This window comes from Pseudoliparis swirei, chromosome 2 (genome assembly GCF_029220125.1).
Source record: "Pseudoliparis swirei isolate HS2019 ecotype Mariana Trench chromosome 2, NWPU_hadal_v1, whole genome shotgun sequence".
Classification (NCBI taxonomy): Eukaryota; Metazoa; Chordata; class Actinopteri; order Perciformes; family Liparidae; genus Pseudoliparis; species Pseudoliparis swirei.
This window is the reverse complement of record NC_079389.1, coordinates 5,757,669-6,046,026: the sequence shown is the minus strand read 5'-3', so window position 1 is coordinate 6,046,026 and position 288,358 is coordinate 5,757,669. Positions and strand designations below refer to the sequence as shown.

The window sequence follows — 288,358 nt, the reverse complement described above, 5'->3', positions numbered from 1 at the left end:
GAAGTCGTCACTCAAATAGCCGGCTTCCTCTTCTCCGTTCTAACTATATCCCTCTTGTTAACTTAGTCGTACACAAGTTATTGCACAGAAGCCAACTTTTTTTTAAAGGCGGGACTTGACGAGGCTCTGCAAATGCACAAGGCCCTCAAGCCTGTGTGTGTGTGTGTGTGTGTGTGTGTGTGTATGTGTGGCCTCACAGTTCTGCTGTTGTTTATTGATACGTGGCTGTGAGTAATATCCCGTGCCGAGAATAGATGCTGGTCGGAGCAAAACAAGAGAATTTCACAGCTTCATCTTCGCTGCTTCTTTTTTATTGAATCATCCCTGACCAGCTCTTTCCTCCACACCCTCACATCACGACGAGCCCTCCCTCATTCCCTTCATATTTCTCATCCTCGCTCCTCTCTGTGCCACACACTGCACGCCTCTCTATTTATACAGTTGAGTCAGTTCGCCACCGACAGCGGCCGAGCGATGGAGGAAGATTGAATTGTTGTGTGTTAGACCGTGCAGGCACGTGCACAGACATTTTGGGGGAGGCAGGTGCTCAAACCCCCCAAAAAGGGCACCTATTGCAAGAAAAATATTTGTGACAGAGTTAACAAAGGGCACTTTTCTTATCCAAGGCAAAAGGGCAGGTGCTTGACCACCACTAGGGGTCTATCTGTGCACATGCATGCACCAAGCTTTCGTATCCATCGACATGCTCCGCTGAGAGGAAAACGCTGAGTGTCGCTCGCAGTCATCAAAGCGTGTAAAAAATTTTTTTTTTTGAAAAAGAGAAGAAGATGTGTGCCAGGTAGCCATGTGCTCAGCACCAGCAGAGGCTCCAGAGAAGGAGAGGTGTATGATCCTTCCAGCAGCATGCTGGTCCAGGGGTGTCTGGTTTCAGATGGCGTGCTGCTGGGAGCACAGTGTGGAGCACAGCACAGCCAAGTGGACACCGGTGGAAACACGCAGAGGCACAGGTGTTCCTCCTGAGAACAGCGCCTGTCTTTATTCCCCCCTGTGGGAATACTGCATATGTCCATACACTGCAACACATGTGCTCCCACGTGTGTGTGTGTGTGTGTGTGACACTTGGCAGAGATATTATGGAGCTGCGTGAGTTTAATGTGTTTATGAGTGTGTTTGTATTAGCTCACCGCTGGTATTGATTCTCTTGCACTCTAGTTGCACTTTAGCTGCACTCATGCATACTTCCCTCAGGAGGGGCAGCACCTGCAAATGGAAACAAGTATTCCCTAAAAGAGAGACGCCTGGAGCTCTGTGAGGAGCCAGAGCCGAGTCCTGTGGAAAACAAAGAGTGGAGATTGCATGTTCGCCTCTGTTGCTCTCATGAAGGTTTCTTCCCTTTTTTTCAGTGAAAAGGATTTTTTTTCTATTTCTTGGGAGTTTTTCCTGATCCGATGTGAGGTCAAAGGTCAGGTATGTGTACAGACTGTAAAGCTCTCTGAGGAAAATTTGTATAGTTTGTGATATTGTGCGATATAAAATTAACTGAATTTAATTGAATTCTATTGAAGATTCAGATCACAGTCATTGTCTCTCTCTCTCTCTCTCTCTCTCTTTCTCTCTCTCTCCCTTTAACTCACCGGAGGATGCTAACCCATCAGGTCCCTTGGCTCCCCTCCATGGGATGATGTCATTTTAGATGACATCACCATGCAGTGTGAGCGTGTTGGTGCTATGTGTGTGCTCCCTCCTCCTCCTCCTCCTCCTCCTGCAGCTCTCCCTCTGTTTCTCTCCTCTGAAGGGAAGGTACACTCGCAGGAGAGCAGAGCAAGGAGATGCGAGGGAGATGGACACGGACCGCCGGGAAAAAGGCAGAACACACTCGCACAAAGAGAAGAGGTGGAGCCGGTGGTTGGAGCAGCCGGCGGTGTGATGCGAGGGCAACGAGAGACGAGTGGAGGTGTGGCGAAGACTCTTGAGTTTAAATACACAACATTGCTGCTGCCATAACACCACAAAAGCCCAGACATACACTGTCATTAGGTTTGAAACGAGTCCCCAGAGGAGTGCCACAGACAGTCTGAACTCGTCGGGCTCTACGTTGTTAACACCGATATATTTAAGACTTCCCTGTTTGGTTGCAACGCATTCGGAGCCACAGACGGCTTTAATTAAAAGGAATAATTCAACATTTTGGAAATCTTGCTGAGAGTTAGTGTGACGACGACGCCTTCCACGTGGGGTATACGTTTGAGGCTATGCAGCGAGCAGTCGGTTAGCTTAGCGAGCAGTCGGTTAGCTTAGCGAGCAGTCGGTTAGCTTAGCACAACGAGTGGAAACGACTTGAAGTCATTGATGCCATGCTCAAGAAATGTAGTCAAGCACGTCACCCCCCCTGAACACACACCTTCCTGTTTTGGGCTTTTTGTTTGAATGAAACACGTGACATAAAGAGTTCCTCAGTCAGCGACAGAGGCTAATGCTAGGCTAACTGTCCTAGAGACATTGGAAGTGGTGTCGATCTTCTCCTCTTGGTCTCGGCCCACGACCCAGAGATGGAGATATTTAAACATTTTATGATCAACGTTATTTGTCTCTGCCTTCAAAAATCGCCACAAATCACAGTTAAAATATAAATCTGTTTCATTGTGTGACAGATTCGAGGATTGGGCCGAAGAAAAGTGTGATTTGGGTTAAGATTACTCTTTCATTAAGGTTTGGGGACCTTAACCTTTGTCTTAAAAGGTTACCAAAAAAACATGGCCGAGGCTAAAGAACGCTCACAAGCATGATTTTAAAAAATCGACTGTGTTTAAGTTCAATATCTTGAAACCACACATCGAGCCAGACCGACGCTCACATTATAATACCGTCTCCTAACTTTCTCTTTCGCTCCCCACATAGTTCCCACGGCCGCCGGAGGGCTTTGCCACTTGAACGTGAACACGTTGGTCGAAGGAGCGCCGCTGTCGTCGTCCTTCGGAGGACAGTCTCGAATTAGCCAGCATCTCTAAAATTCACCAATGACCGCTTTATATTTCTCGTGTTAGAGCCCACACTGCAAACCGCTTCATACGCGGGGCAGCTTACCTTCCTGAGCTCTCCAACACAGCAACTCCCACGAGAGACCGGAGAGAACGCTCCGGATTCTTCACAATCAGTGAATCCCGGTGACGAGCCGTACTAATGACTAATTTAGAACAAAGATCATCTCTCTCACATCTTTCATTCGGAGGCTCAGTGCAGCAGAGGCACTCCCACACTGAAACACACGCCTCGGCTTCAGTGAGCGCAGTTGGCACGGTCTGAGCAGATGATGTCATCCTGGTGGATGGGCCAGCAATACGGGGGGATCAGCAACTTTCTGAAAAGAGAAAACGGAGGGGGGGAAGCCGTCATGTGAAGAACGAGACGTTGAAGTCATTGCGGGGGGGAAGTAGAGGCGCAGCAGTTTTCCTTTTCCCTTCTCTTTCTATCGAGGGACAATAGTGACCTTCGGAGACCGTGTGACCACACAAGCTGGTCTCAAATGACATGTTGCAAGTCTCAAAATATTGCGAGGAGTTTTTTAGAGTCTGTTGTTTTTCAGCCTAGGGGTTGTAACAGACTACAGCCATCATTTTATGGCAATATCAGACTCATCTTGGAGAGGTGTGTGTGTTGGGATATCACGATCGGTTCTATAACTAGATTGTTCGGTCCTTTTGGTCATGGTGTTCACCCATCTGTCTCAAGAGTGCAGGCCAGGGCCCCCGTCACCTCCACCTGCTGCAGCCTCCAGAGGGGAGCAGGGCTAAATTTAGACAAACAAGCTTGTCTGTGAACACGAAGTGGGTGAGGTCCTCCAGATTGTTGGAAAAAAAAACGAAGGCCTCGGCGTAGAGATGAGGGTTATTTATTGCAAAGAACATATTCCCCTTCAAAAACTCTCAAGTGTAGCATTTTTACATCTCTTTGAGAAAATCTATCTCGCAATTTTAAATTTGTTTTGCCATGCTTGCTTCAGCTCGGGGGAGCAGTAGCGAAGCGTTCCCTAAGCACAAGCACATGTGCACTCCTGCCTTGCCTGCACCTGTTGCTCTCCTTTGAACAGAAGGTACCAAGCACGAAGAATTTCCACCTGTGCGCGGGATGTGTGTGTGTGTGTGTGTGTGTGTGGCAGATAAAAAGGGAGACAATAAAAGAGGGGGGGAGATGACTTTCCTCTATTTAAACACCCCTCTAGAACTCAATGTTTTGCCCTTCATCCGCACTTTGTCCACCCCTTCGAACCACCCTTCCCCCCTTCCCTCCTTGCCTCCTTCCACCCCGTGTGCCTACATGTGGCCCTAACGTCGACATGCTTTGGGTCATTTCATCTGATGGGATCTCCTGGGAGGAATTAGCGCGCGCAAAAAAAAGAAAAGTACATTGCTTTAAAAGCCCAGTGTTTTCCCCAATTTGCCGCCACATGCTTCAAATTAGCCACATATTTACGGAGGTCAGGGGCTGGGCACGGAGCCCTTGGGGGAGCCTGTGTAGTATGGGTTTGAGAGAGAGAGAGAGAGAGTTAGTTTAATTGCAATCCAGATCCAAAAGATTTGAGTTCAGCCGAATGAATGCACAGAAGCAAAAACCCTTTTCTCAAACTGTCGAGCAATGTGGAGGTTCTACTCAAATCCAGATATTGGAGTCATTCAAAATATTCCGATAAGACACTCGGCTTAAACACATGGCTCTTTTCACAGGGACGGTCCTGTTTCACTGCCAGTCGTTTTATTTTCACTCAAGAGCAATATATACTGTATTCTGGGGTTATTTTAAGTGATCGGCTCAATAGAATTTTATTTCCAGTCTGATTTAAGGAAGCTCTTTTTTTTCTTCCCCCCACTATCCCAGACTATGAGAGTCTGCGGCCTGGCTTCTGTCAGAAAGCTGAAGGTTTACAAGCTTATTATTTGGCATTTTTTAGTTCTGGAGACTCATTTTATTTGTTGTGAGGCCAAATGACATCCTATCGCATCTGTTGTGCGCTTGTCTTGTTTATATCACGACTCAGCCTTGGGTGAGGCTGCTGGAGTGGGTTTCATGTGTGAAATGTGTGTGTGTCTGTGAGTAAAAGTGTGTAAACAGGAACACACTTTAGTGTGTGAGTGTGACTGTGTGTGTGTGTGTGTGTCTGACTGTGTGTGTGTGTGTGTGTGTGTGCAGCCAAGCCTAAAAGCATTTAAGGGGGAATGGGAAAGGGTCTGGAATCCTGGGATGACATCATTATCCATGATGTCATTTCTGCAGGGTGACTTTGGCACATGTGATCATGTGGATGAGGTCACACTTTCACGTGTAACTCGCTGTAATCGACATAGAAGGCTACGGATTGAGCCGCGTCGAAATTTAGCAGCCAATTAATCACAACGTACAATTTTTAATGCAATTAATCATTTACCTTTGTCTTTAAAAAACAAGATGAATTTTGGGTAAAATTCTTTGTCTCGGACCTTGAAATAATTGAACAGAAAATGGAAATACATTTTCTGGACAGCATTATTGATTTCATCATACATTTTGTGTTGATGTGAGAATGTATGATGTGCTCTGTGCTCAAGAGTTAAGCAAATTATTATATTAGCTAATGGAAATAATTTTTATACCCCGAAAAAAAATTGTCATATCAATTATGTGAAGTAGAAAGAAGAAAAAAAAGAGCTCTTGTGCTGCAACCAGAAGGGTTCAAACAGCCACATTAATTAAGGTGCTTTTTAAAAAAACTTTTATTTAGTTTTCAATGTCAAAATTCAGCAGCGCGGGGAATGAAGGATGTTTAGTCGACGCTCTCCTCGGTGTGCACGAGTCCTTCAATTTCATGGTCGAGTCCTTTCAATCCCTCAACACAATGAAAGTCGCCTGTACGAGTGGAGGTGATCAGCTGACAGTGAATCTTCTTATCACGCTGACGTGTTTTTAGAAAAGCTCAAATGAGCGAACCGTCACCAGAGGATTCTTATCGATGCTTTACTGGAATGAAACGATATCAGTCAACGTGAATCTTGGCGTGGCCGCGCACCTTCATCCCTCGATGAAGGGACAAGAATGAAGAAGAAAAAACCAACTGACTGAGCTTCATCACGTCTGTTCTGCTGGTTGAATGGAGGTAAACAGGTAAATAGGTAAACAGGTAAACAGGTAAACGGTCCACGTGGAGAGAAAAAAGGGCGGAACGTGTTTTGGTAATATCGGCTGACAGTGACTCGTCTTTTTATTAGTTTAAACAATTCAATTCAGTTTATTTTGTATTGCCCATTATCACACATTACAAATTTGCCTCAGAGGGATTTACAGTCTGTACACATACAACATCCTTGACCTTTGACCTCACATCGGATCAGGAAAAACTCCCAAGAAATATAAAAAACCCTTTCACTGGGAAAAAAAGTGAAGAACGCTTCAGGAGAGCAACAGAGGAGGATCCCTCTCCAGGATTGACAGATGAATAGATGTCATGTGACCAGAAGGAGTCATTACAGAGTTACAACACATTCAATGAGTATAACAGAGTGTATGAATACACAACGTCTTCATCTATTGCTTATTTGGGAAAATTATCGTCTGTACAGAATCTGACAGCCTCCATCCTTAATCTCCTTGATTTGGATAAGGAGAAACTCCCCAAAACCCCCCAAAACTCCCCTTTGACCAAAAGATGCAGAGCTGTGGGGTGAGCTGGTCCACTTCGGTCCACTTCGGTCCACCTCAAACCCGCCTCGGCCTCAGTCAGGTGGAGCTCCTTCATGCGCCCCCGAATTACACCACGCAAATCCACTGGCTGTAAAATAATAATAATAATAATAATAATAATAAATTTATTTATATAGCACCTTTCAAAACAAAGTTTACAAAGTGCTCTACAAGAGAGTCAAGGCAAAACAAATAGAATAGTAAGATGCAAATATAAAATAAAAAAATCTAATTAAAACTAAAATTAAAAACATAAATAAATAAAGATACCGTCGCCTCAGCCTCATTGGTGAGATTTCATTTGAGCAAATTTTTTTTGACGACACTATATTTAGAAAACTTTGAAACATGAAAGTAAAAGAAGCTGTTTATATCCTGGGAAACGTGGTCTCGGTCACAGGAGGGAAGCTCGAAGAAGAGAGTGAGGACAGCAGCGCGGACACACGTAAACATTTAGGCTACATGCGGTCCTGTGTGCATGAAGAACACTACGTTCATGCTTATCACGAAACAATTTGAAATGGAGTTAAAAAAAAGAAAAGTTCAGTGGATTAAATTCTGCCTTCATGTTTTTGGGGGCTGGAGTTTTTCCTTTGCTCAATGCTTTTTATCAAACAACTGCTTTGTAAAGTTGTTAGTCAAAGTGCAGTGACTCGTTTCCCTTCAACAACAGAGGGTGCATGAGAATCAATATCTATAATGTTTAAATTAAAGGTTCTTTTCTCTCTTGTTAACTACCCAGACATCAGCAGCCTCTCTTCAGTCCAAATCCAAAAATCGCCCGGAAATAAGACTTTCATTTTTCATGATAACTTAAATAAGTGTTTCCAACTTGGTCCCCTCTCTGTCGAGCACCATCGATTACTTTTTTTCTGTGGGTCCGTTTGAAGAACTGCTGCTGTTTAAATGTATGTTTATGTTTGTATTAATTCACCTGTATGAATATGTATATTTATATTACTCGTCTTAACTGTCGTGCTGCTAAGTTGTGCGCTGGCCTTCCTCTCTCGACCCGACAACAGGGCTTCTTCTTCTCTTTTTTTTTATTCTATGGGCCTCAGAGCGATGGATCGTGTGTCAGGATTGCGGCCGCTGCTCGGACCGCGAGGAGTAAATCTGGAAACACGCTCAAGGCGTTGGTCATCCGGACTGACTGAGCTCCCCGTCACACTCGTCTGATGACTGCTTCTGTGAGACATTCTCAAAAAAACCAGCAGACGACGTGTCAGCGGGGGAATCAGGCCCAAGTGGAACCTGCACGCTCGTCCTCACGCGTCCTCCTCTGGCGTCTATCTGGAGGTCATTTGCATTTATCCATTCTTGACGACATCAATCTGCCAATAACCACCAATTTATCAAAGCATGAACATGTGCACACACACACACACACACACACACACACACACACAGCGACACACATGGAGAGCCAGAGGCAGGCCATCCATTCTCATTAGCACCCTGTTGCAGTCTGCTGACGGTAAACCGAGAGCGTGCCAAAGTCGTAAACCTACACACCCCTCCCGCCATTACCTCATCATTATGATATCACACACAAGTGTCTCATTGTGATGACATCACGCCACCATGCCTTTTTCTGATTACATTACAGTTGGCCGGTGCATGCCGAGGCTCTTATCCCCGAGAAGCCAAGGACAAAGTGCAGAGCGTATGAGACGGGGTCCGGTCGGGAGAGTAATCACCAATTTGACTGTTGGGATGAAAACGTCTGGTTCGCCGCCTGGTGGGAGGAGCTTAATTCTTTTCACACTCTGAGATGATGGTAAAGTTTTCATTACCTATAAACATGGACATTTGCCAGAATCCTGACCGTATTTCTTTTGCGAATAACATTTTTAGTCTTTCTGGTCACGAACAATGAAGTCAGTGGTCTCTCGCAGACTGTCTATCCCACACGTGTCAAACACAAGGCCCGCGGGCCAAATGCGGCCCGCCACGTCATTTTATGTGGCCCCCTGGCGCCTTGAAAGACACATGATAACCATTTTTTTAAGGAATCTGTGAAAAATATCCTGTGCTTTTATTTTGAATGTTTCAAATTTAATGGATTTATGTTATAATATTAGAGACATTTTCTTATGTAGAATATTTCTACACTCAAATATGCAATAATAAAATGCAAACAGAGTTATTTAACAACATGTTCGGCAGTAGTTTATACAACCGGCCCTTTAAGAGGGCAGCCATGATGCTGATGTGGTCCACGGGGAAAATCAGTTTGACACCCCTGGTCTATCCATTCACGTCCCCGTATAAAATATTCGCTGACATCCGCCGTTTCACCCATCACTTAACCCTTCTGTTGCCTTAGTGTCAATTTGACCCCATTCAATGTTTAACCCTCCTGTTACCTTAGGGTCAATTTGACCCCATTCAATGTTTAACCCTCCTGTTACCTTTATATTTACTGACATATTTTACCCGTGGGGTCAATTTGACCTCAGCAATTAAAACCTCCAGAAAATTATTAGAATTCATATTGTTTTCCAAGTTTAAGTGTGAGGTACTTTATGTTTGTTTGTTGACTACCTAAATAGCCCTTTAAATATATAAAAAAGTTGATATTTCTTATATGTTTGACACAGTGAAAAACAGCCTGGGGTCAAATTGACCCGAAAGAACACCGACATTAAACATTGAATGGGGTCAAATTGACCCTAAGGTAACAGGAGGGTTAAGAATGATTGTGTTTCAAAACGCTAACGTGTTTATTGAACATGCAGAAACTCCGAGGCGAGCACGTGAAATCGCGACGAGAGTCGATTCAGTTTAGTGAGAAAAAAGAAGAAAAAAAGCGAAAATCCATCAAGGGAAACAATTTCGCTAAAAGACCGGCGAGTTATTTTATGAATCGAACCGAGTCAATCCATCTTGTGAGGTAAGTCAAAGGCTACTCCACGCCGAGCTCTCAGCCATCCGGTACCTGTCACTGCTGTTAGCCACTCCACCTTTTGCAAGCATCTGCTTGAGAGGGCTGAAAGAAGAACGATTGAAATGAAAAGCTGCTTCCAAACCTCAAGCCTAAATCATCCGACCTCCTCGATAAGAGAGGATGCCACACGATGAGAGACGTTTGGTATCTAAATCAAAAAAGTGGCTTTAAAAAGCTGAGAACGTCGCTAAATACCGGAGGTTTTTATTTGTGTCTATAAAAACACTCCAGATGTGTCGCAGCTGTACTTCCACACACACACACACACACACACACACATGTGTGCACTCAACGGCACCGTGGCACACAAAGACTGCGTGTCACCCTCCACCTTGTAGATTTATATGGTATGAACATAATGACTTTGCTCCCAATTCATCCCAGTGTGCCTGTGAAAGATCCAGATGATCTTTTAATGGCCCGAGTTGTCGACCGTCTCATCGCGCAGCTCGTAAATCTGCCCCGGAGAACGCGGGCCCCTCTTCAGCTCCGGGTCCCCTCGATTAGTTTGTGTTTGAAACCGGATCAAAGTGGAATCTAAGACACCCGTCGAGTGAAGAAAAGGAAATCTCTGCTGCGTCCGAGATATTCGGGGATTTTTGTGTGTGTGTGGAAGGCCCAAGGACTAAACAGAGAAAACAGAGCGGAAGAAAATTTGAGATATCGAGATCTGCAAGTCCATGTCCCGCCTCTTCTTCTGTTCTTGTAAGTGTGAGTGGGAAAGAAATTCCACATTGATTTTACTTTATAAAAAAGAGAAAAGAGCGAGACCATAGGGAACACGGACTGGTCTGACGATGGACAGACAGGAGTTGTATACGCAGACAGACGTAGCTTTAGCAGAATTATCTTATGCAGAAACATTAAGTAAATAAATGACGTGACATGAAATGTAAAAGTGAGTTTATATATGGCAGACCAGCATAATTTATGAGTTCTTGCTGGTGGACCAGCTAAACCAGCATAAACCAGCATAGACCAGCATAGACCAGCATAGACCAGAATAGACCAGCATAAACCAGACCAGCATAAACCAGCATAGACCAGAATAGACCAGCATAGACCAGCATAAACCAGACCAGCATAGACCAGCATAAACCAGCATAGACCAGAATAGACCAGCATAGACCAGCATAAAATAGCATAAACCAGCATACACCAGCATAAACCAGCAGAGACCAGCATAAACCAGCATAGACCAGAATAGACCAGCATAGACCAGCATAAACCAGCATATACCATCATAAACCAGCATAGACCAGAATAGACCAGCATAGACCAGCATAAACCAGACCAGCATAGACCAGCATAAACCAGCATAGACCAGAATAGACCAGCATAGACCAGCATAAAATAGCATAAACCAGCATACACCAGCATAAACCAGCAGAGACCAGCATAAACCAGCATAGACCAGAATAGACCAGCATAGACCAGCATAAACCAGCATATACCATCATAAACCAGCATAGACCAGAATAGACCAGCATAGACCAGCATAAACCAGCATAAACCAGCATACACCAGCATAGACCATCATAAACCAGCATAGACCAGCATAGACCAGAATAGACCAGCATAAATCAGCATAAACCAGCATAGACCAGAATAGACCAGCATAGACCAACATAAACCAGCATAAACCAGCATACACCAGCATACACCAGCATAAACCATCATATACCAGCATAAACCAGCATAGACCAGAATAGACCAGCATAGACCAGCATAAACCAGCATAAACCAGCATACACCAGCATACACCAGCATAAACCATCATAAATCAGCATAAACCAGCATAGACCAGAATAGACCAGCATAGACCAGCATAAACCAGCATACAACAGCATACACCAGCATAAACCATCATATACCATCATAAACCAGCATAGACCAGCATAGACCAGAATAGACCAGCATAAATCAGCATAAACCAGCATAGACCAGCCAGACCATCATAAACCATCATAGACCATCATAGACCATCATAGACCAGTATAGACCAGTATAATCCAGCATAGAAAGTATGCTGGATTATGCTGGTTCTTCTAGCAGGGTAAGCCACTATGTATCTTTTTGTAAACACTGTATCGATGTTTCTTTCCAGCATTCTTTGACCACAAGGCACAACAGGGAGTAAAGGCTGAAGGAAATAGTTTGACATGTTTGGAAATGGAGTTAGCTGAGAAGATGGATCCCGTGTCATGTAGCGGGAGCTAGCAGCTGGTTTAGCATAACAACCTGGAAACAGTTGGTCTGGCTCTGTAACAAAATCCACCTCCAGGCACCTGTAACATTCTCATGGTGGTTTAATTTGTACAAAGTCCACAGCGTGCAGCCAACCAGGTGAACTTTAGGGCCGATTGGGTTAGCTTCGACAGAGGTAGCTGTTCGCGGTAGCTTATATTTAGCGTACGGTTCCGAGAGTGGCGTCAATTAATTTAACTCCAACCCTTCACCAAAATGTGAAACGGTTCCTTTAAGGTGTGAGCGTCAGTAGCACAAATAGAGCGTGTCTTTAAGCTAGCCAACTGACTCCGATGTGCAGTTAGCACAACGAGCCTGAGTTTATTGGATTAAACAAAACAAGAGTGTTTTATAATGTTTTCTCTTTTAAGTCAAACTTGTCATGTGGACAGCATCACATACAGTGACCATTCTTGACTGGCCCAGCCAGAGCCCTGACCGAAACCCATTGGAGCATCTCTGGAGAGACCTGAGTGGCCGTCCACCAACATTCACCATCCAACCTGCCGGGACTGGAGAGGTTCTGCAAGGAAGAATGGCCGAGGATCCCCAAATCCAGGTGTGAGAAACTTGTTGCATCATTCCCAAGAAGACTCCTGGCTGTACGAGCTCCACAGGCTTCTACTCAATACTGAGCAAAGGGTCTGAATACTTATGACCATGTGATATTCCAGTTTTTCTATTTTAATAAATTTGCAAAAAATGTGCTAAAATCAAAAAAGTTTATTTTATTTCTCATTAATGTTATCTTTGCAAATGTTGTAAAACATAAAAACTGAATACTTATGACCATGTGATATTTCAGTTTTTCTTTTTTAACCCTTGTGTTGCCTTCGGGTCAATTTGACCCGATTCAATGTTTAACCCTCTTGTTACCTTTATATTTACTAACATATTTTACCCTTGAGGTCAATATGACCCCAGCTATTAAAATCTCCAGAAAATTATTAGAATTAATATTGTTTTCCAAGTTTAAGTGTGAGGTACTTTATGTTTGTTTGTTGACTCCCGAAAGAACACCGACATTAAACATTGAATCGGGTCAAATTGAACCGAAGGCGACAGGAGGGTTAAATATTGAATCGGGTCAAAATGACCCGAAGGCAACACAAGGGTTAAGATAATTAATAAAATTAACTTTTTGATTTTAGCAAATGGCTGCAATGAAACAAAGAGTGAACAATTTAAAGGGGTCTGAATATTTTCCGTGCCCATTGTATGTGAGAGAAGAGCCTCTACAGTCTCATAATCCTCCGGTTCCTCCGACAATGACCCGACCTCGGACAGGAGAGGGGCGAACAGAGTGGCTGTGGAATTACGGGGGTCTCACAAATAAACAAATGAACACATTTCATTCACAGAGTACTTATTTTAATTACAGCCCTGGACATGTGCTGAGCAGTCTCTAATTTCTCCCTGAGCAGAGAGGCTCGCCGAGCCGTCTGCGGCAGGACCGGCAGTCGGCAGATGTAATTACCACATCATCTCTCTGGTCCCGGGTACAGAGGGAGGAAGAGATTGATCCGAGTAAACAATAATTAGGGTTGGGGATGGTGCATTGTGGGACATCTACTCGGCCGGCAGAGTAGAGAGAGGGAAAGAGGAGACAGGCAGGGATCGTGGACAGATGAAAGCCTCGAGGATCGACAGGAGGGGTGTGTGTGTGTGTGTGTGTGTGTGGGGGGGGGGGGGTATTAATAAAGTCATTATTTAGCAGGGACGTGCGGTCAGGGGAGGAGCCTCACCTGCCATCATGAAAAAAAATCCTGAAAACAAAGTAAAAAAAAAAAATGTATAATGATAACATCAAATTTATATTAATATTTGTCCACCGATCTTTATGTATGACTAATTTCGAATATTTTATAGTCATAATCGCTGAATTTGCATATTTCCTGTTCAAATACAGGATGAAACAAGAGTTGAGGCGACGAGTCGAGCCTCACCTCTGATTGCGCAATCCATCACAAGCTGGGTTGAGACATGCAATTGGCCCGTGCGGGTTGCCGTATCTCTGCATGTCGCCAATATAATGTTTGCAGATATGTTTATTTGCCCTGATTTTCTACAGTTTGGCTAAGGTCTTTAACCATTACAGTTTAATGTGTGTAAGTGACATATTTAGTTTTGCTGATGGGAAATAAAACCGCAGTGAAAGGCGCAGGGTGAGGCAGATAATACTCTGCCTCACTGAAGGGGGCGCTCCTGAGCCACCGGGTACTTGTTGCTGCTTCTTCTTCTACGCAGAGGCGCCAGGCGAGTCAAGTCCGTTTGTTTGGAAGAGGATTATATATCTTTGCTTAAAAATGTCTCAAAACTGGACTTTCAGTCAAAAGTGGACGTGATTAACACAGGTAGACCAACGCCGGAGCTAAAAGGTTTGCTTCAAACTTGTTCTTACCTTTACGTATCTGTAATATGTACCGCGTGCGTGTGTGCACGTGTGTGTTGTGTGAAGAATGCTGATGAGACATGAAATAACCAGTAGCCAATTGAATAAGCCCCTTTTGGGTTTATATATTTGTAAAGGAGTCAGTGCCTCACCAACCATGAACCTCACCGCACGTCACTGATATTTAGTATATATAACTTAAAGTTGCTTACATGGTAAACTCTCAATTGTATTCAGCATAACTGGTGACATTACTTTTCTTCAAATTTCCAACACACACACATTGAATGCATTTTATGTATTGTACAAACAGTTTGTCGAATTCTTCCCTCTTGCACTTTACTGGCCCGGTGCTAAGTTTTGGGCACATGACCCGCAGCCAGTGGAGCAGCTTGAAGCCGTCGGGCAGGAATGCACATCGTGGGATTCGGGTCCCAAATGGACGATCCTCTACCAACGGGGAACCCGCTCATCAAAACATTGCTTTATAGCGCTACTCCCACTCTTTTGTTTCATCTGGCTCCAACGTCAGTCACGCAACAGGACAAAACAACAACAACCGCTCATTGCTGCTGTTGTTGGTGTTGTTGTTGTTGTCTCTCGTACGGAAGCAGCTTCTAGAAAAAAAGGGGACTTTCCTGGTTTAGTTTCTGAGATTAATAACTTTGGTTTCATAATTCCTGGAACTAGTGGTCAAAAACAGGGCACCCTTACTCGCCAGGGTGGATGGTAACTGCTCTCGACCTCATGGGAGCCAGAGGCCCCAACGGTGTGTCGTAGTGTGATCAGTTCATCTGGTAAAAAGTACTAAAGCACAGTAGAAACTGGAATCATTAATGTGTCTCTTGCCCCCATTTGTAGGCCCTCGCTCATAGACAGGCCATGTGTTTACATGTATTATTACAATTTGTATTATTTAAGGTCAAACATGTACATTACACATATACAATTGCGTTTAGTAAGATGACCACACCTGAACTGACAGGCAGCTGAACTGAGGAGCAGTGGCTGGTAAATGCTCTGCAAAGTAACGACAGCCTTCACATACATGTTGTAAAAAAGTTTTTTTAAAGTTTAAAAAAACAATGTTTTGAAGAAAAATCTATATTTTTTCACATTTTTCCACCAAAGCTCACAGTTTTTTTTTATCTTCGAGAAGTTTTTTTTTTTAGGAAGAAGGGAAATACCAGATTCATTCAGAAGCCTCACACAGAGCAACTGATGCTGGGAATCAGGAGTCACCGTCTCGTGGGATGAAGAGGAATACGACTTTACGGGAAAGAATATCTCCCCAATGAGAGAACTGGCGAAGTACATCTACTGTGTGTGTGTGTGTGTGTGTGTGTGTGGACATGAGGCTTGTGTGCTAAAACTCAGACTTTACAAACACACATGCGGGAATACCGTTTCAGTGATTCTCGCATTCCCGACATTCCTTCCTGTGAATTTCCAGTCAGAGTGAGACTCCCTGTTCCAGAGCTCTGACATCACGAGGGGGTTCCACTCTGCTCTCACAATCACACCCATATTTGGAAGTGAGAGGAAGGGAATCCCAGATGACGACTCAAAGGCATCGGCTGCCAGGGGGACTTTCTCTCCACATCTGTTTTTTTTGCACAACGCATGTCTCATATTAATGTGAGCGTCACCTCTTCGAGATGAAGATCTGCGGGGGAACATCTGTCTGAAAAAACAGCTTATATGTCTGTAGCTATACGGAGAAAGAGGCACCCTAAGTGATCTTGACAGTTACAAAATGTGAATATGTTTGCTCTTGAAGTCAGCTCTTTGTGATCTATAAATACTGAAGATAAAAGATAAAGCTGATGCCATGGTGGTGCCGTGACGTCAGCTCGACGCTCGAGGATGTCAGCATGCAGTTGCCCGGCTTTGGACCACCACAAATGAGGCCTCAGAGATAGAAAGGGCCCATGGGGGCTCTTCAGTGTGCTCAGCAGAGTGCAACCAACCGCCAACCGCCTGCTGGCTGCAATAAACTCCTACAGCTCCACAGCGAAGTTAATTGGAATCGTCTTATTTCTAACGAGAAATAGCAAGAAGAAGGGGAAGAAGGAGGGGGGAGAAGACAGTACAGACACGGTGACCTTTTTTTGTTGGATGCTTGGGGTTTTGGGAGAGGATGGAGAGGGAATCGGACTCTGGGTTTCTGGAGCCGTGTCGAGGCCTAAATTTAGACCCACTTTGTTCTCGTCTGCGTGCCGGTGACAGAGGACTCGGCTCTCCGGGGCCGACTGTGGTCCAGCCGATTAGAAAGGCCCCTGTTGTTCTCCCCCGCAGTCAGAAACACAGACGTTCTCTCAAGCAGCCCCGAGAAGAAAGAAAGCTTTCATGGAATATTCTGTTTAGCCGCACAGACAGTTGTGTATGATACCCCCCCCCCCCCCCCCACGGCCCCCGGGACCCATAAAACAAGTAATTCACTGACAATATCTCACTCACGCTCTCTCTTTGCCACAGACGTAAATCAAACTGATTTTTTACATTACATTACATGTCATTTAGCTGACGCTTTTATCCAAAGCGACTTACAATCCTGTTACATTCATACACTGTAGACGCAGCTACAGGGAGCAATTTAGGGTAAAGTGTCTTGCTCAAGGACACATCGGCTAGGGCGGGGATTGAACCTCCAACCCCCTGATTGAAAGACAGACCTGCTAACCACTGACCCATAGTCATGATTTGAAGAGGAGACAGGCGTTCAAAGGGTTTAGACGAGAGCATGTGTCGATCAGATTTGGGGATTATCGTCCTGACAGGCAACATTTTCAAATGAGCCGAAGAAAAAGTAAATAAAGTGATATGAGACACAATAAAATGAAAAGGCAGAGGGAAATAAAGAGGTGAAAATCAAGACGAGCGAGTCAGAGGAGACATAAGTCACCCTGCGTAGGCTCTAGATGTTCTCCACGTCATGCTGATCCCCACAGGGACTACTGGAAACTAGTGGTTTTTTTTAATAGGCTCATCCACCGTGCATTCAAATCTCTCACTTCTTCATGACAAAAAAAATCAAGCTGATTCAAAATGTGTAGACGGGCTGTGCTGTGGAGGTCTTTAAGGTGGGAGGGAAATCAACAGCTAAAAAAAAGAAAGCTAAACAAACGTATCAGAGGCACCCCCAAACTAATCTCATCTGACCTAATAGAGATGAACACACACACACACACACACACACACACACACACACACACACACACACACACACACACACACACACACACACACACACACACACACACACACACCCACACACACACTCACACGTAGCATCCTACACATCCTCATTAGAGCGTGCACATAAACAGTGCAAGGGGGAGACCCCCCCCCCCCCCCCCCCCTCCAAAAAAAACTAAGCAAATAAACAAGTGACTCACTTTAAACCAGCTGGGACACACAGTGTCATATCCTGAGAGAGAGAGAGAGTGAGAGATGCCCTCCTCTCCACGGACAGATGGAGACCCCGATCTGCTGCGTGCCAGTGTGCCAAAAGACAACCGGTCACCAAACAACGTGCACCTGGGAGCGGACACCTTCCGGCTCTCTGTGAAACCATCATTTATAACATATCAGCTAATGACACGGAGATAAACCGCGTAGGGCAAAGCTCAGACCCACAATGTGAATAGTATCGCGATGCTTGAGCGGCCTCTAGCGGCTTTACTTAGAAACTGCAGGTTGACGTGACGTCATCGCGGACTGTTCCATTTAATTTAAAAACAGGTTGAACGGGGTGAATTTAAAATACCATAACATTTTGTTTTTAGTCTTCTTTTCAGCGTATTTCACCGCAGAACTATTTATGTGTGTTTGAAAACGTGTCAGGTATAGCTTATTTAAAACATTATGAAGAAAATTAGCGGACGGCGTAATAATGAGATTATTGTGAGAAAAGGCGCCTTTTCTGAGCCCGTGTGGTCGCGTCCAGCAGAGCCGACTCTCGCTAACCAAAACACTGTTTCACTGCAGGCAGTTATATTCAAGCACTTCAACATAAGTTCATCAACTTGAGCTGAATTACACAACATGGCGACTAAAAGGAAGCGAACGCCAACGGTGCCAAATAGCAGTTGGGTCGCCATAGCTGCAGGTAGGTGGCGGCTGGAGCTCACGTTAACGGAGCTAGCTAACGTTACGTAGCAACGCTATTAGCCCTTGTTGATAGCTGTCGTCGTTATTTACTTCAAGCTAGACGTGTTATTATGCTATCATGCTTCTAATTGTAGCCTCGTACCACAGGAAGTAAGTTGGATAACTTTTAGCGTTAGTTAGTTACTTTTCCAACAGAAGTGTTAACTTTTTAGGATAGTTCTCAGATTGATAAAAAGTGATCATTCCCTACAGAGTGACCAGTGAAGCTCTCACAGAGTGACCAGTGATGCTCTCTGAGTGACCAGTGATGCTCTCTGAGTGACCAGTGATGCTCTCTCAGAGTGACCAGTGATGCTCTCTGAGTGACCAGTGATGCTCTCTCAGAGTGACCAGTGATGCTCTCTGAGTGACCAGTGATGCTCTCTCAGAGTGACCAGTGATGCTCTCTCAGATTGACCAGTGATGCTCTCTCCGAGTGACCAGTGATGCTCTCTGAGAGATGCTCCATCATGGATCCTAACTTCTGCTCTGGTGTCCACAGACTCGAGCATCGACACGCAGAAGCACGGCAGTGACCCAGCCTTTGTGAGACTGAGGAACCCCGCCACAGGTCAACCCTCTTCTTTTGTCTTTCCAGAAGATAATACAACGTGTGAATTTTAAATTCCCATAATCAGAGGTGCATAGAAACCTAAATCTATAGAGTTTACTGTAATAATAAAGGGACTGAACGAATGGAATTTACAAAAGTACTTAAAATATTGAATGTTCCATGTGGATTATTTCTTTTTTATTTGTTTTACCTCCTAGTAGTGCTTTGAACTGTTTTCTACAAGTTGGTCCATATGTTATTAATCTTGCAAATGTTTAACGAGGAAGGAAATGCATCACGGATACACACACATGTGTTTGTTGAGTAGCACTGAATGTAAACATAACTGGTTTTCAGGTGCAGATGAATAATAAAAGATGATAGTTAGGGGCAGTCTGAACCAAACTGTATGGACATGTCATAATGTGATAAAAGCAAAACATGAGGATGTGTATATATATATTTTTTAAACCCACACATACAAAATACAAGCCGTTGAATTTTCCCAGCAGTCTGTTTCTGTATCTTGTGGCCGGCATAAAAAAAAAAAAATTAACAGTTATTTTTTTGCATATTTTCATCCGGCAGATGCGGCTTCTCTGTACATGCTGAGTAGCGGTGACGTACGGCTGTTTGAGGTCAAAGCATTTGAAGAAGATTTCCACTCCTGGTTCGTCGGCCAGACCGTACAGAGAGGTTGGTATCATGAACATCATCATCATCATCATCATCACAAACGCGGCTCACGCTACTTTTAGTCTCCATCAGCAGCATTTTCTCAGCTCTAAAATAGCTGATTAACTAATAATGCTCCAAATAAGCCAGATCATCCACGCAGAAACCCCAGGTGCATTGGTCATAAACATGTAAACACACATGTAATATGTCTGGAGGAATAGTGTCCGTGTATTATGTATAATGACATAAGCTAACCAGGTTCACACAATGCCAACTGGTGTGTAATCTTAATACGACCTGCCTTTGTGACCGTATGAAATGTTGGATTACAGTTTGAAGTTGTTTGTCAATCTAAATATATCTTCTGTAATATTATCGGTGGTCTGTTAATTGGGCGTATCTTCACAGTTGTCTCTTCTTTTTTTTGGTTTTGCTCAACAGATGGGAGACTTCTCTTTGTAACACCGATGGATCCTCTCTTTCTCATTATGCCCTATTTGATCAAATCTGGCAAAGAGGTGAGAAACTGAAATCTGCCTTCATCTCACGGTGGTTGTTCCGGTGGTGTATTAGGCTGTAATAATGCACGATGGAGTCTTTATGGACTAACATGTCAAAATGCATCGTAAACTAAGTTATATGTTGGGCCTCCAGCAGTGGCGGCTGGTGAAATTTTTTTTTTGGGGGGGGGGGCGGCGCACTTGGGCGACGCGGTTTAAATAGCACTCAACAATGAGAAGAAAAGAGGTTTTGAGTAGAATATTGTAAAAAACAAAGCTTTATTTAAAGAACACAGCGTGCTCAACACTGTCCAACAACAACTATCAACACACTGTAACTTTGGGCATGAGAGGTTCAGAGCAGCTTTAAGGAACATTGGGTTGGGTTTCAGAGGTTTACAGAATAAAAGAGGTTCACCCTCACATGAAAGAGGTTCAGAGCAGAATAGAGTCAGAGAGATCACATGTTACATTGGGTGACAGAGTAGACCCACTACGTGTAAAGGAAAGTAGCCTCCTCTCTTTAAAGTGGTCAAACTTCTCCATAACTCTCTGGTTAAAGTCAATCATGTCTGTAACGAGCCTGTTTCCATTATTCTGGAGGGAATGTGTCTGTTTTTCAGAACTTCTTCGTTGTGTTTTCGATGCCAGTTCGGTCTCCTTCTGCTGCTCTGCTCTGCAAACAGGGTTAGCTTCATGCTGTTAGCGAGTTAGCTTCATGCTGTAAGCTAGATAACTGTGGCAAGATTCGTCCTTTACACTTGTCTGCAGCTCTTTAGATCCCTCCCCCAGTTGTAGTCCAGAGAGTTTCAGTCCCAGGACTTTGGAACAACAGACAGGGGAAACTAAACAGTGCATTACTCACTGAGCCTCCAGCTAACAGCTCCGTTAGCAACCTGCTCCCGTAGCTCCGTGGAGCTCTCTGGCTGAGGGAACGATACCGGTCTCTGATTGGCCGAATAGTCCAGTCACGTGAAATAAGAAACAATGTCATTGGCCAGGGCGCACATGTTTGTGCCCCAAGATTCACGTTTCATCCGCCAATGAGAAGCCGTCCTTGCCGAAACGACCGTGAAATGTTTGCTCGCTGCCGCACACACACGTTGGGCCGGCGCCCGTAAAGGGGGCGGGGCTTCTCTCCGTGAGGATGAGTGGCGATATATTATTTATGTCACATTTAACTTAAGTGGTTGTTGACAGGCTGACGGTCTCCCACACACATTTAGCGCGTCAACACGGTATATTTACTATTTAAATGATTTGGTATATAATATTTTTTGACAGTATATATTTTATTTTTTTCTTCTTTTTTTTCATCTCAAAATTTTAAGAGGGGTGGCGCCCTAGCGCCCTCTATGGACGCACCGCCACTGCGTGTGTCCCATGGAGGCAAAATCCAGGGTGTTCATTACAGAAGCTTAACTTGAGGTCAAAATGATGAGTTAATCGAATCAATACTTTGTTTTTTTTAGTACAAAACTCCCTCTGTGATTCCCCACAGTGTTCACTTGATTTATCGAAGTCATCCGAAAGCGTCATATTAGCTTTTTATTTAACACGTGAAATGTGGATGTTGACCCCCGTCTCTTATACTGAGAAGTGCATGAGGAGGGCATCTCGTGTTTCAATGTTCATTTGAGCAGTTTGATTCACAGACTTATTGTGACATGTGCTTTGGGAACAAAAGCTTTACAAGAGAAGAGGGAGGAGCTACCGTCTTTGTGTTCCTGTCTTCTCGGGATCCTCTCATTGCAACATACATGGGTACGGAAAGTATTCAGACCCCTTTAACATGTTCACTCTTTGTTTCATTGCAGCCATTTGCTAAAATCAAAAAAGTTCATTTTATTTCTCATTGTCACTCAGCATCCCATCTTGACAGAAAAAAACAGACATGTAGACATTGTTGCTAATTTATTAAAAAAGAAAAACTGAAATATCACATGGTCATAAGTATTCAGACCCTTTGCTGTGACTCATATTGAACTCACATGATGTCCACTCCTTCTGATCCTCTTTGAGATGGCTCTACTCCTTCATTAGAGTCCAGCTGTGTTTAAACAAACTGATTGGACTTGATGAGGAAAGGCACACACCTGTCTCTATAAGACCTGACAGCTCACAGTGCACGTCAGAAGGAACCGCCCAAGGAGCTCAGAGACAGAAACTTTTTTTCATCTCAAAATCTTAAGAGGGGCGGCGCCCTAGCGCCCTCTATGGACGCACCGCCACTGGCCTCCAGCGTGATAATGAATCCACCATAATTAGCTGGGGTAATTTAAGTTTGATTATCGTGCCTTTTTATAGAACCCTAACGGTATATGAATTACTTTTTCCCATTTTTTTTATTTACACCTCTTATGTACACTTGCTCAGGAGAAGTTCCAGCCTGTGGATCAAGTTGTTGAGGATGAGGAGTTCCCTCATTGCTCGAGGCTGCTGAGCTGCACGCGTTCCCTGGCCTCCCTGCACCACATTGCCGAGGAAAAAGGTAAACAAATCAAATAAAATTACGCTGATGTCGCTCCGTTACGACGCCGGTGGCACCGTGTGAACGCCGTGTTTCGTACCTCCAGAGGTGGGAAAACAGATGTTCCACCGATACAGCCCGGAGAAGACGATGAACTGGTTGAAGAAAAAGGTATTCAGAAGAGCTCATCGAACACTATTTAATATGAAAGTCCACGGCTGGTTTGACTTTGACTTGTTTGTGGAGGTGGAGAGGACGGTCGGCGTGCTCAAGGCCAGGAACGTCTCCGTGGGAGGAGGAGTCCAATCCACCACGTACATCAGAGTCAAGTCGGAGTCGGACTCCCACGACGGTACGCGGCCTCCGCTGCCCTTCTCACGCGGTGACGTGCCAGTCTCGCCCTCCTGTGAGGAGGAAGATGTTGATGTTGACCAATAGATGGCAGTGATGTTACACCGAGGGGGTTATCATCCCAAATACCGTTCCTCAACTCCACCAAATCTAAAGGAGCATCCTATGCTAACTCCTCTTGCTAACTCCTGGCCCCACCGGGTCGTTCTTCTTCACAGAGGACTACCGGCGCTACGCCCACGGCCTGATCTCCGAGTACCTCAGTGAAGACCTGAGCACAGCGCTGCTCCAGCATCTCAAGTGAGATGAGACCTCTGACACCGGAAGGCCTTCATGAGCCTGAGAGCTCAGGGAGAAGCAGTAATCAAGTCTCCTTCTCCTCCTCCTCCTCCTCCAGGTTACCAGAGCTCACAAGCCCAAAGGAGACAGAACCTCCTTCCAAGGTAAGTTCCTGTCTCTTAGAAGTCAGAGGAGCATCCCCTCTTCTCTTCCTTCATGTTTCCTGTTGTCCTCCCGCCTCACGGACATTGGTGCGTTTATATTGCGGATGTTTAAAAAAAGAAAGAGAACCCCAGCGTGTGTGTCTGTCTGTCTGTGCGTGTGTTCCTGTGGTGGAAACCTCTTTTGTCTTGAACATCTGATTTCACTTCCTCATTTGGCAGAAGCGGAAACTTTCCGGGCAACCGGTGGAGGCCGAGGAGGACTACACCAAATTCAACAGCGCAGACTTTACGCGGAAAGTGAGTCCACCCGATGTCACGGCGACGAGCAGCCGTGTGTTTGCTTTCATGTCTGAATCTCTGCTTCTTTTTATTGGGAAGACCTTGAGCGATTGTCCCGCTTGTCAACGCCTCTTCTGTAGCTCACACACACACACACACACACACACACACACACACACAGACACACAGACACGCATGGGTCAAAGCACTACCTTGTGGATCAATGTGTTTTCTAAGCTATAAATTAAGTTCTTGGTATGTAATGAAAAGGTTTGGAGTTGTATTGATACTTTTTTCCCCCTCTTCCTTATTCCAGCCGCCCAAGAAGATGACTGCGGCTCAGAAATCTCTGGCGAAGGTGGACAAGACCGGCATGAAGACGATGGCGTCCTTCTTCAGTCCCAAGGTCAAAGCAGAAAAGAAATGAACGTTGTAGATCTTCTGGTTTTGTATTATGAAACATTTGAAATAAAAGAAATGTATTTGACGTGTGATCTCCGTTATGTATGGTGGTTAGAATGAGATTACAGAAAGGAATAATGGTATTTTATTATTATTTTAACCACATATGTTTGTAGGTTGCAAATAGCCCTCTAAAATATGTCTTAAGGGCCACCGTGGTAGAATAAACTCAGTAAATCTTAATGCTTAAGTATTTCTCTTTTGACTTTATACCTCTACTGCACTACAATATTGTACCTGTTTCTATTTATTTGACAATTATGTTACTAGTTACTTTTATGAATGCAATTTTACTTAAAAGAAAGAAACATAATGCAGTAAAATACTATTCTATCTACAGATTAGGATCTAAAATCTCTACACATGGTTCCACACATATACTACAAGATTCAATTGCTTTGGCATATAATTGTTAATGATTTAAAACAGAATAATATATTAATATAACATTTTAAAAGGAGCCATTATGCATAAGAAGTGCTTATACTTTGTATACTTTTGTTTCTGTCACTGTTTTGTTCAGGATTTACGTTTTTAGTTATGTACGGTATTTCTACCGTCTGAATACGTCTCATTTAACTCGACCCTCAGCGTACAAGTACAACTCTTGTGTTCTCCTTTCAGTCCCAACGCTGTGAAGGAGAGTTAACCGCTGGCTTCAATACGACTGCACGACACTTCCCACGATTTAGTGTCGGCACACATAACGGCGGTGATCTCAAGACGTCGGAAGGACTTTTTAAAATAAGAACATCATGTAATATATATATTATATATATAATTATATATATTATATAAATATATATTTATTTATATATATATAAATACATATATATATGTATATATAAATATATATATCAATTGGATGTGACTAAAGAGAATATTACATGATGTTCTCATAAGAAAAATAAGATATATATATATATATAAAATAACCGCATAGTGATGTTTATATTAAAAAGCCCTGAAACGAATATGATTAAAAAGTCATTTTTCACTGAATACATTTTGACATTTGTCTTAGCTTCCTAAACAGAGACTTTTAAAAGAGACTATTAATAACACCTGCGGTTAAAACGAGGAATTACTTCATCAACCGGACAGATTATTCGTCTCACTTTTGACATTTGCTTTATTAAAATGTCGATGCGTTAATAATAACGGTCGGGATGAAGTTTTCAGCAGACGGTCCAAAGAAGGCGGAGCTCTACTTCGACGGAGTGGCGGTGGTTTCAAATGTCTTTTCAAGCTTCGCCGCTTTTTTTTAATTTGGGCTTGAAGCGCAGCGTCTGGAAGGCGCTCTCCACCACTTTGGGCAGGTGGATCGGGTTCCTCTGCAGCCGCAGTCGGCTGCTGGTGGAGCCGCTCAGGCTCTTCTTCTTCTTCTTCGTCTTCGCGGTGCGTTCGTTGGCACGCTCACAAACTGCCTTCTGCTCGGAGCCGCCCGCGGCCCGGGGAACCCGCAGGACCCAGTTGGAGTGGAGGTCGTGTTCGGCCGAGCTGGAAGCCACTGAGGAGGAACAGAGACGTGAAAAATAATAATAATAATAATAACTCTATTCATAAAGTACCTTTAAAAACAGAGTTTACAAAGTGCTCTACAAGAGAATCAAGGAAAAACAAACACAATCGTAAAATAAAAATACAGAAACAGACAAACTAAATGAGGGGAACCAAAGAGCTGCATTAAAGGACAACATCACTTAAAAGCACTTCTATAAAAATGTGTTTTAAGGAGTATCTTACAAAAAGATTTCCCGATTCGTAATCATTGGTCTTTACCAGTCGAGCAAGAGGAATAAAGGGACATATATTTAGACATTTAGCAGTAATAATGACTGCATTCACTTCCAGCTCGACACTGACCGCTGGCGGAGTTTTTAGTTACACCTGTGCTGCCTGCTTTTGAGAAATAATTACATTTAATAGGATATAACAATGTAATAATATTGCATTATAAAGTCTGGATGTACTTATGTATCACAAATATGACTTAATCTGTAAGGAGCATTGTAATGTAGTCCAGTGGAGTTACATCTTACACTATACTTTTAAATGTAAGTATACAATAGAAATACCAAAGTAAAGTTAAAATACAGTTTTTGAGTAAAACTACTGACATTAACAATCATCTCTAATCTGCGTTGGTGGAGGAAATATTCAGTTTGGTAAGTATAAGCAGGGAAATACCATCAGTAACAATTCATTATGCCTCATGTCACTGTTATAGTTGTACATATTATTAATGTAAATACACTATCCTCCTGTCACCATGGAAATCATTAAACTACATGACATATTATTGGTTTGTTGTATTTAGAGCAATATTCATAAAAAACAAAAAACAATCCTCTTATATTTGTCCATACAGTACTTGAGTAAATCAACTTAATTGAGTTCATTGCCAAACCCTAAAGTCGACCCCGTTTGACACCGTCACACCTGACGTAGCTGAAGGCCGTGTGATTGTGAACCCACCTATAAAGTCCACGTCTGCGTGCCCGTCGTCCAGATACGGTTTGCGCGGAGGCTCGCTGTCGCAGCCGGCGATGACCTCATCAAAGAACCGCAACGTGTCCTCCTCGCTGCAGGGGCCCGGGGGTGCGGGCGCTTTGGTTCTGGATGCCGGCGGCTCCTCCTTTGCACGCGGCGGCGGCGGCGGCGCAGGCTTCTTCTTGGAGGATGCCGAGGCCTTGGCGTGGCTATTCTTCAAGTCGATCACGCTCTTGGTGTACTGTCGCCTCAGAGCCACGAGCGCTTCCAGGTACTCCAGGCAGTTCTGGTTCTGAGAGTACAGCCATATGCGGTCCTCTTGTCTCTGGTAGTAGTACACGGTGGACTCGCTGATGCTCACCGTGCTTTTGCTGCGTTTTAAAGTGGAGGCCCCGGCGGCTGCACCAGTGTTCTCTCCCACCACCAGCATGGAGGTGCTGCGGACCAGCCTGATGGTGCAGGCGCTGTGGTAGTCCTGCTCGGACCGAAACCCACCACCACCACCTCCATCCTGCCCTCTGTGTCCGTGGTGGTTGGGACGGCACGCATTATTACTCTTCTTGAACATTCCTCTAAATGGAGACTTCCAGGCCTTCAGACTGAACTTCCTGAGCGCGTGTGAGGCATCATGTCCAGACAGGAGCTGTCCCCTGAGGGCCGGTCGCTGTCCCAGGTGCTGAAATTGCGGAATAAAGCGTCTGCTCTCGTCACACGAAAGCAAAAAAAAAGTCTCACGTCTGATCTCGGCGTGTCTGTTGTGGCAACGGGTCGGTAACGCGACACTTTGAAGCAGCCGGCCTGTGTCGGATATCCTGACTCACACAAGTTAGTGGACACAATAATAGCAACCCAACAGATTCTGGTCTATACAGTACTTGTGAATCCACCTGTTCATAAAACCACGTGTTCGACAAACCGCGGGAGATCTTGCAGTAAAGAACACACGATATTAAACTGTAGGTGGGTTAACGTGTTCAAATGTCTTTATGTGAAAGGGCTCTAAAGATCAAACATATATAACTCCGTTGCACGAATGGCCTGCAGGATATTGTAACAAAAAATGTAAAGTTACACCATTTTGACTTATGTCTATGTCTCCTTGCCTGATTAATAATAAAACATGTTCTCTCGTGTTTCATGCCGGGCTTACCGGCTGCAAGAAGAGGAAGTCTGACTACGAAAGTCTTACTGAAGCGTATATATATATATATTAATTAGGGCTGGGCACGTTAACGCGTTAATCTTACGTTAACGCATCAATTAATTAACGCCGACAATTATTTTATCGCGCGTTAACGCAGGTTTTATTATTTATTTTATTATTGTAAAAGTGTGTTGCTCACAGGCTTTTATTTTGTAAAAGACTGCTTGCTGCGGAGCCGGAAAAGGAAGTCATTCGAGGTTTAACAAACATGGAGAATCTCAACAAATGACGGCAGGTATAAGACGCCCTCAGGACACACGGAGAATACACGAGCTGTATGAAAAGGAGAGGACTGCAAAGCGACAGCTTCACAACGTGCTGTTGCTCTCATGGGGACGACTGGACATCGGGGGACCAGACGTCCTCTTTTCCCCGGACATGTCCTGCTTTTGAGACCTAAAAAATGCGTCCGGCAGGGATTCCAAAAACGTCGGGATTTTACTTCGTCGGATATTTGTGTTTCTCTGGGTTTTCATAAACTAGGATTTACTAGTGCTGACTGTGATGAAAACAGAGGAGAGACATGATGCTGAAACACCCATGTGACACCCATGTGACACCTGTGACACCCATGTGACACCCATGTGACACCCATGTGACACCCGTGTGACACCCATGTGACACCTGTGACACCCATGTGACACCCATGTGACACCCGTGTGACACCCATGTGACACCAGTGTGACACCCATGTGACACCCGTGTGACACCCATGTGACGCCCATGTGACACCCGTGTGACACCCATGTGACACCCGTGTGACACCCATGTGACACCTGTGTGACACCCATGTGACGCCCATGTGACACCCGTGTGACACCCATGTGACACCCGTGTGACACCCATGTGACACCCGTGTGACACCTGTGACGCCCATGTGACACCCGTGTGACACCCATGTGACACCCGTGTGACGCCCATGTGACACCCGTGTGACACCCATGTGACACCCGTGTGACACCCGTGTGACACCCATGTGACACCCATGTGACGCCCATGTGACACCCGTGTGACACCCGTGTGACACCCATGTGGCACCCATGTGACACCCATGTGACACCTGTGTGACACCCATGTGACACCCATGTGTCGCCCGTGTGACGCCCATGTGACACCCATGTGACACCCGTGTGACACCTGTGTGACACCCGTGTGACACCCATGTGACACCCGTGTGACGCCCGTGTGACACCCATGTGACACCCGTGTGACACCTGTGTGACACCCATGTGACACCCATGTGACACCCATGTGACACCCATGTGACACCCATGTGACACCCATGTGACACCCATGTGACACCTGTGACACCCATGTGACACCCATGTGACACCCATGTGACACCCATGTGACACCCATGTGACGCCCATGTGACACCCATGTGACACCCATGTGACACCCATGTGACACCCATGTGACACCTGTGACGCCCATGTGACACCCATGTGACACCCATGTGACACCCATGTGACACCCATGTGACACCCGTGTGGCACCTGTGACGCCCATGTGACACCTATGTGACACCCATGTGACACCCATGTGACACCCGTGTGACACATGTGACGCCCATTTGACACCCATGTGACACCTGTGACACCCATGTGACACCTATGTGACACCCATGTGACACCCGTGTGGCACCTGTGACGCCCATGTGACACCTATGTGACACCCATGTGACACCCGTGTGACACATGTGACGCCCATTTGACACCCATGTGACACCCATGTGACACCCGTGTGGCACCTGTGACGCCCATGTGACACCCGTGTGACACCCATGTGACGCCCATGTGACGCCCGTGTGACACCCATGTGACACCCATGTGACACCCATGTGACACCCGTGTGACACCTGTGACGCCCATGTGACACCCATGTGACACCCATGTGACGCCCATGTGACACCCATGTGACACCCATGTGACACCCGTGTGACACCCATGTGACACCCATGTGACACCCATGTGACACCCGTGTGACACCTGTGACGCCCATGTGACACCCGTGTGACACCTGTGACGCCCATGTGACACCTGTGATGCCCATGTGACACCCATGTGACACCCATGTGACACCCGTGTGAAACCTGTGACGCCCATGTGACACCCATGTGACAGACACCCGTGTGACACCTGTGACGCCCATGTGACACCCGTGTGATGACACCCGTGTGACACCTGTGACACCCATGTGACACCCATGTGACACCTGTGACGCCCATGTGACACCCATGTGACACCTGTGACGCCCATGTGACACCCATGTGACACCCGTGTGACACCCATGTGACACCCATGTGACACCCGTGTGACACCCATGTGACACCAGTGTGACACCCATGTGACGCCCATGTGACACCAGTGTGACACCTGTGACACCCATGTGACACCCATGTGACACCCATGTGACGCCCGTGTGACACCCATGTGACACCAGTGTGACACCTGTGACACCCATGTGACACCCATGTGACACCCGTGTGACACATGTGACGCCCATTTGACACCCATGTGACACCTGTGACACCCATGTGACACCCATGTGACACCCATGTGACACCCATGTGACACCCATGTGACACCAGTGTGACACCCGTGTGACACCCATGTGACACCCATGTGACACCCATGTGACGCCCGTGTGACACCCATGTGACACCCATGTGACATCTATGTGACACCCATGTGACACCCGTGTGACGCCCATGTGACACCTGTGACGCCCATGTGACACCCATGTGACACCTATGTGACACCCATGTGACACCCATGTGACACCCATGTGACACCCGTGTGGCACCTGTGACGCCCATGTGACACATATGTGACACCCATGTGACACCCATGTGACACCCGTGTGACACATGTGACGCCCATTTGACACCCATGTGACACCTGTGACACCCATGTGACACCCGTGTGGCACCTGTGACACCCATGTGACACCTATGTGACACCCGTGTGGCACCTGTGATGCCCATGTGACACCTGTGACACCCATGTGACACCCATGTGACACCTGTGACACCCATGTGACACCCATGTGACACCCGTGTGACACCTGTGACGCCCATGTGACACCCATGTGACACCCATGTGACACCCATGTGACACCTGTGACACCCATGTGACACCCATGTGACACCTGTGACACCTGTGACACCCATGTGACACCCGTGTGACACCTGTGACGCCCATGTGACACCCATGTGACACCTGTGACGCCCATGTGACACCCATGTGACACCCGTGTGACACCCATGTGACACCCATGTGACACCCATGTGACACCCATGTGACACCCGTGTGACACCTGTGACGCCCATGTGACACCCATGTGACACCCATGTGACACCCATGTGACACCCATGTGACACCTGTGACGCCCATGTGACACCCATGTGACACCCATGTGACACCCATGTGACACCGTGTGACACCCATGTGACACCCATGTGACACTCGTGTGACACCTGTGACGCCCGTGTGACACCCATGTGACACCCATGTGACACCCATGTGACACCCATGTGACACCCATGTGACACCCATGTGACACCAGTGTGACACCTATGTGACGCCTGTGTGATGCCCGTGTGACACATGTGACACCCATGTGACACTCGTGTGACACCCATGTGACACCCGTGTGACACCTGTGACACCCATGTGACACCCATGTGACACCCATGTGACACCAGTGACACCCATGTGACACCCATGTGACACCGTGACACCTGTGACACCCATGTGACACCTGTGACACCCATGTGACGCCCATGTGACGCCCGTGTGACACCCATGTGACACCCATGTGACACCCATGTGACACCCATGTGACACCCATGTGACACCTGTGACACCCATGTGACACCCATGTGACACCCGTGACACCCATGTGACACCCATGTGACACCTGTGACGCCCATGTGACACCCATGTGACACCCGTGTGACACCTGTGATGCCCATGTGACACCTGTGACGCCCATGTGACACCCATGTGACACTCATGTGACGCCCATGTGACACCCATGTGACACCCGTGTGACACCTGTGATGCCCATGTGACACCCATGTGACACCCGTGTGACACCTGTGATGCCCATGTGACACCCATGTGACACCCATGTGACACCTGTGACGCCCATGTGACACCCATGTGACACCCATGTGACACCCATGTGACGCCCATGTGACACCCATGTGACACCTGTGACGCCCATGTGACACCCATGTGACACCCATGTGACACCCATGTGACACCCATGTGACACCTGTGATGCCCATGTGACACCCATGTGACACCTGTGACACCCATGTGACACTCATGTGACGCCCATGTGACCCATGTGACGCCCATGTGACACCCATGTGACACCACACCCGTGTGACACCTGTGATGCCCATGTGACACCCATGTGACACCCATGTGACACCCGTGTGACACCTGTGACGCCCATGTGACACCCATGTGACACCTGTGACGCCCATGTGACACCCATGTGACACCCATGTGACACCCATGTGACACCCATGTGACACCCATGTGACGCCCATGTGACACCTGTGACACCCATGTGACACCCGTGTGACACCTGTGACACCCATGTGACACCTGTGACGCCCATGTGACACCCATGTGACACCTGTGACACCCATGTGACACCCATGTGACACCCGTGACGCCCATGTGACACCCATGTGACACCCATGTGACACCTGTGACGCCCATGTGACACCCATGACACCCATGTGACACCCATGTGACACCATGTGACACCCATGACACCCATGTGACACATGTGACGCCCATTTGACACCCATGTGACACCCATGTGACACCCGTGTGGCACCTGTGACACCCATGTGACACCCATGTGACACCCATGTGACACCCATGTGACACCCATGTGACACCCGTGTGACACCTGTGATGCCCATGTGACACCCATGTGACACCCATGTGACACCCATGTGACACCCATGTGACACCCATGTGACACCCATGTGACACCCATGTGACACCCATGTGACACCCATGTGACACCCATGTGACACCCATGTGACACCTGTGACGCCCATGTGACACCCATGTGACACCCATGTGACACCATGTGACACCCATGTGACACTGTGACACCATGTGACACCCATGTGACACCATGTGACATGGACACCCATGTGACGCCCATGTGACACCCATGTGACACCCATGTGACACCTGTGACACCCAGACACCCATGTGACACCCATGTGACACCCTGACGCCCATGTGATGACACCCATGTGACACCCATGTGACACCCATGTGACACCCATGTGCCCATGTGACACCCATGTGACACCCATGACACCCGTGTGGCACCTGTGACACCCATGTGACACCCATGTGACACCCATGTGACACTCGTGTGACACCCATGTGACACTGTGACACCCATGTGACACCCATGTGACACCTGTGTGTGACACCCATGTGTGACACCTGTGACACCCATGTGACACCCATGTGACACCCATGTGACACCCATGTGACACCCGTGACACCCATGTGACACCCATGTGACACCCATGTGACACCCATGTGACACCCATGTGACACCAGTGTGACACCCATGTGACACCCATGTGACACCCATGTGACACCTGTGACACCCATGTGACACCCATGTGACACCATGTGACACCATGTGACACATGTGACACCCGTGTGACACCCATGTGACACCCATGTGACACCCGTGTGACACCTGTGACGCCCGTGTGACACCCATGTGACACCCGTGTGACACCCATGTGACGCCCGTGTGACGCCCGAGTGACACCTGTGACACCCATGTGACACCAGTGTGACACCAGTGTGACACCCATGTGACACCCATGTGACACCCATGTGACGCCCGTGTGACACCCATGTGACACCTGTGACACCTGTGACACCCATGTGACACCCATGTGACCCATGTGACGCCCATTTGACACCCATGTGACACCTGTGACACCCATGTGACACTCATGTGACACCCATGTGACCCTGTGTGTGACACCCATGTGACACCCATGTGACACCCATGTGACACCGTGACACCCATGTGACACCCGTGACATGTGACCCCATGTGACACCTGTGACACCCATGTGACACCCATGTGACACCTGTGACACCCATGTGACACCAGTGTGACACCCGTGTGACACCCATGTGACGCCCATGTGACACCCATGTGACACCTGTGACACCCATGTGACACCCATGTGACACCCGTGTGACACCCATGTGACGCCCGTGTGACACCCATGTGACACCCATGTGATGCCCGTGTGACACCCATGTGACACCAGTGTGACACCAGTGTGACACCTGTGACACCCATGTGACACCCATGTGACACCAGTGTGACACCCGTGTGACACCCATGTGACACCTGTGACACCCATGTGACACCCATGTGACACCCATGTGACACCCATGTGACACCCGTGTGACACCCATGTGACACCCATGTGACACCTGTGACACCCATGTGACACCCATGTGACACCCATGTGACACCCATGTGACACCCATGTGACACCCATGTGACACCCATGTGACACCCATGTGACACCCGTGGCACCTGTGACGCCCGTGTGACACCCATGTGACACCCATGTGACACCCGTGTGACACCTGTGACACCCATGTGACACCTGTGACGCCCATGTGACACCCATGACACCCATGTGACACCCATGTGACGCCCGTGTGACACCCATGTGACACCTATGTGACACCCATGTGACACCTATGTGACACCCATGTGACACCCGTGTGACACCCATGTGACACCTGTGACGCCCATGACACCCATGTGACACCCATGTGACACCTATGTGACACCCATGTGACACCCATGTGGCACCTGTGATGCCCATGTGACACCTATGTGACACCCATGTGACGCCCATGTGACACCCATGTGACACCCATGTGACGCCCATGTGACACCCGTGTGACATGTGACACCTGTGACGCCCATGTGACACCCATGTGACACCTGTGACACCCATGTGACACCCATGTGACACCCATGTGACACCCATGTGACACCCATGTGACACCCGTGTGACACCCATGTGACACCCATGTGACACCCATGTGACACCCATGTGACACCCATGTGACACCTGTGACACCTGTGATGACACCCATGTGACACCCATGTGACACCGTGTGACACCCATGTGACGCCCATGTGACACCTGTGAGACCTGTGACACCATGTGACACCCATGTGACACCCGTGACACCCATGTGACACCCATGTGACACCTGTGGTGACACCCATGTGACACCCATGACACCCGTGACATGTGACACCCATGTGACACCCATGTGTGACGCCCATGTGACACCCATGTGACACCCATGTGACACCCATGTGACACCCGTGACACCCATGTTGTGACACCCATGTGACACCTGTGACGCCCATGAGACACCCTGTGACACCCATGTGACGCCCATGTGACGCCCGTGTGACACCTGTGACACCCATGTGACACCCATGTGACACCCATGTGACACCCATGTGACACCCATGTGACACCAGTGTGACACCCGTGTGACACCCATGTGACACCCATGTGACACCCATGTGACACCTGTGTGACACCCATGTGACACCCATGTGACACCTGTGACGCCCATGTGACACCCATGTGACAGTGACACCCGTGTGACACCTGTGCCATGTGACACCCATGTGACACCCATGTGACGCCCGTGTGACACCCATGTGACACCCATGTGACACCTATGTGACACCCATGTGACACCCATGTGACACCTGTGACGCCTGTGACACCCATGTGACACCCATGTGACACCCATGTGACACCGATGTGACACCCATGTGACACCCATGTGACACCTGTGACGCCCGTGTGACGCCCCTGTGACACCCATGTGACACCCGTGTGACACCTGTGACGCCCGTGTGACACCCATGTGACACCTGTGACGCCCATGTGACACCCATGTGACACCCATGTGACACCCATGTGACACCCATGTGACACCCGTGTGACACCTGTGACACCCATGTGACACCTGTGACGCCCATGTGACACCCATGTGACACCCATGTGACACCCATGTGACACCTGTGACACCCATGTGACGCCCATGTGACACCCATGTGACACCCATGTGACACCTGTGACACCCATGTGACACCCATGTGACACCACTGTGACACCCATGTGACACCTGACACACCCATGTGACACCCGTGTGACACCCGTGTGACACCCGTGTGACACCCGTGTGACACCTGTGACACCAGTGTGACACCTGTGACACCCATGTGACACCCGTGTGACGCCCGTGTGACACCATGTGACACCTGTGATGCCCATGTGACACCCATGTGACACCCGTGTGACACCTGTGTGATGACACCCATGTGACACCCATGTGACACCAGTGTGACACCTATGTGACGCCTGTGTGATGCCCGTGTGACACATGTGACACCCATGTGACACTCGTGTGACACCCATGTGACACCCGTGACACCCATGTGACACCTGTGACACCCATGTGACACCCATGTGACACCCGTGTGACACCTGTGACGCCCATGTGACACCCATGTGACACCCATGTGACACCCATGTGACACCCATGTGACACCAGTGTGACACCCATGTGACACCCATGTGACACCTGTGACACCTGTGACCATGTGACACCCGGTGACACCCGTGTGACACCTGTGACACCCATGTGACACCTGTGACACCCATGTGACACCCATGTGACGCCCATGTGACACCCGTGTGACACCCGTGTGACACCCATGTGACACCTGTGACACCCATGTGACACCCGTGTGACACCCATGTGACACCTGTGACACCTGTGACGCCCGTTGGCTTTCCTTGTGACACCCGTGTGACACCCGTGTGACACCCATGTGACACCTGTGACACCCATGTGACACCTGTGACACCCATGTGACACCCATGTGACACCCATGTGACACCTGTGACATGTGCCATGTGACACCCATGACACCCATGTGACACCATGTGACACCCGTGACACCTGTGACATGTGACACCCATGTGACACCTGTGACACCCATGTGACACCCATGTGACACCCATGTGACACCCATGTGACGCCCATGTGACACCCATGTGACACCTGTGACACCCATGTGACACCAGTGTGACACCCATGTGACACCCATGTGACACCCATGTGACACCAGTGTGACACCTGTGACACCCATGTGACACCCATGTGACACCTGTGACACCCATGTGACACCCATGTGACGCCCATGTGACACCCATGTGACACCCATGTGACACCCATGTGACACATGTGACACCCATGTGACACTCATGTGACACCAGGACACCCATGTGACACCTGTGACACCTGTGACACCCATGTGACGCCATGTGACACCCATGTGACACCCATGTGACACCTGTGACACCCGTGTGACACCTGTGACACCTGTGACACCCATGTGACACCCATGTGACACCCATGTGACACCTGTGACACCCATGTGACACCCATGTGACACCTGTGACACCCATGTGACACCATGTGACACCCATGTGACACCAGTGTGACACCTGTGACACCCATGTGACACCCGTGTGACGCCCGTGTGACACCATGTGACACCTGTGACGCCCATGTGACACCCATGTGACACCCATGTGACACCCATGTGACACCCATGTGACACCCGTGTGACACCTGTGACGCCCATGTGACACCCATGTGACACCTGTGACACCCATGTGACACCCATGTGACGCCCATGTGACACCCATGTGACACCTGTGACACCCATGTGACACCCATGTGACACCCGTGTGACACCCATGTGACACCCATGTGACACCCATGTGACACCCATGTGACGCCCGTGTGACACCCATGTGACACCAGTGTGACACCTGTGACACCCATGTGACACCCATGTGACACCCGTGTGACACCCATGTGACACCCATGTGACACCCATGTGACACCCATGTGACACCTGTGACACCCATGTGACACCCATGTGACACCTGTGACGCCCATGTGACACCCATGTGACACCCGTGTGACACCCATGTGACGCCCATGTGACGCCCGTGTGACACCCATGTGACACCCATGTGACACCCATGTGACACCTGTGACACCCATGTGACACCCGTGTGACACCCGTGTGACACCTGTGACACCCAAACCCCTTGGGGGAAACACCCAGTGACACCCGGGGACCATGTGACCCCATTCACCCAAACCCCTGTGACCCTGTGGCCCCATGGGGGGCCCCCCCCCGGGACCCCCCCTGACCCCCCCTGTGACACCCTGTGACCCGGGCCCCCCCCAGGGACATGTGACACCGTGACCCCATGTGCCCCCTGTGACCCCATGTGACACCCTCCCCCCATGTGAGGCCCCGGGACCCCCTGTGACCCCTGTGACACCCCCCCCATGTAAACCCCTTTGGGCCCTTGCCCTGTGACCCCTGTAACCCAGGGCCCCAGGGACCCTGCCCCGGGAACCCCCTGTGACACCTGTGACCCCAAAGGACAAAAATTAACCCCATTTAGAAAACACCCATTAAAATTTCCCCCCTTTTCCCCTGTACACTTGGCCCCCCAAAACCCTTTGGACAATTTCATTACCCCGGGAAAAGGAAACCCCCAGGAACCGGACCCCGGGAAACCCCAGTAAAACCCCATTTTAAAAAGGACAAAAAACCCCTTAAAAGCCCCTGTAAACCCATGGGGGCCCCCCCTGGACCCCAGTACACCCATTCCCCCGGAAAGGACCCCCCCCCAGTGCACCCTGAAAATTACCCCCAGACCCCCCGGGGGCCCATGTAAAAACCCCAGGCCCCGAAAACCCCGGGAAAAACCCAAGAAAACCCCTGTAAAATTTGACACCCTGGAAAGGGGGGAAAACCCAGTGCACCCAAACCCCTGGCCCCCCTTGGCCGGGAAACCCGGCCCCCGGAAACCCCCTGTCACCCATTAACCCGGGGAAAAGGAATTTTAACCCTTAACCCCCAGTGAACCCGTGCCCCGTGAAATGGAACCTGGCCCCAGGCCCCCCTTGAAAACCCCTTTCACCCTTTTAACTTGGGGAACCTTTTCCCCTGTGACACCCATGGAAAATTAAAAAACCCCCATGTGAACCCCCCTTAACCCTTTGGGTAAATTAAAACCCCCTTTTTCCCCGGGAACCCCGTGAACCTGTGAGATGTGACCCCTTAAAATGTGAAACACCCCTGGCCCCCCCTTTGGGGGCCCCCTAAATTTTTTTGGGAAAAGTTTTTGGGAAAGTAACCATTCCCAATGAAGCAAACCAAATTGTGGACAAACCCTTTTGAAAATGTTGCAGCCGGTTTGGGGGGGCCCAACCCCCCAACTTTACAATTTTGGGGAAGGGAATTAAAACCCCCCCCCTTTGTCCCTTAGGCCCCCTTTAAAAAAGGTTTCAGTTTAAAAAAACCCATAAATTTTTTTTTTTAAAAAATTACAGGGAAATTTTTTGCCCCTTTTTTTAAAGGACATTAAATAAAAAGGTATAAATTTTTAAAATTTAAAAATTATATAAAAACCAAAAACGGGAAAAACCCAAAATTTTCGGGAAAAAAAAAAGGGGGCACCCTTTAAATTTAAATAATTTAAAAAATTTTAAAAATTTTTTAATTTTAAAAAAAATTTTAAAAATTAAAATTTAAGGGAATAAAAAAAAAAAATTTTTAAAAAAAGTTTCACCCCTTTTTTTTTAAAATTTTAAAAACAAAAATTAAAAAATTTTTAAAATTTTAAAAAAAAGAAAAAAATTTATTAAAAGAAAAATCTTTTAAAAAAAATTAAAAATTTTTTTAAAAAAATTTTTTAAAAAAGGGGGCTTAAAACCTTTTAAAATTTTATTGGAAAAGAAAAGGTTCAAGGCAAAAAAAAGGGAAAATCCCAAATTAAAACAGGGGAAAGGGTTTGGGGAAAAAATGGGGGTTTTTGCTTTTGGACCCTTTTCCCTTTGGAAAACCCCCCCGGCACCCGGCAAAATAAAAAACCAAAAAAAGGGGGAACCCAGTCCCCCTGGCACCTTCCCTTTTGGAACTTCCTTTTTAAATTTTAAAAGGCCCCTTTTTGCCCCGGAAACCCAAAAAAATTTTTTCGGGGGCCCGTGAAATTGCCCCAGGAAATTTCCCCCTTAAACCGGGCTTTTCCCCCCCGGGTTTAGGAAAACAAAAAAAAAGGGCCCATCAAAAGGGGAAATTTTAATTTCCCCCAAAAAGGGAAAAATTAAAAAATTTGAAAGGAAAGGACAATACCCCCAAAAAACCCCCCCTTTGGAAAAAAACCCCTTCCCCAAACATCGGGGGGAAAGGAAAGGTTCACCCATGTCCCTTTCCCCCCTTAAATTTTTCCCATGGAACCCAGGACACCCTTGAAAAATTAATTTTTGGGGGCCCGTTTTGGGGAAAATTTATTTAAAATTACGGGGCCGGGGAATTAAAAGGGACCCTTTCCCGGGGCCTTGGGGCCCCTTTTAAAAACCCCAATGCCATTGCCTTTTAAAACCCAACTTTAAAAAGGGGAAAAAGATTTATGGAAAAGTTTTAAAAAAATGAATTTTGGTTTTACTTTAATGAAATTTTTTCCCTTACAAAAACAAAGGGACTTTTTCCCTTTCCCTAAAAGGAACCCGTCCCTTTGAAAATTGGCCCTTACATTTGTAACCCAAAAGGAAACCCCTTCCAATAATTTGGCCCCCGCCCCTAAAAAAAAACCCCCCCAAAAAAATTTATTTTTTCCCCCTTAAATTGATTAAAAAACATAAATTTTTTTCCCCCTTTAAAACCCAAAAAAATTTGGGATAAAAAATTTTAAAAAAATTTTTAAAAAAATTTTTTTTTTTCCCCCCCCCCTTTGCCAAATTCAAAAATTCCCTTGAAAATGTCCCTTTACAAACATTAAAATGTGACCCCCGGGGGTTGCCCCCCCTTTACCCCCGGCCCGGCCCTTCCCCTTTGCCCCAAAGGAGGACCCCCCAAAAACTTTTAACCCCAAAAAAAAAAATTTTTCCCTTCCCCTTTTGGCCCCCAGTTTTTTTGGTTTTCCCCAAAGGAAAACCACGTTGACCCAAAGGGAACCATAAAATTTTGAAAAATTTTTGGGCAAAAAAATTTAAAATTTGAAATTTTAACGGCAAAAGAACCCTTCCCCCCCTTTTTTAAAATTACAAAATTAAAAAAATTTTAAATTCAATTAAAAAAAAAAAATTTTTTAAATTTTTAAAATGAAATTACAATTTAAAAATGAAAAAAATTTTTAAATTTTAATTTTATTAAATTAAATTTTCCCTTTAAATTTTTAAAATTAAAAAAATTTTTTTTTCCCACCCATTTTTTCCAAAATTAAAAAGGTTAAAAAATTGCCCCCCCCCCATTAAACGGGGAACCCTTTTTAAAGAAAAAAAAAAGTGAAGACCCTTTTCGGCCCCAAAAAAAAAGAAAAGGCCCAAATTTACCTGGCCCCAGGGGCCCCTTTTCCCCCCTTTTAAAATTTTTAAAAAGGCCCCGGGGGCCCCCGTTTGGCCCGGGGCCCCTTGCCCCAGGGACCCGGGCCCCCCCCCCCTTTTAAAAATAAAACCCGGGGGAAATTTGGCCCCAGGGAAACCCCCGGTTTTCCCCAGGGGGCAGGTTTGCCCCTCCCCGTAAAAAATTCCCCCCCCAACCCCGGGAAAAAAGGGTGACACCATTTTCCCCCCCCCATGTAAATTCCCCAGTGATCCCCAGTGACACCCTTTAAAAGTACCCGTGAAATGTAAACCCTTAAATGTCCCCTGCCCAAATTGCCCCCATTCCCCCTTGCCCGGCCCCATTGCCCCCTTTAAAAATTAACCCATGGGGCCCCAAAGGCCCCGGCCCCCATGGCATTGTCCCATGTGAAATTTCCCCCAGGGGAAAAAAGTCCCCGGGCCCCATGTAAAAAATGTTTTAACCCATGTGCCCCCCGGGTGACCCCGTGACCCCTGTGCCCCTGTGCACCCAGGGCCCCTGTGGGTTAACCCAGGCCCGGACCCCATTGGGGCCCCAGGAAACCCGGGTGCCCAGGCCCCCCCGGCCCCCTTCCCCAGTGCCCCCAAGGACACCCTTCCCGTGTGCCCCGGACCCCTGGACCCCCCGGAAAACCCCAGGGGGCCCCTTGGGGCCCTTCCCCGTGACACCCACGACACTCAGACACCTGTGACACCCATGTGACACCCATGTGACACCCATGTGACACCCATGTGACACCAGTGTGACACCCATGTGACACCCGTGTGACACCCATGTGACACCCGTGTGACACCCATGTGACACCTGTGACACATGTGACACCCATGTGACACCCATGTGACACCCATGTGACACCCGTGTGACACCTGTGACACCCATGTGACACCCATGTGACACCCGTGTGACACCTGTGACACCCATGTGACACCTGTGACACCCATGTGACACCTGTGACACCCATGTGACACCCATGTGACACCCATGTGACACCCATGTGACACCCATGTGACACCTGTGACACATGTGACGCCCATGTGACACCCATGTGACACCCATGTGACACCCATGTGACACCCATGTGACACCTGTGACACCCATGTGACACCTGCATGACGCCCATTTGACACCCATGTGACACCTGTGACACCCATGTGACACCCGTGTGGCACCTGTGACACCCATGTGACACCTATGTGACACCCATGTGACACCAGTGTGACACCTGTGACACCTGTGACGCCCATGTGACACCCATGTGACACCATGTGACACCCATGTGACACCCATGTGACACCTGTGACGCCCATGTGACACCCATGTGACACCCATGTGACACCTGTGACGCCCATGTGACACCCATGTGACACCCATGTGACACCCATGTGACACCCGTGTGACACCTGTGACGCCCATGTGACACCCATGTGACACCTGTGACGCCCATGTGACACCCATGTGACACCTGTGACGCCCATGTGACACCCATGTGACACCCGTGTGACACCCATGTGACGCCCGTGTGACACCCATGTGACACCCATGTGACACCCATGTGACACCCATGTGACACCCGTGTGACACCTGTGACACCCATGTGACACCCATGTGACGCCCATGTGACACCCATGTGACACCCATGTGACACCCATGTGACACCCATGTGACACCTGTGACGCCCATGTGACACCCATGTGACACCCATGTGACACCCAGACACCTGTGACACCCATGTGACACCCATGTGACACCCATGTGACACCCATGTGACACCCATGTGACGCCCATGTGACACCCATGTGACACCCGTGTGACACCTGTGATGCCCATGTGACACCCATGTGACACCCATGTGACACCCGTGTGACACCTGTGACGCCCATGTGACACCCATGTGACACCTGTGACGCCCATGTGACACCCATGTGACACCCGTGTGACACCTGTGACACCCATGTGACACCTGTGACACCCATGTGACACCAGTGTGACACCCATGTGACACCCGTGTGACGCCCGTGTGACACCCATGTGACACCTGTGTGACACCCATGTGACACCCATGTGACACCTGTGACACCCATGACACCCATGTGACACCTGTGACACCCATGACACCCATGTGACACCCGTGTGACACCTGTGACACCCGTGTGACGCCCATGTGATGCCCGTGTGACGCCCATGTGACGCCCGTGTGACACCTGTGACACCCATGTGACACCCATGTGACGCCCATGTGACACCCATGTGACACTCATGTGACACCCATGTGACACCCATGACACCCATGTGACACCCATGTGACACCCATGTGACACCCATGTGACACCCATGTGACACCCGTGTGACACCTGTGACACCCATGTGACACCTGTGACACATGTGACACCCATGTGACACCAGTGTGACACCCATGTGACACCCATGTGACACCCATGTGACACCTGTGACACCCATGTGACACCCATGTGACACCCATGTGACACCCATGTGACACCCATGTGACACCTGTGACACCCATGTGACACCCATGTGACACCTGTGACACCCATGTGACACCCATGTGACACCCATGTGACACCCATGTGACACCCATGTGACACCCATGTGACACCCATGTGACACCCATGTGACACCCATGTGACACCCATGTGACACCCATGTGACACCTGTGACACCCATGTGACACCCATGTGACACCCATGTGACACCCGTGTGACACCCATGTGACACCCATGTGACACCTGTGACGCCCATGTGACACCCATGTGACACCCATGTGACACCCATGTGACACCCATGTGACACCCATGTGACACCCATGTGACACCTGTGACACCCATGTGACACCCATGTGACACCCATGTGACACCTGTGACACCTGTGACACCTGTGACGCCCATGTGACACCTGTGACACCCATGTGACACCCATGTGACACCCATGACACCTGTGACGCCCATGTGACACCCATGTGACACCCATGTGACACCCATGTGACACCCGTGTGACTGTGACGCCCATGTGACACCCGTGTGACACCCATGTGACACCCATGTGACACCCATGTGACACCCATGTGACACCCATGTGACACCCATGTGACACCCATGTGACACCTGTGACACCCATGTGACACCCATGTGACACCCATGTGACAATGTGACACCTGTTGACACCTGTGACACCCATGTGACACCCATGTGACACCTGTGACGCCTGTGACACCCATGTGACGCCCATGAGACACCCATGTGACACCCGTGTGACACCCATGTGACACCCATGTGACACCTATGTGACACCCATGTGACGCCCGTGTGACACCCATGTGACACCTATGTGACACCCATGTGACACCCATGTGACACCCGTGTGACACCCATGTGACACCCATGTGACACCCATGTGACACCTGTGACGCCCATGTGACACCCATGTGACACCTGTGACGCCCATGTGACACCTGTGATGCCCATGTGACACCCATGTGACACCCAGGACACCTGTGACACCCATGTGACACCCATGTGACACCCGTGTGACACCTGACACCCATGTGACACCTGTGACACCCATGTGACACCCATGTGACACCTATGTGACACCCATGTGACACCCGTGTGACACCTGTGACGCCCATGTGACACCCATGTGACACCTGTGACACCCATGTGACACCCATGTGACACCTGTGACACCCATGTGACACCCATGTGACACCTGTGACACCCATGTGACACCCATGTGACACCCATGTGACACCCATGTGACACCCATGTGACACCTGTGACACCCATGTGACACCAGTGTGACACCCATGTGACACCCATGTGACACCCATGTGACACCCATGTGACACCTGTGACACCCATGTGACACCCATGTGACGCCCATGTGACACCCATGTGACACCTGTGACACCCATGTGACACCAGTGTGACACCCATGTGACACCCATGTGACACCTGTGACGCCCATGTGACACCCATGTGACACCTGTGACACCCATGTGACACCCATGTGACACCCATGTGACACCTGTGACACCCATGTGACACCTATGTGACACCCATGTGACACCCGTGTGACGCCCATGTGACACCTGTGACACCCATGTGACACCCATGTGACACCTATGTGACACCCATGTGACACCCGTGTGACACCCATGTGACACCTGTGACACCATGTGACACCGATGTGACACCCATGTCACACCTGTGACACCCATGACACCTGTGACACCCATGTGACACCCATGTGACACCTGCAGACACCCATGTGACACCCATGTGACACCCATGTGACACCCGACACCTATGTGACACCCATGTGACACCTATGTGACACCTATGTGACACCCATGTGACACCCATGTGACACCCGTGTGACACATGTGACGCCCATGTGACACCATGTGACACCCATGTGACACCTGTGCGTGACACCCAGTGACACCCATGTGACACTCATGTGACACCCATGTGACACCCATGTGACACCTGTGACACCCATGTGACACCTGTGACACCCATGTGACACCCATGTGACACCTGTGACACCCATGTGACACCTGTGACACCTGTGACACCCATGTGACACCCATGTGACACCCATGTGACACCTGTGACACCCATGTGACACCCATGTGACACCCATGTGACACCCATGTGACACCCATGACACTGTGACACCCATGTGACGCCCATGTGACACCTGTGACGCCCATGTGACACCCATGTGACACCCATGTGACACCTATGTGACACCCATGTGACACCCATGTGACACACGTGTGACACATGTGACACCCATGTGACACCCATGTGACACCAGTGTGACACCTGTGACACCCATGTGACACCCGTGTGACACCCATGTGACACCCGTGTGACACCTGTGACGCCCATGTGACACCCATGTGACACCCGTGTGACACCTGTGACGCCCATGTGACACCCATGTGACACCTGTGGTGACACCTGTGACACCCATGTGACACCCATGTGACACCAGTGTGACACCTGTGACACCCATGTGACGCCCGTGTGACACCCATGACACCCATGTGACACCAGTGTGACACCTGTGACACGTGACGCCCATTTGACACCCATGTGACACCTGTGACACCCATGTGACACCCATGTGACACCTATGTGACACCCATGTGACACCCATGTGACACCCATGTGACACCCGTGCCCATGTGACACCCATGTGACACCTGTGACACCATGTGACACCCATGTGACACCCATGTGACACAGACACCCATGTGACACCAGGACACCATGTGACACCCATGTGACACCCGTGTGACACCAATGTGACACCTGTGACCCATGTGACACCCTGTGACACCCATGTGACACCCATGTGACACCTGTGACACCTGTGACACCCATGTGACACCCATGTGACACCCATGTGACACCTGTGACACCCATGTGACACCCGTGTGACACCCATGTGACACCTGTGACACCCATGTGACACCCATGTGACACCTGTGACACCCATGTGACACCCGTGTGACACCCAGGACACCGTGACACCTGTGACGCCCGTGTGACACCCATGTGACACCTGTGACACCTGTGACACCCATGTGACACCCATGTGACACCCATGTGACACCTGTGACACCCATGTGACACCCATGTGACACCTGTGACACCCATGTGACACCCATGTGACACCCATGTGACACCCATGTGACACCCGTGTGACGCCCGTGTGACACCTGTGACGCCCGTGTGACACCTGTGACACCCATGTGACGCCCATGTGACACCCATGTGACACCTATGTGACACCCATGTGACGCCCATGTGACACCCATGTGACACCCATGTGACACCTGTGACGCCCATGTGACACCCATGTGACACCTGTGACGCCCATGTGACACCCATGTGACACCTGTGACACCCATGTGACACCCATGTGACACCTGTGAGACACCCATGTGACACCCATGTGACGCCCATGTGACACCCATGTGACACCCATGTGACACCCATGTGACGCCCATGTGACACCCATGTGACACTCATGTGACACCCATGTGACACCCATGTGACACCTGTGACACCCATGTGACACCTGTGACACCCATGTGACACCTGTGACACCCATGTGACACCCATGTGACACCCATGTGACACCCATGTGACACCCGTGTGACACCTGTGATGCCCATGTGACACCTGTGACGCCCATGTGACACCCATGTGACACCAGTGTGACACCTGTGACACCCATGTGACACCCATGTGACACCAGTGTGACACCAGTGTGACACCCGTGTGACACCTGTGACACCCATGTGACATGACACCCATGTGACACCCATGTGACACCTGTGACACCCATGTGACACCCATGTGACACCCATGTGACACCTGTGACACCCATGTGACACCCATGTGACACCTGTGACACCCATGTGACACCCATGTGACACCCGTGTGACACCTGTGACACCCATGTGACAATGTGACCCTGTGACACCCATGTGACACCCATGTGACACCTGTGACACCCATGTGACACCCATGTGACACCTGTGACGCCCATGTGACACCCATGTGACACCGGTGTGACGCCCATGTGACACCCATTTGACACCCATGTGACACCCATGTGACACCCGTGTGGCACCTGTGACGCCCATGTGACACCCATGTGACACCCGTGTGGCACCTGTGACACCCATGTGACACCTATGTGACACCCATGTGACACCCATGTGACACCCGTGTGACACATGTGACACCCATGTGACACTCATGTGACACCCATGTGACACCGATGTGACACCCATGTGACACCCATGTGACACTCGTGTGACACCTGTGACGCCCGTGTGACATCTGTGACGCCTGTGTGACACCCATGTGACACCCATGTGACACCCATGTGACACCTGTGACACCCATGTGATACCCTTGTGACACCCGTGTGACACCCATGTGACACCTGTGACACCCATGTGACGCCCATGACACCTGTGATGCCCATGTGACACCCATGTGACACCTGTGACACCCATGTGACACCCATGTGACACCCATGTGACACTCGTGTGACACCTGTGACGCCCGTGTGACATCTGTGACGCCTGTGTGACACCCATGTGACACCCATGTGACACCCGTGTGACGCCCGTGTGACACCTGTGACACTGTGACACCCATGTGACACCCATGTGACACCTGTGACACCCATGTGACACCCATGTGACACCCATGTGACACCTGTGACACCTGTGACCCATGTGACACCCATGTGACACCTGTGACACCCATGTGACACCCATGTGACACCCATGTGACACCAGTGTGACACCCGTGTGACACCAGTGTGACACCCATGTGACACCCATGTGACACCAGTGTGTGACACCCATGTGACACCCATGTGACACCCATGTGACACCCATGTGACACCCATGTGACACCCATGTGACACCCATGTGACACCTGTGACGCCCATGTGACACCCATGTGACACCCATGTGACACCCATGTGACACCTGTGACGCCCATGTGACACCCATGTGACACCTGTGACACCCATGTGACACCCATGTGACACCCATGTGACACCTGTGACACCCATGTGACACCCATGTGACACCCATGTGACGCCCGTGTGACACCCATGTGACACCAGTGTGACACCTGTGACACCCATGTGACACCCATTTGACACCCATGTGACACCTGTGACACCCATGTGACGCCCATGTGACACCCATGTGACACCCGTGTGACACCCGTGTGATGCCCATTTGACACCCATGTGACACCTGTGACACCCATGTGACACCCATGTGACACCTGTGACACCCATGTGACACCCATGTGACACCCATGTGACACCCATGTGACACCCATGTGACACCTGTGACACCCATGTGACACCCATGTGACACCTGTGACACCCATGTGACACCCATGTGACACCCATGTGACACCAGTGTGACACCTGTGACACCCATGTGACACCCATGTGACACCTGTGTGACGCCCGTGTGACACCTGTGACGCCCATGTGACACCCATGTGACACCCATGTGACACCCATGTGACACCTGTGACACCCATGTGACACCCATGTGACACCCATGTGACACCCATGTGACACCCATGTGACACCCATGTGACACCTGTGACACCCATGTGACACCCATGTGACACCTGTGACACCCATGTGACACCCATGTGACACCTGTGACACCATGTGACACCCATGTGACACCCATGTGACACCATGTGACACCCATGTGACACCCATGTGACACCCATGTGACACCTGCAGACACCCATGTGACACCCATGTGACACCTGTGACACCCATGTGACACCCATGTGACACCCATGTGACACCCATGTGACACCCATGTGACACCCATGTGACACCCATGTGACACCCATGTGACACCCATGTGACACCTGTGACACCTGTGACGCCCATGTGACACCCATGTGACACCTGTGACACCCATGTGACACCCATGTGACACCCATGTGACGCCCGTGTGACACCCATGTGACACCTGTGACCCATGTGACACCCATGTGACACCTGTGATGCCCATGTGACACCCATGTGACACCCATGTGACACCCATGTGACACCCGTGTGACACCTGTGACGCCCATGTGACACCCATGTGACACCCATGTGACACCCATGTGACACCCATGTGACACCCATGTGACACCCATGTGACACCCATGTGACACCTGTGATGCCCATGTGACACCTGTGACGCCCATGTGACACCCATGTGACACCTATGTGACACCCATGTGACACCCATGTGACGCCCGTGTGACACCCATGTGACACCAGTGTGACACCCATGTGACACCCATGTGACACCAGTGTGACACCCGTGTGACACCCATGTGACGCCCATGTGACGCCCGTGTGACACCCATGTGACACCCGTGTGACACCTGTGACACCCATGTGACACCCATGTGACACCCATGTGACACCCATGTGACACCCGTGTGACACCCATGTGACACCCATGTGACACCCATGTGTGACACCTGTGACGCCCATGTGACACCCGTGTGACACCTGTGACGCCCATGTGACACCCATGTGACACCCATGTGACACCCATGTGACACCCATGTGACACCCATGTGACACCCATGTGACACCTGTGACGCCCATGTGACACCCATGTGACACCCATGTGACACCCATGTGATGCCCGTGTGACACCCATGTGACACCCATGTGACACCCATGTGACACCAGTGTGACACCCATGTGACACCCATGTGACACCCATGTGACACCCATGTGACACCCATGTGACACCCATGTGACACCCATGTGACACCCATGTGACACCCATGTGACACCCATGTGACACCTGTGACGCCCATGTGACACCCATGTGACACCTGTGACACCCATGTGACACCCATGTGACACCCATGTGACACCTGTGTGACACCCATGTGACACCCATGTGACACCCATGTGACACCCATGTGACACCTATGTGACACCCATGTGACACCCATGTGACACCCATGTGACACCTATGTGACACCCATGTGACACCAGTGTGACACCTGTGACACCTGTGACGCCCATGTGACACCCATGTGACACCTATGTGACACCCATGTGACACCCATGTGACACCCATGTGACACCCGTGTGACACCTGTGATGCCCATGTGACACCCATGTGACACCCATGTGACACCCATGTGACACCCATGTGACACCTGTGACACCTGTGACACCCATGTGACACCCATGTGACACCCATGTGACACCTGTGACACCCATGTGACACCCATGTGACACCAGTGTGACACCTGTGACACCCATGTGACACCCATGTGACACCCATGTGACACCCGTGTGACACCCATGTGACACCAGTGTGTGACGCCCGTGTGACACCTGTGACACCCATGTGACACCCATGTGACACCCATGTGACACCAGTGTGACACCAGTGTGACACCCGTGTGACACATGTGACACCCATGTGACACCCATGTGACACCCATGTGACACCCATGTGACACCCATGTGACACCCATGTGACACCCATGTGACACCCATGTGACACCCATGTGACACCCGTGTGACACCCATGTGACACCTATGTGACACCCATGTGACACCCGTGTGACGCCCATGTGACACCTGTGACACCCATGTGACACCCATGTGACACCTATGTGACACCCATGTGACACCCGTGTGGCACCTGTGATGCCCATGTGACATGACACCCATGTGACACCCATGTGACACCCATGTGACACCCGTGTGACACCCATGTGACACCTATGTGACACCCATGTGACACCTATGTGACACCCATGTGACACCCGTGTGACGCCCATGTGACACCTGTGACACCCATGTGACACCCATGTGACACCTGTGACGCCCATGTGACACCCATGTGACACCCATGTGACACCCATGTGACACCCGTGTGACACCCATGTGACACCAGGACATGTGACACCCATCCATGTGACACCAGTGACCCATGTGACACCATGTGACACCCATGTGACACCTGTGATGCCCATGTGACACCCATGTGACACCCGTGTGACACCTGTGATGCCCATGTGACACCCATGTGACACCCATGTGACACCCATGTGACACCCGTGTGACCCATGTGACACCCATGTGACACCTGTGACGCCCATGTGACACCCATGTGACACCTGTGACACCCATGTGACACCTGTGACGCCCATGTGACACCTGATGACACCCATGTGACACCCATGTGACACCTGTGACAGACGCCCATGTGACACCATGTGACCTGTGACACCCATGTGACACCCATGTGACACCCATGTGACACCCATGTGTGACACCTGTGACACCCATGTGACACCCATGTGACACCTGTGACGCCCATGTGACACCCATGTGACACCTGTGACACCCATGTGACACCCATGTGACACCTATGTGACACCCATGTGACACCCATGTGACACCCATGTGACACCTATGTGACACCCATGTGACGCCCATGTGACACCCATGTGACACCTGTGACGCCCATGTGACACCCATGTGACACCCATGTGACACCCATGTGACAATGTGACACCATGTGACACCCATGTGACACCCATGTGACACCCGACACCTGTGACACTGTGACACCCATGTGACACCCATGTGACACCCATGTGACACCCATGTGACACCCATGTGACACGTGACACCTGTGACACCCATGTGGACACCCATGTGACACCTGTGGACACCTGTGACACCCATGTGACACCCATGTGACACCCATGTGACACCCATGACACCATGTGACACCCATGTGACACCCATGTGACACCCATGTGACACCCATGTGACACCCATGTGACACCTGTGACGCCCATGTGACACCCATGTGACACCCATGTGACACCCATGTGACACCAGTGTGACACCTGTGACACCCATGTGACACCCATGTGACACCCATGTGACACCTGTGTGACACCCGTGTGACACCTGTGACACCTGTGACACCCATGTGACACCCATGTGACACCCGTGTGACACCTGTGACACCCATGTGACACCTGTGACGCCCATGTGACACCCATGTGACACCGGTGTGACACCCATGTGACGCCCATGTGACACCCATGTGACACCTGTGACGCCCATGTGACACCCATGTGACACCTGTGACGCCCATGTGACACCCATGTGACACCCGTGTGACACCCATGTGACACCCATGTGACACCCATGTGACACCCATGTGACACCCATGTGACACCCATGTGACACCCATGTGACACCTGTGACGCCCATGTGACACCCATGTGACACCTGTGACGCCCATGTGACACCCGTGTGACGCCCGTGTGACACCCATGTGACACCTGTGACGCCCATGTGACACCCATGTGACACCTATGTGACACCCATGTGACACCCATGTGACACCCATGTGACACCTATGTGACACCCATGTGACACCTGTGACACCCATGTGACACCCATGTGACACCCATGTGACACCTGTGACACCCATGTGACACCCGTGTGGCACCTGTGACACCCATGTGACACCTATGTGACACCCATGTGACACCCATGTGACTCCCGTATGACACCCATGTGACACCCATGTGACACCCGTGTGACGCCCGTGTGACACCCATGTGACACCCATGTGACACCCATGTGACACCCGTGTGACACCCATGTGACGCCCATGTGACGCCCGTGTGACACCCGTGTGACACCCATGTGACGTGCGCGGGACACTTTACTGAAGTTGCACAGCAGTGGAATGTGTCACATAAAGTCACCACACTGAGCAGATAGAGCACCAGAGATGATCGCTGCTGCGATCACTGCCTTTGATCATGTCCCTGCGTCACAGTCTCCAGCGTTCTGTCACAGTGTCTCTGCATAACAGTGCATTTGACAATGTCCTGACAGATTTTATGGCACTTTAGTTCATATGGCAGAACATTTAAAATAAGTGTCAAGTTCTAGGAATTGACAAACTGCACTGAAAGTGTTTTCTGGTGTCTCACTCTAACAGGGACAACACATGTTATGGCACTTTCATTCATATGGCAGAACATTTCAAATAGAAGTGCGCTATACACTACTTTTGAATTAATTATTGGATTTTGCGTATACAAATGCGATTAATCGCGATTAATCAGGGAAATCATGCGATTAATCGCAATAAAAAATTGTAATCGTTGCCCAGCCCTAATATAAATATATATATATATACAAATATATATAAATATATAAAAAATATATATAAATATATATACATATATATATAAATATATGTATATAAATAAATATATACATATATATAAATATAAATGTATATATACACATATATATATAAATATATGTATAAACATATATATATATATAAAATATATATAAAAAATGTATAAATATATATACATATAAAAAAAGATATAAATATACATATATATAAGAATATATATAAATATATATATTTTAAAAAAACGTTTCCGCCACTTTCACCAGCTTTGGATTCATACAAAAGGTTTGAGATGTGCAAAGAAAGGTCTCAAGCGAATGAAAATGTCCCCCCCCCCCCCCCCCCCATCACCACACGGTCAAATAAACATGCTGGAGGGCATCGGCCTGGTTTCAAGGAGGAACTGATGAGTCGTGGTTACCTCACCGAACGTGAGGTCACGGATCCGCTTCTGGCGGCTTGAGGAGTGAAGCCGTACGCACGTCACCGAGTCAGAAAACCAAAACAGGAATCAGTTCACCGTGGTCAACATTCAATGGAACTTCCTCTTTTCACTTTTCACACCTGTTTCTCTGACGGAGAAACGACACCTCTGAGGTTTTTCTTGTTTTCGGTGTAAGTTGCGTCCAAGAGAATCACACGTCTGCTACACCAGAGGAAACATGCAGACGACATAAAGAGATTTACAAAAGTAGAAAACGAGATGGAGACGAGTATATAGAGCAATACAAAATGAGATATTAATTGCCAAAATGGTGAGTTTAATTACATTATTGCAGAAATGGCAAGGCAGAAAATACCTGTCATTCCCACTTCCCCTTGGGGTGGTATAAGAACAACTCTCACACCAAACATCTGGATGAGAGACGGTCTGCACATCTCAGTGTCTCCATATATGCAATGTTTAAATAACTTTTCTCTGAAGTGGTATACAGACTGTGGAGGGCTGACTGACTGAATCTCATCAAAGGTATGGTTGGATGTTTATTTCAGTGGAATATGATGAATCTTTTCATTATAAAATGTAACGAGGTGCCCGGTCATGAAATCCTCTTTTTGGACATATGCCTTTTTTCTGTTTCGGGGGATCAGTGTGTTTCACATTTCTTACCCAGAACTCTAAATGCATCAGGTTGAGGCAGCTTTTTAAAGAGGTCCAACTCTTATGTGGCACTATAGGGCATTAGTCCATGTGAATATGAGAATAAACATCAAATGAAGAGATAGATAAAGATACTTTTTGAATGCAAAGTGCTTTACAAATAAAATGCATTATTATTATGATTCATTATGTTGCATCCTCTCCCACACGGAGTGACCTGTGCTCGGCTGACAGCTGCTGCCTCTCTGTTGCAGCCATGCTCTGTGAAGGCAGATTGTTGAGTATGACCTACGGGGACTCGGGGGAGCTGGACCCACCCGTTCCTCAGAAGGCCCCCCAGAGAGCGTTCGGGCTGCCCAGAGCAGCTGCGACCCTGGTGCCGGGCCCCGTCGGCCGTCCCGATTCCCCCGAGCTGACCGGGAGCGACTCGTACATTTCTCCGCTGCTGTCCTCGGACCTTGGCAGACCGACCTCTCCGCGGATAGAGATCCCGGCTCAGGCTCGCTCGGTGGGCGACGCCCCGTTCCTGGTGCCCTCCTCCTGTCAGAGCATCTGCCAGAATTACAGCGACCTCCACATCGGAGGCGACCAGGTGCTGCCGCTGTCCACCGGTGACGGAGAGCTGCGGCTCTGCACCGACGCCATGCAGGCCCCGGGCCCTTTCCTCCAGTCGTGTGACGTCCCCCCGGCCACGGAGGATTCCCCCCCCGCAGGAAAGACACCTCCGGGTCAGCTTCCGCTCCCGCCGAGGGGGGGCTCGACCCGCTGGAGACAGGGGAGTGCGCGCGATCGGAGCGTTTTGTTCCAGGGCCGCGAAGGTCCGTTCTCCAACTCCCTTCTGAATCACTACCTGGAGCAGAAGCTGCTGGATCTGTACCAGCAGTACATGATGGAGAACATGGCCAGGGAAGGGCCCCCAGGGGGGCAGTCTGAGCCGGGCCCCACGTGCCCTCTGCTCTGCTCGGAGCTGGTTCTGACCAGCCTGGACCAGATCACTTTGCAGCTGAGTCGGGAGGGGAAGCTGGAGGCCGGCCTGGCCAAGGACCTGGTCCTCAGCTGCCTGCTGCGGGTGGCGGGCGACATGCAGTCCAGTGAGATCAGCACCCCCTTCCTGCAGATTTCAAATGAGCAACTCACAAAGAGTAAAGGGGATTAAGCCCCAATCTAAACAAACCTAACCCCATTACTGGGTTTGTGTTTGTAATGTTCATGAGCTGTGGAGCGGATAATGCTGAATGCAACACCTGCATATGATTATATCAAATGGTGTATGCTGTTGTTTTCCCTCTTTGGAAGGAAAATAAAATCAGGAACTGAAAATTGAAAGCGAGCTTTCCCTTTTTCTGCTCAACAACATCAAACTTCTTCTGATGCCACTTCTCTGAGTATAATGAGGATGAACCCTAATTGTTCTTCATGACACACACGTCCCTCTCTGTGCACATGGACATGGTGTTCTGCCATTTAGGACACACATTCAAAACAATATACATATAACAGTTTTGTCCATTATTATTTTTTAATCATGTACTAATGCTTTCTTCACCTGTTCTCCGAGCCGTATACCCAGAATGTCATTCGGCGGTGCAAAAGTTAACAGTGCACGTAATGCGTGTAATAAATATGTAAGATAAGATATACTCCACACAAGTGAACTTGTCGTTTTTTGTGTCATCCCGTTCTCTGCTGCAAATGACGATGACGTCATTAATGAGTTGATGCCACGTCTGCAGTATAATAAACGGCCACAAGGGGGAAGCATTATTATCTCCTAGCTTATTAACCCAAATGACTTTGAAACAATCCTCCTACTCTAATTTATTTCTTACTTTACTGCCCCCCCCCCCCCCCTCTCTCTCTCTGCCAACATCCATCCATCCAGCTCATGTTTCCCATCGTCTGCAGCCTATGAGGTCGTAAATCTGTCGGGACGCTGACAACAACATCAACCCAGTGTCTCAGTCTCCCATATTTTCAAAGTGCTTTGGAAGACCTCCGCCTCCACGGCAGCTCGGTGCCGCCGTGGCCTTCTGAGCCCGTGTGTGATCGGCCTCTTGCTGGTCTCCGGTCCACACGGAGCGCCGCAGGAGGAACCGGTGTTTACCGAGCCGAGCGCCGCGGCCCCGTGAAGCCTCAAGGCCGGCAGAGACACGTGTTGGGTACTTCTGCTTCTATTCAACGGTCCAGGTATACGACCCGATCCTCACGACCCGGTCCTCCCGGAACATAAACAAGCACACACAGATTTTAATGTATTGCTGTGGTAAACGCCCCCCACACACACACGCACGCACGCAGGCTACACCCACATGCAGGCACACACACACACACATTGTCAACATATCCACAAACCTTTGACTTAACCAAATTACAAGAGCAAATCACAAACAACTCGCTGTTTTTTTAGTTTTTTAACTTACTCGAGTGCAAACGCCACATAAATAAGGAGGTTTTTTAATAATTATCTGTAATTATTAGTGTTTTTTTCTTTTGAAAAACAAAGTAAACGGAAGGTCAAAGAAACATGAAGGAGAAGTCAGGAGACCAGAGCGAGGACAGAGACTTATAAAAACAAACAATAACCTGCAGCTGTGGAAGAAGAAGAAGAAGAAGAAGAAGAAGAAGAAGAAGCGCGTGGAGCCGGTGGGGAGGTCGCGGCGTCTTTCACGGGTTCATGAAGTAATTTCCTCATCACAAAAAGCTTTTACCATGGAGGGCGTTGGAGGCCAGGCCACAGGATTCATATAAAAGCCAAGGTCCTGGATACACTCTCACTATTGTGGCGGCGGCGCTCTGCGGCGCCCTGCGGAGCGCCTTCATTTAAAAAAGCTTTTAGTACGCAGCCTTGTTAATTGCAAGTCATAAACTGTTTGCTTATATTTTTTTCTGTTCCTCCCTTTGTGAGCGTGTGATTTAAAAACTTCTATCACAAATGTTCAAGGCTTATTGAGAGTCAAGATGCTTTGAGCTCTTTACAGGATTAGACATAGATACACACACGCACACACACACACACACACACACAACATTTGAACTTCGTTCTGCAGATAAAGATTTTAATGTATTGCAGTGGTAAACGCTCCCTTACACACACACTTCCATTACACACACACACTTCCATTACACACACACACACACTTCCATTACACAAACACACTTCCATTACACACACACACACACACACACATACTCACATTTCCATTACACACACATACACATACACACATTACATTTGAACTTAGTTATGCAGATAAAGATTTTAACGTATTGCTGTGGTAAACGCTCCCACACACACACACACACACACACACACACACACACACACACACACACACACACACACACACACACACACACCTAATTTAATTAGAGCCAGAAGTTGGAGCTTTCTTCTCCTCCTTCATTGGACGGCCTTGTTGGCACATGTGTGTGTGTGTTCTTCCCTTTCTTTTGTCTATTGGCGTGACCTCCGGCCTTGTAACGCCGGCTCCCGCTCTGCATCTGGCTGATTGACACCGGGACACGGAGGCGGCGTGACGGCAGAACACACATTTGCCGGTCAGTTAGCCGCTCAAGGTCGCGGGGATGACCTTGGCTGAGCCCGCGGCAGACAGAGGAAGACCTTGAGAGACGGCGGGGACGCGATGCGGTAATGCACGTCCATATATCACAGCACATGGCAGAGTATGTCGAGCCACTCACCCACATGTTTATTATGTTTATTAATATAGATTTAATTTCATTTCCAAGAGTGTGTGGAATATTAATTATAAATTATTAAACTATATCCTTTGTTGAGTTTGTGACATGTTCTTTTATCTCGATTTATCCATCTTTGTGTTCTTTTGATAGCGGAGAGGATTGTGCAACATGTCTTTGTTACCAGAGCTCAATGGTAGAAAATGACTTCATAATTCTTCTCTTTTTTTACCATGCACAGAAAGTGGATGGTGGTATATCTTTTCTACAGATCCGAGCGTGTCCTGATCTTCTCTGTGATTTGAATGTTGAAACGAGACAGGAATCCAACGGGGCAGCGTATTCATCGTGGTGAATAAAACGAGGTGTGAGTTTTATTTGTGAGATAGTTCTTAAAACCACGCAGAAAAGCTAAAGACGTCATCGTAGAATGTGGACGATCCTCTCTCTCGGAGGCACTCGACATCCGCGCTTCAGGTCAAAGATGGTTTTATGAAAATAAAAACTGAAATTAAGTTTTCCTTCCTCCAACCTTCAATACATGATCTCTTTATAAATTGGGGTCATTGCAGTTTTTCTTTGCTTTTATGCACCTTTAATTGTTTTGCTGCTCTGAAGGTTTTCTTGAGTCTTTTACGCTTTAAAAAAATGTCTATTTCCTTTGTGCTGCAAAAAAGATAAACAACACATCTCATGAGGGGGATGAAGATCTGAGCTGAACATTAAAATATCTGCGTATAAATTTTTTTCTACAAGCGAATTAAATGTGCACAAAAAATAAAATCTCTTGAAAAAACCTTTTTACTTCTCAGTACCTCCACGAAGACGTCTCTGTATTCACATGCTGAACATTAATATAGCAGCAAACACCGATTAGATATGTAAAGATATGGTTGAGTCTGTCTGTATGTGTTCATCAGAGCTCCTCCTCCCCTTGTTTACATTATAACGCCTGCCCACGTTTACTTTTAGTGTGCGTTTAGTGCACGTTTAGTGCACGTTTTGGACGTGCAACTTTTGATGCATCACAATGATTCATTTGTGCGTTATGAATAATAACGCCCTCAAGTCACTGTGATGTCTCTCAAGGAACCACTTTATGAAAAGAAGCTCATGTGGAGCCTTCAGGAGAGGTTAGTTATTGGAATGCAAAGGTTTTAATGAAAGAAGAGAAGCAAAGGAAAAATATATACACATGAGTACTCTGAGCCCGCAATGACCCCCCCCCCCCAATTCTCCCACCATATATGGATTGTGTTAGTAGCTTCATTTATGTAGCAATAAGCACAATTTAAACTGAGCAAATACAGAATTTGACTTTGAAGCACTCTAAAAACCCATTTGTCTTGAAGGTGTCATCTTTAGAAACATCATTTCAGTTCTTGTTTTACATTATTATCAAACAGATTTTTTTTCGTTCTGTTTCTCCTGATCCGATGTGAGGTCAAAGGTCAGGGGTGTCTCATGTGTACAGATGGTAAAGCCCTCTGAGGCTAATTTGTAATTTCTGATAATGGGCTATACAAAATAAACTGAATAAAAAAAGTCAGGCCTTTACTACATGAGAAGCAACTTCATACATTTCATGCATATATGCATATACACACACACACACACACAGACACACAGGTATAACACCTGCCGAGGTAGCTCAGCAACAGAGTGTCTCTCACAAACAGGACGTTCAACAAGCTCAGCCGGCCTTTAGCGGAGGCCGTAGCCTTGGGGGGGAAATAAATAAAAATCAAACAAGTATAAAAAGAAACGTGCTGAAAAGAGAGGACGATTATACAGGTAGAAGTAGATGGTGAAGAGGAGGCACAATGATGTGCCAAAGCAATGTATCTAGTTAAGCAAGGCCAATGAATGCACTTGAATGAGTAGAAAGAAAGAAGAAAAACATCTTGTCATAAAAGAGTGCAGGATTAGATTCATGACATGCTTGAAACCCCAATAGTTGTCCTTTGTTCGACACACAGTGCTCACACACACACCGTGAAGCTCGGATACAGGCCCGTCATCGGAGTGAGTTAGTATCACCTGACACGTGTCGTCGTGGCCCAGCACTATAGGGTTGGGGACCGAAAACCGGTGCCAAAATTCATTTGAACTTCTCCGGTGTCTCCGCCCTGTCAGCAGGTTACGGTAGACTCTCATTTAACTTTGAAAGCGGAGCCGGGCGCCGTGTTTGACTGTCTGCGTGAGCCGGTGCCGAGCACACCGCGCTTGCTACGAGCTAGCTTAAACATGGTTATAATGGCTAATGTATTATTTATTCTTATTATTACATTACATTACATGACATGTCATTTAGCAGACGCTTTTATCCAAAGCGACTTACAATAAGTGCATTCAACCTAGAGTACAAACTAAGAACAACAAGAATACAGAAAGTAACATTTCCTCAACATAGTCGAACTACAAAAGTACCACAATAAGAGCTATTTAAGAGCCACTGAAGTGCAAATATGTGTTTTAATCCAGATATAGTCGGAAAATGTATTATATATTCTATTATACTTATTCTTATTATGTTTAAGCTAGCTATGAGCTAGCTTAAACATAATAACAAATTATCCATTATAACCATGTTTAGCTACGAGCTACGAGCTAGCGCTAGCTACGAGCTAGCGCTAGTTACGAGCTACGGGCCAGCGCTAGCTACGAGCTACGAGCGCGACTGTCTGATATCCGTTATTTGTCGGTGCTCCATGTGAACGGCTTTTACAGGGAATATGGCCGAAGAGATTTTTATTGTCGTCATTGTCAATCGTCGTTTTGTGCTCTTTTTCCCCCAGTAAAGTATCGGTTCAGGCACCGTTTAGCACCGGTATCGTTCTAAAAGTACCGGTTTAGCACCGGTATCGTAAAAAAACAAAAACATACCCATCCTTACACAGCACGCCACTGTTTTGTGTGTGTGTCGCCGTTAACACGAAAAAAAGACTCGCGCCTGACATTTTAAACGTCTGAAAATAATAAGAAAAAAGGGGGCGGGGCTTAGTTCATGATTTGTTTCGTTCAAAGCAACGAGGGCCCAAAAACGCTGCATCACTTATATATGTCTTTGTAAATATCTCTGTGTATGTAACTACATGAAAGAAATGGAGCGCCGAAAAGATGAGGAATGATATTGCCTTCAGACTCCCAGGGGAGCAGAAGAATGCAAAAAAAAGAAGATAATAGTTTTCAAGCGATTTCCAGATGAGAAATTGCACAGCTTTCAACTCCAAAAGAAGAAAGTTGAATAGGTTCAGGTTGACATAAAAAAAAGAAAGAAAGCCGTGGCGTGCTCAAGGCCTCGCAGATCTTTAATCACACAAGTATCACAGGAGTCAGACGGCATGACTCACCGCCTGCCAACGAGTCACTTACAGAAGTCTGAAAATGTGTTTGTTGTTGCTCAAGGTGCGCAGCTCTCAAAGGGAGGACACACGGCAGCGACACATTGAATGAGAATTCTTTCTCTCACTCCATTTCATCACTCTCAGACAAAAGACCAGTCAAACTTCTTCTTTTTCAAATGTTTGTTTCACCCACAAAGGTCTTCATCCCCCTCACCTTGGACTTCCCCCGTGTGTCAGCCATTGCCTGTTTTCTCCTCCCTCCATCCTCGCCTTCTCCCGCTGGTCCTCCTTGCACGCTGACATTGTTATTAGTGTCATAATTTATTTCCTTATGCAAACACGACCCTGTCCTCAATACGCGGCGAAGCAAAAATATTCATACCGTCGTCACTGTGAGACATTAAAGACGAAACGAGAAGGACGGGAATTATTGCTCCGCAGCCGCAGCACTTCATATTTCACTCAGAGGCATTTCCACACACACACACATCTCACACACACACATCGCACACACGAGTGGTCAGTCATGGCTCTACATACGAGTAAGCAACACACACACACACACACACACACACACACACACCGAGATAAAGGTGTGTTCGGCCAACGTGAAGGTCTCAAGGAGTGAGGAGACCAATGAAGTGAACCCATCAAGTGAACACTTTCTGTATGGAATCAGTAGCACATGCACACTCATGGGTTTGACCTTGGAGCCCCCCCCCCCATTGCCCCCACTCCACCTTGGCTAATTAGCTCACATCCCAGTATTAGTGTGCATGATTACGACAAAAGGCCATAACGAGTTCATCTCAAGCCTTCAGGTCTTGACTGTGTGTGTCTTTGTGCATCTCTGTGTGTGTGTTCTGTGCTTTGAGGACAATACATTTAAAGCAGCTATAATCAATATATTTTCTATTCAATTAAAATTTCTTATTGGACGTAACAAGGACAATGTTGGCAAAGCGCCGAGTAATAATGAGATTATAAAGACAAACGAGGTACAAGTCATACAGAAAACAGTGAACGCTTGCTCTGTGTGTGTTTGTTGTGTATTGTTTTGTTGTTGTGTATTTCATTCAGTCAATCATTGCAATACAATACAATATTAATTTATATAATATACAAAACAGAAAGCAACAAATGCTTATATATTCCTATCCTAAATTATTATAATCAAATAAATCAGAAAATGTATATAAAATAAAAAATAAAAAAATACATATATACATACAGTATATACATATATATATGTATATATATGTATATATATATTTTTGTATTATTTAATTTTAAATGTTATACATATACAGTATATATATATATATCCACATACATCTTCCATATACATACGTTTCAATGACACTTATAACCCTCAAAAATTGTTTTATAAATAATCCTTTTAAAAACCATAAATGAGTTGACCATTCTTATATCCATTTTAACGTTGTTCCATAATTGGACTCCTACAATAGAAATACATCTTCTTTTAATCCCTTTTTTAGCCTTTTGTACAGTAAACTTACAAACATCTCTCATTTACACTAACGCATTGAAAACAACCTTTGTCCACAGTCTGCAGTGACTTTGCTTTAGCTCTGTACATCGTCTGCATTATTTTATAAGAACCCAAATCATTAAATTTCATAACGTGATGGATTTGTGCTCAGCGTAGCCGACAGTATTCATGATGCGTATCGCACGTTTTTGTAACACAACTGTTGAATTTATAAAGGTTTTACAGGTCGAAGTGTGTGTTGATGTTGTTTTGTGTGTGTTTAGAATATCGCTCAGGAAACTGAACCTGTTTTTCTGGTCTTAACATTACTTTAAGACTTCCAAAGTGCCTCAAAACCACCTCCGAGCTGAGTTTGACATCCGTGGCGTGTAATCACTGAACCTCTTAAGACGAGAGAAACTCGTCACTCATTATTCGTGAAGAAGTGAAGAGGTAAATTTAGTTCCTCTGGACCTCGAGTTGAATGAATTCGAGGGCACAAAAAGATGCGCCTGACGTAAGCAGCCCATACAGGGCATTGTGGGTAAAACTAAAAATGGTCCAAACACAGAGGGAGGGCCTCGATAGACTTTTACCTGAAAAGATTCTACTCGAGAAAAAAACAAACATCCGTAAATACATAAATAAATAAAGCTGTGTTACGTTTATTTAGTGTTCAAAACGCTGCTCAATATAAAGATGAAGACGGCGTACACACACACACCTGGTCAGTCATGGCTCTACATGCGAGTAAGCAACACACACACACACACACACACACACGAGTGGTCGGTCATGGCTCTACACACAAGTAAGCAACATACACACACACACGCACGAGTGGTCGGTCATGGCTCTACATACGAGTAACACACACACACGTGCTTGTCCACACACACACACACATGTCCAATCACACACACACACACGCGTCCACACACACACATATATGTCCAATCACACACACACGCACCTATACACACACAAACACACACGCATGTATACACACACACACACACACATACACACTTGTACACACACACACACACACACACACACACACACACACACACACACACACACACACACACACACAGGTGGTTCTCATTGGCAGCTGGTTGCCAAGCGGTCTGTCAGGACTCAAGACTCCCATGCTCGGGGGCGGAGCTTGGCCTGAGGCTGCAGTCTGAGGGGCATCATGCCCCAGAGTGATGTCACTGTGGCTCATCACTCCTTGTTTCCACACACACACACACACACACACACACACACACACACACACACACACACACACACACACTGGGCTCGTAGTTACAGGCTGCCTGAACACAGAGCTGAACATCGTATTTTTAAATGTTTGGTATTGGCTTCACGGAATCCTTCATTGAAACTATGACAACACATCGTCATCCGAGACTTGGGGTCGTCTTAAACTATAACATTTAAAACATTTTTTAAATATTAGATACCACCCTGTACCACAAACACAGATGATATGATGCTTTCAATGCATTACACTGAAAACTAAAAACGTTTGTAAATGAGTTACAAAGATAACTCAAGGCCCATTTTTCTCAGACCTCCTTGTTTCAGGATTAAAGAACACTAATGAATGCAATCACCGCGCACAATAAAAACAAACACAATGCCATGCGACACAATGCGACGCACTTTTATCGCACCGTGTTCTCACACAGCAGAGGGCTGTGAGCGCTGATTGGTCCTGGCCTAACAGCAGCGAGCATATCTGCTGCGCTGTTTGTTGTAAGCAGGGTGACCTTGTGTTTGTATACCGACCTTGAACAATGCCACAAGAGGAGGCAAACAGACAGCGGGCATGCGTGTGTGTGTGTGTGTGTGTGTGTGCTGTTTACCCACATTCAGTGGGAGGGCAGCAGAGGTAAACAAAGAGAGGTTGTGTGTGCCACCGAGCTGCTTCTATCAATTAACGGGGTTGCGACACACCGCCTGCTTTAAAACGGTAACTCTGATGGTGGTTTTGTTTCGGTACTGGCTGTACTCGGGAAAGATCAAGGTCTGGTTCTTTTCTTTTTCTCTCGCCGATATGTTCCCGCGGACAGGACCCTGGACTGTTGGCTTTATTGCTTTGTATGCTTGTTCTCTTGGTAATTATACAGGAACATTTCATGGACACACAGTTGCTCAATGACAACTGAGCAAACTCCACACGGGAGGGACCGCGAGGAGCGGTCCAGAACTTGAGGTCAGATTTGTGCGGTCAAATCAAAAACCTGTGCATCACTAAAAATAAATGTTACACCGAAACACTCTCCTAAAAAGAGTGGCTTAAGTGGCTGGTGTACTTTAGGACCCACTTCCGTTACCTCGGGTTTGACGATTTGACAGTTGCCATCTTGAATTTTTTTAATGGAAGTTATCAGTCATTCTCATGTTAATCCGCCCGAAAGCGTCATGGTCTATCTACCTCTAAATGGGACCATCGCTATGTCGAGAAGAGGGCTTGAAACAAGAGATTGAGAGTAGAGCAATTCTCCCAGAGACTGCCGTTGGAGTCGCCCCCTAGTGGCCACGAGAGAGAATGCAGAAGACTCTCAGAGTTGATTATAATGGATAACTCTGCAGTTACCTCCGATGCCAGTTCCCCATCAGGCATCTCATTGGTTGTCTGTACCTTTGACACACAAACACACACTCACCTGTAATATAAAGGTATATTAAACTAACTAAATAATTATATTAAATAATAAGAATAATGCTGCACTTACTGCAAAACCACGCTAGTGACATGGAGCAATTGCACAATTGCTCTGTTCATGTTTTTTGTCTTTTTTTAAATTCTTTGCAAATGTTTTTTTTTCACTTTACGCCGCCGAGCTTCTTTTCTGCGGTTTTGCGTTTGTTTCTCTGAAAGTTTAATCATGTTTTTTTTTTAATCTCGCCGTCCAATCACATCAACAGTGACGAATGGGACGAACACTTGAAGAGAAAGGTCCGTCTTCTGTCCCGATGGGCCATCATTTTTGTTATACTTCCGGGGATATTCCATATCATAATAAACAAGTATTTTTAAACGTTATCATTTAAAAAGCAACACTCACAACACACACACACACATGTGGATGTGCATGCACACAAGCGTGCGCAGAGGTCCACACACACGTCCACACACACGGTGGCAGCTGTCTTCAATCTGGCCTCGGCTGCTGGCTGATTGGTAATTAGTCAGCAGCCGATGCTGCTCATATAAAAGGGCAGCAGAGCTGGAGGTTGAGAGGCAAGTGAGCAGACGCGTCGTTGTGCGGTCTGCTGTGTGTTGCGTGTGGAGCACAATAAAACCATGTTATCGAACGGAACCTCGTTGTGGTCTGATAATCCTTGGAGCTTTTGGGGGAAACCCGCGGGTGACACTTCTCTGGCCGTCACCCACACGCAACACACAGCAGACCGCACAACGACGCGTCTCCTCACTTGCCTCCCTACCTCCAGCTCTGCTGCCCTTTTATATGAGCAGCATCGGCTGCTGACTGATTACCAACCAGCCAGCAGCCGAGGCCAGATTGGAGACGGCTGCCACACACACGTCCACATAAACACACGTGTGTCTCCACACACACATACACACACACACACATCCACATAAACACACACGCTTCTCCACACACACACACACACATCCACATAAACACACACGCTTCTCCACACACACACACACACATCCACATAAACACACACGCTTCTCCACACACACACACACATCCACATAAACACACGCTTCTCCACACACACACACACATCCACATAAACACACACGCTTCTCCACACACACACACACACATCCACATAAACACACACGCTTCTCCACACACACACACACATCCACATAAACACACGCTTCTCACACACACACACACACATCTACATAAACACACGCGCTTCTCCACACACACACACATCCACATAAACACACGCTTCTCCACACACACACACACATCCACATAAACACACGCTTCTCCACACACACACACATCCACATAAACACACGCTTCTCCACACACACACACACATCCACATAAACACACGCGCTTCTCCACACACACACACACACATCCACATAGACCTGCGCCACCCAGCTGTCTGGTGTCCTGCAGCGCCTCTTCAACCTCAGCCTGAGGCTGGGGGAAGTCCCGGTGCTGTGGAAGACGTCGTGCCTGGTCCCTGTCCCAAAGAAGTCAGCACCATCTGGCCTCAACGACTACCGACCGGTCGCCCTCACCTCCCATGTGATGAAGGTGCTGGAGAGGCTGGTCTTGGCCCACCTCCGGCCGCAGGTGAAATCATCGTTGGACCCTCTGCAATTTGCTTACCAGCCTCATGTGGGAGTGGACGACGCCATCATCTACCTGCTGCAACGAGCTCAGTCGCACCTGGATGGAACCGGTGTCTCTGTGAGAGTCACTTTCTTTGACTTCTCCAGTGCATTTAACACCATCCAGCCACTGCTGCTGAGTGAGAAGCTGCGGTGGCAGTGTGGACGTCCACCATCTCCTGGATCACTGACTACCTCACAGGCAGACCACAGTTTGTCAGAATGGGCGTGTGCTGTCTGGAACGGTGGTCAGTGATGTTGGAGCCCCACAGGAACTGTTCTGTCTCCTTCCTCTTCACCCTGTACACCAGTGACTTCCAGTACAACACGGAGTCATGCCATCTGCAGAAGTACTCTGATGATTCTGCAGTGGTCGGGTGTATTAGGGATGGACGGGAGGAGGAGTACAGGGCAGTGGTGAGTGACTTTGTAAAGTGGGCGATGAGAACCACCTGCGGCTGAACCTGGCCAAGACCAGAGAGATGGTGGTGGACTTCAGGAGGAAGGCGACAGCTCCTACACCTCTGAGTGTCCTGGGAGTGGACGTGGACATGGTGGAGGAGTACAAGTACCTGGGCGTCTCCATCGACAGCCGACTGAACTGGAAGGCCAACATCAACGCTGTGTACAAGAAGGGATGAGTCGACTCTTTTCCTGAGAAAGCTTCGATCCTTCAACGTGTGCAGCAAGATGCTGGAGTTATTCTACCAGTCGGTTGTGGCCAGTGTGCTGCACTTTGCCATTGTCTGCTGCGGGAGCAGCATCGGAGCCGGTGACACCAGCCGTCTTAACAAACTGGTTAGGAAGGCTGGCTCCATCATCGGCTGCCAGCTGGAGCACCTGGAACAGGTGGTGGAGAGGAGGTCGTTGAAGAAACTGGTGTCCATATTGGACAACCCGGACCACCCTCTCCACCACCTCCTACAGGGACAGAAGAGTACTTTCTCCAGACGTCTCCTCACGCTCCGCTGCCACAAGGAGAGATACAGGAGAACATTCCTGCCGACGGCTATGAGGCTCTACAACAGTTCACCTCTTGCCAGATCACCCTAACCCTTCTTATATTTTGTGTTTTTTTTTTTTATTCTTGTGTGTTGCTGCTACTGACTCGACAAATTTCCCCTTGGGGATTAATAAAGTATATATCTATCTATCTATCTATCTATCTATAAACACGTGCGCTTCTCCACACACACACACACACATGTCCACATAAACACGCGCGCTTCTCCACACACACACACACATGTCCACATAAACACGCACGCTTCTCCACACACACACACACACACACACACATGTCCACATAAACACGAGCACTTCTCCACACACACACACACACACATGTCCACATAAACACGCGCGCTTCTCCACACACACACACACATGTCCACATAAACACGCGCGCTTCTCCACACACACACACACATGTCCACATAAACACACACGCTTCTCCACACACACACACACACACATCTACATAAACACACGCGCTTCTCCACACACACACATCCAAATAAACACGTGCGCTTCTCCACACACACACACACATATCCACATAAACACACGCGCTTCTCCACACACATACACACACACACATCCACATAAACACGTGCGCTTCTCCACACACACACACACACATCCACATAAACACGTGCGCTTCTCCACACACACACACACATGTCCACATAAACACGCGCGCTTCTCCACACACACACACATGTCCACATAAACACGCGCGCTTCTCCACACACACACACACATGTCCACATAAACACGCACGCTTCTCCACACACACACACACACATGTCCACATAAACACGTGCGCTTCTCCACACACACACACACACATGTCCACATAAACACGCGCGCTTCTCCACACACACACACACATGTCCACATAAACACGCGCACTTCTCCACACACACACACATGTCCACATAAACACACGCGCTTCTCCACACACACACAAACAAATGTCCACACACACACACACACACCTGTATGTTGGTGACATGAGTCCTTGGAAGTGCAGTATTCAATTTGTAACTATTATGGAGACAAGGACGCGGACCCTTTATGTGAGCAGCCACACAGAGGAAATGGAGGCAGTCACTATAGCAACCGCCGGAAGAGCGCCCAACAAACCAACAAACAATGCAGCGCAAGACTTCTTTCCAGCGGAGCCGTTTAATGCAAAGCCTTGAATCACAGAGTTGTCTGTCTCGGAGTGTCTGTGGGTGACTAAGCCCCATATTGTTTGGTAAAAAACAAACAACCTTGTGTTTTCCTCCACACTCGCGTTTCAAGGCCGGCTCGACTCCGCGGTGCCAGAGAGCTGTCTTCTCGGGTCACGGCAACCTCGGAGTTTAATTTGTGTGATCAGCCTTCGGGGAAATGTCTCCTCCTGCAAACCCACTCAACATAACAATGCTCGCTTATTGGAGACGTGTCGTGCACTTTCTTAAACAACCTGCACATATCGAGAAACACTTCCACATGTATGTGTCGAGGAGATTCGGATGCTCTCTCTCTCTTTTCCTTCCCTCTCTGATTCCTGTGCTCTCTCGCTCTCTCCCGATTTATTTCAGCAACAGACACAAAGTGACTGATGCCGTCTGTCTCGGACATGTCTGAATGGCACGGCAATTAGTTTGAGAAGTGCAAATCACAGATAGACCAGTGTGTGTGTGTGTGTGTGTGTGTGTGTGTGTGTGTGTGCGTGCGTGTGCTTGTATACATGAGGGAAGAGAGCATTGTGTTTTCTCTTTCAATGATAAGCGTATACACTCATCAGCATGGCATCAGAGTCCTTTGGTACATTTTCGCAATCATCGCCAATTCAGGGGAGTCTTGGGTTGAACTAATATTTAAAATGTTGAAATGACGGTTTACTGACTGTAAACAAACAGAACACAGGCTGCCGTGTTTTGTGGGAAGTGTGCCACTGTAAACTGGGCTTGGGGATGTTTGATGGCCCGGCTCCTAGAAAGCAGCGTGTGTTCTTTCTGTGCCGATTAGCCTCGTGTACAGGACGAGCTTTTCATGTTGAAGCCTTCAACACCGGAGAGTGATACAACGACTTCCTCGAGGCAAAATTGTCACTTTAGGAAGTTGAAAAGTAACTTTAAATGGGCACGATATCTGGATTTAACTTACTTTGAGAACTATTGTCAAATGTTTTGGCTGAAATGTCTGAGCTGACCACACACACACACACACACACACACACAGGTCTAAATGGGAAATGGTTGTTGAAGGCCTATTAAAAAAAAGGTAAACTTATCTAAATTGAGTTATTATTTAACACAAATAACATGAACAATTGGCTGTGCCGTTAACCAGGGTGTCCGCGGGTCCTTAAAAAGTCTTAAAAAGTCTTAAATTGCTTTTCCTAAAAATAAGGCCTTAAAAAGTCTTAAATTGTCTTAAATTCAGATTGGATTGGTCTTAAATTTTTTGGGTGTCATGTCCAGGGGTTTTCCTGGGTCAAAATGGGTCTTCGGTGCTCCCAAAAAATGTTGGCGCGCTGCGCGCGCACCGTCTATTTGTGCAGGTCGGGCTGTTGAGTGATCAGCAGCTGTCCGCTCGGTCCATTCGCGCACCTCACAGTTGCGTATTGATCAGACAAGAAGACACGCTTATCAACTCCAGTGTTTCCCCTATAACAGGGTGAAATCCCCCCCCCCCCCCCCCCCGCAAACAATTCTCGGCTCGCGCGACAGAGCGATGTGCGCGCCGGCATCGAAGCTCTGCCGTGATGCGCGCACACGGGTGAGCACCGCGTATTTGGTCCTATCAATCCCCTACAACGTGAAGCATCGGCTACTTTAGAAAACATGGCAGGATGCAAGTTCAACAACGGCTTGAAAAGAACGAGTGTTTCTGGTCACGGTCGGTGAAATGCTTCTGAATCTGCGTTATGTGTCGCGAGTCTTTCCAGCAGTGGAATCTCACGTGCAGAGCAAGAAGCACAGAGACTAGCGAAGGCCGCCCGCGGGGCTAGCTCCTGCTCCGCCGCCCGCAACGACGTCAACTACAACGCTGGAGGTCACCTGAGGAAATCCAGCGCCTTGCAACAAAGAGCTCATCACCGAAGACCAACGCTGCAGTGCGTTCTTCATTCTGTTCCACGAGACTCTGGACCAGACCACCGCGAGCAGACAGCTGGACTTCATGTGCGTTATTGGTGAAATGACCACGTCCAGTCAGGATCCTGTGGAGCTCATGGGCCATGACACGCCCAGGACCTACTTCAGCACCTCAAAGTAAGTCTAACATAAATATATGTATTAACTATCCTCTTGTATATGAGTATGTGTTTCATATAGTTAAGCTTTACTCATGTGTCAAGTTAATAACAGCTATGCATAGGCGCACTACATTAATTAGACTAATTAAAAAGTTTTAGAATGGTAGTAAGTAGAGTGGTGTTTACCTGTCAATATGTCTACATAGTGTTCACTAGGCTCAAGAGATGGCTCACGTTGCTTAATTTGTAAAAATAGTATTCATTCCTATTTATCCAGTCTGACATTAATCTGAAGTGGTGGTGTCATAAGAGATGTGGTGACTGTTGTTTGGCTAATGTCTGCCTTTTTTCTTTCTTTTTTCCAGGAGAATGGACCAAATGTCAACTGGAAGTTTTTATATTAATACAGTTTGAAAAGGATTGTTTTCCTAGTATATTCACAAAAGCTCAGGAGTAGACATGAACCTGTGCACAAACATCCATCACATAGAGACATGAGAACTCACACTCACTCACCCACACACACATACATTCTATTATGTAAATGAATTTGCATTTTAAAAGCAGCTGGAAATGTTATTTGTTATTTTATGGATTTTTTTTTTGTTCAAAAGGAACTATGTTGCATGTATTTTTAAAATATATTTACTTAATTTTAGAGACATTTGTTCATGGGACTTAAATGTTCTGAAAATGTATTAATAAATATAATTTACAACAGCAATGACATTTGTGTTATCCTTTTGCATTACACCATACTGTTAATTTTGAACAGACATCAGTGTGTTTACTTTGAATTAATTAATTTAGATTAATGTATATTTCCATCGTAAATTAGGTCTTAAATTTTATTTAGACGTGGTCTTAAAAAGTCTTAAAAAGTCTTAAATTTCACTGGTTTATTCCTGTAGACACCCTGCGTTAACAGAAAAAAATACTTTATTGTTGTGTTTCTGACAAAGCAGCCGCTCAGAGAGAAACAAGGTGTGACACCACATCTTCAGGTACTCCACATGACAACAACACAACAGCAAAGCAAACAACTGTGTACGACATCGTGGACGCTCTCCCTCTCTGGGCTCTTATCCCAGGTTCTCGTCGTAGTATTCGTGTTTTATTCAGTTATCACACAATACACAATACTATGAATAAAGCCGTGATACAGTAGTACACAATACGACTGCGAAAGCATCATGCTTATTCATATGATACACGCTTATCAATTAAGTTAACCTCAAGAAAAGTGAATATGATATTTACATAGTCGGGCTGGCTATATATGTCTTCTAGTACGTATATTAGTGCGCGTGAGCGTATCTTAGTGCACGTGAGAGTATATTAGTGCAAGTGACAGTATATTAGTGCACGTGAGCATATCTTAGTGCACGTGAGAGTATATTAGTGCAAGTGAGAGTATATTAGTGCACGTGAGCGTATCTTAGTGCACGTGAGAGTATATTAGTGCAAGTGAGAGTATATTAGTGCACGTGAGCGTATCTTAGTGCAAGTGAGAGTATATTAGTGCAAGCGAGAGTATATTAGTGCACGTGAGAATATATTAGTGCATGTGAGTGTATATTAGTGCACGTGAGCGTATCTTAGTGCAAGTGAGAGTATATTAGTGCAAGTGAGAGTATATTAGTGCAAGCGAGAGTATATTAGTGCACGTGAGTGTATATTAGTGCAAGCGAGAGTATATTAGTGCACGTGAGTGTATATTAGTGCACGTGAGTGTATATTAGTGCACGTGAGCGTATCTTAGTGCACGTGAGTTTATATTAGTGCACGTGAGCGTATCTTAGTGCAAGCGAGAGTATATTAGTGCACGTGAGTGTATATTAGTGCAAGTGAGAGTATATTAGTGCACGTGAGAGTATATTAGTGCACGTGAGAGTATATTAGTGCACGTGAGCGTATCTTAGTGCAAGCGAGAGTATATTAGTGCACGTGAGTGTATATTAGTGCAAGTGAGAGTATATTAGTGCAAGCGAGAGTATATTAGTGCACGTGAGAGTATATTAGTGCAAGCGAGAGTATATTAGTGCACGTGAGAGTATATTAGTGCACGTGAGTGTATATTAGTGCAAGTGAGAGTATATTAGTGCAAGTGAGAGTATATTAGTGCAAGCGAGAGTATATTAGTGCACGTGAGTGTATATTAGTGCACGTGAGCGTATCTTAGTGCAAGTGAGAGTATATTAGTGCAAGCGAGAGTATATTAGTGCACGTGAGAGTATATTAGTGCAAGCGAGTATATTAGTGCACGTGAGAGTATATTAGTGCACGTGAGAGTATATTAGTGCAAGCGAGAGTATATTAGTGCAAGCGAGAGTATATTAGTGCACGTGAGAGTATATTAGTGCAAGTGAGAGTATATTAGTGCAAGCGAGAGTATATTAGTGCACGTGAGAGTATATTAGTGCAAGCGAGAGTATATTAGTGCACGTGAGAGTATATTAGTGCAAGCGAGAGTATATTAGTGCAAGCGAGAGTATATTAGTGCACGTGAGAGTATATTAGTGCAAGCGAGAGTATATTAGTGCACGTGAGTGTATATTAGTGCACGTGAGTGTATATTAGTGCACGTGAGCATATCTTAGTGCAAGCGAGAGTATATTAGTGCAAGTGAGAGTATATTAGTGCACGTGAGTGTATATTAGTGCACGTGAGTGTATATTAGTGCACGTGAGCGTATCTTAGTGCAAGCGAGAGTATATTAGTGCAAGCGAGAGTATATTAGTGCACGTGAGTGTATATTAGTGCACGTGAGCGTATCTTAGTGCAAGCGAGAGTATATTAGTGCAAGCGAGAGTATATTAGTGCAAGCGAAAGTATATTAGTGCACGTGAGAGTATATTAGTGCATGAGAGCGTATATTAATGCACGTGAGTGTATATTAGTGCATGTGAGTGTATATTAGTGCACGTGAGAGTATATTAGTGCACGTGAGTGCGCCTCACCGGTCGGCTCACGGTCGATACACAGATACAGATGATGACGGCGCCCCTTGAGGCTTTTCACCCGTTGCCTATAGTAATAAACCAATAGAGAACATCTTCTCCATTCATTTAAATATAAGTACTCTTATACACACTTCACCCCAAAAGGTAGCCATACATATTTGGACACTTTTGGATGTAAAAATAAAGCTCAGTTGGTCTGAACAATCATGAGCAGAGGGGTCGGTGTGGTTCATTATCAGAATGAAATATTTGTTTTATAAACTCAGAGGAAAGATAATTGAGTGGAGAGCTATACGTACATCTCACATTTAAAGGGAACACACGAGGGACAAAAGGAGATCAAGACAAAGACAGCGCGGTGCACGGCCGTCTTTTCAACTGTGTGCTTTTGCAACAAGACATAAAGTATTCTCTCCTTGAGACGGGAGGGTTTTCATAACCTGCGCTGGCTGAGTCTTGAGCACGGAGAGGAGACGCGCTGGGTGAAGGCTGTTATCAAGCTCCTCTTTTATGGAACCAGCTTCCAATTTCAGTCCGGGAGGCAGACACAGTCACCTCGTTTAAGAGTAGACTTAAGACCTTCCTCTTTGACAGAGCTTATAGTTAGGGCTGAATCAGGTTTGCCCTGGTCCAGCCCCTTGATATGCTGCTATAGGCTTATAGCTGCCGGGGGACGTTTTAGGATGCACTGAGTACCTATCTCCTCTTTTTCTCTCCTTAAGGATGAATTTTCATCTCTCAATCACACGTTACTAACTCTGCTTTGTCCGCGGAGGTGCTTTTGACTTTACGTCTCATGGGGTCATCGGACCCTATGAGACGGCATAGATCTATCTGCCTGATGGATCGTCTGGGTCGTGGAATTCCTGCTCATGACTACGCCACTGTCCTGTTGAGACTCCGCCCACTCCTCCTCCCCACCGCCATCTGCCTGATGGATCGATGGGGTCTCCATCGTGGAATATGCCTACTATGAACTATTCATACACTCTGTCATATTCATTGAATGTATTTTAACTCTAAATCTGTCCTTCTGTACACATTACATCTATTGCATCTGTCCATCCTAGGAGAGGGATCCTCCTCTGTTGCTCTCCTCCAGGTTTCTTCCCTTTTTTTCCCCCTGAAGGGTTATTTGGGAGTTTTTCCTGGTCCGATGTGAGGTTTTGGGGCAGGGATGTCTATGTGTACAGATTGTAAAGCACTCCGAGACAAATTTGTAATTTGTGAAATTGGGCTATACAAATAAACTGAATTGAATTGAATTGTTCATCCCGCGGTGGCCTTGATATAAACATGAGAAAAATCTCTCTTTTCTCTCTCTCTCTCTGTCAAATCAATACAAATACATCCAGGGCCTCGGAGCAGGAGGCTCCAGTCCTCCTGCAGAAGTTGTTCATCCTTCCTCCTTTTTTGGGGAGGCTGTAGCTCAGTGGGGTAAGAGGGCCGTCCTGCAACCCCAAGGTTGTGGGTTCGATCCCCGCTCTCCCCATTAGTTGTTGCAAGTCGAAGTGTCCTTGAGCAAGGCACTGAACCCCCAGTTGCTTCCCGGGCGCATCACTGCAGCCCACTGCTCCTTAATAACTAAGGATGGGTTAAATGCAGAGAACTAATTTCCCCTTGGGGATTAATAAAAGTATATATCTTATATCTTACCTTAACAATAATAATACATACAATTTCTATAGCGCTTTTCATAGTACTCAAAGACATTTTCATCGCTCGTGTCCTTTGACGCATAAAAAAAAGAACAGGGGATGCTTGAGAGTTCATGCTTGCTGAGAGTTCATGAATGTGGCCTCAATAGCATCCTTTATCCACCGCAAAGACGACCTTCTCCGACGAACCAGGTGACATGTTGTCAGGTATATGTTTGGAGGCTAACAGAACAGAACTCAGACAGGACTCAGAACCTTTAACACTATTCTCTCTCTCTCTCTCTCTCTCTCTCTCTCTCTCTCTCTCTCTCTCTCTCTCTCTCTCTCTCTCTCTCTCTCTCTCTCTCTCTCTCTCTCTCTCTCTCTCGGCAGCCTCTTAGGAGCAATCAAGATAAACCTCTAATTCATCTGCATTATCCCGACCTGTCTTTCTCATTCTCTCATTCACTTGACCTCCACTCCCCTCCGCCCATCCTCCTTTAGTGACAGAAGCAAGGGGAGCATTGAGTCATGACATCATAATTCACCAGCTCCTGTTTTCACGGTTAAATCAATATCAGCGTGTCCGAGTCAAGGTCGGACGTTGGCCTTCGCAGCTCAGCTCTTCCTTCTTCTTTCTCACAGAAAAAAATCATATAAATTGTCCCTAAAATAATTAAGCCTTCAGATCTGTCTCTGGCCTATATTTTTTACCGGCTTCTGTCTGATAAACAGCACTGCCAGACTCAAGGTAATGCCCGAATAGAAATGGGCTCCAATTCCTTGTCTGTCTCTGCCTCTCTCTGCCGGTTCCGCTATCATAATTAATAACACCGTCTGTTCAATTAACCGGGCCTTGTTGACCCGCTGCTTTATTATTTTAACCTCTGGTGTTCCCGGAGACATTGTGCCATCAGGCTGAGTCACACATTGTGTTTTAAACTTTCACAAGTGAGCAAATTAGATGTAAAAATGCTTTTTTTGGATTCTTGTCTGACATGGTTTCTTGCAAAAATTTAATTTTGTTGTATTGCCTAGTGCAGTCTGTCTTGGATATGTGTGAGAGAGAGCCCTAAAAAGTGTGTGTTCATAAGTGTGTGTGTGTGTGTGTGTGTGTGTGTGTGTGTGTGTGTGTGTGTGAGAGAGAGAGAGAAACAGAACCAGAAAGAAGAGGAGGTGCAGAAAGAGGAGGTGCCTGAGCTCGGGAAGGCGGACTACGCAGAGTGTGAACTGGCTGTCAACACGCGGGGACAGACAGGAGCTAATATAAACGTGCTCGAGGCTACCGGGTCCAAGGAGACAGCGCTGCTCCTGCCACTGACCGGCGGCGCTTCAGAGAGACGGCGGGACGCGCGGAGCTCCGGCCCATGTAGAGCGGCCATGGCCGCGCTGGAGGGCTGCCGCTGCCGGAGTGCCGGCGGGCGAAACAACAGCATCCTCTACAGCATCTTGAAGAGCGACAGCCTCGCGAGCGCCGAGCAGCAACATCAACATCCCCAACAACAGACATTGCAACACTTGCTGCGCAAGACCGCCGCCGTCGCCGCCGCTTCGCCGCAGGCTTGTTCGTGCGGCGCGACGCGGCGCCGCGGCATCCTGCGCTCCCCGCAGGTGACGTGCAAAGCCGCCTCGGCGGTTCTGGTGAAGACGCTGCGCTTCGTGAAGAACGTGCCCTGTTTCCGCGAGCTGCCGGAGGACGACCAGCTGACGTTGATCCGGAGCTGCTGGGCTCCCCTGCTCGTGTTGGGTCTCGCGCAAGACCGGGTGGACTTTGACACCACGGAAACCGTGGAGCCCAGCATGCTGCAGCGCATCCTCACGGGTCTACCGGACCGGCAGAGCGACGTGCTGCCGGCCGGCCCGAGCAGGGGGGCAGCCGGGGTCTCCGTCGTGGATATCGATGCCCTCAAAGCCTTCCTGACGAAGTGCTGGAGTGTAGACATCAGTACGAAGGAGTACGCGTACCTGAAAGGAGCCGTGCTGTTCAACCCAGGTAGGTGCACACCTGCGCGGCGAACTTATTGTACTCAGGTATGCACCGTAGAGCATGGCTGGGTTTAGCAGCGGCCATTATATATGAGCTGTTCATTTGAGCTTTCTTTTGTCGTGTGTTCGTTTATTTGGATATTAAGTTGGCTGAAGTGAAATTAGATCTGGAGGCTCCATCCAGCCTCTTCTAATATCCTGTTACCTGCTGACTCCTCTAGTGTTTATGTACCCATGGAAACCCCACTGCGCTATTCTCCCCTCATCTATATTATGGGATGTTGCTCTCCCCCTGACCCATGTCGTGTTCCTCTTCTCTCCCAGACGTGGAGGGTCTGCGCTGCCTCCACTACATCCGGTCCCTGCGGCGCGAGGCGCACCAGGCTCTGAACGAGCACGTGCGGCTGATCCACCGCGAGGACACCACGCGCTTCGCCAAACTGCTCGTCGCTCTGTCCATGCTGCGGGCCATCAGCGCGCCGGTGGTCGCGCAGCTCTTCTTCAGACCCGTTATAGGGACCGTGAGCATCGAGGAGGTGCTCATGGAGATGTTCTACGGGAAGTAGAACGACTCAGATGGACTAGCAGACGGAGAAGGATATTTAGGGACTTAATTTGTAACTACTGTTTGTCGGAGATCTTCAAGGACTGTGAACCGACCCAATCAGACACGCCCCCGCTTGTGCGCGCGAGAAAGAACGGAAAACAGTGTTCAAGGCAAGATATGCTATATTAGAGGAAAAAAATACAAAGCAGCTGCTGGAATTCATAACTTAATTGTTTTTATACAAACTATTTTTCTATAATAAAAAAAACTTCGAACTTTTGTTTACTGTAGTTCTCTCTCTCTCTCCGAGTGTGTGTGTGTGTGTGTGTGTGTGATTAGCTCTGTAATCACTTTTCACTGATTCTTAAGGAGATTGCATGTCGCAGTAACGATGCCACACTTGGAAACATGACGTCACCTTGTAGAACCTGAGTCAAACTGTTGATATTAGATATTGATAAAGGTTCATCATGTCACGTATACGATGCCGCTGCAGTGAACATGCTCACAGCGGAGGTCCACGTGCCCAGCAGGTACACGTGTCTCCGTGGCTCCTCGGTCCTGGTGAAACGCCACGTTAGACCACCAGAGTGCAACAGCACACCACTCATGCACCAACACACACTGACGGGAATGGTGGCGCAAAAGTGCCTGCAGGTAATGTTCTAGCTGTCTCTCCAACTCTGACCATTGCACTGGAATGGCATGGCCCCTGGCACAAAGCATCTGGAGGAAGAATGGAGGACCAGGAAGAAAAAATATATAGCATCCTGCAGAGCAAAATCATTTAGAGACTGCACACAAAGACAGGCGTTTGGCGTCAGCATACAGCATTACGTTCTTATAACGAAACACTGCACAACATTGCCGCTATATATCATCACCGTATTATGTTACGAGTCCCATGACACCGATTACCACGTCCAGTCTATACTCACATCTCAAAGGCCAGGTGGTCGGTACCTGTGCTCAGTCCCGGACGTTTTGGCCCACTTTGACAGAATAATCTGTCCATTAAGTTACTATATATACACACTTTGGATTTTTAACCGAAAACCAAGGAAAGGACGTGAAAATGAGTTTAAAAGAGACCCTGTATCAGTCAGACATGTACGAGACCATTCGATGACTGTTCCTCGGTTGACCTCAACATAAGGAGCATTGCCGTCATTACTCCGTTGCAGTTTATGGAAACTGACTGGGTGTAGAGTCTGAGTGGAATATTGTTCAGGAGTCCCAAAGCAGGAGAGTTTCAGCAAGCGACGACCTCATGAAACTCGTCTGCGATGTGGAGGGAGACGGACCGACGGGGTCGAAGGTGTCCGACGGAGGTGTTCCAGGTGTTATTGAGCAAAGCTCGTCAGAGATTACATTACATGTCATTTAGCAGACACTTTTATCCAAAGCAATCTCTCCATTCATCAGCGCTTCACATTCATCATGATGTATTCTCATCTGCTCGAGAGAGCACGGGAAATATTTAAAAAAATTGTATTAAAGTTGATTTTCAAATATCAGTCTCAACAAAAAATGTGTTTACATGAGCTTTGAATTGTGCTGATATTTTATATTCAGCACAGAACAACCACGGGCACTCATAATGAAATGGAACTGGAAGGAGTTGAAGACATTGATGAGCTGAGAACATGAGACGTGAACGTGGCTGTTCATGTGAGACGATCACCGATAACTCTCATACACCTCCCGGTGGCCTGATGAGGAAATGCAGGAAAAGAGAAAAATGACAAACAAACTCACCCCCCACAGACAGTCTGCCACGGTGGACTTTGCTCTGAAGGTATATGGCGTTTCTCAATTCAAAGTACACGAGTACAGACTTGTGTTCTTTTGGAGTCTGGACTTGGGAGTCTGGTCTTGGGAGTCCAAACTCCGGAGGACGGGAGGACGGGAGAACGGGAGGACGGTCTTTCTGCGATTGGAACAGCAACTTACTTGATGACGTCACCACATCAACTGTTCTTGCTCCTGAGTTTACTCTAATTATTCACTGTAAATAATTTTTTACAGTAAAAAAAAAACATGACAACCCTGCTTTTTTCATTATTCTCTAAATATAATTATTTTATTTTGAATTATGTATGTATATATATATATATATATATTTATTATTATTATATTATTATATACACACAATTAAAAATAAAATCATACACATATAATTGTATAAAATCATACACATAATTGTATTAATATTGTGTACAAAATAAAATCATTTATTTATATTGTTTATACATATTTAGATTATATATAAATATGTATAATAAATATGTTATATATATATATATTTATACATATATAGTTATATATATATTAGGGCTGTCAATCGATTAAAAAAAATTAACTAATTAATCGCACATTTTGAAATTGCGATTAATTAATCGCGATTAATCGCGATTAAAAGTCTTTTCCTTCTTTTTAAAGACAAAACTTCACACAGAGCTGTGTTTTCAAAGAGGCTCCTACCTATAAAGTGCCAGCGAGGTATTTAATATCATGGATGATAAATTGTTTCTTCAGTGAAACATCAGATTAGTAAAAAAGAAGAAGTATATTGAGACCCCATTGGTCCTGTCATCTTTAACATTGAACACAGCAGAACCAGTGGCCTTGGTGACTGACTGACATTCAAATATGTCACGTTAACCCTCTGGAGGCTGGGGGCATTTTATACATTTTACAAAACAAAACAAAATTCACCGTTTAAAGTCTTTTGCATGTGACACACCCCCACGTGTTATACATCAAACATTCCAGAACAATCTCAGCTCTATTCAATGAGGCTCAGTTGTCCTCGCGCCGTGTTCTCTGGTTTTCTGACTGACAGGCTGCTAAATGAGCCTTACCTGTGAGGTGGGAGGTCCTTTGTGATTTACTGAGTGTTCATTGGTTGTTTTTTTCCCGAAATGTTGACAGACAAACGGATTGACCAATCACGTTGAAGGTTTCGTGTGACGAGTTCTTTCCGCGCCGCGTCCCCCGACACGTCGCCCCTCCGTTCCTCTGTGTATCAGAGGGGGAGACGGGAGGAAGGAGGAGCAGGAGGAAACCGACTGATTCATCCACGAGTTAAACTGATTTATGCTCCTTATTTTCGCGGGAACATAATTGTTTTAAAAACGGAAACAGTGTTAAACCGTACTGCCGCGGTTTGACACTCGGTTTGAGTGTAAAAACTTCAACGAACACCGGAAGTAAACAAAGTTGCGTTAATTGCGTTAAAATATTTTAGTGCGTTAACGCGGCCAAATTAATTGCATAGATTAACGCGTTAACGCTGACAGCCCTAATATATATATAAATAACTATCAGTGGTGGTGCGTCCATAGAGGGCGCTAGGGCGCCGCCCCTCTTACAATTTTGAGATGAAAAAAGAAAAGAAGAAGAAGAAAAAAAAATACATCCTGTCAAAAAACATTATATGCCAAATCATTTAAATAGTAAATATACCGTGTTGACGCGCTAAATGTGTGTGGGAGACCGTCAGCCTGTCAACAACCACTTAAGTTAATGTGAAAAAATATAATATATCGCCACTCATTATCACGGAGAGAAGCCCCTCCCCATTTTCGGGGCACCGGCCCAATGTGTGTGTGCGGGAGCAGCAAACATTTCACGGTCGTTTCGGCAAGGACGGCTTCTCATTGGCGGATGAAACGTGAATCTTGGGGCACAAACATGTGCGCCCTGGCCAATGACATTGTTTCTTATTTCACGTGACTGGACTATTCGGCAGATCAGAGATGTTCCCTCAGCCAGAGAGCTCCACGGAGCTACGGGAGCAGGTTGCTAACGGAGCTGTTAGCTGGAGCTCAGTGAGTAATGCGCTGTTTAGTTTCCCCTGTCTGTTGTTCCAAAGTCCTGGGACTGAAACTCTCTGGACTACAACGGGGGGAGGGATCTAAAGAGCTGCAGACAAGTGTAAGAAGCACGAATCTTGCCGCAGTTATCTAGCTAAGAGCATGAAGCTAACGAGCTAACAGCATGAAGCTAACCCTGTTTGCAGAGCAGAGCAGCAGAAGGAGACCGAACTGGCATCGAAAACACAACGAAGAAGTTCTGAAAAACAGACACATTCCCTCCAGAATAATGAAGCAGGCTGGTTACAGACATGATTGACTTTAACCAGAGAGTTATGGAGAAGTTTGCCAACTTTAAAGAGAGGAGGGCTACTTTTCTTTACACGTAGTGGGTCTACTCTGTCACCCAATGTAACATGTGATCTCTCTGACTCTATTCTGCTCTGAACCTCTTTCATGTGAGACAGGTACGGGCCTCAGAGGCCGTGTAGGGGACTGACGAGAGTGACTGGCAGGGTAACACCCCCACCTTGCCGGGTTACTCTAAGGAAGAGCTTCGCACATTTCAAAACACAGACCCCATACTCAGTGCATTCAGGCAGTTTTGGGAAAAGAAACAAAAACCCACCTTTAAGGAGAGGACAAAGTTAGCCAAGCCGGTGATCTCCTTATTTAGGCAGTGGGGCCGAATCAAGGAGATAGATGATTTACTCTATCGTGTGTTTGATGATGTTCATGTGGGTGAATGTCACCAACTTCTGTTACCCACCTGTTTGAGAGAACCAGTCCTAGAGAGTGTGCATGATCAGATGGGGCATCAGGGAATTGAAAGAACGCAAAACCTTCTGAAACAGAGGTGTTTCTGGGTGGGCATTTATGATGACGTCGAACAATGGGTTAAAAAATGTCAGAGATGTGTCTTAACCAAAATGCCCCAGCCCAAGATACATACTCCGATGAAGGAATTTTTGGCCACACGACCACTGGAGGTGGTGGCAGTAGACTTTACCATTTTAGAGCCTGCTTCAGATGGCAGAGAGAGTGTTTTGGTTGTAACAGATGTGTTTACAAAGTTCACACAAGCTTTCCCTACCCGGGATCAGAAAGCGAACACTACTGCAAAGATTCTCCTCCAGGAGTGGTTTATGAAGTATGGTGTGCCTGAGAGGCCACACCCAGGACCAGGTTGGGCACAGTGTCTCGGGCAGAGTGTGTTGAAAATGACCAGACAGAGGTGCGCTTCCAGCGTATCTCCGCTGAACAGGAAGAGGTGACTGTTGATCAGAAAGAGAAACCAAAAGCAGACAATGACTTTCAGTTGATACTGGACCGGCTGCACATAGGTGGTACGGAGGAGGAGCAAGCTAGCTCGCCAGCTTCTCTCTCAGTATGCAGATGTGTTTGCTTCTCAGGATGAAGACCTAGGTTACACAGACCGGGTTAAACATGAGATCCATCTGGTGGATGACATACCCGTTGCTCAGCCCTACCGCCGCATACCCCCCACACAGTATAGCGAAGTCAGGAGCACATCACTCAGCTTCTAAAGAATGATTCCACTCTGTCTCGGTACCTTCTTTTGGCTTCCTTCACCGCCCTCCTCAGTCCATAGACCGCTGCCTTGTACTCGTCCATGTTGCCGGATACAAGACCGGAGTTATAGGCAGCAATGCAGGCGTTCACAGCTTCACGGATGGATCTATCAACCCACGGCTTTTGATTAGGAAAGACCCTAACTTTTACCGTGGGGCGATGGTGTCCGTTAAGCGTTGCTATGAGGCTCATTGCTACTTCCGCAAACCGCTGACGTCACTGGAACTGGATTGGATCATGTCCCAGTCAACGATACTCAGAGCGCCCTGTAGCTCAGCCTCTGATTGGTCAGACCACCGCATTCGTTCCTCGTCACTACCGCTTCCCGCGATCCTTTGTTTATACTCCGGAAGCAGAAAAATGGCGGCATGGTCTGATTTCCCTAACGGAGGAGAGAGACAGCCTTGTAGCCTCTCTTGAATGGCGTATAGCAGTGGTCCAACGTTCTTTCCTCTGGTAGCACACTTAATGTGCTGGTGAAAGTTCGGCATGACTTTTTAGGTTTGCCTTGTTAAAGTCCCAGCCACCACCACAGCCGCGTCGGGATACTTGTTCTGATGCCGACATAACACATCATGTAGGTCCGATAGTGCTACGTCGGTGTCCGCTTGTGGTGGAATGTAGACGGCTGTGGTGATGACCGAGCTGAACTCCCGGGGAAGGTAGAATGGACGGCATGAGATCGTCAGATGTTCCAGGTTCACGAGCAGGAACGAAAGAGTCTTAATGTCCTTGGGTCGCACCACTTGTTGTTAGTCATGAAGCAAATCCCTCCACCCTTAGATTTACCAGACTCTTCCGTTCTGTCTGCACGGAAAACAGAGAAGGACTCGGTTGGACATATGACTCGATCCGGCACCAGCGGGGTCAGCCAAGTTTCCGTCAGACAAAAGATGTTACAATCCCGCATGTCCCGTTGGAATCTGATCCTTGCCTAAAATCATCCATCTTATTTTCCAGAGACTGGACGTTAGCAAGAAGGATGCTGGGCAAAGGTGGACGGTGGGCTTGAACTCTCAGTCTGTTCGAATTCGCTCCGTTTCTCGATGTTTTCGTCGTCTCCCGTAGTAGCGGCTCCACTGCTGTTGTTGTGGTTCGTCAGACAATCTCCGCCGCCACGCTGGATCGATGGAAAAAGTGGACAAAAACCCTTGTTTTGCGCAAAAGTTTATGTCCAAAAGTGTGCTGCGGTCGTATGTTGTTAGTGCCGATGTGTTTGTGGCAAAGAAAATATTAAAAATAAACACAAAAACTAAAAGAGCGCACAATCTCCGCGGAGCTGCCGCGACGGCGACTGGACCCAGCCGCGCCATCAGGAATATCGTGGATGATAAATTGTTTCTTCAGTGAAACATCAGATTAGTAAAAAAGAAGAAGTATATTGAGACCCCATTGGTCCTGTCATCTTTAACATTGAACAGCAGCAGAACCAGTGGCCTTGGTGACTGACTGACATTCAAATATGTCACGTTAACCCTCTGGAGGCTGGGGGCATTTTATACATTTTACAAAACAAAACAAAATTCACCGTTTAAAGTCTTTTACATGTGACACACCCCCACGTGTTATACATCAAACATTCCAGAACAATCTCAGCTCTATTCAATGAGGCTCAGTTGTCCTCGCGCCGTGTTCTCTGGTTTTCTGACTGACAGGCTGCTAAATGAGCCTTACCTGTGAGGTGGGAGGTCCTTTGTGATTTACTGAGTGTTCATTGGTTGTTTTTTTCCCGAAATGTTGACAGACAAACGGATTGACCAATCACGTTGAAGGTTTCGTGTGACGAGTTCTTTCCGCGCCGCGTCACCCGACACGTCGCCTCCGTTCCTCTGTGTATCAGAGGGAGACGGGAGGAAGGAGGAGCAGGAGGAAACCCGACTGATTCATCCACGAGTTAAACTGATTTATGCTCCTTATTTTCGCGGGAAAATAATTGTTTTAAAAACGGAAACAGTGTTAAACCGTACTGCGGTTTGACACTCGGTTTGAGTGTAAAACTTCAACGAACACCGGAAGTAAACAAAGTTGCGTTAATTGCGTTAAAATATTTTAGTGCGTTAACGCGGCCAAATTAATTGCATAGATTAACGCGTTAACGCTGACAGCCCTAATATATATATAAATAACTATCAGTGGTGGTGCGTCCATAGAGGGCTAGGCCGCCCTCTTACAATTTTGAGATGAAAAAAGAAAAGAAGAAGAAAAAAAAATACATCCTGTCAAAAAACATTATATGCCAAATCATTTAAATAGTAAATATACTGTGTTGACGCGCTAAATGTGTGTGGGAGACCGTCAGCCTGTCAACAACCACTTAAGTTAATGTGAAAAAATAGAATATATCGCCACTCATTATCATGGAGAGAAGCCCCTCCCCATTTCCAGGAGTGGTTTATGAAGTATGGTGTGCCTGAGAGGCCACACCCAGGACCAGGTTGGGCACAGTGTCTCGGGCAGAGTGTGTTGAAAATGACCAGACAGAGGTGCGCTTCCAGCGTATCTCCGCTGAACAGGAAGAGGTGACTGTTGATCAGAAAGAGAAACCAAAAGCAGACAATGACTTTCAGTTGATACTGGACCGGCTGCACATAGGTGGTACGGAGGAGGAGCAAGCTAAGCTCGCTGTGCTTCTCTCTCAGTATGCAGATGTGTTTGCTTCTCAGGATGAAGACCTAGGTTACACAGACCGGGTTAAACATGAGATCCATCTGGTGGATGACATACCCGTTGCTCAGCCCTACCGCCACACAGTATAGCGAAGTCAGGGAGCACATCACTCAGCTTCTAAAGAAGGGTGTTATCCATGAAAGCACGAGCGCCTTCACCGGTGGTCCTAGTCAGAAAATCAGATGGTAGTTTACGGCTATGCGTAGACTACAGGAAATTAAACTCAAAAACCAGAACTGGTCTGTACACATAGACATCCCTGCCCCAAAACCTCGCATCGGATCAGGAAAAACTCCCAAATAACCCTTCAGGGGGAAAAAAAGGGAAGAAACCTTCAGGAGAGCAACAGAGGAGGATCCCTCTCCAGGATGGACAGGTGCAATAGATGTCATGTGACCAGAAGGACAGATTAGAGTTTAAATACATTCAATGAATATGACAGAGTGTATGAATAGTTCATAGTAGGCATATTCCACGATGGAGACCTCCACGATCCATCAGGCAGATGGAGATAGAGAGGAGTACTGTCAGTTGTTTATTTTATCCTCCGCTATTGTTTCCGGTTGCTGGTGAAATGCATTCTGGGATATCGGCTGGCCAGAGTACGCACAAGTCTCCTCTGATACATCCTCCGGAAAGAGGGAGGATCAAGTCAGTTTTTGATTATCAAGTGACTTATATAATATTTTAATTTGTAGGCCTCCTCTGAGTTTAATGTCAGGGTGGGGAAAAGAAAACATGCGTTATGATGAGGTCATATTGGGGCAAGGCGATATGGAAAAAACTATATCAGGATATTTTTTTAATTGATCAAATATGTCAATATCGACATTATTGTTTGACAATTAGTGCCTCAAAATATTTACACACAACAGACTTAAGGAGGTTTGTGTAAACACATTTTTATTTGTGTGTCTCTTTCATGCCTGCACCACGTTTTTATTTAGTGACGACATAATGCAACAAGACCAACATTAGATATTTAGAAAAAAACATCATGGTTGGGCTTGAAATAAGTATGAGAACTGGGGTTGATGCAACAAAATAAATGCTATATTTAAGGTACAAAAAGCACTTATTTGAGCCTCCCCACCATACTTGGTCTTTCTCAATATTAAGTACTAATAAATACTACATCGCTGCCTCCGACAGCTGCACAGTGCTTAGTTTGTGTCCAAATCGACTTTCCATTGACATTAGGACACTTCTGGGACTATTTCACAACCCGTGAGACACAAACCATCAATAACAAATCATGAGTAGTGTTGATATAATGACTACCGGGGTAAAGTAAAGCCTTTAAAAACAGAAAAGAAAACTTGAAATGTTGATATCCGAGATGACATCTCGTATCATATCACATTATGGATATACAATCTAAATCTTGCCAACTATTAAAAAAACACAAACATATATTCCTGTACAGACGGCACTTGGCAGCCCGTTTACACGTTCGCCTTCCTCAGTGCAGAGGAGAATTAAATTCCCTGAGAATTAACCAGAAAGTTAATAGCCGAGAGGACATAAAAAGCGATGTGTATAGCCCGCGGGTTCATTGGTACTCATACAATAAGCATCATTAAACCACATTAAATAGCCTTAACCTACTGGTTTTTTTGAGAATTAAGAGCGGAATAAATCCTCACCAAGACAACATGTGATTAAACTCCACACAGCGGCTGCAGTGAGACACATAAGAGAGACGTTATAAACACATGGCTGCACACACCGAGGTTCCCCCCTGCAGAGAGTCTCCCATCAACAGCGTGTTGCCGTATTCACATGTGTGAACGACTAGTCAACGTTCAATCAGCCGCTCTGTCACATTAGGAGCTGAAAGAGTTGCAGACGCACAACGAATGAAGACGTGGAAGATGCATTTAGCCATTCAACAAGAGTGAAGCCAATGCGGACGCGTCTTAAACATACAGTTCCTCTACTGGCCAGCAGGGGGCGACTCCTTTGGTTCATTAGCAGTGGCGGAATTTCTTTTGGTAGCTCCATCCAATCAAATTCAGCAAACATCCGACTATGATTCAATGCAAGAGAAGTATCATACACACATTTCTACTTTGTAGTTAAATATTAATTTTTTTCCCAACACTGGCATAATGAGGACACAATTCAGTATATTTATATATAAATACCATATAATGTAAATATAAATATATTATAATAAAATATAAATAGCATACAGTATAAATTATATATATATATATATATATATAGGCCTATATGAAATATAATAGTACATGTTTATATATTAAGATACCCCTATGAACCTTTGATAAAGTAGTAGAGAATCTTGTGCTTGTCGTAGACATGTGACTGTGGAATCCAACAGTTTCCCAGATTTTTCTAGAGAAGCCTTAACGAGGGAGGAAGTCCGGCTTTCTCCTCAGTCATCTCCATTGAAAACCTGACGACATTTTAACTTTTTTTAAGCAAACATTAACATTTTCTGAACTGCGATTTAACTTTAATTTCTCAACTTAAAAAATATTTAAGGACATGTAAACGTTCACAAAAGCCTTAAGTATCTCCTAATGTAGACGTCTATAGGATCAGAGTTATGTTTTATCTGTCAAATCCAAATGTTCTGACAGGCTGCTTTCATCAGATTCAGAGCTGTTTGTCTCTCTGTTACACAGGTGTTTCACGTTAGGCTAATCAGAGGCGGATCTCACACACACTCTTGTTTATGATACATTGTGAACTCCACACACACACACACACACACACACACACACACACACACACACACACAGACCAACGTTTATGCAGTGTGTGTGGCCCCTTGATCATGTTTTTTTGACAGGGATTAACAAATGCTTTTGTAGAAAATCCACTCAGTGTTTAGATCTCGTCTATCCTTCACCCTGGTTTCTTCCTCTCTTTTCTTATTTATCTTTCTCCTGACTCTCAATTTCTTTCTCTCTCTTGTTCTCATGTCTGACTTTCCCCCCTCTCTCTCATTTCTTGGATTGTGATTCATATCTTTGAATATTTAGAATATAAAGTTTTGCTTATCTTTTCCAGTTATACATTTCCACCCAATATGTTTGTGCTTCAACATTTTCAGCAGGAAGTTTCCCTTTTTGATATGTTCAGATGTTTAAGATATTTTCAGCCTATTTCAGCTGTTGGCAGCTATTTTCAGCTATGTTCAGCTTTTAAATTGTATTATTTCAGTTAATTTCAGAAATGTTCAGCTATTTCCAGACATTTTCAGTTAATCATTTCATATTCAAGCTATTTTCAAACATTTTCAGCTATTTTCAAACATTTTCAGCAATTTAGGTTTTATTTTTCAGCTTCAAGCTTTCAGATGTTAGCATTCCAACGCATTTTCAGCAGGAAATGCATTTTCTAGTTTATATCTTTTATTGGTGATAGTCCTTAGCCCCGCCTCTTCTGGGCCAACATGATTCGGCCCCAGCTGAGATGTGCAGACAGGCGGAGAGGACGTGCAGGAAGTGCAGGAAAAGCATATATTTTGTGCAGATACCCTATTTTACAAATATTACTGGGTATTTTACATATTTCCGAAACACAAATATTCACAATTTGTATAATTTATACATATTATTAAAATGTGTGCGTATATATATGTTTTTTTAATACTTACTTCTAAATAGTATATTCTTCTTAAATTTAAAATGCTCGACTGTAACTTTTGCATTGTGTGTATTTATATGAGGACGGGACTCGACTTCTCTCTTGATTTATTACCTCAGTACACATGGTAAACATGAGTTTATGGTCTGAATCGCTAGTTTCAAGTGGACAGCATGATGTTCATAAACTTTGGTCCATTTAGAGTAACATTGGCCATAAAGCGGAGTATATGCTTTAGGGCGGGGCTACCTTGTGATTGACAGGTAGGGCTGTACAAAAATATCAATACAGCGGTCTATTATATTTAAAAAATCTGCAAAAATGTATTATATTATTATATTCCCGTGCCTATACATCAAAGTGTTTGTCACACGACTTCCCCCTCCACTCCTGTAGATGTCGCTGCCTCAGTCCTATGAAGCTGAGGCCGGCGACCTCTCAGCGTCTTCAGCTGTCAGAGCCAACTTCTGGGTTTCACCTAAATGGGAAGGACCCGGCCACGTTGACACACGACTGTACTTCTTGTATTTTATTTCATATGATGTTCATCTACATGGAAAATAAGAGTCTTCAGTGACACAAAAAGTAAGGAATACAGTTCGTACTTTCATTTTCCAATGAGGTTGTGGCAAGTGCATTTTAGTCAGAAAAAGTAATAATACAATAAGCACTTTATTTTCAAATCATTATTTATGTGCATTATAATTGTATTTTTAGCTCAATGACGATATGTAATGCAAATACCCTTTTAAGTAGTTTTGATGCAATTCTGACCCTAAGTTATTAATACACTGTTATGTACGTGTTAGACTATCCAGGTGGTACACAGTTGTACTTTCAGCTGTATTATTACATTTTTAATAAAAAATAAGAAGTGTTGCAATATATTGCAATATGTATTGTATTTTATTGCAACATATTGCGATATATATCGTATCGTGAGGTGCTTTCCAAGACACAGCATCTCCACATCCTCCACAGTCCAAATATGGTCACTTCTGTTCATTGGTTGCAAAAAAAGTCAAGATGGCGACGCCCAAAACGCCAAACTCAAGGCTTCAACGCGGCAGTCCACAAACCAATGAGGTAACATCACGATAACTTTGTCCACTTCTTATGTAGGTCCAATCCCAAAGTCCCCCCTAAAGCCGTAGACCCTGAACCCTCAGGGGCTGATGGGACGGCCCTTTGCTGTGGCAGATCACATAAGGTTATGACATGTCAGGGACAACTATGGTATTTCATACTTTTAACTCCCTGATTTAAATGTCTTTTTTGTCAAAACAGCATCAATAACTAACTTTAATGTTGGATAGATGAACAGAAAGTGTTTATAAAAGGCCCAAAATGTCTGTGAGAGACCCCTCAAGAATTCTAAGCCCTAAACCCTTACGGACTTCGTGGGACGCGTGCCTCAAAGTCCACGAGTCCTTGAGTGTGGAGATTGTTATTGAGCCATACCGTCTCTGCAGTGAACCCAGTGAACCTAAAGGTCATGCAACATGTGGCTGCGTTTGATTTGTACCACTTGGCATGTTGTCTGGGTGGTGCATTAAACCAGTGATTAATTAAGGTACCACCTTTTTAACCTGCACCCACAATGATGTATTTCTTCATTGTTTTACTGGTCATTATTTGCTCTGTCTGTGTCTGTGTCTGTGTTCACCAGCCCTCTATCACAAACACGCCCTTGTAGTTAGTGTAAATCCCCAGGAGATGGCACTGCACCGCCATTGTGTCGGGGGCGGCCAGGCATCCAATGAGACTCCTTGGCTTGAAGCCAACATGTTTCTTTTATCAGCACTTTAAAACAAAAGAAAGTTTGTCTTTGGCGTGTCTGCCTCTATGTGACAGGAAAGAGAGTCAGGAAACGTGTGGAGAGAGAAGAGAAAGAGGGATACGATGTAACCAAACATCTTTTCTATTGCTTGGAGAGAGTTGCAGAAACCCAAATATCATCCCTCTTTCAATCGTGAGATTCCGATCACGACCTCTCTCATTACGTGGCTAATCGTTGACCTTTTCTCATTCGCACTCTGCATTGACCCTCTGTTGTAAATGATGATGCGCGTTAGTGTTATACAGCGGGTACGGAAAGTATTGAGACCCCTTCAAAATGTTCACTCTGTTTCATTGCAGCCATTTACTAAAATAAAAAAAGTTTCTGTCTCTGAGCTCCTTGGGCGGTTCCTTCTGACGTGCACTGTGAGCTGTCAGGTCTTATAGAGACAGGCGTGTGCCTTTCCTCATCAAGTCCAATCAGTTTGTTTAAACACAGCTGGACTCCAATGAAGGAGTAGAGCCATCTCAAAGAGGATCAGAAGGAGTGGACATCATGTGAGTTCAATATGAGTCACAGCAAAGGGTCTGAATACTTATGACCATGTGATATTTCAGTTTTTCTTTTTTAATAAATTAGCAACAATGTCTACATGTCTGTTTTTTTCTGTCAAGATGGGATGCTGAGTGACAATGAGAAATAAAATGAACTTTTTTGATTTGAACAAATGGCTGCAATGAAACAAAGAGTGAACATTTGAAAGGGGTCTGAATACTTTCCGTACCCTCTGTATGTTGCAATGAGAGGATCCCGAGAAGACAGGAACACAAAGACGGTAGCTCCTCCCTCTTCTCTTGTAAAGCTTTTGTTCCCAAAGCACATGTCACAATAAGTCTGTGAATCAAACTGCTCAAATGAACATTGAAACACGAGATGCCCTCCTCATGCACTTCTCAGTATAAGAGACGGGGGTCAACATCCACATTTCACGTGTTAAATAAAAAGCTAATATGACGCTTTCGCATTACTTCGATAAATCAAGTGAACACTGTGGGGAATCACAGAGGGAGTTTTGTACTAAAAAAAACAAAGTATTGATTCGATTAACTCATCATTTTGACCTCAAGTTAAACATCTGTAATGAACACCCTGGATTTTGCCTCCGTGGGACACACGTCAACAAGGGAAAACAGTTTCAATGTTTCAATGAACCACAATGTGAATCGATCCTTTATAACCTGAGGTTATCTCTGTAAATAATGCGCATACTTTATTCTGGTTATCTAGTTTTACTTTAGTCTGATTGTCCACTGTGGGAGCAGGAGGTGAAGGCACAGTTCACTTTTCAACCGTATCTGAAGATGCTGATGCTTGTTCATCTTCAGAGTGATGGACGTGACATGAATCTGACTATAAATGTGTATTTTGTGGGTGTGTAGTCGGTACGCGAGGCAGAAGTCGTGATTTACTGCCAAAAAAATGGTCAAAGTTGGACACAAAAGAAAAAACATCAAGGAAATCAATGTTTTTAATGTGCAGTGAGAAAGTAAGGGCAACTGATTATGATAGTGTTTCTATAAAGATAGACATTTCTTTCCGAGTGAAAATCGTGTTTATATATTTATATAAATATCTATATTATATATAGAATACATATCTATTTGCTATGCATACTCAAAAAATCACACCTTCAAATATATTTAAAAAGTCTTTCAAAAACACAAATGTATTCTTTGCTTTCCTTAAACATGAACTACCCATATGAACCAAAGCAATCATCAGGATGGGAATAACAGGTTTTAAGAACCAAAACATAAAAAAATGCTTTGCTTTTGAGTCAAGAACAGTCGAGGAGATATATTTTTTTTTCCATGTGGGATTCAAAAAGCCACCGTCACCTCTGAACAAACCAGGAACCACGTTGCAAGTGTACAAAACCAGCATAACACTTATACATAAATCCCCTTTTCTATGGTGGATGAAATGCAAATCAGTATGACTTTTCAAGCAAACTCTTTTGTGTTACAAAAATAGAATTCTTTTTTAAAATAATCTACAGATTTCCTTTTAAGGTGAGGCATTTCACTATCACTCTAAAACAGCAAGGCTGCTTGTTTCAATAGAAAATATGAAGCTTTAGAGAGAGATCAGCCGTCTGACTGGAGAGGACTAGCTCCGCCCCCTCCAGTCGCTCCTCGCCCTTTTCAGTCCCACTGGACAGTGTATTGTCGCCAGCTCCTCCTTCTTTTTGCATATTCTATGATTTTTTTTATTTTTTAAAGAGTTTCCTTTTAAACTAGATACACCTTTTACGGGTAAACAAAAAAGAAGTCTCAACTCCACGAAGCTCCTCAAATGTCCAGGCAAATTTCCAAAAAGGGTTAAAAATGTTCTCTTGAAACGACACAAAGATTTAAAAACAAACCGGAAAAAAAAAAAAAAAACACAACAGCGCAGGTACATGACATACTGGCTTTCCAAACAAAAGCGCATTGAAATAAGAATAGAAAAAGAAAAAAGAATAACAAAATATACAACTCTGTATAACAAGTGAAAGCAACGTCGTCGAGAAGGCAACAAACATGGTTGAATAAAAACAAAAGAACAAAACAGGAAAACACTGATGCTACAAATAAATGGAAATATATGTACAAGACCCTGTTTTCCTTTTGTGTGTATGCCCGTCTGTCTGTGTGTGTGTGTGTGTGCACAATTGCCATAGAGTGTTTTTTTTAATGTGAAGTTCTTGCAAGTCCGTGTCTCGCTTTCCAATCAAACAGTGTTCTCATTAGATCTCCTGTGGCTCCACATCCACCGTCCACTTAAAAAAAACAACAACAAAAAACAAACAAATAAGAAAAACTGTGTCCCAAAAAAAACACCTGCTGTATCGCCATCGCTTCCCGCCAGTTAACGACGGATCCAAAAAACACTTCCGCCGTAATCACAACCATAAAACTGTGTTCCAGGCTGAGCCTCGCCGTGTGTGTGTGTGTGGATCCCGCTGATCCTCCCCCCCAGCTGCCGCTGAGCCTCCTCCTCCTCATCACCAGATGACGCTGGAGATGCTGGTTTCTCTGGGCAGCAGAGGGAGCATGGCGTTGTTGGCGTGCGCCTCCTCCAGGCTGTGCTCTCGGCTCTTCCCGGGGGGCCGCTGCCCGTTCAGCAGCGTCAGTGGGATGTTGCAGTAGGTGTGCTGGCTCCCCAGAGAGGAGAGCGGCGGCAGGGTCCCCCCGGGGGGCAGGTCGTACTCGTAGCTGCGGTAGTAGTGTTTCTGCCTCATGCTGCTGTGGTAGGTGTTGTGGAACGTGGAGCGCAGCTCGGGGTGGGCGGTCGCCATGGCGGTGGAGGTGGCCGCGGCCATGGAGATGGCCGAGACGGTCTGCAGCTCTCCGAAGGCGCCCTGCTCGCTGACGTCCAGCGCCGGCTCGTGGCCGAGCATGGGCTCGGCGCGGCGGAACGGCATCTCGTACCGCAGCTGCTTCCAGAACTTGGAGTCGAGCTTGTTGCTCTTGGCACCGCGCCACTTGATGACGGTGAGCGTCTTGATGGTGTGCTTGAGCGCCTCCACCTCCTGGTAGTTCATGATGCCGCGCAGCTCGGCGCACTCGATCAGGATCACCTTGATCTCGCCGGTCGCCAGCATGTTGCGCAGCCGCGTCTCCAGCTCGAAGATGCTCCAGCCGCGCCGCACCACGTAGTTGGGCGTCATGACGATGATGAGGCGCTTGCTCTGGTCCACGCAGCGCGCCACGTCCTCGATGTAGGCTGGAGGAGGAGGAGGAGGAGGAGGACGGGTCGAGAGGGGGAGGAAGAACAAAAGGTGCGTGAGACACGAGAGCAGAGGAATGTACATTCAGTATGTTTTGAGCTATAAAGATGCGATTGGATGCGGACGGGACCGGGACACCACAAGGATGAAGATACAGACACAAAACGAAGATGATGGTGAGGTGATGACAGGATGCTCAAACAGCTCGGGTCGTGTGTCGAGAAGGGATTATGTCAGTGTGTGTACGTCAGCGTCAGAAATACACCAGGGCAAAGGGCAAAGGGCAAAGCTGCCACTAAGAGATATGATTCTGCCTCTGATGTCACGAGGAGAGGGGCAGAAAATGAACGCAGAATTTCCTCTAATGATTATAAACTTGTCATAAACATGGTGGTCCAGTTGCCACGCCGTGTTTTGATTGTTGCGTGTGCGTGAAGACCCGAGTGGAGCTTCTTGATCTCTGACTGCGAGTGAGGGCTAAGTGAGAATTATTAATAGTTGTTTAAAAACTTTATAACAATAAATAACCACAAAGAAATGAGAATACAATTTAATATGATTGTCTGATTTATGTTTGTTTTTTGTTCAAAAAAATGATCTAAGAAAATAGTCTTAATAGTCTTATTATTGCCTTTATTATTGCCTTTTTTATGACAATTGCTCGTATACTGTAAGAATAAACAAGTATATTTATTATTTTTGAACAAAGGTTAAATGTTATTTCACAAGTTTAAAAAAGTGCCCCCAATTTATTTTTAAATGCTCCTGGATTTCAGTCAGTGGGGGGAAAAATTGCCCCCTAAAAAAATGCGTAAAGTTCCTCCCCTGGTGTACGTACATGTCTAAAAGCTTCAGGTGAATACGTCTGTTGTTCCGGTGCAGAGTAAAGTAGTATTCTGTGTGTGCTGATCAATACTCTGGGGGGGTCAGACCCACGATGGGGGTCCACGAGGGATACACAGTCCACTTTAAAACCTCAGAGGTAGTAAATGACAGCGGCTTGATAGAAGAGGAAAAGACTGAGGGCGAGTACCTCCAAAGAGCCGCGTTTCGTCCTGGTAATGCTCATTGGAGAGACCTAAACATAAACATGTCAACATTTAGGTCACAGGCAGCAACACAGTACACACACACACACACACACACACAGGAACATGATCAACACAGTGCACACACACACACACAGGAACATGATCAACACAGTGCACACACACACACACACACACACACACACACAGGAACATGATCAACACAGTGCACACACACACACACACAGGAACATGATCAACACAGCACACACACACAGGAACGCTTCTCTCTCTTTTTTTCATGTTTTTTCTCCACATGTGATTCAATCGTACATCGTGTTCCCCTGATTTGGACGTTCATCTACGACGAGTTCGCTCGACAGCGATCATCTTCTGATTAAAGGAAAGAGGGCGGGGGCCCTCGGAGCCTTCACACTGCTCCCACTGATGTTTAATTCTATCTGGATGGATGAGGACGTCTCTCCCAACTAGAGCGCCGCGCTGTGCACCGCCGGCGCGGACGGACTACTAAGCAATTAGCACGCGCGAGATTACGTTCAGAGGGAATTTTCATGGATTTATTAATGCGTGGAGGAAAACCAGGGAGGGTGATGAATTTGTTCAATACATCAGCAACATCCTGGTACACATTTTATACCGTATTCCCACGTCTGTAACTATGGGAATAGTATGATCCAGTATCCAGAGAGATTAGAAAGGATATAGGAACATTAGGTAATTTCTTTCCTCTTTTATTTTGAAATGTGGACTAATCACTTGAGAGTGTGAATGTACTCTGCCTGACTCCGCCCACAAGGCACAGGACACACTGAAAGACAAGACGGTGACGGTGGATAGAAAAACAAATGCACCACACATGACAAACACCTCGGACTAATGGAGTTAAACCAGCGAAGGGCCACGCTGCAACCACACCTGGAAACACCGGGACCACTTGTACCCGATCCCGTCTTCCTGGTCTCAGTTTCCACGTTGACAAAAGAATCCCCTCGTGGTCTCGGTGGTCCGTACTCATTCACTCTGTTGTAGGAATCTTAAAGATCTCGTCCTCCGGCCTTCGAGCCGCCTTCTGCCCTCGACACATCATCTCTCTTCTGTAATTTGGCCTCTCCAACATCCAGCGCAGCTTTACAAATAATCCTATTTTTTTTAATCAACCCAGTCGAGGCCATTGTTCTCCTCTCTCCTATTGCCGCTCACCTCCGACCCTCTGCATCCATTCTCTAGAGCCGTGGTTCTCAACCTTTTTTCAGCCGAGTACCCCCTGACCAGTGCAAAGCATTTTGGGTTGAAAAAAAAGACGTAATACGCAGCATTTTTCATATCATATATAATATATACAATTCAGTTTATGGATCTATACACACAACTATTTTCAAAGGCTTTTTTTAATGGATGCTCATTTTAAAATGTATTTAAAACAAATCTCACGTACCCCCTAGAGCAGTGATTCTCAACTGTTGTCTGGGCAAATAAAAATTAGAATTTATTTATTTTTTCGTCCTGTGATTTTATTTTGAAGGGACTTTAATATATATTTAAAAAAGTCCCGTCAAAAGAGCGTTGTTTTTTTCCCCCCGGCTCGTCCCTCCATGTTGTCAGCAGCGTGTGCCAGGTTGGATCAAACCATCCTGATATGGGGGGAGACTTTGGGGTTTTAGGATGATTAAATTAAACATCCTACTAAAATTCAGCTTCTCCCATTAGAAATTCCTCCAGACTCAAGTCTGTCAGTATCACTCCTCAGGTTGAATTGAGTGCTGCTTAATCTTCTGTAAAGCACCATGTTTTTCAGTACAAGAAAAGTTAATTTATTTATTTAATTTATTTTGAATTGCACTTTTTAGTTAATTTATTTTGAATTGCACTTTTTATACCCCCTAGAGGGCCTTCACGTACCCCCTGGGGGGCCTACACGTACCCCCTAGAGGGCCTTCACGTACCCCCTAGAGGTCCTTCACATACCCCCTAGAAGGCCTTCACGTACCCCCTAGAGGGCACACTGAAACAGGGAGAAGGGCCACTAGATGTCTGGTCCTCCACATTCCTGGCATATCTTCAGGGACACTGATCAGATCTGATCTTCTCCTGCAATGTCCCTCCATTGAAGTCACTTGACTCTCCTCTTCTAAGCCTACGCGACCAGCTTCCTCCTCTTCCTCAACATCCGAAACTCCCTTATTTTCGTTATTGGGGCAGCTTTAGCTCAGTGGGGTAAGAGGGCCGTCCTGCAACCGCAAGGTCGTGGGTTCGATCCCGCTCTCCCATAGCTGCAAAAGTCAAGTGTCTTGAGCAAGGCACTGAACCCCCCCCTGCTTCCCGGCACACTTGCAGCCCCCTGCTCCTTATAATACTAGAGGATGTTAAAATGCAGAGAACTAATTTCCCCTTGGGGATTAATAAAAGTGTATATTTATTTATTTTATATATTTAAACCTTTGGACTCACATTGTTGCGACGTGGTCCTTCACACCGGATGAGAAAGTGAGACAGATGTGCCGCAGGATGCAGCGACTACAACACACCAGCAGCTGTCTAAAAGCCCCTCGATACAACTAAGACACATGAAGATATGCGTGCAACCGCATATACACACACACACACACACACACACACACACACACACATATAAACGTACTTCCTGTGGGAATGAGGTCCCGATCTGGGATGAAGAGTTTGTAGCCGTAATGTTTCTCCAGGACGTCGGGGAGGATCTCCAGGGCGAAGCGCTCCTCCTCCCGGGTCTCCTGACTCCACTGGTCAGGGTCCACTTTGGTGTAGGACAGGTACGCATCGTAGTCTTTGTTTTCTGAAACATGGAGGGACACCACAGGGCTCATGAAGGAGGTGGACTACATGCATTGACATCCAGAGAAGGAGGAGGACACCTGGGACGTGCAGCCTTTCACATTCACAACGGCTTCGGCTGAACTCTCACAGCAGTTTCAATTATAAAACCCTTGACACAAAGCACTCTACTCATCATTTATTAAATCAAAATCGAATTTGCATATAGCACACAACATAAAAACGTCTGTATTAAATTAGGCCGTAACGACATGGTTGATTCATCAAAGCATCACAACGCCGTAATATATTTTTTTGCAATAACATTAAAATCATTTTTCTGCATCGTAAAAAAAAAACATGATCAAATATGAATTGTCATGTTAATAATTCTCATTCACACGGAGGATGTAAATGGTGATTTATTCAAAGGTTATATATTTTTAAATGTATTTAGAACAAATTTCACGTACCCCCTAATCTATAATTAAGAATCTCATGTATCCATGACATATTACTCATATTTCTTGAAATATTTTTTTTCACCTCATGCAGAAGTCAGTATTTTAAATGTTTCGTCATTATTTATTTGAAAATGTTGTATTAGTGTCGACATAATCAAACAGAAATTGTCATGTATTGTTAATAATTCTCATTCACACAGTATGTAATGGTGATTTATTTAACAGGTTATATATAATGAATATCCGTGACATATTAATAATATTTCTTGAAAGACATTTTGTTCACTTCATGCAGAAGTCAGCATTTTAAATGTTTCGCATTGTTTATTTGAATATGTTGTATATGTCGGCTGCTAAACGTCATGATACAAACTTTAAGCCAGAGTCATCATTGTGTTTGTACTTCATTGTTTCATTGATAGTTTTAACTAAAATGCTTTTGGTAGAGCGTTCCACTGAAACTATTTGGGGATTTGCTCTCAGTCACTGAAGCATTAGTGAAGTCGAGCTCGTACTCAATGTTCCGGTTCATCCGGTTCACCGTTTCTTTATTGATCTCTCTCTTATCAAACGGGAACAGGAAATATACAAAAGTGTCCGAAAAAAAACATCCACTCACCCAAATGACACGAGAGCATTTGCTCTGTGTGCATACCGACGGCCATGGAGTGGATATGAAAAATAAACTGGGGTAGATAAAACATCGTAATAAGACTCACACGATATTCTATTCCCCACCTCAAAATGATTTCCCAGAAGGCAGTGGGAAGAACTGAAAAGGCAGAAAATAGACGATGTGGAAGAAAAAAGAAAAGCACTGCTCAGTGAAGTCTTCGTCATTATCCTCTGTAGGAACTGGATTGTGGGCTGGAGCCAGAAAGAGGGAAGAGGCACGCGGCGCTTTGAAACTCTCTGGAATCGTCCGCGGCTGCTGCGCTCGACGGGATCCACGCATCAAACAGCTTCCTTCAAATTAACCGCCAACCTCAAATTAACCACTAGGCTAACGTGAGGAGAATCAAAAAACAGCTCGTGTCTGTGTGGGTCCCCCCCCCCCCCCACCCGACCGTATGACTTATTCATGTGGAAGTGTGAGTCAACAAAACAGTGTGTAATAGATAATTCATGCTACTGGAGGAACAATCAAATGATGGGGGGGGGGGGGGGGGAATGAGATTTGTTTTTCTCCTAAAAAAGTACAAATACAAAGCCAGAAAGAAGAGACAAGATACTGGGACACGAACAAGACTGAAGTTACCTATAAGCTGGAGAGGAAACAAAAAAGTTGGCCTCAAATTTCGGGCGATGCGCTTCCCTATTTGTGTCTCCGACAGCAGAGGGTGGGCATCACGCCGTGACACATTGAGACTGATCTCTTTTTAAATGGGCAACAAATTGAAAATCTGTCTCCTCTCTTCCCTATGCAGCCATTGCAGCGATGCACACACACACACACACACACAAACACACACACACACACACACACACAATCTCTACACTAACAGTTAAGAGAGAGAGAGAGAGGGCGAGAGAGGAAATGGGCTCCTGTCACCAAGATAGGAGAAGGCATTTGTACCTAGGGAAGTCTGTTATGGATAGAGGCTCTGACAGAACACACACACACACACACATGCACGCACACACACACACGCACACGCACACACACACACGCACACACAAAGACACACACACAAACGCACAAATAAATATGCACATGGGTAGAGAAACAGAACCTGTTCACATCCATGAAAACAAAGCAAGCACGCACACACACACACACACGCACATGCACGCATGAACGCACTCACACACACAAATAAATATGCAAATGGATAAAGAAACAGAACCTGTTCACATTCCTGAAAACAAACGCACAAACGCACACACACAAGCAAGCAGAAAGACACACACATGCAAGTACGCACGCACACGCACACACAAATACATATGCAAGTGGGTAAAGAAACAGAACCTGTTCACATTCATGACAGCAAACCCACACACACACACACACACACACAAGCAAGCAGACACGCAAACAAACACACACACACACACACACGAAGACACACACACATACACAGCCATTGACGGCCGCTCAAGGGTTGCCGTCTTTACCTCCGTCCACGTCCTCGCTGCCAAAGTGCCTCCTGTAGAAGAGCATCAGCTCGATCCTGTGGCACTTGTAGAGGGCGATGAGGAAGACGAGCAGCAGCAGGATCGCCCCCAGCCCTCCTGCCAGCTCCACGGTGTACATGAGCTCTGCTGAGGACGACACACACACACACACACACACACACACACACACACACACACACACACACACACACACACACACACACACACACACACACACACACACAATATGTGTTTTAAAACGCGTGAGACAAACCCCCCGATGAATACACACGAAAACAATCGACTTGTTTTCATATTGTTCCTGCAGCCGTTAAAAGTCACAGGACGAGGCCCTGACGGGATGAGGCCCTTGCAGGACGAGGCCCTGACAGGATGAGGCCCTGACGGGACGAGGCCCTGACAGGATGAGGCCCTTGCAGGACGAGGCCCTGACAGGATGAGGCCCTTGCGGGACGAGGCCCTGGCGGGACGAGGCCCTGGCGGGACGAGGCCCTGACGGGACGAGGCCCTGGCGGGACGAGGCCCTGGCGGGACGAGGCCCTGACGGGACGAGGCCCTTGCAGGATGAGGCCCTAGCAGGACACATTTACATTTGCCGGAGGGGGCCGGGTAATCATCGGTAGTTCCGGTTTCGGAAGCGGTATCAATCTCCACGGGGGAAGAGATGCGAGGCTCATAACGACTTTGGGAAGAAGAAAAACAAGAACGAGAGAGCACAGTGCAGGGGAGGAGGAGGAGGAGGAGGAGGCAATGATGAGACATCGGGTTCATTTTCTTTGGAGCGGCGCGGCACTTTTGGCTGAAGTCCACCGTGGACATCGATGGAGGCTTCAGGCTCCTCATCCCCTTTCCATCGCACCTCCTCCTCTTTTCTCTCCCATTGTCTCTACATTCATCTCTCCTCTCTCTTATCTCCCCTCCATCTCCCCTGACACCCGGCTCGGGGGAAGGATGAGTTATGTTGCGCATGAGAGCATTTTTACCTGGTGGGCTCAGCGAGAACAGCTCCACCTTATATCTCTGTTGCTGTGGAGCGCTGCGCGGCTGCCATGGCAACCCCGATACAGCCTCTTGCTGGATTACAGATTGTATCCACTGCAAACACCTTTACATGTATTTTCAATGCGTCGTTTTCCTTCCTACAATCGAGCGATGGAGAGCAACTGAGAACATTTGAGGCAGTCTAGGTAGTTTCAAGAAGAGAAACAATGCTATCTCACTAAATGTCAAACTCCTCCTTTAACTTGTAAAGAGAGATTTTCACCACATTATTATTATTATTTTCCTCCTCCACTCCGTCCCCTCTCTGCCTCTTCTCATCTCTCTCTTGCTCCTGATAGGCAAAGGACAGGCAGCCCCACAGAGACATACCTGCTGCAGGGTTTATGAGTGATGCATTCTGGGAGGGGGAAACATGAAATAAACATCAGAATAATGTGTGTGTGAGAGAGAGAGAGCGAGAGAGAGAGAGAGCGAGAGAGCTTGAAGTATTTCATAGCATCCCTCTTCCTTGGAAATGCTGCTTTGACAGTGAGAGTTAAATGGAGCTGTCGGGAGTCTACAAAGACCACTCGGAAGGAACTGGGCCGTCTACAAAAGACGGTCACAGAGACCGAGATTAAAGCGGCAGCCAGATAGAGACTTAAAATGTAATTGTGTGCTGAAGTTATTGGCATGTTGGGGGGGGAGCTGAGGACCAATTTGCTGTTTAAACAGCCATCAAATTACATCCGTTTAGCAGTGCGTGAAAAAAGAGCTTCAGACGAGTCACGCTCGAGAGCCAAAAGAGCAACGCGGCTGCCGGAGCTCACAAAGAGAGGAACGGCTCGACCAGATTGTCAACGCACGGTGGATGGAAGAAGAACAATGGACCGGAAAGGACAAGAGGAAGTCGTTTAGAGCAGAGTGTAAGGTCTTCGCTCGTATGGAGGGAGGTACAGAGGGTACGGAAAGTATTCAGACCCCTTTAAAATGTTCACTCTTTGCTTCATTGCAGCCATTTGCGAAAATAAAAAAAGTTAATTTTATTTCTCATTAATGTTCACTCAGCACCCCATCTTGACAGAAAAAAACAGAAATGTGGAAATGTTTGCAAATGTATTAAAAAAGAAAAACGGAATACTTAAGACCATGTGATACTAAAACTAAAACTAAGAAAAGAGATCACATCACTCCTGCACTAGCTGCTCTGCACTGGCTCCCAGTAAAATCAAGAATCACTTTTAAAATTCTTCTCTTAACCTACAAAGCCTTGATTGGTGATGCTCCATCATATCTTAAGGAGCTGTGTACCATATTTGCCCACTAGAAGAGCTACGCTCACTATGCGGGACTACTTGTAGTTCCTAGAGTCTTAAAAAGTAGAATGGGAGAGCAGAGCTTTTAGTTATCTCCTCTCTTTATGGAACCAGCTTCCACCTTCAGTCCGGGAGGCAGACACAGTCACCTCATTTAAGAGTAGACTTAAGACCTTCCTCTTTGACAGAGCTTATAGTTAGGGCTGAATCAGGTTTGCCTGGTCCTGGTCCAGCCCCCCCCTGCTATGCTCTATAGGCTTATAGGGGGGGGGGGAGTTGGCACTGTGAGTACCCTCCTCTTTTTTTCTCTCCTTGATGATTTTTCATCTCTCAAATCACGTTACTAACTCTGCTTTCTCCCCGGTCCTCCTTTTGACTTACGTCTCATGGGGTCGGACCGATGGATGACGCATAGATCCCATCTGCCTGATGGATCGCCTGGGTCGTGGAATTCCTGCTCATGACTACGCCACTGTCCTGTTGAGACCGCCACTCCTCCTCCCCACCGCCATCTGCCTGATGGAAATATGCCTACTATGAACTATTCATACACTCTGTCATATTCATTGAATGTATTTAACTCTAATTGTCCTTCTGTACACATTACATCTATTGCATCTGTCCATCCCTGAGGATCCTCCTCTGTTGCCTCCTCCAGGTTTCTTCCTTTTTTCCCCTTAAGGGTTATTTGGGTTTTTTCTCCTGTCGATGGTTTTTGGGGCAGCAGTGATATGTGTACAGATTGTAAAGCACTCCGAGACAAATTTGTAATTTGTGAAATTGGGCTATACAAATAAACTGAATTGAATTGAATTGAATATTTCAGTTTTTCTTATATTATTTAAAAAAAATATTATATTTATTTTGTATTATTCTTTTTTTATTTATTTGTCATTTACAATGTTTTTTTGCGTTATTTTTTGTTCAGTGAAACATACAAAAATAATTAATACAAATATATATATATATATATATATATATATATATATATATTTGAAAGACACCAAATATGTAAGGCGGACATTTGGGGAGGGGGGGGAAGCATTTAAAATAATGCAAAAAAACATCTTTTATTTGATGAAATGGGGCAGCAAGGCTTTGAATACTTCATTTCCTCCTATAGCTTAGATGAAGAGCTGATACTGAATATGATAGAGTCAGGAAGTAAAGTCATATGTGCATGTTCCCAACTTCAAGCCTCGAGCGGGGACGTTGAGGGCTTAACGCTCCCCGAGGTGTCAGTGGGACACGAGCCCTTACCCTGTCTGAAGAGCTGGAGGGTAGCTTGGCGACGGCCGTTACCATTTTCTACATAACAGGAATAATTCCCCAGGTCCTCCTCCTCCAAAGAGCCAATCGTCAAGGAAATGGCCACTTCCTGCTCGCCGAGGTGGTCACTCACGATCCTGCAAGACAAAACAGAACACAAATTCCTCACTGCAGCGGTGCATTGTGGGGGAACACGTGGTCGTAGCCAAACGGGTGCGATGGCGAGCGGCGTGCGCGTGTTTCATGACGTCGTGATGCACCCCGCCGTGTTTCTGAACACCCGGATCTCGACGAAGACCCTTTTTTCCTTGTGTCACTGTAAGTACTTTCAAGGCATGTTTCGTTTCTTCTCTCTGCACTCGAAACACACGAGAGATGAAAAATCAATAAGGGCTCTTCCTCTGCGAATGCGAGTGGGGAGAAAGGCGGAGGGGTGGGGAGGAGTAAATCAAATAATGGCGATCAGAAGAAAATCTTTTTATAGCGGCTGCCATGGTAACAGAGAGAAAGTAATATTCCATAAAGTAAATGAGTGTCCCCTGCTGGGCTGGTTGAATCCTGATGGAGGAGAAAAGGGGGGAGATAACGCCCCCCCCCCCCCCCCCACACCTTGGGTGCACTACTTAGCCCACTTTTGCAGCACCCTCAGCACAAATTACACATCGGAGGGAAACAAAGTGCAAATGAGAAAGAGATCTCCTCGGTGTGTGTGTGTGTGTGTGTGTGTGTGTCGGGGTGTAATGACTCTCGAGCTTCTCTCTTCTCTCTCGCCTTCGAGTCGATAAACTGCACATAAGGACGGCTTGTTGGCATCGGCAATTGAGAGTGTGTCGTGGGCTCTGCCTGGAGAGGCCGAGGCGCGCTGCCGACGATATTTTGTATTTTCAGCTCAGGTTGTTGCGCAATGGGGTCGGTGGGGGGGGGAGGGGCCCCGGGAGGACGCCGCAGGAGAAAGAGGCGCGGGAATAATTCATGCCTGGGAGCGGGGGGAGGGTACTTTGAAGCCTACAGTTTTTGTTTTTGTGACGTTATCGCACTCTTCGAGGCGACGGAGCTCGCTGCCGTTCAACCCGACGGACGCCGGAACAACCTGAGCCTCAAAAGGTCCAACGAGGTCCGACAGGGAGGCGACCACAGCGCCGCCCGGCGGAGGAGGGAATATGAACGAGAAGTTCCTCCAATGCTGAGTCAGATGTGCAGAATTCAATGTCTAACTGCAAAGCCCTTTAAATACTTTTATTCAGGGTGAGTGAGATTATCGATTCCGAGTGAGTAAACCGTGAACACTTTTCCCTTTCAATATTTCCCCTTTCGTTTTTTTTTCACACCCGCATTAGTTCATGAACGTATCGACGGCCTTCTTCTTCATGACGCCGAGCCGAGATTTGCTTCGCTAATTTATTAATCTCTGCATGCTATGCTAATGTCCGATCATCCGTGCCACGGTAATAACAGCAGCTGTCTCCCGCCGGTGGTGCAAATGAGAATTCATGTGCTCGGGCTACCGTAGAAAATGAACTCCTCCCAATCGATGCGCTCGGAGCCGGGTCGATAACAGCCCGCAGAAACTCTCGTCTCTCAGCTCGAGCTCGGCCGCGGATACATTAGTAATAAAGCTGAAGTGTGTGGGTGCCAGCCTGAAGAAACACGCCCAGTGGATCACGGCTAAGCACACACAGTTTGCTCATGTTCTCTCCCTCCTTCTCTCCCCCCCCCCCCCCGTCTTTGCATATTATGCTCCGTCTCCATACATCGGGCCGAGCCCACCGACGCTGCGTCCAGCATCCGCAACGGAGAAGTGGACGGTCAAATACATTATTGATCCACCGCGTGAAATATCGGTGGTGTGATTTATTAAAAAGATAACTCCTCTGCCAGGCGAGTGGCGGGGGGGGGGGGGGGGGGGTACTAACGGAGGAAGAGAGAGAGAGAAAAGACAGATAGAGCAGTGAGATTAGCTTCTGTTGCATCTTCATATCAGCTTATTTACTCCCCTCCGAAGTGACTTCTGCCATATTTCTTATTCTTTTCCATTCCTCTTTCCTATCTGCCCCCCACACACACACACACACTGCTCCCCGCAGTCCATCTGCATGCCGCCAGAGGTCGGTGCAGCGAGGGGAGATAGCGGTGGCGGCGGCGGTGTGAAAAATGGCAGTTGTTAACCACCTGACAGGACTCGTCTCCCACAGCTGCAGCTTCTCCAAACAGCCCTCATGTGGAAACATGCAGGCGGAGCGGGGAACGGACATGTTCAAATGTGTTACACCGCAAGGAAGGGAGGAGGGAGGAGGAGGAACATGGAAATGTCTCAGCGGCCTGAAAAGGGATGCTCGTCGAGGGCAAATTCCACTCTCGTAAAAGATGGAGAAACGGCTTTTTTTGGGTGCAAGACACTGTGGCAGCCAGCCCCGGACGAGACCACGAGGGGAAGTCAGGGACGGTAAATACCGACTGTTCCCTGTACTTCCCCACTGCGGCCCAGAGAGGGAGCCAACGGGCCCCGACAGCCAGACCGGCAGGCAACAAAAGTGGAAACACCTGGGGGTGATGGGAGGCACGGGCCGGCAACCAATCACCACCCGGTGCGTTACAGATAAAAGAAAGGACAGAAGCCCACAAGGGGAGGGTGGTGGAGACGAAGATACGAGAGCAGATACGAGAGACGATTAGGAAGTATGGGCTGTGTGCCCCAGAGCGACTGGATAGAACTCTGTTTTGGAATACGCTTCTGGCTGCCTGATCCTCGCCTGTCTGAATACCCCGATCCTGCCAGACCCTCGCCCGTACCCCGCGGACCCGATTGATCTAAACCTCTGGTATTGTGAAATAAAGACTTTGCATTTGGTTGTAAATTGGGTGTGGACAGTGGAATTATTATTTCTCAGTCACGGGGCACCCGCCGTGTGCCACATATGGTGGAGAATGCGGGCACCCCGTGACTGAGAAATAATAATTCCACTGTCCACACCCAATTTACAACCAAATGCAAAGTCTTTATTCTGGTATTGTGAAATAAAGACTTTGCATTTGGTTGTAAATTGGGTGTGGACAGTGGAATTATTATTTCTCAGTCACGGGGCACCCGCCGTGTGCCACATATGGTGGAGAATGCGGGTTTCGCATTCTGACTGAAGATAATGATTAAACCCCCCCAACTACAATGGAATCAAAGGATTTAACGGCGCTGATTGCACAACTCATGGCTAACAATCAACAGCTCATAGTTAACAATCAACAGCAGCAGACGCCACGACCAGACCCTGCTGGTGCAGCAGCAAACCACCGAGCTCCTGCGGACCCAACTCACGGAGCGTTACGAAGCCCAGGAGGAGCATGCTGGCTATGAGAGGGACCGCCGGGTCCACCCCGCACGCTTCCTCACCAAGCAGACCCCCGCGGATGACATTGAGGTCTTCCTGCTCACCTTTGAGAGGACCGCGGTCAGAGAAGAGTGGCCTATCGACCAATGGGTAGGACTGATTAGCCCATTTTTGTCAGGCATAGCGCAGACTACCTACCAGGACGTAGCCACTGACCCCCTTACCACTTTTGACACCCTAAAACGGGAAATTTTGAAACGCCATGGGTTTACACTGATCACCCGAGCCCAACGTTACCACGAGTGGGTATTCGACCCCACAGTCACCCCTCGAGCACAGATGCATGAGCTAGTGAGGCTTACCAATGCTTGGCTGATCTCAGAGCAAAAAACCCTCACTCCCATCGAACGGGTCATCATGGACCGATTCATGAGGTCACTTCCCTACGACGCCAAGAAATTGGTGTGTCAACAGAATCCCCAGAGCGTGGACCAGCTGGTGGATCTGCTGGAAGGGTACCAGGCCGCCCAGGGAGTACTGCGCAGTGGACGGCTGGGGAATACAGAAGCCCCCACGCGCCCCAAGAAGCGACAGCCCGAGGAGGGGCCCGTCGTGAGACCTACACAGGAAACACCATGGAGACGGCCCCCCACCAACCCCGACCACCAAAGGTGTTACGAAAAGGGAGGGAGGCCACATCGCCTGGAACTGTCCCCAGAAGGGTGATGTGCACATGGTCTCGGCCGCCAGCGAGAAACCCGCCGGACGACCCTATGGGTTACTAACCACAGGCTGGGCGGAAGAGACGGGGGACTCACCCTCGACTCCGGTCACCGCTAACGGGCGAGACGCCATCGCCCTGATAGATTCCGGAAGCGTGGTGACGCTGGTGCGACCGGAGTTCGCCCAGCCCCCTCTCCTGGAAGACACACTGAGTGTCACGTGTATACATGGCGAGCACCGTCAGTACCCCACTACAAACATCACGTTAAAAACAATAAAGGGAACATACTCGGGCACAGCCGGGGTCGTACCAGGCCTACCAGTAGCCGTGCTCATCGGTCGGGACTTCCCCCTCTTCAGACAGCTGTGGCTGCGCCTGGCCATGAGAGGCCCGCGGAAGCCCCGAGGGGGCCCCTCGGCCCCGCCTCCCAGGCAGCGCCACTCGGCACCCCGCCTCTGTGCGGTGCAGGACGTCGCCTCAAGGCTCCACCGACCCCTCTCCGAAGGAGAGTCCAGCGCCGGGGAGGTAGTGGCGGAAGAGGAAGAGGGACCGGTGGAGACGAGGGAAGGGGAAAGGAACCCCCTCGAGGAAGAGGCAGACGCTTCCCCCAGCAGAGAGGAAGCCGACCAATGGGACATGTTCCCCTTCAACAACGACACCGACGTGGGCCCAAGGGCTGAGCCTCTAGCCGGGAGATTCGGCTCTGCCCAGCTCGAGGATGTCAACCTCACCAGCGCTCTGCAGCAAGTCTCTGTGATCGACGGGCGACTCGTCGAAGGGGTGAGACAACGTGTATATCCTCACTTTGCCATTAAAAATGCATTATTATACCAGGTTGTCCGGAAAGCCTCCGTAACTAGTGACTTGTTGTTAGTACCACGGCCATTTATCCCCACGGTGCTGCGCTTAGCTCACACTCACCAGCTCGGAGCCCACCTAGGAGTAGAGAAAACCCTAGAGAGGATTAAAGCCAGGTTTTACTGGCCAGGCATAAAGAAAGCCGTAGAAGAGTACTGCCGGAGCTGTCCCGAGTGCCAACAGGTGGCACCCAGACCCCATCACCGCAACCCCCTAGTCCCCTTGCCTATAATTGCCGTACCGTTTAGTCGAATAGGGATGGACCTGATCGGGCCACTGCCAAAAAGTGCCCGAGGACACCAATACATCCTAGTGGTCCTAGACTACGCCACCAGGTACCCCGAAGCAATTCCCCTACGCACCATGGCCTCCAAGGGAATAGCCCGCGAGCTAATGCTAATGTTTTCACGGGTAGGCATCCCCGAGGAAATATTAACAGACCAAGGCACCCCCTTCATGTCCCGAATCATGAAAGACCTATGCCGAGTCATGAACATTACCCAGTTGAGAACGTCAGTATACCACCCTCAGACTGACGGGCTGGTAGAGCGCTTCAACCAGACCCTGAAACAGATGTTGAGGAAAGTTATCGAAGCGGACGGAAGGAATTGGGATCAGCTCTTACCACACCTAATGTTTGCCATTCGTGAGGTGCCCCAGGCTTCCACAGGATTTTCTCCCTTCGAGCTGCTATACGGGAGACAACCCAGAGGACTCCTAGACCTGGCCAAAGAAGCCTGGGAGCAATAACCCTCACCCCATCGGACCCTGGTGGAACACGTGGAGGAGGTACAGGAGAGAATGGCCACTATATGGCCCATGGTAAGAGAACACATGGAGGCCGCCCAGGCCGCCCAAGCCCGTGTCTACAACAGGAGCGCACAGCCCCGGGTGTTCGGCGCCGGAGACAGAGTGTTGGTGCTGGTGCCCACATCGGAGTGCAAGTTCCTGGCCAAATGGCACGGGCCCTACGAGGTGATCGAAAAGGTGGGAGAGGTCAACTACCGCATTAGGCAGCCCGGGCGAAGACCACCAGAGAAGGTATATCACATCAATTTGTTAAAAAAATGGGTCGCCCGGGAGGCTGTGTGTGCTGTATCTCTCCCACCAGGCCCGTCAAAAACGGAGGCCGTAGTGGTACCTATGGGCGAGCAGCTATCCGAGAGACAACGCCAGGACCTCCGAGAGCTGATCGACCGCCATAGAGATGTGTTCTCTACGGAAGCCGGCCATACCAACCTTCTGCAACATCACATCATCACCGAGCCCGGAAAGAAGGTAAAGCTAAGGCCCTACCGAATCCCGGAGGCCCGGAGAGAAGCCGTGCGGCAAGAGGTTAAAACGATGTTACAGAACGGGATCATCGAAGAGTCCCATAGTGAGTGGAGTAGCCCCATTGTGCTGGTCCCCAAACCAGACGGAACCCTCAGGTTCTGTAATGATTTCCGGCAACTAAACATGATATCCAAGTTCGACGCATACCCCATGCCTAGGGTGGATGAGTTGATCGAGCGGCTGGGGACCAGCCGATATATCACCACCCTAGACCTGACCAAGGGTTACTGGCAGGTACCCCTGGCGCCAGCGGCCCGGGAGAAGACCGCCTTCATCACCCCGGACGGGTTGTTCCACTACCTAATGCTCCCGTTTGGCCTACATGGAGCCCGGCCACCTTCCAGAGGCTGATGGACGCGTCCTCCGGCCCCACCAGAAATATGCAGCAGCCTACATAGATGATATTGTCATCCATGGGGAGGAGTGGGGGACCCATCTCCAGCAGGTCACCGCCGTGCTGAGAGCCCTGAGAGGGGCCGGGCTGACCGCCAACCCCAAGAAGTGTCGCCTCGGCCTCGGGACGCAGATTACCTGGGGTTTACAATAGGGCGTGGATGCGTCAAACCCCAGGCAGGCAAGGTCGAGGCGATACGAAACTGGCCCCGGCCCCAAACCAAAAAGCAGGTGCGAACCCGTGGGGCTCACCAGCTATTACCGCCGGTTTGTCCCCCATTTCTCCTCCCTCGCAGCACCCCTCACGGACCTCACCAGGAGCCGGCTGGCCGACCGGATCCTGTGGACAGAAGAGACGGAGAAGGCATTCCAAGAGCTCAAAGAGGCGCTCTGCTCAGGACCAGTGTTGGTGACCCCCGACTTCTCCAAACCCCTCATCGTCCAGACAGACGCATCGGAAACAGGGGTGGGTGCCGTTCTATCACAGCTGCAAGAAGGAGGAACACCCCATTACGTATATCAGCAGAAAACTGCTACCCCGAGAACAAAACTACTCGACGATCGAGAAAGAATGTTTAGCCATTAAATGGGCGTTGGAAGAGTTAAAATATTATTTGTTGGGACGGCACTTCACCCTTGTCACGGACCACGCCCCTCTCGTCTGGATGTCAAGGAACAAAGAAACTAATGCCAGGGTCACCCGCTGGTTCCTGTCCCTTCAATCCTTTGCCTTCTCCGTCGTCCACAGGTCCGGGGCCGCGCATGGGAACGCGGATGCCATGTCCCGGAGAGACGCCTTGGGGGGATGGGCCGCCCCTCCCTCCCGGTTGGAGCTGAGGAGGGGGGTGTGTGGCAGCCAGCCCCGGACGAGACCACGAGGGGAAGTCAGGGACGGTAAATACCGACTGTTCCCTGTACTTCCCCACTGCGGCCCAGAGAGGGAGCCAACGGGCCCCGACAGCCAGACCGGCAGGCAACAAAAGTGGAAACACCTGGGGGTGATGGGAGGCACGGGCCGGCAACCAATCACCACCCGGTGCGTTACAGATAAAAGAAAGGACAGAAGCCCACAAGGAAAGGGTGGTGGAGACGAAGATACGAGAGCAGATACGAGAGACGATTAGGAAGTATGGGCTGTGTGCCCCAGAGCGACTGGATAGAACTCTGTTTTGGAATACGCTTCTGGCTGCCTGATCCTCGCCTGTCTGAATACCCCGATCCTGCCAGACCCTCGCCCGTACCCCGCGGACCCGATTGATCTAAACCTCTGGTATTGTGAAATAAAGACTTTGCATTTGGTTGTAAATTGGGTGTGGACAGTGGAATTATTATTTCTCAGTCACGGGGCACCCGCCGTGTGCCACAACACGTTCATCTTTTAGCGTCTCCATCCTCGAATATGGACGCGAGACACGGATTTGCTTTTTGTTGAAAGAAGATGTGTTTCTATTGTAGGAGTCCAATTATGGAACAACGTTACAATGGAGATAAGAATGGTCAACTCATTTTTGGTTTTCAAAAGGATTATTTATAAAACAATGTTTGAGGGTTATAAGTGTGATTGAAACGTATGTATATGGAAGATGTATGTGGCTATATATATATATATATATTTATATATGTGTGTATATATATATATTTTTAATTTTCTTTATTTTTCAATATTTTATATAAATTTTCTGATTTATTTGATAATAATTTAGGATATGAATATATCAGCATTTTTTGCTTCTTCCTAAACCTTTTCAGTCTTTCTGTTATGGTATATTATATAGAATAATATTGTATTGTATTGCAATGATTGACTTAATAAAATATACAACAACAACAACAACAAATTCTACACTCATAAAAGAGACAGCCTTTTTTTTTGGAAAGACACGTTCATCTTTTCGCATCTCCTTCCTCGGATGTGGACGCGAGACACGGATTTGCTTTTTGTGCATCCTTCTCCTGCAGCCGGGACGCAGGAATTGCAAATTTGCATGAAAGAAATGGTTTGAAAAAGAGAAACTAACTAATTGGTTGCTATGAAACAACTTCAAAGGAGACGAAATATACATAAAACACAATGTAATTCACATGAAAACTTCCCATCGTTACTGTCGACTACTCAAGACGATCTCTTCATCTCAAGAAAACATACTTTTTCCCGCAAAATATCCGTATTTCATTTACAGAACAATATTTAATATGATATTTAATCCCAAATACAATGTGTACAATGCATTTAAACTTCTGAAAATGGAGCGACAGCGTCAGCCATCACAGAGACGTGTTCATAAAGGACAGCACTGTGCCGTACATAATAACTCATTTCATTTGGAAAACAATTTTTGCAGAAGCTTGGAACTTCATCACGACGGCGAGTTCACCACCTGCCGTCGTTTCCATATTTCTGTGAGTGACGAGCATGCAGCCGCGCACGGTGAATAGTCTGAAGACTCATTGCTGTGGAGCTCAAGGCCTGAGCGGAGTCAGATGCAGAACAACACGTCTTTGATATGCAAGAAACAACAACAAATACATCTGTTTGCTTTTCTCGGGCGTACAAGTCTGCATTTAATTGGACTCTCCGACACCAGAGCTGGTAAATGCAACGCGGCGCGGGGCCAATGATCCATGTGGAAGGCGTGTGCAGCCTGACATTGTGGCGTGTGCATGTGTGAGGAGACATGTGTGACAGCACTTCATAATGCTCTTCATAAATAGTTTGACTCCCGTGGTTCAAATGACCATTTCAGGGGCGTCTCTCCACTTCTAGATTATTATCTTGTCGTATTGATGCTGTGCACAAATCCAATGAAATTCAACATTGGCAAAAGTTGTTCAGACAAAAACACTAACATGATGACAACATGAATGAATGATTATTAAAAACTCATTCTTCTCCACCTGGGATCCAGTTCTGACACACTTGGGGAAATTCAAAATACCCCCTATAGCAGTATTTCTTGGTCTAGTCCCTAAATCACGAGGCGCACAATAGACATCATTGTTATTATTCATGTATTAATCTGACTGTTAGATAAACAACAATGTGGGCGCTCTGGTTTCTGCCTACTGGCCAATCCTATTATTTAATTTTAATTTCTGTATATATTGTACTTGTGTGATGTCATGACTGTATTTACTCTGCAGAGTGATGCAGGTGTGTCTACACACAGATGTTCCAGATGTGCGTGTGTTCAGGTACATATGTAGACGTCTGGCTCGGTGACATGAGGTGACCTCTTCGTATCTATTGTGTATGTGTTTATTTTCCTGTAATCTAGCTGGGTGTACCAGTGTGTGTATGTATGTCAACAAAAAAGATGAGAAACAATGGATATATGAGCTAAGGTACATGTTCACTGTATCATGCACCGGTCAATATTTCAACAAGAAAAAAAAAAGAACATTTGCATAACACAATCAATGGAAAGCAGCAGCTGCACGGAAAGCAGCAAATACATTTCTGGGAAATCGTCGGTATAAGTGTGGAGTTTGGAGTTAATGAGCCAAAACATGCAAAAACCAATTGGTACCAACAACTTTTCCCCGTCTCCTCGTCTGCTATCAGCTCCTCGCTAACGTCCTGTGAACGACGAGCAGAGCTTCTTACTTGATGTCGCTCTCCTGGATTCTCTCCTCGTCCAAGTCCTCGATGAACTTGTCTCCCTTCATCCAGTAGACGAGCGGGCTGACGTCGCCGCTATAGCCGAAGAACGCCCGGCAAGTCAGGTTCAGGGCGCTTCCTGCAGGACACAAGGAGACAAGGAGACAACGGGTTGGTGCTTTGTACATAATCCTACAAACTTCAAGTCAAAAAGAAAATGGTTGCATGAGAGAACTAGAACGGGCACTCGGTAGAGCGCATACCTTCGCATATCACAAGATTGGGCATTGAATTATGAACATGTTGGCATTAGTTGCATGCCAATTGGATAAAAATTGACTGCGCTATGGTAAAAAAAAGATGTTGACCTTTCCATGACCTTGACCTTTGACCCGATTGATCCCAAAATCTAATCAAATGGTCCCCGGATAATAACCAATCATCCCACCAAATTCCATGTGATTCAAGAAGATTTGACCTGTTTATGACCTTTGACCCGATCAATCCCAAAATCTAATCAACTGGTCCCCGGATAATAAACAATCATCCCACCAAATTTCATGCGATTCGGTTCAATACTTTTTGAGTTTTGCGAATAACACGCATACAAATAAATAAATAAATAAATACACGGCGATCAAAACATAACCTTCCGGCATTTTCAATGCGAAGGTAATAATGTAAGCGGAGCACAGTTTAGATTTGCTCATGCCAACAGCACACACACGCACACACACACGCGCACACACACACACACACACACACACTGTATGAGAATCTGCAAGTAAACGGTAATGAACACATGAGGGCACTCAAGAGCTTCCTACAACCCCCCCCCCCCTCGAGAAAGTATCCACAAGTAAAAAGAAGGCCACAGGAAGTGCGAGGAGGCGGACAGCGGCAGCAGCGTTGTGTTTAGAGCATGAAGACGAGTCAGGAGCCTGCAGCTGGCGGCGAGGAGCGATCGCCACCGAGGAGCCGACATTGCCTTTGTTTTAAAAACTGATGGAAGGAGACGAGGAGCGTCCATACAGGAAGCGAAAAAGCACCAATTACACGATGTATTATTAGAGGGATTGGACATTCAAACCCGCCGTTGAGCTGCTGGTGGCGGGGGAATGCGTCATTTGCTCGCGTATCCGTGAGCTGATTGCAGCCGGCGTGAAGAGGCCCCCTGTCCCCACTCAGGCGAACCCCGCAGTGTCCTTGAACTACACATGGAACATACAGATGGACCGCCGCTGGCATATATACACCAGCACATGTTTGTTTTGCACTCCTCTGAAGTGGCATTTCTCAAAAGGGGGGGGGGGGGGCAGCAGCAATCACATGCCGACGCCTCTCAGCAACATGTAAACAGCACACAGATGTGGGGGGGGGGGGGCTCGTGGGCGCGGTGGCGTCTGGCTCGAGAGGCATGAAAGGCATGACGGGGATAGAGGAGGAGGAGGAGGAGGAGGAGGAGACGCGTCTCCCTGTTTCACAGCAGGATCTAAGAGCAAGGTAAACTGCGCCGGTATGGGGGTCATGTGATCATTAATCCCGCTGAGCACGCGACGGCACCACGGACCGCTCAGGGGACGGAAGGTAAACCATCGCGCTTAAAAATAACTTGGAGCGAGGAGTTCTAATGCATTTCACTTGTGAGGATAATCTCCAACCCCCCCACACACACACACACACACACGAACAAACCTGCATCTTTCTCTACTCACGCTCCACCGCAGGAACACACGTCTTCAGAACCAAGGACGGCGTGTACCACCCCCCCCCCCCCCCACACACACACACACACACACACGCCAGACGCAGCTTCAAAAGATGCCAGAAGGTCACTCTCGGCACAAGGAAAGTTGCAAGGTGTGCAGGAGAGGAGGAGGACGAGGAGGAGGAGGAGGACGACCCAGGAACACGACTCACGGTATTGTTTGCGTAAAAGGAGCAGTGGCTGACATTTCCAAAAGTTCAACAGCCACTCCCAGCTCGGTGTTGGTGCTTTTCAAAGGCTACACTACGCAGGCCGCACCGCCACGAGAGGAAACCTCCGCCACGTGACGACAACACGTTGGTGTTGTAGTCGTGCTTCATCGTTTTGTGTAGCTAAAGCACTTCAGTCCCCGCACTGCAAAGTACATGATGTACAACCACGCGTCTCTTTGTGTGAGAGACAGACTCAGCATCCCCCCGCCCCCGCCTCGGTTTATAAGCCTCCCCCATGCAGTTAGTTTATCCCACAGATCAATCGCAAAGGAGGAATGTCGTGCTGCCTGGAGAGGAAGTCTCCACTGAGCTCCCTGGGAATCGCAGGAAATTGCCGTTGGCCTCACGCCGTCTCGTTCTAATCCGAGAGCAGCCGCTCGTGTTGCTTCCTGCACCACGACCCCCGCCGCCGGGCGGCGCCACGCCCGCGACATCACCGGCTGCACTGAGACCGCCGGACGTTTGCGCGTCTTTCTTTCGCAGTGCGCGCTGCGATGATGTCACTCTTTTCTGGGTTACAATGGACAAGAAATTGTGTGGTCAGAAGACGGAGGATGACGTCATGAATGTGTGGCGTTCAAATACAGATTTCTCTGAGGATTTAAGGGACTGCTGGAGGTCACAGTTTAGAGTTCCACTGACGGTGGAAACAAAGAAGTTGTGTCGACATCTTTACAGGGATGTCTAGCGATGGCCTGGAATACATCACTGACTGCATAGTTCATCCTCTGGAGCGCTCTCTTTACTCCAAGAACATCGGTCTACAGTTTGAAATAACATCTGTACCGTAAATGACACAACACCGGCTCTGCATCTGCAAACGCTGCACACATATTATCCGTAACTAATATTTGGAGCAAGTCTGTCGTTACCAGGGGCGTTTGTAGGATTCAAAGAAAGGGGGGGCTGAGCCCCAAGGGGAGTGGCATAACCAGGGAAGTTTGCACACGCAATATTTTTTGGGATATCCATTGTTTCCGACATTTATAAAGTGATGTTGCTCTGTAGTTTTGCTGCATTCAGTCTATGATTACACAAGAAACAGAACTTCAGGGTCATAGTGATATTTTATGCTCATTTGGACTCTATCACTGAGATAAAGATGAACTAGTTCAGTATCAAATATACCATTCAATGGGAAAAAAATACAATAATACAAAGAATAGAGACATGTCGATAGTTATTTCTGTATTATATCATTAAGTACATTGACAGGCTATTGGATTGTAATTATAAACGGGAGAAAACATACAAACCAGAACGCACGCACATGTGTAGCATGTTATGAATAACGTGTCCATGTGAGAAGCTATAGATTAATTTAATGATATCACAAAAACCAAAAGGTTGGAGCAGACGGTGGGACTGGACCACTGAGGGGAGCGGTTCTTCACACACCATCACGTCAAAGAGGAGGTGCAGCTTTTTAAAGATCTGTTCAAACTCCACAGCGGAATTATTATTATTAATATTAGTATAATTATAATAATAATAATAAGTATTATTATTATCATTATTATTATTATCATTTGTATAACTATAATTATATTTATTATTATCGTCATTATTATTATTATTGTTATTATGATCTATCATCCCTCCAGAGCAGTTTGTAACCATTGGTAACGCACCAGAACGGTGTTGACTTTAACCGAGTTATTACCGAGGAGTTGTTGCTTCTTCAGGGGTGAGGTGGCGACGTGCACAATCAGTAATGAGGTGTGTGTGTGTGTGTGTGTGTAGGAGTTAAGGGCGACCCCGCCCCTCGGGCGCCATAACAGAAGAAACACATGCACGTCTATAATAAACCTGGGGAGTTAAAGTGCTCATTGGATGATTTTAAACGAAGAGTAGCGTACGTTTCAGATTAAAGCGTCGGGGCACGGCGCGGGAAGCCAAAGAAAGTTAAATTGTGACCTTGGGCTTTAGAGAGTGTGAGAAAAAAACCAAGAACACACTGAAATATAGTTGTTGTTGTTGTATATTATATTCAGTCAATCATTGCAATACAATAAAATATTATTCTATATAATATACAAAACAGAATGACTGAAATAAATTAGAAATGTAATACAACAAATGCTCTCGCAATGGCTCCTATGACATCGTGTGAGAGGTTGTGTCATTTTTTTTGGTGCGTTAAAATAACTAAGTACGGAATACATAATAATTAATTCCACATGGACTTTACATACAGCTGTCAGGACGGACGAATGAGAACCGTCTGCTACAGGTGACACATTTTGAATATATATATATATTGTATATATATATATATATTGTAGATATATATATGTATTTATATATCTAAATATTTAAATATATGTCCTAAGCCCAAATATATTCAGCCTACGATCACAAAAGACAAAGAACCACTTTAAAATCATCACATTTAAGAAGCTATACATATATATTATATATACATATAAATATACATCAATATATATATAAATAATATATATATATACATATATATATGCATATATACAGGACTGTCTCAGAAAATTAGAATATTGTGATAAAGTTCTTTATTTTCTGTAATGCAATTAAAAAAACAAAAATGTCATGCATTCTGGATTCATTACAAATCAACTGAAATATTGCAAGCCTTTTATTCTTTTAATATTGCTGATTATGGCTTACAGCTTAAGAAAACTCTAAAATCCTATCTCATAAAATTTGAATATTTCCTCAGACCAAGTAAAAAAAAAGATTTATAACAGCAAAACAAAATCAAACATTTGAAAATGTGTTTCCAGGTGTTTCGAGTTAATTAGACGATTCAAGTGATTTGTTTAATACCCTACTAGTATACTTTTTCATGATATTCTAATATTTAGAAATAGGATATTTGAGTTTTCTTAAGCTGTAAGCCATAATCAGCAATATTAAAAGAATAAAAGGCTTGCAATATTTCAGTTGATTTGTAATGAATCCAGAATGCATGACATTTTTGTTTTTTTAATTGCATTACAGAAAATAAAGAACTTTATCACAATATTCTAATTTTCTGAGACAGTCCTGTATATATACATATAAATAATATATATATATATAAATAATATATATAAATAATTTATATATATATGCATATATACATTATATATATACATATAAATAATATATATATATATACATTATATATACATATACAGGACTGTCTCAGAAAATTAGAATATTGTGATAAAGTTCTTTATTTTCTGTAATGCAATTAAAAAAACAAAAATGTCATGCATTCTGGATTCATTACAAATCAACTGAAATATTGCAAGCCTTTTATTCTTTTAATATTTAATAATTTTTTAATTGCATTACAGAAAATAAAGAACTTTATCACAATATTCTAATTTTCTGAGACAGTCCTGTATATACATATATAGAAATAATATATATATATAAATAATATATATATACATATATACGTCCTTAGCCCAAATATATTCAGCCTATGAACACAAAAGACAAAGACCAACGTTAAAACCCTCATATTAAAGAAGCTGGAGTGATGTAATGTTTTTGGCATTTTCACTAAACATTATTCGTATCGTCTAATATATGTTATCAGAGATATATGTTCACAAGTCGATCAAGCTGTGCCATTTTTTGAAGTTCACAACCTCCCCCCGACTGACTGTGTGCCTTGTACAGCACAAGAGCATGACCAAGTGTTTCCATGAGTGTGTGTCTTTGTGTGTGTGTCTCTGTGCGTGTGTCTTTGTGTGTGTGCGTCTCTGCGTGTCGTTTCTGTGGGACGACTGCATGTACTCTGAGTGATTGACATCCTCCGCCACCGGCTGACAGCTGGTCACAGCGACCTCATGGAAATGAGACTCAAGAGCCGGTTTTCGGTGCTTTGGTTGGGTCTGAACTTTCTGGGGTCCGTCGGGCCCCTGCGGTTCGTTTTGTGGTGTGAAAGCAAACACAAACACTAACTTATCACGGCGGATAAAAATAACCCCTCAGCGACAGAAAACTGCAGGTGGAGTCCAGCGTGAGTCGGCATATTAAGAGTCGATATATTAAACAACTCCTGTTGCAATGACAAATCACACATTTCTACATTTTTTTAATTTTATTTTTAATTTAGTGAAAATATATCGAGCGTCTGTAGCCTCGATAGCAGCCTCGCAATCAAGTTACACATCAGGTCCACACGCTCAGGTTCAGTTAGAAGAGAAGAGCAGCTGACCACAGAGTTGATGGTTCGATCCCCGGCTACTGAGTGTCCTTGTGCAAGACCCACGTCACGGATGGGTTGAACTAAAATTGTCATTTATATACAGAGGGTACGGAAAGTATTCAGACCCCTTTAAAATGTTTACTCTTTGTTTCATTGCAGCCATTTGCTGAAATAAAAAAAGTTCATTTTATTTCTCATTAATGTTCACTCAGCACCCCATGTGATATTTCAGTTTGTCTTTTTTAATAAATTTGCAAAACATTTCTACATTTCAGTTTTTGAACATTAGTGAGAAATAAAATGAACTTTTTTTTATTTTAGCAAATGGCTGCAATGAAACAAAGAGTGAACATTTTAAAGGGGTCTGAATACTTTCTGTACCCTCTGTATATATACTGTATATGACATAACATGATAATAACATGTGAGGTTCAAATATCTGCCAAGTTGCACCATAACCTCCTATAAGATCAACATGTTTTACACTTTTGTTTCTTCAAGTTAAAGACCCAGAATAAGTGTAAATATAAATGTATTGCACAGAGCCGGACCGTCAAGCTTTTATGCTAAGCTAAGCTACCTGGTTGTTTCCCTTTTATTCGGCGTAAAAGCTCGGCAGCAGTATTGATCTTTTCATCTTATTCTTGCCCCAAAAATGTTAAAACATATTTGCAGAGAGAGCGCTGGTGCAAATCCTTTTTGTTCTAATCCTCAGAGCTTTAGACGCTCACCTGGCACCCACAATAAGTGCATTCACATCTAATAAGAATATAGACAGAAAACCACATCATAAAAAAAACTCATATATATATATATATTAGTGCTGTGAAAAATAACACGTTAACTCAGTTAATCCAATTACAGGTTTAACTAGTTATTTTTTTAACGCATTTAACGCATGCGCAGAATGAGCTTCCAATCCGTCTGTTGTTGGTCGTCGGGACGAAAAAAAAGTCACTTGCAAAATGAGCTTCCAATACACCACTTCAATCTGAACTCTGTCCGCTCTCATGCAGACGGTCTGTTCATCGGTAATGATCCTTCCGCAGGTTCACCTCCGGAAACCTTGTTACGACTTTTACTTCCTGTAGATCAGGGTCTCAACACGTCGATCGCGACCTGCCAGTCGATCGCGGCGTAGTGTTGGTAGATCGCATGACATTAAAGAGATTGGCCCGCCCCCTGACATGTTCTCTAGAGCACGTCTTTGTTCTTTTATTAAACTAAACGTCTGTTGTTGATCGTATCTCCACAGCAGCATGTCATTTCTGTCTCTACGCGTCGCGTTATCACTTATCGATCTCCGTCTCGCACGCCACAGAGCTCCGTGCGCGCGCATCAGGACCGAGCAAAAAAAAAGTCACTTGTCAATCTGTCCACCTTTAGATTGTATCATGGTGGAGTTAATGGTTGACAAACAAGAGAAAAATGCTCTGTTTAACCCTCCTGTTACCTTTACATTTACGATCATATTTTACCCTCGGGGTCAATTTGACCCCAGTAATTAAAACCTCCAGAAAATTATTAGAATTAATATTGCTTCCCAAGTTTAAGTGTGAGGTACTTTATGTTTGTTTGTTGACTACCTAAATAGCCCTTTAAATAAAAAAAAAGTTGATATTTCTGATATGTTTGACACAGTGAAAAACAGCCTGGGGTCAAATTGACCCCAAAGAACACCGACATTAAACATTGAATGGGGTCAAATTGACCCGAAAGGCAACAGGAGGGTTAAACATTCTGTTTAGGATGAAGATGTATTAATGTTCCATGTGGAAGAAAACTGCTAAATAACTGCTGAGTTGCAGCACCATTGTATAGAAGAATGTATAAATGTATATATCCGTCTTTTGTCATAAATCTCTATGTTCTCACAAAATATACCGAGAATATCGGTAATATGTGATTAATCATGATTAATCCACAAAAACCTGTGATTAATCCGATTAAAAATTGTAATCGTTTCACAGCCCTAATATATATATATATATATATTAGGGCTGTCAGCGTTAACGCGTTAATCTATGCGATTAATTTTAACGCATTTTTTTTTAAACCGCGGCAGTACGGTTTGACACTGTTTCCGTTTTTAAAACAATTATTTCTCCGCGAAAATAAGGAGCATAAATCAGTTTAACTCGTGGATGAATCAGTCGGGTTTCCTCCTGCTCCTCCTTCCTCCCGTCTCCCCCTCTGATACACAGAGGAACGGAGGGGCGACGTGTCGGGTGACGCGCGCGGAAAGAACTCGTCACACGAAACCTTCAACGTGATTGGTCAATCCGTTTGTCTGTCAACATTTCGGTAAAAAAACAACCAATGAACACTCAGTAAATCACAAAGGACCTCCCACCTCACAGGTTAGGCTCATTTAGCAGCCTGTCAGTCAGAGAACCAGAGAACATGGCGTGAGGACAATGAGGCTCATTTCAGAGCTGAGATTGTTCTGGAATGTTTGATGTATAACACGTGGGGGTGTGTCACATGCAAAAGACTTTAAACGGTGAATTTAATTTATTTTGTAAAATGTATAAAATGCCCCCAGCCTCCAGAGGGTTAATGTGACATATGTGAATGTCAGTCAGTTACCAAGGCCACTGGTTCTGCTGCTGTTCAATGTTAAAGATGACAGGACCAATGGGGTCTCAATATATATATTTTTTTTACTAATCTGATGTTTCACTGAAGAAACAATTTATCATCCACGATATTAAATACCTCGCTGGCACTGTATATGTAGGAGCCTCTTTGAAAACACAGCTCTGTGTGAAGTTTTGTCTTTAAAAAGAAGGAAAACACTTTTAAGCGCGATTAATCGCGATTAATCGCAATTTCAAAATGTGCGATTAATTAGTTACTTTTTTTTAATCGATTGACAGCCCTAATATATATATATAAACAAATAAAAACACATATATTGGCCCTCTTTATTGCATGGCCGGATGAATGAATGAATAACTGACTGAATATGTGAGTGGTTGCATTCAGAGAGCCTATAAAATGACGGGTGCCACAGAGGGTCATGAATGTGATTTGCATCAACGCGTGGTGCGCGCTGAGCGGAGCTGACCGTATTCGGGATGATGAGGCTTCACAGGCACTGAGATGAAGAGGAGATGCTCCACAAGCCGGAGGAGAGGAAAACGCTCCTCGCGCAGACAACCGTCTGCACAACGCTGTCAATGGACGCACGGCGCTCATCGAGACTGACACATACGCAGACAGAAGGGCGGGAACAAGAAACAATGAACCGACGCGATTATAAACGAGCACATGCACGTCAATGTCAGCGCTGTCTCGTCTTTTTGTTTTTTGCTGCCTCCCCTAGAATCCAGTGAATACGCCCCGTTGTCTTCCACGTGTCGCTGCTCTCGGAAAGTATTCAGACCCCTTTAAAATGTTCACTCTTTGTTTCATTGCAGCCATTTGCTAAAATCAAAAAAGGTCATTTTATTTCTCATTAATGTCACTCAGCACCCCATCTGGACAGAAAAAAACAGACATGTAGAAATGTTTGCAAATTTATTAAAAAAGAAGAATACATATGACTATGTGATATTTCAGTTTTTCTTTTTTCATAAATGTGAACAAAATTCTACATTTCTGTTTTTTTCTGTCAAGATGGGGTGCTGAGTGACATTAATGAGAAATAAAATGAACTTTTTTGATTTTAGCAAATGGCTGCAATGAAACAAAGAGTGAACATTTTAAAGGGGTCTGAATACTTTCCGTACCCACTGTATTCATGAGGCGATGAGGTCTACATCCTAATAAGCCTGCTGTTCACTTAGTGCTTCGTCTTCAAGGCAGGACGGAGACACGAGAAGCGACAGCACACTTCATGTGTCTTCACACCTAAAGAGCACTTCATTGGTTTGATTTCCTCGCCCTGTGCAGGTGGGAGGAAAGGAGGAGTTGGAAGTTTCATGTGAACCAAGCAAGCTGTTGGCATATTGTTTCAAATGAAGCGCCTGGCCAGCCCATGTCAGGTGCTTCCTTATGGCATTGGAGCTGACTCCACTGTATCAAAGCGGGACATCAAAACCCAGCGAGTTGGAGTTTGCTGTGTCGGAAATCAAGCGCACCCAAACCCCAAAACAACCACGTCATCCCAGTTCAGCTCAATCATCATCCGACCGACGCAAAATGCAGGAGGTGTCGAGAGTCAGGGGAGGGGGGGGGGGGGGGATACATGTTAATGTAAAAAAAAGTTTCTGCACCTGATGGTGAAAACATTATTAGAAAATGTAATGAGAAAACAAGTCTCTCATTAACATCCCGTCACTGTTCCTCCCAGTCATCACTCTGTGGACTCATCCGAAACCGCCAGCCGGGGGAACGGCTAGCGTGCATCATCTCATGCTTAATTACAGGATGATGTCATACGGTAAAAAATAAGGTCACGCGGCGAGAAACGTTAAAAAAACAAAAGAAACAACACATGCTTTGAATGTACTTTTCTTCCAAAGTGTTTACTGGTTCATTAAAGTCGGTCGGGAGTGTAAAGAGACTCTGCACGTCTCAGAGCTCACGGCGCAGCAGGCACATGTGAAAACAGCTTTCTAGAGACAAAACTCTCACAAATACCGCGAGGAACATCAATTATTGAGCTTCGTCTGAAAACAAATAAGTACTCGTTAACGCGATCACTCGATTGTGAGGATTTGTCATTTGTTTGTTTCAAACAGCTGTTCACACACATTTGGCGAAACAACAGGGCATTTGTTGAATTGTATTCAAATGAACCAAATGGGAAATGGTTCGTCTGATTACTTGAAACCTTCAATTAATCGTGTTAATTTTTTTTTCTTTCTGAACACAATTTTATTGAGCTATTTGGCATTTGCAGCTACGCCACTTTGGTTCACCCTGATGTCAACAACAACACGGTTGCCATGGCATTTTGGTCACCATGAGAGCAAACAGGAAGGAGGAGAGAGCAAACAGGAAGGAGGGTGGCAAGTGATAACAAAAACTCAGAGAGTCGAGTAAAGAACGTCGACCGTTGACGACGTCTCCTCCGCCTTGAATTCCTCGTTCTAAATCACGACAGTGGATGAGTGGATCGGAGGATATGTGAAGAATAAGTGTAGGAATGAGTCAACATGAAGGAGCCCCCCCCTCCCCCCCCCCTCCTCTCTCCAGAGACGAATCCCTCGTTACCATGACGAGCCTGAGAGCTGAACAAGAGGAGAACCCGGCTTCTTTTATTCCTCTCCGTCTCTCCTTCTCCCCGTTTGTTCCCGTGGCCCCCGGATGGTCCGTCGGGGGGGACGTCAGCCTTTAATTACCGGTAAAATAAATAAAGAATTAAAGCCTCGGTGAACAGGTAGTTCGTGCCCCCCCCCCCTCTCTGCTAATCGCCTCTTTCTGATGACATAAGAGGTGCTCTGAAGACAGAGGCCCGTTGTGCCGTGAGAGAGGATTAAATGAAATGGGGGGGGGGGGGGGGGGGGACTGGCCTACGTCCACCGGGGCTGGAAGCCAATTAAATGTAGTGATTTGAACACTTGACGAGGAACAATTAACAAACAAATCCGACCGATCAAAGCCGGGGCTCACTAACCCAGACCGGGTCAGAGGGTACGAGGTCAGAGGACAGAAGGTCACAGGATACGAAGTCAGAGGGTAGGAGGTCAGAGGGTACGAGGTCAGAGGACAGAAGGTTACAGGATACGAAGTCAGAGGGTACAAGGTCAGAGGAGACAAGGTCAGAGGACAGAAGGTCACAGGATACGAAGTCAGAGGGTAGGAGGTCAGAGGGTACGAGGTCAGAGGACAGAAGGTCACAGAATACAAAGTCAGAGGGTAGGAGGTCAGAGGAGACGAGGTCAGAGGTCAGAGGAGACGAGTCCTTCAGCGACTTACAGGATGAATAAATGAATCTTCATGTTTCTGAGAAATCATTCATGCTCTGTGTAAAATTCTGATTTTGCTTAAATAAAACATGCAAACCAGTTTTTAATAATCGTCAATCACACATCATGAAACCACAGCTGAGGCTTTTGTTTCTGACACGATAACAGAGACGTGATTAAAACACGGTGGATCAAACCAATCCAGACCCCATGAAATGGGCCTCATTTAAATAAAGACGTGGAGGTCATTCATACAGATTTGCAGTTCAATAGCGGTAACAAGACGTGCTCATGCCCGTTGTTCTTAAATGGAATAATTAAAAGCACAAATTGTGATAAAAAATACATTAAAAAGTTGCAAACCCTCTGGAGCTTTACAAGCACCCCCGGCGCTATAACTCATTCCTAATCCGTCTTGAGCAGATCTAAGGAATTAATTCACTATTTCTCTTTCATCTCATCCCCCCCCCCCCCCCCACACACACATCTTTACTTCCTCAAAACGGAGACCCTCTGCATCTCTTCTCTTTCCCTCCAGATATGTTGCCCCTCCTCTTTGCATCTAACCTATTGTTTCCTTTTTCAGGGGGGGGGGGTGGGCATCTCGTTATTTCCCCCGACTAAAGCGTCGGCTTAACTTTTTCCGATTCCGAACACCAGTCCGAGCCCCCTTGGCCTATTCTTCCTCTTTTACATTTTTGTATCTCTTATCCTCTGCCTACTCCTTCTTCTACGGCTCATCCACACACACACACACACACACACACACACACACACACACACACACACACACACACACACACACACACACACACACACACACACACACACACACACACACACACACACAGCCCCCCCCCCCCCACCTCCGCGTCTTATCGCCCCTCCGTCTCTCGCCTCTCTCTCACCCCTCAAATCTCGACACGCTACTTCCAATGGAGGCCGGCGACAGACGCGTAAACGCCGCTCTACCTCCCCCCCCCCCCCCCCCCCCCGTCATCTCGGTCTCTCCTCGGTGGTCCAGGCCGACGCGCCTCCTCCTGAGTGGAGGTGCAGATGGAGCTCCATGTGTTGAGACGTCTAAACGAAGGCTGACAAATGACTGGAGCCAAGTGGGCTGGAGACACTGGGACTGGAGGCCACTGGGGGAAACAGACGTGTTGACACACTGACACAGGCTGATGATGCCCCCCCCCCCCCCCCCGTGCGGAGCCGCTTCTCGGGATGACTTTCAGCCAATCAGAGCGCCGTCGGGGGAGCGAGGAAGCAGGATAGTGCGTTAATTACTGCGATGATTTCCTGCGAGAAGCGGGCCGTGTTTGATTTACGTGTGTGTGTGTGTGTGTGTGTGTGTGTGTGAACCTACAGAATATATGCTCCATCATGCCAGGAGGAGAGCTCAGCATCGATCAGTGCCCCCTGGTCTCCAGAAGAGAGTTACGAGCGCGACAGTCTGATATCCGTTTGTTGTCGGTGCTCCTTGAGAACGGCTTTTACAGGGAATATGGCCGAAGAGGTTTTTAATGTCGTCATTGTCAATCGTCGGTTTGTGCTTTTTTTTTTTTTAAAGTATCGGTTCTGGCACCGTTTAGGAACTGGTATCGTTTTAAAAGTACCGGTTTAGCACCGGTATCGGAAAAAACCCAAACGATACCCATCCCTAATTTATGACGCAATACATCGTTTTCTATTTTCACTTTTGTCCCTGAGGATCATGACTGTAAAAAAAAAAGAAGAATATAACTGGGATCTGGTTTCTATAGTGACAAAAAAAAGATCACTGTGCCTTCCTGGCTTACCCGCGAGCAGAAAGACAAAGGCTTTCGAGTTTCACCAGAACACACACACACACACACACACACACACACACACACACACACACACACACACACACACACACACACACACACACACACACACACACACACACACACACACACACACACACACACACACACACACACACACACACACACACACACACAATGTCCTGGATCCAGTCAGATTTCAGTGTGTTAAAAAACATCTTTGTATTATTTACCTAACTGTATTGAAACGGATCAAGTCTTCTACAAACTCTTTGTTTTATGAAACTTATGTTCTTTCATCGGTTTAATGGTTCCTCGCCTTGAGAGTAATTAAAATATTAATTCCTTTAATAATGACGTGGGTGTTACGCACCCTTGGCTTCATTTCAAAGACTGATTTTTAAGATGTTTAACTCACCTTTCCAGGCTTTTGATTCACTATGTGCCATAGCCATGGATATCATATATTATGTTATATACAGTGTAACTATTTACATTTTCATGAAAAGGTGTTTTTTTAACAGACAGTAAATATCTCGACATCTTCTCTTTTGTTCTGTGGTGAAATGCAACAAGAATAAAAACGACATTTTCAAGTTTTACTTCTGTTTTTAAATTTTTTTACCTCAATTTGTTTTTGATATTCCTCCTGTTTTCTGTTCATACTTTTATTATTTGTTGGTGACTCTTCACTGTGAAAAGTCCTACTAGCATGTTAGCTTGTACTCAAATCATAAACTGCCGGGCAACAATAACGTTCTTCAATTTGATGCTAAATTAAATTCTTCATTTGATTGTTTTGGTTTCTATGATATTTATGAACCTTTATTCTCCTTGGACACCGGAGAAATATTACACTGATGTCAGAAATATGTGTGTTTCATCTGTGTGTGCAGTACATAATTGACATAAATGATATCAGGCAGCATTCAAAGGGCTAAATAAGTATCTCAAAGTGAATCTACTAATATTAAAACCCAGGAAAGTCCATCTTAGAGATAAATAATTACTCACACTTTCACTTATTTACACAATATTTAGAGACACACACACACACACACATACACACACACACACAAGCGCATGCACACACCACACACGAACACAGAACACACACGCACACACACGCACAAACACACCACACACACACATGCACATACACACCACACACACCCACACAGTCGGATATGCAAACCCCTGACGAGCGACCACCATGAAGCTCTGTTCTCAAACCAAACATCTATAATTGTAGATTAATTCCATCAAGACGTTCTCATAACTTCTCAGGCGGTGGAGTCCTCTCCATGAAGCCGCCTCACATGACTCTGGATATGTTTACAGATCATTGTGATAATTGTATTTTAATGGAAGTGAAATGTGGGAAACGGCTGAGCTCACAATGACGAACGTGTCATCACTTTAAAATGTGCGATGAGTTTATTAGCCGTCTTTCATGAGGGGACGACACTTTCCTAAATGCTGCAGGCTAACACCGACATTATTACTCGTCCACATAAAAAAGGCAATTTGTACAATATATCTTATATGCCTCTCCTTAACGGACATAACACCTATATTAAAGCGAGGCCCTCGCTCAGCATCCTCACACATCCTGCCAACACTGCGTCACCAAAAACAAGCAAGAACGTGTGTGTGTGTGTGTGTGTGTGTGAAATGGGGCTTCTCCACCTTTTTGTTGTGCGAGCTTGTGAGGCTGATCACGGCCTAACGGGACCCTTCACCACAGGCTGTGTGTACAGAGGGGACGGAAAGTATTCAGACCCCTTTAAAATGTTCACTCTTTGTTTCATTGCAGCAATTTGCTAAAATCCAAAAAGTTCATTTTATTTCTCATTAATGTTCACCCAGCAGCCCATCTTAACAGAAAAAAACAGACATGTAGAAATGTTTGCAAATGTATAAAAAAAAGAAAAACTGAAATACCACATGGTCAAAAGTATTCAGATCCTTTGCTGTGACGCTCAGATCTTTAACTCACATGGTGCCCACTTCTTCTGATCCTCCTTGAGATGGGTCTGAATACATACATGAGAAATAAAATGAACTTTTTTGATTTTATCAAATGGCTGCAATGAAACAAAGAGTGAACATTTTAAAGGGGTCTGAATACTTTCCGTACCCACTGTATTCATGACCCGTGAGCTTTTTGCTTCTCAGATTGTTCAATAGTTCATAAAGTCCTGGAGAGGAACATCTTTCGACCTCATTGGTTGAATTCACAAACCCTGATTTAGAGCTTTTTCGGTGGCTGCAGCCCACTGATACAGAAACATTCATCTTTGGTCTGCTTTGTATTTTCCTTAAATGGACAGAGTTAATGCTCGTGTTAATTACTCCAGTGCAATGCTGCTGGGAAGTTATTTTAACCCTGTAAGACCCCTCGTTGTAATATTACAACGTCACTTTTATCTCGCTAAAACGCACATTTGTAAAAACGTTTTTTGGGGAAAGACCATATTTACATAGTCAATGGGTCCTATTGTCTTGCCTTGCAATGCCATTGGATTGTAAATGTGTATATAAGGTGTGGCCATAAGGCCATGAACTCACTCTACCTGCAAACTTTCCCGGAAGCACATCTCCTTGTTTCATTCAACTGGTTATATCAACATTGAAGTATGTAAATTCCATGAAATATTTTTTTTGGTGATTGTTAGAATATGTAGTTCATGTAAATACTAAGTTATTGTGGAATTAATGCATCACATTAGATTTTCAGCTTGTTATGTCATTGTTGTAATTTTACAACGTTGGGTGAAAATGGTAGCTAAAATAGCAGGTGCACCTTGCTCACAACATGGAGACATTCTACTTCTCGGATGTTCAGATACAGGATAAATATCATGTATTTGATGATTCACACTTTACAAAAGGGTTATTTGTTATAATTTTAAGTTTAGACCATATTTGAATAATCCTAAATGGGTTAGGGTAACCCAAACCCTATATTATTTCTATGTTCGCAGTGAGATATAGTCAACTGTTTTTTTCATCTGGACTTTGTTGGTTTGCCCAAATATCTCCTTGTTACACAAGCCAGATAATGTGTGTAGAATGCTTTGGAGGATGGTTGTTCAGGGACAAGTTGTAAATGTTTTGGAATGTGGGAGTTGCATGTATTTTGCATTGGTCAGGGAGAGGGGTAAATGTTTTGGAATGTGGGGGTTGCATTTATAATGCATTGTTCAGGGAGAGGTGTAAATGTTCTGGAATACGGGGATGTAAGAGTTCTGAGGGAGGGGGTTGTATTTTCCTTTTGTAAATGTAAGTAGAGAGCACATTAGGCTAGCCAGACAGTATTGTGTGCCATCAGTGGAGTGTATTGCCTGAATAGGATTAATTTGCATTGGAATTAGTTATACTTGAACATTCTCTAACTATTGTTTCCATTTCAGAATGCCACCAGCAAGGAGAGCAAATGCTGAAATTCTGCTACCAACTAGGCCCAACGTTGCAATATTACAACGTTTCCCTAAAAACTTACAAAAACATTTTTATTATTATTAATCCTTCATTATCTGCATCAGAAGACTCTTACAACATCATCTGACTTAAAAAAAAGTTTTAGATATTATTTCTATGCTTGGGTCTGCAAAGCAGCTATATCCTCGAAGACGAATCAATGAAATTCAAAATGAAGTTCATCTGAAGTTCAGTCGTCCAACGTCTCTGAAGAACAGGACGCCTCACAGACGCCTCACAGACGCCTCACAGACGCCTCACAGACGCCTCACAGACGCCTCACAGACGCCTCACTGACGCCTCACTGACGCCTCACTGACGCCTCACAGACGCCTCACAGACGCCTCACAGACGCCTCACAGACGCCTCACTGACGCCTCACTGACGCCTCACTGACGCCTCACTGACGCCTCACAGACGCCTCACTGACGCCTCACTGACGCCTCACTGACGCCTCACTGACGCCTCACTGACGCCTCACTGACGCCTCACTGACGCCTCACAGACGCCTCACTGACGCCTCACAGACGCCTCACAGACGCCTCACAGACGCCTCACTGACGCCTCACTGACGCCTCACAGACGCCTCACAGACGCCTCACAGACGCCTCACAGACGCCTCACTGACGCCTCACTGACGCCTCACTGACGCCTCACAGACGCCTCACTGACGCCTCACTGACGCCTCACAGACGCCTCACTGACGCCTCACTGACGCCTCACAGACGCCTCACTGACGCCTCACTGACGCCTCACTGACGCCTCACTGACGCCTCACAGACGCCTCACAGACGCAAACCAGAGGGGGAGGAGGAGGGGGGGGGGGCATCACCAGAAATCATACAACAAAACATGCAAGCCCCGACACATACACCGGCTCTCCTCTCCACACCATTCAGCTCGTTGCTCCACCCACTTCCCTTTCCTCGCTCCCTTCACATCGACTGCGGGCATTTAGTCGGCGTGGAGTCTTGCAGCAGAACTCTCTCAGAATGCTAATATGCCGAGCTGATGTGGGTCAGGACTTAATCCTGTAGAAATGATTATCGCAGCGCGGCTGGAACTTCTCCGTTAGGATGTCATTAGCATTCTGTACTTCTCCACTGCGCCGCGACGGTTCCCACGAAGAAGAGCACTTCACTGCGGAGGAACCGGAACAATCTAAATGACAATGATACGTCGTAGCGTACGACTGGGCAACACTCTTTCCCTCTCTGAATGCATGGGCAGAGTGTGTGTGTGTGTGTGTGGCCATGTGCTGGATATGCAACGTGCAAACATAATAGATGTAGTTTGAAAACCAAATTGCCACACTTGATTCAACTTGTTATGGCATCACTAGGTAGAATGGCAGCGCTGGAAATACAGGAGGGCAAAGGGCAAAACTGCCCCTAAGAAATACAATATTGCCCCTGATATCACGAGGAGAGGCAACAGATGCCCCCATAATTTAATAGCGTTTTGTTTTTGTGTCCTATCTGTACTTCCATTTTTTTTAAATGACTGTCACAAAAAACAAGTCAGCTCCAGCGTTGAGGGAGGTAACTACGAAGCCATGGCGCGACACCAAGGTGGATCCTCATGGCGTGAGTTGACCGATCAGTTCAACCATAAAGTGAAAAAGCAGCACTTGTCCCTCCCTCGTTGCCACCACTAAGGTGCCCTTGAGCAAGGCCCTCAAAACCTGCTCAGGTCAAACACTGCAGAGGAGTGCTGCAGGCTTCTCGCGGTGCTTCTCCCCCATTGAATAAAGGTTGCATTACGTTAGCTCGGTCCGCTAGTTTAGCTTCCCTGCTTCTTGCATTGTGTCCCTGCGATACAGCGTTTTCATTGGCTGGCCCAGTGGCTCGCTGTCCCACAGGGGGATCTGAAGGCTGGGAAGGGTACATCGGCAATCCATCAAACAATTGCAATTATTATTGCATCATGGCATGTGTGGATCTGATTGCATTTGTGTTTTCTCTCCTGCTCCCCCGTGCCTGTGTTAGTTCACTGCAAGGTAGCTTGGGTAATGAAAAAGGGAAACGGAAATACCTTTGTTGTATTGGAAATAGCATGAACAACCACACATAGAAGAAGAGGGAGCCAGAAAGAGGCAAAGACAACGTTGGATGGGAACATGCGGACGCAACGGCCGTCGATTGAGGAAAAATATAGCTCGCAGCTGGCGACCCGGTAAGGCACCCACCTGTCACTTAAAGAGGCCACGCATGGCTAATAACAAATATTAACCATAGAGACCAATAGTTAGTGTGTGAAATGGGGGGGCTCATTGAGGTACACTTCAGACCCCCTAAAAGCCTAAATAGTACATTTCCAGTGGGACACTTATTTATCACTTGTAATTGTCACTAAAATGGCTTTTAAAAGCCTACTAATGCACTTTTCATTATTCAAAAAATATGAATATGGATTTTGAGAGGGTGGACACTGGAAGAGTTATTTCTCTTACAGGCAGGAAACATTCAGTTTATTTCTGCTGTAAAATTGCCAATTTTAACATGTGGTTCTATGGAGATTGACTCACTTTTGGAGCCTGCCTCAAGTGGCGATTTGAAGAACTGCACATTTTGCTTCATTTGCTCAGCGCCTGAAATCGCTGCAGCAAGAACAAGATAATTGTTTTCTCTTCTTCTCCAAACAGCCACTGAGCATACACCACCATCATAAAGCAAGGCCCTAGCAAATTAGAGGTATGCTTTAATCATCAATCATCTCTAAGTGTCGTTTAGTGGGGATACAACACAATCTATTTGTAATACTCTGAGGAAAGTGAACTTTGACGCATTTTCCTCAGATGAGGTTTGGAAATAAAAGTATAAATAAGGACTACTTATTCACCACTTAGGCAACAAAAAAAACCTTGTCTCTCTTAACGGTTATCACAAAAGAGGGAGAGATACATTGAATGGGTGATGGAGCTGGTGAAGGACAATAAAAAGGCAGCGGTCCGGAACCAATGAGCGGCGAAGACGATGTGATGAGGAGGAACATCGCGAAAGAGCGAAAATGACAGATTTCTTGTGAAACGAGGTGTGATCTGTAGGGGCCTGTTCTGGCGAGGAAGAACAAGAGATGAGGTCAGAGGAATCTGACTACGGAAAAAGGTGACTAAAATTCTCATTTTCCAGTTGAAGACCGAGAGTTGTAATGGCCCTCACTCTGCGATCAAGTCCCTTTAAGCCCCACATTACGCTCCACTCGATTCCACAGCTTTTCTCACTCCGCCTCACTCCTAAAGGTCACGCCACCAAACTGCCAACACACAAAAGGTCATGTTATCTCTAATAGGGGAGTGCATGTGATTACAGAAAGCCAGTGGGCCAAGTGAAGTAAGAAAAGTACAGAGGAAGGAGATTAAAATAGAGCAGAGAGTTTCATGCTCGATAGTTATTGTCGGCCTCGCTTACACCTCGTGTGGAAAAGGCCACGCTTTTATCACGGCTGCTAATTAAATGCACAAAAGAGTACAAAGGAAGGCGCCGAGCTAGAGAGAGTGAAGTAGAAATGCTCCGGGCGATAATGTTCTCTTTCAAACAGATGGGTACATTGTTTTTTAATGCTTTAATAATTTCTTTAACAAGCTTTGCAAGACAATAGTTTGTACCGTGGTTACAGTTATGGGAAATAAAGAGAACAATGTAAAACAATGAGTTGCAATGTGTGTGCCCGAATGTGTCTATTGGAGACATTTGTATTTAGTTTTATTGTAAAGTAAAATTGATTATTCATTGCTTATTTAGGTTATATTTTGATATGTTAGAAGAGCTTTTTTCTTATGATAGTTTTAGTTCAGTTCATTGTGATTGTTGTTTAAATATATTTAGTTGTAGGATTGGTTCACTGATTGGGCAACACTGGGCACCTGTGGTTATGTGTAGGTGTGGGTAGCTTCAGGACCAGCATGCACCAGGGTGGCCTTTGGTTTTTTACCAGCACACGAGAGGCAGCGTCAACATTTTGTTTGTTCTTTTTGTTTGTTTGGTAAATAAGAATAATGACATACGGAAATGGACATTACTTTCATTTGGCTGCGTCTCAAAAAAACAACAACGGTGCGTCACTGGCAATTTGATTGACAAATAAAATCAATAAATAAAAAATGCAGTGTTTGCATTGCAAAAGGTGTTTTTTAAATTAACTTTTTACCCAGATTTCGCATTAAGAATAATACATAAAAAAGAAGAGCCCTATCTATAAGGCCCACACACCATCAACTGACAAGTGAACATGTGGAGGATTAACGTCAAACACACTCTGCTGGCTGTGAGAAGTCCCGCCGACAGACATGCTCTGATGCCAGCAGGCGGCGCCGGACAGATGGCGAGCGCTCGACAGGAATTTAAAGAACATCTCCTCTGAGTGTTGAGATTTACAGTGACAGGAACCTGAGGTGAGAGCGAAGGGAGGAAGTGTGTGTGTCGTCTTTCGGTCGCCATGAGGACACAAGTCCAAATACCGACGCCAACTTAACGTGTTGTTTATCAGTGCTTTCAAAATGACCCCTGCAGCGGCATCAAATAGGAATTCTACTTAACCCTTGTGTTGCCTTAGGGTCATTTTGACCCGAATCAATATTACACCCTCCCCCCGCCTTTGGGTCATTTTGACCCGATTCAATGTTTCACCCTCCTGTTACCTTTATATTTACTAACATATTTTACCCTTTGGGTTCAATTTGACGCCAGCAATTAAAACCTCCAGAAAATTATTAGAATTAATATTGTTTTCCAAGTTTAAGTGTGAGGTACTTTATGTTTGTTTGTTGACTACCGAAAGAACACCGACATTAAACATTGAATGGGGTCAAATTAATCCTAAAGCGGGGGGAGGGTGTAATATTGATTCGGGTCAAAATGACCCTAAGGCAACACAAGGGTTAAATGGCATGATTTGCTTTTATGAGAAGTATTTTTATAGGAGGATTCTGTCGTGTACCGGTAGTAGTTTGTTCAAAGCAAACTGTATTGCTATTGCTGTCATTGTTTCTGGTTTTTTTGCCATATAAAGTGTCTTTGAGTATATCTTTTAAAGTGCATTATTGTTACTACTGATATGATATGTCACCTTATTGCAAGGCAGGTGTCAAGCGTCTGAACCAAATGCTGGAATAAAAAGACATTTCAGACTCTTCTTTATGACGATGATGATAATGATGATGATTACGATGATGCGGCACTTGGGTTAAAGGGGTATATTCAGAATAACAAACAGAGCATGTTGTGTTTGTGTTTGAATCGAGCGACAGAGCACACACACTTAGGGCTCGATCACACCAGACGCGACTCTCAAAAACGCGTCGCTACCAAAACCATTGATTTCCTATGGCGTGCCTTCCGGGTTTTCGTATGGTTTGAATAGCGGTTAATTCTAGAAAAAAGCTGTGGGACAGTGCTACAGGAAAGGTGAGTTCAGGAGATTGCCGATAGATAGATAATTCTTCCTCCTCCTCATCCAATAACACAGCGAGGGCAAGAGCGCGACGTCTGCTTGGATCCATTTAGTAAATTAAGTTTTAGCCCCCGGTTTTATACACAGCAGGCCCGCTCTCGAGGCGTACCGCGCTGTTTCCGTGTGTTTTTTGCCAGGGCGTTTTTGACCCGACTGCGCTTTTAAAAGTCGCGTCTGGTGTCATCGCGTCCTTAGAGAACATGCAGTGAGACCGAATCCAGGCTGCACCCATGAGAAAGAAGAGTTCCCTTGTAGCGCTATTAGCATGGCAGACATGCATGGCAGACATGCATGAATCTCATGCGCTCGAGGGAAGGTATTACAAAAGAAAGAAAAAAAATTAGACTTATGTCAACGCAATGCCGATTGTGTCTGATTTAGTAATATTGACCTCGGGAAAGCTTCAGTTCAGAGATGGCGAGGAAGGGAGGGAGCCTCCATTGTCGCAGTCTGCAGCCCGGACCATCAGATAGACTCGCGGAGGAGGAGGCGGCGAGGAAGCTGGCTTTTATCAAACCAATCTATACTCGTAATGTCGCAGAAACATTAAGTGGCTGAGATCAATGTTGGCTCAGGATCCGCCAGTTAAGTGGTATTAATGACAGCCTGAGTGTGTTGTGACATGTGGAGAACTGTATTAGAGTCACAGGGTACATCACACATGTGATCGGTAGCTGAATTTGGATCAGTATCAACACTAATATTGACCATATTGAATATATAATAATAATAATAATAATAATAATAATAATAATAATAATAATAATAATAATTTATTTTATATACATATTCTTTTCGGGGCAATTGTTTCCCCCACTGACTGAAATCCAGGGGAATTTCAAAATAAATTGGGGGCACTTTTTTTAAACTTGTGAAATAACATATACCCTTTGTTAAAAAATAATAAATATACTTATGTAGGGTTACAGTTTACGAGCAATTGTCATAACAATGGCAATAATAAGACTATTAGGCAGTAGTCTACGGATTCAAAGTGTTTTCTTAGATTTTTTTAAACAAAAAACAAACATAAAACATGAATCATATTAAATTGTATTCTTATTTCTTTGTGGTTATTTATTGCTATTACATTCTTTAAACAACTATTAACAATTATAACTTATTTCTCTTTCAAAATTAATTTGATAGATTTTTTTGTGTGTACCTTCCCAGTACAGGCAATACAGATAGGATACACACAACAAAGAACAAAAACAAAACGCTATTAAATTATCATAATTATCAGGAGAAAATTGTGGAGGCATTTTCTGCGCCTCTCCTCGTGATCTCAGGGGCACAATTATATTTCTTTGGGGCAGTTCTGCCCTTTGCCCTGGTGTGTTTCCGACGCTGCAGACGTTACCAATCCAAACTACGGACAGTTTTTCTGTAGTCGTCCTGATAGTTAAGACTCACTTTGACCCCGCCACTTCCCAGGTGTTTTCTCCACATAGACGACCACCAACCAAAGGCAGAAATAAAATAATAATACCGTTTCTTCATCAAGGTCATTACAAAACGTGCCTCATAGACTGCCTTCAGTCATGATCAATGGCCGAGTGCTCCCCTACTGTGCATTCAAAAATAAACCAATTAGGTTCCATTTGAAAGAGCACTGGAAGTGGATTAGCATCTGATATTGGCAGATATCCTGAGTGGAGGTAATCGTGAGCAGCCGTAGTCGTTTTCCTCTGAGCTGGCACATTCCTAACAAACGCTACCCGCCAGGAGACGGGGCCCACAGCTCTCCGTCTGCACACACGATGCATGACAGCCTTCAGGCGAAGCTCACGCGTCGCCTCGGCAGTCTGAAGCGGCGACTGGATGTCTATCAAAGGTTTCCCAGCACAGGGTTCGGTGCAGCCGAGGGACACGGCCAGTCTGTGGAAGTCTCGCTTGACCTTAAAGGTGCTTTCACAACAAAAGTGTTGCAAAATTGTTTGCGCGAGTAGATCCCATGCATGAGTAGATCCCATGCATGAGTGGAACCCATGCATGAGTAGATCCCATGCATGAGTAGATCCCATGCATGAGTAGATCCCATGCATGAGTATAACCCATGCATGAGTAGATGCCATGCATGAGTAGATCCCATGCATGAGTATATTCCATGAATAGTCAACGTACAGACGCCAGTGGTTGCGATAGACGTTTGTGGGATGTCCTCAACGAGTATAAAGCAGAACTAGTGGTTAGTTCTTCCGTGGTTGATGGCGGAAATAATAGTGAGTGAAGTAAAAAGCCTCAAACGGTCACGCTTTTGTTGTGAACGCAGTTTTAGAATACTTTTATTTTGTCCAGAGCGATGACTGCATGTATATAAAGATAAAGATATATATATATATATATTGTTTACCTGCAACAGTGTCGTCGTGTTTCGCCTTCCAGAAGGAAGAAGAGGAAGGATCTCAGGAGGCCGAACGGCACGTGAACAAAACAACATTAAAAACACAAGTCCGCACTGCTTCCGTTTTTCGCTCCTGCCGTTCATTAAACAAGCGTAAGCCGTCAGTGAAGCGGAACGCCGTAAAACAAGCTGGACGATAAAGAAAAACGCTCTGAAATAATGCGCTAACTCAATATATGCAAACGCACACACATTAAAACACACAAGCTCAGCTGCACGCTTATTGCCTGGTAACAAGAAGTGTTCTTCTTCTTCTGGCATTTCCAAGGGGGTAATCATCACCATGGAGGGTAGTTATTAGGGAAAGTAAAGCCGGTACTTGAAATGCCTGTCCTTCCCCTGTACTAATAACACATTACAGGGGCTGAAGACAAGAGAAAAAGGAAGGGAGTGGAATAGAAAGGGGGGAATTAGAAACTGGGAGGCTGAAATAGCTTAAAGGAAATCATCCTTTCACTGGAGCACATGAGAAAAAAAAAATCACATTTATCCATTTATCTTTCATCCTGAGCAGTTTTCTTGACTATAACAAACTTTGTGAACTAAAAGCAACCCCTCCCCCCCCCACCCCAACCCCACCCACGCTAGCATCGGGCCTGGTAACTTGTATTCTTTATAATCAGCAGCAGGCCAATCATAGTCAATCCATAGACAATGTTTACGGTAATGACACGACTGAAGATAATTACCCCGCTAAAAATTTGAGTTTATTCATAAAATTATGCAAATTGCGCACAAATAACTATACTTCTATGCCGCCGCCGCCGCGTTCCTGCTGTCTGACTGCGTGAGTGACCGAGAGGGCGAGAGAAGAGGACCGGCGGAGGAAGAGAGCGGGGGAGAGAAGAGGGAAAGAAGAAAGACAAGGACAGAGAAAGTCCACGAACATACTTCAGCTGGGGTTAGGGTTAAGCTATAACCCTAACCCCGTGTGCACACACACACACACACACACACACACACACACACACACACACACACACGCTAGCGCGTGAATGTGAGCTTGCGTATACACTCTCCCTACGGCGGCAGTTCGGTGCAGATCTACTGATCTCCATAGCAACATTGACTGCCGTGGGCGATGGTGACATCATAAAGATTGATCGTCATGAAAAAAAAGAAGAAAGGAGCCGTGCGGCAGAAAGAAGGGAAACTGTGATGGAGGCAAAAGGTGCAACTGAGATCCCCGCCGCCGGGCGGAGGCCGCGGCTCCACCCGGAGGTCGTCTCTGGAGCACCTTTTTGGTCTGGAGCGGCAACCCAGAGACGGAGAGCTAGATGCTCTCTGGGGTTTCACATGCTCAGTGTGGTCCGTCTCCCCTCCTCTCTGTTCAGCCTCCCTCCTCCTCCTCCATCCCTCTCCTCGGCCTCCTTATCTTTTTCTGTCCGACAGCCTCCTCTCGACCCTCCTTTTCTCCTCTCCCTTCACACCACTGACTGGATCTCGCTCTGCAAACTCTTTTTCTAGCCGTCACTCAACTCCAGCGTCCAGACGCAGCTTCGCTCGCTCGCCCAAAACATCAGAGGGATGACGTTTGGAAGTTCTGTGTTTTGCCTTTTCTCTCTCTCTCTCTCTCTCTCTCTCTTTTTCCATCCGGCCTTGTTTAAAAAAAAAGAAGGAAAAAAATGTTGCCGCTTGTTTTTCTTCATCTCTCCCCGTTACGTAAGACAGACAGAAGTGGAGCGAGCTTCAAAGTGAACGGCAAAGCCGCCGCTCCCCTAATGCTCGCTTTGGTGTTCACGCATGTCATTCCGGTGCCAGACCCCCCCCCCCGTTTCCCCTTCCATCTCTTTCTTTCTTTCCTCACTTCTCCATCACTCCTCCATCATTTCCCATGCACCCCCCCCCCCCCCCATCCCCTTTTCTGCCTATCCGCTGCACTTCCCACCTCCGGCCCTGCGTGTCAAGCGGCTCGGTTCCCACGACGTCCCGTCGCCTCGGCCAATCGGAAGTGACAGCGACCGGAGGACTGGGCGGGCATCTCAGAGCGGAGAGCGGGAAAAAAAGGGGGAAGAGCGTCTCTCATTATGTCTTCCCGGTCCTCCCGTCTGCCCTCGTCGTATCAAACACCGAGCGACGCCGGGATGAGTGGGACGCCGCTTCCCTTTGATTGGCTGTCAGGGAGGCTGAGCGGCAAAAGGCGGACGAGGTCAAAGCTACCATTACCCAAATCATCTCTCTTTAAAAGACGTGCTTTTGCTTAAAAAAGGTGGAGACGGTCTTACGCAACGGCTCTGTGCGACCGACACACACACACACACACACACACACACACACACACACACACACACACACACACACACACACACACACACACACACACACACACACACACACACAAGGACTTAATCATTTCACTTGATTGACAGGACTGAATACGCGCTCTGGCGGCGAGCATAAAGTTGAGCTCAGGCCAGAGAGAGCCGACGCAGACCTCCTCGCCGCGGGGCGGACCTCGTGGACCTGACACGCCAGACAGGAAGTGCTGACAAAAGCCCGCTGGCGCGTCCCCTCACTTCCCCTCGCGTCTCCTTAAGTAGCATTTAACACACAGCAAAGGCGGCGCAGCAGACAATCTCGCCAACGTGCATGCGCACATTTTGCCACGTGCGCGATGAGAAGACGGACACATAGCAGAAGAAGAAGAAGAAGAAGACGAAGAAGAAGAAGACGAAGAAGATGAAGACGAAGAAGATGAAGATGAAGACGGAGAAGAACAAGAAGAAGAAGAAGAAGACAAAGAAGATGAAGACGAAGACGGAGAAGAACAAGAAGAAGAAGAAGAAGAAGACAAAGAAGATGAAGAAGAAGAAGAAGAAGCTGTTTAAGTTGACAATAGGTGCTCCTCAGGCACGTGCACAGATGGACCCCTAGTGGTGCTCAAGCTCCTCCCCTTGTGAGAATTTCGCCGACATGATCTGCCCCCCACCCCTCCCCCTCCTGCTCCTCCTCGTGCGTTTATTATAAGGCTTTTTTTGCTCCTATCATTTTGTAAATGAAAATAAATTGTAATTGTTCACAGAAAACATGTCATTTTGTCTCTCACGACACAATGTGTTTCAGGTGTTGCCTAGCAACCAATTACTTGCTTACTTCAAGTTACAGTGATCAGTAGATACATCATTTTGGCGATGGGTGCCCCTTTTTTGGGGGAGTTTGAGCACCTGCCCCCCCCCCCCCCCCACACACACACATGTCTGTACGTGCACGTGCCTGCTCATAAGACGTGGTGGACCTCCTGGCCTCCGGTCTCCGATGCTCCGGGAGACTGAAGGTAAATGAACACGAGTCAAAGGCTTTCTGCAGACTAAGAGGGAAACGCGGTGAGGAATGTGTCTGATGTAAAGTTGGCACTGTCGCCGTCGAAAAGTTTGGCTTTGCTTTGCACTGCTGTTGTGTGCTACCGGAGTAAAAGACACACACACACACACACACACACACACACACACACACACACACACACACACACACACACACACACACACACACACACACACACACACACACACACACACACACACACACACACACACACACACACACACACACACACACACACACACACACACCATGGAGAAACCGCACCAAACGGACTCAGACAGCTCTTCTTTCTAAGCGACTGCCTGTGCGCCGCCAACATGCTGAATCGGCTTAACGGGCCCCGCTGATAAGGTCTATTAAAACCAACGGGGCCGGACGAGCCGCTCGGCGTGCAGCTGCTCGGAGACGGCGGCTGACGGGCCTGACGTCAGCGCGGCGCCTCACGGGAATAATAATAACCGGGAGCCCGGTACGGCTCCCCGATGTGTTCCCAGCTCCTCACCGGCCTCGGTGAGTAATGTCAAGGCGGCAACGAACAAGCAGCTGTAAGCGGCGCACAGCAGGGTGTGTGTGTGTGTGTGTGTGTTGCCTGCTACGTGGTGTGTCCCCCCTCCCCTTCCTGTTGGGCCGTGAGTTCATTCATCACGCGGCGGCGGCGGCTCTCGGTGATGGATGATGAGCGTTCACACACTTAAACATTTAGCTTTGTTTCGCGCGACACGCTGGTTACCGTAGCGCCTCGCCACGGCTTACTTAGCGCTACAGGTCACCGTGGAAACCAAATTGAATGACGACACACTCTTTTTTTTCTTCTCCTTCGCATCTTCGCAGCGAGGCCTGGATTTCTCTTTCCAAATTCTTTGTTTAGAAGGTAAACATGTCATTTCATCACGTTAACATGTCCCCACCGGCGGAGACCGATAGAGCCGTGTGGCCCCTGTGGCCCCTCTGGCCCCCCTTTAAAGATATAGAGACATGGGCCGTGTGGTTCAGAGCACTGGGGGCCCGGGCTCTGGTCTGTTCATGGACTCTCTGGACACACATCTCTCCATCACCGACGGGTTCCTTTGTTTTTATCTTTCTTTCGGGCAGGACGGCCGAGAAGGAGCAGGTGACCCCGAGTTGACCTTCATCAACTCGCCAGAGCAACGTTCCTCTTCTACATGTGAAGGTTGACATGCGTGGTCAAGCAGGGAGGTGTGTTCTTCAAGAGAGGAGAAGAGAGAAAAGAGAGAATAGAAGAGAGAAACATGTAATAGAGAAGAGACGAAAAGAGACGAGAAGAAAAGAAAAAAGACAAGAGAATAGAATAGAAGAGAGAAGAGAAGAGAGGAAAAGAAGAGACGAGAAGAGAAGAGAATAGAAGAGAAGAGCGAAGAGAAAAGGGAAGAGAATAGAATAAAAGAGAGAATAGAAGAGAGAAGATAATATAGTAGAAAAGAGAAGAGAAAAGACAAGAAGAGAATAGAAGAGAAGAGAATATAATAGAAGAGAGTAGAGAAGAGATGAGGAATTGTTCACCACTTCCACAGCCGTTGGGAAATCAGTCGGCCGATATCCTGAATGACAAATCTTCAAATCTCAGAGCAAGCAGAGGTCAAGATGTGAAGAGAGGTGGAGGATGAAAGGATGAAAGGATGAAAGGATATCGGAACATATGCAACAAACACAATGGAGGGAGAGAGTGAGAGCAGGAAAAGTGAGTTGTTATGGGTTCACAGAGTGTGCTTCAACGACACACACACACACACACACACATACAACACACACAGCAAATTAGCTTGGGCTATAAATGCCGTGGTGTGTGTCATTGCTTATTATGCTGCTTGTCTCTAAACAAATGCACATTAAATAAATGCCCCGTCTTTACGGCTGGTGCCCGCCTGCTTCACGGACGTGCTGAGACGTACAGCAGGCAGCACATGGAGGAAGACACACACATAAAGGAAGGAGCTGCTCACAGTCAGCACAAAGCAACATCTTCTGAACAGTGCCCCACTCATCCACCAGGATGACATGGGGGCTGTTTTATGACCATCAGCATCAGCCATGTCTATCGAGTAGACGTCTGATAGATGAAAACCATGCAGCAGCTCACTGGGAGCAGTGTACACTCTGGCAAACTATTTAAAAGAATAATAATAAGAACAAAAAAAGCTGAAATGTTGAGAAACGTTATATGATATGTGAATATGATATATATATATATATATATATCCAAATATAGATCCAAATATAGATCCATATATATATATTTTATTTTTTATTTTTTATATATATAAATAAATATATATATATATATCATATTCACATATTATATATACATATTCATATATATATTCACAAATATATACATGTATATATATATATAAATATATATACTGTATATATATATTTTTATTATTTTATTTTATTTTTTATATATATATTTTTAATATACAGTATATAAATACATATATATATAAATATCATATTCACATTTTATATATATACATATTCATATATATATTCACAAATAAATATATATATATAAAAGTATATATATACATACAAATGTATATATTTGTATTTTTAATATATATATATATATAAATAAATACATATGTACTGTATATATATTTGTTTTTTTATTTTATATATATATATATATATTTGTTTTTTTATTTTTGCATTTCAGGCTCTCTGGATGAGAACAAATTATAATGTGTTTGTGTCTCGGCCAGCAGATGTTTTCAAATGGAGGAGGAAGAAGACGGCAATTGGGCGGGAGAGAGATCAAAGAGGGACACACACACACACACACACCGCTGGCACACCAAGACAACCAGCATCCTCGTCTCTGTGTGTGAGTGTAAGGATACTACAGTTGTGTGTGTGTCTCAACTCATCCCCGTGCTGTCGGCTCCTGCTCTCTAAAATAATTGATTCCAATTCATTTCCACGAGAGTGCACCCATCTGCTGTCTTTCAGGGGGGGAAGGGGGATGGGGGGGGGGCAGTAAAAAGCCTCAGTCATCAGTTACAATTATCCCCACAGTCACCCGAGAACGCCGCCGCGAGTGACCTCCCCACCCACGGCTGCTTCAGGGGCATTTGCATGTGTGTGTGTGTGTGTGTGTGTGTGTGTGTGTGTGACGAAGAGAGACGCTCAAAGTGCTGCGTAAGCGGAACCAATCGTCCCCGAGGAAACACACACACCGAGCCGGTGTGACGTTGTGTGTGTTTGTGACACAGCATTCAAACCTCAAAATATGAGCCGCGGCTCCATATCCTGCAGGAAGAGGACTGCACCAACTCACCACTGGGGGACAGCACCACATCTGGAAATACGGCCACTGAACAGATCCAAACACACACACACACACACACACACCATATGTCTCCTCTCCCAAATCCCAATCCTCAAATGCTTTTAACCAACACTCCCGTCTCTCTCTTTTCAGTCAAGTCTTCTCTGTTCTCCCCTTCTGCAGCGTCCTCTGTGAGACTTTATGGAACACGTGTTTTTTTATTTATGTCCGCGTGTAAAGCTGGCCGCCGCCGCCGTCATGGCCGCCGCCTGAGATCTGCACACCGGCAGAGGAGATACAGTGGAGCTGAGTTTCCTGGCAGAGGAGCAGATTTATCTCTCTGCTTACGGATCAGATTTTACTGCCTCTCTCTCTCCCTCCCTCCCTCCCTCTCTCTCCATAAATCTGCCCCACGTTGCCTCCATAAAGCTGCTCAGGGCATGACTCAACAAATATAAAGGAAGAAGAGAATAAAAAAATAAATAAAAGCAGAATAGAAACTCTCTCTCTCTCTCTCTCTCTTTTCTCACAAAATGGAGCCCGGCTGTAAACTATTTACCCCGCTGGTGTCTCTGGGCGTTCGACACTCTTCTGGGAGTGCGGAGGCTCGCTGCACAACATCACACTCATTATTATCTCTTCTCCCCTTCATCACCTTGCTTCAGAATATCTTATTTTATTTTGGGAACTGCCTCCACAGATCAAGGCCTGTTATTTACTCTAATTAGCCAGTTTTACAATGTCTGGTGGTGGGGGGGGGGGGGGGGGTTACCGGGTTACCTTTGCCGGGCTTAGACACGACCTGCATTTCAAACTGGGCGCGTGGCATTTGAAGAGCATTGACACACAAAGAAACACTATTGCATTGCATCCTGGGTGATTATCCATCATTATTATCACGGAGGCACGTTTTGGGATCAAGAGTCGGGATATCTCCTCCTCTTCCTCGTTCAGATGTAGACGATTCTTCTTCTTCTCCTCTCACGTGTTATGAAACTGCAGCACTGAAATCACTCCGCAGTCTTAACAGCACACGAAAAATGTAACACACACGCACACACAAACTGACACAGCGAGACACACACAGCGAGACACACACACAGCGACACACACACACACACACACACACACACACACACACACACACACACCGTACATGAGAGAGTCGGAGAGGCGTTTAATAATTGCTGGAGAGCTCCAAACAAGAAGCTTTTCTCTCTCCCTCAGAATCCTCGTCAGAGACAAAGACACCAACATGGCGGCTCAGGAGGAGGAGGAGGAGGAGGAGGAGGAGGAGGAGGAGCCGGGTCAACAGCGCGACTTCTCACTCCTGATCGCCGACCGTGGAGCGCTGAACGAGAGACCTGGAGTCAACGGCATCCAAGAAGAAGAAGAGACCATCTCTCTCTCCCCTCCCTCTCTCTCTCCCTCTCCCTCTCTCTCTCCCTCTCTCCCTCTCTCTCCCTCCTCCTCCCTCCCTCTCTCCCCTCCTCTCCTCTCTCCTCCTCTCTCTCCTCTCCTCTCTCTCTCTCTCTCTCTCTCTCTCTCTCCCTCTCCCCCTCCCTCTCCCTCTCTCTCCCCTCCCTCCCCTCCCCTCTCCCTCCCCCACAGCCTCTACATTCCACCACAAGCGGACACCGACGTACCACAATCCGACCTACATGATTGGTAATGTCGGCATCAGAACAAGTATCCCCGCGGCTGTGGTGGTGGCTGGGGACTTTAATAGGGCAAACCTAAAAAAAGTCTTGCCGAACTTTCACCAGCACATTACGTGAGCTACCAGAGGGGAAAGAACGTTGGACCACTGCTATACGCCATTCAAGAGAGGCTACAAGGCTGTCTCTCTCCCTCCGCTCGCAAATCGGACCATGCCGCCATTTTCTTGCTTCCTAGTGACGAGCGTAAAGCGGTGGTCTGACCAATCAGAGGCTGAGCTACAGGGCGCTCTGCGTGTCGTCGACTGGGACATGATCCAATCCAGTTCCAGTGACGCCAGCGAGTTTTGCGGACGTAGCAATGAGCCTCATAACGCGCGGACACCATCGTCCCCACGGTAAAAGTTAGGGTCTTTCCTAACCAAAAGCCGTGGGTTGATAGATCCATCCGTGAAGCTGTGAACGCCTGCATTGCTGCCTATAACTCCGGTCTTGTATCCGCAACATGGACGAGTACAAGGCAGCGGTCTATGGACTGAGGAGGGCTGTGAAGGAAGCCAAGAGGAGGTACCGAGACAGAGTGGAATCACAGATGGAGCAGCGAGACACCAGGCGCCATCACAGACTACCAGAGCAGACCTCAGCGCAATGGTGAGTGAGCGGACGACCTGAACTCATTTTATGCACGGTTTGAGGCTAGCAACAACAGCTAGCTCGCCGGCTAACAACAACACCGTTAGCGAGCCGAGGTGAGTTCTACCGCTGGGGATGAACACACACTCTGTGACCGCGCACAGTGTGAGGAGGGCTCTGTTGAGGGTGAACACCAGGAAAGCTGCAGGTCCAGATGGCATATCTGGGCGAGTACTGAAGACCTGTGCTAACCAGCTAGCTCCAGTGTTCACCACAATATTCAACCTCTCCTGGCTGAGTCCGTGGTCCCCGCCTGCTTCAAGAGATCCACTATTGTCCCTGTGCCCAAGAATGATTCTCCAGAAAGTAAGAATGACTAACGACCAGAGGCCCTCGCCTCGGTGGTCATGAATAGCTTTGAGAGGCTCATAAAGGACTGCTTCTGCGCCTTCCTCCTTCCTCCATGGACCCGCTGCAGTTTGCTTATCGCCCAAACAGATCCACGGATGATGCTGTCTCCCAGGTGCTGCACACCACACTCTCTCATCTGGACAGCCAGAGGGGAGACTGCTGTTCATTGATTATAGTTCAGCTTTCAACACCATAGTCCCTCCAGACTGGCCGGCAAGCTGATTGAGCTGGGACTGAACACCCCTGTGTGCTTGGATCCTGGACTTCCTGACCGCCAGGCCACAGGTGGTCAGGGTGGGCAGACACACCTCCAAACCCTCACCCTGAACACAGGATCCCCAGGGTTGCGCCTCAGCCCCTACTGTACTCCCTGTACACACATGACTGTGTGGCCAGGTTCAGCTCAACACCATCATCAAGTTTGCGGATGACACAGTGGTGGTGGGCCTGATCTCCGACAAGGCCTACCTGGAGGAAGTTGCTGATCTGTCACTCTGGTGCCGGGACAACAGCCTCATCATGAATGTCACCAAAACTAAGGAGCTGATTGTGGACTTTAGGAGGGTACAACAACAGAGCACCACTGGGGATTAACGGGACTACTGTGGAGAGGGTGAGTCCACATCACCGAGGATCTGACATGGTCAACGAACACAGACACTCTGGTGAGAAAGGCAAGGCAGCGCCTCTACCACCTCAGGCAGCTGAGGAAATTTAAAGTTTCCCAGAGGATCCTTCAGTCCTTCTACTCTGGAGCTGTAGAGAGCGTCCTGACAGGAAGCATCACAGCCTAAGGAGCGGGCTGCTCCGCTCAGGACAGGAAGGCTCTGCAGAGAGTGCGTTCGGTTCGGCTGAGCGCACTATTGGAACTACACTCCCACCCTGCAGGACTTGTACACCAGGAGGTGCAGAACCAGAGCCAGGATCATGAAGGATCCTCACCACCCCAACAACAGACTGTTTCAGCTGCTGCGGTCAGGCAGGCGCCCGTAGTCATGCTGCAAGAACAGAGAGACTGAGTTTCTTTCCTCAGGCCATCAGGACTGTGAACTCCGACCTCACCAGGACCCCACATAGACCCACACAACTGCCCTCTTAGGCACACACACACACACACACACTTACTGTAAATATTGTGTTGTTTTTATTGTAAATAGTGTGTACTTGTTGCCCTTGCACATTCCTGCTGAGCATTGCCACTTTCATTTCACTGCACACCCTGTGTGTGTATGTGACAAATAAAACATCTTGAATCTTGAATCTTGAATCTCTCCTCCCTCTTCTCTCTCCTCCCTCTCTCCTCTCCTCTCTCTCTCCTCTCTCCTCTCTTTATCCTCTCTCTCCTCCCTCTTTCTCCTCTCTCCCTCCCTCCTCTCCCTCCCTCTCTCCTCCTCTTCCTCTCTCCCTCTCTCTCCCTCTCCCCTTCTCTCCCTCTCTCTGACTCTCTCCCTCCCTCCATCCCTCTCTCTCTCCCTCTCTCCCTCCCTCTCTCTCCCTCTCCCCTTCTCTCCCTCTCTCTCTCTCTATCCCTCTCTCTCACTCTCTCCCTCCCTCCCTCTCTCTCTCTCTCCTCTCTCCTCTCTCTCCCTCCCTCCCTCTCTCCCTCTCTCTCCCTCCCTCGGCTCCGTACGCTGGGCCGGGGCCCCATGGGAAGGCGGCCCGTTGTTTCTCTTCTTTGTCCCCCCCCCCCTGTCATATTTGGGGGGGAATGAACCGACAGTCGCGACTGCAGCCGGAGGGGAATCCCCCACGATGCTCCTACCTAGCTGCAGCTCCATGACGCTCATCTGGTTCTCCGAGGGAAACAGGATCTTTGGCGGCTTGTCGGTCAAAGGAGCTGAAAAGGTGGAGAGAGAGAAAAAGGACGATTTAAATAAAGTGTTATCGCAGACACATGAACGAGACACACTGAAGAAGAAGAGGAGAGGATTTGTTCCCATTGAGCTATTGTTAGTGGGTTCCCAATGTACTTCTCACTTGCTTCACAATGTTGTCTCTTGGCGTCCCCCTGTGTCTCACAGAGCACAGACACAAGTGTTCTCTTACCTCCTCTTGAACATAAATAAATGCTCATACCCCCTCCGTCTGTCCTCATCCCTCCATCCCTCCCCACTGGGCGCAGACAAACTGCTCTGGCGTCTCTACACCTTGGGTACCATTCATCTGACCTACTTCTGATCATAAATGAATCACTGCTTTGCCAAGAACACACCATCATTCAATTTGCACGAGTGTTACGTCTATGAAGAGCCATCGTGGAGAGTGAGAGTGTGTGTGTGTGTGAGTGAGAGCGAGCAGCTGATGCTCTAATGATGCTAATCATCCACACGGCGGATGTCAGACCTGCTGCTGTAGTCGCCCCTCTGGGGAATGACAGAGCATGCAGATGCTTCATTGTGGTTAAAAGTGTGTGTGTGTGTGTTCTGCGCTTGTTAGTGTCAAGGGGCGATTAAGAAGGTCTTGTAGATACGTGATTAAAGAGAACCACAAGGGCAGAGACGTGGAGGACGTCCTTGATGCTGGAGTGCGGAACGTTTATTCATTAATAAAGAGACTTGGAATTCAGGATTACAGGAAGTCAAACGCACGGCGAGGACACACCTAGTCACCTGCTGGCCGACGTTGGGAACGCGGGTCAACAGTCTGAGTATTTACTCTCACTGACAGAGCGGGGGGAGACAAAAATTATAGTCAAGACATTGACAAGGTCAGAAATAATGATTTATATTTGAAATATTAATGTTGTTCTTCAAACTTGTCGCTCAAAGGAAGGCCAGTTTTATCTTCTCTCACTAGCATAACTGTTTTCAGCTGCGCTCACATACAAAGGGTTTTCAAGGGTTTTATTCCCCTCCGTTAGTCTTCTAAGGCGATAACACAATGTACCATTAGAACACTGGAGATGGGCCTCTAGACACCTCTGTAGAGACTTCATTAACACCAGAGAATAGTCATTTACCACAGTAACTATGGAGAGAGGGTATTTATGATTAATTTAATGTTATCTTCATTGAAAAAAACAGTGCTATAATTTGAAGTCTTTTCTTTCTTTTTCTAATGACCCTAAACTTTTGAACAGTAGTGTATATATATTTTTGTAATGTCTTTCCTCACACACACAGTCACACACACAGTGTAACACCACTGGCCTCTGAGCTGCTGCACTGAAGCAGATGGACGTGTTTATCTCTGCTCATGAGCAACAGTCTCTCACAAAGAGACTTATTAATATGGTTACATCATGGAGGGGACAAACTAAATTATATTCAAAAGAAGGAGAAGCAACAAAAAAAACAGGGTTTGGCACACCACTGTTCTCCTGAATGTGCCTTTTATTTCCATATTAATCACACTATATATACATATATATATATATATATATATATTTGGGTATTTCTTTCCGTGTTTAATGCACATGTAATTCCCTTAGTGCAGGGGTGTCAAACTCATGTTCACCGTAGGCCAAATCAGCGTCATGGCCGCCATCTTAAAGGGCCGGAAACACTCTATAAACTCCTCGAACATATTGTTAAATAACTCTTTTTTGCATTTGATTATTGTTTATTTGAGTGTAGAAATATTGTACATAAGAAAATGTCTAATGTCTAAAGAGAATATTACAATATAAATCCATTTAATCTAAAACCTTCAAAATAAAAGCACGGGATATATTTCTTCAATTTCTTTAAGAAAAGGTGATCGTGTGTCTTTAAAGCCGCCAGGGGCCACGTAAAGCGATGCGGCGGGCCAGATTCGGACCGCAGGCCTTGTGTTTGACACCTGTGCCTTTGTGGATAGATGCAGATGTGTTAAGCAACATCAACACCACATTTCCGTTCTCCGATCAAATAAAAATGGTGCCACAAAAAAAAGAAAGAAAGTCTGTAGGCTCTGTTGTTTCATCTTCTTGACGCCTTCACTTGTGAATGCGTCGTCGTTATTTGTTACCGAACATGATCACTGAGAGAATTTTTTTTTCTAAATGGAGCACATGGGTTTTACTGCTGGAGCCCCGATGAATATTCCTGACGGCCATCGAACACTCGGATCAGTGCCTCTGATCTCAACGTGACACCTCTCGTGCCGGGGGCCATTTCCTGTCTCTGTCCAGCCACTCTGCTTTCTTGTTAAATGCAACACATTTTGTAAATGAAGCTTTTGTTTCGTTGAAGAAATTTGTTTTTGTTTTTTCTACTGACATTGCTCTGTCCTTTACTATATGGCAGAGTATCAGCACAGCAGGATCTGGTGAAGCCAGTCAGAATATCTTGTTATTGACGACGTACACCGTTGTATAATTACGGTGCTATTTGTGCCCACCTTTACTTTAAAAGGTCAACTCAAAGCGCACATTCCCTCTCTGCTGATTTCAGCGCTGCTGGAACTCGGTTTATTCGCTGATATACACTCAAACCTTCAACATCATCTTTTGTTGCCATGGCATTACATCATGAGGGAGAATTGGGGCATGCTAAGCTCATTATAACCCACTTTTCTCCGCTGGCAAGCATGACTTTTTAATAATTGTAGACCTTTGAATGTCTTCTTTTGTATAAAATGAGTTCCGAACTCGTCCTATTATTATCCTGTGAGAAGTAAAGTGTTAATAAGGCTATAGGGGGAGTTTAAGGTTTGACATACGGTACACAGGCTTGCAGGTATACTTGTATAGTGCCTTTATTCACGGGAGAGAGGTTGGAGACGATGACCAGCATACATACTGCTCATAATCAGGAAAAAACAGTAATTATGCACCTCCTAAAGCAGCTATGATGAATAATAAAATAAAAAAACCTTTATTGAATAAAACCGAGGCAACTCCCAACAGCAGACCTTTCAGGCGTGTCTCATGTCGTGGTGAATTTGCAGAGGGGGCTTTTTTTTTCCAGGGCCAGTTTGTAGCCCGGCTGCTTTCATTAAGACGTTCCCCGAAGAGTGTCCTCACAAGCCCTCGTCTTCTTCAGCCTTATTACAGAAGCGCTGTAACAAGCGCGTTGAAAGGCCCCCGCTCGGTTTTTCGGTGTCGGTATTTGGGGAAGGAACGAGCCGCGCGATGAGCTAACGGTGATGAGAAGTTGAGTACGTGGGCGTGTCTGATGTCTATAATGCGTGGTTTCAAGGCTGCAGGATAACACGTCGTCACCTTCCTAAAATAATGGCCTACGGGCTCCATCGCACCAGACGCGCCTCTTAAAAACGCGTCGCGAGTAAAACCATCGCTTTCCTATGGTACGGCGGTTTTCTAGCGTTTTTCAGGCGCCCATGAAAGTTAAAATATTCTCAACTTTAAGCGCGAGGTCAATGTCACACTCGGCCAAGGCAGCCAATTGGATCAAGAAAGAGGCGGGATTTATTACTTTACCACTTCCTTCCTGTTTCCGTGTGGTATTCGCCGTATTTTTTTCCTACGCTTTTTGGGGGATTTTTCCTCCTCCTCATCCCACAACACAGCGAGGGCAAGAGCGCGACGTCTGCTTGAATCCATTTTGTAAATGAAGTTTTATCGTCCGATTGCGCACGCAGGCGCACTGCTCCAGTTTGCCCGGCGTGTTTTTGCCAAGGCGTTATAGTAGCGGCAACATTTTTATTTTTTATTTTGCCTAAATCATCTCCTCGTGATAATGGCCAACTTTGGTAACATCGCCTACATCCTCAGTTGGACACATGTGATTCTAGCCCTGTAGTATAATATTTCACAATATCACATATAGATCAATATGTGGTCATGTTTTTTGTGTTTTCTGAAAAAAACGGCCATTATTTTAGGAAGGTGACGATATTGAACTCTTCGTTGACCCGCCAGGAGGAAGTGTTCAGGCGAGGAGGCCCAAGTGTTCACCGCGGGTTTCGGGTCAGACGTCCGACCGGCTGCACGGCGGCGTTATCGAGAGGGGCGGTCACAGGCTTTTAGGCATGACGGTTTCCCACCGTTAATAGGTAATCACACCGCGCAGGTTACCGTGGATACTGATACCATTTTAATTACACATCAAACTGCTATACATAATTACACAATTATAGCCAATTATGCACCGGGAAAACAAATGGAGGACAAGCTGACACGAGAGGGGGAAGCAGATGTGGCGGGGGGGGGGGGGGGGGTGACGCCAATAGGATGCGGCCGGTGAAATGAAAAGAGAGAGAGAGAACACAACGGGAACATTTAGAAAGCAGTGGAGAAACACGCGCTGCCCAACGTGTCGGCATGCCACGCTCGCTTCTGAAAATCTCATTATCTTAATTACCTCCTTCTTTATGAGGAATACATAAATGATCACGTTCGGGGCATTTGGGTTGCGAGCGCCTCGGTAACAAAAGGAAAGAGTTGCTGATTGCCATCAGCAGGCGGAGTCAGGCATCGAGCGGCTGCAGACACAAACAGGCCATTAAACATGCAAATGTACCCGGTGAGCTGTGCACTTAATACATGTATCGTCACATCAGTGAGGAACAAGTCATGGATGTAGCGTGACTTGTTTAAAAAAAATATTTTACATCTTAGAGTCAGGTGTTAGGATTATATGCTCCTTCAAAAGCCACCTGAGTCACAAATACCTTTACAAATTGAATCTAAATGAGAATAAAAAATTAACTCTTGGCCCCTGCAGGAACATGTTCAGATCCGCGCTGAGAGACTATTATTGCTGCATTCATCTGATGGTTGAACATTGTTTTTTACCACCTGCAGGAACAATTTCCCCTTCCTGCGTACTTGAGAGGTAAATGGAAAGCACTCGTGAGCTTTTCTTCTACCTGAACGCACACAACGCTTTTCAATGACATCTCATTCATCCACACGTTCACATGCAACGATGCCCGTGAACCGCTCCGAACCACTTCCTGTTCAACCGAACACATCCACAGGAAATTAAACACCAGCAGGTAAAAGTGACAGAAAATACATGGAGGATTTTTAAAATCCGATTTCTAAAAGATATATATATATGCATATGCTTATTTATATGTATATGTATATATATGCATGTATATATATATATATATATATAAATGTATGTATATATATTAGGGCTGTCAATCAATTAAAAAAAATAAACTAATTAATCGCACATTTTGAAATTCATTAATCGCGATTAATCGCGATTAAAAGTTAAAAGTTCATTCTTTTTAAAGACTAAACTTCACACAGAGCTGTGTTTTCAAAGAGGCTTCTACCTATAAAGTGCCAGCGAGGTATTTAATATCGTGGATGATAAATTGTTTCTTCAGTGAATCAGATTAGTAAAAAAAGAAAAGAAGTATATTGAGACCCCATTGGTCCTGTCATCCTTAACACTGAACAACAGCAGAACCAGTGGCCTTGGTAACTGACTGACATTCAAATATGTCACGTTAACCCTCTGGAGGCTGGGGGCATTTTATACATTTAAATTTTTTTTTTAAATTCACCTTTAAAAGGCGTTTGCATATGACACATACCCCCACGTGTTCTACATCAAACATTCCAGCACAATCTCAGCTCTATTCAATGAGGCTCATTGTCCTGTGCCGTGTTCTCTGCTCTCTGACTGACAGGCTGCTAATGAGCCTCACATGTGTGGTGGGAGGTCCTTTGTGATTTACTGAGTGATCATTGGTTGTTTTTTCCCCAAGATGTTGACAGACAAACGGATTGACCAATCACGTTGAAGGTTTCGTGTGACGAGTTCTTTCCGCGCCGCGTCCCCCGACACGTCGCCCCTCCGTTCCTCTGTGTGTCAGAGGGGGAGACGGGAGGAAGGAGGAGCAGGAGGAAACCCGACTGATTCATCCACGAGTTTAAACTGATTTATGCTCCTTATTTTCGCGGAGAAATAATTGTTTTAAAAACGGAAACAGTGTTAAACCGTACTGCCGCGGTTTGACACTCGGTTTGAGTGTAAAAACTTCAACGAACACCGGAAGTAAACAAAGTTGCGTTAATTGCGTTACAATATTTTTAGTGTGTTAACACGACCAAATTAATCGCATAGATTAACGCGTTAACGCTGACAGCCCTAATATATATGTATGTGTATATATATTTTAGGGCTGTCAATCGATTAAAAAAAATTAACTAATTAATCGCACATGTTGAATTTGCGATTAAAAGTGTTTTCCTTCTTTTTAAAGACAAAACTTCACACAGAGCTGTGTTTTCAAAGAGGCTCCTACCTATAAAGTGCCAGCGAGATATTTAATATCATGGATGATAAATTGTTTCTTCAGTGAAACATCAGATTAGTAAAAAAAAAGAAGTATATTAAGACCCCATTGGTCCTGTCATCTTTAACATTGAACAACAGCAGAACCAGTGGCCTTGGTGACTGACTGACATTCACATATGTCACGTTAACCCTCTGGAGGCTGGGGGCATTTTATACATTTTACAAAATAAATTAAATTCACCGTTTAAAGTCTTTTGCATGTGACACACCCCCACGTGTTATACATCAAACATTCCAGAACAATCTCAGCTCTGAAATAAGGCTCATTGTCCTCACGCCGTGTTCTCTGGTTCTCTGATTGACAGGCTGCTAAATGAGCCTTACCTGTGAGGTGGGAGGTCCTTTGTGATTTACTGAATGTTCATTGGTTGTTTTTTTCCCGAAATGTTGACAGACAAACGGATTGACAAATCACGTTGAAGGTTTCGTGTGACGAGTTCTTTCCGCGCCGCGTCCCCCGACACGTCGCCCCTTCGTTCCTCTGTGTATCAGAGGGGGAGACGGGAAGAAGGAGGAGCAGGAGGAAACCCGACTGATTCATCCACGAGTTAAACTGATTTCTGCTCCTTATTTTCGCGGAGAAATAATTGTTTTAAAAACGGAAACAGTGTCAAACTGTACTGCCGCGGTTTGACACTCAGAGGAGTGTAAAAACTTCAACGAACACCGGAAGCAAGTTGAAGTGTCCTTGAGCAAGGCACTGAACCCCCAGTTGCTTCCCGGGCGCATCACTGCAGCCCACTGCTCCTTAATAACTAAGGATGGGTTAAATGCAGAGAACTAATTTCCCCTTGTGGATTAATAAAGTATATATATTTTTAAATTGCGTTAAAATATTTTAGTGCGTTAACGCGGCCAAATTAATCGCATAGATTAACGCGTTAACGCTGACAGCCCTAATATATTTATATATATATGTATTTATATATATACACTACCATTCAAAAGTTTGGGATCACCCAGACAATTTTGTGTCTTCCATGAAAAATCACACTTTTATTTATCAAATGAATATAAAATATAGTCAAGACATTGACAAGGTTAGAAATAATGATTAATATTTGAAGTATTAATTTTGTTCTTCAAACTTCAAGCTCAAAGGAAGGCCAGTTGTATAGCTTATATCACCAGCATAACTGTTTTCAGCTGTGCTAACATAATTGCACAGGTTTTCAAATCAGACATTAGTCTTCTAAGGCGATTAGCAAACACAATGTACCATTAGAACACTGGAGTGATAGTTGATGGAAATGGGCCTCTATACACCTATGGAGATATTTCATTAGAAACCAGACACTTCCACCTAGAATAGTCATTTACCACATTAACAATGTAGAGAGTGTATTTCTGATTCATGTTATCTTTATTGAAAAAACGGTGCTTTTCTTTGAAAAATAAAGTCATTTCTAAGTGATCCCAAACTTTTGAACGGTAGTGTATATACACATATATATGTACATACACCAGGCATGAGAATCCCTCACCTTTCGGCGAAATTCGCCGTTTTGAAACCAAAATAGGTGACTTACGTGAATCGTGTAGATCCGAAGAGTTTTTGTTTTGGGGTAGGGGGGGGGGGTCAATTGGCCGGCCGGCGTTTATGAGATTGGAGTGGGACGCGGAGAAAGTGTGAAGTGTTGCTCTTCGCAATAAAACATCTTTGATGGGACGTGTCGCGTCTCGGCCAATCAGCGTCAAGATGTCTTCAGCGTTTGGTGGTTTAGGTTAGCTTGAATGTTAGACGCAACATCTGCTGCTGTCACGCTGCACGGTGTAGCGATGCTAACAAAGTACCCGTACGTTAAGAGCGATGTGATTTAGCATATTTTTAGTCTCAATACTTCATTAAAAGAGCGATCAGAGCGCACGCGCTGCTCCGTGTCAAGCTGTTTGCACGCGCAGCGTAGCGCTCACAGCGAGGGGCGTTAAGTGGCGGAATTTTCGGCTTTAAAAATAAAAATAAAAAAAGAAGTGAAATGTTTAAGTTCAGTCTGTAAAGTTCTGTAACTCTACAGCTGCTCTTCCTGATGAACTCTGTATCCTCTGGTCAGAGACTAACGGCCTCATAGTGTATAATCATTGATCAATGCTATGATGGCTCCATGTAGTTTCATTAATATCTTGCTGTATTAATACTAATATTACTGCTATTTAAGTGTTGAAAAAGTTGGTAAAAAGTGAACCATACAGATATTTTATTTATTACTATTATAGATAAATATACCAGTATCGTATTTATGGTATACTGTTTTTATGGTATTGTATCATGATATTTATGGCAGGTATGGTATAGAAGATCGTGACAACCAGGTAGAGGCAGAACAGACTCAAGGAACAGACTCAAGGCTCAGCAGAGCACAAGACTTGTTCACGCCAACAACAACAAAAGGAAGTTGGTTCATGAATGACCATATTATACACAATATTACTTTTATTATAGGGCCCGATCACTGACTTGGTGTCAGAATGGAGGACCTATAGATTATCATACAACGTCCAACATCGATGTTCGTGGAAGTCACCACCAGCACCCCCCCCCCCCCCCCCCGCGCGCCTATCCTCCTCACCTTTTTCACCCCTGACCCGTTTTCATGCCTGATACACATATTTATACATATACAGGACTGTCTCAGAAAATTAGAATATTGTGATAAAGTTCTTTATTTTCTGTAATGCAATTTAAAAAACAAAAATGTCATGCATTCTGGATTCATTACAAATCAACTGAAATATTGCAAGCCTTTTATTCTTTTAATATTGCTCATTATGGCTTACAGCTTAAGAAAACTCAAATATCCTATCTCTAAATATTAGAATATCATGAAAAAGTATACTAGTAGGGTATTAAACAAATCACTTGAATCGTCTAATTAACTCGAAACACCTGGAAACACATTTTCAAATGTTTGATTTTGTTTTGCTGTTATAAATCTTTTTTTTAACTTGGTCTGAGGAATTATTCAAATTTTATGAGATAGGATTTTAGAGTATTCTTACGCTGTAAGCCATAATCAGCAATATTAAAAGAATAAAACATTGTTGATTTGTATTGAATCAGAATACATGATTGTTTTTGCATTACAGAAAATAAAGAACTTTATCACAATATTCTAATTTTCTGAGACAGTCCTGTATACATGTATATTATATACACTGTATATATACATATATATGTATATATGTATGTTTGTATATGTATATATATATATACAGGACTGTCTCAGAAAATTAGAATATTGTGATGAAGTTCTTTATTTTCTGTAATGCAATTAAAAAAACAAAAATGTCATGCATTCTGGATTCATTACAAATCAACTGAAATATTGCAAGCCTTTTATTCTGATTTATTGCTGATTATGGCTGTGGCAGCTGTGTCTGATTTGGCCTCGGCTGCTGGTGATTGGCAATCACTCAGCAGCCGAGGCCACCCTTATAAAAGCTGCCACTCGAGAGTGGAGAGGGAGGTGAGCAGAGGCACGTGTTGTGCGGTCTGCTCGGTGTCGTGTGAGTGACGAATAAATATGTCTTGGAACAAACCCTCGTGCTGTCTGGCGGATCCTTGGTGCTGGGGGGGGAAACCCACGGGTGGCGGCCTCGGGCCTGCTACATTGGAGCCCAACGTGGGGCCCCTGAGGACCCAGTGCCTGAAAGGGAGGGAGCCAGACCAGGAGGAAGAGCTGATGAGCAGCTTGGGCCAGATACTGGCCCGGATAGAGGAGATGGGGCGGGCACAGGCGGAGGAGAGCCGCCTGTTCCTCGGAACCCTCCGAAACCCGCCGGTGCTGTGGCAGACTCCCGTTCCCCGTGACCCGCAGCCGACCCCCGAGCCCCGGGAGGCGTCGGAGCTGCCGACCCCTGAGGTCCAGGAGCCCCAGGACCCGTCGGAGCTGCCGACCCCCGAGGTCCAGGAGCTGCCGGACCCAGAGCCCCAGGACTCGTCGGAGCTGCAGAACCCCGAGGTCCAGGACCCGTCGGAGCTGCCGACCCCAGAGCCCCAGGACCCGTCGGAGCTGCCGACCCCTGAGGTCCAGGACCCGTCGGAGCTGCCGACCCCAGAGCCCCAGGACCCGTCGGAGCTGCCGACCCCTGAGGTCCAGGAGCCGTCGGAGCTGCCGGACCCAGAGCCCCAGGACTCGTCGGAGCTGCAGAACCCCGAGGTCCAGAACTCGCCGGAGCTGCCGACACCTGAGGTCCAGGAGCTGCCGGACCCAGAGCCCCAGGACCCGTCGGAGCTGCCGACCCCTGAGGTCCAGGAGCCGTCGGAGCTGCCGGACCCAGAGCCCCAGGACTCGTCGGAGCTGCAGAACCCCGAGGTCCAGAACTCGTCGGAGCTGCCGACCGCTGAGCCCCAGGACACGTCGGAGCTGCCGACCCCAGAGCCCCAGGACCCGTCGGAGCTGCCGACCCCCGAGGTCCAGGAGCCGTCGGAGCTGCCGGACCCAGAGCCCCAGGACTTGTCGGAGCTGCCGACGAACCCCGAGGTCCAGGATCCGTCGGAGCTGCCGACCCCCGAGCCGACCCGTCGGTGGAGGGCCGACTCCGGATCCCCGGGCCCTGTCGGAGGTACCAGCTACCGCTGCTCCATCCCGGCTCCCCGTTCCCCGGCGGGCGTCAGCTCCCCGTCCCGAACCCCAGAGGCCCCACCTCCTAAGCAGTCGACCCGAGCCCCTCCTGCCGAGCCGGTCCCGGTCCAGGGCCCTCCTCCGCCCAAGCTCTCATGGGGAGGGGAGTTAGGCCTGAGGAGCCCGGCCTAAATCGAGTGGTGGGGAGTGTGGCAGCTGTGTCTGATTTGGCCTCGGCTGCTGGTGATTGGCAATCACTCAGCAGCCGAGGCCACCCTTATAAAAGCTGCCACTCGAGAGTGGAGAGGGAGGTGAGCAGAGGCACGTGTTGTGCGGTCTGCTCAGTGTCGTGTGAGTGACGAATAAATATGTCTTGGAACAAACCCTCGTGCTGTCTGGCGGCTCCTTGGTGCTGGGGGGGGAAACCCACGGGTGGCGGCCTCGGGCCTGCTACAATGGCTTACAGCTTAAGAAAACTCAAATATCCTATCTCTAAATATTAGAATATCATGAAAAAGTATACTAGTAGGGTATTAAACAAATCACTTGAATTGTCTAATTAACTCGAAACACCTGCAAGGGTTTCCTGAGCCTTGACAAACACTCAGCTGTTATAAATCTTTTTTTTTACTTGGTCTGAGGAAATATTAAAATTTTATGAGATAGGATTTTAGAGTTTTCTTAAGCTGTAAGCCATAATCAGCAATATTAAAAGAATAAAAGGCTTGCAATATTTCAGTTGATTTGTAATGAATCCAGAATGCATGACATTTTTGTTTTTTTAATTGCATTACAGAAAATAAAGAACTTCATCACAATATTCTAATTTTCTGAGACAGTCCTGTATATGTATGCATGTATACATCCATATATCTACATAGATATATATCTATATATATATTATATACACTGTATATATATATGTATATATATACAGTGTATATAATATATAGAGATATATATATATAAATATGTACGTATATATACACATATATACATACATATATTTGCATATATACTGTATATGTATAAAAAAAGAAGAATATATATATATTACATGCCAAAATCTCTGATGCGAGTGAATTCCATGCAGGGAGGAAATCAAATTTTAAACCTTCATTTCAATCATTTACTGTTTGTTCGTGCAGTGAATTGTTTTAAATACCATTCTCGGGCCGGATAACCATCCGTATCAAATTTACTGTACAGGTATACAGCTATATAGACAGGTATACCAGCAGCTCTCAGTATGATGTGTCCCTGAGAGCCTGCATGTTGTCCACAGTCTAGGGAAGAGGCTTGTACCCCTCCCCCCCCCCCCCCCCCCCCGCCCCACCGAGTGGAGCCTTCAACTGCCACTTCAAAATTCTTCCGTAATGAATGCAATGAAAGAAGCGTCCTCCCTGAGACCCTGACCCAGCTCTTCACAAGTCTCAACGAAGGCCGGGAGCACAGGAGTTTGTTTTGCTTCGCTATTCGGCGACAATGGCAACCATTCGCTTCTGTGCATTGACTTTGCATGAGATGAACGCAGCATCAGGGACGGCCCACATGCCTCAGTTTGGGATCCTCGCGTCCCGAACCGATGGTTTTAGATCCACGAGCGAACTTTACAAACCAGCGCAGCTCAAATTCTGACATCTCCTCGGGTTTTAATGGCGTAACACCGGACACGGCGTGGAGGGAGATGATAACCACGCCCACTTTCTACCAGCTTGTGGACACGAGCCTCTTCACGAACACAACCGCAGGTTGGTTCATCCTCGATGCGAAGGACAGGTTGTCATGGCAACCCAATCTCATACCATCCTCCCAAACAACACCAAATAACACACTAATACCGGATCTGTCCCTTAGATGACCATGTGACCATGTGATCATGTGGCCATGTGACCATGTGATCATGTGATCATGTGACCATGTGATCATGTGATTAGGTGAGGGAATGTGAGGGCAGGAGAGGAGAGGAAAGGAAAAGTGAGGGAAGGAGAAGAGAGGAGAGGAGAGGAAAAGTGAGGGAAGGAGAAGAGAGGAGAGGAAATGTGAGTGGAGGAAATGAGAGGAGAGGAAAGGTGCGGGAAGGAGAGGAGAGGAAAGGTGAGGGAAGGGGAGGAGAGGAAAGGAAAGGTGGGAAGGAGAGGAGAGGGAAGGTGAGGAGAGGAAAGGAAAGGTGAGAAGGAGAGGAGAGGAAAGGAAAGGTGAGAAGGAGAGGAGAGGGAAGGTGGGGGAAGGAGAGGAGAGAGGAGATGATGGGAAAGTGAGGGAAGGAGAGGAAAGCAGAGGAGAGGAAAGGTGAGAGGAGGAGAGGGAAGGTGAGGGAAGGAGAGGAGAGGAAAGGTGAAAAGGAGAGGAGAGGTAAGGTGAGGGAAGGAGAGGATAGGGAAGGTGAGGGAAGGAGAGGAGAGAAAATGTGAGGGAAGGAAAGGAAAGGACAGTAGAGGGAAGGAGAGGAGAGGAGAGAAGAGGGAAGGTGAGAGGAAAGGAGCGGGAAGGTGAGGGAACGAGAGGAGAGGGAAGGTGAGGGAAGGAGATGAGAGGGAAGGTGAGGGAAGGAGAGGAGAGGAAAGGTGAGAGGAGGAGATGAGAGGGAAGGAGAGGAGAGGAAAGGTGAGAGGAGAGGAGATGGAATGTGAGGGAAGCAGAGAAGAGAAAAGGTGAGGAAAGGACAGGAGAGGAGAGGGAAGGTGAGGGAAAGAGGAGAGAAAAGGTGAGGGAAGGAAAGGAGAGGAGAGGGAAGGTGAGGGAAGGAGAGGAGAGAAAAGGCGAGGGAAGGAAAGGAAAGGAGAGGAGAGGGAAGGAGAGGAAAGGAAAGGTGAGAAGGAGAGGAGAAGAGAGGGAAGGAGAGGAGAGGAAAGGTGAGAGGAGAGGAGATGGAAGGTGAGGGAAGGAGAGGAGAGACAAGGTGAGGGAAGGAAAGGAAAGGGGAGGGAAGGAGAGGAGAGGGAAGGTGAGGAGAGACAAGGTGAGGGAAGGAAAGGAACGGAGTGGAGAGAGTAAAGCTTGGTATCATGTGTTGTGGACACATGAAGTCGACTAGAGGAGTCGACTAGAGGAGCTCCTCCTCCTCTTCCTCCGGCTGGCAGACTCTTATAGTCCACACCACATATTACCGGTGACCTTTCTCTGTCCTGTTGTCACCTTTGAGTCGCTTTCATTACATTCCTGATGGTTCAATAACCGCCTGTACGAGTCCCCTATGAAGCCACCTCAGCGAATACACAATTCAATTCCGTCTCCGCACGCGAGAGCCGGACGGCGTCGTCGGGAGGAAGCTAATAAAATACGTGATATTCATCCTGAACCGCCCGGTCCACCGCCGCATGGCGCTCTCTGAGAGCCCCGGGAGCCTCTCCCCCGCACGAAATACGTCTGGACAGGTTCCTGTTTCCGCTGCACCGCCACGTGGCCGATCGTTAATTGGCCCCGTTCTGCACTCGCAGCCCCCGTGGAGCCTTTTAAAAACATCTTATCTCTCTAGGAGCCGATCTGAGGGTGGAGCGTGCCGGGGGTCCGGCTGTTGGAAGGAAGGAGTCCAGCTGCGAGGCCTCATTTTGACAGAATAGCTCTTAAGTGATGTCGGCCTTTTATGCGGTTCTTTGGTTCCCCTCATTTAGTTTGAATGTTGTATTTTTTAAAATTTAAAATATTATTTTTTAATTTTAATTTAATATTTGTATCTTACCATTCTATTTGTTTTGCCTTGATTCTCTGTAGAGCACTTTGGAAACCCTCCCCTCCACTCACCTTTCTGCTCCTCTCCTTCCCTCCCCTCCACTCACCTTTCTGCTCCTCTCCTTCCCTCCCCTCCACTAACCTTTCTGCTCCTCTCCTTCCCTCCCCTCCACTAACCTTTCTGCTCCTCTCCTTCCCTCACCTCCACTCACCTTTCCTCTCCTCACCTTTCCTCTCCTTCCCTCACCTCCTCTCACCTTTCCTCTATATTCTCCTTCCCGCACATTCCCTCTCCTCTCCTTCTCACCTTTCCTCTCCTTCCCTCTCCTTTCCTCTCCTCCACTCACCTTTCCTCTCCTCACCTTTCCTCTCCTTCCCTCACCTCCTCTCACATTTCCTCTCCTTTCCTTATCTCACCTTTCCTTTCCTCCCCTTACCTTACCTTTCCTCTCCTCTCCTTCCCTCACCTCCACTCACCTTTCCTCTCCTCACCTTTCCTCTCCTTCCCTCACCTCCTCTCACCTTTCCTCACCTTTCCTCTATATTCTCCTTCCCCCACATTCCCTCTCCTCTCCTTCTCACCTTTCCTCTCCTTCCCTCTCCTTTCCTCTCCTCCACTCACCTTTCCTCTCCTTCCCTCACCTCCTCTCACATTTCCTCTCCTTTCCTTATCTCACCTTTCCTCTCCTCTCCTTCCCTCACCTCCACTCACCTTTCCTCTCCTCACCTTTCCTCTCCTTCCCTCACCTCCTCTCACCTTTCCTCTATATTCTCCTTCCCCCACATTCCCTCTCCTCTCCTTCTCACCTTTCCTCTCCTTTCCTCTCCTCTACTCACTTTTCCTCTCCTTTCCTTATCTCACCTTTCCTTTCCTCTCCTTACCTTACCTTTCCTCTCCTTCCCTCACCTTCCCTCTCTTCTGACCTTTCCTTTCCTCTCCTCTCCTCATCTTCCCTCTCCTCTCCTTCTCACCTTTCCTTTCCTCTCCTGTCATTACACTAAAAAGCGGGTACAGTCACCCTGTGCAGGTTTAAAGTCTTGCTTCTTTCTTACTGTACACACACACACACACACACACACACACACACACACACACACACACACACACGCGGAAAAATCTGCAGCCAGAGGCAGATGATAGAGAACGAATAAATAAAGAGCCGCTGAGTGAGGCAGTTTATACGATTCCCTTAATCCGTCGAGCCGTATTGTATTTCACGTTGTAATTGTTAGATTACATTTTTTGTTTTTTCAACGTCAGACATCTTTTCAACACAAACGATTTATTTTTCTGTTCATCGACAGGCGAGTGGAACAAAAGATCTCCGGCAGACGTGAAGTGGACAGAAAACGAAGATGAAGAGCGGATGCGAGGCGAAGAGAAAGGAATGGAGGAGGAGAGCGGAGGAGAAACATGAGTGTTTACAGCCACTGCCGATGAAGTATGGACACAACGGCCTCTCTCTCCTTCCCCCTCTGTTCCCACGGTGACATTTCCTCTCATTCCATCTCACGCGTCCCTTAAACGCCTCATCGCCCTCTCTCCCCCGTCAGTAAACTGCTCTCCGTTTACGACCGCATACGCTTCTTGTTCTCGTGCTCTGGTCCCAGCGTCGGGGCCCTTATCCGTGCCGCCTGTGCGGGGGCCTCTCGGAGTCCATCATCGTGACCTCCGGTGCTCTGTGTGCACACGGCACTGCTCTTCCTTTAGAGCTCGGCTCACACACGCCGCGCACACATTCAATAATGCAGCTTGTTGCTATAAACAGCGCATTGGTCTTCGAAAGCACACACAGGCGCCCGATCCCACGGACACGCACAACGCACACTCAGACAGTAGAGACACACACACACACACACACTCCTGTCGGCCTCCGATAACAGAACCCAGGGGCGGAGGGGCGACACAGAAAGCTAAATGAAGGACTCGAATGTACAATACATACAATATATATATATATATATATATATATATATATAAAATAAATGATTATTATTATTATTAATACATGCATACCTGTGAGGAGCTTAAGCAGATGGGCAGACAGGAATGTGTGTGTGTGTGTGTGTGTGTGTGGGGGGGGGGCTGACATGGCAGATACTGACCACTGAAGCGTCCTGCAGCTCGTCCTGCAGCGGGCAATGAAAGGGGGATTAGCTCTCTAATCAGTGCACATCTCTGTGGGCGAGTCAGAGGGAAGCCCGAGCGGCCCGGCGCTCATTCTGTTGCTCGGTCAGAGCAGGAGGGGGGGGGGGGGGTAGCAAAGCACCAGGATTAACACAGTCCTGGCACATTACAAGCAGCACACACACAGTGTGCACCATCCTTACTGGAAGGGTGTGTGTGTGTGTGTGTGTGTCTCCTTCTTCTTCTTCTACCGGGAGTGTAAACACACCGGTGGGACCAGTGGGTGACATCAGAGGTGACACATATTGGGGCTGAGAGATTTACATGCAACAGAGGAACAGAGAGGCGACCTGCGGGGTTACCTCACTCCGCCATCTGCTCCGCCAGCGCCCATTCAAACCGTCTCCACGGCAACCTCGGGGGACGGGGGGGTGTTCTCATAATACACACTGTTGATTCTCATCAGTGTTTAATAACTCTGTGTTAAATGAACTCGGGCACAATGGACTCGCCTCTATTGTGACTTCCCTTTCCTCTACTTGATGCTGTTTTGTACACGTTGCCTGAGGTCTGACAACACACGGTGACAGGGGGGGGGGCAGAGCACTCCCACACTTGTCACACTTTATATTTGTATCATTCCTGATATAATATTATATTGCTCACTGCAAGACGGCACGTCAACGTCGAACTCGAGTTAGCTGATGCAAAGAGCTCTACCCTTATCATCTGTAATTGGATGGAAATAATATGCTGATGTTCTGCATCTCTAGTTTAGGCTCCTAAAGTTTCTGCTTCTTCTCGACGTATGCATTACATCTAGGTTTGATGGGGACAGATTTAACGGATCCACATTCCCGCGACTCACTACTTGAGTACCTTTCATCTGTGTTGTCAGACACCACATATTTCCTGCGATTATTATATATTGTTATATATTATATTATATATTTATCTTTTTGTTTCAGATTATTTGTATATATATATATATGTATATATGTTGAGATTATTTGACACGTTTGACATGTGTTAAATAATCTGAATACATATTTATATTTATATATATATACATATATTATATATATATTTAGATTATTTGACACGAGAAAAAAAAGAAGTAATATATATATATACAGTATATACAGGACTGTCTCAGAAAATTAGAATATTGTGATGAAGTTATTTATTTTCTGTAATGCAATTTAAAAAACAAAAATGTCATGCATTCTGGATTCATTACAAATCAACTGAAATATTGCAAGCCTTTTATTCTTTTAATATTGCTGATTATGGCTTACAGCTTAAGAAAACTCAAATATCCTATCTCTAAATATTAGAATATCATGAAAAAGTATACTAGTAGGGTATTAAACAAATCACTTGAATTGTCTAATTAACTCGAAACACCTGCAAGGGTTTCCTGAGCCTTGACAAACACTCAGCTGTTATAAATCTTTTTTTTACTTGGTCTGAGGAAATATTAAAATTTTATGAGATAGGATTTTAGAGTTTTCTTAAGCTGTAAGCCATAATCAGCAATATTAAAAGAATAAAAGGCTTGCAATATTTCAGTTGATTTGTAATGAATCCAGAATGCATGACATTTTTGTTTTTTTAATTGCATTACAGAAAATAAAGAACTTTATCACAATATTCTAATTTTCTGAGACAGTCCTGTATATACATATTTTTCAAAATATATATTTGTAAAATATATATATGTAAAATATATATATATATATATATACATATATTTTTTTCCACATATCAAATAATCTGAAAGAAAAAGAAAAATATATAATATAATATATACAAATATATAATAATCGCAGGAACAAAGACAAAGCAGAAGATAAAGTATTCTTCTGCAGCCCGACAATAACACACACTTAGGTCTGGCACGAGTGGCCACACTAATGGCCTCACACCCCCTCTCCTTAACGTAAGCGCCACATATAGATGCCGTCGAGTCGCTGCCAAATTCCAATTAGAAACCAGGCGGCCTCCTCTGAGATCAAGGTGCACGCTTAAAACAGAACGCACAGATACACATCAACATAGATACTGTATCCGCATACATGTACACCAGAATAGACGAGAGCAGGCGGTCATTAGCGTGACACGACGGACGGGCTGACCGTGTCTGAGCTCAGTTCTACCCGGCGACTCGACCGGAGCCACATCACACGGATTTGCACATCGTGTGTTTATTTGCACGCCTTCTTCCGAAAGCCTAACGACGCTCTTCTCTCCCAGCCTCCTAAAACAGATGGAGATCATTAGCTTCCCTCCCCCCCCTCCCCCCTCCCCTCTCCACTTCTCTCCGATTTGTCAGGTCTAAACCGCAGGCGCTCTTTGTCTCGCCCTTCTCACTCATCCCTTCCTCTGTTTGCCCCACCCCACTCACTTACTTGCCTTTTATATATATTATATGAATATATATTTAAAAAAAATAGTTTTTCAAACTCCAGCAAGAACCTCGCAACTTGAACAAAGTGCTTCATCACTTCAACACACACACACACACACACACACACACACACACACACACACACACACACACACATTACATTTGAACTTAGTTCTGCAGATAATGATTTTAACGTATTGCTGTGGTAAACGCTCCCCCCCCCCCCCACACACACACACACACACTTGACAGGAGGAATGGATGATTAGTCATGAGACTCTGCTGATATAGAGAGTTGGGTGCACGTTGTAATAATTAGCCATGATGTCGTGTTAATACCACGGCATCCACGAAAAAAAGGTTCCGATTCCGGTTCCCCAATAAATTCCCAACAAATGTGCCGGCGTCTGTTCTTAGCGGATGACGCTCCGTCATATCGTGATGACGTCATCAGGAGAACACGTGTGGCTGAAGACAATAAGCAGCAGGCGGAGAGGAGCCGTGGGGGTTGGAGTTAGCATCGTCACAGTCGTTGCGGTGTGTGTGTGTGTGTGTATGTGTGTGTGTGTGCAGCGGTGCTGAAAAGTGCTACCGGAGCTCCTGCTGTCCGGCCCGCACCGCTGACCATCTGGACCCAATCCATGACTTCCTCCGTCACTTCCTCCATCACTTCCTCCTCCACGGCCCCGACTCCTAATCCCTCATCATGACGCCGCGGCTGTGGGACGACCAGCTCCAGGAGGAGGCCATTCATCCACAAGCGGCCGCTGTCGTGTTCTCTTAGCGCTGCCTTTGTGATAACACTAAAGTGTGTGTTTGTGTGCGTTTTTTTTCTTTCTGCACCAGGTCTCTACAGGTGGGAGACTGACCACCTGGTGACCTGGTGCAGCCAGAACAACCTGGAGCTCAACGCTCTAAAGACAGTGGAGATGGTTGTGGATTTCAGGAGGAATGCAGCCCCACCCGCCCCTCTCATCCTGTGTGACTCCCCCGTCGACGCTGTGGAGTCCTACCGCTTCCTGGGCTCCATCATCTCCCAGGACCTCAAGTGGGAGCTGAACATCCGCTCCATCACCAAGAAGGCCCAGCAGAGGATGTTCTTCCTGAGGCAGCTGAGGAAATTCAACCTGCCAGGGAGAATGATGGTACAATTCTACACGGCCATCGTTGAGTCCATCATCTGCTCCTCCATCACCGTCTGGCACCCTGCAGCCACAGCCAAAGACAAGCGCAGGCTGCAGAGCATCATCCGCTCGGCCGAGAGGGTTATCGGCTGCAATCTGCCTTCCTCCAGGTCCTGTTCACTTCCAGGTCACTGAAGCGGGCCGGAAAGATTGTCGCTGACCCTCCCACCCTGGACACTCCTGTTCGAGTCCCTCCTCGGGAGGAGGCTGCGTCCATCATGACCAAGACCACCCGCCACACCAAAGCTTTTTCCGACGGCGGTCGGGCTCATCAATGGACCCCGGGACTGACTGACTGTCACCCCCAGGACTACCACCTCTTCTTCCACCTTCCTCTCTCCTCCTTCTTCCCGCTCCTTCCTCTTCCTCCTCCTCACTCCTCCTCCCTCCTCCTTCTTCTTCCCTCCTCCACACACGTCACTTTAACATGCACTTTAACAAAAACACACCACTTGAAGCACACACCCAAACACTTCACATTATTTGTTGTCTTTCTGTCGTGTTGATTGTTGTTTGTTTGTCATGTCCAAATGTTGCACCTTCCACCAAAAAAAATTCCTCGTTTGTTTGTGAAAACATTCCTGGCAATAAAACTGTTTCTGATTCTGATTCTTCTGAAGTGAAGTGCGAGAAAAGAAAAGTAAAAGCATCCTTTGAGTGCAGTGACAAATTCTTTCTTATGCATTTCCTGAAAGAAAAACACGGTGTATCTCGCGATAGATGAAGTTTGAATTGCAAACAATCAAGCTTTTTATTTCAGACTCAAGATCCAGATCGTACAAAACATTCAAATAGAATAAAATACATCGAAAATCACGAGTAAAATACAAAAGGCCTTCTGAATAGACATCTGTACCAATGTCTCCACGGCTGGGAGCGTATAGAACTAAACTTTAGGATGATTTCATTTTCGGAGTCATCAACCTGGCAGATCAATTTGTACGTCAGATTTTTTTTAACAGATTTAAAAGTTTATAGTCCTGCAGCGACGAACATCTCACTGTTACTCCTCCACCTCGGCCTCTTCATCGTATTCACATTGCCAGAAATAATACTGATAATACTATTTCTTCTTGTCTTTCCTGTACTCATTTCAATTTAATTTGTTAGATTTTGTTATAGAAGCAACAATTGGTCCTAAAACACACATCGCCAACCACAGCGAGCTGTTGGATCCCCTTTATCATCTTACTGGTGTTATTGCGCCCCAGTGGTGACGTGGGCGCTGATGACCGTCTGCATCCTGCTGACCGGAGGCTTTCAGAGTAAAGCAACATCTGTCACAGGCAGAAAAGTTTGGTGTGTTTTTTCTTGTCTCTCTCTCCATGGACTGAGGCACAAAGGAGATGGTTCCTGGACTTTAATGAGTTGTAATGTCAGGGCTATCCTCTCCACCGATTGGATGCCGCTCCAACACTCTTAACTGGACGACCGATCAGGACACACGTTAGGCGGCAAGCTTGTGTTGTCGTGCACAGATTTTGCACTTTGATTTGCACACACTTAAATACACTTTAAACTGGCTTACACTGGTTAAAGTTCTGAAACCCGCCCGTCTGTGCACTTTATCTTATATTTATATTCTTAATTCTCGCACCGTGTTGATTGTTGTTAATGTTATTCTCTATTGTCGCACCGCCCGCCATGACACATTCCTTTTTAAGTGTGAACATAAATGACAATAAAAAAGTTCTGAATCTGATTCTGATGAATCATAAAACATATTTTAAATACAAAGCGGACAAGTAAGATGCAGTTATATACTGTAATAATATAATAACGGTACGTGGAGGTCGGATTAGTGTGCGTTACCGTTAATGGGGTTTGAGCCTCGTCTCGTAGGACGACTTCAGCGAGCGAGCCCATAAAATGCTAAAATGCTGCAGGAAGAATGAAATAGTTGCTCTCCATTAAATCCCACATCGTGAGCGATTCCGCCAGACATCATCGATTTAATCATCTGAGAAGAATCCCTGCTTCTCGTTCCGCTCTTCTCCAGGCGCATAACACAAACACAAATAATAATAACACTCGAGTGAACCAGCGGCCACATTCTTTGCCGGTGTTTTGCCATCGAATCCAAAGCCAATAAAAGTGATGGAGCTGATTGAGTGCTTTGACCTCCCTGGAGGCGGTCAGGGTTTTGAAAGCCCAACACGTTCCCTTGCAGGATGTCTGACCCCCACTGACCGCAAATCAACCAGCAATTGCACACACACACACACACACACACACACACACCAGCACGCCCACGCTAACTCGCTGCTGCGTTGGCCGGAAACAAAAAAGGCGAACAAGAGGCAAACTTTAATATCTGTAAAGGTGGTGCAGGGTGGTGGAGACACACTGAAAGATGACGCAGAGAGGGTAGAGAGGAAGGAAGTATGAAGAGCTATTGTAATATCTTTATGAGCCGCAATATGATTGTTAACCCCCTCCAAATTTATTGGTTCATCATTGAACATTTAATGCAGTTGGCATAATTGTTTCTGGGCTCTTGTGAAGAAGAAAAAAAGAACAAACGGACGAGAAGTGATGTGTAATTATCAGCGCTGGAGACTTCACGTCAGATGAAAGTCATTCTGGGCTTTTTTTTAGATTCCATGGCAGTGCGTCTCATGAATAAAGTCCCACAGGGCCCGAAAAAGCCCCCCTGAGCCAGCGCTTTGCTTCGAGGTAAAGCCCCTTTTTATTCCACTTGGAATAACTTGTCACAACACGGCCGAACTCAAGGTGCCGCCCTATCGATTTCCATGGAAACGGGTTCTGTGGCACATGAAAAGAGTGCAGTGGGGAAAGTCTCTGTTGACTTTAAATCGTTTTGACTTTTAAAGCGATATTATTTTGAGATACGAATTTGTCAGGATGACGTCACAGTCCGGATGGACCAGAGAACGTTAACCCTTTATGGGGCATTAAACTACTTTGAAATTCAAAATTTCAACGCTACAGTGCTATTGGAGGACATACAAATTCAGTTTTACTGTTGTGACATAAACAAATATAAATTGTGTTTAGTTAGAAAATCTATATCAACGAAGTGATCATATATGGTTCCTCGCCCGATAAAGGACCGAAGAGTGACTTAATTCTCTTCTCAGGTAGACACAACTCCATTGTATATATTTACATAAACAATACTTGTTTGTTGCTATATTAAGTCTCTGAATATGAACGTTTAGAGAACCTTTAACAATTAAAACCCACACAGATAAATCAAGTAACTGAGGGATTCCATAGAATAAAGCACGTGGACTTCCTCATCAATGACGCCGTGTGAAGCACAGCGCCGTCAGCATTCTCAGAGCTCGGAGACACGAGAAGACGGAACGCTTTCTGCGTTATTTGCATCGCGGGTACGACCACCTGATGGCTTCAAAGCACCGCGTGGTGGTGGTGGTGGGGGGGGGGGGGGTGGAGAGGGTTTGACAGCCGTGACTAATCGAAAGCGGGGCCCTTCCCAGGGAGCCTTTGATGCAGGTGAATCACATCCTAAATATACTTATTAGCTGGAATGGGGGCGGAGAGAGAGAGGGGGGGGGGGAAGGGTGAATCAAATGGGGGGGGGGGGAGAAATTAGTTCCGCACGTTAGCTGGCATGCTTGGGTGCGCGAGAACAGAAGGTTGGCATAATGAATTTTGGCGTGCGAGCGGCTGCTAATGAAATAAAGAGCCCCACCTCAACGGAGGTGTGGGTGTGTTTATGTGTTTGTGTGTGTGTGTGTGTGTGTGTGTGTGTGTGCAAAAATAGAGAAGGAGGGGCACAAGACAAGAAGTTTGAGAAGTGAGGAGGAGAGCAGCGAGGGCGGGGGTTGAGTTTATGACGAAGATGCAGAGAACAAGTTGGTTAAGAGGATGTGTGTGTGTGTGCGTGCGTGTGTGTGTGTGTGTGTGTGAGCGTGTGTGTGTGTGTGCTTTTTCAAAGTAAAACGGATGTTCGCTTTGGGCTGCACGGGAATAATCGGGCACGAGGAGGACTTTCTCATGTAGATTAAATGCTAAACTCTTTGTAATGTTTTGCTAACGGGACTCTGGGGGATTATTACGTTATTTTGTCTTAATTTGTCCTCATAATTCAGATTTACCTCTCCAAGCCCGGCTCAATTTATACATCAAAGCACAACTCAACCCGCGGACCTTCCTTTTCGTCGGGGGTTCGTCGCCAAGCCGCGTTGTAATCGAATATCGCATGAAGCAACGCGTGTGTGTGCCAGGTGGTGCTCGGAGCTCTGAAGTGATTTTCCCAAAGCCTCAGAAGACAGCCTGTCGCCGCCCTCTCAACACGGGTTGCCTAATTGAGTGTTAATTTGGTGCTAATTATGTAACGTGTTATCCCCAGCGCGACGCCCCAGATGCCACGAGACAAAAGGCGCGTGGAAGACGGGCGCACGGCGGCGCATTTAGCGAGGCGCGATGTGCGTCTGCTTCCCCACGTCGGCGAGTTACCGCGCAAAAAAAACTAATCGAGAAATAAAACTTGTGGAGCGTGTTCACTTTTTTTTTCTTCCGAAACAACGGACGACCTCACGTGAACCGCGACTGATTGTGAAAACAAGTGTTTCCTCTGTAGAAGCAGGATTAATTAATCATTCCACAAACACTTCCCAGGGAGCAGGTCGGCCTCTGCACTAAAAGATAAACAGATTGTCTTGACCACCGGTGGCGCTCCGTTAGCTCCTCAGCATGACCATCACATGAATATGAAGAAGAACTCTCTTCTCTTATTCATCAAAGTCAGAGATTCTCATGCAACATTCACTGTGGCGTACTGTGCATGAGTGTGTGTGTGTGTGTGTGTGTGTGTGTGTGTGTGCATGCATTCGTAAAAAGATGCGGCTGTTGTTGTTGTTTTTGTTGTTGCCCAAAAAACAACGTGTTGCTCCGCCTTTTGCTAATCTCTGACTTCCCCCTCCTTGGAGCCCAAATGTATAGATTACATTTTTTTAATTCATTGTTTAAATTTCTGGGGTCTGGAGGGTTTTTTCCGCAAACATTCAGTAAATAGTGCGTCATGCGGACTATTTTCTTCCGGGGATGAATACACACATATGGGGCGTTGAAGATACCAGGACACGGAGTCAGAAATGTTGTCAAAATTATGATTGTAAATCTTCATTTAATATATTTTTTGGGGGTGAATGTATTGTTGGTTTTGGTTTTAAGCAATCCATGAGAGATCCATAAAGTGACCCTGATCCTGGACCGGGTGACCCTGATCCTGGACCGGGTGACCCTGATCCTGGTCCGGTGACCCTGATCCTGGACCGGGTGACCCTGATCCTGGTCCGGTGACCCTGATCCTGGTCCGGTGACCCTGATCCCGGACCAGTGACCCTGATCCTGGACCGGGTGACCCTGACATTTTCAGATCTTTAAGAGACGTTTTCATATCTTTAAGACCTATTTTCACATATATAAGGACATTTTCACATCTATAAAGACACATTTTAAGATCTTGAAGGACAGATTCACATCTTTAAGACACATCTTCCACGTTCGTTGCAGGTGATCAGACCAGAATTGTGTGTCCAGACATCACCCACCTGTGTGCACGGGTAGCTACACGTCAGTACGCTGCGACGCTACGCTGGCAACGCTAAACCTCGAACGGCAAACTATTAGCGCTCCTCCATCTCCATCAGACAAACAGTGACGGAGGAGGCCGACTGCATCGTGAGGGGCAAGCAGCAGAACGTGAACGCTGAGGGAAAGTCCCGGCAGACGATGAACTTTGGCTTCGGTCCACAGTCGTTGTCCTCCGTAGCGCTCGGCTGGCAGCCGCATGGACTCCACACTTTGGAGGATACAGACGACGTGAGTGTCTGCAGGAATCTGATCGCAATCGCTTTGCAACCCACGTCCAAATGTTTTCATGAAATCATATTTCATGTGTTTTTCTTGTGGCTGTCCAGACTCTTAATTTGAATGAAATCTGCACCGGCGGACAGGCCAACAGGCGGGTTTGAGGCCAAACGTCTGCTGTTGATAGGTGCAAACACCTCCGCAACACAGGTACTAGTCCGGTTATATTTGTTACAGTAAACCCGAAGACGCTTTCTTCTGATAGGTGAGCGAGGGAGAGAGAGACATAGCTGGTGAACACAGTGATGGGAGGGGAAGTGGCTGTCGTTAGCTCCACACTAACTCGACAGACCCGGCCTGAACACAAAGCGTTCTCTGCATTCTCGAATGGATTTCCTCTTCTTGTCTAATTAAAAAAAGGAAGCCGTTTTCCCCGGGAAAGGCTCCAAGAGCTGCACTTGAGGGGTGGAGGGGTCGAATCCAGCCGACGGGATGCAGTTAATCAGCATAAAGCCCGCTCCAGTGCACCGCTGAACAACAACTGCAGGAAGGGACCCGAGCCCCCCACACTGGTACCCAAAAGCCCGCCGGTAGCGAAGGAAGATAAAAAATACATTCAACAGTGTTGTCTGCACTCTTTTAGAGACACCACAATACCTGGTAGTTTCTTTATTCTCTCTAAAAATGGGGAATTAGAACAAAAAAGGTACTTAAAGATAACGGCAGAGAAGTGGACGAGGATATAAAGGAAAGGAAAGGACGGGGCCCTGGCATACAGTCATTACCTTCGTCTTCTATCTATCTTGAGCGACAACAAAAGAAGAAGTTGGAGAGACAGAAGGAGGAGGAGGAGGAGGAGGATGAAGGAGAGCATACAACCTCTTCCAGCATTGCGCAATCTTCATTTTTCTTCTTTTTCCGCCACACACACACACACACACACCTCTGATTCAGGTCCAGTGGGTATCTGATCCTGAGATGGACCACATTAATAAGCAGATGAGTCACACGAGACATTTCCTGTTGCCGAGCATCTGATCTCATCATAGGATGAGCGTTGCAGCGCTAGTCAAACGGATCTCAGCCCCGGACTTCGACCGTCTGTCACCTCGCTTCAACCCGGACCCTCTGGTGTTGATGTGTCCGTCTAATGGGCCGACGCTAAAAGGGTGCAATGTGATATCTGCGGCACCGTCAATGTACGTCTCTTCTTTATACGTGTGTCTCTTGTTTCCTTGTCAAAATCTGCAAAATATTCATCCTATTCAACACGTTTAAGGACATTTTAAGATTTTTAAGATACTTTTTAAGATCTCTAAGAGACATTTTCAGATATTTAAGACCCATCTAAATATCTTTAAGACCAATTTTCTGATCATCAAGAGACATTTTCAGATCGTTGAGACACATTTTCAGATCTTTAAGAGACATTTTCAGATATTTAAGAGACATTTTCAGATCGTTGAGACACATTTTCAGATCTTTAAGACACATTTTCAGATCTTTAAGACACATTTTTAGATCTTTAAGAGACATTTTCAGATATTTAAGAGACATTTTCAGATCTTTAAGAGACTTTTTCAGATATTTAAGACCCATCTAAATATCTTAAAGACAGATTTTCTGATCTTTAAGACATATTTTCAGATCGTTGAGACACATTTTCAGATCTTTAAGACCAATTTTCAGATATTTAAGACACATTTTTAGATCTTTAAGAGACATTTTAAGATCGTTGACACATTTTCATGACAAATGACATTGAGGAAATTTTAGATAACACTTCTAACACTAACTGACGTCATCCTCTCTCACTTCATCAAATCCAGAGCAAAAAGCAAAGACAATGAATGTGGTCTCCATGGGGGGTCCATCCCATGATGCCATCAGACACTTCTAATCACTATCTGAACTCATCGCTGGCAACAAGCAAGCACTTTGGGTGGATGACGCAGGATGTGAGGGCAGTAATTACGTCGCTGCCGTCAGCAGCGTCAATACTTTGACACACAAACGCGGGAAAACAGATGGAAAAAGTTCAGCAATGCAGGAATGACTCCATATGTTCATGTTCTTCTTTGGCCGAGAGAAGCGGAAAGACGGACGCTCGTCTTTCCAGTGGCAACCGGCTGGAGGGAGGAACAGGAGGAGACCTTCATTTGTTGTTATCAACACTGCATACAGCCCACACACAGGTATGCACGTACAGCAGATGCACACACACACACACACACACACACAGAAAAAAAGCCCTTATTTAGACACAGCCGGCACTCCCCATGAGACCTCTGAGGGAGAAAGACATGGACGTTACCTCAAGAGAGCGGGACGGATCACACTCATCAACGTGTGCACACTGACATGCATTTACAGGACAGCAGTGCTCACACACACACACACACACACACACACACACACACACACACACACAGGAACACTCTGATGTCAGTGGGAGGGTTTGCCTCAGAACGAGCCTTCAGAACTCCAGGGTGTGAGTAAGAGACAGAGGCCGGCTTTAGGTCCATTTTTGTTGACAGGAAAAAGAAACGCTGAACAAAAACAAACAGAATCCAGGCTTCTCTAAACTCTGGCCTATGCACATATTTTCAGAAATTACTTATTTTAACGCTTTATCAACTCTTTAAACGCTTACAGTGTCCCAAGGGTGTCGTTAGCTTGTTTTCGGGGGTGTTCAGCCGTCGTTACAGAAGGTTGTTATCGGTAGTTAACTATTCTTACCTGTTTACTTTTAGCTTTACGTGAGGCAAATGAAAGGGAATAACAGCTGTTAGATATTTTGTTAGAAACTGTCTCCAGTGAATTCGAGCGAATTCAACGAGCGAATTCAAAATACAAGAAATAACTGTCGACATCTCTCTATTGTTTGCATCAATATATATTATTATTACAATGTTCTCCATTGAATGGTATATTTGACACTGAACTAGTTCATCTTTATTTTAGTGATGGTGTCCAAATGAGCATATATTATTACTATGACCCTGAAGTTCTGTCTCTAACAATGGATAATCAGGTTTCTTCCCATTTTTTCCCGTGAAAGGGTTTTTACTATTTCTTGTATTTTTTCCGGATCTGATGTGAGGTCAAAGGTCAGGGATGTCGTATGTGTACAGATTATAAAACCATCTGAGGCAAATTAGTAATTTGTGAAAATGGGATATACAAAATAAACTGAATTGAATTGAAGAACCGGGGCGGCCCCCCAAAAAAAGTGGTTCTCAGTAGGCCAGGTGATGTGAGCGAGCACAAACATAACCAACATAACTAAACATAACCAACCATAACCAAACATAACCAAACATAACTAAACATAACCAACCATAACCAAACATAACTAAACATAACCAACCATAACTAAACATAACTAAACATAACCAGACATAACTAAACATAACCAACCATAACCAAACATAACCAACCATAACCAAACATAACCAAACATAACCAACCATAACCAAACATAACCAAACATAACCAAACATAACCAACCATAACCAAACATAACCAAACATAACCAAACATAACCAAACATGGGTCTATGTGGGGGTCCTGGTTGAGGTCGGAGTTCACAGTCCTGATGGCCTGAGGAAAGAAACTCCGTCTCAGTCTCTCTGTTCTTGCAAGCGTGACTCACGGAGGCGCCTGCCACGACCGCAGCAGCTGAAACAGTCTGTTGTTGGTGGTGAGGATCCTTCATGATCCTGCCCGGCTCTGGTTCTGCACCTCCTGGTGTACAAGTCCTGCAGGGTGGGGAGTGTAGTTCCAATAGTGCTGATTCAGCCGAACGCACTACCTCTGCATTTGAGGCCTTCCTGTCCTGAGCAGAGCAGTTGCCAAACCAGGCTGTGATGCTTCCTGTCAGGGACGCTCTCTGCAACTCCAGAGTAGAAGGACTGAAGAAGGATCCTCTGGGAAAGCTTTAAATTTCTCAGCTGCCTGAGGTGGTAGAGGCGCTGCCTTGCCTTTCTCACCAGAGTGTCTGTGTGGAATGACCATGTCAGATCCTCGGTGATGCTTGGACTCCCCAGAGGTATTTATTGCCTCACACCCTCTCACAGTAGGCCCGTTAATCCCCAGTGGAGACTACGTCCTCTGTTGCTGTGCGCCCCTAAAGTCCACAATCAGCTCCTTAGTTTTGGTGACATTCATGATGAGGCTGTTGTCCTGGCACCAGAGTGACAGATCAGCAACTTCCTCCAGGTAGGCCTTCTACGTCGTTAGCAGTCGGAGATCAGGCCCAACACCACTGTGTCTTCCGCAAACTTGATGATGGTGTTGGAGCTGAACCTACAGCCACACACAGTCATGTGTGTACAGGGGAGTACAGTAGGGGGGCTGAGGCGAACCCCTGGGGGATCCTGTGTTCAGGGTGAGGGGTTTGAGGTGTGTCTGCACCACCCTGACCACCTGTGGCCTGGGCGGTCAGGAAGTGTCCAGGATCCAAGCACACAGGGGTGTTCAGTCCCAGCTCAATCAGCTTGCCGGCCGCCAGTCTGGAGGGACTATGGTGTTGAAAGCTGAACTATAATCAATGAACAGCAGTCTCACATAGCCCCCCCCTCTGGCTGTCCAGATGAGAGAGTGTGGTGTGCAGTACCTGGGAGGTTAGCATCATCATCCGTGGATCTGTTTGAAGCGATAAGCAAACTGCAGCGGGTCCATGGAGGGAAGGGAGGAAAGGCGCAGATGTGATCCTTTATCAGCCTCTCAAGCATTTCTCTATGACCACCGAGGTGAGGGCCACAGGTCAGTAGTCATTCATACATGCTGGAGAAGCATTCTTGGGCACAGGGACAATAGTGGATCTCTTGAAGCAGGCGGGTTCCGCGGACTCAGCCAGGAGAGGTGTTGAATATTGTGGTGAACACTGGAGCTAGCTGGTTAGCACAGGTCTTCTCAGTACTAAGCCAGAATATGCCATCTGGACCTGCAGCTTTCCTGGTGTTCACCCTCAACAGAGCCCCCTCCTCACACTGTGCTCGGTCACAGAGGTGTGTGTTCATCATCAGCGGTGAACTCACCCATACGCTTCGCTAACGGTGTTGTTGTTAGCCTGGGCGGGCTAAGCGCTGTTAATGTTGCTAGCCTCAAACCGTGCATAAATGATGAGTTCAGGTCGTCTAGCTGGGATGAAATCGGCACTTTTCACCATTGCTTGCTGAGGTCTGCTCTGGTAGTCTGTGATAGTCCGTAGCCCCTGCCATAAGGCGCCTGGTGTCGCGGCTGCTCCATCTGTGATTCCACTCTGTCTCGGGTACCTCCTCTTGGCCTCCTTCACACGCCCTCCTCAGTCCATGAACCGCTGCCTTGTACTGGCCCATGTTGCCAGATACAAGACCCGGGTGCATAGGCAGCAGTCTGACGGGCGTTCACAGCTTCACTTGGATGGATCTGTATCAGCCCGCGGCTTTTGGTTAGGAAAGACCTAACTTACACGTGGGGACGATGGTGTCCGCTAAGCGTTGCTATGAGGCTCATTGCTACTTCCACTGAAACTCGCTGGCGTCACTGGAACTGGATTGGATCATGTCCCAGTCGCATCGACGACGCATGAAGCGTCCCTGTAAAGCTCCAGGCCTCTGATTGGTCAAGACCACCGCTTTTGTTCCCTTTCTCGTCTACTACCGCTTCCCGCGATCTTTGGCGGTACTCGGAAGCAGAAAAATGGCGGCATGGTCTGACGGCCGAGCAGGAGGGAGAGAGAGACAGCCTTGTAGCCTCTTGAATGGCGTATAGCAGTGGTCCAACGTTCTTCCTCTGGTAGCAATAACGTAATGTGCTGGTGAAAGTTCGGCATGACTTTTTAGGTTTGCCTAATAAAGTCCCCAGCCACCACCACAGCCGCGTCGGGATGCTTGTTCTGATGCCGACATAACACATCATGTAGGTCCGATAGTGCTACGTCGGTGTCGCTTGTGGTGGTATGTAAGACGGCATGTGGTGATGACCGAGCTGAACTCCCGGGAAGGTAGAATGGACAGCATGAGATCGTCAGATGTTCCAGGTTCATGCGAGCAGAAGCGAAAGAGCTCTTAATGTCTTTGGGGTTGCACCACAAGTAGTTAGACATGAAGCAAACCCGTCCAGCCTTAGATTTACCACACTCTTGCGGTCTGTCTGCACGGAAAACAGAGAAGGACCTCGTTGGGCATATGACTCGATCTGGCACCAAGCCGAGGTCAGCCATGTATTCCGGCCAGACAAAAGATGTTGCTGTCCCTCATCCCCCGTTGGAATCTGATCCTTGCCCTAACATCATCCATCTTATTTTCCAGAGACTGGAGCGTTAGCAAGAAGGATGCTGGGCAGAGGTGGGCGGTGGGTTTGAGCAGACTCTCAGTCTGTTCCTCCGAATTCCGCTCCTGTTTCCCTCGATGTTTTTGTCCTCCCCGTAGTGTAAGCGGCTCCACTTTGTTGTTGTTGTGGTTCGTCAGACGATCTCTGCGATCGCCACGCTGGATCGATGGAAAGGTGGACAAAAACCCTTGTTTGCGCAAGTAAAAGTTTATGTCCAAAGTGTGCTGCGGTCGTATGCTTTTATTGGTGCCGATGTGTTTGTGGCAAAGAAACATTAAAATAAACACAAAGAAAACTAAAAGAGCGCACAATCTCCTCAAGTGAGTTGCCTCGGCACGGCCTGGACACAGTCACGCCTATCCTCATCTGAGGCAAATTAGTAATTTGTGACGTAATGGGATATACAAAATAAACTGAATTGAATTGAAGAATCATGCCCCCAAAGAAAGAGTGGTTCTCAGTGTAGGCCAGGTGATGTGGGCGAGGCACAAACATAACCAAACATAACCAAACATAACCAACCATAACCAAACATAACCAAACATAACTAAACATAACCAACCAAACATAACTAAACATAACCAACCATAACCAAACATAACTAAACATAACCAACCATAACCAACCATAACCAACCATAACCAAACATAACCAAACATAACCAAACATAACCAACCATAACCAAACATAACCAAACATAACTAAACATAACCAACCATAACCAAACATAACCAAACATAACCAAACATAACCAAACATAACCAAACATAACCAAACATAACCAAACATAACCAACCATAACCAAACATAACTAAACATAACCAAACATCACCAACCATAACCAACCATCACCAAACATAACTAAACATAACCAACCATAACCAAACATAACCAACCATAACCAAACATAACTAAACATAACAAACCATAACCAAACATCACCAAACATAACCAACCATAACCAAACATAACCAACCATAACCAAACATAACTAAACATAACCAACCATAACCAAACATAACCAAACATAACCAAACATAACCAACCATAACCAAACATAACCAACCATAACCAAACATAACTAAACATAACCAACCATAACCAAACATAACCAACCATAACCGAACATAACTAAACATAACCAAACATAACTAAACATAACCAAACATAACTAAACATAACTAAATATAACCAACCATAACTAAACATAACCAAACTTAACTAAACATAACCAACCATAACTAACCATAGAGCGCCCCTTGGTCTTTGAATCCTGCCGTGTCTGCTCATGTCTCTGTGGCTGAAGTGACGGTCTCTCTATTCCCTGTCCCCGGTCCCCCTCTGGTTGTTACTGTAATGGTCACTATCTTATCTTTTAATTGGACAGAAGGAGAGTGCTTTTTCTCCGGGACACGGTATAAAGAGAGGTCATTAAGGGACCTCTAATTGACCTTCAGCCTCGTTCTCCCCCGTCAGGAGCACCGGACTGCAGACGTCTTCTGATTATCACACAGAACTTTGTTCTACCACCGTACCGAGGAGAGGAGAGGAGAGGAGAGGAGGGGAGAGGAGATGAGGGGAGAGGAGAGGAGAAAAGAGAGGAGGAGGAGAGGAGAGGAGAGGAGAGGAGGAGGAGATGAGGGGAGAGAGGAGGAGAGGAGATAATGGGAGGGGAGAGGAGATGAGAGGAGAATAAAGAGGAGAGGATGAGAGAGGAGAGGAGGAGGAAAGGGAGGCCCTACAAGGTGTTACAGTAAGATATCAGCAACCAGCTCAGACACAGCACTTTAAGGTTGAGGGACTGAAGGATGAAGGAGGAGGGGGGGGGGGGAGATTAATCGCGGGGGATGTACATTTCATTCACACTCAGATTGATGTCAATGTTAATTGAATTAAAACAATGTGAACCCCCGGCCTCCTTAGAATCTAGGACAGCTGGTGAATAGTGATGAAGTGAGTTGGGGAACAGAGAGAGAGAAGAGGAGGGGGGTGGAGAGGTTAGGGGTGAGGAAGACGGAGAGAGAGAGAGAGAGAGACAGGTAATTGAACTTCAACAAATGAGCCACCTCCACCGGCTGGACTGGTGTCAAGAGTCTCTCAGTGGAGGCATTAACACGACCTGTGGAGGCATGTGGTACTGCAGCCCTCACATATATAGCAGTGCGTTCAGTGTGTACACCGCCCCTTGTATTTTAGTTTCTGTGTGAGAAATCAACTTCTGGAGCAACACTTATCTCAGGTGTGATTTCTATTCCCCCCCCCCCCCCGGGGACACACACGAGGGCGAGTGTATAGCGTGTCCGCGCGCACACGAGCAACCCCATCTCATTCTGTCCCCCCCCCCCCCTCTCCATGATAATATCGCCGCTGATCCATCTCTCCACCATCGGCCTGACGGATGGGGAACGGAGAACAGACGGAGGAGGAGGTGTGGACGCCGACTGCTCCTCCCCCTGCCTCCCGACATCCGCTGTGCCGAGCCGACGGCCAGCTGGCCCGGGGTAAAGAGAGTCAAGCTACCGCTACAGTAAATAAATGAATCCTTTCCGAGAAAACACAAACACACACTCGCGCGGGCAGTAACATTTTATCGGGTTGTGAAGCGTGTTCATGTGAAGGTGACCTCTGCAGCACGACACCCGCCGGGAGCCTTTTACTGCGATGAGGCCGCGTCCTGCATCACCTGCCCACACCTCAGCTGCTCCTCACACACGCCGTCCCATCTCACATGTGAGCTGTAGCCCGGAGAGCCAAGGTCAATCAACTTCCTGTGAACCTTCGCCGGCTGAATCCTTAAACGTGGCGATTTCTGAAAGATGGAGAAAACCAAACACCCCGCCACGCTCCCGCGCTTCCTCCCCCACACGCCGACACATGGACGTGTTTTCCCTCCTCTGGATTCCCTCCCACCCCCTCCTCCCCTCCGATTGGCCGGAGCCTCAATCAACCGACGCTCTGCAGACTGCGGACGACTGAATGCGCAGACGGACATTTTCTACAGTGAGTGGAATCGGGCCGGTGAAATAACCGGATATAGAGCGGTAGATAGACCCCCCCCCCCCACCTCCCCCATCGATCAAAACCAAACGGCTCCATTACAGTAAGTCCGACAGAGGCAAGCGGCGATAAACACTGGGATAGTCGTCTGTTTATATGCCCGGACACAATGTTTCTGGGGAAACACCAGCGAGGGAAACTCATACGGGAAGATGCAGAAACCTCTCTATCTTTTTCATTCTTTCCATATGTCCTCCTCGCTCACCTCTCCCCTCCCTTGTTCCATTTATCCTTTTCCCGCCGTCTCTCTCTCTCTCTCTCTCTCTCTCTCTCTCGTATATCATATTTTGCTTCCCGACAGAACGCAGAGGGAGCGGCGTGCATCAGCCCAACGAGGCCGTTGCCGTTGTGGCATTACCATCACGGAGAGGGAACGAGGCCTCAGAGAACCGTAGACATTGAATAGAAATGATTCAGACGTCCTAAAAGAAAAGAAAAACAGACGGGCATCGCATATATAAACCCGGAGACACACACACACACACACACACACAGGCACATGGCCCGTACACTGTCCACGCGTGTATCGATTAATCATGAATGAGTCGTAGCCGGGTCGTTTGGGTCGAGGCGTCGCTTCCCGAGGAAGAGAGGGTAAACACCCGAGGAGAGACTCGTGTGAGCGCGCTCTGTATTCCACAGAGGAGCCGCCGCAACCTATGAATCAATTATAAGAGGAACACAAATGCACTCTCTTTACAGACGTGTCTGGGTGCGGTGTGTGTGTGTGTGTGTGTGTGTGTGTGTGTGGGGGCGGTTGGGTTGAGGTGAAGGTCTGCGGAGAAGAAAAAGAGACGACAAAAATCTTCTCCAGTCCGTACCCGGATGCCGTGTCCTCGTGTTCGGGGAATGAGATAAGAGCGTTCATATTCGCCGCCATAAAATAGGGGGGGGGGGGCTTTTTCTTTTATATTTCAATTAACCCGGGGGGCGCCGGGGGGGCTCGATGACGGGGCTCCTGGACCGGCCCCGATGGCCCGTGTTGATGCCCGTCGTTAACCTCCATTACAAGGCTGACATCGGTTCAGATAGCAGCTCCTCTCTCTCTTGCTTCTAATAGAGGCCGTCACACACACACACACACAAGCACACGCACACACACTTTACAGCAAGCCAGGGTCAAGGCAAAAGGCCATTGCGTGTATCGCGTTATGTTGGAGATCAGTTAAACTTGCCGACCCCCCTTCATCCTCCTGACCCCTCGAATGAACCACTCAGGTGTAGTTTGGCCCTTCCTGCTCGCCGTCCGAGCCGCGGCGGTCTGAACAGGAAGTGATATACAATGTGGATAATCTCACGCCCGCTTGAGGGGAAGATGGCGTAGCTTTATATAAAGGAAGTGAGCCCCACAGTCGGAGTGAGTTCATCTAATTCTACCAGCTTGAAATAGTAACGAGGCAAGCGCCTTGAAAGATAACGAGTCGGCCATGTTGTCTTCTTTACGCAGTCGACGGAGAAGAGTTGGCGGCCATCGCCATGCTGGACATTTTTTCTTTTCTTTTTTTCTTCTTTGAAATATCTGATCCGGGGTCAGTCACACTTACTCAACTGTGTGACTCAATTCACGCGGGAACACGGTCTTCTTTTTTCTTGCACAAAGGAAGGAAGTATGGGTGGTTTAATAAGATCAGCGGGAAGACAGAACAATGGTTGAGGGACATAAAAAAAAATTTCAAGATTAAAATGACTTCTCCATCTGTGACTCACTCTGATTTAACCCCACACTCTTGTTACCAGTTACTTATTTCCGATTGTTCTGGCTTCCATTATTCAGGTTTATTGGATATTCGCCTCCCACGGCCGACAGGCCTCATCCAGGGAACTGAAATGTCTCTCACTCTACCTTCATTGTTTTCGCCTCTCTATGTCTCGTTCTCTCCTTCTCTGTATCATTAATGTGAACCGTGTGTATTTATAACCCAATAACATTGTTATGACCACATTCATTATAGAGCATGGAGGTCTAACAAGGATAATGACATAATACATAGAGCACATAGCAACCATTGGAATCATAGGACATTAAATACTCAATTTCAGAAAACAAAGATAATATGCCAGATGAATATATCTGCATGTGTGTCTCAATTTAGGGAAATGTGTTTTTGTCTCATGTTAATTGGGCAAATTAACTCTTTAAACTATTTGTGTATTTTCACATCTTATACTCTTCTCTATTCTTACAAGTCTTTTAAAAAATGGTTATGTAAAATGAGTAGCATGCACTGTTATGTCTCTCACTTGTCTTTCTTTAAAACATCTTTATGTTGAGCTGCCTCCATGTATTAAATCAACTATATTATATCATATATATGTATATATATGTATTATTTTTTCCCGTGAAAGGGTGTTTTCTATTTCTTGGGAGTTGTTCCTGATCCGATGTGAGGTCAAAGGTCAGGGATGTTGTATGTGTACAGATTGTAAAGCCTTCTGAGGAAAATTCATAATTTGCGGTATTGGGCGATACAAAATAAACTGAATTGAATTCAAAATAATAAACTTTCTAATTGAGGCGCTTTGCAGGGAACGGGTGACACACCGAGCTCCACTGGGACGTAATGGTGATGAAATACAATCTAGTGCATCTTCCTCCTCGTATCCAGCTAATTTTTATTGATGCGCCGGCATTTTACCCACAGGGGAGGGGGGGGGGGGGGGATATACTGGCCCATCAATCACGAGAGCGGCCAATGAGGACGCCGCACCTCCGGGATCACATTTTAGTCTCAAACCAATAGTGAAAACCATGCTGACGGTGGTGTATCTCCATGTTTCGCGATATCAAATGACACGTATGTATGTATATATATATATAAATATATGTAAAAAAATCTATATATATAAATAAATATAAATATATATTTGAATATATGTATAAAAAAAAAAAATATATATATATATATATAACACAGCTATCGCCCTCAAATCCAACAAGAGCAACGAGCAGCCGCACAAATACACACCACACGATTCTCATCACACCACCACTTATGTATGGACCAACATCACACACACACACACCACACACACACACACACAGAGAGAGAGAGAGAGAGGGAGAGAGAGAGAGAGAGAGAGAGAGAGAGAGAGAGAGAGAGAGAGAGAGAGAGAGCTGTAAATCTACTGACCTTGGTCCCGGCTCTGTAGCGCTCTGCGTGGAGGGCTTTAGCCTCTAGCCTTAAATATTTCAACACCGCCTGGTTGGCTGGGAAGTGCTGAGTTAGAAGAAGGTCTCGAGGCCCCGGCATCCAACCTCCCCCATCAATGAACACAGCAGCAGGACATCACTGCATTCTCAGTGGTGTGTGTGTGTGTGTTACCATCCATTCCTTCGTGTCAAGCACCTGTGACTGCTCCTCTATTGATTGTTCCAACATTAGCAGTGGAGTTTGTATAGCCCCTCCCCCCCACACACACACTCGCTGTCATCGTCATTGTCGTCGTCTTACCGGTGACGGTGAGTTCGGTCGTCCTCCGCACCACGAAGTCCCCGAACTGGACTTCGCAGGTGTAATTCCCAATGTCGTCCTCCTTGACCTCCTGGATGGACAGGACGTCCCTCCTCTGGACGGTGTTGGCACGCCACTGCTTCAGACGGCACTCCTGCACATTGGGAAACAAGTGCCACCTCCATCTTTATCTGATCGGCACTTATTGCACCGCACTAAATGTTCCCCGTTCAACGCGGTGGTGGAGCCACGGAGGGCAGAGGAGGTTTATTCGCGCGGGGCTCTGCTGGCGAAAATAAGCGTGTGTTGCGTCAGAGCGCAAGAGTGTGTGTGTGTGTGTGTGTGTGTTGTTGGCTTCCACGACACTAGCGGGAACTTCGATGGCTCGGCGGAGTCTCTTCCGCCGTCGCTCCGGGGCAACCTTCGGATTCAATCACCGCTGCGGTCCAAATAACTTGGGGTTCCAGCACGCCAGTCATTAAAAGGGCCGTGATTGAATTCGGGTGCAGGGGGGGTGGGCGACCTAGAGGTCGAGCTCGGGGCCTGCTAATCTACCACGGATCTGCCCGTGATTAGTCTGGCCTCGGAGCGCCTTCACCGGGATGCACCGCGGTGACCGCTGACCTTTCGGTAAAGGGCGGGAGTGACACGCTCACGGGTGACATCGCACGATGTTCTCCTCGCGCCAGCCGAACTCTTGCTCGGGCTCCGTTCTCCTTCGATGACTTCCTCCCTCCCTCCCTCCCTCCCTCCCTCCCGCGCCCCGATCGTTGGCGTCCGTACACACTCTGCCGAAGTGATCCGGAGTCACGTGGCCGGCGTAAACAGCCGAGAAATGAGATGGAAAAACAAACCGGCCAACCGCGCCGGAATATATCTCGGCTGTATGATCACAAAGACGGATGATCGCCACCTTGCTTTTACCCAGCACACAACAAATAACAGCATCCAAGGGACACACACACACACACACACACACACACACCTACACACACGTTAAAAAAAAAGAACCCTGCAAGTATTTCAGCGATATGCAAATCAGTAGAACCACACACACACACTCACACACACACACACACACACCTTGAACCAGGTGATGTCCGGCTCCTTGCCCGGTTGCACGTAGTCCTCGATGTCGGGGCACACGATGTCTTTGGTCTTGCTAAGCTCCGCCTTCTCGGCCCGCCTCATGTTGGAGTTGTAGCACAGGTCGGTGTCGTTCTCCGCCACCGTCAGCGACATGGACACCTTCATGCAGTAGGTGGCGTTCCTGCGGGTGGAGAGCAGCCATGAAAAGGAGGTTCACGTTCACATCCACGTGGTGCACACGCCACACTGCCACATTAACGGTGGGCAAGAGGACCGCGACGCACACTCTAACGGGCGGAGCTTCATGTTTACCCCTCAAGTTATTTTGATCTTCCTCCTCCTCCTCCTCCTCCTCCTCCTCCTACCCTGTGTTTGTGGGGTTAGCAATACCAAGGTGTTCAGCAGCCTTACTGAGACAATGACTCACACTCAAGAACACTATTGGCTTCATGGGGGAGTCAGCCGGGACGAGGGGATGCCAATCAGAGAAAAGGCAAACACAAGAAGGGCCTCGTGGTCATGACCACAAGGGCTGGTCGCCGCTGCTCGGCCTCCCCTCGTCTCCGAGCAACCGTCATCTCTCTCTCTCTCTCTCTGCAGATATAGAGACGTACACTTTATCCATCCCCAGTGGGAAATGTGTTCGAAGCAGCACAGCACGCGTGTTTAGAATATATATACAATACAATGAAATAAAATAGCAGAGCAGGACATATTGCATTTTTTTATTAAATAATGAAATAATAGAGAAAATGAAAAAGTGTATATAAGTGTGTACAAAGTATATAAAGTCAAAGCGGTGCGAGGGATATTGATCAATTGAGGAGCCAGAGGTGAAGTCTTATAGCAGTGGTCAGGAATGTTCTCCTGCATTAGGAATGTTCTCCTGTATCAGGAATGTTCTCCTGTATCAGGAATGTTCTCCTGCATCAGGAATGTTCTCCTGCATCAGGAATGTTCTCCTGTATCAGAAATGTTCTCCTGCATCAGGAATGTTCTCCTGCATCAGAAATGTTCTCCTGCATCAGGAATGTTCTCCTGCATCAGGAATGTTCTCCTGTAGCAGGAATGTTCTCCTGCATCAGGAATGTTCTGCTGTATCAGGAATGTTCTCCTGCATTAGGAATGTTCTCCTGTATCAGAAATGTTCTCCTGTATCAGGAATGTTCTCCTGTATCAGGAATGTTCTCCTGTATCAGGAATGTTCTCCTGTATCAGAAATGTTCTCCTGCATCAGGAATGTTCTCCTGCATCAGGAATGTTCTCCTGTAGCAGGAATGTTCTCCTGCATCAGGAATGTTCTGCTGTATCAGGAATGTTCTCCTGCATTAGGAATGTTCTCCTGTATCAGAAATGTTCTCCTGTATCAGGAATGTTCTCCTGCATCAGGAATGTTCTCCTGTATCAGGAATGTTCTCCTGTATCAGGAATGTTCTCCTGTATCAGAAATGTTCTCCTGCATCAGGAATGTTCTCCTGCATCAGGAATGTTCTCCTGTATCAGAAATGTTCTCCTGCATCAGGAATGTTCTCCTGTATCAGAAATGTTCTCCTGCATCAGGAATGTTCTCCTGTATCAGGAATGTTCTCCTGCATCAGGAATGTTCTCCTGTATCAGGAATGTTCTCCTGTATCAGGAATGTTCTCCTGCATCAGGAATGTTCTCCTGCATCAGGAATGTTCTCCTGCATCAGGAATGTTCTCCTGTATCAGAAATGTTCTCCTGCATCAGGAATGTTCTCCTGCATTAGGAATGTTCTCCTGTATCAGGAATGTTCTCCTGCATTAGGAATGTTCTCCTGCATCAGAAATGTTCTCCTGCATCAGGAATGTTCTCCTGCATCAGGAATGTTCTCAGGACCGGTGGTGTGTTCAGGGTAGTGAGCTATCAGAGCTTTTTTAGAAACGAAAGAGGGGAAGGAAGAGGCGGAAGCACTCGGCTCGGGCCCCGTGGAAGAAAGGGTCGTCTCCAAACTGCTGCCGCAAAACCGGAGGCTCACCGCAATTTGAGATAGATGTAACAGAAGCAGAACGCTCCGCGCCAGAACACCAAAAAACAGCCTTCAGACGACACGTGTGCGGGCTTCTAACGAGGCGCCTCCGCCCGTGCCTCTACCCTCCGGGCCCGGCGGCTGCGATGTGATGTCGGCCGCGAGAGCTTCCATCCCAATTTCATTACATTACATTTACGGCTCGCCAGATGCTCCCGGTCACTGTAAATGACATGGTTTCGTATGATATACTCAGGTTATGGAAGCAATAAGGGAGCCACCTCTCTCGTATAAACACCTATGACCCCCTGAGACCATAAAACACAGACGCACACACAGATACACACACAAACGTGGCGACGTGCAGTCCTGGAAGACCGGGTATAGAGATAGCGACGAGAGAAGAAAAAACAAACCTAGCCACTGTATACTTCTACACCGCAGAAGATGACTGAAAAGGCCATGTGGAAAAATGCAGGAAGAGGAAAAAAATAAGACGCAAAGAAACTGCAACAGAGCAAAGCCCTCTGCCGATGCCGAGGGTCATCGACTCCTTGCCTCCTGCTGGAGGGAAGAGAGTGGGAAGACGCTGCAGGAGGCTTAGGAGTTCACTCGGACAGTGTTTCTGTCCACAGAACAAATTCCACCAGGCAAACACACACACGCACCAAATGAACACGCCTACAAAGCCTGAGAGAATGACCTCACACACACGGTCGTGCACCTGAGCCAATAAAGTCCCCGGGGAGAGCCAGGAAAGGGGTAGACACACCTATGCATGGTAAATATCTATGCATGGTAAATATTCACAGCGGGCACCCCTGTGGCATTGTGGGAAGGTGTCAGGGGGTTGGGCGCCTGATTTGATGGACAGCACCGGACTTTTTTCGCCGCTTTGAATTTGAGTCCGCGCGCTCACGTTAGCCGGAACACTCCATACGGGTTTCAACCCTATCCAGAAATCACACTCGCCGCTAGATAAAATGCAGTGGGACCGTGAGAGGTAGAGAGAGAGAGAGCGAGAGGAAGACCTCTTGATGATCTGAACCGGTGTTACAGGCCTTAAGTGAGATGACATGCGGAGAAAAGAGGGAAAGGGCAACGGGGTGAAGGAGAGGAGCAGAAGGAAGCACATGCAGGTGGCTGCATGTAAATGAAGTCACCTTCACGTGGAAACAACCCGCCGATCAGACTTACATTTCCAGACAGAGAAGGACGAAAAGATAACCCGCTCGCAAACACGCACCCGACGAGCGCACCTCCGTATCTACGGCTGAGTAACACATCCGCAGGGCTCCGGGCGAAAAGTTGAATATTTATAGACGGTACACAACACGCCAAGGGCGACGGGAGGATCTCCTGCCACGGAGACGCTGCGAGGGCAGCGACGCGCCGTTTGTTGCACTCCAACGCACTAGTTTAGAAAATGAAACATGACGATGGACGGTAACGATTAGAGGGGGTTCACTTGAACATGAGATGAAATTGCGAGGCGATAAAATCCTCGGAGCTTCGTGTGCGTTGCTTATTGTCAGGTTGTTTATTTTGATTCTGAAGTCTTATGCTTTAAATTAATACATATAGAAAGATATTATAATAGGAAATATAAGGGAGAATATTATGATGAATGTATTATGAAGCATAAGGGAAAGACTATTATCTATGCAAATGTTAAATATAAATGGAAAAAGGGAATGTTTATATGTATGTCTCATGGGGATGAATGTTAGTTAGTATTTTAGAAATGTCGAGCCTGTGACGTTATTTTAATCCGGAAAATAACATACTGGACTTTTATTGTGAAGGAACTTTTTTAGTAGTCTGACCGGAAGTGACGTAGTGACCCGGGGTCGTGACGTTTGACCTCCTCCACACTCAAAGAAATGACTCATTGGATGAACTCAATTAAATTGTTGGCAGGTTTTCCATCCAATAATTATATGCAACTCCAACTCAAATTTAGCACATCAGTACAATAAAATGTAATTAAGTAAGTCCAACTCATTTGTATCAAATAAAATCACGATATTCATTAAATTAAATTAATTTGTGTTTGTCCAACTCAAAATATAAACTAACTAACTAACAAAATATGCAAACTCCACGCAGAAGGAACACCCCGACTGGGAATTGAACCCACGGCCCTCTGGCTGTGAGGCAACAGTGCTAGCCACTGCACCACCGTACTGCCCTGAAAGTGTGTTCACCTCATGCAAACAACTGATTTTCAGCTGGCGCATGCGCAAAGGGTAGTCCCCAATGAAACACATTTATTTTGAGTTGATATGCACACCATCTAACCTAAATAAATCTAATACATGAAAGTATTCATACATTTTGTGTTACACCCATTAAATATAAATATCTATTTTTGTAATTGATTTATTTAAATGTATCAAACAATATTTTAATGTGTCACCTCGAAGAAGGGCTTGAATCGTTTTTTTGAGTGCATTTGGATATTGGACTTTCAGCCAACGAGAAGGTGATGCAGGACTGAATAACAAAGGACGAACCTTTGAGAGTAGTTGATTGGCTGATGACGACTAACAGCTCTTTGTGCTGGGAGGAATCTCTTTCATCTTGACCTGGTCAGACAGCAACACTCGCTTCAGCTTCAGCTCGTACCTGTGGAGCCGGGATCACTACCAACCCACGATCGTGAGCTTTGATTGTATTAAATATTGTTCAACTTAATTCCCCCACATCCGGAGACTGATTTCCATCATCTGTGAAGTGCCCAGTGTCAGGAAGCTTTATGTTATGCAGAGCTTATTGCCACGGCTGCCACCACATTGTCCTGAAAACATTTCTCCAGGTTTCTCCTGCATCTCAAATCGGACCAATTGCATTAATTGTGCTTAAAATATGGATCACATATCCAGATATGATCTTCTCAAGGAACAAGCAAAGTTGACGAGCAGTTGGCCAGTTGGAAGAAGGCGTGGCTAAAGTGTAACCCACGCCATCAGAGATCTCAGCTGAGAACGATGATACCTCCTACGACAAACAATTCGTGAGTTATGGAAAAATGGGCGGGGCTGACCTCTAAGGGGGGGGGGGGGGGGAAGCCATCACTAATGAAAAAAGGAACTCTGCTGAGTGCATGATGCCCCCCAACGAGAGGCCACGACGCGCGATTCACGAATACGAACCCTCGGCTCCGTAAGAAGTGGACGTCGTCATCGTGATGTTACATGTCTTAAAAAAGAAGTTTGCTAATAAGTGGCTTTAATGAGGTCACAAAGCGTCACCATGGCGACCGGTCTGCGTAGCGTTTCTACCTCTCCGCATTCACGCTTTAACATTCTAAAAAAGTGTTATTCATATGTAAAGATTATATTGCTGAACACACGTAAGTATCATAACTGCATGTCTACCACAGAGGCGGTTTTCCATAATTCAACCATCAGTGGAGAAATGCAACACATAAGAAGGGGAGGTCATTGAAGCCACATATTTACGGCTCTGGACTCATTTAAATTTAAATAACATGAGCGTACTATCATTACACATACTCTGCATACTCATTAGGACATGCTTTACATTACAGTATGTAATATGCTTTTTAATTGCATGTATTGACGTTACATTTAAAAAAAAACGAGAAGCTCATTAACGTTTTTGAGCTGCCAATGTATTGTGTGCATGATAAAGCAGGATGAATAAACATTTACAAAGCTTACCGTGCATTTTTTTACGATGACACGTCAGAGAGGCGTAGATTCATATCGTCATATGGCCGGGAATGTCGTTGAGGGCTTTGAGAGTGTTATGTGTGATATCTACTGCATACCGGGTGAACTCGGAATAAAAGATAAAGGGAATATTTTTCCTCTCTCTGCCTGAAGGGAGTTTCCGGGCAGAGGGTTTAGGTCACATACGCTAAATTGTGTGACTCATAAAAGCTTGAAAAAAGATAAAAAATGATTTCAGCTCACAGGCCAATCTCTGTGTTCTGATTAGGGTATCTAAGAAGTTTGAAATCCCCCCCCCCCCCCCCCCCCAGCACAAACACGAGACCTGCGGGCACTTGTTTTCTTTTGTGCTCGACAGAGTGGAATGAATTTTTTCCAACGACATTTGAACAGGAGCCTTGTTAGGAGGAAATTGTCGATTCAATATTTAATTTCCAGTGAAACAACAACTGTTTTTGCCAGATCGGTCCGACGGCGTGCAGCAATAAATTGCAGTGGGTTATTACGCCCCGTCACACTCGATGGATCCTCCAAAGCCTTTCTGGGTCTTCAAGAGGCCTTTCACCGGGTTCATTAAAAATACTCTGAAACGAGGCGCTGCAATGAGCCGATTATTGAGGGATGCTCTCCAGTGTAAAAGGTTAATAAGTTTCTATCACATAATTATGCATCTTGTATTCGGCAGAGTCTCTCTGTAATGGCCCACTAAAGAGGGAGTCTGTGTGGGGGTTTGTACCTCTTTGTCTTTATATCTCTGCACGCCACTACACGTGGCTTCTGCCGCCGTGCACTAGGAGATGAATATGTGCAATCACTCAATTAGAATCATGGCGTTGATGATGTGCACTTAAACGGGTCGGGGTTTACCGGCATGAATATAATGACATAGAAAAGGATAGTTCCACATGTTGGGGAATATGCTTCTTTGTGTTCTTTCTAAAAAGCTAAATATTGACCGACAAGATTACGTGTGTTGTCTTTGCGGGTCCTTATTTACATTTGTGTGGATACAAGGAGCCAATTGGTAGCGTGAGTTTACTCGCCCGATCATTTGCTGTGTTGACACCATAAGCTTTGCGAAGCTCCGTGAAGGGCGGGGCTTATCTCCGTGTCTCGTCTCCGTAAAGACCGTTATCATTTCCTTCATCCACCAGAATAACTAACCACTAGTTCTGCTTTATACTTGTTGAGGACATCCCACGAACGTCTGAACATCTAACGCCCTCGTGATTGTGTTCATAACATCAATATATATATATATATATATATATTTACACATGACATCACCCGTAGGCTCACGCAGCTCGGTCACTTTCACCGATGAAGTTACTGTTACGTCTGAAAGACTTCCGCTTCCAGCGCTACGAGAGCGGAACATCTAAACGCTGTTGTTGTGTTCGTAACATTATAATATATATTATATGTTATTGTGTTCATAACATTATTGTCCTTCTTGTTCTAATTCAACAGAGGCGGGACAGCGATGACGCGCGGAGCAACTCAAGAGCTGATTGGCCCGAGTTGCGGAATTATCGCTGAAATTGCACCGCTCAAAACGCGCCGCCCGGAAAAATAGTGTCGCTTTTGTTGTGTGGGTACCGTAAGTCTATCTGACTCCCCCTGCTTCCAGTTAGTATGCTGAGCGATGCTTCTCCCCTTCAGGTTGCAGCACTATACTTAATGCATCGACATGTGAGGGGTATAATTCTTCTCATCTAACTCTCGGCAAGACAGCGAATGACGTCTTGAAAGAAAAAACAGCTTTTTCCAAAAGATTTATCCTCTCTTCTCTTTCTCCATCCTACCGTAACACGCAGGAGTAGAGGCCCACGTCCTGGAGGTCGGCGGGTCGGAACCAGATGGCGTCCTCCTCTTTGCTCATATGCACGCCGTCAAAAGAGATGGGCTCCTCGAAGTCGCTGTGGCCCAGGCCGGAGCTGCGGTACCACATGAGGCTGAGGCCCACGCTCTGCGCCTGGCTGTAGTTGGCCCGGATGTAACCGTAGAACAGGGCGCACTTCAGCCGCACCGGCTCGCCCTGCAGCACCCGGTACTTCAGGTAGTCCACTGACCAATCGGTGCAGCCGTCCACTGCGGAGAACCAGAAAGAGGGAAGCGAGACGTACATCAACACTTTGCGAGGGTGACATGATTACGGAAATCATAAAATATGTATGAGCGCATATGCAATTGATTACCGGACCTGGAAATATAAACAGCAAAAACAATATAGAGATATTATGCATCTGAGTGGGAAGAGGATTATTAGGATATGAAACCACCCACAATGATCCTTTTTTTTTGTATTCATAAAAAAAAATCAATTTAATGGCTTTATTAGTGATGAGAAACTATACGCTCTATAGCAGGATGCAAGTACGCAGTTTGTCATGGTGTGTATTGCATGCAATTGAACATATTTTGCTTTTAGAGGATTGCAACGCCTCCTCTCCTCATATGCACGTTAATATACACCTTCTGGGGTCCATAGGTCAACCAACCTCTGGTAATATGTCAACCTCTGGCCATATGACAACCTCTGGCCATAGGTTGACCGACCTCTGCACATAGGTCAACCTCTGGCCATAGAGAAGTGGTGATGGTGTGGTGAGATAAAGTAATAAGAACCATGCTGCCAGTGGCAGTCTGTGAGTGATAGAAAGCCTCACAGGAACAGCTACGCTTGTCATTAATACTCTTAATTACCAGGGAAGTAATGTGTGTGTGTGTGTGTGTGTGCATTTGTGTGCGCGTGTTTGCATAAGCGTGCATTCCCTATATGAATGGTTGTCTGCCTAATTATGTCTGTTAATTACCAGTAGGCTAAGCCGCACATGTGTGTGCGCTTCCATCTGAATGTGAGCAAAGCGGAAAGTGTGTGTGTGTGTGTGTGTGCAGGACACCCTGTCTAATTATCATTCCTAATAATGAGAGCAGGGACCCTATAGAGGCATGCGCCTTCACGTGCACTCCTCGCAACTTTAAACTCGATTACGTAACCGCGAAGCACCTTTACCGATGAACTCTATCCAGGTGACTTAAGCACGGAAAAACGTGTTTTTTGGCAATTTAGTTTCGTGGCTAAATTATTAAAATATCACACGATAAAAGAACGAGGAGGAAAATCTCCAGAAAAAAAAGAAGAAAAAACAGCATGAGCATCTGTCTCCTTGTAGGACTTTAGGCATGTGCTGAAACAAAGGAGGCGGGGCCTACACGGCATTTCCAGAGCCGGCCTCCAAATCTCAAGATTACCAAATCGGAAGATTTAACCAGTGACGCTCCGGGGTCCCGAAATAAAGATAGAATATTTAGAAGAAACACCCCATCAGCTTCGAAGAGGCTTTTTGTCGTGGGCGACCTTCGAAAGGTCAAAAGGTCATAGTGCGAGAGTAGTTTTTACTTGTTTTCTGTTCGTGCCGTGTAAACATTAGTGTTGTGTTGTTGTTGCGGTAGTTGTGTTGTTTCAATGTAAAGAGGCCTGTCCCATGCGGCTATACTAGTGCTTTAAGTTAATGAAATGTACTTTATTAGTTTCTGTGTGATGAATTGTGAGGATTTGCCTCGTTTTGAGTGTTTTTTTCTTTCTCCTTATTGTCTTAAAACACACACACACACACACACCTACCCGTACACACACATATGCTGTTGTCGTCATGTTCATCTCCACGTCTTTCTCTCGTGTCTCTCCCCCCTCACACCCACGGACACGCACTGGTTTGTGGTTTCTTCCCCAAAGCGCCACAGGCCGAGCACACAAGGATCATATTTCATAATCTCCTGTATTCTCCTGCAGACGGGGCCTCTGCTCTCCATCCTGACGCCACCTCACAAAGGGCAGAGACTCTAATCAGCTGATCCCCTGCAGCTGAGGACAATTAGGCCTCTTCCCGGCACCTGTTCCCTGAGCCCCTTCCCAACACCCCTCCACAGCTGAGCCTAACCACGCCCCAGCCGCCACAGTCAATACATCATATTGACTTGATCGGTATTGTTAAAGAGCAGTTTCCTGTAATAACTTTGTGTACTCTGATGACTAATTTAGAGACTTTATATAGATATCTTGTTTTGTTATTGATCCCAGAGCTCTCTCTCTCTCTCTGTCTCTCAGTGCATTCTGGGAGTTGGTGAGACAGGGCGTGTGAAAGCCCCAATGTGTGTTTCAGATTCATTTATTCGTTTCTGTTTTTTTGCTTTGTTTTGTTTCTCGTCTGTTTTTTAAACGTCTCTTTTTAATGAATCGTTGCTGTTTTAATGATTGTGTTTGTTCCGTCTTTGAAGAGAAGTTGGTGTATATGTACAGAATAACATGTATTTATTTTTAACAAAACATGTGACTTCTAACACTTTATTTTGAAAAAATGTAAACATTTAAAATATGTAAATAAAGTGATTTTGAAAAATAAAATCTCTCTACGTCTCTTTCTTACTCTCTCTATGTCTTTCTCTCTCTCTCTCTTTCTGTCTCCTCTCTCCCTCCCTCTCTATGTCTCTCCCTCTCTCTCTCTTTACGTCTTTCTCTCACCCCCTCCTTCTCTACGTATCTTTCCCTCTCTCTCTCTCTCTCCGTCTCTCTGTCTCCTTTCTCCCTCTCTATGTCTACCTCTCTCTCTCTCTCTCCCCCTCCCTCTCTACGTCTCTCTCTCTCCCTCCCTCCACCCCGGCAGACCTTTTCCTTCCTCGCACGCCCCTAAATGGGAGTTGTTTATTGCGGTGGCCTTTCGTGGGGAGGAAAACCATATTTATATATTTATGTCTGGAACTCGAAACGCTTTTATCAACTCAATTAGAGGCTGACATTTCTCCACATCCACACGCTGGGCAGGAAAATCAATGCTTTCCGCTGGAGGAATACTGCAGTCCTCACTTCTCACTCTCCCTCTGCTGACAGCACACACACACACACACACACACACTCACACAAGAGCTCCCTCTGCACCTGTGGGACAGCACACCTTTAGTAGCGATCCTGTCCAGCCACTCTCAGACAAGCCCGCAGTGAGAAGGATGTTTCCATACGGACACACTCCCTCACGGCCGCCTGTCAGACTCTGGGAAATTGCCCTCTGGCCCGATGAATTTGACTGCAGCACGATAAGCTGCAGCGCTCCTTTCCCACGTGTGTGTGTGTGTGTGTGTGTGTGTGTGTGTGTCATGGATAAACCTGATTACATTCAGCGTCAAGGCAGATATGTGAAATTAAAGCAAGCCCATAAATATGGAGCGCTGAGCTACGATGACCCACATTCACGTGGAAACACAGAGCGACCCGACCGCCCGGAGTCGCCTCAGTCAACTCCTGCTTTTCTTTTCTTCTCCCCCCCGATAATCAAAACCCCATTATCCTTTCACAACCGGTATATCACACAAGTGAGCCTTGCTTTCCCCTCTCTCGCCTGCCTCTCGTCTCTAATCACTGCCTGCTCTCCTAATGAAGTCATCAGATGTTGGGTGGGAGGCGGGGGACCTCGCAGGCCACGAAGACGTGCAATGATATCTACATGCAGATAAGGACTCTTTAATAAGTGTATCTCTCTCTCTCTCGTTCTCCCCATCCTCAGCCACTCTCTATCTCCCTGTGCGGCCGACTCTCCAGCTCGGGAATCTTCTTTTTTCTCTCCACAATTGGTCATTTTTCTAACCGCTATTTCTAAATGAAAAAAGAATCCCTTTTTAGTTTGCTACACTGTAAAATATGGATTTTTTAAGTGGAAATTCACCGATGTGTCTTTGGCTGTAGCAGAGATGTTTATGGCTACAGCAGTGCGGGTATACTGTGGCTGACCCCTGGAGGTAATTGTGCAGAATCTATAGTAAACGATTCACGCTGCGAGTAAACCCTGGAATAACATGAAAAACACCCGCCGTAATCTAGAGGCAAATTACATTTTATTCTCCTGATCCACTTTACGGATGTATGTACTGAGGTAACGTGTGACAAGTTGATGAACAGAGCAGTAAATACAACGAAACATGGGCGCATTAATCTTCAAAATAAGCTCACGTGCCTTTAATAATCATATTATAGCGCCGGCTCGTTCCCTCTCTGTGGGGGTCTCTCTCTCGACTGATGAGTTCATAAAAGTGAATCACCTCAGCTCAGCTGTGAGTCTTCAAGCCTTCTGTTCCAGGTGGAGACTTAAAACAGCAAAGCGTCCAACAACGCTGGAATGTGCATGGATGTTGAGTGTTCATGTTACACTCAAACAACACACTTAATGATGCACGCTCAGTTACAGACTCAGTGGAAATGACACCGACTGCTAGATTACAACTTGATGAGAGGGACTAAGTTGCCGTGTCATCCATCTTCTGTTGTCTGGAATCCACTGGACCGGACCACGGTCACGTAGCCGGGCTTTGTGCTACTCTCCTCCGGTCCAGTGGGCCCAAGATCTGGTGCAACAGAAGCCGACTTGAAGTGACAATAGAATAGAATACAATAGAAGTGTTAATTACTTACTTTTGACAGTGTGTATTACTTACCTTTAATGGTTTTTATTACTTGGTTTTAATGGTGTGTATTACATACTCTTAATGGTTTTTAATACTTACTTTTAATGTTTTTTAATACGTACTTTTAAATGGTATTTTCTTCTTAAATTTAAAATGCCGTACTGTAACTTTGCATTGGGTGTATTTATCCTACTATCAACAAAAATACTATGTGTTATTGTTTTATGTTTTATGTTTATTATGGTCTGTCCAGGGACTACAGATGCACATTAGCTGACGCTATACACTCTGGTACAGAGCATCACATGGTGACAGTTATGTTTTAACTGGACATGGTCCTTTTTAAATAATGATAATAACAATAATATCAGATATTTTCTGCATGAACGTTGAACATTTTGTATTTATTTTATAATCCCAAATGATCTATAATGTATTCATTTTTTCCCAGGTCACAATTTACCACACACCGACTGAAAGGTTATCTTTGCAATAATCGTATGCATTTTAGACGACGTGTGCATGTGTTCAGCGTGTTTCACTGAAGTGTGAATGTGTATTAATGTTCCCTCTTTGTTCTCCTCAAACTTGATCCGGGACTTTTGAATCTCTCCGTCTGTGCCGTGCCACTTCATATTTCTCCGTCGCCGCATCATTCTCTCCCACTGACAGTTAACCGTTTCTCATTTATATGCAAATGTGCAGCAGTGCTGATCATTCCTCTCTAAAGATGGAGGTGCATTAGCTTTGCTGTCCAGACAAAAACTGCTGGACTTTCTTCCTCGTGAGGATCCACCTTCCTCTTTGTGTTTCTCCGTCTCTTAGGACTGGAAAACAGATATAACAACGCAGGTTTGACTTCAAAACAACGTGCTGTGCCATATTTAATATATTATACGTTAAAAATACGATATGGCTCTCAATGAAATATATTTAGAAATATTTGGCTTTTATGGCTCTCCCAGTCAAAAAGGTTCCTGACCCCTGCTCTAGGGGGTACGTGAAGGCCTTCTAGGGGGTACATGAGATTCATTTTAAATATATTTAAAATGAGCATCCAATAAAAAAGCCTTTGAAAATAGCTATTTAATAAATATGTAATGATATATAAGTGTATGTTCATAAACTGAATTGTATACATTATCTTTTCTTTTGCGTATTACATTTTTTTTTCAACCCAAAATGCTTTGTACTGGTTTGGGGGTAGGTAAAATATTTCACACAAAAAATCAAAGTTGAAAACCATTGGTATGTATATATATATATATAGATATGAATATCTATATACATATATATGAATATATAAATATATATATGAATTGGGGATTGTACGAGCAGCCGTAGAGAAACAAATAGAGCTGGAGTGAGTGTTACGGTGATGTGATGGTAAAGTAAACACACATCATATCTGCCAGAGCTGGATAATGTCTCCACTGCAACGCCGATTGTTTCCCGACTCTGGCGGCTTTCGCTGACAGTTCAAAGAAGTATTGAGTAATTTACCTGGTGTTTGCTTCTTCCACTGCCTTGTTATTGTGTTTGTGTGAGAGTTTCCTTTTCTCCTGCTTCTAGTCGATTCTAACTTTTTATCATAACTCACAGAAAATGCAGTTATTCGCTGAGCATCAAATATTTTTGCACCGGAGGTTTTTCCCAACGGCGGGCCGCGTTCCCCCCGCGGGGCGCGAGAGAAATGAGGCAACGCTACCGAGTAGGATGAAAGGTGTGGGCTGGTGTTCTCCAACAATGGGAAGTAAGTTACCAGACTTTAGCCGGATGATTTGGCCCACTTATAAAAGGAGGGAATTATGACATTTTGAATAGATTCTTCACTATCCTCTCACAAACACACAGTGTAATATACACTTCCCAAGGTCCAGAGTCCGTGGTGAACAGATGACCATGAATCACATCTTACGGTTTCTTTAATGTGATCCAGTGACGTGTGCACATTGTAATGGTGCCAAACCCCTTCTCATTGAACCCTGTCTGTTTAGGGGTTCAAACCCCTTCTCATTGAACCCTGTCTGTTTAATGATATCCTCATTGGGGGCGGAGCTATGAAAACGGGTCGACCCGTTTGCTCTGATTATGTCACGCTAACATTCTTGTGCTTGTTGTGCACGTGATACTAAAACCTTTTGGAAATGTGTTAATTCCCCTCCAGCTGATACTCAAGGGGTCAACAAAAGAAAATCATTCACACTTAAAAACTCGCTTTTCTTTTCCTCTTTCTGGGTTTACAATAATCACAACTACAACTAGATCTAATCCTGGCTCGGCCACAGATTGTTCAAGCATAAGATCACATAAGTCTCTCAAAAGACAATGTATAACTCGACACGTTCCCTATATATTGAGGCCAATCATTAATCCCCATTAAATTCTGCTCAGTATATAAACTACCGTTCAAAAGTTTGGGATCACCCAGACAATTTCATGTCTTCCATGAAAAATCACACTTTTATTTATCAAATGAATATAAAATATAGTCAAGACATTGACAAGGTTAGAAATAATGATTAATATTTGAAATATTAAATTTGTTCTACAAACTTCAAGCTCAAAGGAAGGCCAGTTGTATAGCTTATATCACCAGCATAACTGTTTTCAGCTGTGCTAACATAATTGCACAAGGGTTTTCTAATCAGACATTAGTCTTCTAAGGCGATTAGCAAACACAATGTACCATTAGAACACTGGAGTGATAGTTGATGGAAATGGGCCTCTATACAGCTATGGAGATATTTCATTAGAAACCAGACACTTCCACCTAGAATAGTCATTTACCACATTAACAATGTAGAGAGTGTATTTCTGATTAATTTAATGTTATCTTTATTGAAAAAACAGTGCTTTTCTTTGAAAAATAAAGTCATTTCTAAGTGATCTCAAACTTTTGAACGGTAGTGTATATGTTGGCCATAGTTTGTTTGTTTCATATCAGGGCGGTAACTCATCATATCATACTATATGGGAATTAAACCCAAGCCTCCATTTCCCTGCATCTCGCTTTATTCATGTTCATTCCCAACATGACGTGTGGTGCTCACGCTGTACATTGTGCTGTAAGGCATAGCGGTGTTACATTAAACTACTGTAGCTGCACCTGAGGACCACAGAAGGATCGGAGAACAATAGAGGAATGAAGGAAATCAAATGTGTGGCAGCGGATGTGGACATTTGCATACATATTGGAGTAATTTCTAAGGCAACATAAAGCTTTCGGAAGATAAAACTCCCAAAAACACAATACGTAGAAATGAAGCAAATTCCCCCGCGATGAAATCCACCCCACAGAATATAAGCAGGTGCTCAGGAGGAAACTGCAGGCAAATGTATTTGAGGCTTAAACACAGGATGGAATCTGCAAATCTACACGTTCAGTATTAAAAGTACTTTATGGGCAAATCATAGAAACTTTGAAGTGTGCCTGAAGGTGGCGGTCCACTTTCTGTCGGTGCGTTTGTTGCCCTTGACCAAGTTCAGCAGCGCTCACTCAGATCCTTTTAATAACTCTCCAATTGACTTCAAATTAACCAGAACCCCGTTATAGAACCGAGACGTCCCCTGCTGTGTGAGAAAGGGTGTCACCGAGACAGTAGCTGTTTGACTTGACTCTCTCTCTCTTTCCCTTGCTCATCCTTTCTTTCTTTCTCTCAGTGATAAAGGAGAACAGAAAGCTTGTCAGGATTTGGCCGGCTGGAGAAAGTCATTTGAGGCCCAAATTGATGCACTCGGTACTCTCAATAGTATCTCTCCGGCAGTGGGGGGGGGGGGGGGGGGACGTGGTCGACCGGGACATTGTTCCTTGTAAATGGCTCTTTTATTTTACAGCCGAAGTTTGGGAAATGAGCAGCGCCGTTCACCGCCGAGGAGAAAATATAACACTGAGAAACAGGAGGCCCCTAATATACCACTGAGGAACAGGGGCCCCCTAATATCCTAACAACTGAAGAGTCGACGGCGCTCCGACATCATGGGCAGGTTTTTTTTTTTTTTACTGGTAATGGAAACACAATGCAAATAAAGTCCCCGTAAGTTATAAAGTCAAGGTTGTGTGTGAGCACCATCCATCATGCTCAAGGGGTGTGGGCAGGCCACACACACACACACACACACACACACACACACACACACACACACACACACACACACACACACACACACACACACACACACACACACACACACACACACACGGGTCCATATGCAGCAAGCCCCTTGGACCATGTCTGGGGCAGAAGGGCCGGGAAGAGGAGAATCATTTTAAATCATGGGATAGCCAAATAGTGTGTGTGTGTGTTTGTGTGTGAGTGTGTGTGAGAGTGTGTGTGTGTGTGTGTGTGAGTGTGTGTATCTCTGTATTTGTCTATGTGGGTGTCAGTCTGCTGTGTAGTCTTAAAAAGCCAGTGATTTATTCTCACTCTGCCTTAGTGTGTGTGTGTGTGTGTGGGTGTGTGAGTGTGTGTGTCTTTGTGTGTGTATCTCTGTATTTGTCTATGTGTGTGTCAGTCTGCTGGCAGTATTAAAAAGCTAGTGATTTCTTCTCACTCCGCCTTAGTGTGTGTGTGTGTGTGTGTGTGTGTGTAGGTGTGTGTGTGTGCAGCTGTGATCCAGGAGATTCCGGCTGAGCTGTCACTCGGCTAATCTCCCCCCAGTAGAAATGCAGCTTGAAAAATATATATATATGTCATCCGAACATTCAGGATTGTGTTTACACTCGCTGCAGGTTCCATCGCTCCTAATTTGACACGTCATTATCACCCGTGCTCCTCTCCCTCTTCCCTCTCGTGGCCCGAGACACACAAATACAACTAAAAAAAAGGAGGGGAAGGGGGGGGGGGTTCTCGGAGAATGAAAGAGACGTAAAAAAACAAGGGCATTGCATTCTGCTCACAGACACTGTGGTCTCAATACTCAGGTAATCCAAAAGGCTAGGGAGGATTAGTGTGACTCTCATTAATTTACAGAAGCAGAAGCAGAAGACATCTTTTAAAAAAAGTGATTCCCTGAGGCCTGCTTACAGTTTATATGGATAACACAACGAGACAGGAAGTCCTCCTGGAGACGTTGTTGGCTGTCTGGTAAACAGCGGCGGTGGGTTGATACCCGGTGTATTGTGTGTGTGTGTGGGGGGGGGGGGGGGGCACATGGACCAGTACACCCTCAGGCCCGTTGGGAAGTGAACAGTCCGCTGGGGATTCAGTGTCGGACAGAAAATGGTGGAGCACAGCGAGTCCTTCGTAAATGTAACAATACACACACTACCAGTCAAAAGTTTGGGGTCACCCAGACCATGTCGTGTTCTCCATGAAAACTTGCACTTTTATTTATTAAATGAATTGGAAAATGAATATAAAATATAGTCAAGACATTGACAAGCTCAGAAATAATGATTTTTATTGTAAATATTAATGCTGTTCTTTAAACTTGTGGCTCAAAGGAAGGCCAGTTTTAGAGCTTCTCTCACCAGCATAACTGTTTTCAGCTGCGCTCACATAAAAAGGGTTTTCAAGGGTTTTCTATCCGACCGTTAGTCTTCTAAAGCGATAACACAATGTACCATTAGAACACTGGAGATGGGCCTCTATACACCTCTGGATATATTCCTTTTTTAAATTTAAATTGTTTTAAATTATAGTTAGTTTTAACCATGTACTGGCTCTGTGTCACTCTGAGATTCTTGGATGAAAAGTGCCTTACAAATAGAATCCACTGTTGGTATTATTATTATTATTAATATTATTATGTCGAGATTTCATTAAAACCAGAGAATAGTCATTTACCACATTACAACAAAAAATAGGGGGACCCTCGCCGCCATGGTAACACCGATAGCCACTTGATTGACAGGTTGAGGAACGATCGATGTCGTGACTTTATGAGGATGTTGTACTTTATCTTGATGTCCGAACGTGACCAAACGTGAAAGAATGATCCAGACAGCAGGCCCTCGCTGAGCGGACGCCATTAACACATCCAGACCCCTCCTCCCCTCCGTTCTGAGAAAATAATTATTACATTCTGAAACTGAGCCGTCTCTTCAAAAAGTTGAGTGTGCCGTGGGGGGGTTGTGTCCTCGGGGTTTTGTGAACCAGCATTTCTCGCGACCTCTATTACCGGGCGTGTAACTTACAGCCTGAGGGGGAAAACTCCTAAATACACAATCCAACCGCACACAGAGGAAATGTGGTCTTAAGCAAACACCACCACCACTCATGGTTAAGACCGGTGTTCTGTGCCGAGGCCTGTGCACTCCATAATGCTATCCATGGTGTCCGTGTTGCATAATACATGGAGCTGATTTATTAATATACAACGTTGAGCATCTCAGTCCTACTGCATTTAATTTATATGAGAAAAGAAGATTGAATCGCAATGTTTCTTTGGTCTCTACCATCTGTTTCTGAGAGGAAAAATATGCTATTTTCTGTTGTGCTGGTTAAATATTGAGTTGTTCTAGGTTTTAAATATGAAAAAAAGTGAGTAAAAAAAGATTTTTTTTGCTCACTGTCTTTCTGCTTTTGAGTTTCTTCTTCACTCTGACCTCTAAAAACAAATTGCACCCAATACAAGGGGGACACATCTGTGTTCCTCAAAAAAGCAAAAACTGAAATAAATAAATAGAGATATGTGATGCTAAATCGAGGCGATAGAAAATTGACAGTGAGCGAGAGGCTCGGCGAGGGAGGGAGGCGGTGACCCGTCCCATCCATCCAGTCGGTAAAGGGACATCTCCAGCGAGGGCTCGGGGCAAGAGATGGGAATGACACTACAGCCCTCGGCTTAGACCCAGGCACCGTGCCCTTGATCACACACACCCACGCACACGCACACGCACACACACACACACACACACACACACACACACACACACACACACACAGTTTCTTATTCAAACTAGTTTTTACTCGTATGCCCTGGAAAGAAAGAAAAAGTAAAGTGAGAGTGAGGTCTCTCCAGCGGTTCACATCTGTCGGAGTGTTCCGGGGGTCACATGCTTCCTTAATTGATTCTTCCTACTTCACCTCCATCCGCTTTGACACATTTTAGTTTTGTGTTGTGCTAAAACCTCTCTAACTTTGTTCTGCTTCACTTTTTTCAAGTCAAACTTTGCAGGAAGAATGTTAACATATTTTAATATGATTTGTGAGAGTTGTAAATATTTCAACTGCCTCATTCCAAACATATAATCATCCTGGAAGTGCTTATTTTCAATTTGGACCTGAAATTGTTATATTTTTTCTGTGTGCCATCTTCATTTACTCTTACCCAGTAACATATAGACTGATATCTACACATCTGAACAAAAGAAAAAATATATTTAAAAAGGTAAAAATGTAACAATGATTAAAGTAGCCCTAGTGGTCGCAGGGATACAGCCTTTTTAGTTTGGGTTTGCCATTTTCGGAGCAGAGGCCTAAAAAAAGCTTGGTGCTTAAAAGGTTAAAAGTACAACAAGAAAACCACGTGACGGGAGCAACAAAAAAATCCTGCGTGTGTGTGTGTGTGTGTGGGGCCCGGTTACGCATGCGAGTAGCACACGTGTACATTACATGTGTTCTCTACACTATATGTATGACACCACCTGCATTGAAGGAGAGGATAAATGAGCAAGCGGTTGAAGATGAAAGAACATTTTCAATTAGGATGAGTATGAAGCCCGCTTCATTAATAATGCAGAAATCATTACCCCCGTTACGTTAGCGCCCCAGTTTAAAGGCTCCGCGTGTGTGTGTGCAACGCGTGTTTGCTTGCCAGCCTTTCGCATGCACACGCGTGTGCGCCGGAGTAAAATGGATTTGGCTGCCAATAATTCATCCCCCTTAATGGGCGATGGGAAAGAAAGCTTTGTGTGTGTGTGAGTGTGTGTGTGTTTGTGTGTGTGTACACACAGAAGGGTTCATTCTATGTGATAAAAAACAGAAGTGAGTGAAAAAGAAACCAAAAAGGAGAGCGGGACGGTCACATGGGCCAACGTGCCCGACGCGTTCTTCTGAAATATTCATGCAGCTCGGGAGGTTTCTGTCCCTGAGTCCGTGTCCAATTAAAGCTCGCCGCTAAATGAATGTGCTCGCGCAGCAGCAAGGAAGGAGGGGTGTGTGTGTGTGTGTGTGTGTGTGTGTGTGTAGCAGCAGTCAGAACACAGCCACTGACGCACACCTACGGCAAACGGCAATAAGAGAGTAAGTACACGGCGCCGTCAGCCGTGAACGCGGCCGTGTGCTTGTTTGCTCCGCTCGTACTTGACATTATGAATCACCGCCTCGGCAAACTCCCGACATTAACCTGCTAGGCGTGAGTTAAAGCGATCCCCCTTTACGTTCTGAAACTGCTGAATTATTCAACGGCTATAGCCAATGAGGGGGGGGGGGGCACTTCCCGAGACAAAGGACGCAAACTGCTCTCGTCTCGTGAAGTTACCTCGGAGGAAACGACGTGAGAGAGGAGTGGACCGGGGGCGCTGGGGAGATGGACTCGGACAGGAATGAACAGAAGTGACTCAACATGACGTGGATGTGGTCCTCGCTGCCCGTTAATCGGAGCTTCCTGCTCTGCCTGGGGGGGGGGGGGGGGGGGCAGCTTTAGATAGGAATTAGCAGTGTTTCATTGTGATAGTGATTGAGTATGGGTCCCCAGGGGGTCTGCTCACTTTTACCAGACCTTGTAAATCTACAGTAATCCTCCTAGTGCAGGACAACCACACACACACACACACGCACACACACACACCCACGCACACACACCTGAGTAAGATTATTATACGTGATGGAGAGTTTGGTTCCCTACACTATCCACACACTTCTCACTCGGTAACATTTGGCCTCCGCCGACGCATCCACCCACACGGACACGTGGTTTTCCGGAGCCGCAGAGGGAGAGCTGACCAGAACCGGTCTGTGAAGTCCAAACACACACACACCCACACACACACACACACACCCACACACACACACACCGCCACCCGCGCTCAAAAGCCTGAGAGGTGAAGAAGAGGCAGCTGTGTGTGCTTGTCGTCCTGGATGGCAGCTTCAGAGGCCACAATCCATTAATGCCTGCTCTTTTAAGGGTTAGAGCGCACACACACACACACACACACACACACACACACACACGTTGCTGTGCTGACATGATACATTCCTCATGTGGTTCCTGAGCTTAAGTGTCTGAGTATCGCAACGTTAATCGACCCGGACTCGTGTTTAACAATAGAAAGGTCGAGCGTGCGGCGATCAAAGGGCTTAATTGAATTTAGGAATTTAAATATTTCAGCTTCGAAAATGTCCCTTCAGAGCGTTTCAGTCGCCAACCCCCAACCCCATCAGTAGAAGAAGAAGAAGTAATCAGCTTCTATACTGAAAAATATAATGGCCATACGATAACGCAGACCTAAAATAACTCATTTTCAACATATTTTCTCCTTTTGAATTGACCTCGTTAGTAAACTGTGACTTATTTCCAAATCCAGTCGTTACAGAGCTATTACCGCTCATTTAAGAGTTATTTTTCTTCTATCTTTTATCTTTGTTTTTGGTCTCCACCTAATATAATAACTAATATTGCATGTACCATGTTCACCAGCTAGTTGCTGTTGGTGCAGAGCCGATAGTGTACAGCAGGTTGTAAGAGCTTTTTGGGTTGTACAAAATAAAAATAAACATGATGCCATGACAACCTTTAAGTTGCGTGTTGGGTAACGTTTGGGTTGTTTCCGATACCGGTGAGAAACCGGTACTTTTAAAACAATACCGGTGCCTAAACGGTGCCTGAACCAATACAAAAAAGTGACGATATTAAAAACATCTTCCACCATATTCCCTGTAAAAGCCGTTCTCATGGAGCACTGACAACAAACGGATATCAGACCGTCGCGCTCATAGCTGTTTAAGCTAGCTCGTAGCTCGCGTGAGCTCGCACTAGCTCATGGTTCGCGCTAGCTTGTAGCTTGCGCTAGCTCGTGACTCGCACTCGCTCATAGCTATGAGAGAAAACCAGTGCCAATATGAATTGTAGCCATGTTTATAGAGGGTGACCAGACGTCCTCTTTTCCCCGGACATGTCCTCTTTTTGAGACCTAAAACATTCGTCCGGCAGGGATTCCAAAAACGTCGGGATTTTGCTTAGTCGGCTATTTGTTTCTCTGGGTTTTCACAAACTAGTTATTACCCCTTACAAGTTTTGGAAATGGTATCTCCCTTACGTTCCACCTTCTTGCATGAGCTCTGACGGTATAGAGAGCAGTCATTGGTCGACCGATCTCAGGGTTGCCAGATACACGATAATTATCCTCCAAATACAACCATTTTGAGCCTTTGGTACGATACTTCACCATCTCCAATCTGGCAACACTGAGCACCTTGCCGCCTCCACTAGTTGCATTGTTTACAGCACATGACATCTTTTTTTATTTGTTATCATTATTGCTTCAATATATGGAAAAGACACATTAAAGAAGCGCTGGACTAAATGCCACAAAAAAAATGTGTTTTACATTTGCACTTTGCAGTCTTGTTAAAGTTCAATAAATAGATGTTCATATAGTCATTTGTGTCATTTCATTTGTAACATTTGTATGCATTCACATGGTCATGGTGCGGCATGCTCCGCTACCCCCCAGCCCCCCCCCCCCCCCCACACTCAAATCTGGTCACCCTAGTTTAAACTAGCTCGTAGTTACGAGCTAGCTTAAACATGGCTATAATGGCTAATTTATTATTTCATATTCATATTATTTCGTTTTCGGTACCCAGCCCTCGTTAAGAATCAGAGGGAACTTGATTTAAAGCTCTGTGAAGCCGAGGGAGCTGCTGTCTTTCCGATGTCTTTCTGATTAAACTTAAGAAGCGAAATCAATTCTAAAACGTCATGCCCTACGTAGCTAGGTACCATTTGCCCCCCAGTTGTTTAAAGTGCAATAAAAACCATTCAATTCAAATATATTTCTAAAAAAAGTAATAAAACGAGTTGTCATCTATTAGCATGCCCTCACATTTAAGCGCATGTGCTTATCTGTGCCTACAGACACACGCGACCCACACCGAGATATGTTATCTGCTCTCTCGGGCATGCACGATATATACCATGTTAATATTTAAGCACACAGTGGGCAGCGGCTCCTCTCTGGAGCGCGGGCGGTGTTGTGGAAATAAATATTTTATACAAGAATCTAATTGCATTTTGTGGCCCTGAGCGCCCTACCAGACAATCTGCAATACTGCTCTAATGGCTACACACTCCTCAGTGTATGTTGGAGGGCGTGAGCAGACACACACAGACACACACACACACACACACATATCTGGTTCATGGCTGTTGTGAAGCTCTCACACATCGGATAAATTTGTGTCCACCAGTGGCCTCTCATATAGGTCTATAGGTCATAACGATGTGTGTGTGTGTGTGGGGGGGGGGGGGGGGGGGGGGTAAATGGATGTTAAATGGACCTGTATAGCACCACACAAAGCCCTTTAATACAACTTGTTAATATTCACTCATTAACTCCATTCATACACACACATTCATACACACACATTCATACACACACACTCAACCCCAAATTGCCCTCTCCGGGAGCAATCTGGGGTTGAGTTTCTTGCCCAAGGACACATCGACATGGACGAGCAGATCTGGGGATCGAACCCCCGATCCTTCTGATTGAAGGCCGCCCCTGCTCACCACTGCACCACAGTTGCCCCCATGTGTGTACATACATGTCCATGTGTGTGTGTGTGTGTGTGTGTGTGTGTGTACACATATGTTACTTCATCAAAAGAAGAATATTCTGTGTGAAGCTTCTGCCTGTTGACCTTGGACACATGCCACATGAGAGGGTTTGGAGGTTAAGTAACACACACACACACACACACACACACAGACAAACACACACAAACTATACAATAAACCTATATAAGATCTGATAGTGATAACAACAATTAGTGGATTGGTACATCAGTGAGGGATCTATGTATACTGACATATCCCCCATTCCAGAAGTAGCACCAACACACAGACGTGGAGGTAACTACGTCTTATTCGGGCTGCTGGTTACGGAGATTATGTATTGTCCTTCAATGATGGCATTATTGACAATCGACAGAGCCAGACTTGTATAATCTAAAGGACCCAGCACCTCCCACTCCGATGGGGGCCTAAACCCCATCACAATCTCTCTCCGCCCCCGAGGCCAACGACCACACTAATCCCAAGCCCCCGCTCTTAATAAGGGAATCAAAAATCATGGCTGTGGCCTCGGCTTTGTGTCGTTCCTTAAGGACCCATAGAGAGCGGACGTCTCGCTCCAATACACACGGCGAGACAAACAGACGGTCACCTCGTCAAACATCGTTTTCTAAAGGTCGAGTTGTTGAAACAAAAACAACTCAGTAGGAATATAGACCACAGTGAGTCCTCAACACGCCGGCCTGCCGCAGAGCTGCAGAGGTCCACAGAAATCTCTTTAGGATTACCCAGGATGGGCTGTGTGTGTGTTGTGTGTGTGTGTGTGTGTGTGTGTGTGTGTTGTGTTTGTGTGTGTGTGTGTATCACAGGGCGGGCTCAGAACTCCAATATGGTTTCCTGCTGGCGCGCGGACAGCATTTACATATGAATAAAAACGAGGGAATAAAGAAAACCTAATGAATAAAAAAAGGGGAAGCGGGGACAAATAATCCTGTTAAAGATCAAACAGCAGCCCCCCCCCCCCCAACCCCTCCTTCTCCCCTCCTCCCGCCACTTCCTCCCGCCTATACTGTTTTCTGCTGGGATTCCCAGAGCTCTTTCACCAGAGAAGAGCTCTTGAACATCAGGGGAACAACTCCAGCGGATTTACTTCCAACATTTTTAACTTCTGTGGAGTTACTGGACATTTTTGTAAAAGGTGTGCTCACCTTCGCCCACGCGGTGAAACGCCGGCGGAGAGGGAAACGCTCAGGGGCGCTTGTACGGCTACGGAAGCGGGATCTCGTACAGCGCTGCGGGCATATTTCTCTCAACGTCCGCTCACTGTGCAACAAACTGGACGAACTCCAGCTGCTGGTGGGGAGAGACAGAGACTTCTCCTCATCCTCCGTTCTGTGCTTCACGGAATCATGGCTTAGTGGCTCGATACCAGACTCTGCGCTCCAGCTCGCTGGCTTCCAGCTGTTCGGCGGACCGGGTCACGGAGCTCTCCGGAAAAAAAGGGTGGAGGAATCTGCTTTTACCTCAACAACGGCTGGTGCAACGACGTAACGGTGATTCTACAGCACTGTTCGCGGACCTGGAATCTTTATCATTCACTGCAAACCCTTCTACTCCCACGTGAGTTCGCTTCATTCATCCTGGCGGAGTTTACATGCCGCGCAGGGCGTGAACGAGGCACAACAGACCCTCGCCGAACAGATACGGTGTGTGGGCGGACCTTCCCGGACTCTTTAGTTATTGTACTGGGATTTTAACAAAGGAAACCTCAGCCACGAACTCCTAAATATAGACAGTTAATTAAATGCCCTACCAGAGAAGAGCATTCTGGACCACTGCTACACAACAATCAGCAGGGCCTATCACGCCGTCCCTCGAGCTGCACTGGGAAACTCTGACCACGTCATGGTTCATCTGATTCCCTCATACAGGCAGAGACTAAAGCTCTGCAAACCTGTGGTGAGGAAGTTCAAGAAGTGGACCAGTGAGGCTCTGGAGGATCTCGGGCGTGCTTGGACTGTACTGACTGGGATGTCTTCAGGACTGCTACCAACAGCCTGGATGAGTACACAGAGGCTGTAACTTCCTACATCAGCTTCTGTGAGGACAGCTGTATTCCATCCAGCTCCAGGGTGAGTTATAACAACGACAAACCCTGGTTCACAGCGGAGCTCAGGAAGCTAAGACTGCAGAAGGACCAGGCATTCAGGAGTGGGGACAAGGACCTGTACACAGAGTCCAAATACAGGTTTAGCAAGGCGGTGAGAGATGCTAAACGACTGTACTCTGAGAAACTGCAACAGCAGCTCTCAGCAAACGACTCTGCTTCTGTCTGGAGAGGGCTCAGGCAGATCACCAACTACAAGCCCAAATCACCCCACTCCATGAACAATGTGCTTCTGGCAGACGAGCTCAATGAGTTCTACTGCCGCTTTGAAAGACAATGGAGCAGTCCTGAGACAATCCCCACAGCCCCACCAACAAGCCACAGACCATCAGCCCACCTCCCCAGCCCATCAGGGGCTCACACCTCTGGAGCACCCTCCATCAACTCAGCGACGCCCTCGTCATCCTGGAGAGAGCCGTCAACAGGCTGTTTAAAAGCAGAACCCCCAAAGCAGCGGGCCCGGACTCCGTCTCCCCTCCACCCTGAAGCACTGTGCTGACCAGCTGTCTCCGGTGTTCACCGACATCTTCAACACCTCCCTGGAGACATGCCACGTTCCAGCCTGCTTCAAGGCCTCCACCATCATCCCGTCCCAAAAACCCAAGATCACAGGACTCAATGACTACAGGCCCATCGCCTGACCTCTGTGGTCATGAAGTCCTTTGAACGCTTGGTCCTGTCACACCTCAAGACCATCACCGACCCACTCCTGGACCGCCTGCAGTTCGCCAACAGAGCCAACAGGTCTGCAGACGATGCAGTCAACATGGCCCTTCACTAGATCCTCCAGCATCTGGACTCCCGAGGAACCTCGCCAGGATCCTGTTTGTGGACTTCAGCTCTGCTTTCAATACAATCATCCCGTCCCTGCTGCAGGACAAGCTCTCCCAGCTGCACGTGCCCGACTCCACCTGCAGGTGGATCACAGACTTCCTGACCGACAGGAAGCAGCACGTGAGGCTGGGGAAACACGTCTCAGGCTCCCGGACCACCAGCACGGGTTCCCCCAAGGCTGTGTTCTCTCCCCTCTGCTGTTCTCCCTGTACACCAACAGCTGCACCTCCAGTCACCAGTCCGTCAAGCTCCTAAAGTTCGCGGATGACACCACCCTCATTGGACTCATCTCTGGTGGGACGAGACCGCCTACAGGTGGGAGACTGACCACCTGGTGACCTGGTGCAGCCAGAACAACCTGGAGCTCAACGCTCTGAAGACAGTGGAGATGGTTGTGGATTTCAGGAGGAATGCAGCCCCACCCGCCCCTCTCATCCTGTGTGACTCCCCCGTCGGCTGTGGAGTCCTACCGCTTCCTGGGCTCCATCATCTCCCAGGACCTCAAGTGGGAGCTGAACATCGGCTCCATCTCCAAGAAGGCCCAGCAGAGGATGTTCTTCCTGAGGCAGCTGAGGAAATTCAACCTGCCAGGGAAGATGATGGTACAGTTCTACACGGCCATCGTTGAGTCCATCATCTGCTCCTCCATCACCGTCTGGCACCCTGCAGCCACAGCCAAAGACAAGCGTAGGCTGCAGAGCATCATCCGCTCGGCCGAGAGGGTTATCGGCTGCAATCTGCCTTCCCTCCAGGTCCTGTTCACTTCCAGGTCACTGAAGCGGACCAGAAAGATTGTCGCCGACCCTCCCACCCTGGACACTCCTGTTCGAGTCCCTCCCTCGGGAGGAGGCTGCGTCCATCATGACTAAGTCCTCCCGCCACAACAAAGCTTTTCCCGTCGGGTCGGGCTCATGAATGGACCCGGGACTGACTGACTGTCACCCCAGGACTACCACCTCTTCTTCCACCTTCCTCTCTCCTCCTTCTTCCCGCTCCTTCCTCTTCCTCCTCCTCCCTCTTCCTCCCACTCCTCCTCCCTCCTCCTTCTTCTTCCCTCCTCCACACACGTCACTTTAACATGCACTTTAACTAAAACACACCACTTGAAGCACACACCCAAACACTCTCACATTATTTGTTGTCTTTCCGTCGCGTTGATTGTTGTTTGTTTGTCATGTCCAAATGTTGCACCTTCCACCAAAAAAAATTCCTCGTTTGTTTGTGAAAACATTCTTTGGCAATAAACCTGTTTCTGATTCTGATTCTGATTCTCAAAAAATTCGGACAATTTATTCCGATATTCCTTCGCTCTGTGCTCTCACCTTTCTGTCTATTTCCTCACCTTCCTCACCTTCCTCACCCGTCTTTATGGGCAACTTTCAATATGCATTTCATTTTCTCTCCATCTTTCATCCCCACACCTACCCCATCTCCCATCTCCTTTTTTTCGATTTCACGGCTAGCCATATCTTTAATCTTGCTCGTTCGCCCCCCCCCCCCCCTCCCTCGTCTGCAGAACTAAACAGAGATTAATGACGGGAGGAGGAAGTGTCTGTCATCCTCGGCCTCCTGTGATGTGACATACTGGATCTATTCCAAGCTGAGAAGAAGAACTACGGATTAGACCCTCCACTCTTATTTAGATGGCATGAAAATCCGAATGACACATTCCTTTCTACAGTGACGTAACGTTTCTCTCTCTCTCTCTCTCCATCTCTTCTGTCCCATCATTGTAGGATATTCAGAGCACACCCCGGCGTCTCATTTCCTCCCTCAGTTTAAATCCTGACAACTGACGGCCGCCCGCCGCTCACACGGCAGTCAAACGGCTCCGATAAGCCCCGCAGGAAATTGACTCGTATTTTAGGGCTCCCCGTCTCGCACGGCGTCCTTCCAGCGCCCACCGTGCCCTTAATTAGAGGGCAAGCAGCTTTCACGAATTTCATACGCAAATGTGGGTTCCGGTACAGTGTCAACACGAGGGTGACGTACCAACCACGACCGTTATTCGCGACAAGTTACACTCGTTTCTGAGTCTTGGTAATTCTAAGATGTGAACCTTCTTCACGTCTCCTAACCTTTTGATATCACATTACCATCGCAGAGAACTCACATTGAAGATGTTGCATTCACAAGCATCAACTAAAAGCCTTTTGACGTGTGCTATGGTGGTTTCGAGGCGCGGACATCTCCTCCGGTAGTGCGCCTGCGTGGGCAACCAGACGATGAAACTTCATTTTCAAAATGGATTCAAGCAGACGTCGCGCTCTTGCCCTCGCTGTGTTGTGGGATGAGGAGGAAAACAAAACAAACTAGAACGGGCACTCGGTAGAGCGCATACCTTCGCATATCCCAAGATTGGGCATTGAATTATGAACATTTTGGCATTAGTTGGATGCCAATTGGATAGAAATTGACGCGCTATGGTAAAAAGAAGATTTTGACCTTTTCATGACCTTGACCTTGACCTTTGACCCGATCGATCCCAAGATCTGATCAAATGGTCCCCGGATAATAACCAATCATCTCACCAAATTTTATGCGATTCGGTTTAATACTTTTTGAGTTATGCGAGTAACACGCATACAAATAAATAAATAAATAAATGGCGATCAAAACATAACCTTCCGCATTTTCAATGCGAAGGTAAAAAGCGTAGGTTTTGGGTTCATGATATTAAAAGAAAGAAGGAAAGAGTACGGCGAATACCACAAGGAAACAGGAAGGAAGTAATAAAGCCCGCCTCTTGCTTGATCCGATTGGCTGCCTTGGCCGAGCGTGACATTGACGAGCGGTGCGCCTTCGCGCTTAAAGTTACGATTATTTTAACTTTTAAGCACGCCCAAAAAAAGCCCCGCGTTGCATTTAAAAGGCGTTCCATAGGGGATCGATGGTTTTGCTAGCGACGCGTTTTTGAGAGTGGCGTCTGGTGTGACCGTGCCGTTACGTGAGCGCTTCTCGTCGGTTTTAAATGGCTGCCGATTTCCGCGTCTCCCGAAACAATAAGCAGAGCTTTATCGAGTTCAGACATCCTGAAACATCAAAGACTGTCCCGGTGCTGCATGGAGTCACGGCAGAAACTGGTCCAACAGCCCGTGAGCTCCCTGACACCCCCGCTGTACTTCCTTGACCTTACTTAATGGCAACATCAAAATATTAATCAACGGCTTTGAAAGCTAAATATATGGAGGAACTGACTTTTTACAATCCCACACACACACACACACACACTAAAACACTCTCGCATAATTCTCTCATAACTCTCCCCCCCCCCCCTTCTTTTCAAAATGTCACAGCAGGAATTGACATCATTAATTGTCATGGAGTGATTCCTTCACGCTACATCCCACAACTCCTGTTCTTTTTTCCTCTCTCTCTCTCCGTGCCCTCATCCCTCATCCTAATCGCCCGGGGGGTAATGCCTGTGTCGGGTTTGCTCATCTGTGACTTACATGGCAAGTACCGGGATCCTGAACCCGACTCGTATACGATACGCCCACGGCGACGCCCACACGGCAGGTCTGACACCCGACCCGCATCAGCATCGCGGTGAAAGGGGTTACGGTTACGGTTATGGTGATGATGACGACGAGGCTCGACACAACAACAGGCTATTAAAGGACCCGACTGCTTGCTCGCGATAAGATAACGAGCCATTTCGACTCAGTGTCAGGGACGATGGACGTGGCACCCTGAAAAGCTCGAGCAGCAGAATTAACCGCAGCACGGCAGCAGTTAGATGTGTCGTCACATGCGTCACGCGTCGTGATCGGGAGCGTCGCGATGACCTCCACGCGGCTCTCGACACGGCGACAGTCAGCGGCTAGGAGCTAACGGAGCTAACAGGGTTCAGCTGAGGGGGAACCGGTTGGTGGGGGCTACGCAGAGGCCATGAGCTCACCTATGGGCACCACATGCTGTGGAGGGGGCACGTTAAGGCCTTGGATGTCCTACTCATTGAATGTGTTGTTACTCTGTAATAATTCAATCTGGTCACATGACATCTATTCTTCTGTCCATCCTGGAGACGGATCCTCCTCTGTTGCTCTCCTGAAGGTTTCTTCTCTTTTTTCCCTATGAAAGGTTGTTTTTCTATTTCTTGGGAGTTTTTCCTGATGCGTTTTGAGGTCAAAGGTCAGGGGCGTCGTATGTGTACAGACTGTAAAGCTCCTCAGAGGCGAATTTGTAATTTGTGATACACGATATAGCATGAATTGAATTGAACATCCGCCGCGGCCCGAGTGCATGAATGAGGCGGTCGCTTTGTTTTATTCCCACGGGGATGACGTCCGTGTGGATTCGGCCTCGCTGTGGTTGCAGGCGCACACAGTCCGACAGTGCAGTGAACTATTGTAATAAGCGCAGCTGCATTCAGAGATATACGATTGCTCCGACGAGGTGGCTTCGACTTCAAAACCCAGTCGGACCGCTTAATCCCCAATGTCGCCTTGCTTCACTGGACACCCCCCCCCCACCCCCCCCCCCCCATCGCAAAAAACGATGAAATTGACGAGTTCAGTGTCACCATGACACAGAAATATGCACTCGCTGAAAATCATGCCACTGAAAAGTAGGTGGCAGGTTTCCTCGGCTCCGCCGGCCTCATATTCAGAAGACAGAAGACGGGATGTACGAATGCTGAGAGGAAGACAAATATGTAGCTGGATCTGCCGTCACCATGAGAGTATTAGGGCTCTGGGGGTGAGCCGAGAGTCGGCATGGCGACACTAAATCAGGAGGAGACAGCAACAGAGAGTTAAACACAGCCAAGGGGACGCTCTGATTACCAAAGAGGAAAATGTGTCTTGACATCAAATATATGAAAGCCCAGAAAACGTCTATCTTCCCATTCATCTCGGCTCTGGTATTTACCTCCGTCCCCCCACCCCCCCCCTCCTCTCTCTCTCTCGACGCAATCACAGCTCCATCTCTATCACTTCACGTATCGTCATGTTGTATTTCTTCCTCTACTTTGTCCTTCACTCAGCATATATTTATGGATCATTCATATGCTAATGCTATCATTTTAATTTCTTTATGCCCTCCCTTTTAGTGTTCACTTTCTCATCCTCCGTGCTAATATCGGTATTCTTCTTATCCCCCCCCCCCTCCCTCTCGCTCCCTCCTTCGTCTTTCTCCCGTCTTCCCCGACCTCTTTTGATCTGCGAGCTGAATTATTCCATCTTACCGGGGCTTTTAATTCTCTTGATTGAGCCAATTACCTTCTGGCTGGATCAATGTGGGGAAAGGTAATGATTTAAATGTGCTGCCGCATGAAGCCACATAACCACTGCGGCTGGTGCAAGAAAAGAAAGGGGAAATGGGGGGGGGGGGGATAAGGAGGAGGAGGATAAAGCAAAAGGGATGGTGGTTTAACGGTAAGGGGGCGAAGTTAATAGCCTGTCTTTAACACAGCCGCGCGTGATTCGGCGTGTACATTTAAGTGCTCCATTTGGCATCCCTGCCTCTACCTGCCGTACGCTACAATGTAAAACCAGGCAGGGGGGGGGGGGGGGTCCTTTGGGATCATCTCAAAATGTGCGGGCCGTGTGGAAACTGGGTCAGTGGGATCCTAAATGGTGCCGCCGACGGAGCAGAAACCCACCAAGTCAGGAACCAGCAGTCGCTCACTCGCTTACCATCCCACCGTCATACACACACACACACATGCATGCTGTATGTGCACACACACAAACACACTCCCCCCCCTCCTCCCGTCATTGCGACTTGTCGTCTCCCGTCCAGTGAGCCGTCCTGTCCTATTTGGCCTCCCTCCTCCCTCCTCCCTCCTCCTATCTATTATTGATGTAATGGAGCATTGTATCTAAATGCAGCTCTCCTCCGTCTGAGACAAGCACTTCAGCCCGGAGGGATCTCGGGAAGCGGGCCGGGCGGGTTCGCTCCGGGGCCGAGTCGCCGTGGAGACGGGCGAACGATCGGCCGGGTGGTCATCTCTCGGGCTTTGGACTCGACCCGACCCGCACCAGAATCTCCTCCCGGCGTGGACCATCTCCCTCATTGATCTGCAGCTTCATCGAGCTGTTGAAGGAAAGGCAGGTTTCCATCACCTAAGTGTTCCATCGGTGCGACTATGGGTCAGTGGGTAGCAGGTCCGTCTTTCAATCAGGGGGTTGGAGGTTCAATCCCCGCCCTAGTCAATGTGTCCTTGAGCAAGACACTTAACCCTGAATTGCTCCCTGTAGCTGCGTCTACAGTGTATGAATGTAACAGGATTGTGTAAGTCGCTTTGGATAAAAGCGTCAGCTAAATGACATGTAATGTAATGCTTGTTTTGTTTTTGCCCAGAAAAGAAGGAATAGATAGATAGATAGATACTTTATTAATCCCCAAGGGGAAATTTGTCGTCACAGTAGCAGCACCAATAAACTAAACACACAAGAATAAAAAATAAAATATAAAACAAAATATAAAAAACAGGGATGAAAGATATAGATATAGATTTTCTCGATGTCTGAAGGAATGAGAGCGTTCTCAGTTCTCCGGATTGATCGCTCCACATGCTCATCAGGAAATGTACGAGTGTGCGCGAATGTAAAGCACGTTCGGGGATATTCATAATTTCAATCATGCAGTTGGCATACATGGATGGTTAAAAATAGAGGAATAAAACGGGTCCAATTACTGGTTTCTTTTCTTTGGCAATGCGAGATGAAAAATGTATCTTTCATAATAATAATAATAATAACAATAAAATGAATATACCGCTTTTCAAGGTACATCATCAGATAATTAAAACATCCTAAAATATATACAATAAAAATACCTAATATTTCAATAAAAACAATAAATGCCCTCATTTTTATTTCTTCTTGCCCTTTCCGTGTTCACCTTCTCATCCTCCGTGCTCATATCGACCTGTCGACTGATCACAAGTTTTTCCACAGCATTTCTTTTATTGATTGTCGTGTTGTTACGAGAATTTTAAAACATTTTTGGGGGGAAGAAGATTACCAACCCTGCCTTTAATTACACAGATTTTGGGCAAGAACTAATGAAGTGATACAATTATACCCCTCCATTTTGTTTATGATTTAATGGATTTGACGGACATAAAAGGGGAAGGGGGGGGGGCATTCGACAAGTAGCCTGAATGAATTTAATTGAAAATAAAATGGTGGCAAGAACGATATAAATACAATTGTTATGTTTCAATATGGAGGATTATGATGTATAATGATTTATGAAGATTTCTGTTGGATTTACATGTTTTTCTCCTTTTTTTTCTTCTTCTTGTCCTTGTCTGATTGTTTATACAGTTGGTTGTTACGCTGTTATGTCATTTTTATTCCTTTGGGGTTTTTTTCGTGGTAATGTGTAACTTGTAAAAACTTAAAATAATATTATTGAAAGAAAGAGTACCCCCTTCATGAGGATGTACGAGTTTAACTGAGTGTAAGGCGACTGTGTGTCAGTGGTTAGCAGGTCCGTCTTTCTATGAGGGGGTTGGCGGTTCAATCTCCCCGCCCTAATCGATGTGCCCTTGAGCAAGACACTTAACCCTGAGTTCTCCCTGTCGCTGTGTGTATGTATGTCACATGATTGTAAGTCAGCTCAATGGAATATAATAAAAACTGATAACACGGCAGCCAAAGATTTGGTTCCCACGGCAACGAGAAGTCGGTTCTTGTCATGGAGGTCGGCGGTGAAGAGGCGGTGGAGGTTCGGGATAAGCCAGAGTACAACGACCTCTCCAAACCCTTCACGCTCTATCTCCGTTTGACAGGACTCTCTCTCTCTCTTTATAATTGAGTTCAACTCGGTCCCATCCCTCCTCTCATCCCTCCTCTCCTCCTCCTCCTCCTCTCATCCCTCCTCTCCTCCTCCTCCCATTCCTCCTCTCATCCCTCCTCTCATCCCCCTCTCATGTTGACACAGTGTCCGTTAGAAGTGTCTTTACTCACTAATACGAAGCGCAAACATGACGGCAGCAACTTACAGTTTTTTTCGTTTGCTAAGCGACAGAGGGCACAACTGGAGTCACATGTGCAAAACTCTAACTCCAGTCTGCACAGCAGCAGTTCATGTGGACCAAACTCTAGTTTGATTTTCATTGCTTGAACAGTTTTCAAAACTCTAACACTTATCCCATAACTTTAACCACAACCTGCACAACACTGTGGATTTACAGCACTTTGTTCAAATGCTAACATACTGCTGTCCAAACTGTGAACCACACATTCAAAACGGAATAGAGTTCAGCCTTGTGCCTTTCAAACACTGCTGATTGCAATTTCAGCTGAAAGGCTAAGCAGGTGTCTTCTTTTAGACTTGTTAGTGAACACACACACACACACACACATATACAGTATATATTTATATATATATGTATATATATTACAGTATATATAGGTAGAGCTCAGAAAGACTCATTTTGGAAATGGAACAAGGAAGACGGGTTTGTGGAGGGAGAAGGGTGGCAGGGAGAGGGGGATGCGTGGAGGAAGACAAAGAGCTGTTATTCCAGATGAAATAAGGGCTCCACTTATAGACCATGTAATGTAATGTCGTGAACCAAGTGTTTGGTCACCACCCACATGACCAAATGTCTCTTTTGGAAGCCATCGTGCCGGATGTGAGGACACGAGTCCAGAGGACTGCCAGGGATGGATCAGGCCCTCCAGAAGGTTCTTCCCCAGGATGGATCAGGCCCTCCAGAAGGTTCTTCCCCAGGTGGCAAGAGAGACATGAGATGTGATGTTGATGACAACATGTGGCCTGATGCTAGAGAGAGGATTAGCCCCTCAATTATTTGTTCGAATTACAGTATGTACTTTTAGTTTCTACCTTTTTTTTCTTATTACTGTAATTCCGTAAATTACTACAGACTATTGAAGCAAACTGCTAATTTTCATTTAGCTTAAATAATTGTTATATTCTAAAAAATTTAATAAATCATGTGAAAGAATGTCACTCTTTTCTTTGAAGAAAATATTACTTTGTTTGAAGTCACTGAAATTGTTCAGACTGTAAAGATGAAAAGTTCAAATTTTCTGTATTGGTGTTTGATGCTCGTGTTTTTACTCTCAGTGTGTTCTGAGTGACAGTGTGTGTTACCTCAGTGTGTGTTACCTCAGTGTGTGTTACCTCAGTGTGTTCTGAGTGACAGTGTGTGTTACCTCAGTGTGTGTTACCTCAGTGTGTGTTACCTCAGTGTGTGTTACCTCAGTGTGTGTTACCTCAGTGTGTTCTGAGTGACAGTGTGTGTTACCTCAGTGTGTGTTACCTCAGTGTGTATTACCTCAGTGTGTTCTGAGTGACAGTGTGTGTTACCTCAGTGTGTGTTACCTCAGTGTGTATTACCTCAGTGTGTTCTGAGTGACAGTGTGTGTTACCTCAGTGTGTGTTACCTCAGTGTGTTCTGAGTGACAGTGTGTGTTACCTCAGTGTGTGTTACCTCAGTGTGTGTTACCTCAGTGTGTGTTACCTCAGTGTGTGTTACCTCAGTGTGTATTACCTCAGTGTGTTCTGAGTGACAGTGTGTGTTACCTCAGTGTGTGTTACCTCAGTGTGTGTTACCTCAGTGTGTGTTACCTCAGTGTGTATTACCTCAGTGTGTGTTACCTCAGTGTGTGTTACCTCAGTGTGTGTTACCTCAGTGTGTGTTACCTCAGTGTGTTCTGAGTGTGTGTTACCTCAGTGTGTGTTACCTCAGTGTGTGTTACCTCAGTGTGTGTTACCTCAGTGTGTGTTACCTCAGTGTGTTCTGAGTGACAGTGTGTGTTACCTCAGTGTGTGTTACCTCAGTGTGTGTTACCTCAGTGTGTTACCTCAGTGTGTGTTACCTCAGTGTGTGTTACCTCAGTGTGTGTTACCTCAGTGTGTATTACCTCAGTGTGTTCTGAGTGACAGTGTGTGTTACCTCAGTGTGTGTTACCTCAGTGTGTGTTACCTCAGTGTGTGTTACCTCAGTGTGTGTTACCTCAGTGTGTTCTGGGTGACAGTGTGTGTTACCTCAGTGTGTTACCTCAGTGTGTGTTACCTCAGTGTGTGTTACCTCAGTGTGTGTTACCTCAGTGTGTTACCTCAGTGTGTGTTACCTCAGTGTGTTCTGAGTGACAGTGTGTGTTACCTCAGTGTGTGTTACCTCAGTGTGTGTTACCTCAGTGTGTGTTACCTCAGTGTGTGTTACCTCAGTGTGTTCTGAGTGACAGTGTGTGTTACCTCAGTGTGTGTTACCTCAGTGTGTGTTACCTCAGTGTGTGTTACCTCAGTGTGTGTTACCTCAGTGTGTGTTACCTCAGTGTGTTACCTCAGTGTGTTACCTCAGTGTGTGTTACCTCAGTGTGTGTTACCTCAGTGTGTTACCTCAGTGTGTGTGTTACCTCAGTGTGTGTTACCTCAGTGTGTGTTACCTCAGTGTGTGTTACCTCAGTGTGTTACCTCAGTGTGTGTTACCTCAGTGTGTGTTACCTCAGTGTGTGTTACCTCAGTGTGTGTTACCTCAGTGTGTGTTACCTCAGTGTGTTACCTCAGTGTGTGTTACCTCAGTGTGTTACCTCAGTGTGTGTTACCTCAGTGTGTTACCTCAGTGTGTTACCTCAGTGTGTGTTACCTCAGTGTGTGTTACCTCAGTGTGTGTTACCTCAGTGTGTGTTACCTCAGTGTGTTCTGAGTGACAGTGTGTGTTACCTCAGTGTGTGTTACCTCAGTGTGTGTTACCTCAGTGTGTTACCTCAGTGTGTGTTACCTCAGTGTGTGTTACCTCAGTGTGTGTTACCTCAGTGTGTGTTACCTCAGTGTGTTCCCTCAGTGTGTTACCTCAGTGTGTGTTACCTCAGTGTGTGTTACCTCAGTGTGTGTTACCTCAGTGTGTGTTACCTCAGTGTGTGTTACCTCAGTGTGTGTTACCTCAGTGTGTGTTACCTCAGTGTGTGTTACCTCAGTGTGTGTTACCTCAGTGTGTGTTACCTCAGTGTGTGTTACCTCAGTGTGTGTTACCTCAGTGTGTGTTACCTCAGTGTGTGTTACCTCAGTGTGTTCTGAGTGACAGTGTGTGTTACCTCAGTGTGTGTTACCTCAGTGTGTGTTACCTCAGTGTGTGTTACCTCAGTGTGTTATGAGTGACAGTGTGTGTTACCTCAGTGTGACTCCAGTTGTGCCCGCTGTCGTTTAGCAAACGAAAAAAACTGTAAGTAGAAATATTGACGAGATCGTCTCCAGACCTGTAGACTTGCCCACTTCTCCTTGTGTGTCTGTGTGTGTATCGGGGTGTGTGTGTGTGTCTGTGTGTGTCTGTGTGTGTGTCGGGGTGTGTGTGTGTATCGGGGTGTGTGTGTGTCTGTATGTGTCTTTGTGTGTGTGTGTATCTGTATGTGTCTTTGTGTGTGTCTGTGTGTGTGTCGGGGTTTGTGTGTGTCTGTGTGTGAGTGTGTCTGTGTGTGTATGTTGGGGTGTGTGTGTCTGTGTGTATCGGGGTGTGTGTGTGCCTAAGTGTGTCTGTGTGTGTGTGTATCTGTATGTGTCTGTATGTGTGTGTAAGTGTGTAGGTGTGTATGTGTGTATGTGTATATGTGTGTGTTTGTGTATTCATGTCTGTGTACGTGTGTGTATGTCTCTCTCTCTCTCTCTCTCTCTCTCTCTCCTGCTATCATGAAAATAAATAACAACCTTGATTTCCATTTGCATAGTGGATATATTGACGGGTATTACTCACTTTTAGCGTTCCTTCAGCCAACAGCAGACAGATGAAGATGTGTGTAGCAGCTTTCAGGATGTGTACTCCTCATAACCGCCTCCCACGGAGACCTTTATTTTATCACCGGCATTTGCATAGGTAGATAAATCAGAGCACGTTAAAGTAAAGTTTTTTATTTCTTTGGAAAAGCAAATTGCTCTTCACTGAATCATAAATATCTCTCGTGGTGATTTCACTTCACTAGATTATTTGTTTTTCGTGAGAACATTTAACATTTTGATTTCTTTCTTTAACACATATTGACATTCAGCTTTTATGTGTGTTTTATATGCATCACTGGATCTTTTTTTGCAGTGTATTTGTATTTGTTAGCATTTAGTCAATGTCACGTGTAATCACTTTAATTAGTTTCCACATAAATAATTTTGTTAAGCTGCATCTCCTGGATGACATAAATGCTAAATACACACATGCTTGATAAGAGAGAATTAAAAATATATATATTTTAAAACACAACTTGCTGACAAACACAACCGAATGAAAGCAGTCACGATGCAGGGATCATGTATAAGTACACCTGCATCCAGGATGGTTGAACCCCCGCAGTCAGACCCGTCCACACAGAGCGCTGCCTCAGCACTAAAGAAAAGTCCTGCTGTACAAATTCATATTTTTGGTACGGGGAGAAAATAAAAACCACTCTGGCATGATTGTATTGCTCTAAACAAATAACAATCGTCTTGGGAGGCCCCAGAATGCAGCGATGGTGGCGTCGCAAAAAATAGATTTAACAGACGGAGAGGAGGATGCCGGCTGAAACAGGCGAACAATGGCGGGCTTAAAACCCCAATGTGAAGATCTGTCGGACCGGACCCCATCAGGTCCAATGTGAGGGTTTGAGAACGACAACAATGAAGAGTACGATCAAACCAACTGGGACGAGAGAGAGAGAGAGAGAGAGAGAACACAGTCTGGCTGTGACGATAGATGTAATAAGAAAGAAAGTGAAATAAATATGGGCAAAAGGAGGAGGGAATGGAAAAGGAGGTCCCCGTAGAGCAGGGGCGTCACACTCATCTTCACCGAGGGCCACGTCAGCGTCATGGCCGCCTCTTAAAGGGCCGGTGTAACTGAAGCGCTGTATAAACTACTCCCCAACATATTGTTCGATAACTCTCTTTGCATTTGATTATTGTTCATTCAAGTGTAGAGATATTGTACACGAGGACATTTCTCTAATATTATAATGCAAATCCATTTAATTTGAAACCTTCAAAATAAAAGCACAGGATATAAAGGCGATCATGTGTCTTTCAAGAAGTCGGGGGGCCGCATAAAATGACGTGGTGGGCCGCATTTGGGGACGGCATCGGGACAAGGTCTAATCGGCCTCAGCTGGTGGTTCATTGTTAATCGGCCCCAGCTGGGGTTAATCTGTGGATGTTACGAATATATCACTTGTGTACTCGTCCTTTGGGGCTGAGTGGGGGGGGGAGACCCGCAGGTGACAGCTAACATTTTACATGGTGAGATCTCCTTTGTTGATATGAGATTGATCTCTTTCCAAGAAAGTATTTAAAATTGAAAAGCTGCCGTCGTGAGTGAGAACTAATGCGATAATTTAATTGTTTTCATTCATTCAACATCATTTAGTTTGGTCCCGCAGCCGAATTTCTCCTTTTTCTGTCCACTCTGCAACTTCAGACCGCTCCCTCTTTTAGCATCCTTTTTTTTCTCCACTCAGCATCCAATAATCCTGCAGCACACACACACACGCCGGCTTCCCAGCTTTGCGTTATACCCCACTTCCCCCGCTCGCCCCTCTCTCTCCTCGTCGGTGCCTGCCACTCCCACTCGCCCCCCAGATGGCATAATCCCGGTCATATTGTCACATTACAGAGATCAGATGCTAATGGCTGCGCTGCTAATCCAGCTGCCGGCAAACCTGGACCGGTGCCCACACCCCGGCTCTGCCAGCTGCGCCTCGCTCGGTCATGCCAACGATGCGCCAGAGATCACAGACGCGGAGCAGTCGGGGCTGGCGGTGGGCGGAGCGGCTGCTAAAGTGGACATTACAGAGGGCAGGAGGCCTTTAAGATGTGGTTAGGACTGCGGGGAAGAGATACGTGCCGGACAGGAGGGAGGTCGAGGGCGGAGAAGCTCTCTGAGGATGCTGGCTGGAGGCGGCTCGGGTCAGGGGAACGCACGTCAAAGGTTCCCGTGCACATCCTTTGTGGCTGTACCCTCGAGTTAACATTTGGAAATTGTAACTCTCAAAACTGAGTGAACGCGAGACAGAAAGCGCCAGAATAAAGTCAGCGTAGAGGGAATGTGGAGAAGAGCAGGACGGTCTTGAGGATGTGAACGAGCCTTGGCAGGCAATTACGGTCATTCCTGTCGCTTCTAAGAAAAAAATCTGAAATGGAAATGCCTCTTTCTATGGGAAGCAGGGAATGCACTTAAGCTGAAGAGCATGTGGTGTTTGTTGTGAAGTTGTTCCAACAGCTCTCCCATCCATTAGAGGGTGGGGGGGGAGATTGGTTTGCCTATCATCTAAGTATAACACCACTTGTAAAAAATTGAGAGAGAATTAAAATCACCTCCTTTTCAATAAAACATCTCCCCCGCAAACACCATCCCATTAGCGAGAAGCAGACATTCGGCTATTTAAAAAAGAAAAAACCTGTGAGTTCAATTAGTGATGAATGCAGCCTGAGAGAGCAGGAGACGGAGAAGTGGACAGGGACATGAGGGCCCTTTGAGGAGAGGTGGTGTCCTTCCTTGCATGTGTGCATGTGTGTGTGTGTGTGTGTGTGTGTGTGTGTGTGTGCGTGTGTGTGTGTTGCAGCCATATGATGGATGGAGTGGAGTAGGTCCAGATCCAGTCAGAATCATCGTGAGACGCAGATGTGCTGGGTTAATTTGATCGCTTGTGTTTTTTTGGGACAAAACCAAACCTAAAACAGGCCAATCAAATTTTGAGAAACGGGACATCAGATATCATCGGTTGCCCAATCGGGCAACGGAGGCTTTGCAATCTCTGATTGTTAAAAAAGTCGTCTTGAGAGAAGAGACACGTGCAAACTCTCGTCGTCTCCATCCTCCAGACTGCAATGAGGGAGATCTTTGCCCCCCCAAGAATACTCAAACAGAGCAACGTTTGAAGAGAGGATGCAAAGCCTGTGCGCTCAGCTCTCGGCACACAGCGGCTCCCCTCCCCTCCCGTGTGTTCAGGCTGTTTACCTTTCATTAGACTACATGACGTGTCCATCACGGTGGGAGGAAGCCCCTCGAGTCGCAGCAGTATATTATTGTCATGATAACTCGCCCCCCTTCCACAGATGGACACCTCCAACAAGAGGATGCAGGAGGTCGGACCAACAGACAGATATGATATCCTTGAGAAGATGGGAACGCGTTGCTGTTGGACATGCATCTCATTCATGGTAAAGATCTTATCGATTATTAGAAAGGTGCACTCGGTAGAGCGCAGATCTCGGACAGATGCGTCTTCAACAACCACTGCTGTCTCAGAATCACATATAAGGAATGTGTCATGGCGGGCGGTGTGACACAAGGCGATACCATGCAACAATCAACACGGCGCGATATTAAGAATATAAATATAAGATAAAGTGCACAGAAGGGCGGGTTTCAGAACTTTAACCAGTGTAAGCCAGTTTAAAGTGACACGTGTATTTAAAGTGAAGAGTTAAGTGTATTGAAGTGTATTGAAGTGTATTTAAAGTGAAGAGTTACGTGTATTTAAGTGTATTCAAGTGTATTCAAGTGTATTTAAAGTGAAGAGTTAAGTGTATTTAAGTGTATTCAAGTGTATTTAAAGTGAAGAGTTAAATGGTGTGCAGTTGGAGTGACCGGAAGAACTCCTCTATCTCGCTGTGAAAAGTACTCCTCTGAGTCAGGGGAGTCCAAGGTGGGGTTAGAGCTCCTTCAGTGGTTTCCAGCTGTCCCTCCTTGTCCAAGGGTTCCAGGTGATCCTGGAGCCAGCCTTCCCTGGCCCAGTCCTGAGCACCTGTGTCTCCCAGCTGTTAGCTCCCCAGCGCAGGCGCTTTGGCACCAGCAGCCTGGCTGGCCCTGTGCTGTGCCCCACGCTCAGCTGGGAAACCAGCAGCAAGACGCAGCATGAGCACGCACCAGTGGAAACTTCCATCTCGTAGTGAGCCCGTTGCAGTTGTGGAGAGAGCCCATGTTGCTGCATCAATCCAAGTGGTCTCCAGCCCTCCTGGGAGGGTTGTTGTCCTGTCCCAGTTCAGCACTCATCGTCCCTGCCACGCTCTGTCTGTCCTCCAGTTCTCCTCTCCCGCCTCAGCACCGGCCCATCTCATCGACGCAGGTCCAAACTGTCCTCCACCTCCCCCCTGTCCCCCTCATCCCCACCACCAGCCCACCCTCCACCACCATCACTCTCTCCTTGTACTTCCTCACCTCCCCACGTCCGTCTATCGCCCACTTCGGTGTACAGAAGGAGAGAATCTGTAGACAGGTCGGAGGCATGCAGCTCCACCATTGAAGACAGAACACGCAGGATTCTGACAAATGACATGACCACTACTTCCACACGAAGAGGCATCATCCGCCTGAGGAAGGGGTACACAGACCCCCACCGCAATTCCTACATTCTGGGTGGCAGGCCCAGCAGACTGCCACCGGCTGATGTCACTCAACCACAGTGTGGCTCCTCTTCTTCTGGCACCGAGGTGCTGGGCTGGTGGCAGGCACGAGCAGACAAAGTGAAGTGACTCTCACAGATGGCCGGTTCCAGTGGTTGCGCGATGACTCCAGTGAATGATGTGCTCACACCTGTTCCATCCAGACCGAGGCTGCTGTGGCCCCCAGCCAATGGGGCCGAGGTGGCCCTCACCGGGGGGAGGGACATGGGAGTGTCCCCTTCTTCTTCACCACTGAGGCCAGCAGGGGCGTCGATGGAGCTGAGGGCTGGGACCCAGCCTGTTTCAGAGGGGCGCTGACCAGGCCCAGGGCCAGCCATGGGGACCTCCCAGGCCCCACCAGGCTGGTGGCTGCTGGGACCAGGGACAGCAGGCAGCTGGCTGGTGAGGTCAGGACCTTCAGCTCCCTGTCTAGCAGCTGTTCAGCTTGTCTCACCTGCCCTGAAGTGACAGGGGGAGGTGGAGGCTCATCAGGGGACAGGGGGCGAGAGGGAGGAGAGGGCCCAGCCCATTGAGGGGGAGAGGAGGAGGGGAGGTGAGGGAGAGAGGAGGAGGGGAGGAGCAGCCTGAACCTATTGAAAGGGGAGGAGGCTGGAGGGCTGTCAACTGCCAAGGGGGAAAAAAAACAGTCACCTTGTTGGGCCTCCACCTCCCCTCTTGTGTCTCCCACCACCCCTGCTGTCATCCTCCCTTTTGCCCCCTGAGCTTCTGTGAGCTTCCTCAGCTGCTCTCCCTGGCCTTCCCCTGTTCCTCCCGCTCCAGCTTCTCTCAGCAGCCTCCCAGCAGTTCCAGCTGGGCTCTCTCCCTGTGTCATCGCCTTCAGCTGGTCTCTTTCAGGGGGTGTTGTTGGGGACTGTGAAGGGGAACCGTGATGGGATGAGGTGGTGTGTTTGCGACAGTCCATCGTCAGTGTATTCACGATTCACATTGTATGTCCATGGTCAGTGTCCGTCGGTCACATGTCACAAGTCCTCCCGACCACATCCCCACCCAGTCCTTGTGGTCGTCAAAGCAGCCTTCAGCCTCCTCACAGTCCCAGAGGTCACCACCTCACAGTCCTGGTGGTCACCGGCAGCGGACACACACCAGAGTGGCGCAGTGTCAGCTGAGCAGGTGGGGCGGGGGCAGTGTCGCTGTAATTAGACCTTATTTGGCAGTGTATAGTAGGACAAGTTTATTTGTTCAGAGTGGGCAGTCCTATTGTGAGGTGGAGTTTCCAGGCATATGAATGCTGTGGTTGGCAAGTACCAGTGATAGTCATGAATGCTCAGTGGATGGTGTCACAGATGAAGTCACAGCAAGGATTGGTGAACCACAGCCAGCTCCACAGTTCACAGCTGGGCGGCCGCACGGCAACGCAAATGGCGGACGGCAACTCTCTCGTCCGCCGGTTCGCATACGGGTTCCCAGCAGTTCAGCCGCCGTCACGCACATGTTCACACACATATCCTTCACGCACACCCAACCGGTCTTACCGCTCTTCGATCGCCCCCCTCTAGCCCGCTCTCTCTGAAGCGTGTAGCCCCTCTGTCGTCCAACAGCGCTGAAGCGGGCAAAGCCGATCGGGATGTCAGGATAGTCAGCGCGTGGACCTCCGGAAGATCCTCTCACACAAGCTCGGCTCATCCTCTCACCGCCAGCGAGCTCATCACCTGCCCTTATTCGCCAAAGGTTCCCGGTTTCATCATCTTGTCGGCGGAGGGTTTATCTCCTGCGTTTTCCTCCTCCGCGCACACCGATGTCCTCCATGACCCTCTCCGGTAGGGGTCCGGGATCAGGATCAGGCGTCCAGGCAGCGCGCCTGGCTGAGCAGCGGCGAGCTGCACGCAGACGAGAGACATGACCCGTGTATTTTTTTTGTCTCACCGATACTCGAACAACAAAAAAAAGCAAAGCAACAGAAGAAAGAAAAAAAAGTAGTTGGTCGTCGGTCCTGTGGTAAAGAAAAGAAAAAAAGAAAAAAAAAAAAAAAGAAAGAGAAAAAAAAAGACAATAAAAAAAAAAAAAGCAACGCCACTAAAACAAAAAGCAGCTGCACTGGCGCTTCCGGTGGAGTTAGCCAGTGTCCGATACACCCTCATACTCCTCATCCATAAGGCTCGCAGAATCAGTGACTTCTTTTAAATCACAACAGCTTTTAAGTGATGTCGTCCTTTTATGCAGATCTTTGGTTCCCCTAATTTAGTTTGTCTTTTTTTTTTTTTTTTTTTTTTTTTTAATGTATATTTGTTTCTTACTATTCTATTTGTTTTGCCTTGACTCTCTTGTAGAGCACTTTGTAAACTTTGTTTTTAAAGGTGCTATATAAATAAAGTTATTATTATTATTATTATCCACCGACAGAAGCATCACTCAAGTCCAATTTTCTTTCTCGAAAATACGAGTGTAAACGTCAGGTTATTGCATCAAAGTAAGCAGATATAGTGACATTATAAAAAGGTGTTTAGAGAAAGTGGGAGTCACTGCAGCCACGAGGGGTCCTTGAGTAGCGGCCATCACGTGCTACACCAACACATCGGGCGGTTTACTGCAAGCAGAATGCGGGATTAGCGGTGGACAAAGGCGGAGGTGCACACTCACTCACAGACACAAACTGAGCGATGGCTCGATCCTCCGAGGACAGGTGTAACGGGTCGCTATTAAGTCGCCGTAAAGCAGAGGTGGCCGACACGGCGTCCGAGGGCCCCTGGTCGCCCGCGGGGACCACGTGAGTCGCCTGTTCTAAAAATAGCCAACGTTGAGCTCCGTCAAAAAAATTTTTTTTTCAAAAGGTCCATAATCCCCGGGCACTAGGACCTCAGTGGTGGAGCAGAACATATGACCCTGAAGTTCTGTCTCTCACAATGGATATCCAGGGCTTTACAAAAATAGACACCCTGCTTATTAATAATAGGACGCAAACACGGACAATCGGTGCGGAGGACCTATTGTCCTTAACATCTTTAGTGTAACTGAACGTGTGTTCGGCATAATCTATGATCTTAATCAGAATGTTGGTCAGAACAATCAGAAGACCGTATAATTATGAAAGCTTCAGGTTTCATCAAACCACGTGGACGTCGTGTGGCGGCTCATTATTAAAAGTTGATTTATGCAAATGTGTTATTCGGGAAGTTTATAACAGACAAGTCGCCCTTTGTGTTATTTTGTACCCTTGAAGTCGCTCTCGCCGTCGACAAGGCTGGTGACCCCTGATTTAAAGCTTATAACACGAGGAGGATGTAGCAGCCGGGTCACGTGAGCATTCTTTGAGGAATTGAGCTGTTTCTGATGTGACAGATGGTCATTCTCTCCCCACTGCAGCTCCAAGTTCCCTCTGGACTCCCCAGAAAGCCCCCCCCCCCCCTCCCCGAGCTCACACCCAACGCCAACAAGTGTGCGTGAGAGACACATTCAAAAGGTTTTCAGCAGAACATTGAAATGAAAAGAAAACCGAGGGAAGAAAGTATACGGGACACTTGAGTCCTTTTCTGTTAATGTTCGGCTTTTATTCCCGTTTTTTGAAGAGAGGGTCTCGAGGTGAACGTTGTTGGTTGAAAGGATGAAAAGTCCTCCGTGATTGGCTGAGGCTCCCAGAGGAAAACCGGTGAAGCTTGAGGAAGCCTCTGAGGCTAATCTATCATTAGCATTCTGAAGGAACCATGAGGACTTGGACACACACACCCACACACACACACACACACACCATTATCCCGATTGCCACATTTATGAATATTTACACAAAAGCAAACACACATAAATGTGAGCAAATAAATGTCAATTTAAACATTGATTTAATTTGATTAAATCAATGTTTAATTTAATCAATCAATCAATCAGTCGAGAGAAAAAGTATCAACATCTTTTAAAATAATATTACATTTTACAAGCAAAACCATGTAAATTATGATTCAGGCTCATCACATGTAAAGATTCCCAGATGTAGATATTATTACATTAAATGGTTTAAACTCCACTTTGTGAGAAATATTAGAGAATATTTGAAGCTTCAAAAGGAATGGTGCCTTCAGGAACCATGTTGTTCAGGTTATTTAAAAAACCTTGATAGGTGAAGAACTATATAAGTAAAATGGTTCTTTAAAGAACCCTGGTTTGAAAGGTTCCTTTGAGGAACTATAAACGGTGACTTAAAGAACCATTTTTGAAAGGTTCTTTGTATAACCATAAATGGTGCATTGAGGAACCATGTTTTGAAGGTTCTTTGAGAGACCTTTATAGGTTCTTTGAAGAACGTTTTGAGGAAATGGTTCTTTAAAGAACCCTAGTTTGAAAGGTTATTTGTGGAACCATATATGGTGCCTTAAGGAACCATGTTTTGAAGGTTCTTTGAGACACCTTTATAAGTTTTTTTAAGAACTCTTTAAGGAAATGGTTCTTTAACCCTGGTTTGAAAGGTTCTTTGTGGAACCATAAATGGTTCTTTACAGAACATTTATGCCAGTTCTTCTCTGGCATCACTCTGAACAACCATTTTTGCTTCCAGGTGACACCTTCATTTTTCCGCATGACGTGGCCCTGAGGGACTCAGCCAGTCCCTCAGGGCCACGTCATGCAGCTGGAGGACCTGACACTACCCCCTCGTTTACCACTTCACTGGACATCTCTCTCTCTCTCTCTCGCTCGTTTCACCCCCGCTGCCTCGCCATCGCAAACGTGTCCTCTTGATCCATCCTGCGGGTTCCTCTAGCTCCTCTCCTTCATCTCTGGTTGCTTCGTCTCTCTTCTCTTCTTCGCCCCCTCCTCTTCTTCTTCTTCTTCTCCTTCTTCTTTCTCACCCCGGCTCCTTATTTATGTAAATCCATTTGCCGCGAGAGCGAATCTTGTCTAATGTCCCGAACACTGCTGGATTTCATGCCGTTTCTTTCTGGTAACGTTAGAATAATGAAAATGTAAATAGCGTTAAGCCGGGTAGCTTAAGACAACCGCTTAATGAAGGCAGAGAGAGAGAAAGAGGGAGAGAGAGGGAGGGAGAGCGAAGGCATTTCAAAAGCTTCAAGAGTCCCAACGTCACAGCCTCCAGCGAGCCACTGAAGCGTGTGTCTGGGAACCGGCGAGGACCCCGACGCAATAGGAATCCAAGATGTGTGGTGAGAGCTGTCTTCGATAAAGCCTGAGAGAAAACCTCATCAAGAGACATTGCAAGCGGTATACCCCAATACTCTTTTCTCTCTCTCTCTCTCTCTCTCTTTTTCGTCTTCAGGATTTTCAACGGTTGCCAGTCCATCTCGAGGCAACGCTCCCGAGCCCCGAGCGGAGGGGATGCCAATCAGGCGTTGGTTTCTCTCGCCTCACTCTGAAGTGGCGGTCCATTAGAGGGATGAAGCTAATATTAAATGAGCATTGATGTTATCAATATTCCCCAGCAATTGGAGAGAAACAACGGAGGATGTGAACAGAGAGAAGCACAGGAGGGGGGGGGGGGGGGGCAGAGGTGCACAAAGGTGACCTCGCATCAGGCTGCTGATGAGAATATTGAGTCAGGGAAAATGAGAGGGCGAGGGGGGGGGAGAGAAACCGAATGAACCAGAATAATTAGTGATTTCAAACAGTGATTAAAAGACAGACGGAGGGAAACAATCGAGGCGGAGAGAAGAATTAAAAATGCAAAAATGAAACGAAGTGGAAGAGAGAGTTTTTTTATCCAGTTGCTTTTGTTTCAGGAATACTTCCCCACCAAAGATAAGTGTTCGCTATCACCTCTATGCACGTCTCGTGCCTCGGTACAGATTGTGGAATCTACATCGACTGCACAGCGCGCTTGTGTGTGTGTGTGTGTGTGTGTGTGTGTGTTTGTGTGTGTGTCCTTCCTACGGTGCTCAACCTTGGGATAACTCTGCATTAGCACATCAGGCTGTTAAGTCAATCCCAGAGCTACTCAGCGAAACAGACCATTGGCTTGATCTTTGATTTCTAAAAGTCTGCCAGGCTGGTAACTTCATCCTGGAGCCGAGTCTGCCAATCAAGTTGTCAGCGTCAATATCACATTCAGGTCGAGCGCCAAAGGCACGGGGAAGACCCAATCAGGTACCGGAAAACCTCCTACCAGGTCCGGCATCTCAAACAGTAAACCTATAGATCCGCATGGTCAGCGCTGTGCTCACTCAGCCACATTATTATGGCTCGTATGACTTACTTTTAATGTTTTTTATGCCTCACTTTTAATAGTATTTATTACTTACTTTTAATGTGCTGTACTGTAGCTTCGCATTGTGTGTATTTTGTGTTCTTCTTACCACATTTACTGTTGTAGTGTGTCTTTTCCTGTACCGTTTGTTATTGTTTTATGTTTATTATGGTCTGTCAAGGGACGACAGATGAACATTAGCTGTGTAGCTACAATCTGGTACAGAGCTTTAAATGGTGACCTTTATGTTTTAGCTGTAAATGGTCCCTTTTAAATAAAGATAATAATAGTAATTTTACTACACATAATAATAAGAATAAGAATAATAAGAATAATAATAATAATTATTATTATTATGTGAAGAGAAGTAGGCCTTAAAATATATATTTGCATTTAAAAAAAAGTAAAACATTTTTAAAAAGGATCCCGGAGTTTGAGGGATAACTCGCGATAGCTGCCTTTTTTATTTTTTCATTTTATTGATCGCCATCCAAGCTGAGGCTCTCGACGGCATTGAGGCGGGAGAGAAAGGTTATTGTGCAGTCACCAGAACCACCCACATCTGTGCAGTGGCACCGAGAAATTAACTGGTGGCAGAACAACGAGACGCGAAGGACGAGTGGAGAGAGGGAGGAGAACAACGGGCGATGGAGAAACAGAGAGAGAGAGAGACGGAGGCAGACGGTGAACACAGCACTATTTACGGTAGATTAGTTGTTATGGTGATAAGCAGGAGGGAGAGAAAAGGATGTAGTTGTCAGGGCGATGGGGCTGCACTGGGCGACTAATGATATGTCAAAAAATAACTGTGCTTAGATTTTGCCCTACCTTTGCAAAAAAGAAAGCTAAGACACACACACACACACACGCTCAGATGAATACACAGAAAGACAAAGCAGTCTGTTGAAGCAGGATCCGACTAATTTGGAGACGTACTGATTCCACCCCCACACTTTCTATGTTTTGCCTAATGAGAAATGGTAGATAGATACACACACACACACACACACACACACACACACACACACACACACACAAGTGTTTGAGTGTGTGTTCCTGTGTGTAGCTGTGGGCTTCTGAAGATCTGACAACAACAGAACCACTTTAACAGGAGGACTCTGGGTAATTGTAGTTTAAATGGCATTAAGGGGATTCTGGTCTTTGTAGTTCTCCTGCCGGCGGTGTAACCTCTGGCATCAGATGTTATAACTGTCAAACACACCTCAATACGCCAAGTGCCAACACAGAGTACCTCAGTTGTGTCAATAAGTACACAAACTAAATATTGACTTAAAGCTTTTACTCTCAAGTCTGGTGCAATCCTGAGGAACTTAAAGTAATTATAATAATTAATGCTAAATTTAGACTTCTACTCCACTGCATTGGGGAAACCGTCAAACAGCTTATAGAATATGATGCGTTAGTCACTAGAAAAACACAACTTATACTGTTTAAACAAATTCCAGCTACAGTGTCACAATGTTAATGAATCAGTAGAAATATTCCATCATGATCATATATGGTTAATAAACAATGGCCGGAGCCATTCTGCATGATGGCTACTTTTACTTTCGATATTTCAAAGGGCTTGTGTGCAACATTTAGTGGGATCTATCAGCATACATATAATATACTATTAATAAGTGTGTTTTATTTATAGTATAAACAACTAAGTGAGCCACTTAAATTTACAAACAGAGCAGGTCCTCTCCACATCGTACCGGCCCTTTAAGAGGACTCTGCTGATAAGACTTCCAGGATGTGCTTCTGTACTATTTAGACTTTAACTCGAGTTAATAATCCGAACGCTGAATAATCAGAAAAAAAAATAAGATCAGCACAGAAGTTGCATGTTCATAGTGATCAATGAGCCAACAGACAATCACAACACACTCACACACAGCACACACACACACACACACACACACACACACACACATTTTTTTCCACGACATCACAGCCGTTTAATGTGAAGTAAATTGCCTTGATGTCTAAAAAAGCATCTTGTGGCACTTCTCCTCATTTACCAACATTTAATTAACTGGCAATCTATTTCTCTAGTGAATGTGTATATATATATTAGGGCTGTCAATCGATTAAAAAAAATGAACTAATTAATCGCACATTTTGAAATTCATTAATCGCGATTACAAGTTTTTTTTTCTTCTAAAGACTAAATCTTCTAAATGAACGAGTAATCCCTTCAGACAGCGTGAATTTCAGACACTTGTTTAATTGTATTCTTTTTTAAAGACCAAACTTCACACAGAAGGTATTTAATATCGTGGAGGATAAATTGTTTCTTCAGTGAAACATCCAGATTAGTAAACAAAGGTGTATTTGAGACCCCATTGGTCCTGTCATCTTTAACACTGAACAGCAGAACCAGTGGCCTTGGTAAACTGACAAATATGTCACGTTAACCCTCTGGAGTCTGGGCTCATTTTCTCGATTTTTAAATTCACCTTTTAAAGGCTTTTGCATATGACACATCCCAGTGTTTCCCCCACCATTCTATCAGGGTGAGGCCCCGCCCCCCTGTAATGTTCTCTATCGCGCCAGATTACAGCAGAAGTAATGTACGGTTCTTTCCTGAAAGACGTCTTTGTTCTTGTATTAAACTAAACGTGTTGTTGGTCGTCTCTACAGCAGCATGTCATTGTATCTCCACGTGTCGGTCTCTCTTCTCCGCTCTCCGTCTCGCGCGCCGCAGAGCTCCATGCCGGCGTGTCTGCGCGCGCATCGAGCGGAGCAAAAAATAAAGTCCCCTGCACCTTCCGCCCCGCGTCACCGACACGTCGCCCTCTGTTTCTCTGTGAATATGGAGGAGCAGACGGGAGGAAGGAGGCGGACTGCCGCGGCTTGACACTCACAGGAGTGAAACAACTTCAACGACACCGGAAGTAAACAAAGTTGCGTTAATTGCGTTAAAATATTTTAGTGCGTTAATCGCGGCCAAATTAATCGCATAGATTAACGCGTTAACGCTGACAGCCCTAATATATATATATATATACACAAGCCCTCTCAATTAAACACACACACACACACACAGAGTGCATATGCTGTGCTGGTTTTTACAATATATTTGACTTGTCACGAGCATAATTGCTTCATTATCAGCGAAGAGCAGCAGCCACATATCAAACCACTCCTCCCCCTGACCACGTGTCCGTTGAGGGGTCCGCGGCCTCCCTCCTCCACACAGTGTGACCGCTCGCTCTACCTGGCGCTGGACACAAGTCTCGCACTCAGGGGCGTTTGTAGGATTCAAAGAAAGGGGGGGGGGGGGGGCATGTTTGGGTCTGTTTGGGTCTTTTTGCGAATGCAATAATTTTTTAGGCCCTGGATATGCATCGTTTCCAGATTAATTCAATCAGAAAGGGATTTTGCTCTGTAGTTTTGCTGCATTCGGTATCTGATAACACAAGAGACAGAACTTCAGGGTTATTGTGATATGTTCTGCTCATTTAACCCTTGTGTTGCCTTCGGGTCAATTTGACCCGATTCAATGTTTCACCCTCCTGTCGCCTTCGGGTCAATATGACCCGATTCAATGTTTAACCCTCCTGTTACCTTTATATTTACTAACATATTTTACCCTTGAGGTCAATATGACCCCAGCTATTAAAATCTCCAGAAAATTATTAGAATTAATATTGTTTTCCAAGTTTAAGTGTGAGGTACTTTATGTTTGTTTGTTGACTCCCGAAAGAACACCGACATTAAACATTGAATCGGGTCAAATTGACCCGAAGGCGACAGGAGGGTTAAATATTGAATCGGGTCAAAATGACCCGAAGGCAACACAAGGGTTAAACACTATCACTGAGATAAACATGAACTAGTTTAGTGTCAAATACTTTTATTTAATGACACCATTTCTTTAAAGCCCCCCTAAAAAATACCTAACGACACCTTTGATTGTACTTTTAGTATCACTGAAAACATAAAGACCTCCTCCGTATCGTTCTGTACTCTCGCCTTCACTCTTTCAACAGCGGCACAGACCAATAAAACAAACAACTTCCTCGCTCTTTACTCTACTCTGAAAAAACAATGATGCAAGCCTCCTCTCCCTCCCGAAAAGAAGCAAAAGCATCGTAGCTTGCACAAGCCGGTCCAACCCGAGGCTGTGCAAGCTGGACCGAGCAAAGAGAACAGGCGTTCCCATCTTCACAATGCACCATCCACGAGGAAAGCCATTTAATCTCCCGCATGTGATCAATCTCCCATGCACAGTGTTACTGCAGCGCCGGGCCATTCCTCATCATTTAGAGAGAGAGAGGTATTGACCCGGGCCACGACAGCCGCCGTCGTGTGTCGTGAGCAAGCGGGAAAGAATGAACAGATGTGTCCGGTGTGTACAACGCTTCTGCATCGACATGCATGTATGCGTGTGTGGAAAAAAGGGAACGTGCGAATACCAGAGGGGCAAAAACAGCCGAATAGCAAAGCTGCGTATTGATATATTGATGTCTTGTGGGCGAATACAGCTGGGCATATTCTGTGCTCATCATCAATAGCTACACCCTTAGTTGGATATTCTTGGAGTGTGGCCCACGTAGAAAAGACATGAGATTCACAGCGTTGTGAATGAGCATCGCATGAGGCAGAATCTACTCTGAGACGTGGAGAAGTCATGTGAGACGTGACGAGTTGAAGGTTCGAGGTGAAACTGGAGAGCAGCTGCAGTTATATTACATTAGCGTCCACAGACGTCAATGTGGACAGATGATCTGACAATAACACGGTGAGACTGCATGAGCATCTCAAATGGGGGGGGGGGGGGGGCATGAGCCAGGCATGTCACGCTGAGACTAGGGTTGGGTACCGAAAACCGGTGCCAATACCGGTCCCCTTTAAAGCGTGGAGACCGATGATGACCAGAGCAGCCTTAACTCAGATTAGTACCGTAACGTTGATTGCTAGTCTTGCATTCATAAAAGTAGGCCAACAACAGCTACGAGCGCGACAGTCTGATATCCGTTTTTTGTCAGTGCAGCCATGAGAACGGCTTTTACAGGGATTATGGCCGAAGAGGTTTATTTTTATTTATCGGTTCAGGCACCGTTTAGCCACCGGTATCGTTGTAAAAATACCGGTTTAGCACCGGTATGGAAAGAAAAAGAAAAAAAACGATCCCCATCCCTAGCTGAGACAAGGTCTCACTGAGCCTTATATGTGTGGGTCACTTATCTGCTTGACAGAGAACATGTATAGACAGTCACCTTTCAGCTTCAGGGTGTCGTAGACGTTGCACCAGTGTGATGTGTGCAGTGAAAGCGGGAGAGACAAATAAATTCACTGACTGGATTCGGGTGTTCCTGTCCCCCGCACTTATTATCGCAGGGTTTATTCCGGCGTCAGCACCACAGACTTCATCCCCCACACGGTCTCTGGGCCATGTCAGATTTACAGTTATCCATGACGGGATTTGGAGCGAGATTTTGCTGAGTCATCGAGAATATTGTCCGGATCCTTTTTTTATTTTTATATCCCCGCTCAGACAAAACAGCAAGAGGGCCAAGAGTGGGATACTCCGAGTCACGCAAGGAGAAACTTTCAGATGAGTACTATCACACCCACACACACACACACACACACACACACACACACTCTCCTGACATATCCTGCTGGGATCACAGCCCTGTCATACCAGAGTTTGTAGACAGCGAGCTGACTGCAGTGGCTTTTGGGACACTCCTACGCTACATTAGGCCGGCAGTGACAGCTGGGGACGCTCTGTTCTGTATCTGTTTCATGTTGATGTTTGTTTTTTTAAGCATATGAATTCGAGGCACATTTAAATATATTGAGTCTGAGTTTCAAAGAAAAACAGGCAGGAGTTATTGCAACTTTCACTCCAGCGCAGATGGAAACAAACCTCGAAAAGCATTAAATTAGATTGTGTCTTGCTTCTGCCGTGTCCAGGATAAGCCCTTGTTTTAAAAAAGACACAACAATAAAGCGTCCAATTTGGTGTATTTCTTGCACAGAGGCTATCCTTTCACTTACATTGTACCTTTAAAGTGGAGTCAATAATCCCATTAAAGGCGGTTGAATCAACCCAAGCACATATTTACTGTGAGATAGTGCCTCTACCGGGGGAAGTGCAAGACATGGCGGAGCAGCCGTCCTTGTATTTGTGTGCCGAGTGTTGTTTTCCACTGCAACATGTTTACTCATCCCCGCAGGCTGTGTTTAAGAGCCATTATGCCAGCTGACAGAGCGGTCGGCGGGCCTTGGATGTGTTTAGCGGTGTGTATTCTCTCATGACATTTGGAGTGCATAAATGGACAACAGTGTTCATGCGGCGTTATATTTTTGTTGTCGTCTGCGTATCGGAGAGCCGAGGCTGCGATGGAGAGCTGTGAGCTATTCATAATCAGAGCTATTGTCCGTTTTACCTCCTGGCAAGCGGAGCCCGGGGCGGGAAAAAACAAAAAGGCTTGCGAACGCTGCGGGCGTCTGTTCTCATGGTGATATAAACTACACTCGACCTTTGACCAAGGTGACACTGATTGATGGGCAGGTCGTCCCAGCACAGCGCTCACCCTCTGCACGCGGTGAGCGAACGAAGAGAACGTTTTTAAAAAACGGAAAGGTTACTCGCCGTCTCCCGACGGGTTTAATGAAGAGAGGGCATGTAAAACACACTACTGCGTCATATCTCACATCCTGTACAGCATCCTGAAGGGGAGGTGTGTCAGGAGTGTGGATGGAATAGCACGGTTGAGAAAAATCATTCCAAATTGTTTTGAGATTTAGTCGTGAGCTTGGCGGGACACTGAAAGGCTGAAAAAGGGATTAAAAGAAGATGTATTTCTATTGTAGGAGTCCAAATATGGAACAACGTTAAAATGGAGATAAGAATGGTCAACTCATTTTGGGTTTTCAAAAGGATTATTTATAAAACAATTTTGTAGGGTTATAAGTGTGATTGAAACGTATGTATATGGAATATATATGTGGATATATATATATATATTAGGGCTGTCAATCGATTAAAAAAAATTAACTAATTAATCGCACATTTTGAAATTGCGATTAATTAATCGCGATTAATCGCGCTTAAAAGTGTTTCCTTCTTTTTAAAGACAAAACTTCACACAGAGCTGTGTTTTCAAAGAGGCTCCTACCTATAAAGTGCCAGCGAGGTATTTAATATCGTGGATGATAAATTGTTTCTTCAGTGAAACATCAGATTAGTAAAAAAAAAGTATATTGAGACCCCATTGGTCCTGTCATCTTTAACATTGAACAGCAGCAGAACCAGTGGCCTTGGTAACTGACTGACATTCAAATATGTCACGTTAACCCTCTGGAGGCTGGGGGCATTTTATACATTTTACAAAATAAATTAAATTCACCGTTTAAAGTCTTTTGCATGTGACACACCCCCACGTGTTATACATCAAACATTCCAGAACAATCTCAGCTCTGAAATGAGGCTCATTGTTCTCACGTCGTGTTCTCTGGTTCTCTGACTGACAGGCTGCTAAATGAGCCTAACCTGTGAGGTGGGAGGTCCTTTGTGATTTACTGAGTGTTCATTGGTTGTTTTTTTCCCGAAATGTTGACAGACAAACGGATTGACCAATCACGTTGAAGGTTTCGTGTGTCGCGTTCTTTCCGCGCCACGTCACCCGACACGTCGCCCCTTCGTTCCTCTGTGTATCAGAGGGGGAGACGGGAGGAAGGAGGAGCAGGAGGAAACCCGACTGATTCATCCACGAGTTAAACTGATTTCTGCTCCTTATTTTCGCGGAGAAATAATTGTTTTAAAAACGGAAACAGTGTCAAACCGTACTGCCGCGGTTTAAAAAAAAAAAAAAGTGCGTTAATTGCGTTAAAATATTTTAGTGCGTTATAACGCGGCCAAATTAATCGCATAGATTAACGCGTTAACGCTGACAGCCCTAATATATATACATACATATATATACATATTTATATATATATATAAATCAAATGAATTCAAATAAATCAGCAAATTAATATATAATTTATTTTATTAGAATAATTTAGCATAGGAATATATAAGCATTTTTTGCTTCTACCTATACGCTTTCAGTCTTTCAGTTTTGGATATTATATAGAATAATATTGTATTGTATTGCAATGATTGACTGAATAACATACACAACAACAACAACTTCTCCCAGCAACAAGCGGCAGTTGGCTTTCTTCGTCACATCGTATATTGACAATGATATTGATGAATGTGGTAGCTGTGTCTGATTTGGCCTCGGCTGCTGGTGATTGGCAATCAGTCAGCAGCCGAGGACACCCTTATAAAAGCTCCCACTTGAGAGTGGAGGAGGGAGGTGAGCAGAGGCGCATGTTTGGCGGTCTGCTCGGTGTGTGTTTCGAGAATAAAAGCATGTCTTCGAGCCAAACCTCTCTGTGTCTGGCGGATCCTTGGTGCTGGTGGGGGAAGCCCACGGGTGGCGGGGGCAGGCCTGCTACAGTGGAGCCCAACGTGGGGCCCCCTGGAACCCAGTGCCTGAAAGGGATGGAGCCAGACCAGGAAGAAGAGGAGCTGATGAACAGCTTGGGCCAGATGCTGGCCAGAATCGAGGAGATGGGGCGGGCACAGGCGGAGGAGAGCCGCCTGTTCCTCGGGACCCTCCAAAGCCCGCCGGCGCTGTGGCAGACTCCCGTTCCCCGGGACCCGTCGCCGCAGCCGACCCCCGAGCCCCAGGAGCCGTCGGAGCTGCCGACTCCAGAGCCCCAGGACCCGTCGGAGCTGCCGAACCCCGAGGTCCGGGACCCGTCGGAGCTGCCGAACCCCGAGGTCCAGGACCCGTCGGAGCTGCCGACCTCTGAGCCCCAGGACCCGTCGGAGCTGCCGACCCCAGAGCCGACCCAGGAGCCGTCGGAGCTGCCGACTCCAGAGCCCCAGGAGCCGTCGGAGCTGCCGACTCCAGAGCCCCAGGACCCGTCGGAGCTGCCGAACCCCGAGGTCCAGGACCCGTCGGAGCTGCCGACCTCCGAGCCCCAGGACCCGTCGGAGCTGCCGACCCCAGAGCCGACCCAGGAGCCGTCGGAGCTGCCGACTCCAGAGCCCCAGGAGCCGTCGGAGCTGCCGACTCCAGAGCCCCAGGACTCGTCGGAGCTGCCGACCTCCGAGCCGTCGGAGCTGCCGACCCCCGAGGTCCAGGAGCCGTCGGAGCTGCCGACCTCCGAGGTCCAGGAGCCGTCGGAGCTGCCGACCCCCGGCGGCGGAAGGCCGACCCTGGTTCCCCAGGACCCGACGCCGCTACCAACCCCTGATCCTCGGGGCCCGTCGGCGGCGCCTGTTACCCCTGCCCCGTCCCCATCTCGGCTGGCTTCAGCTCCCCGTCCTCCCATCCCAGTCGACCCCAGAGCCCCCACGTCCTGAGCCCGGTCCCACAGAGCCCCCTCCTCCCGAGCCCGGTCCCGGTCCCCCAGAGCCCCTCCTCCGCCCAAGCTCTCATGGGGGGGGGAGGGGGAGTAGGCTAGGCCGGATGGAGCCCCGGCCTAAATCGAGTGGTGGGGAGTGTGGCAGCTGTGTCTGATTTGGCTTCGGCTGCTGGTGATTGGCAATCAGTCAGCAGCCGAGGCCACCCTTATAAAAGCTCCCACTTGAGAGTGGAGTAGGGAGGTGAGCAGAGGCGCATGTTTGGCGGTCTGCTCGGTGTGTGTTTCGAGAATAAAAGCATGTCTTCGAGCAAAACCTCTCTGTGTCTGGCGGATCCTTGGTGCTGGTGGGGGAAGCCCACGGGTGGCGGGGGCAAGCCTGCTACAATGAAGAACAGAGGTCACACATTGGGAATAAAGATAGATTCACGTGTACAATAAGTCTCAACCAGCTACAGTATACAACTGGAATGTTCTCACGCCATTCACATGTGCATTGAGTCGGTGGTAAGTCCCTCCTCCCACAAAAGGTCAGTAAAACGAGACATGCTTCTTTTCTTTAGATGCAAGTGGACACTCCTCACAACCTGAATCCAGATTATTCCCTTTGTCGTGGCCTCTGTGGATGTCATGTGGACAAAGCGGTGGCAGCAGGTCTTTGAGAGCATCTATCAAGGAATGAGGCCAATATAAAATATATAGACACAGCTTAAAAGAACACATTTCTTACTTGATTTACATCGATTTATGCCAAAGAGCATCTGATGAGATGGGCTTGCTGTAAAACTCACACTGCTTCCCTGGTGAGGACATCGAATTGACTAAACACTCTGGTGATGTAAATTGTGTTACAACCCACGCGCCCATTGTTCTCGACGTAAGCCCACCCACCAGCGACGTCTTGACGTGTGTCATCGTGGTAGGGATCCCCCACTGTGCCGTTTCCCAGTGCTCTTTTTAAAAAATATCGTGTGGAGCTTCACAAGATGTTGAACTACTGATTCATCTCTTATTTGTTTTTCAATGAATTGACGATCTTGCAAAAAAATGATTTGAGATGCCCGCAGTCCAAAAATACGACTTCAAATCTTTCACGTAAAAACCCTTCCATTGACTCTGAAATCCAAACTAGGAATAAAAGAGGAATCTACTTGACTGACGGACTGTTCACAGATCCATTTTTGTCTCGAGCTAATTCATTTATCCTTTGAGAAATACTTTTAAAACATATTGTTCTGCACCATTTCTTCTCGGTGCCTCCGCTTCCTTGCTCTTAAACCATGTTTGACAACGCACGGCCTTGCTCTGTGCAGACCTCCGGGTTTAGTGCTTTGTTCCTACCCATATTTAACATTCTTCAGAGTGGCTCTCAGCCTGCTACACACTGGGTAATTGGGTTTGTGAGCATACGGCGAAGGCAGTTAAAGACTCACTGTCTTGTCTGATTAAAGTCTGGGTCTTCGTGGACTAATCTCCAGCAAAGAGGCTAGAACCGGCCCGAATCAGGTCGGACCGGGCCGGGGATCCGGGTCGGACCGAGAAGGAGACGATAGGCCTGTGACGGATGGACCCCGACGGCTGCTCAGAGTCCCTGCTAAGCGAATCTCACGCGGTGTCAACACGGCCTCGGTCAGCCCACCACACAATCACATCGAGGTGAGAAGACGTACTGAGCAGAACGCCCGGAGTGGGGGAAACAAACCCTCTTTTGCAGCAGCAGAGCACACACACACACACACTCCAAGATGTGGGTCAAACACCACCGGTGTATTCACAGCTCAAACATCCACAGGCGTGTGTGGAAACGTAAACAAACGGCGATCTACCACGATTGATATCCAATTCTGCTGAGCCAGAACTGTTCATTAAATCCATGAGCAGTGCACCAAGAAGGAAGGAGAGACCCATGCAACCTCCACACCATTGGGAAACTCATTAGTCCGAGTCATCCGGGCACAAGCAGACCCCACGTTGAGTAATTGTTGGATTTTGGGAGCGTTATAAACTCTAGGAACCCCTTCCGGACCTTGGGAAGGGAAAATCAATTGGACATCTGATTTATCCACGGTCTCGTGAGGGCTAATCAAGGCCTCATAGCTGATCCTCACACTATTCAAGGTCGTGGAGCCAAACATCCCTACTCTTCTCGCAATTCTACAGAAACAATAAGAGTATTCCATCTGATACCAGATGTCCAACAACAACTTTCATTAGAATAGTAATGCCCCCCAAAAATCTAACTTTCTTTTCCCTTTTAGAGCTAAAAATGTTTCAGTTTGGACTCGACAATAATCATAACTTCTCATAAATGACTTTGACCTCGCTACCATTAAGAAGCCAGAGGTGGTCCTTGGGAGGTAATTTAATAGCAGTCATGAGAGTCCAGCTGCTCCATCTCTTTCATCCCCAGCACATGAAGACAAATATCCCAAACCTTTAAACCACGAAACAATCACCCAGCGGGGACTTTATCAGCCAATTAATCTCCTTTACTAGCACATTTTATCTTTACCGCAGACGCCCAAACCGTCATCCCGTTCAATTTCTCTGAGACTAGTACGGAGAGACTGAGGCAGAAAAATTAATTTGACACGTCTTAGGGCAAAACACAATTTAATAAAGTAAGAAAAATAAGATATCGCAACACTTGCAAGTCAGCAATGACGAAAACACTGTGGTGAGAGAGAGAGAGACACAGTGAGAGAGAGAGAGAGAGAGAGAGAGACACAGTGAGAGAGAGAGAGAGAGAGAGGGAGAGAGAGACTCTATTTCTAATCTTACAGACAGAGAAGCCTTTCAATGTGTCATTAAATAGCCAAACGGCCCTGTGACACTGCATCTCCTTTGACCCTTTGGGGGGCTATCAATAAGTGACCGACGGGCCCAGAAGACCCACTTGAGTGATCTGATGAGCTGTCTATTCCAAGGCGCATAAACCGCGCATGCACTTACGCAAATAATGACTTATTAAAGAGCGATCCATAGTGGAACAGATATCAAGTTAAATGGATTCGCTCCGTTAATGTGTTCTGAACGAGAGTACGCTTCTTATGAAAGGTAAATGGCCGATGCCATCCTATACCGTGACGTAGTGCCGGAGAACTTCTCAATACAAAACTGCTGAATGAATTCTCTTGTCCTGGATGGCTCTGAAGGGCCTGATCGGGCTAACCTGAGCTTAGCCTGAACAACGACGGTGACCAGCTGTCTATTTATAGCCTTATAGACAAGTATGCGTCACTATGACCAGACACTCGGTACATGTCAGATCATAGATGTACACACAAACCGTTTTCTTTTGTTTTGTCAGTTGCTAAATAAACTTAAACTCCGGCTAACGTTTGCCACATCGAACCAATAGCGAGCCGTCTTCGAATCAACCGAGAGCCAAGCGGCCCCGGAATGGAGGAGAACCGCCGTTAGCTCGTTCGCGACGTCGCTCGATCCCGTTGCGTTCGATGTCCTCTGCCACAGCGTCCACCGCTCCACGGAGCAACAACGGGATGCAGAGAGTTCACGAGTCGATCGTGCAGATACATTTTCATGAATGTGTTGTACTTTTTACCGAGGTCACTTTGTTGGAGACACCGTGCGTTAGCTACAGTGCGGCGGTTTGAGACACCTTGCGTTAGCTACAGTGCGGCGGTTTGAGACACCTTGCGTTAGCTACAGTGCGGCGGTTTGAGACACCTTGCATTAGCTACAGTGCGGCGGTTTGAGACACATTGCGTTAGCTACAGTGCGGCGGTTTGAGACACCTTGCGTTAGCTACAGTGCGGCGGTTTGAGACACCTTGCGTTAGCTACAGTGCGGCGGTTTGAGACACATTGCGTTAGCTACAGTGCGGCGGTTTGAGACACCTTGCGTTAGCTACAGTGCGGCGGTTTGAGACACCTTGCGTTAGCTACAGTGCGGCGGTTTGAGACACATTGCGTTAGCTACAGTGCGGCTGCAGCCAACCGGCCCCCGCGTATCCGCCGCAGAATACAAATGTGTTTTTCCTTTCTTCCGTATCCGAGGCATACGGGTAAGTGTGTCAGTATTCTGTGTCACTGAGCATCTTCTCTGCGGGTTGAAGCACATTATTTATTGATACGTTGCCCTTCTGCTCTTTGGACCCGTGTCTATCTAGTGGGCGCGCTTCCTTCAATATAAAACCTTAGTCTAAAGGTCACTCCTTAAATCTTCGGACATGCTCAGCCTTGTCTGCAGTACAAACACACACACACACACACACACACAAACCCCAGCATGTCTTTAACACAAACACACACACACACACACAAAACCCAGCATGTCTTTAACACACACACACACACACAAATGCGATTTCCTGAATGCAACCAATTGCTTTTAGTATTGTCTTCCATGATTTTACCTGCAGAGTGACATTTCTCACTGGTATTAAACTATTATGTAAAAATCGATTGCCAAAGAAGTGCGTTACCCACAATGCCCTACGGTCTCTCCGTAATGGCGGCTTGTCTTCACAGTGCTGTAACTGGCTACCTTTGAATCCTTATATGTATTCCTGTCATGAAAAGCTTCAATGTTCAGTCTTCTTTTTTTTGCTCTCCATTTTCTCTTGTGACCTTTGCGTTTGTTCACAATTGATGCTCAATTTGGTGGCATTTATAGCCAGAATGAGTGTTGCGGTAACCCTCGGTGACCTAGTCTCTGAGCAATTGGATCATTTGGTAGCTGTCAATCTCTCTGCAGGTTGTGGTAGGTCTAGCTAATTCGAAGAAGTACTGTGAATATCTTTTCATTCATTTAAATGCCTAGATACACCTATGTGCACTTACATCTAAATTGCTTGACAGTGCTCACACAGCAATGCGAAAACACACACACACATTGGGGCCGGGGGGGGGGCGGGGGGAACAATAGCTTCTTCGATGCATCGCAACTCTCTCTTGAAAGATTATGACTCGATGCAGAAAACTAAATAATCAGATATTTGAAACTCAATTCTCTGTGACGCTGGCCCTGAATCGCAAAGAAGATTTTTTTTGGGCCACGTACTTGTGCCCCTACCTAGGCATTGAGAATCACAGCTGTTCACACTATTTTGCAAGCTTTGGACCTGAGGTACACTTATCTCAATGTTTTTCCACAGACACAGCGAAAGTCTACAACCGAACCAGCGATAACATCACCGAGGGAAGCGGGGAAGGAAGGTAGAAACACGCAATCCCTCGCTACGGAATCTCCTGTGATGACTTTATCACCCAAAGTATAGTTTTACCACGAGCTTCAAAAAGCGCTATTTTTGTGTGAGTGCTCATCGCTCATAGAAAGGGGAGGTTTGTTCGAAGAGTAGCATACATTATTTATTCGTGAGTAAGGGCAGCTTCTTATGTCAAATGACTGAGAACATGATGCATTCTGGGTTATTTGTACTTTAAGGATGCTGCTTCAAGTCTGATATTATCTTTTTCATTGTTGGTTTTCTTTGCAGTGAGAAAAACAAAATCACGTATAGCAAAATGTTGATGCATCGAGATGAATCGATAATCGTTTTTCTAGCTGCATCGTAGCCCTCAGCATCGAAAGGTACCTAGAGATTTTCACACACATACACACACACACACACACACACACACCAGTGTGCTCTCGTTTCGATGCCATGAGGCACGATGAGCAATATAAACAACAGCTAAAGACGTTTCGCCATAAACACAATCCAACGGTGACACTCATTGTGATTCACGCTCTAGACTCTGAGTTTAGTGGAGACGGGAGTTCATAAAAGAGCAGCGCAAGAAAATGATTCGCTTATGTCGGTGAAATGTTCCAGAAACCCGAAAATTAAATCAACGGTAGCCGCCAGGCCATCGATGGTTGGCAGCTACAAACAAGAAAAGCAGACGCAACACAAACTCACACAAAAAAACCCGCCATTGAAAGGTCTTCGGACAAACAAGAAAAGGAGGTGTGCTACATACCTGAGCCTCTCTTAGTGACGACCTTTGCACTCTTGCACAGCGTGATGTACAGCAGGATCAGCAGAGGGCCGGGAGGTCTCATCTTCCTCACAGCCTGAAGGAGAGAGGAGACATGGGCCGGGCGAAGGAAGGATGGCAGGAGAGAGAGAGAGAAAGGGAAAGAGAGAGAGTGGTCATTCACTGCTTATACAGGAGATCAAGCACCTCATTTTTGCTTCTAGAGAGTAAGCAAACCGTGGAGGGATGTTTTGCCCGAATAATATCGGCAAACACATCTTCATCAACATAACATCTTGCGCAATACCCCAGGGTATCTTTCTTGTAATGATTTCCTCCCGTGATTGCAATTGAGATGGGTAGTCATGCCGGCGATATATATATATATATATTTCGTGAGAATCCCTTCCATGAGACGATCATAAATCAATGAAGAAATAATTACATAGTGTAAGAAACACCACTTTAGGTAGCCAGCTTCAGTAAAAACAGGGGGGACCTTTAAAGGAATTTCAAATGATCACCTCTTGACTCGCGGAGATGAGGCACGTATCGCACCCGTATATCCCTTAAGGACTCATATATCGTATTAATGGATGGAGGTTACTCCTTCTCTCCACTCCTCATCCTCCTGAGTAAATGACATAATCTAACATAGAGTAATTACCTTCTAATAGCCATGCTCCTGAAACAGAGCTGCTGTATAAATGTGATGTCAATTAATTTTTTCTTCTTTTTTTATCATCTCATCAAAAGTAACATTTCGTTAGCTTAACCGATGGCAATACCCTTCGAGATCCACTGCAATGATTCCACGAGACACACAAGAAGCCGTTAGAAAGTGAAATTGCTGAAGGTTTATAAAGGAACAGTTCAATATATTTGGGTAATAGCCTTGTTTGTTTTCCAGATGACAAGATTGATACCACGCTCGTGTCTCTTTGTTGACGCAGCTGTTTAGCTCAGCTTAGCTTGAAGACGGGAAACAATGGAAGCAGCTCTGAGTCTGAAGTAGAACAATAAGCCTACAGCAGGTCCAAAGCTCAATAATTAACACGACTATTTCTTGGCCAGTGAATTCAAGAAATGATAATCCTTTATTTTACAATTTACTTCTGTACGGATTAACCAAACACTACATACGATGGTATTTAGTCAGCTTTAGTCGTGCCGGTGGGAAAATGTTATTACATGTTGACAGAGCCAGGCTCTCGAGCGTTTATGCTATCACTAAGGTAGCTCGTTGCTGAAGGTAGGTTCATATTCACCACAGGGGAGGTCATTTGCATATTTTTTTAGGGGGCAATTTTTTCCCCCAACGACTGAAATCCAGGAGCAATTACAAAATGAATTGGGGGCACTTTTTGAAACTTGTGAAATAACATATAAACTTTGTCCAAAAATAATAAATATGCGTATTTAGTCTTACAGTATATGAGCAATTGTAAACAAAATGGCAATAATTAGACTATTAGGCAGTAGTCTCCAGATTCAAAGGGTTTTCTGAGATTTTTTTAAACAAAAAACATAAATCGGACAGTCATCTTAAATTGTATTCTTATTTCTTTGTGGTTAGTTCTTGTTATTATTATTTTTAACAACTTTTAGGAATTATTAAAAATATATATATAATTAAAAAGTATATATTTTTGTGTGTGTACCTACCTAGTTCAGGCAACACAGAAAGGACACAGAACAAAGAAAAAAATGCAAATAAATTATACTAATTATTAGAGGACAGTCCGGGGACATTTTCAAAAAACATAAATCAGACAATCATATTAAAATGTATTCTTATTTTTTTGTGGTTATTTATTGTTATACATTTTTTTAAACAAGTATTAACAATTCTCACTTAGCCCTCCTCACTCGCAGTCAGAGATCAAGAAGCTCCACTCGGGTCTTCACGCACACGCAACAATCAAAACACGACGTGGCAACTGGACCGCGTCACACGGGCCACCATGTTTAAGACAAGTTTTTAATCATTAGAGGAAATTCTGGGGGCAGTATTGCACCTCTCCTCGTGATATCAGGGGCAACATCATATCTCTTAGAGGCAGTTTCTCCCTCCTGTATTTCTGACGCTGATTCACCAATACCTCCACTCCCTCTCGGCGAGACCCATCGCCTCGTTTCCTTTTAGACGCAGCCGGCGTGCCAAGAAGCAAAAGGTGACAGTGGCGGCATTATCAGCACCCTCGATCTACTCAAGCTGCCAGTCTGTTTGTACGTGTCAGCGGCTCCAAGACAAAACACAACCGAATAAAACGATGGGAGGAGAAAAGCCAGATCGGTGTTCCCGTCCCGATAGCAGGGAGGGAGAACACGACACACGGCAAATGAAAGCGTCGAACCAGAAAGGAATGCGACGAGGGCCGCGGCCCTTCGGAGACAGAAACCAACGGAGCCAGGACGGACCCTGGAGCCTGCGGCAGGTCACGTGCTCTCTGGATTTGCATAGCTAATGAAAGGAGCCTCTCTCCGTGTGTGTGTTTACACGATGCTCTGAAAAGAAGCCTTTCTCTCCTCCGCCGCCGTCACATTCTACGAGGAAACAGTCGATAAACATCGCTCTGCCAATAACATCCTGGCAAATGCTGAAGGATTGGATCCTCTTTGTCGGGCTAAAAGGCCGATAAGCCGCTGTGGTTCTAATTGTGTGTTTGTCGGTTTATGTGCACAAACACACATAAATCAGCAAATCAGAAAACACTCAAAAAGCCTTAAAAGCTTAAGAGGTCAGTTCAGATTTAAATTAAATTCAGATATGAGACCTAAATCTGATTTATTCCTCTCTAAACACGTCCCATGACCACGTCTGCATGACGAACACGATGGAGCGACTGGAAAGTCACGAGACACGGGACGATTTTATCGAGACCGCGATTACACACACACACACACACACACACACACACACGCAAGTGGAGAGAGGGAGGTGATGACACCATAGTGATATTTAGCTATCCATCGCTGCGTATTGTAAAACAATAGTGCAGTGTGTTCACCGGTCTTCATCCAGTTTACAGGGGGAATTAAAATATATTCGAGACATGTTGATTGGTCCTCGTTGCGCGTCACTTGACGCTTGACACTTGTATTAAGTGTTAGAACATTATTCTACCAAAGTTTCAATAATTAATACATTTGAGTTGTTTTTTCCTTGCGGTTTTAAAAAGTTAATTTAAAGAAAAAGAAAAAAATGACGATTGAAAACACAAAATAATTGCTTTTTGGGGCATCCGGTGAAGACGAGCGCCGCAACATCCCAACTGGGGTTTAGAGCCAGGCGCCTTCGTTGCATGTCTCTGTTTGTTGTGTGTGTCCAAAAATACAAAACTCTACTTTATTCCTTTGACTAAACCTGAATGATTGAGAGGTTGTGGTTCTTTAGCCCCGCCCCCTCCCCCCCGTCACAGCCTGATTCAACAGAACAATGCCGGCGACCCTCCTCTGGGTCCCAATCATGTCACACCTCTACGAGCCCAGTGGGTCCGTTGGTCCGGCCAGCCATGACATCACCGGCCTGCCGCCCTCACACACAGAGGGGCGTTGTGCAGCCGACGCACCTCGTCTCCCTTCAACTCTCCTCCTCCTGGTGAGGAGACGGTGAAGGACGGAGCCCTTCAGAGCGGTCGTGACGAAGTGGAGAGTGTTTTTCTTTGTTCTTGTCTTCCTGCCCCCGCCACTCTTGAAGGTTCTCTCTTCATCGTGTCTGTATGTATTAAATACTCGTCACTTGAACCTCAGGTTCGTTCCTCCCATGAAAGGCCAGGAGGCGACGAGTGAGTTTATTAAAATATAAAACAGAGCTGAACAGTTGCAATTCTCCCCGTGTAATGAACTCATCGTAGACTCATCTGGCCTTGTTTGAATGCATCTGAATACACACACATGTATCAGAATACAACACACATGTATCTGAATACACACACATGTATGAATACACACACATGTATCACATGTATCTGAATACACACACATGTATCTGAATACACACACATGTATAACATGTATCTGAATACAACACACATGTATCTGAATACACACACATGTATCACATGTATCTGAATACAACACACATGTATCTGAATACACACACATGTATCACATGTATCTGAATACACACACATGTATCTGAATACACACGTATCTGAATACACACACATGTATCTGAATACACACACATGTATCCCATGTATCACATGTATCTGAACACAACACACATGTATCTGAATACACACACATGTATCACAGGTATCTGAATACACACACATGTATCACAGGTATCTGAATACACACACACGCTCTATTGTTCCCACAGCCTCCCCGAAAACCTCTCAAAGCAAAAATCAAACAAAGCTGGGTGAGAATACAGAGTCTTACACGTATGAAAAGGAGCATATATATATATATATATATATATATATATGTATCCTCTGACTGTAATGCGACATTCTGGCGCCGCTCGTGTGCGCTCGGATACGGCCGAGCTGTTTCCTCTGGGGCGTCAGGAGCAGGTGTGTTGGAGGAGGCACGCCGAGGCATGGCGTGAGATCCGCGCTTCGGTCATGCATGAAGCACGCACACATCCTCACACACACACACACACACACACACACACACACACACAGGAGCACACGTGGCGTTCGCCTGCTGCCTTTGGCCCCGCGCCGCCGGCCGAGGAATGGAGCCATTGTTACGGGACCGTGAGTCTCCCAGGTTAGCTGTAGCTCCTCCCATATTTGCCCAAATTCGATTATCACCACCTCACATAAACTGCCTGTGCACTGTGGCCTCTGCACGTTACTCACATATTCACGCGACATTACATGGAAAACCTTTAAAAACATTTAAAAAGCACACTGTTACTGTTACTATAGCTCGCAGTTCCTCAAGGACAGAAAAGGAAAAGCTCCGCCATCTTGGCACGGCGGGATGTGAAAGATTGATCACGTGATTTAGGGATTGAATCTAATTTGAAGGCAGCGTGGTGGGAGGTGCAGTCCATCTCCCTGGGATGTATTGGACGTGGCTCTGTGGCCCCGACAGGGCCCACACATGCAGACAGCTAATGGACAAATAAAAGGCCATTCAACTAAAGTATGGAGTTAAATGAGACGAGTGCTTCCGAAGAAATCCACATCTCTGCAGATTAGGACAGGACGTGTGCCGTTTGTGTGCACGCAGCTGTGGTTGTACAGAGTCGTGGTTTCTGATCAATATTTCATGAATAATAGCTGCAGAATACTAAATTGAAAATTCGGCAGGTGGAAAAATACTTTACATTTCGATCATTACCCTGTTGTCATGAGATGAGAGTGTGTACATGTATATACAGTTCATGAATACCATCCTCCATTCGAGGAACACTGCATTATGGAGACACCACTGAATGCACACAGGAGCCTGTTAAAGCTATGTAGTGAGACATGAAATACCATGAAATTATAATATATATATATATATAAATAAATATATTTATATAAATAAACATAATTATATAAATATATATATATATAGAGTCAGTTATTCAAAAGTGAAAGCAAGTTTGTGTGCAGGTGCACCTCTCTCACATTCACCGGTTATTCTCTCTATCTGTAGTTTTAGCTTTACCAACATCAAACACACGCAGGAGCCAGAAACAAAGCGAAGAAGAGCATAGTGAAAGCACACACACACACACACACGAACACACACACACACACACACACACACGAGTCAGTGAGTCAGAGGTGTTTATGTGTGTCACTGTGTCAAAGACATTCATGCTGGGATTGCTAGTAAATGGCACAGCACACTACGCGTCCTGTATTGTCTACCTGTTCCTTCGCCTGTGCCATATGGCGTGTGTGTGTGTGCGTGATTTCTCTGCGGTTTGCCAGATGTGTCACAGTGTGAGTCAGGTCCCATGCGTATAATTTTGCAGCAGTAATGTGAATCACTGCCTCAGAAAATGTTAAATTCAGCTCGACGGTCGGCTCGGCTCGGCTTTCTTTAAAACGCGTTTGACCGACGTGCGGCCCTCGGGGATCTCCAGAGGCCGGCCGTAGGTGGTTAAGAGTTAACGAGCAACGTGCTGCGCCCGGCCTCAGTCCCAACATGCACCTCCCCCCCCCTCTCCCCCGAGTGAGAGATTGATTACCGCACAGCTCTGAGCCAATCCACAACCCCGGCTGCTCCTCCAGTCGGACACATGTGCAGGTACTGTGGAGGAGCATGTCCGAGCCACTGGCACGTGATTGGTCAAGAGCACACATGTGCTCTCTGGGCTGTTCCCAGTGACTTCAGCCCCCCCCCCCCCCCAACATTTTAAGTGAAATAAAGTAATGATATTCTTTGAATAAAAAAATTATCAAATATGAAGAATTGACACATCACAAAGCACGTCGCAATACTTCATATTTTCTTCCACCTTTATGCTTTTTTAAAACTTATATAAAAAAAACGATATGCCTCCATAAAACCTATTTTTATGAATCATCTTGTTTTTTATTATTCCTCCCTCCAGCCTGTTACGACTCTCCCGGCGTCACCCTGACGCTGTAACTCTTGTCCTTCTAGTCCACAGCGGCAGCTCAGCATAATAGTAATTGGACATTTGAATTATAGGCGACCTGCACAGCAGCACTATTATGTTTCCTCTGTGAGCCACAGCAGGTATATCCAGGAAGAGTTCTGGTCCTCCCAAACTTCTTCCATTTAAGGATTATGGAGGCCTCCGTGCTCAGAGGAAAACTTGAGTGCTGCAGACATTCTTGTGTACCTTTGGCCAGATCTGTGCCACAATTGGGCAGTTCCTTCCACCTCATGATTCTCATGTCCTCTGACGTGCACTGTGAGCTGTCAGGTCTTATAGAGACAGGTGTGTGCCTTTCCTCATCAAGTCCAATCAGTTTGTTTAAACACAGCTGGACTCTAATGAAGGAGTAGAGCCATCTCAAAGAGGATCAGAAGGAGTGGACATCATGTGAGTTCAACATGAGTCACAGCAAAGGGTCTGAATACTTATGACCATGTGATAGTTCAGTTTTTCTTTTTTAATAAATTTGCAGAAATGTCTACATGTCTGTTTTTTTCTGTCAAGATGGGGTGCTGAGTGACATTAATGAGAAATAAAATGAACTTTTTTGATTTTAGCAAATGGCTGCAATGAAACAGAGAGTGAACATGTTAAAGGGGTCTGAATACTTTCCGTACCCTCTGTATTTCTAACAAATGCCTGACATCATATTGTGTAATACAGAATAAGACATCAAGTCGGTAAAGGTCTTTCATTTGATGTTTTCCTTGTCTGCTGTATTTGTGAGTTTTCCACTTCAAGTCACAAGAAACATCAAACATGTCAATATAAATGTACATCAGGAAACACGCTTCCCCAAGAGCCGCGCGTTGTTGCACGTTGCGGCTAAATTGCATCCTCTCATCATCTTCAGTAAATAAAAACATCACCGAACGGCTATCGATTGGTTTGAATAGATTCATATTATATCAGGCGGAGAACATTATGCCCCTCCATTTTCCACGCTGCTATTCCAGCTGCTCAGCGTAACGCCAACACAGTGTTCTCAACGTGGAACGGTTGTTTCCAGTGACGACGTGAGATTCATCCGACAAGAGGAACCTCCTCAGCATGTGGTCCTGGTTTAAACTACGAGTGTGTGTGTGTGTGTGTGTGTGTGTGTCCCTCCTGCAGCTCAGCTCCTGCTACATTTACACTACCGTTCAAAAGTTTAGGGTCACCCAAACAGTTTGGTGTTTTCCATGAAAACTCACTTTTATTCATCAAATGAATTGAAAATATAGTCAAGACATTGACAAGCTTAGAAATTAAGATTTTTATTTTAAATATTAATGTTGTTCTTTAAGCTTGTGTCACAAAGGAAGGCCAGTTTTATAGCTTCTCTCACCAGCATAACTGTTTTCAGCTGCGCTCACATAAAAAGGTTTTTCAAGGGTTTTCTACCCCTTTGTTTGTCTTCTAAGGCGAGAACACAATGTACACTGGAGATGGGCCTCTACACACCTCTGTAGAGACTTCATTAACAACCAGAGAATAGTGATTTACCACATTAACTATGGAGAGAGGGTATTTATGATTAATTTAATGTCATCTTCATTGATTGGCAGGCACACAGAGCACAGGTCCCTCCACAGTAGAATCAGCCACGTTGTCATATGTTGCAGACCGCACCAAAAGAAGAAGTGAAAGGTGCAGAATGTAGCATGGAGAAAAGAAAAGCCAGACGCCATCGCTATACGCTCCTCTTCCACCTCGCCTGCGGCGGCGGGGGAAATGGGCTGGCTGTGCCGACATTAGTGGTGTGTGGAGAGGCACTGAGGTGCATCCACTCAAACTGACAGAGGGGGGGGGGGGGGGGAGTTCTTAAAACAAAGATCCAGAGGACTGGAAACGCTGGCCCGAGCGCTTTTTAGCCGGAATGGGGCATTTACGCCTCGGTGTCCGTCACGGAGTCCATCCCATTGTCTCCGTCTAAATGAGGCCAATAACGGGGCCCTGCGCGGTGCCCAGAGTCTCGCCTGTTTAACGACCTGGTGGAGGATGGAGAGAACTGGAAGGAATGGAGGGGAAAGTGGCGGAGAGGGGGGGGGGGGGTCTTCAATTATAAACGTGTTGTTATCTGACTATTTGATGCCGTTGGATGGCTCCTCCCCCGTTAACACGTGACTGTATCTGTCCCGTAGCCTCTGGATACACTGGACAGGACATCTACTCACTCTGTCACTGCCGACTGTTTTGCTCTTTTTTTTTGCTCAACTTGCCTGTCTATAAAAGCGATATCTTCTTCTTTGTTTAGCTTTGGTATCTTTGCTTAGCTTTATATGCGTGTTATTGACTTTGGCACTTTGTGTGTGGAGATAAAACTGGATTAAAAAAAAGAAAAGGTTTAAGTCAGAGCTGTGAGTGTTTCCTCCTTCTGGATCGCGGCATCGTGCTCGCGTGATTCCCGTCTGACGATGGCAGCAGGCGAGCTCCTCAAGGAACCGCTGCACAGATTGTTTACCCATTTGCCGAAGATTGAATCCTGGAGGAGAGACACGGGGAAGAGTCGACGCTCTCCCGATGTTCCCCGAGTCTGTGCGCTGAACATAAAAAAAAAAACGTGGCTGGAATTTCGGAAAACCCCGTAATGATGATTCTGATGCGGCTCGGCTCCAGTTGACTCGTGGCTACGGATAACGACGTAAAACAAGCTCACCGCGGTGGAGGAAATGAGCCCCGAAAGAGTTCCATCAAATTAAATTGCGAGAAGAAAAGAAATATCTTCCAACACGACGACGTACGTCATAAGAAAAGGAAACATTCCTGTGAACCGCTGCTTGGAGACAAAAGGACGAGTCCCTCTGTTCACGCACACGAACACAAACAGAGACTCACCGGACGAGAAGCTCAACCGGCGACGGACTCGAGGTGAACGACTTCCCTCCGACTTCACCGAGATGCTGCCAGCGTCGGCCCGAGGAAGATATAAATGTTCTCCGTTAGCCACCGGAGCGAGGTGAGCAAGTTGTGGCTTGTGCACGACAATATATAGCTGCAGCCACACACACACACACAAAGAGGGCAACGGAGGCTGGGTGAAAGCCCCATTAATGATGACTTCTTATTGAGCGGATGGAGTCTCACACACACACACAGAGTCGCTGGGGACCGGGAGGGGGGGGGGGGTTGAGGGGGGAGATTGGGGGAATCAGAGGATGTTTTATTCAACATGTGCTCGCCCCCCCCCCCCTCCTCCTCACTTCAGTCCACTGCCCTCCCTAATGACGTCTCGGTGACCTTCAGCCGCATCGAAAAACAAGCTCGCCCGCGTGTCTCGACGCAGACCCTCGTTGAAGCAATCGGACTCCCGATAAAGGATCCGCGTGACGCCTCCTCTCGAGGACGCAGATCACCTCTTCGTTTCTTTGTGTGAGCGATGTACGCAGAGGGAAGCTCGCGTCACGTGTCTGAGGAAGCCATTGAACGTCTCCACCTCGTGATCCATGATATCTGCGGTTAAAGACTCACAAAAGAAGATTTCCTTTGTTTCTGTTTGACTGAAACAGTTCATACGTTGTTAACGTGCAGGCAGAAGATCCTCTTATCACAACGTGAGATGGGCTGGAAACTTTAAAAGGCTGACAGTGGAACAGGAAACCATCTAAACAATCTGGCTTCTTTCAATTACAGACTGTTGGAAACCCTGAGAGGCTTTTCAACTGTAATGCCAATTATCCATTTTGTCTGGAGACAAAACCTACACACGTACACACAACACACACACACACACACACACTTGGTATCATTGATTGTTCTCCGAGCATGACTGTATCCATTCTCCAGTGCAGCTGCTGTGGGTCTCGGAGGCCTGCGGGGAGCAGTCCAGTTATCTCAGATGGAATCTTATTTCAGGATTCATGTGAACAGAAACAGAACAGTAAGGCAGGGCATCTGTCTGTGTGTGTGTGTGTGTGAGGTTATCCAATGTTTTGTCAAAGGAATATGGAAAGGCTTTAGCTGATTGCTATCCTGGCCCATGAATAGCTCCATGTGTTCAATATCTTTTGGTGGAATATTATTATTATATTACATTATTATAATCAGGTGCATAACGCCGTACGATAGCGAAGCTGTGAGAGGAGAGACATGAGGAGGCATACCAGGCCTGGACAAGGTGATCTGCACTGGTGTGTGGATGGAGGAGGAGGAGAGGGGGGGGGGTGAGGTGAGGCAGCAGGAGAGAGGAGGAGAGAGGGAGAGAGGAGGGGGAGAGGCATGGCAGGGTCTGCAGAACGAGGAGGAGTGCCAGATCCCTGCCGGAGCCAAGAACAGGACTGACTGGGCCTGTGTGTCAGAGCAGTGTGCATACACACACACACACACACACCCACACACACACACACACGCATATGCAGGATGAACAGACACATAGATGTCACTGACCTTCGACAAACAACACTGCAAAGTCACCGCTCCAACAAGTGAACCCCCCCCCCCCCCCCGTGCTGACGTTCCTCTCGTGGAGACCCACCGTGTGTTTCAGAGAGCAGCCGGTGGCGCCGGGTCGTTTAGACTCCGCCCCCACGGGAACTCCACCAGACGAGTGTTGGGAGACTTTTTACCAGTTGGCCCGGGACACGCCGCACACTCACTGCTGCTGTAACGGCTGTTCCACACACACACACACACACACACACACACACAGAGTGTGTATGGCAATCCCTCCTCCGCGGGGACTCATTGCACCACCAGCACCAGCAGCACCACCAGCACCAGCAGCACCACCAGCACCACCAGCACCACCGCCGCAGCTGATCACATAACGGGGCAGAGTGTTCAGGCTTTAGAGACTCGTTGATAAAGCAACAGACAGTTGAGATAAAGTCTCTTCTCTCACTCTCTCTCTCTCTCTCCTCTCTCTCTCTCTCTCTCACTCTCTCTCTCTCACTCCCTCTCTCTCCTCTCTCTCTCACTCCCTCTCTCTCTCTCTCTCTCTCACTCCTCTCTCTCACTCCCTCTCTCTCTCTCTCCCTCTCTCTCTCTCAGTTCACGCTGAGCGTCAGAGCGACAGGGTGTGTGTTTGGGAGCTGCGGAGCGTTGTCTGTGTGTTTCTCTCTTTCTATTCGTTCATAGTTGTGTGTATTTAGTTTATGTGGTGTAATAGTTGGTTTCACAGTAGTTTAATTTGTTTGGTGGTTATTTGGGTATTTCTCTGGGTGTCTTCCCGCTGCCGGTGCCTCACTGGGCTCGGTGCGTGGCAGAAATGTTTGCCCCGGTTCCCCCCCCCCGCTGCTTACGAGGAGACACGGTATGAAGATTGCCGGTGACTCCTCGTGCAGCGTGGAGGAATTGGCTAGGGCAGTCGGGAAGAAAGTCGGGTTCGGCAGCGTGAAGTCCGCCGCCAAGATGAACGGCTCGGTCGTGATCTTCCTGGATCAGGTGGGGAAGGTGAGCCGAGTGGTAGAGGAGGGTCTCTCGGTGGGAGATTTGTTTGTGCAGGTGTTTCCGCTGGATCAGCCGTCCACCAGAGTCCTCGTGTCGAACGTCCCTCCGTTCATCTCCGATGAGTTCCTCAGCAGAGAGCTCTCCCGGCACGGGAAACTGGTCTCCCCGATCAGAGTGATCTCATCGGGGTTCAAGGAGAGCTTGATGAAGCACATACTGAGTTACCGTAGATCGGTTTATATGATACTCAACGACCGGAGCGCGGAGTTAAACCTGCGCTTCAGCGTCAGAGTAGATGATGTTAACTATAACGTCTACGCGTCTTCATCGGCGATGAAGTGCTTTCATTGCGGGGAGGAGGGGCACACCGCGAGGGTCTGCTCGAAGCGCGGCGACCCTGCGCCAGCTGGTCCAGGTGGCTCGGGTCCGTCCGGCGCGTCACGACGCGCTACACCAGCGTGGGGAACAGCAGGTGAGGCGGGGCGAGCGGCTAGCGGCGTCACTGCTGCTGCACCCGACACACATGTGGTGGGTATGAATGAGGGAGTGAGTGATGGGGGTGATGCAGGCAAGGGTGGTGAGGGTGGGGATGAGAGTGGGGAGGCTGGACAGGGCAGTGAGAAGCAGGCGGGGGGTGGAGTCGGGAGCGACGAGAGGAAAGGAAAAAGGAAAACGGACCCAAAAATGGAGGGATGTGGGGAATCTGCCAAGAGCAGTAAGGTAGAGGCTGTGAGTGAGGTGGGAAGTGGGAGGAGGAAGGAAAACAAGAAATAGAAGGGAAAAACAAACAAAAAGATTAAAAAGCAAAAATATTGGTGATGGTGGTGATGGTGATGGTGGCACGGGCTTAGAGGTGGAAGTGGGAATGGGGTGGAGAATAATGAGGAAAGTGAGAAAAGGGAGGGAAAGGGGAAAAAAGACGAGGACAGGGGTGGTGAGAAGCCCATAGAGGGGGTAGGACAGGTGGGTGGAGTCGAAGAGGTGGAGGAGGACGGTGCAGGGGAGGAGGGGGCGGAGCAGGTAGAGATGGACGAGGAGGAAGCAGGGGGGCAGAAAGAGGCCTCAAAAAGAAAGAAGAGTGGCCAGAGCGCTGGCAGCGAGGCCAAAGCCAGCAGGGTGGAGGAGAGGAGGAGGAGTCAAGGGGCGGGGCCGGTGGAGGACAGTAGTGATGAGGAGGGGGCAGACGACAGCGACTCTCCTCTGATTTTAACAAACAGTCAAGAACAAAAGCTTTATACGGCCGACGAAATCAGCCTGTTTTTACACAAAACAAAAAACAAAACAAAAGTGGAGGTCAGGGATCACGTCCCTGACCTCGTGATTTTTGTACAGTCGTGCCGATATCATATGAAAAAGTTTGAAAAGCAAGATTAGGAGTAAAAAGATTTTACTCAAAGTAAAGGAGTGCATCCAGCAGGGGGAGGTGGAGAGCTCCAATGTGGGTTTTATTTGATTTGTTGATTTTAAGTTGTATTTGTTTTTTAAACTCTTTTCTTTTAATGAACACATTCAGAGTCGGAGTTTTAAACGTAAATGGAGCGAGGGACAGTAAGAAGAGAACATCTATTTATGAATTTAACAAGATGAAAGCCAACGATGTTCTCTTCTTACAAGAGACGCACAGCGACAGCACCAACGAGGCGGACTGGAGGAGGGAGTGGGAAGTCCTCCTGAGCCACAACACCAACCTCAGCGGAGGAGTGGGCTTCCTCTTCTCCAGGGCCTTCAGCCCGCGGTCACTGGAGGTCAAACACATCGTGGAGGGGAGGCTGTTCTTTGTGAAAGCACGGTTCGACCTTTTTAATGTTGTTTTAATTAATGTCTATGCTCCAACAACCGGGGCAGAGAGGAAGCTCTTTTTATCCAAAATTAATGATGTTTTAAATGATTGTGCCTCGGAGGATTTTTTATTCTTGGGGGGGGATTTTAACTGCACAGAGGATGATTTTAATGACAGAAACCACACAGAGCCACATCCAGCTTCACAGCAGGTTCTGAGGAGGCTGGTCCATTCTCATGGTCTGGTGGACGTGTGGAGAAGGATGCATCCGGACTGCCGACAGTACACATGGTCCCACGTTAGGGAGGGAAGGATCTCCTCAGCCAGGTTAGACCGTATTTATGTTTTAAGCACCATTTTAATATTTTTAAAATGTGCAGCATTGTTCCGGCTGGTTTTACTGATCACTCTTTGGTTTTATGTCATGTTTTTATTAGGAATTTTTTACCTAGGAGCGCATATTGGCATTTTAATACAGTTTTAACTTTCGATAGGAGTTTTAGAGAGGTGTTGTTTTATTTTTGGAGCGTCTTTAGGCTGAGGAAGAGTGATTTTAATAATCTTAGGCAGTGGTGGGACCGTGGTAAGGTAGAAATTAAGCTCCTTTGTCAGCAGCACACTTTCAACGTCACTAGAGACGTCACCAGATCTATGAAGGACCTGGAGACTGAGATAGTGGACCTAGAAAGTTTGAGCGAGTCCACAGGAGATCGAGGACATATTGAAGTCCTCAAAGTAAAGCGGCTCTCGCCGACCTGTTCGGAGTTAAAGTACAAGGCGCACTGGTCAGGTCCCGATTCCAGACCATCGCGGAGATGGACACTCCCTCTAGCTTCTTCTTGGCGTGGAGAAGAGGAGGGCAGGCGAGTGATCCACTCACTGCTGACGGACGCAGGGCAGCCGGTTGTGGAGCCAAGCCAGATCCGGAAGCGAGCGGTGGGGTTTTACTCCTCCCTTTATGCCACTGAGTATAGGGAGGAGGGAGAGTCGACGGAGGGGCTCTGTGGGGAGCTGCCTCAGGTCTCCGAGGAGACTAATGAGGAGCTCGACAGACCCATAACCCCCCAAGAGCTGAAAGCTGCCCTGCAGGGAATGCAGGGAGGGCGCACCCCCGGTATCGACGGCCTCCCCGCTGAGTTTTACAAGAAATACTGGGATGTCCTCGGAAGGGACATCCTAGACGTCTTCAACGAGAGTCTGGCCTCTGGTTCCATGCCGATGTCCTGCCGGAGGGCAGTACTAACGCTACTGCCAAAAAAAGGAAACCCGCAGGACATCGGTAACTGGCGCCCTGTGTCTCTACTGTGTGTGGATTACAAGCTTCTGTCCAGGGTCCTCACCTCCAGGCTGAGGGGAGCTATGGAGCAGGTCCTCCATCGGGACCAGACCTACTGTGTGCCCGGCAGGTCCATGGTGGACAACGTCCACCTCATTCGGGACGTTTTGGAGGTCTCCAGCTCGTTGGGTATGGATACTGGTCTGATTTCTCTAGATCAGGAAAAGGCTTTTGACCGCGTTGAACACGGCTTCCTCTGGAAAGTTCTGGGGAAGTTTGGGTTCAGCGCTGGCTTCATAGCTAAGATCAAGGTGTTGTACAGTAATGTTGAGAGTGTGCTGAAGATAAACGGCAGGCTGTGTGCTCCTTTTAGAGTGAGTAGAGGGGTCCGGCAGGGCTGTGCTCTGTCCGGGATGCTCTACGACTCTCCCTCGAGCCCCTCCTCATTAAAATACGCTCTAGCCTGCATGGTTTAGTTTTACCTGGTTTTAATGGAAGAATGATTTTATCGGCATATGCCGACGACGTCGTTGTTTTTATTAAAAACCAAAAGATGTAAACCTTTTAAATCAAATAGTACATGATTTTAGCACGGCATCATCAGCGAGGGTGAACTGGAAGAAAAGCGAAGCCCTCGTTGTGGGGGAGTGGCGTGGCGGCCTCGGTTCTTCCACAAAACTCATATGGAAGGGACGGTTTTAAATATTTAGGAATATACCTGGGAAACCGAGCATGGTCCAGAAGAACTGGGAGGCGTCACAGAGAAGATAGAGGGAAACTTTCCAAGTGGAAGTGGCTGCTCCCCAGATGTCTTTTAAAGGTAGAGTACTGGTTTTAAACAATCTTATTGCATCCCAACTGTGGCACAGGTTGACAGTTTTAGACCCTCCTCGGGCTTCTTAGCCAACATACAAATGAAGATGGAGGATTTCTTTTGGGAGGGTCTACACTGGGTGCCACAGGGGGTGCTGTTTCTAGCCAGAGAGGAGGGGACAGGGCCTTGTCCACCTGGCCAGCCGGACGGCCACTTTTAGATTACAGTTTGTTCAGAAGTTTTAACGAGTCCGGGGTTTTTAGTGTGGCGAGACGTGGCCAGCTGCATCCTCAGACGTGCTGACAACCTAGGGCTGGATACTGCTCTGTTTTTAAAGACCCCAGCTTTTTAAAACTAAGTGGGCTGCCTCCTTTTTATCAGGGTGTTTTTAAGTCGTGGGCCCTTTTTAAGCACGAAAGGTGCTCACAGTCTGACTCTCTGTTCTGGTTGTTGAGAGAACCATTAATTTATAAAGCGAGAATGGACATTAGCAGCAGCGTCACCCCTGGACTAACGGGTGCGCTGCTGCGAACAAAGACCCTTTCCCTGCAGCAGTTGGTGGATGCAGTGGGGCCGACGCTGAGCAACCCCCCGGCCCTGGGCTCCTGCTGGGATGCATTCCGACCGGGTGGCGAGGAGGCTCCTGGAGCTGTGGAGGCAGAGGCTGACCGGGTTGGAGAGGAGCCTCCTCAACGACTACAGCCAGCAGAGAGCAGAGCCGGACCCTGCAGACCCCTTCCCAGACATCTCCCTCAGCCCGGGGCTAGGGGACTCACCGGCCCCCTGCTAAGAACGAGCCACCCAGAAAACTGCACACTGAACAAAGCAGACAAGAAGACTCTGTATTTTAACCTCGTGAAGAGCATTAACAGGTCCAGACTGTGCAACAGACCGCCCACTGTGTGGTCAGAGAGACTTGGGCATGGAGGCCCTGGCCCGCAGTGGGGGGTCCTATACAAGCCTCCCCTGAAGAAAAGGACCACTGACCTCCAGTGGCGGATTTTACACGGTGCTGTCGCGTCCAACGCTTTTATTTCGGTAATCAATCCCGCTGTCCTGAGCCAGTGCCCCTTCTGTGACCTCCGGGAGACTATTTACCATGTTTTTAACGAGTGTAAGAGACTTTTGAGTTTCTTCGCTCTTTTAACATTGGTTTTTAGTCTTTTTAATGTGGCTTTTACAGAGAAGGTTTTTATCATGGGAGCTGCCTACAAAAGACGGAAAAAGAAAATGGCAGCTCCTTAATTTTTATCCAAGCCAAAATGGCCATATATTTAACAAGGAAGTCCCGGGTGGAAAACAGAGAGGGGCAGGAAGCCAGGGCAGTGTGGCTCTGCAACATCAGAGCCAGACTCTGGTTGGAGTTCAGATTTTATAAACACATTGGAGACCTGGATGCTTTTAAACAACGCTGGTGTTTTAACGGTATTGTTTGCTCTGTGGTGGAAGAGGAGCTGGAGTTTGCACCACTTTTTATGAGGTAAAACATGTTTTATTTGTTTTTAAGGTTTTATTTTTGGTTGTGGTGTTTTTTATTTTTAACAACTTAATTTTTTAAAGCACTTTATTTTTAAAGCTATGTAAAAGCTGAGAAAATGTGAAATAAAGTGTTTTTCAAAAATCAAAAAAAATCTCTCTCTCTTTCTCTCTCTCTCCCTCTCTCTCTCTCTCCATCACTCTCTCTCTCTCACTCCCTCTCCCTCTCTCTCTAACCGTGGAGGAAGAAAGGCAGAGGGATGAGAGAGAGAGGTGGGCAAAGAGAGAGGTAGGAAGAAACAAAGATAGAGTCACAGAAGAGGAGAGAAAAAGTATATATAAACAATGAATAAGATGTGCACTTACCTCTCTCTCTCTACTTACCTCTCTCTCTCTCTCCCTCTCTCTGTCCCTTCCCCCCCTCTCTCTCTCTTTTTTGGATCCAGAAGAAAAAGAGGCTTATACAATTTTGGTGAAAACAAATTCTCAGACAACTTTCTCACGAGTAGCCCGCCCGTATTTTCCAACATCTAAACGTCTCCGAGGAATCCTTGCAGCGGCGGGTAATTTAATTTGCCGCACCAATTAAAAAAGAAAAAATTATTAAATTACACCTGTGAATGCAATTCCACCCGGTGAGACGGGCAATCTGCCCAGACTGAAGTGTTTCTGTGCATCTGTGTCCGACAGAGAGGACAGAGGTGTCTCTGTTGTACATTCCCGCTCTCTTCACACGTCTGTATGTGTGTGTGTGTGTGTGTGTGTGTGTGTGTTGGAGCGGTTCACATCTCTCCTCCGACACGTTCGAAGCCCGTTGGACAAAGTGACGTCTGAGGGAACGATTCCATCGCGTGAGAGACGGTGGCGTAAAAAAAGGGATAAAGTCAGAAGTAAGATGGAGAAAGGGCCATGTCCATCTCCAGGTCCAAGTCTCTTCAACGCTACTGTCCCTTTAAGAGATATTTAGCAGGGGACGAGCCTTCTGTAGAAGTCCTGTGAAAAGGACCCTACTTCTACGAGACCTCTATAAACACGAGTTTATGGTCCCAATGAGTAATAAGTTGGTTTGGTAGAGACGTTACAACATGTATTAAAAACAACGGAAGCAACTGTAACGCAGGTACGCTTTAGGACTTATTACAAAATAATTGTTTTCAGGTTCATGCAAGCTAATCGTTATAATTTGGAGTCGGCACTGTTTTGTCGTCCTCTAGGTGTCATGTCTATGTATTGTCTTTTGTCTTATAATAAAAAAATTAATTAAAAATTAAATAAAAAATAAAAAAATTAAAATTAAAATAAATATATAAATAAATAAATGAATAAATCAATAAATAAAAATATTTTGGAAGCATACAAATGTCTGGAAAACAAGATGGCGAGCGCCGACATGCTTCAAAAGGGCCGACCGCAGACCGATGGATGACGTGACTGCGTCCGCTGCTCACCCGTGGTCATGAGCACGGTCGACTTTTCCATTAAAATAGCACGAATCAAAAGCAGCTGATTCTTGTATGATCCGACCTCGATAGATGCCCCTCAAACATCCCACCCTGAACTATTGTTACTACTCAAACGAGAGCTCCGTGCATCTGAAGAGCAAATGAAAAGCTTGAAAACTCTTCTTTTCAATTTACCTTCCCGTTTTTAGTTTGAGTTTTTCTTCCCCGCTCATCCTTTTTACCTCATTGATTTAAAAAGCACACTGTCCACGACCGTCTCCACACATCGAGTCTCACCTCGTGTCGTGAAGTCAAAAAATCAATGCCACTCTAGTCCCGATACGGCGCCCGCTGACAGATTAGCCTTTCAGATGAGACGCCCGAGCTCGTCGGAGTGACGGAGACGGGCCGGACGGCGTTCACCACATCGACGCCTGTCCAGAGAGAGTCCCTTCTCTTCTTCTTTTGTTCTGCTTTGTTTTCATTGGTTGCCAGGTAATGGACTTGTAGTGTGATAGTGTCAAACATTCATTACGTTTAATTACCCCGTGTTATCTCGGGCAGTGTGCACAGCCTCTCCATAGATTATCGTCTTCATCGCTCCCTGGAGAACACAAACTGACCGTTTTATGAGCTCTTCTCGACTTCCAGAGGGTCAAACATGTGGAGCTGATATCCTGATGCCAGCTGATATGGATATACAGCTAACGAGCAATCAATTCTTATTATTTCTTCTTTGCATATTCACAGGGGCGCTGGCCATGAATCAACACTGGCCTTCATGCAACATCAGGGTCAAATACACAAATATTTAACTCAACTCCAACTGGGGAACGCATATAAAGTTACGTAGTATTAATACAAAAATCCAATGTAGTGAATAAAACGAGGAGATATCACAACAACAATAAAAAAACACGAGACAAATGCAGGTCAACCTCAGATGAGTATGAAGTATATCTAAAGTATTTAAAGTGCATCTTAAGTATAAAGTGTATCTAAACTATAAAATGTATGTAAAATATGAAGAGTATCTAAAGTATAAAGTTTATCTAAAGTATGAAGTGTATCTAAAGTATATCTAAAGTATAAAGTGTATATAAAGTATAAAGTATATATAAAGTAACCCATGAAACATAACTAATGAATTAATGGAACTGATATAGATAATCTAGAAATGTAGTTACGTGATTCAAAAGTCTTCCTTTCTATTAATTAATTGGGATGTGACCTTGCCTCCAACAGTTTTTCTCGATTGCTTAAACACATTTTTTGAAAGCATGCCTCGTTTTCTCAAAACTCTAAACACAAATCCCAAAACCACTCACACAAAATGCAAAACCCTTTATATCTCCTGCAAAATGCAACTTTGCTTTCAAAACCGTGTTATGTCACCTCAGAAGGGTATTTTGTTTTCAAATGACAAACACAGCCCATTATATGAGTCGACATTCTGAGCATCGATTGAACACTGATGTGCTCAATGGAAAACACTATGAAATGGGAAAACACCAGTATGAAGGCCTTATCAGGAGCATTATGCCTTTTCATGTCCAGTGGTACTGTACGCTTTCTCCTGTTGTAAAATATTGTGAATGTATAATGTTTTAACTCAAAATATAAAACAGCACACAAATATACAACTAAAATGTTTCTTTCTTTTTTCTAATTTTTTCACAGAACAAACAATAGAAAATAGACCACAACAGTCAACAAAAAAAGAAAGAAAAGTGTAAATAAAAAAGGACCAACAAAAATACTCCTCTGCCTCTCTGGTCTCTATACCTTCCATGTTTTCATCCATTCTTCAAATCAGGAGGTCACCTGTGGCCCTTATATTGCTAACGCCTTGATTCCAAATTGCACAACAGCCGTGGAAATGGAAGTTTTGCCAATTGAATAGCAGTGTGTTCTGTCTGAACACAAGGAGGTTTTGGCATTGATGAAGTGTGTAAAGTAGAGAGGATGGTGTTTAGTGTTTTGAATAAAGTGTGGCTAACAATTGAAATCTGTGTCTAAAGCAGATAGTTGTGCTTTTAGTTTAGCAGAATTGGTTTAGGGAGTTGGCACATGAGTTACAGGTTGTGGTCATTGTGTTATAAGTTCCAGTTTTTGTGTGTAATCAATCGAGAAAAACTGTAATAATTAACTAACTAGCTAACTTCGTTTCCACATTATCATGGTGGAGGAACCGGAACGTTAACATGACGCGTGTTTCACCGGATCCTGCTCCTCAGAACATCTGCTCCATGCTGCAATCACAGAGCATGATTGGCCAAACGATTGGGCAGTAGGACATGCTGCATCTCTCTCCTCCCTCGCTCCACTACGAAAGGAGGAACTCAAGACGGCTTGAGGTCATTATTCCATCACCACCCAGTTGATAGGCAGATTTAGTTCAGATTTCAGTTTCCACTTAACAAGAACTGCAAACTCTCATCCTTTTGTTTCCTCGGCTTCTTAAAGTCCAGCCCAAACTCATCTGAGCTTCCAACACCGTAACCATGGTGATGATGCTCATCCGAACCGCTGAGTCATCACGCGGCTCCGCCATCGTTGAGAATCGAGGCCTGAAGACGTGGAGCTGCAGCTCTCAAATCTCAAATCTATGAATCTATAATCTGTGAGATGGAGGAACCAGATTTATGGCCCAGGTTGGGTTATTTAGACGGGCAGCTCGACGGGCAGCTCGACACGAAGGAGGAGGTCCTTAAAACAGGACCCTCCTTTACACACCAACCCCGACAGCCCAGCATGAAGACAATCGTGTGTATGTGTGTTTATGTGTGCGTGTGTGTGTGTGTGTGTGTGTGTGTGTGTGTGTGTGTGTTTGTGTGTGTGTATTCATGTGTGCATGTATGTGTGCGGGTGTGTTATGTGTGTGTTTATGTGTGTGTGAGTGTGTTTTTGAGTGTATTTATGTGTGCATGTATGTGTGTGTTATGTGTGTTTATGTGTATTATATGTGTGTGCGTGTATGTATGTGAATGTGTGTGTGTGTGTATGTGTGCGTGTGTGTGTTTATGTGTGCGTGCGTGTGTGTGTGTGTGTTTGTGTGTGCGTGCGTGTGTGTGTGTTTATGTATGCGTGCGTGCGAGCATGCGTGTGTGTCTGTGTGTGTGTGCGTGCGTGTGTGTATGTGTGTGTGTGTGTGTGTGTGTGTGCGTGTGTGTCTGTGTGTGTGTGTGTAATGAATTAGCTCTCATCCTCAACCTTTTTCTGAAACAGGGACACAAATCCCTGCCCGGTCCTCTCGGGTCCTCTCTGACCTCGAGGACTCGTCACATGACCGACGGCTCAAAGCTTCTGTTCCCGACGCGGCGCTTCTCAATCTTCGCGTTATCGTCGTGCGATCGTCGACGCGACGGTGCACAATTAAAAAATGTTTGAACCTTTTTGGGCCAACAGGCCTCAGATGAATCATCAAAGAGATGATTCCAACCAGCGCCGTGTTCTGATGGACCGCGCCCCCCTCCATCTGGGAGGATGCTGCGTGACGACAGCTTCCCTTAGATTACAAACATCAATCTGCCCCGGCGGGAGCCCGGCGGCCTCGTGGGGGTCCACGCCGCCACCGCCGGCCTCCAGAACAAAGCCGTCAAAACGCCGCGCCGGCACTGCGACGCCGCTCGCTCCTCCTGAGACGACCACATTCATCACCTGAAACGCTCATCTCTGATCTAGCTCCGCCCCCTCTCTCTCTCTCCCCCTCCACGATCGGAGAGCGGACAGACGGCAGCACCGAGTGCTCCCAATCTGCCGTGCGAGCGGCGTTCCCCCTCCTCGTCGCCGGCTGTCTTGCCCGCGGCAACACCGCCACTTACACTCCATCCGCCCGCTTATTGATACACTTCACAGCGGGAGCAGCTTCGAGTCCTCCTTGGGAAAGCAATGGGTCTGTGGGGTGGCCTAATTCAATCACACACACACACACACACACACACACACACACACACACACACACACACACACACACACACACACACACACATCATTCATCACCACAGGACTAGTCCGGGACGACTCCACCAGCTCCTCCTTTTTATAGATGGCCATTAACACACAAACAAACCGCTGTGCTCCCACTGGGCACTGAGCGCCTTCGTGGACCTAATCGGGGTGACGATGGTCTTAAATCACGAGGAGACATTTAAATACACATCGGATCATGGACACAGAGAGATGTGCAGAAGAGGATGGAATAGGAAATAATAAGGCACACATTATCGGCATTATATGGTTCTCTCAGGGTTAATTGTATCTCCACTTGTAGGCTGTACATCGGTCGGTGTGTGTGCGCCATGTGCATTATAACAGGCACAATGTGTGTTTCTGGATACAAATATTCAACTTCGGCGGGAGCCCTACTGGGGACGAGCATCTCCATTTCAAATGTGGAGTCGAGAGAAAGAGAGCGAGAGGGAGAGAGAGAGAGCGAGAGGGAGAGAGAGAGAGAGAGGCTATGAATTCATTATTAGCAATACTGACTAAAACTCTAACACAGCCATCAACTACTTCATGCCCGGTGTCTTTGTTTATGTTTCTGTTACACACAATAAGAGAAGAAAAGATATATATGAGTATTATATATATATATTTTTACTAGCATGACATAACGAGAAGAGATTCTTTCTTTTAGATACTTATTGCATAATTAAGCAGAATGGGCGGTCTAAGTCATCACAGTCCTGCTTGTCGAATTATTTTCCATAGCATCGACTTTAATTTTTACATAGATTATGAATCCGATCTTAATGTGAATGAGCCCCCCCCCCCCTACCTCCCAGTACACGCTAAATGGTCCGCTCACTCCAGAGACTCGAGGTTTCCTCGTGAACCACTCCAGTCCTGCACGTCTACATTGATGGGGACACGCGCGTACATGTGCACACGCGTGCAGCTCCGTGGCCGCGCGCGCACACACACACACACACACACGTATAAAAACAAGTGCAAACAGACTCAGCGCAGACTTACACCACCAGCCCGTGAGAGTCGGAGGAGAAGGAGCTGTCGGTTTCAGCACCGCGGACAGTTCCTGTCATCTTCCCGGTGACGAGGCGCTGCTGGCGGCTGCGCGTTGGAACATCACGCAGAAGAAGTGACTTTAGGAATATTCATTGAGAGGCCCACGCGCTCATGACAACACACACACACACACACACACACACAATCCAGAGTGACGCTCAAAGAGTCTCTCAGACAGCAAACAGCGAGGCAGCAAGGGGTTGAGTAAACGCTCAAGAAACCAACATCATCAATCAGCACGCACACTCCTGCGTCATGCGTCGGTATTCGCGCGCGGTTGCACACCACGGGGGGGGGGGGGGGGGTGCACGCGCCGCGCGGGTCCTCGTGGGAAACTCAGGACAGTATAGGGAGTCGAGATGGGAAGAGCCCCGAGCCTGATGGAGGCACCCGGATGAACCACATACAGCCCAATATAGTGAGAGGAGCGGGTATCAGGGCAATAATGATAAAGATAAAGATAATAATAATAATAATAAAAATGATAATGATAATAACAATAATAATAGTGATAATAACAATAATAATGATGATAATAATAACCATAATAATAATAACAACACAAAATAATAATGATAATAATAATACAAACATAAATTGGCATCTCCTGTTCTCCGTGACGCACACACAATCATGTCAAACGCGCACGTGAGACACACACGCGCACACAAACAGAGGGATGGAGCGAGAGAGAGAGAGAAAGAGAGAGAGAGAGAGAGAAGTTTTTTGTGGCGCAACCATGACTAAACTTGGGTTTATAATTAAATGGTTCCTCGCATCCTCTCCCCTCCGCGTGGAGACAGGAGTGTGCATATCAGAAGGCTTACTGCGAGGCTGCATTCCTTCAGGGGAAGCTTCATTTACACCTTTATCTAAATCCTCTCCTCAGTGAGCTCCAGTGAGTCCGGCGGGCCGGTGTGTGAGACTGCACTGCAGAGACCGAGCTGCACGAGCTCACACATCGAGAGACAAATATATACAAATAGGGGGACATAGTCCGGAAAAAAATAAAGAAGAGACAGGTGTCGTGAGATGTCCTCTCTGCCCACTGCGCCACCATTAGTTTAATTATTTACCGAATGCTATTGACTAGCTGCAACAGTGGCAGATGCTGAACTTGACTGAGTCAGAATGCTGTATAAGAATAAATAAATGGCATATCATCACATCTCCAGCACCGTGTTGGATGCGCTCTTCCCCCCGTGGTGCAACAGAACCCCAGAGTCAATGCCGCAATAATCGAAGAAGCATACACACACAGCGAGGTCTGCAAACTTTATGAAATGCTAAGAACAGGAATACAAATCTGTATTTGTCGACGAGCCCACGGGGAGAAGTGGCCTACCTTCAACTCGATTCCAAAATGGTACGACGCCGTGAGTCAGTCAGCGGGGGAGGCTTTGGACATCACACCTCCGGGTCAGTGGAGAAAACACGTTTCCATAAAATGGGTGCAAGCCGGTGATAGTCTGTGTTGCAGCGAGGTCACCCATTCAGCCTCTCGTCCGGTGTACATCCACAACGGAACGATGGAGATCTTGTCTCATGTCCTTTTTTTGGGGTGGAGGAGGGGGGGAGAGAGAAGTGCGCCAAGCGCTCTCCTACGCAGATGTGACTTTGCGCACTTGGAATAAAAACGATCGGCAGAAACGAAAAAAGAAGAAGAAAAAGAAAAATAACAACCAATACAAATGAATAACAAAACAAAATCGAGTGGGGGGGGGGCGAAGCTGCCAAAATGAGCACCCCACTCCCAGAAAACCTGACAGCTGACTTTTTACGCAAATCGTGCTCAATTACCGATCCTCTCCCGTGTGCCTCCGCAGCCCGACGCGCACTGGTCGGTGCGATCCCCACTCAGCAGCGCCGAGGTGGAGATGGAGGGGGTGGAGGAGGGAGGGGGGGGGGGGGCAAGAAATGTATGGTTATAATGGCCAGATCCGATGGGGGGGGGGGGGGGGGTCCTCCACAGCTCCTCCGCTCTGTAGTTGCAACGCACACGACGAGGATAGGATCTCTCTCTCTCTCCCGGGTCCTACTGCACCGCCGTGCGCCCACCGTCGTCCCCTGCCGCCTCTAAACACGCGCCGCGGCTGCACCTGCGCTCCGTCATCTTCATCGATCTCAACAGTGAAACGGATGAGGGGGAAATAAATTCCGGCAGACGTCAATAACTCAACTCAAAGCTACACGACGCCGGACAGAGAGAGGGTCCTCGCGTGTTGGGAGAAGGGGAGTCGAGGGGGAGAGAAGAGGAGGAGGAGGGGAGGGGGGGGGGGGGTATGAGGATGGAATGGGAGGGAGATAAGAGAGAGAGAGATGACGGGGGTGGAGGGGAGGTGAAAAGGAGAGATCGAGGTTGTTCATATTCTTTAAACAGACACAAAATGAACCCCGACAGAGTCGTTCCGTGACGATGAGGCCTCATACCTGTGCGCTTATGAAGCACAACACAGAGGGGAAACGGTGTAGTCACACGTGATCAAAGGACCCTGGTCAAAGTGGTGTGTGTATCAAAGTGGCCTGGGATCCTTTAAACAAGGCAACACGGGGCCCTGCGCTGTTTACGCTCAACGGGGATGACGCGAAGCAATGTCACTGCGGTGGAAGGTTTTGGGGGGGGGGGGGGGGTGACAATTAGCCCACCACATATCTATCTATGTCAAATATATAAACACCAAAAAGTTCATTTTAAAAGTTGTTTCTCTCCTTGAATAAAGAACTTTGCTTGAGTGGCAGGTGAGGGGAGCCAATGAGGGGAGGGGGCGGGGCTAGCACTTAAATACAGACGCACTTCCTGAACATTTCAGTCCACAAACAAACACGTTGTCACGTAAACACCTTGAATTCAGTCAAGGTGGCATGTATTTAAGCCCGACTCTGATGTCAGTGATCTGGCAAAAGGCCACCAACCTGTATTATAAAGTTATGAGTTTAGCAATGTGTGCTTTATGTGCTGAGAGAAGAATATCGTGAGACAGTAGCCTATTCTGAATTTAATAAAAACATGACGTTGCACAAACATTGAGAGCCAACCTTGATTATTTGCTCTGTGACTCGTTTCCATGCAGCCAATCAAAAGTATTGGACAGAAAGCAGCGTTGTTGTGGCACGACGCGGGGAGACACGCCCACAGACCAATGGCCGGACCGGCCACATTGGCCGCCCTGCTACAGGCTCCTCCTCCTCCTCCTCCTCCTCCTCCTCCTCATGCTCCTCCTCTTCAAAACATGAGCGCACGTGCTGGGCAAGTTCACTAAACTCGTCACCACACAAGCGTCCCCCGGGAGGTCTTCTTCACGTACCTGTAACGCCCCCTCACGAGGCGGAAGTGGGAGGAGCCAGAGAGCAAGGAAAGGTTGGTTTTGTTTGTGGAGAAGTGAAACCTTCTGTTTCCTCCCAAGATCACCTGAAGCACCACCGCTGCATGGGTCAGCTGTCAATCGAGTTTACAGCACTGTTGTTGTTGTTGTTGTTGTTGTTGGTTGCATTTCTCTGCACAGTCTTTTTAAGTCTCTCTTTCTGCTCATTTTGTGCAAACCTGCAATATTGTGTATTTTATGTTGAGTACAGATCACTCAGGTGCTGAACTCACAGCTACTTTTTCAAAATAAAATAGTTTTAAATCTGTTTTTGTGTTTATTGACTTCCTGTGTGTACATTTTTGGTGTATTACAGGTTATGCTGACATTGAAATAAGTTCACAGCCCCGTTGGCGAAAGTAGGCTATAACTCGTGAACATATCTCCTCGTCTCTTCTCTCATTCATGCCACGCAGATTAAAAGGGTATAAATAAAAAATGAGAAACATATTTCTAATAAATGAAGATGAACACAGCACAGATCAATCCTTTTAACCGATTGGTGAAGCAGAGAAACATCTCAAACCGAGGAGCATTGAAACTTGAGTTGTTGGACTTCATTGTAAAGTGGCTGTAAAGATGTCCTTCACCTCCCTCCTCTTCCTCTTCCTCAACCTCTCAGCACAATGAGGCCAGCGATGTCACATCATCACATCCACGTCTTCCTTCTCCGCTCGCTGCTTATGAGTGGTGAGCAAATACACCTTATTATTCATGTCATTTATCTCTGTGTGTGTGTGTGTGTGTGTGTGTGTGTGTGTGTGTTCTATTAGAGGCTGCTTTGACATCTTCTCTAATCTAAATGACCCGACAGTAAAGGAACATTTGGAGTGCCACGCAAACACAAACTAAGCTGTGAAGCTTTTGTCATGAGGCTAACGAGTCCATTTCAAGACCTCCATCCCACAGTATAGTTACAGAAGCCATCCGACTATTCAACCATCATGAAGACCTCCTTGATTAACCATCCAGCCTCTGTTCACCCCGCATGTGTTTTGTTTTGTTTATTCTATATATGTCCATACGAATGCAACGCTCAACAACAAACTCTCCTTTCCTGCCTATTTCTCAGGAAAGTGAAAAAACAACTGTCCACAGCATGTTTTGTGTGTGTGTGTGTGTGTGTGTGTGTGTGTGTGTGTGGGGTACAAATAAACCCCCCCCCCCACACACACACACACAGAATGCTCACTTACTCAAATATTCAAATACTCACTTATTTATTTTTTTCACTTACATTTTTTTACTTGTTTAGACATATACAGGACTGTCTCAGAAAATTAGAATATTGTGATAAAGTTCTTTATTTTCTGTAATGCAATTTAAAAAACAAAAATGTCATGCATTCTGGATTCATTACAAATCAACTGAAATATTGCAAGCCTTTTATTCTTTTAATATTGCTGATTATGGCTTACAGCTTAAGAAAACTCTAAAATCCTATCTCATAAAATTTTAATATTTCCTCAGACCAAGTAAAAAAAAGATTTATAACAGCTGAGTGTTTGTCAAGGCTCAGGAAACCCTTGCAGGTGTTTCGAGTTAATTAGACAATTCAAGTGATTTGTTTAATACCCTACTAGTATACTTTTTCATGATATTCTAATATTTAGAGATAGGATATTTGAGTTTTCTTAAGCTGTAAGCCATAATCAGCAATAAATCAGAATAAAAGGCTTGCAATATTTCAGTTGATTTGTAATGAATCCAGAATGCATGACATTTTTGTTTTTTTTATTGCATTACAGAAAATAAAGAACTTCATCACAATATTCTAATTTTCTGAGACAGTCCTGTATATACACATACATATATATATATATATATATATATATACACATACAGTCAGTGTTTCCCCCACTCAGCAATTAAATATATCTCTTGTTCTGCCTGTTTTGTGATATACATGCCTAAAAGTTGCCCAATATTGCTAGACTCAAATAATATCGGCATTATAATTATTATAACTATGAGGATTTTTTTAGTTGCCTATTTTTTGGTGCCCCCTCAGGACTTGGTGCCCTACGCACAGCGCGTAGTGCGCGTTATGGGAGCGGCGGCGCTGCATACATACATACCCCAAAACAAACTAAAAAAACTTAAAAAGAAAACAGAAAATACTCACTTAATTTAATTAAAAGGAGAGCTCCTGTGTTGTGTGCTATGATCAGAATGTGTGTGAAGTATCACAATTAAATGACATACCTTGCATTATTATTATAACTATGCATAGTGTCGAAGGTTGGGAAAAGATGACCAGGACGGCAAAGTAAAATTCAAAACGAAGTGGATTTAATCAAGTGTGGTAGAACAAAAGTCCAAAGACACAAAACATTTTACTTGCAGCACGGGCCTGGATGAAGTCGGCTCAAAGCATCGTTCAATAACAGACTGGAGTTCTCCAGGAGAACATGACTCTTTATATCTTTCAGAGCCAGCGTGATTAGATAATATAGATGGAGACGTCCGTCACTCGGTTTAATCTTTGTCCGTCTCATCGTTGGAGCTCAGGGTGGTGTCACCCTCTGGGCTCACGACAGCAGCACTGGTTGGTTAAAACAGATGGAGGTGTTCCTGGTTTAGACTTTGAACACCTTCTGATGGAGCTCAGGGTGGTGCCACCCTCTTGGCTCACGATCATCATAATCAGTGTGTGTGTATGTTGTTCTCCATCTAAAGCAGGAGCTGTGCAGTTTCTTTAATATAATAGAAACTAAAAGGCTTTGAAACTATCTGTTGCTTTCATAAACAAGTTATTGACGGTGACAGGTACGGCTCTTATTAAATCTCAATTCTACGACTGAGCGGTCAGGGTGAGGTCAGAGCCAAGGGTTGCACAGAGTTCCTGATTATCTTCCCTGTGTGGATGTGTCATCTTCTGGCCGAGGTCCAGAAGTGTTTGTACCTACAGTATCTGTGCTTCTTATCCAGCAGTGTCAGTATGTTCCAAAACATGTGGGTGAGCTGAGTATGAGCTGTTCTCTCTGGTCAGAGCCCTAATGCCATCGAAGGACACAAGGTTTGGTGCTTCGGGGCCTTAATGCAAAGCGAGGGACATGGGGTACTATGTATGCATTTTTATATTCTTAACAATAGCATTGTACTGTTTGAGTAAGTCGATCTGGACCTATAGTTGTAA

General features: G+C 46.5%; 5 protein-coding genes and 2 long non-coding RNA genes across 7 annotated transcripts; 5 read left to right on the top strand and 2 right to left on the bottom strand.

The window, feature by feature from the left end:
* Positions 1-18,207: 18,207 nt before the first annotated feature.
* On the top strand, positions 18,208-24,171 carry rnaseh2b (ribonuclease H2, subunit B). Its single transcript, XM_056429444.1, has 11 exons — positions 18,208-18,369; positions 18,913-18,981; positions 19,552-19,659; positions 20,083-20,159; positions 22,518-22,632; positions 22,718-22,782; positions 22,858-22,963; positions 23,181-23,262; positions 23,360-23,405; positions 23,625-23,702; positions 24,001-24,171. Exons 1-11 carry the CDS (start codon positions 18,306-18,308, stop codon positions 24,109-24,111), a joined length of 921 nt encoding a protein of 306 aa, XP_056285419.1. The 5' UTR covers positions 18,208-18,305; the 3' UTR covers positions 24,112-24,171.
* Positions 24,172-25,332: 1,161 nt separating this feature from the next.
* Positions 25,333-27,207, bottom strand: LOC130209602 (uncharacterized protein C13orf42). The gene is made up of 2 exons (XM_056439361.1): positions 26,625-27,207; positions 25,333-25,656 (listed from the first exon to the last, which is right to left on the bottom strand). The coding sequence occupies exons 1-2, from the start codon at positions 27,205-27,207 to the stop codon at positions 25,391-25,393; spliced, it is 849 nt and encodes a 282-aa protein (XP_056295336.1). The 3' UTR covers positions 25,333-25,390.
* Positions 27,208-55,156: 27,949 nt separating this feature from the next.
* LOC130207401 (TLR adapter interacting with SLC15A4 on the lysosome) lies at positions 55,157-56,996 on the top strand. The gene is made up of 2 exons (XM_056435995.1): positions 55,157-55,214; positions 55,601-56,996. The coding sequence occupies exon 2, from the start codon at positions 55,603-55,605 to the stop codon at positions 56,500-56,502; it is 900 nt and encodes a 299-aa protein (XP_056291970.1). The 5' UTR covers positions 55,157-55,214; positions 55,601-55,602; the 3' UTR covers positions 56,503-56,996.
* Positions 56,997-71,578: 14,582 nt separating this feature from the next.
* LOC130205580 (uncharacterized) lies at positions 71,579-73,207 on the top strand. The gene is made up of 2 exons (XR_008833946.1): positions 71,579-72,503; positions 72,853-73,207. It is a non-coding gene; the product is annotated as an uncharacterized LOC130205580 (long non-coding RNA).
* Positions 73,208-78,246: 5,039 nt separating this feature from the next.
* nr0b1 (nuclear receptor subfamily 0, group B, member 1) lies at positions 78,247-79,900 on the top strand. The gene is made up of 2 exons (XM_056432377.1): positions 78,247-79,080; positions 79,398-79,900. The coding sequence occupies exons 1-2, from the start codon at positions 78,468-78,470 to the stop codon at positions 79,637-79,639; spliced, it is 855 nt and encodes a 284-aa protein (XP_056288352.1). The 5' UTR covers positions 78,247-78,467; the 3' UTR covers positions 79,640-79,900.
* Positions 79,901-94,610: 14,710 nt separating this feature from the next.
* On the bottom strand, positions 94,611-281,874 carry il1rapl1a (interleukin 1 receptor accessory protein-like 1a). Its single transcript, XM_056426950.1, has 15 exons — positions 281,807-281,874; positions 281,610-281,685; positions 280,902-280,959; positions 280,352-280,467; positions 258,092-258,185; positions 200,955-201,240; positions 193,456-193,642; positions 192,373-192,526; positions 153,346-153,420; positions 117,111-117,243; positions 106,865-107,010; positions 103,287-103,430; positions 100,556-100,726; positions 97,902-97,946; positions 94,611-96,864 (listed from the first exon to the last, which is right to left on the bottom strand). Exons 1-15 carry the CDS (start codon positions 281,872-281,874, stop codon positions 96,143-96,145), a joined length of 2,475 nt encoding a protein of 824 aa, XP_056282925.1. The 3' UTR covers positions 94,611-96,142.
* LOC130204892 (uncharacterized) lies at positions 133,423-134,444 on the top strand. The gene is made up of 2 exons (XR_008833832.1): positions 133,423-133,567; positions 134,347-134,444. It is a non-coding gene; the product is annotated as an uncharacterized LOC130204892 (long non-coding RNA).
* Positions 281,875-288,358: the final 6,484 nt, after the last annotated feature.

Coding starts and splice junctions, on each gene's coding strand:
- rnaseh2b (XM_056429444.1), top strand. CDS start 18,306: ATGGCGACTAAAAGGAAGCGAACGCCAACGGTGCCAAATAGCAGTTGG. Junction 20,160..22,517: donor TGATCAAATCTGGCAAAGAG/GTGAGAAACTGA, acceptor ACACTTGCTCAG/GAGAAGTTCCAGCCTGTGGA. Junction 22,783..22,857: donor TGAACTGGTTGAAGAAAAAG/GTATTCAGAAGA, acceptor TTGTTTGTGGAG/GTGGAGAGGACGGTCGGCGT.
- LOC130209602 (XM_056439361.1), bottom strand. CDS start 27,207: ATGTTCAAGAAGAGTAATAATGCGTGCCGTCCCAACCACCACGGACAC. Junction 25,657..26,624: donor CGCAGACGTGGACTTTATAG/GTGGGTTCACAA, acceptor GTTCCTCCTCAG/TGGCTTCCAGCTCGGCCGAA.
- LOC130207401 (XM_056435995.1), top strand. CDS start 55,603: ATGCTCTGTGAAGGCAGATTGTTGAGTATGACCTACGGGGACTCGGGG.
- nr0b1 (XM_056432377.1), top strand. CDS start 78,468: ATGGCCGCGCTGGAGGGCTGCCGCTGCCGGAGTGCCGGCGGGCGAAAC. Junction 79,081..79,397: donor AGCCGTGCTGTTCAACCCAG/GTAGGTGCACAC, acceptor CTTCTCTCCCAG/ACGTGGAGGGTCTGCGCTGC.
- il1rapl1a (XM_056426950.1), bottom strand. CDS start 281,874: ATGACAGGAACTGTCCGCGGTGCTGAAACCGACAGCTCCTTCTCCTCC. Junction 192,527..193,455: donor CGGACATCACCTGGTTCAAG/GTGTGTGTGTGT, acceptor CCCAATGTGCAG/GAGTGCCGTCTGAAGCAGTG. Junction 153,421..192,372: donor GACCGAACTCACCGTCACCG/GTAAGACGACGA, acceptor CCACCTTTTCAG/CTCCTTTGACCGACAAGCCG.